At 39.1% G+C, this 288,009-nt stretch overlaps 6 protein-coding genes across 12 annotated transcripts; 3 read left to right on the top strand and 3 right to left on the bottom strand.

Moving 5' to 3' along the window:
- The first annotated feature begins 32,715 nt into the window (after positions 1-32,715).
- On the top strand, positions 32,716-44,681 carry LOC126640166 (uncharacterized). The gene is made up of 22 exons (XM_050315729.1): positions 32,716-32,738; positions 33,002-33,062; positions 33,414-33,417; positions 33,769-33,861; positions 35,225-35,352; positions 36,100-36,243; positions 36,826-36,909; positions 37,416-37,583; positions 37,652-37,748; positions 37,845-38,068; positions 38,838-38,991; positions 39,067-39,275; positions 39,365-39,482; positions 39,628-39,833; positions 40,286-40,403; positions 40,919-41,088; positions 41,862-41,935; positions 42,014-42,141; positions 42,947-43,136; positions 43,559-43,700; positions 44,277-44,373; positions 44,662-44,681. The coding sequence occupies exons 1-22, from the start codon at positions 32,716-32,718 to the stop codon at positions 44,679-44,681; spliced, it is 2,652 nt and encodes an 883-aa protein (XP_050171686.1).
- A 7,502-nt stretch (positions 44,682-52,183) lies between these two features.
- MSGN1 (mesogenin 1) lies at positions 52,184-52,699 on the bottom strand. The gene has a single exon (XM_050316619.1). The coding sequence runs from the start codon at positions 52,697-52,699 to the stop codon at positions 52,184-52,186; it is 516 nt and encodes a 171-aa protein (XP_050172576.1).
- A 13,787-nt stretch (positions 52,700-66,486) lies between these two features.
- GEN1 (GEN1 Holliday junction 5' flap endonuclease) lies at positions 66,487-89,075 on the bottom strand. Of its 3 annotated transcripts, none has more exons than XM_050316589.1 (15): positions 88,903-89,075; positions 87,762-87,870; positions 85,221-85,418; positions 83,571-83,757; positions 81,419-81,595; positions 78,756-78,866; positions 76,459-76,532; positions 75,872-75,963; positions 74,933-75,080; positions 74,779-74,815; positions 74,599-74,679; positions 74,016-74,146; positions 71,286-71,347; positions 70,598-70,741; positions 66,487-70,365 (listed from the first exon to the last, which is right to left on the bottom strand). In XM_050316589.1, exons 3-15 carry the CDS (start codon positions 85,379-85,381, stop codon positions 68,918-68,920), a joined length of 2,853 nt encoding a protein of 950 aa, XP_050172546.1. In that variant the 5' UTR covers positions 85,382-85,418; positions 87,762-87,870; positions 88,903-89,075; the 3' UTR covers positions 66,487-68,917. The 3 variants fall into 3 exon arrangements, with proteins under 3 accessions (XP_050172546.1, XP_050172548.1, XP_050172547.1); XM_050316591.1 differs by having other exon boundaries at positions 87,762-87,825; XM_050316590.1 differs by lacking the exon at positions 87,762-87,870.
- Positions 89,076-89,281: 206 nt separating this feature from the next.
- Positions 89,282-131,307, top strand: SMC6 (structural maintenance of chromosomes 6). Of its 4 annotated transcripts, none has more exons than XM_050316585.1 (28): positions 89,282-89,428; positions 92,082-92,225; positions 95,673-95,821; positions 98,067-98,184; positions 100,094-100,199; positions 101,929-102,065; positions 102,483-102,544; positions 103,428-103,508; positions 106,100-106,201; positions 106,388-106,507; positions 106,607-106,702; positions 107,709-107,855; positions 108,207-108,295; positions 108,802-108,966; positions 109,961-110,139; positions 111,196-111,397; positions 111,530-111,644; positions 112,663-112,823; positions 113,967-114,102; positions 115,216-115,296; positions 117,078-117,248; positions 119,969-120,106; positions 120,860-121,005; positions 121,665-121,790; positions 123,154-123,259; positions 124,522-124,674; positions 125,446-125,543; positions 126,864-131,307. In XM_050316585.1, exons 3-28 carry the CDS (start codon positions 95,678-95,680, stop codon positions 126,970-126,972), a joined length of 3,288 nt encoding a protein of 1,095 aa, XP_050172542.1. In that variant the 5' UTR covers positions 89,282-89,428; positions 92,082-92,225; positions 95,673-95,677; the 3' UTR covers positions 126,973-131,307. The 4 variants fall into 4 exon arrangements, with proteins under 4 accessions (XP_050172542.1, XP_050172544.1, XP_050172545.1 ...); XM_050316587.1 differs by lacking the exon at positions 89,282-89,428 and adding an exon at positions 89,717-89,861; XM_050316588.1 differs by lacking the exon at positions 89,282-89,428 and adding an exon at positions 89,957-89,975.
- A 1,901-nt stretch (positions 131,308-133,208) lies between these two features.
- VSNL1 (visinin like 1) lies at positions 133,209-224,663 on the bottom strand. Of its 2 annotated transcripts, none has more exons than XM_050316617.1 (4): positions 224,506-224,663; positions 185,114-185,280; positions 135,886-136,101; positions 133,209-134,982 (listed from the first exon to the last, which is right to left on the bottom strand). In XM_050316617.1, the coding sequence occupies exons 2-4, from the start codon at positions 185,273-185,275 to the stop codon at positions 134,785-134,787; spliced, it is 576 nt and encodes a 191-aa protein (XP_050172574.1). In that variant the 5' UTR covers positions 185,276-185,280; positions 224,506-224,663; the 3' UTR covers positions 133,209-134,784. The 2 variants fall into 2 exon arrangements, with proteins under 2 accessions (XP_050172574.1, XP_050172575.1); XM_050316618.1 differs by lacking the exon at positions 224,506-224,663 and adding an exon at positions 223,627-223,774.
- Positions 224,664-249,780: 25,117 nt separating this feature from the next.
- Positions 249,781-259,375, top strand: RAD51AP2 (RAD51 associated protein 2). The gene is given in 6 exon segments (XM_050316581.1): positions 249,781-249,982; positions 250,896-252,915; positions 252,917-254,654; positions 256,200-256,244; positions 256,247-256,291; positions 259,050-259,375. Coding segments are annotated over 5 exon segments (3,930 nt in total). The 5' UTR covers positions 249,781-249,982; positions 250,896-250,932; the 3' UTR covers positions 259,169-259,375.
- The last annotated feature ends 28,634 nt before the right edge of the window (positions 259,376-288,009 follow it).

The raw sequence follows: 288,009 nt of genomic DNA, 5'->3' as shown, positions 1-288,009 counted from the left end.
CTTGCTAACAGAAGGATTATAAGATGTAGTTTCTCCAGGCATTTCCCAAGGCTTCAGCTTTTAGGAATGATTAAGACATAACATAAAAGCACTGATCTCCACAGAAGGGCAGCAGGACTCATCTGATTACCACACTTAACTCATGATCTAGATCCAAGTTCTGTTTCGTAACACTATAAATAAAAAACCCATAAATATCATGGACAGGGGTCAAAGTATATTCAAACCCAAAAAGATTCTACTTATTAATTTCAGTCAATAAAATCTCCACTTTCAGCAATTCTTTAAGATGAGAACACTAGCAATGTAAGCCAGCATTATAAAAACCAGGCACAATCTCAGATCATAGAATCACAGAACTATAGAATGGTGAGGGTCAGAAGGAACCTTAAAGATCATCTTGTTCCAATGCTTCCTGCCATGACCACTGACACTTTCCACTACACTAGGCTGCTGAGCCCCATCCAACCTGGCCTCAAATGCTTGCAGGGATGGGACATCCACAGCTTCTCTGGGCAACCTCTGCCAATATCTCACTATCCTCCCAGTAAAGAATTTCTTCCTAATATCCAATCTAAATCTACAGCCCTTCAGCTTAGAGCCATTCCCTTTGTCCTGTCTGGGGGCATCTCTGACCGTGACAGCTACAAAGCAAGTTTGACTCAGAAATAACTAAAGCAAGAACTTAGTTGCTCAGCAAATCCTTAGCACAATAGACTGACTTACTGTTGAGACAGCAGTATAAAACCATATTGATTATGCAGATGATATTCATAATGGTGCCTCCATGAAATTGCTCTGTATAATAAATTCAGTGAGCAAGAATTTACTGCTTTATTTTGAGGGCACTGTAGTCATAATTTGTGCAAGATACAGAGAGAAAGTGGATCTTGCTTAGAAAGGCCATGATCCGGAACCTGCTGTATTACTACTATTAAGCTATTTTTTTAGGTTATGAAAAGAATGTACCGGAAAGATTCATGATAGCTTTGTCAAGAGGAGCTTCAGGATCTGAAGAATGTCTTGTTTGACTTGCAGGGACCTTGATTCCTGAGCCATGATTTGTTGTGCTAGGTACCATCAGAACAATTCGAGGCATTTAAACAGGTGATTCCAGCCACAGAGTAAAGACCAGAGATGACAACTTCTGCCTCAGCACAACATGGTCTCTACTCAAGGGAACCCTTTACCCACTCAAACAACTTTTTCTACTCAAGGGTAAAACTGTGCTCAGCTGGAAACGATTTTGCCTTGAGTGCCAAAGTCAGTGTCAGGAATATCCTAAGAACATAGAGCTACCGCAAACTTTGCAAGTCTCAACTTGAAGTGCAACATTAACCTCTTTGATCTTCTGTAAACAACAAGTATTCATATATAACATAATAAACTGCTAACCATTCCAAATCACACACTTCTTGCCCTGGTGAGAGTATAAGAGAGCAAGTAAACACAGACCAGATGTTAGTTACTTGTTCGCTTTAATTGCTCCAGTTGTTTCAATGAGCTACTGGATAAAGACTCATATAGAATAGAAAATGAAATGACACAGAAGAAAGATGCTTACTGGAATAATGGACATTATTTTCCAAGATAATGAAAAAAAAACCAGCAAATAGAAGTTCCAAATGTTAAGCTTGAGGGCTAAATAAAAGCCAGTCATAAGGAAAGCTGTGTGAAAAGGATACAAACATTAGAATAAAAAACAAAACAACAGGATCTAACTCTTTCTAGTCCAATTTGGAGATGGGCTCTAGCCAGCACTTCTGCAGTCATACACTGTTGGTGAGGCCACAGGCCCATTGTCTGCTTGGAAGGGGGATTGCAAATTTCTGGGCTTTTAGCACGCTGTTAAATCCCTAAAGCTCACAAAAAGAGAGTCACAGAGACAGAGTTTGCATATATGGTCCCTCTGAAACAGCTATGCCACAGATGTATAACATACCCCAAAGTGCTATGGTTTTCCAAACTCTTCTGGAACAAACCGCTTAAAGATTTTTAGTGGTAATGTGGATCCCATACTACACACTTATTTGTCAGCAAAATTTTGCTTTCTCACTTACTATGTGGAATATAACTGTACTATCTACACAATGTCCCTATTCTCTGTGAGGTTCTACATCACAAGCTTCAGAACATCTTTTCTTGACATGCCATGCATTTGAGTATGGTAGTACCTTGGCTTCTGGTAACTCCAAATTAGGGTAGTTTCAGCTTTTCTGTGATTACCCAGGCACAATAGAAAATTCAACTGGTTTGCAGTTGGATAGGCTTTGTTGTGCTCTGTTACTTAAAATACTCAAAGACAGCACATGCCTACAAATTTTCTACCAGTCTGCTCCATGGCTATGTTGTCTATAGCCTCACCTCCTGCTTCCTGAACAGCTGCACTTCATAAGCCTCTGAAGACTAAATTCACACTTCAGGGTGGTTTCCTCTAAGCTGAAGAAACATAAATAACAGGGCCTAGTCCTGCTCAGATTGAAGTTACTGTCGTCCACTTGAAAGGGCATACAAATCTCGGTAACTCTACAAAGTACTTCCAGAATTCAGGGAAATTTCTTCCCAAGGAATCTGATGATCTTGGTAGATTTCCATTTTAGGGTTCCCATTCAGAAAATTGAGTTCTGAGCAAATTCACTCTGAAGGGTCTTATTTTATCACCCAGCTGTGCCCAGTCACCAGATCATGCAAACACCTGGGCTCTAAATTCTCCTAATTTACTGACAGTTAACAGCTTCTCCAAATTGCCCTAGCTACACATGTGCAGCTTTAGATACCTACTTTTAAAAAGTTGCAGATATGACCCTAACAAACTTCAGCTCAAGATCAACATTTCACTGATTTTTTAAGTGTTTGAATTTCTCCACTCATCACAGGGCAAATACTTGTCTAATGCACTGCCTAGGAGTACTGTCCATGCTTTCTGAGTCACTGAGCAGAGAAAAACATCTAAATGCATATATAATTTACTTGATCAATCACAATTAGGGATTTGGACTGAAATCCAGTTAGTATGACTTAAGCTGTTCTCTGTCAGCAGAGCAGTAAAAACTGCTTTAGCACACATAATTAAGCCTGAAAAAGTGTAAGGTAATATTACTTGGTACAGCCTCTTTCATTGTGATATAAGATGTAACATTCAACTCTCTAATATTTGACACAGTTAACTATAAAGTCATTCACAGCCTGTGGAAGCAGAGGTTAACTTTAAAAAGTCATCTAGCACAAACAGCAAGCCTATCTCAAGAAACCACTATGTGGTTATGGACATTCTGTGAGGCAAAGAGGATAAATTCATCAGCTAAATTATTTGATCAGTTGTAATTTATTTTTTAAATTCCATTGGCAATAATATCCTTTACCCAGAATACTGCATTAAAAGGTCATGAAAATAATAGTTATGCAACTACATTTCTTTTAAAATGGATTCAGTAGAACCTCCCAGAAGACCTTAGGTAAATAAAGTTTGAATTGAAATACCCAGGACCAAATTTTCTTTTGATGTTACTTCCATAGAAGCCTACTTGGTTATGTTCACCCCTGTATAATTTGACTGATGTCACCAGGCTGTTTTAGAAACTGAACTTGTGCCAAATGTTTGTGCATCTTTGCAATAAAATGAAATCAGAAAGAAATTATAATCATTTGGAAACAACAGTAGCTGAATAAAATATTAAATTATTTAAATATCCATACCTGTGGAAAAATAGTCTTCAAATATAGTTTTGAGTTGGTTAAGGGTTTTTTTAAATCACTTCCTCCAAAAGACTAATAAGGAAAAAATGAAGCTATTCTAACTCAGAGTAAAAGAACACAAGCAAGAAGAGCAATAAGCATCTCTAGCCCATGGTTCATACCACTTAGCTTAGGTACAGGTTTTCAGGGGGGTGATTCACCCGAGGTGGGGTCCACCTCTGTACTGACTAGATAAGCTGCCTATATAACTAGTGCTGTAAGGTGTATAACTTCCATGTGATTAATAGGAGGTAAAATGGATCCTGCCAAAGTGAAATTCTGCTGATTTCCACTATGAGGATGCTGGTGAGGACAGAGTATATCCAAAAGGTTGGGTATGAAAAAGGGGCAAGGGAAAAACAGACCGGCTGTAGCATCACAACATGAGAGAAGCTTTTTTGGGAATGCATTCTGTGATCTGAATTGCTTTCTCATATACAAAAAGAACAAGGAGCAAGATCTAATATCATCAGAATGTCACCTTGTAAAATTATTAAAGTGGAAAAAAAAAAAAAAAAAGGAAAAGGTATTCTCTCCTTGACTTGAAAATCCCATGGAGATAACACACATTATGAGAGTTAACAAGGCTTGCACCATTCAATGTTCCCAAAGGCTCTGCAATTTATATTCTGTTCATATAAATTAAAATATCATTATCCACAACTAAGTGGAAATGACAGATTAAAATGTGTTTGCTTGAAAATATACTCATAAATTCCCACCAGTTAAGTGCAGCTGTAGTACTGCAGTTACCATATTTGTTCCACAAACACCTTCCACAAACAGCTGACCACATTAAGCATTTCCTTGAGCTCTACTGTCTCAATGGCTGAAGTTCACAGACATATTTGAGAAGAAGAGAAGATACCAAAGGCGTTATCACAGCCAGGTCAACATTGCTGTGATTTGACGGTAAAAGAAATTGTTTCTCTCCAGGTCAATTATTTTGGCAATAATCTTGTTTGACAGGTCATCTTAATGGCACCCATCAAGAGCACAGTTTCAAAACATGAAGTACTGTTTGAAGTGGAGACTGCAACTTGTATGTCAAGGGATTTCTGCAATGACAGCAATTTCTACAGATCCCTTCCTCAATTAATATTCTGTACTTCGTTTTCCACTGAGTTCTCAACTGTTGCTATTCAAGGACTTATCTAATGATTACAATGAAAATAAAAATCCTATACCTATTGCAGTAATTTGTAGTACCACTAGGGGTCAAAAACATCTGACACACGACCTCAGGATCAGATACTTTTCCACATAGGAAAAAATTATGTAGAATGGAAATATATCAACATACTTCTTGAAAATATATTCTGCATTCTCATTTATCATTGGAGAAATTATATTCTGCTTATAGAGGTAGTTTGGTTTTCAGAGGTTAACTACTTCAGCAAATAAACCAGTGTAGATACTGAGACACAGAAAGCAGTGTGCCTGAACACAGCAGATCAGCCATCAACAAACAAGCTCAGCCCACACCCTCTCACACCATTTACCCTCTTCCCAGTGTCCTCCATAGCTATCACACACTAGGTACTCATACACCAAGACACCTGGGCCCAGAGCCAGCAGTCACATGCATTCTGACAGACCAGCCTTATAGCAGGTAATGAAAAAAAAAAAAAAAAGCATATTTAACTAGAATAGAAAATCTAAATATCATTCCTGCATTTATAGTGCAGTTTCAAGAGGCAGTGTTTGTACCAAGAGGCTATGATGGCAGAGGGGAGAAACTGCCCATCTCTCCCATCACTACAACCCCTCCAGGCCTAACATAAAGAGATAAACAATTAGACATGATACATTTTCTCTAATACAGTGTTAATGGTGTTAATGGTTCACAAGCCTCTGCACAGAGGCAAATTATTCCCACAGTGAGCCACAACTCTTCCACGTTAAGGAAAGGAACACAGAGTTCAGTGCAATTCAGAATATTCCAATCTCTGGAGGCACAGAGTATTAAAATTAAGATTTAACTCACTGCCAAGAAGATTGACTTGATACTCAAAATTTTCCATTCATTAGTCCATCCTACATCTCCTGATTGCAAAGTAGAACTAGCTAATTCTTATTTCTCACTTTGTTGTCAGAGGAATTGTCCTCTAGGAATTCCTAGTACAGATGGCAGAAGTGTTGATCATTTCTGCTCCCAGATTATCTCATCCCCCTCCTAGTGGTTTTTTTTTTTTTTCTTATTTTTTCATTTTTGGAAGCAAGGTAATATTTCTAAAGGACACAAAGTCCAATCACAACAGTCAGTTTCACTGGGTGAAAAAGTTGTTCTGAAAAATGTAAACTCTGTGCATCCCATAAAGAAGGATTTTTCCACCTTAAACGGGGAAGACACATCTATGAACATACACACCAGGGTTACGTTGTAACACATCACACCAGATAAAACCTGTTAGGAGACATGAAATCAGTTCTGCCTGTACTACCAGTCACACCTTCGTTAGCAAGAGGACCAGAGGAGCTAAAAGGGCAATTCAGGTGCAGAGCACAGTGCTAAACCACTTACTTGGTTACCCATAGCTTTTGAAACCATCATAGTTTTATTCTGTAAAGTCCTGGCTTTGGAATAAGCAGCTTGAAAAAAATTCTCTGCCCACAATTTTGTTCTGGGTATATCTCAGTCACTTTGCTGTTTTTCTTTATTTATTTCTTTATAAATAAAATACATCAGAAATATGCTATTGAATAAAGAAAATAGGTTTGGCAAGGACCTTAAAGAGTAATATAATTCAATTCCTACCCCACCTCAAGGCAGTTACTTCTAGACAATTTTTGACAGATTTTTATTAAATCTCCCATGATAAAGCCTGTCCAGAGCAGTTGTGGAATCTGGCCTAGTGCTTGAATGCCTTTGTTCTCTCAAAATTATTTTCCTAATATCTACTTAAGCTTCTGTGCTGTGGTTCAGGCCCATGGCTGTATACACTTAGAATAGATTTGGAATAGGATGGAGTCACTGAAGATGGACAGCAGAAACAGGCTATCTACAAATTCTCCACAACAGTTCAGTTTCTTCTTTTACTTGGCAGTCTGAGTAAATAAATGGTATTTATTTTTTTATGTTTTTCAAAGAGTCTGTTAATTTCAGAGATAAAAAAGGTTTTCTTTACCACAGTGAAATTTTCCAAGATAATCACAGAGTCTCTTAGGCAACAAGAACACAAGCAATTGTTATTGTGAATATTTTGAGTGAAACCTTCAACTGAAAATCTGTAAAAACATTTGTGTTTGAAGCATGTTAATCTCACTAAAGGAGTCTGTGCTGTTCAAAATAAATTCTCTTGACCCAAGACAACCCTGAAACAGAGCTCCAAATCTCACTTAGATGCAAGTCCTGCAGTCTACTTCAATCCAACATTCACTTTCAAAGCACCCAAGTAACTTTTACAACATGTTAGAATGCATGACATGAGGCCACAAGCTAAGGAGGGTTATGTGGAGGCAGCTGGAGAGAATATCTGCAAAACACTTCCTTGAGAATGGAAACCTCTGGATGCAGAAAAAAAGTTGGACATAGCCAACACTGGGAGCAGCTGGCCAAGCCAGGTCAAGCCAGCCATGTGCATCAGGTGCCATCTCAGAGTGGGAGACAAGCAAGCACAGTGCTACAGAAATGCTGGATGCAGACCAAGCTCTGAGGATGTGGTTGGGGATGGTTCAGAGCCACTGTGTAAGCCTTGCTCATACTGAAGCCTCTGGAAGTCTCCATCTCCTGGGCACTCAGATTTTGGTACATGCTCACCGTTCCTACGCCAGATTTAGTTACACCACTCCTCTTGATTTTCCAGGTAGTATCACAAACTAATTTGTGGTGAAAAGGTCCTTTGGAGGATCGTTTTTCCACCCAGCATTCAAAGCTAGTCCAGTTAAAGCAGGCTGTTCAGGGCCAATTGTTTTTTTATTATCTCCAGAGCTTCCCAAATTCTCTAGACAACCTGGTCCAGTCAGACCCCTCTTATTTTTCCTGAAGTCACTCTTTTCTTCCAGTTTGGGTTCACTGACTTGCATCCTATTGTTCAGCATCTCTCAGAAAAGTTACCCATCAGGTAACTTCAGAGCACAGTAAGGTTTCCCCGGCACCTTGTCTTCTCCTAGGCTTAACAAACCCATCTTTGTCAGCCTCTTGTTGTACACTGTGTGCTCCAACCCCCAATCATACTGATGGCCTCACTCCAGAATGTGAATGTCTGTAGTGGAAAGCCCAAATCTGGACACAGTCCTTCAAGACACAGTCTCACAGTGCCAGGCAGGCAGGAACAACTGCTAGTTACAGCCTCACTAATAAAGCCCAGGAGGCAGTTGGCCTTCATTGCGAGGACACGCTGCTCATTCCTGCTCACTCCTGCTCACCATGTTGCCTACCAGGATGCCCATGCCCTTCTCTGCAGAGCTGCTTTCCATCCTGTCAGCCCCCCAAAACTTTGCATGGGGCTACTTCATCCTAGATGGAGTTTCTCCAGGATGATGACATCCCTTTCAGTAGCATCCTATCAGCATTAGTGTAAATTAGCCATCTCACTCCTCAAAAGCCAAAGGTATTTTCCCTGTTTATTTCAACTTGGCTGTCCCCACAAAGCATTCAGCAAGAAAGGACATTTTCCAGAAAATGTAGGAAGTGAGTACATGACAGGCTAAGATACAAAATTGCATCACTGCACCACTGTTCAATTGAATATTCATAGCAGAAGCTGAGGTATTGTCATTGCACACAAAAAGGAACAGCCAGCAAATAAGTTTTTCACAAAATAAGCATCAGTCCTAACCAGTTCAATTCACTTCAGTGTTATTACTACCCACCTTTTTTTCAGGAGTGATGAGTAGCTACTAATACCTGGATTTACATGTGCAAAGTAATATCACACATTAGCACAACTTGTAAGGTACTATAGGTGTTATGTGTGTGGGCTGGATTCTGACCAATACATAAATTTGCACAGCCCATAAAAACAGAATCATTTAATCAACGCAGTGTCAGACCATATAAAGTTACTTGGATGTAATTTTCACCATTGTCTTTCAATGGAAGAAAGTTTCGGGCAGATATAAAGCCCAAACAAACTGGAATTTCAGAATCCAGAATCCAACCCTTTCTCTCCTTCCTTTTGCCACCTTATTTCAAACATATTTTTCTAATGTCTCAGATGACCCATACAAATGTCCAGAGTAGAAAAATGAAGGTAGGTCGTTGGATAAATCCTAATCTCACAAAATTAGCAGAGGTTTTGTGGAAGACTTTAACAGGACAAGGGATTTTTTAAGTTTTTGCCTGGACTAAACTTCAACTAGACAGATTCATGAACTCCCACAACGATCCCCACAGATTTCCAAGGAACCACAATATGGAGGCAGCACATACCAAAAGGTCTAGAGGAAGATCTGAGATTCTGACTACATATCTTTAGAGAAAGAATTAGAGTTAATTAAGCATATGCAGTGCATTGGAAGAAACCCAGAGCAATACATATTAGGTTTTAGTTGGTAGTTTCCGTTTATAAGCTATTGCTTGAAGCAAAACACTGAACACCACTGTAAGCAAAAACCTATTTGGCCTTAAGGGCAGTGCTAATCCACAATTCTCTAGGAGGAAAAAGATACCTGAAATTATATTTCTTTCTTTCTGGCTACTTTTGAATTAAGTACTTAAATATGTCCTCAGTAAAACTTAGGAAAGAAAAATGACAACTTCTTGCCTCTCGCTTCATTTCTGTGGCAGTTTCCCACAAGCCCCAGATTTTCTATCTGAATACATAAACCCTTGATATCAGCTGAAATAAGTAGGATATATCACTAAGAGAAACATGTCTCATTGCCTAAGATCCAAGTCTCAGGACCAGGAGCTTTTAGAGGTGCCAGCTAAGACTAGGTCCAAAGTTTTCTGAGACTTGGTCCAAGGTTTTCAGATAAAGCTGGATATACAAAAGCAAAAACAGTCTCAAGTCACACTGGACTTCTTAAAAGCTGATGAATACACTTGTGCTTAAGTATCACCTTGAACCAGAGCTTTTGCCCAGCTCTGAGGATAAGTGACAGATCCCGAAGGCTCAAACACATCCCCTGTCTCCAGTAGTTCCAGAACACCTCAGAAAAGGTTGGCTTCATGACCAAGCCATGGATGGAGCATCCCAGAGACCCAGAAACAAGCACTTTTTCTTGCAACAAGTGCTTGAAGATTAACCTTTTCTCGTTTTCAAGATTCTCGGGTTTCAATGTGTCCCACAACTCTTACTTGAGCACGAAAAATACTATGAGTTAATCTGTCCTTTGTTTTGTTCTCTTCTCTCATCCTAATGAATTAATCAAAATAAGGGGGAAAAGCTGCTTTCTCCCTGGCCTAACACAGTGTAAAACAAAATCACAGCTCCCTGAAAAGAACAGCTTACAATGAGACCATAAACACCATTACTGTTTTTGGACTAATGGAAGGACTCATGCTGTCCCCCTTGTCCAATTCAAGCTTTTACCAATTTCACAGGTGAATTAAAAGAGCAGTATTGATCCATGCTGGCAGTCCTTTTCAGAGTAAACATTGCACTGGACAGGGAGACACAAAGATCTTCTTGGCTTAAGAAGAACATCCAGGGCAGAATCCTTTTCAGCAGCTTATTCAGGGGAAAAAGTGTCTGCCTCTAAAATGCCATGCTGAAACCATCATTCAGTGCTTGTCACTAGCTAGGGCTAAAGCATGGAGGTCTGATTTACATTTGTGCTGCAGTGATGACTTAGTCATTTTCAAAATGAAAACCTAACTAATGGCTCTTTTTGCTCTTCTCTCAACTGGCAATAAGTAGAGTTCATAAAATTACAAAGCAGCTTTGGAATCATACTCCAGTTAAATCAGCAGTAGCAATGATTGAGGTAACTGAAGAATTTGAAAAAAAAATTTTAAAGAAAGAGAAAGGAGAAAATAAAGTCTTCAATAAAGACAAGTCCTCTTTGGGACACATCCGATCCTCCACCACCCCTGTTTTAAATATACTGACTGACTGTGGTTGTACACAAAATGATATTGTAGATTTGTCATTGCATCTCACAAGCTATGAGCTTGTTTGTTCTCCCACTGAAATCAAGTAGGAGAATCCCCCTGCCCTCTGCAACACACTCTCCCTTTGGTACCATGGAGGTTTCAGAGCTAAAGCCTTCACAGCAGTTAATACTGCTGGAAGCAGCAACAGCTCTTGTCTGCTAAAGGAGAGGAGGTAGAAGAGAAGCAAGGACCAAAGAAGAGCTATCAGAAGTGTTTCCAATTTTTACTGCACTACCCAGGCTGTGTATTAACTCCTCCATGCAAATCAAATCTGTCATAGATTTTTCCTGAGTTGGTTATCTGCCTCCCACAGGTAACCTGCCTGTACTTACATGAACAGCACCAATCAATTTGTTAGGCTCAAAGAACAAAAAACAGAGAAATGTTAAATGCCTCCTATATGGGGTAGCAAATTGCCAATATTAAGCTTTACAAGATCATTACATCCAAGACAGTTTTTTGTCCAAACATCTCCTAGCACTTTATTAACTTATAAGTGCTGTGAGGCAGATACCTTGAGCTCCATGCTTTGGAAGCCAAACCTGAGACTTGAGATGTGATCTGCTCAATATTACATAGCAGGTCAACATGTTCTACTTCAACATTCCTAAATTCATAAAGCCTCTGTCTTTGCTTTACTTTTAGTGAGAACCAAAAGAAAACACAAGCAATGCTCTGCATAGGTTGAGCTCTGAGCCTGTCATTAGAGTAGCACTGGGCTAGAATGATTAAACACATGGAAGAATTAACCAGTTTTTAAGATCAGTTGGCATCCAAATTGCTTGTCCAAATTGATGAACAAAGGACAAAAATATACAGAAGAGGAAGAAAAAAGGAGAAGCAAAGTTCTGTCTCAAAACCAGTCACACTGTTTTGTCGATGAGGCCTTTGCTGGTTGTTACTGGCAGGCTGGTAAGACCAAAACATTTCCAAAAAAAGAAAAAAAAGAGAAAAGTTAATTTATTAGCCCTTACCCGTAGATAATCCTGTTCAGCATTTGCAGCTCCAGCAGTACAGGCACCTCCAGGGCATTCACACCTTGCCAGCACAACCCCTTGCAGGGCGAGAGGGGACAACTGCATCTCCTACTCTGCTGGTAGAGGTGAGGATGGTGCCACACTGCCTTTCTGCCACCACATGTGGATCAATTTGTCTGGATCACAATCCTGCAGCTCCCCCTGCCCAAGATCAACCTTTAAGACACAAACCTAAAAGCAAGCTGAAGTCAGGCTGATGTCTGCAGCCAAGGCACATGGCTGCTCTGAACAGAAGGGTGTCCAAAGGCTGAGATGTAGTGGTGTCCCCTTGCATCCCCTCCCAGAAATTCCTCAGCAGCCATGAGAGACACTAAACCGAGACCTCTCACCTCAGTCCCCACTCACCTGTCAGGGATGGGAAGGTAAAAGACATTTTAATGTGAAGGAAAGAAGATGAGCTGGAGAGTTTGTGGATAAAAGGATGGAGAACAGAAAATCATGCTAAGACCAAGGACACTGGGAGCACCCAGCAGACTGACAGCAGTGAGGGAAACAATTTAGAGAGGCAAAAATGAATGAAGCTTTCCAAGAACCTTTATATCAATGTTATCAACCAGAGAGACCATGTTCACCTCAGACTTAGCTTCCTGAAGAAGACAGCATGAAAATCAAGGTCTCGAGCTTTACCTGTAGTGCAGCAAAATGGCCCAACATCCAGAGCAAACTAAGCTCCAGAACAAAAACAGTGGCCACAATGGGACCTTCTAACATAAGTGATAAAGTTCATCTTTAAGATGAATAAGATAAGACAGATATCTCTAGAAAATGACTGTGGAATGAGTTCCCTCAGAAACACCACCTTCCTGTGCAAGCAAGACAAATATTCCAAAAGTCACCTTTTCTAGAAAAGAAAGAAAAACAAAACAAAAGAAAACCATTACAAGTAACTGCCACATAGAGAACTGCCTTTCAAGAAAATGAGCAAGTTATCCACAAATGGCAGATGACAGCAGTTTAACACAATGCTGTTAGGACTTCACATACATTATGACTGAGACAAGATAGAGCAGAACCTATTCAAATAAAATGGAAAATATAATATAAAGGAAAGAGGCACCAGTAAAATATAGGAAAATGAAAAGGGCCAGAAGGAAATGGGGAATAAAAAAGAATAAATGGTAAAGAATGGAGCAGCATACCAAGGTAAAACTTTGAAGCAGATGATTCCCTGGCATTAACTGGTGTAGAACCATTGAATGGAACAGGTCAAGGACAGTTTCTGTCAGCTGAGGAATTGGTCCTTCACACAGAATCAGACAATGGCAATGACAGCATCCTGCCTGGTTTTCTCAGGATGTTTTTCCCCTTAGAAAGAAAAGCGGTAACACAGGAAGAAAACAAGATGATCCCATAAATTAAAAGGAGAGGGAGGCTAAACAGGAAAAAAAATAGATGAGGAGCAAGAAATAAAAACAAAGAGATGGGGCAAAGGCAAGATAAAAAGAAAATATCCACAGATTAGTGGAATACATTTTATTTATTCATGAGTTCTGTTTTATTATGTGTCCTTGGCAGATATCCCTCAACAGAAAATTTGCAAGACATAGACTGATGCAAGTTTAGAGACTTGAGCCTTGTTTCTAGTCATTAGCCTTGGGCAGATCTTTTTAATATATATGCTCCAGTAGGAAGTAAACAAGTTCTTTAAATCAAGAGCCTTTGGACAGTAGACATGCTGCAAACAAATGGGTTTACATGGAGAGGGGTTCCAGGAGAAAAGACAGAAAGCATGCCCACAAGCTGTTTTCAAGCAACTGAGCTGAAGCTTTGGCTGCTAGTAAGGGTATTGCCAAACAGGATACTATCTGCTTCTCCCTCTGACCACAACTCAGACTCTGCAGAGCATCTGCCTTTCACATGCCCTCCTTGTTAACCAGCACTTATCTCACCTGAGAGTATGTGGGTGCAGCTTGCCCAGCTGGCAGGGAAAGGGATGCACACAGCAGGCAGTCACAGGAACAGTGGCAGTGGCCCCTGGCAGTGATCCCAGCACAGAGGCAGGCACTGTGTCCAGCACCAGCTTTGCTGGGGGCTCGGCCAGAGCAAAGAGTACACCGCTGGCAGATGCACCAATGCCAAGTGGGGAAAGCCCAGCTGTCTCCACTCTCCAAAAAGGTTTAAGGTGCCTCTGCAGCTCAGCTCAGTCACTGTTTAACCTTGTTTTCCACTGAAGCTGAATGGCCTTGGCACTGAGTGTTAATAGTTGATTGCACCCTGCCTACAGCTGTAGTTGCAAAACTAAGGTAATGCTGGTGGCTTAATACCGATTTGTCATCTTTTCAGGTTTAAGGTAGTTTATTCTTCTTGCTCTTGGAAATTTGCTAAGTCCTAGAGAGGGTGAGTAAAGATTTGCTTCTCCTAAAGGACCCCTCTGTTTCTACAAAGGACATCATAGTAAAACATTTGACCCCACCTGTCCCAGGAGTAATGCTCAGGGATCCTGCTGGAGTTTGCATCAGCTCAGCTGAAAGCCACTGTTCATTGATTTTCTTTTGCCCACACTCACAAATAGGAAGTTGAAGGGCTCCTATCACTTCTGTGGGTTGCCTTAGTGCTGAGACTGGTAACAAACCATAGACAGTTATAGAAAAGAAAGAAGGAAAGAGAAGGAAAAAGACCTTTAATGGCCTTTGCTATATATACATATAGTTGTTTTTTTAAATTTAAGATCCACTTAAACAAATCTGTCCAGACTGCATAAAGAAGATTTAACAGACAAGTTAAGAACTGTGACTTAAGAAATCTTGTATTATTTCTGAACCTTCCCCACTCTTCAGTTGCTGGAAAAAAAAAAAAAATATATATATATAATGATACTGCACCTGTTTAAAAAAAAACTGTTTTGAAACCGATACCTAAGAAGCACCCATATAAAAGCTATGTATAATTACTGTCAGTAAAAGCTCTTTTATCCCAGGTCAGACATGTAGAATCTAACTCACACATCCCCTTTGAAAATCCTAGCTCCCGCACAAAGTGTATTCTTGCTCCCCCTGTCCCCTTAGGAAGTTAGCCTGAGTGGCTTATGCCATCTATTGGCCTAGACCAGCGACAGATGCTCTGAGGAGAACTTTAATTCTGGGAAAGCAACTGTGTTAAAAGGAATCTGTTGGTAGATCTGTAAATTCTGCTAATGGAATCAATACACTGCCGCTGCTCAGATCTTGAGGTCTACCTTCCCCAGCAAACACTGAGTTCAGCTGCCAGAATAACCAGCAGTTGTGCTTTGCATTAGGTAAATGAAAAAAAAAAAAAAAAAAAAAAAAGTACTGACATAGGATTACCTCGCAGGCAAGAAAATCCAGAAAATGAGCAGTGAGGATTTTCACTGTCCTACAGATGAACATAAGAAAAACACAAGAAAATTCTTTTTATAAAAAGAGAAAGCTCCTTCAAAATCCACCTGGATCTAAAAATCAGGTTAACTATCCCCAACTTAGTAAGTCTACTTTAGATCGGACATGCAGAGAGAACAAACTTCTCCCGCATTTCCTTACTCAGGCTACTGTAGTCGTTCGCGGCTGCTTAACTCTAGTTTACTTTCTAATCTAAACGAGTTTCTGAAAGACAGGGCAGAGCTCTGCAATGCGAAAGGGCTCAGAGGCATTGCTATCGATCCACTCCCGCAGCGGCCACCACAAAGCACCCACGGAGAAGCCGGCAGGACGCGGTCCCTCCGGGGTCGGAGCGGTGCCCGTGCCCCCACCGCCGCTCTCGGGGAGCCGGAGAAGGGGCTGCACATCCCGACCCGGAGAGTTCAGGGCAAGACTTCGGCGGAGCAGCGAAGTCCCGCGCCAGGGCTCCCCCTGCACCAGGCGGCATCCTCTGCATCCCCCCTCCTTCTCCTCCCCCGACTGTTTTCCCCGCAAAACGCACGGAGAACACACCGGGCCAGGCTCTCCGAGCTCTCCCCGCCGAGCCGCGATGCCGCTACCCCGGGGCCGCCCCAGCGGGCGGGCAATGCCTACCTGGAGCCGCTCCGGCCGCGCTCCGCCCGGCTCCGCGGGCCGCCCGCGGTGGGAGGGGAACGCAGGCGGCGGCGGGCGGGCTCAGGCGAGTTCCCACCCCGTCCCCGGGCATCCCCATTCCTCGCGCCCCGCTCCCGTCCCGGCACGGTCCCGGAGGGTCCGCGCTGCCTCCGCCCCCGGGGGTCCCGCAGCGCCCTCGGGGAGACCCGCTCCGCACCCAGTGGTTCCCCCACCGTGTGGGAGAAGTGTCGCCTTGCCTCCGGCGAATCCCACACTGTGCCTGCCTGAGAGGTGTCACCTTTGCCTTCAGGGGCCTCGGCTGCGCCCCCGCGGGTCCCGTATTGCTCATGCCCGGACGGTCAGTGCTCCCCAGAAGTCCCGCTCCTCGCACGGGGGATCCTGCTCTGTGGCTGCAGGGAATCCTGCCCCCAAGGTTCCCTTCCTCTCTCCCGAAGAGTCCTCGCACTTTGCTTGGGGGTCCCGCACCGCATCCGCGGCGTCTCACACGGCGCCCAGAGGATCCTCTCCGAGCCCGGGGAGGTCCTGCTCAGTGTGTCCCTGCCTGGGGATTCCCGCACCCGCCCGCATCCCGTTCCCCGAGCTCTCGTGGGGACCTGGCTGCGTCGCTCTCTGCCGTAGACACCTACCAGGTACCCCCGGGCAGTTCTCTGCTCTACGAGGGTTCGAGGGAAAGCTCGGGAGAGGGGCAGCCCGTCCAGAGGGGCGATGCTGCCGGGGCGAACCGGGCTGGGGGCAGCCTCGCCCCTCCCGTGGCTGCGGCAGCGCCGCGGAGCAGCTCCTGCCGCCGCCACCGGTGCCCGCGCTCTGGGATGCGGGACTCCCACCTTCCCGCTTTTGTGCGGCGGCGGGGCCGGGACTGCGCGGGTAGTGACAGGGGATTGATCTGACATTGATTCCTGCCGCCCGTCTGCTGAAGTGGCACAGACGCGGCTTGATTTGCCGGCAGTGGAGCCTGTGATACGGAGTGTCCCCCGCACGCTGCAGAGGGAAGTAATCTGTTTTCAGCATTATGCCCGAAAGTAGTTGTCTGTGTCAGGGCTCAGTTCTGCCCAAGTTAAAGGCAGAGAGCAATGGGAAGCCAGGCCAGCTCCAAGACATAGCTGCATCAGCCTTCCAGGATTAAACATTTTGTCTGTTTCGCTGGTATCATTTTGAAAATTACCAAAGATGAGCTTGGCGGTTTATTCCTTTGTTACAAATTTCAATACAAAGAAGAGTATTTTCTGCACTATTGCCAAACTTTTCAAAACTTTTGACAAAAAAAAAAAAAAGTCCTCTAAACCATCAACGTCATCATAACCAACTGCAGGATTTGTTAAAAGAAATCTGTTATGTTATTATTTCAGGCATTTTTTCTTTCCTAATCAATATTACCTTGAAAAAAATCGTGCATGAATATTAAAGAAAATTTTCATCTCTGTTTGGGGGGAACTTTATTTGTGGTGATTTTTTTAGAATTTTTTTGCATGTTTTAAGGAAAATAATTTGGCAACCTCTTGTTCTGAAGTCAACATAAATCCTTACCATGCTGTTGTGTTCCTGGTAATTTTTTAGTCTTACAAGAGTCCTCAGTTGTGAAGACTAAGGAGAGTGGGAATCCTAAGAGAATACATTTCTCTCTGACTGTGTTTACTGGTATTCCCTTAAGATACTATTGCTGTGCAGAAAGGATTCTCTTTATTACAAGTTATGGTGTATAATTGCATTAATAAATTAAATTTTTATCACATTTCTCTCTCATTAATCACAGAAGTTTTAATCACTGCAGAATATGGCTTGTCCAGATATTACAACAAACCTTCAGTGTTATGCACAACAATCTCCATTTATGGTACACATCTTTTCTAAAAACATAATTAACCAGCAGTATATTAAGATCAAAAGTAATGACTTGCACAGAACAGCATTTAGTTACAGAAAGTTGTGAAAAAGTCATGCACTGAGTGGAAAGCGAGCTCCTCAGAGCTGTTCAAATACAAGAATGTAAACAGAATACTTCCTGAAGACAAGTGAGGTCATTTTAGTGGGTCATTTGGACATTTCAGCATAAAAATTGAAAGATCCTGTAGAAATATTATTACTGACTTCTTGAAATGATACTGCAGCACAGCAGCCCATCAGATGGTTACACAACCTGAGTCATCACAGGCAAGAATGCAAGATGCTGGAAATGGCCCAGGAAGGTGAGCAGCAGCTCCTTGGGTAGCAAGGACACATACCTTTCTATAATACACTGTGACATCTGTAGTGGCAGAGGGGGGAAGTGGTAGCCCCATTGCCTATGTCCACACATCTGGTGACACTGGTGACCCTGTTCTCAGTCACTGTTCTGGGGCTGGATGCGCCCCATGGTCCTGATCTGCCTGACAAGGAGGGCAAAAACATACTGTCTTGGCTTCTCATCAAGCCTGTCAAGCTCCAACCTGCATTATCATAGCTTAGAGCTCCTTACATCAGCATGATCTTGCATTGCTCTTTTCTAAACAACCGACCCAGTCCCTTGGGGGCAGCACATTTAGAAATGCTGGTTCTCTCCTCCCAGTGTTCTGCAGACTCAGGCGTCTTCTCTATTTTATCTGCATCAAGAAATACCACAAGACTTAGGAATTGCATTTATTTTTGTATTTGATGCATCATGGTTTCTTTTCACATAAGCAGTGTCTGAGCACTGTGTCTGAAGTAGCATCTTCCTTTACAAAGCAATTTTTCACATGCTTCCTCTAAAACATAGCAGCTCCCCTGAGCTGAGATCATTCTTTTACATGGAGGGCTGACTCGGTTTTTTTGGCAGGTTTTAGCAACTTCATTTTAAAACATGCCCTGACTCAATCATCTGGAAAAGGAGAGAAGTCACTTCTGTCTTCCTGATGCAGAAAAACTTATTGGCAGCTGTTTATGGTGGGCATGAGTTTAGGTCCTGGCAGTGAGGAAGAGTTGAAGGGAAATCTAGGCTATAACACCATCATCTTCATTGCACTGCAGTGGTTTATATGTTTATAATGGTAATGTTAACTGTTGCCCACCAGCTTAAAAGGATTGTGAGACAAAGACTATTAGGAAAAGTGGCATATATAAGGCTGGATCATGGTATCTTGTGCTCTAGCCCAAGGTCAACCAGAAATACTTGTATTCAGGAACAAATTATTACAAAGTGTCCAAACTAGATTTTACAAATATTAACTCCTTCAAAGCTGCTGGTAGCAAATTAACTTAAGACAAAACTGTTGTTTTAGATGCCTCTTAAGATAAGAAGATTTTCTCCAGTGGAGTGAATGGAGTGAGAAGTTAGAAGCAGTGAACATATGGCTACATCGGAAGGGATTGTGACCCCCCATAAAATGGCTTACATCCTTTTTATGGCTTTCTAAAGCATGCAGTGAACCTATCCAAAGTCAAGCTGCCACTGGCTAATCTAAACTGGAAACAACAATGCCCTGGGCACTGTTGTGCATGTGCTTGCTGTGTTTGTGTAATGCTGCCATCCCTACGGGTTGGCCATTTTGCCCCCTATTTGTTTTCTTCCCTGAATTGCCTTCATCCAACCAAATTCTGTCATCAGGGGGACCCTATTAAAGACAAATGGACTCTCTGTTCTTGCTCCACAAATGCTCATAACTTAAGCTGCACATCTGTGGGACAAAGTGGAAGTAACTCTGCCTAAGGTACTTTCTTGGAGAGAGAGGAAAGAAAAGGCAATTAGAATGGCAATTCTGTCAGCGAGAGCTGAATCTGATCTACTCTGCCTGCTGCAATCCCACCCACTCCAGCCCACAGGATGACACATGGGACAGGGACTGCAACACCACTTCCAGTCCCTGCAGTGTTTGCTGATGACCATCCACAGCCACAACACCAGTGAGCACAGGGGTTGCCACTTGCCACACAACCCATACAAATCACAGCTTTTCATTCTTCCACTGACTTATACATTCCTCAGTGCACGACTCTGGGTTTAATTTGCATCCTGGCTGGATGAAAACTGCCTCATTCAATTGAGTTTTACATGGGGTTTGTGTTACATCCAGAGGCTCAGTCCTGCCTCTCATACAAATCAGAGGAACTACTGTTGCAGTATTATGTTTTTGCAGATGAGAGGTAGGTTGGAAACTGAGCCCTCTTGTACTTGCTTTTGTATTCTAGACCTAGGAACTGTCTTATGCTCTTTTTATTTAAGAAAATTAGTGGGATTTACAACTTTTGTTACTTAGTTCAAGAAGATAAACTTTCTCTGTGAATGATAGTGCCCCTGCTTAATTAGCCTGAGAAAATAGCTTCATATAATGCAACATAATGCCTTCAATTCACTAAACAGCATATTTCTAATGATAAGGAAGTATTACTAATAGAAAATCAAAGAGTTTTAACAGGTTTATGAGGTAGCATGATCTGGTAATTTGAGGAAAGACTGCATTCCTGGAGAGACAGACAGAAACTGGAGATCTGGAGGATTTTTACTTTTTTTTAATGCTGAGTTTGTTAGTAAAGTATGAGTAGTCAGAGCAGAATACTGAATTTGAATTTAAAAGCATCAGCAAATGTTGCTAGTAATATGTGAACCATAACAGATCTTCAATCAAGCAGAAGGTAAGAAATTTATCCGTGTCAGCTACTCCCTGGTTACCAGGCTATTGAGACAGTTCTTAGTGAAGTCCAATGTACATGTGCATTAAGCATATTACATTTCTGAAAAGTATGTTTTCCATTAATTCTGAAAACCTATTAACACAGAACCTTGTTTAACAGAATATGATAGACAGTAAGTTACTGAATTACTACTTAGTGAGGTAGGTAGGAAATTCCTGGTACCTTTCCTAACTCAAACTAATCTGAAATTACAATATGATCTGTAGCAGAATGTAAGACCTAATGTAAGTCCTTGGAAGCATAATATATGCTTCAATAAATGACAGCTCCAGTGGAAATGCTGAATGCAGCAGGTATCATTACACAGCCTACCAATACAGTAATTACACTTTCGATATATAATCTGTCTTGCCTGTCACAGTTGAGTTCTTGTTTACTACAAATGCACTCGGTTTTACTGAGCTATGTCTCTTTAAAAAATTAATAGGAAAGCATAGTTACTGAGGTAAAAGAAGACAATGTCCTTCAGTGGGAAAAAGATGTCTGTAAAGAATGGTGAAAATGGCTTGAATGTAATCTTTTAATTTTTCCTACAAGTTTATGACAGGGGGAGGTGTGACCTTCTTTCTTTAACCTTCTTTTATTTTTTTATTTCTCCTTTTCTGTTTTTCTTCTCAGTTTTCAACTCTATTACTATTCAGTATTACTAAGGTAGTCCCTTAGGAAACTCAGTCCAGGCACGTAACTTCATTTGGATAGCTGTGATACCATCAAGTACAAAGGAAGAAATTCTGAAGATTGAATAAAACAGACAAGACTATAGAAGAAACTGAAAATCTGGGTTTGGAAGGCAAGGAAATACTAAAATGAATAGAGCAATATTACAGCTACAGCAGTGTTTCAATTTCCTTAATTTGTAAACCTTTTTTTCTTCTATTTCTCTTCAAATCTGTAATACTTTTTCTTCTAGTTCTAGTTTCCTTTCTTTCCTTTTGGGGATTTTTCATTATTTTACATTTCTGTTCAGCTCTGAAGTCCTTGACATGTCCATTTCTCCAACTTTCCATCACCAACTGTGTGGGTGAAAGATAGAATTGCAAAGATTTCCTTCAATACGTCAGAAAAAAATGGGCCAGGAATCAATATTGCTATACTGGCATAAAGCACTGATTATTGAGATGTACGGGTATTTACATCTGAAAGCATTCCACCTTGCTGTTCTCATGAATAATGAAAGAAGTTATGGCATTCTAGTGGGTCTAAGTTAGCCAAATAATAACTTTGGAGCATATGAAGGGAATACTACATTTTCATTTCCATCCCGTGTTTAATTATTGTGTTATGGAAAAAAAATAGAGCACTAGAAGGTAAGAATTTAGTCCACATTTTGAAAAGTTTCTATTCTGAAGAATCCATGGAGGCACACCACTGACATAACTGCTATATAAGTTCCAAAGAGATTCAATATAGAATCTTTCAGTTCTGGGGACACTGCATTTAGTAAAATGATATGAAGTTCTCCTATTTGCATCCCTTCAAATGTTGAGTCTTCAGTCTAAGATAAGCAGGACTTTCTTCTATTGGTCACAAGTGGTTTGATGTATTCTCTGTTTCTTAGACATGCACCTGATAAGAATAATTGCTTGTTTGAGGGTGCTCATCTTCTTGCGATTGAGTACAGGACAAGCTTAAGCGTAATGGCTTGGACTAAAAACCTAAAATCAAAGTAATGTACAGGAAATCATATTCTATGTGATTAAAGAACAGGGAAATCTCTTTCTGATTAAGACAAAGGATATTTACATGGCTATTTTCTTTGTGATTTAGCAGTTATGGAAGAAGCAGTCCCAAAAAAAGACAATACAACAAAATGACTGCATAGCTCATTGCAGATGAGACTAACGTGTTCTCAATGACAAAACCAAGAAGAAACACTTTTGGCATTTAAGAAGGAATTCTGTTTCTGCCCTCAAAAGAACTGATAACCATCCTCATCACTATATCTGCAAACTGGCTAAAAATGTAGATGTTGAGTGGGGAAAGTAGATGAAATTATGTTTCTTACCCTGCTTTCCTATCAGCTGTAAAACCCTGCCTTGCCAGTCTTCTTTGGCTGCTACCTAATTTTCCATCAAACAGCAATATATTCTGTTGCATTATGCTCTATAGTCTCCCCAAAAATCTCCCTGAACCCAGAACATTAACGTCTTTGAACCCTCAGTTCTAAACTCGTGTCAGGTCCAACTTCCAGCAAAGAATGATAAGGCAGGACACACTCTGTACTGGTGGCTGATAGTGCATATAGCCAGCTTACTTTTCACATGCCTCTTTTGCAGAGCCTTTCTGTCCTTTTTGGAAGCTTTTTGAAAGCTTTCTGAATGCAAGTAATCTACATTTCATATAGCTTTATTAGCAGAGCATATAACATGATAGTTTTGTGCTGCTTAAAGGTAGGAGCAATTTCACATCCAGCAGTTCAAATGCAGCAAGGAGAAAGGCCTTTTGGTCAATCCATCTGCTCAGAGTTTAGACTAGAAAGAATAGAGAAAGGTGTCATTAAGGTAACTGGTCAAAGCATGGTTATGAGCCATCAACAGAATGTGACCATAAAACCCCAGGATATCTCCCATAGAAATAGAGAATCTTTCATATCATTATATATAGTGCTGGTGAAACCTCATCTATGTTCTAATCACCTGTATTACAGAAAAATATGCTACTAGGATGTCCAGGGGAATGGAAAGTCAAGTGTAAAATAGGATGAGAAAGACTAGGATGCTTCAGTTCACAACATGAAGAGTAGCAATGAGAATGAGTTCTCCTTTTGAAAATGAAGCAAAAACCAGGAGCTGAATAACAGTAAATTGGGCTCAAGAGCTGTACTAGTACAAGAACAAATCAATATAAACTGCTCAGGAGCACAGTCTAGATAAAAATTAGAACATTTCCAAACATCAATGAAATAAAGGTCTGGAATGTTCTTTCCTTAGAGATTTTGGGGGAGCAAGAAATGTTAATGGTTTTGAGTGGGTTTTTTGGAGCTGATGAAAATGATTGTCTAGAGGATTGCCTACAATAGTGGGGTACTAAGTACATGGATTTATGACTCATAAACTTCTGAGATTTTTAAGGATACCATGCAAGTAAAAGTGGAAAACCTCCAGATTAAAGTAGCAGCACTTAACTTTTGCACAAAGGAAGCTGTAATCAAAAGTCCTTTTAATGCTATATCCATTTTTTTACAGTGATTAGATCAGGTACTTTAGAAACTGCTTCCTTCAGCAACAAACATCTGTTTATATGCCCAGTTTGAATGTGGAAGCACTAGATAAAAGTAGATGCATCTGATGAGACTGGGCTTACTAAAGTAAAAACAGGAGAGCCAACAATAAACCAGCTATGGAGCAACCTGATTCCTTAATGGAAAGAGAGATGAATCCCGCAGCGAACTTAGATTTAATGGCACTGTAGCACCCCCTTGTACAAATGAAATAAATAGTACAGAACTCAGTAAAATATTTATCTGGAAGAGATATGAGGGTTCTAACATGGTGTCAAAACATGAGATTCTTACCCTACAAGTGTATGAAAAATGTTTGGATGATCCCTACCTACAACAATTGCATTTTTCCAGGTATCTGAGTTAAAGTAGTTGCAGCAGAATCTACTATTTTATTAGTACTCTCTTGAACAGAAGCCACTCCTCATTGCCTTGTATGAGGTAAAAACAACATTCATCATCTTAAAGAGATTAAGATGTTCAAAGCACATTTTGCTTTCTCAAAGAAAATAAACATCAGTATTGCTTTCCAGTGCTGGGCTATAATGAGTGTGCAAAGGAGCGAGGAGCAAACTGCTTTGCAAACCTATAGGGTTAGGTTGCTACACACAGAAGCTCTAAAATCAGACCTGGGACATCTGCTGGATTAACGTACAACATTTTCAGGTTGACAAATAGTTTTAAAAGCTCCATCATTACTCCTATACTGATGTCAGAGTGCTGCTTTTTAATTTAATCATAACATTGAAAGAGGGTCCCTTTACCTTATGTAAAATTAAGTCATATCACTAAGTGTCACATAATTTTATTCTCAAGCAGCAGTAGTCTTGCCTCTAATATTTATAAAAATACAGAATATCATATTTGCATATTGTTTAAGGTATGGTAATGGTACCATAAAAAAGTTAAGCCACTTTTCCTAGCTCTTCTCCCTGATTCTCTGCTGGTTTTGGAGTCTGGAGACTCCTGATAGTCTTGTTCTTGCTGGGCAATATCACAAGCTCATCTTAAAAATGGACATGCAAGTTCAGCACAGGAATGTAGTAGTTTTATAAACAGACAAGGATATGAAGCATCCAAACCACAATTTTTAGGAGGCTTTTCTAATAGTTACATGCCACACTCAAATCACATCTTACAGATGCCTCAGATGTCCTGGTCAAGGCTACTGCAAAAAATTAACCCTGGCCTGGCCTGAACCAGGCCACTGCCAAACTATAAAGGGTCCATGCAATTCCAAAATTAGCTACCATGGTACCTCATGGCAGCTGTGGTTCAGTTGCTGAATATCTTCAGTTTTGCTCTACAGAGTCTCTTGCCTGGCAACATCTTCCAGGATGCTTGAAGACACCAAAACACATTTCAGATGGGGAAGTCTGGTAGGGGAATTTGGCCTACTGTGGAGAGAGGGGAGATCACAGAATCAGAGAATCATTTAGATTGGAAAAAACCTTTAAGCCCAGCGAGTCCAATCCTAAAGACATTTAGTCTATAATCTCCAAATGATATCACAGAACCTCTAGTGATTTCAATCCAACAACAAAGCAAGCTGAAGCAAAGCCCCTAGATTCTTCTAGATTTAATTTCTTCTAAATTCTTCTCTTGTCCAGACTGAACTTCAGTTCTTCTGAAATTTCTCTTCTGCTAAGTATTTCATTATTTCTGCTCTTTATCTCTATTTTGGAATAAAACAAATGTCAAACTTATTACCAGGAATAGTACCATTTTTTGACTGCAGTTGATGAATGTTCAATGACATTTATTGTGGAATCAATAGTAGTATATGAAACACAGAACAGATGTGAGCAGTAACTCCTTAGGCCTCAAACTTCTCTCTTTCCTGTAAAATACATAACCTAGGGCAAATTTTCTGTGTCTTCACCCAAAGGTAGTGTAAGTCTAGATTGATTAAATATAAAATAATGCTATTACTGTAAACCACAAATGATCTTCCATATTGGCCATACTGGCCTTTTTGGTATACATATTCTGTAGTGTATGAGCAGTCCACAAACTTTTTTTGTATCTTGCCTAACACTACAGTGAAACATTATTAACCCTGTTAGTAATCTACATCCTGGGAGATGTAGAGACTGATGTCTAATGAGACTTCCAAGATCATTTAGAAAATTTGAAACAGAATGCCCCAATCTCAGTATAATGTTCTGATTCAGTGCAATGATTCCTGGTTTGTGTCATTGCTCAAGATGAAGAGGCCTAAAAAATGGAAGAAGAGGTTGGAAGATCCAACATGGCCTTTCATTAGCACAGCCCTTCACACAGACTTCTTTGGAGTTCAGCTGAAGATTAAGACCATTTTGCCATTCTGGCCTTATTCATAAGGTAGTCTTCATATATGAGATTGGTTTGGGTTACACTATCCATTGGACAAGATAGGGATATTCCCAGACCTTATCCATCTGTTTCATGGTCCTGCATAAAAGTCATCCATTGTTAGGTTTTTTATGATTAGAATCTGTTTCCACAGAAAAATGAAATCTGGCAAAAAGCCAGAGTTGTTCTCTAACCTTTAAAAAAAAAAATGTTGTGAAACCTTTAACTTAATCCTGAATGGCTGCCAGTTCCAGGGACAGGAGATGCATCATCTGAATTTAAACTTATCTTCTTCCTCACAAGCAATATGGAGCTCTATCAGCACAGCAATATAGATAAACGCTGATAAACACTGAATACAGATCCAAATTTCAAAATAAATCAATCATTAAAAAAATGTTTTTCACCGATTACAGTGTGCTGGGAACACATTCACCAAGCTTTGAGAGCCTAATCAGAAGCTCACCAAAATCAAAGAAGATCAAATTATTGTTCATTCAAGACTGCAGTGTTAAAAATTATGACTTAATAAATAAGCATAAATGTGTATTTAAATAAATTACAATTAGACTTACAAGTTAAATTTTATAAAGATATTCTGGGAAAATTCTCTTCGTTTTGTATTGCTTCATTTTGACTGCTCAGAAGACATGGAATTATTTGAACAGATGGAATAAATCTGTTTATTTGTTGGAGATTATGGACTATTTTCACTTGCTTTCTCTGTTGCTACAAAGTCTAATTAGTACTGGTATGTTCGTGCACCAAAGAAAATTTCCTGACTTCTTACAACACCAAAGACTTACTAACCAGATGAGTAAATGATATTGCAGGATCTCCAAGACTCTACATAAATAAAGACAGAATTCCAAATCAGTGAAATAATGAGTATAAATCCAGAGAAGTATTGAAAGTGACCAAAGAAAAGAAATCTGTCTGAAGCAAAGCAAGATTGAGACTGAAAATGCTCTAAAAATACAAAAAGATTCTGTCTGTGTGACCCATCTGCATGGCAGGAGCTGCTATATGTGTCCATTACTTAGAGGAATATAGGTGTACAATAGCATCTTCAAATATAGACAAAGAGAGAATGAGAGAGAAAGTAAAATGTGTTTGTCTATATTTGAAATAGAACTAGATCGCAATTGTATTTTCAATTTCAGAACAAGTAATTCTTTCCTTTTTTACTGGCCATTATTATTATTACAGTCATCAAGTAACCATATATAACTACATATAGACAAAGAGAGGGTTGTATGGGGGCAGCAATTATTAATGGACATCACTGAATGATAAATAAAGAGCTAGCTCAGAACTGGTATTCATTGCACACAGATGTCTGGACCATGGGCAGATGTCTTAAATCGTCTACACAAAGCGCTTTTGTGCTATCACAGTAATCTAAATTGCTTTGCATTTGGTTCCAGACATTTCCACCCACTGCTCTGCACCACACATAAATTCCTATTCTCAAATCCTAACTGGGCTTCAAGGGCCAAATTACTTCCTGGTATAACTCTTTTGCTTAATTTAACTCAGTTTTATTGATGCAGACAAATTTTGAGTCTGGTATTCTCAATTACAGGAGATCTCATACACACCTCCATAGGTTATGATCCTTGTTCTGGTGAGGGTGTCCACTACTCATGAAGCTCCATGTTAAAGGAGATGAAAGGCTGAGCATGAAGAAGGTGGTGTGATGACATGGCTTCATGCATGCTCTGTGTACAAACACTCTTGGGGGGGAGACTTGTTTCAAACTTCCTGATGTACCCTATTCAGAAAAAAAAAGGACTGCCAAAGCCTGCCTTCCGAAGCTTTAGCTCAGGACCTCTTTCCCTTTAAATGTGCTGGTCCCTGGTTTAGTCTGTGAATTGTCAGCTGTCAATAATCATACTTTCTGCCCTTGACTACAGGGGAGCTCAATGAAAACCACCCATAACTCTGAGACAAGCAGTTTCCTGACTCTCTGGGGATCTTTAGACCTACTGCACTCCCACAGCAAGACTGTGCTTAACTGCAAATCAAGTCAGTGATGATTTAGGAAATCATTCACGTCCCCAGAGGAAGCATGTCTTGCAGCAGAGACAGCCAGCATAAGTTGCTCAGTTTTAGTTAATGGCCTCATTCTATCTAATGTGTCTGCTCTTGCAGATATCACTTACAGATGAACTGTGTGTTTTCTGTCTCCCCATATTTTTTACATGGAAAATGTTTGAAATAGGCTAGCACATAAACACACTGTCTAGGAACAGACTCATGGGAGGAGAAGGAAACAGAGAGACAGACGTAGTAGTAGTTTGAGTACCTTATTTTGCACTGCCACCCTGTGAAGAAAATCAGAGATACATTTTCTGGTGGACATTTTATGAGGGTCACTTTAAAAGGGTGAGATTGCAAAATCACTCTCAGTTTTACTATTCCTATTAGGATAGAATTATCTTTGATGTTAATTTAGCATGCATTTTTGCATGCAGTCAGTCAAAACAGCTTTCAAGGTGTACTTAACAGCCATATTAGATTGTATGGACCTCCTTTTTTTCTTCTTGCTCTCTGCTTGCCGTAGAAGAGTTACCAGCTAAAAGACTGGTATAACTAAGATATTCTGTTACCTGCACACAGCTGTTAGCACTGAAAGTGTGCACAGTACTACATCCTTTCTTCCTCTTCTTGATACTGATTGAAAGGCCAGAAGGATTTTTTTTTCTGTTACATTGGATATTTTGGCCATAGAGTCTGAATAAAGCCTTTTAGATTTCAGTAACCTTTAGAAAGTAGAACTGTGACAGGCAAGACTTCTTCTTGCTTTTTAGTTAAGTCAGCCGGTAATTTTGGTTTGGTTGGATATTAATCTCAGATTTATGTGTTATTGTATTGCCCAAAATCATAATTATGGTACAAGACATGTGCTACGTACTAAAAAAAGTTAAAACCCCCCACAACAACCCATAAAACCCCACAGAACAACCTAGAAACATAAAAGTGTTTAGGAATTGACTGACATTTGATTGGTTAAAAAAAAAAAAAAATAAGGAAACAAAGAGTGACTGTGTGGGTAAACTAGCTGGTAATGCTTTCAGTAAGGCTGTGATAAGGCTGTGTTCAATTCTTCTCCCATTCCAGTATACGGTTGCTAGTTATCATGATCCTGTTTAAATTGCATAGAGGGAATAAGACACCTCCAGGATTCCACTTGGCCCCGTAACCTCAGCCTGCATGAGAGTATTGGCAGGTTGAAGGATTAGTGGAAACATGGCTGGAATCTGTTTGGGTTGAAAAAACACAAGCAACCTTGACACTTACCATATGTCAAGGTTACCATTATTTGGGATGTACTTGTCAACAGTGAAGATCTGCTTCAAATGTTAAGAGTTGATGCAAATGAGAGGAAATCTCAGGCACTTTCTTGGTGGTACCTAAAATCAAGTTTTGGAAAAGTGGAATACCTTTTTGTAGTATTGTAAAAGCACACTGCACAGTAAGATAAAACCATAACTCAAATGATCTAAGCTCCAACAATAATAAACAGGCACATGCTATCCAATATTTAAGCCCCAACTGCCTGACCATGGGTGTGTTTACCATAATCCATTATTTATATAGTATCCTTGTTGGATAGTGCTTCTCAGGAAAACTCTCTGTAAAGTTAAAAATTTATCCTATAGGCAATTTCAGAAGGAAACAACTGCAACACAAACAGTAGGGTTTGGATAGCACTTGTTTATGGAGTAAAATCCAGCATTTTGGAGCACAGCAAACTTTGGGTTTCACATTCAATTAATTTTTTATATACTCTTGAAAATGTGAGACTGGTGCAGTGAGGTTATCTGTGACAGCAGCACAAATACATGTCTGTTTAAAAAGACCCTTTGCGATCTGTTAAAGAACGAATCCTGAACAGCAGCCGCTGCGCCGGCTGAGCTCCCGGGAAGGTGCCGGCAGCGCAGGGAGCAGCTGGAAGATCCTCCGGCTCCCTCTCCAGGACTTCGGGGTTAATTACAAATAAATCCTCCAGGTCTGCGGCTCCTGAAGCCTTCTCATGAGCAACGGAGTGAGCAAACCCCAAATGTCACAGGCATAAGCCTAGGACAGAAGAATCCCCAATATAAGGATAGTCTCGATAGGAAACGTAGTGAGAGAGGGATGTGGGCAATTCTGAGCACTCCTTAGAAACTCCTGCCCAGCTTCTCTTGGCAAAGGTGTTTCTAGAAAAGAACAGCATATGTTGACAGAAACACAGAATCATGGAATCATTTGGGTTGGAAAAAACCTCTCAGATCATCGAGTCCAACCGTTAACCCTACACAGACAAGTCCACCACTAAACCATGTCCCAAAGTGTCAAATCTACATCCTTTTTAAATACCTTCAGGGATGGTAACTCATCCACTTCTCTGGGCAGCCTGTTCCAATATTTATGAACCCCTTTGGTGGACAAATTTTTCCTAATATCCAATCTAAACCTCCCCTGAGGCAACTTGACATGTGAAAGATAAATATTCCTTAAATCTTGGTAAAGTTTCTACAAAATTAATATATATAGAAAAAAAAATTAAAAGGTTTGAGAAAATAACAGCTGAACTGAATTATGACCAAGATAAGAAATATTGAATCCTAGCACTGTTTATTACATAAACAACATTGCATCTATGCTGTTGATGGGGCTGTAATTACACACCAATAGTGCTCATCACCTACAGACGATATGAACGGAGACCACACTAAGCCCTGTGCTCCCTCTGTGACCTGGCCACCTTCTGATGAGCAGCAGCTCAGATTAGCAGCCCCAGGAACATCACAATCCCACACAGCACTCATGGTGACCCGAGTGCACTCATGCTGATGGTGGGACACTGATCTGGGCTCAGGGTCAAAGGCCTTCAGTATGTGGTAGAGAAGTTTTCTCAGATCTGCTTGTGGTCAGATTCACTTCTCTGCAGTTCTTGGGTTAATTTTCTCCAAATTTGAGGATGATTTCTGCTCTAGGTGTTATAAAGATCACCTAATAAGATAGTTCTCCATTTAGTTTGTGACACCCATCAATCTCCAAATATGTTGCCTTTTACTGTTAGTTTAGACGTCTTACATTAAAGGTTAACAGTTCCTTCCTTATTTTGTTAATTGAATTGCCTTAAAACTGCATTTTATACATTTGCCTCTGGCAGACTTCAGCTGTCCAGGGAAGGTTATGCAAAATCCTCCACAGAGAAGATAGGGTAGACTGGGTTTGAGTGGCAAGGTTTTCATAGCAGAGGAGCTACAGTGGAGACTTCTGAGAGAAGTTGCCAGAAGCTTTGCTTCCCCTATGTCCAGCAGAGCCAATGCCAGCCAGGATAGACCCACCGCTGGCCAAGGCCAAGCCCGTCAGTGATGGTGGTAAGTGCCTTTGGGATAAAAAAGTTGAGAAGGGGAAAAAAATTCTATGCAACTGCAGCCACAAGAGAGGACTGAGAATATGTGAGGGCAACAACCCTGCAGGCCCCAAGATCAGTGCAGAAGGAGGGGCAGGAGATGCTCCAGGCACCAGAACAGAGATTCCCCTGTAGCCCATGGTACAGACCTTGTTGAGGCAGCTGTGCCCCTGAAGCTCATGGAGGTCCAGGGGGTCACAGAAATCCACCTGCAGCCTGGAGCAGGTTCATGCCCAAAGCAGGCAGTGACCTCACAGGAAGCCCGCACTGGAGCAGGCTCCTGGCAGAAACTGTGGACCATGGAAAGAGGAGCCCACTCTGGAGAAGGGTTGCTGGCAGGATTTGTGACCCTGCAAGCATCCCATGCTGGAGCAGTCTGTGCCTGAGGGACTACATCCTGTGGAAAGAAACCCACGTTGGAGCTGTTTGTGAAGAATTGCAGCCCATGGGAAGGACTCATGTTGGAGGAGTTTGTGGAGGACTGTCTTCTATGGAAGGGACCCCACACTGGAGCAGGGGAAGAGTGTGAAATCCTTCCCTGAGGAAGAAGGACCAGAGACAACATCTGATGAATCAACCACAGCCCCCATTCCCTGTACCCCTGTGCTGCTGGTGGGGAGGAGAAAGAGAAACTGGGAGTGAAGATGAGTCCAGGAAGAAGGGAGGGGTGAGGGGAAGGTGATTTTAAGATCTAGTTTTTATTTTTCATTATCCTGCATTGATTTGATTGGCAATGAATTAGGCTACTTTCCCCAAGTCAAGTCTGTTTTGCCCCCAACAGTCACTAGTGAGTGATCTCTCCCTTTCCTTATCTCAATCCATGAGCCTTTCCTTGTATTTTCCCTCAACTGTCCAGCTGAGAAGGGCAGTGTCAGAGTGGCTTTGGTGAGCACCTGCAACCCAGCCAGGGTCACCTCACCACACAGGGAGTAGCACAGTAACTCTAAAGCAATTAACTCCAACCTCATGATTTACCACAACAGCTCCAGTTTTCCTTCTGTCCCCTGAAAATTTGATAGTTAGGTACTCACAATCATGAAAATAGGGAGATGTAGGTACCTAAATAGGAGCAGATTTAATCAGTAAAGCCAATAATCAGGTGATGTGAATTATAGGTTCATAATTAGGAGGGTAAACAGCTGAGAAGGAGTTTTGTCGGTATAAAGGTGGCAGCCTTTCAGTTTAAATCAAGGCTGAGAAGTCAGAAAGGTTTTGATTTTAATGTGAAGCTGATGAAGGTGATTTTTGTTTGTGTGGGACTATAAAGGAAAAAGAATCACAAGTAGATACTGAGCAAATGCACAATGAAGCTGAGGCTGGTGAAGAGGTGAGAGCTCTATATCTGCTAAACATAAATGGTCTTACCTGAGGCATTAAATGTAAGGTGAACCTTTCTGGTTTACCTTTCTTACTTTTGTAGTGGTGACTATTTAAATCCCTTTTTCTAATTTCTGAGCCTAAAACTGTTGCTCTAAACTTCATGCTAATTTAATATTCCAACTAGAATTTTCTAAACTTTCTAAACAAGAAATGTGTTAGTAAGCTGTTATCACAGCTGAAGCTGCTATTAATCCCTGTCTTCTTTCATAGATTGCTACTAATAGGTATATTCATCTCTGAAGTGTGGACCCAAGACAGACCAGGTAATGCTGCTATAAACTGATTTCACCTCACTTTCCAGGCCTTTGTATAGGTGATCTATATGTTTATGTGTGTGTTTCTGAAGAGTCTGAAGCTCTTGTGGCAGCCTTACTTGCACATTCTTCTGAGAAGTTCCAAACATACAGGGTAGGCTGATGGACAGCTGATATGGCTGCTTTCTACCTAGGCTGACTTGGGGCTCCTCTTGTGAATAGATGTGCAGAGGTGGAGGGGTTTACGGTTTTTTGTTGGGTTTTTTTGGTTGGTTGGTTGGGGTTTTTTTTGTTTTGTGATTTGGTTGTGGGGGGGTTTTTTTCCCTTTTTTTGCTAGGATTTTTTTGTTTAGGGCTTCTCTTTGCAGGAGAGTGCAGGACTTTGATATTCTGTTTTATTTCATCTAAGGTCTTCAGATTGGGGCAGCCAATCTAGTACCTTGTTGACTCTTTTCCAAAATCCTGTTTCCATGATTGACTGGCTGTTGCAGGTAGCACTGGCAGATGATCAGGCACAGTTACTGCTAGGATACTAATTCCGGAGCTAGCTCTTCTCCTGGAATTATTGCCAGTATAAACACAATCTCTAACACCTCCTGACCAGAGATGCTGGTGTATGACTGTCACAATGCTGACTTTATAGAGTAATCTGGGAAGCAGCAGATTTGTTTGTATCATATTTTCAATCCCCTACATACCATCTTTTCTATGCATTAAATGCAGGACCCATGAGTTTGGAGTGCTTGGGGAACCTTCTGCGGATAACCCTGAGTGCAGAATACTTTGAGGACAAATACTTATCTTTTGCTGTTGTTGGTAAGTTGATACAGAAGAACTTGGAGAGGGAATTACACAGGGTGAAATGTTTAAAGTTTCTGAGGTTCTTCTATACTAGAATTCCCTGGATTATTTTAATATCATAGAGCTTTGTAGGTTGGACCTTGTTGTAAGTAAAGCCAAATGACACCTTGATTTCTGTATGACCTATCCTGTAGACTTGTTGTGTAATAGCTTAACCATGAGTGGATTTGGTATTGCCATCTTTGGACTCAAATTAAAATGCACAAAGTAGTTTCTAGGCATATCAATGCCAGTGTATTTCCTTCCTAATAAAAATGTTCTCCAGTAACAGCATATTCTATTCTGAAAACTCCATATTTGAAGCTTGCACTACATTACCGTCTTTTGCATTAGTGACTTTTCACCTTCTTGGCTTACAGCTTGGTGGAGCCAAATAAATACTTAATAAAATTTAAGAAAAATTAGCTGGGCCCTCTAGCTATGGACTTAGTAATCAGTAAGTGATGCACTTGAGCGAAAATTGCCACAGAATGCCCTGGAAGGGCACAGTGAGATAACTTTTAGGCTATAAACACCTGCTCTAAGATATTACTTATATACAATATAAATTTAGCCTTGAACTAGTTCTCCATATTAATTATCTACTGAACTATGTATAATCCGTAACATCCAGTTTTCTAGAATGTTAAACTTTTTTCAAAAAAACACTTAAAATATTTTCTTTATTCAGGCATCTTCATTCATACACTAAGACACTGCAGCTGGGATTATATGCACCTTAAAAGCATAAAGCAATTATTTTTGGAAGAAAAAAATCCCAAGACAACTAAAACACAAAACAATAAAATGCTCAAAACCACAGACAGTTTTGTAGACCAAAAAAATCCAAGTTGATCTTTAGTGTGTTCATCATCCTGGTAGATTGTCTCCTGAAAACTCTACTGGCCAGGCAGGCATCAGAAAAACACAGGCCTGTGCTAGCCACAGGTAACCCTCCTGGTGTTGCTAGGTTGTCATCTGTCACTTCTGACAGCTTTGACACTGATGACCTAACTGACTGTTCTGAGGTTATTGTGGGTTTGCCCCTTTAGGATTTAATCTTTCCATGTTGATGGTTTTGGTTTGGGTTTTTTTCTATCTTCAGTCCTTGAGCTGCAAGTGTTCCCTGTCCCAGCATGTCTATAATTTTACCTTTCTTTCTTTCTTTCTTTCTATAGACTTTGTCACAGCTCTCTTTGCAGTTCTGTGAGCCCAGGGTATGCAGCTGGGCTGCATAAGAGCAGGTTCAGCTGAACACTGGGGCAAGGGCAGGTCACTCAAGGAGTTTGAAGAGCAGAAGTTATACATGTTAATACAGCTCTTCATTAATTGCCTATAGATCAGTCTGGCATAGCCTGGGAGCTGGATGAGGCCATGGCAGCAAGGTGTGGCTATGCAGTAACTTACAGCAACTGGAGTAGCATTGAGTTTCGTGCTTCTGCAGCAAGCTGCCATTCTCACTTACAGGTAAGCCTGTTATAAACACTTGGACCATAGTGCTGTTGTATATGACCTTTATGTGAAAGGTGACCAAATTATTGATAGGCATTAACTGAAGTGCCATAATGTCTTGAATGTCTATTAGCAGAAAATTAGTGAATTCTCTTCAAATGTATCCAGAGATCTGAGTGTATTCCATGGTACTGACTTATAGGTGGCCTACAGATGAAGTATATCATGTATGCCCTTGAAGGGTAACTGTTTTTCTCTTGGAATAGGGAGTTCTGTCTGGCAGCTGTGTTGCACTCTGCCCCAATACTATTAGTGTCTGAGACAGCTCAGGGTAAAAACTCAAGCTTAGGCTGCTTGTTTTGCTGGCTCATTGCTACTATGTCATAAAACACAAAATCAGCTATAGTTTAGGTTTGGTTGATTTTTGTTTTGTTTGGGGTTTGGTTTGGGTTTTGGTTGGGTTTTTTTTGTTGTTGTTGATGTTTGGTTTCTTGGGTTTTTTGTCCAATTCTGGGCCTTGATAAAGGACAAAGGTGCTGCCCGAAGTATTCATTTTGCTGTGTAGCTGTACAACTATACTCATATGTCTTAATGAGCTAATCAAGTTGAAGTGATAATGCTTCAGTATGGAGTTACCCTTTTCTACAGAGGCTGGTGGGTGAGTTTTGTAATTTACTTTTAGGTCATGAGAGTAGGTGGTGCCTAACTAGGAAAAAATGAGGGTAACGAGCAAATCTTCCCCTCCCCCCTTTGTCCATGCAGAAAAATGTATTCACAGTAACCATACAAATCAAAGCGTCTCATACTCCTGATATGAAAAATGCTACATCTCATCTGAAAAGTGCAAGTTGCCATTATGGTCCATGGAGTTCGAGAGAGTTAGTATGTGAAAGTAACTACATGGAGGTAAGTACTTATGAGAAAGTACTAAAAGTAAGGAGGTACGTACTGTAAGGTGCTCTCATAGATTCTCTTTCCAATACATATTCCTAGGATCTAATCAGCTCCAGGCTGCTCCACATGAACAGATCCCCAGTGAATGCATGGCATGCTACTTGAGTTTAGTGATGCATTTATATTATGCTTATATAGCCTAATTGTGAGCACCAATAACTAATAAAGTTGTGAAATGGTTAAGCTAATGGATTGAACTCACTGAATATTGCCTCAACACCTCCATGTATACTTTCTGAAGGAAAATTCCCTGCTGAATTTGCTGGGGAGGAATGCAGAGGTGGAAGTGAATTCCTCTTGGAAGAGGACATAGGAGTCAAGAACAAACTCCTGGTCTTAACTAATAGAAATTAGAATGCTGGCAGAAAATAAAAAGAAACTGAAATCAAGCAGACTGTAGGTAACACATCATGCATGATGTCATCTCCCTCTAGGAAGTGGTGGTTTATGTTGAAAAAAAGACTCTTAGGCTCTTAAAGACAAGGAAACCAATGCTATCAGCAAAACCCCTTACAGATGATTTTTTTCCTTCAGGTTTCTGTCAGGAAGGAGGTTCCACAGCCTATAAAAGACTTCATTCAAGATGCACCTGAGGACTGGACTGTTGTCTTTCCAGAAGTAAAACTACAGTTTTTCTCCCTAGTAAAAGCTAGTGCTACCTCTGGCACAACCATTCCTCTATTCTATAAATCACACAGTACAAAATGTCCTTTCAAGGAGTACTTAAGTAGGAAGAGGAAAACTTCTGTACCAAGCAGTTTTAGTATATTTGTATAGGTTAGAAATATAGACAGCTGTAGACCATGTCTCTAAGGAAGAAATCAAGTCTTCCCAGGTAAGAGACTCTGCAAAAAAACCCTGTCTTTAAGACTCCATGGCCCTCTCCATGTGGAGAGGCTTTTTACTTCTTGGATGCTGTATTTGTAATGCTGCAGTGCAATTAATCTGATGCTCTTCATATGGAAAGTCTTCAGTATGTGTGACGGGGAGTAAAGCTGGAGAGGTATCCCACTAGAAGTATTTAAAGGCAACAACATTGCTGGGCAGTTCAATACAATAAATCATTTGATATAGTAAATCTCTTTGAACATCATGTTTAAACTATTGATGAATTTCTCTGGTAGGCAAAAGCAGAAGAAGCCTCAATATGGCAAATAGTATTTCATCAACCAGAAGAAAAAAAGGCTCTACTTGTGAGCGATGCTTGGAGCGCAGGTTATGGACTCAACACCACAGACACCAGGGTTGTGCTGCGAATACCACACACTGCTGCACAAGCTCAGCTGGTTGAGGTTGGTATGCTCCTTCTGGCCCAGCAAGCTACCAGACTGTGCAGGTCCAACAAGATCTCTTCCTACAGGATCAGGGAATTACCTTTTCTATGGTGAGATCCAGTACATTTTATAAACATCGATGGATGATCCTGATGGTGGACACTACTGTGGCATGTCCTGTAGGTAAGAAATGTGGTACCCTTCTCCACTGCTGAAATGTGCAGGGAAAGGCTTAAAACTAGAGTAATGAGCTGACAGCTTTCATATCTTGTCCCTTAGATGGTGATGACTACATGAACAAAACAATCACCTGGACTGTTCCAAAGTATATTCCATCACTCTCTGCTGGAGCAACAAGCTTTAAGGATGTGCTTGTGGAAGCTGGTGTGGGTCTACACAAACTCTCTGCTAAAGAAATGGCTTCCAGGAAATATGTGTTATTGGATGACTTAAATGCAATTACGATGAAGATTCCAGTAGGTGCAGAAGGTGGCTATTATAAGGTTAGTGACTTACGTTAGGTACCAGGCAAGCAATATTCCAGGTTTGTTGTTTTGTTTGTTTGGTTTTTGGGGGTTGTTTGTTTGTTTTCTGAGAAGGAATAACTCTTCATCTCACTCCTTCCAAATGAAGGATGGGTATGAGGGAGAACAAAGGGTTTATTAAAAACTCCAGAAGTTCTGATCAAAGATAGCTTTTGTAAACAGCACCTTATGAAGAATTTCTTTTCTTGTAAACACAGATGGACACAATCCTACACAGAACTATTGATTTGTCTCTTTCCTCAGGTTAGCAGAGAGCTTTTAGTCCTGATGTACTCCTTGGAGACAGTCCTAACTGGACTGTAAAAGCATGAAATGGGTTCTGTTGTATTTTACACAGGCCACTTAAGAGAATGGGAACAACCCATTTGTCCAGCAGACTGTGTGAATATTGGGATGGGCTGAGACTATACATCTAAATCTAGTTTTTTGGAGTGAACTGTGTTCTGGGCAAATGTAACAACTGAAGTTCCAAGGAAGTTTTAGGAGAAACCCTTTCACTGTAAAATAGTCCCCTGCTGCTTTGAAACTTGGGAGTGGGAGATAATTTCCAAAAGAAATCTTCAGAGTATTCTGACATAATCCAAACTCACAGGGATACAAGAGTTCATGATTCCTAAGCAGAGAAGAAAAATTGCTTGGAGTTGTGGCTTTAGCTGACCTTGAGATGCTCTGATATAACTTTATGTGAAATCATGCTATACTAAAGGGTGTTGATTTGAAATTCTAGACTTCTGTGAGCAATGGACAGCTTGGGGCAAAATACACCATCAACCTGTTCTTGGAACACCAGTGGGAAGACAACAAATGGGGACTAACTAGACATACTATCATCAAGGAAATAGAAACACCATTTGAACAAATAGAACTTGCTATAACCAACAGTAAGTAGCTGACCATTGAATTTACTCAAGGCTTTGGTACTCTTAAGAGTTTAATGTTATTTTCTTCCTTTTCAGATTCAAATCTCAGTACAAGGTTAATGAATGTGACAGTGGGAACATTCCTTCCAGATGTGGAGCTTGTGAACTTAACCATTGAGGGGGTAACTGTTGCTGTACCAGAAGCTGTTCAGCATGGATATATAATACACAGGACCAGATATTCTAATGGAAGCAAAGCATACATAATACAAGTCCCACTTGATGCATCAAGCATTAAGAAAGAGGTGTGTACTGAGACACTATGCCATATCATGGTATAGAAATGATGACATCACTTGGTGATTTTTTTCATGTCTAAATATGATTTTCCTAGTACTTGAGAGATGACATGAGAGAATACACCCTGAATGTCACCCTTGCATTCATTACCCATCCATCAAGGGAGATCTTCACTGTCCCTGTCATAACAGTGTCAGCTGTGAGAGATGCAGGTAAACTTAGATGAACTTGAGCAAAACTGTACCAACCTGGCTATGAACTCTGGTGTCAACTGGGCTAATTTCAGCTGTCAGCCCCAAATAGCTGTGTTAAAGTGATGACAGCTAGCATGCTGGCTGACTCTTGGCTCTCTTACAGTACTGCCCAGTGTGAGAGGATTTTGTGATGGGAGGAACCTTCATCTCATTATCACTCATGGGAATGTGGACCAAAACTGGCTACCCTTTATCTCAGACTGGCACCTGACCCCAGAGGCAGCACAGAAGTACAACTATAGTCTGAGGGACAATGGCACTCACTTGGCAGTCTCCGTCCCTTTCCTTTCTCCCCATGTGAACTATGAGGTAAGGGTTCTAGCATGTAGTAATTAAAAGGCATGCTGTAGCTGTGAGATATCAACATGATACAGTATGTCCTTGAAGGTGAAATAAAACTTCCCTTTGAGATAGACTTCAAAGGAATAATGGAGGATTATTTTTTGCCCTTGGAAGAGCACTTTAATTTCTATTGGTTAACACTGGCAGAAATAGGCAAGGAAAAAAAACATGTTCTGCAAGTACTTTCAGGCTGAGCACGTTTAAAGACAACTGTACATGCAATAGAGCTTGTATTACTTTCTATTGCAAAGTAACTGTAAAATCTCACTGTGTGAGCTTCTGGATTAAAAAGCCTGAGGATCTGACTTTGCTCAACTACCATTACTTCTGGCTTGTGATAACCTTTCTCAGTTTTTGAATGCTTTAGTTGAACGGTGTGTCTTTTATTCTCTTGTTTAACCTGTGATTGTCATCTCTAGGTCTTTCATACTTCTGGAATAAAAGCTTCACTCTACTTAACCTTGAAGGATGGCATCACCCTGGCTAACAGGAAGGACTTCTCAGTTTCCTGCAGATTTTCACCTTCAGAGCTAATACGTAATAGCATGTTGGGGATTAGCTTTTAATGCTATTTGAGTTGCAAAACTAAGTCAAGTGGTCTGAAATGTTTCTAGGGCTTATACTTTCATAGCACTCATTTGGCTGTCAGATTTCCTACCAATTAATATGCCACAAGGAAAGTCAAATTACAGATTGTAGTGACTCTCCTGCCTAGTATGGCAGTGGGGAAGGAGGTGGGAAACTTTACTTTCCCTTACCTCCAACATCATAAAGCTTTCTCTATAGAGTTTTTGTGGCTCTTTTGAGAGTTGAATGAGATGGAGTTTCTGGTGGGATATGGGGAGAATCAGCATATAAATTAGTCATTCTAAAGCTACTTATCAGTATTAAATGTACTGAATATTGTCTAGAAAAACCCTTTTGAAAGAGGGTGAGAGTTCCTTGTGAGCTGTCAGTGAACTTGCTAGAAAAACTGTGGAAAACCTCTTTGTTGTAGAATACAAAAGGACTTTGGGTCCTGATTTGTGTGAAAATGTAGATTTCTCTTTCAGAGTGCCTGCCCAGTGGCACTGTGATTATTACTGCAATAAAAGTGGTAGGTGTTGCAGACTTGGACACCAGTCTTCTTGTCTTGAGGGACAGAGAGTGCAAACCCAGTCTAGTGACAGAGAAGACTGCAACCTTCAAGTTCAGTGTGAACACTTGCGGAACAATTAGAAAGGTAAGGGCTTAGTCGCATGAAGTTTACTCTGCATTGGAATGGGATTATTGCCAGAATAGGCAGGGGTTCAGAGTTGAGCAGAAGCTCTGACAAAGTCACAGATGACTTTTTGTTAAATAGTACATCTATGCTCTCTCTGAGGATACTAAATTCATTTGGACAGATGTTCTTATTTGGGGGGGAAAAAAAAAAGTTTTGCAAGGTCAGAGATGCTTTCTGAAAGTAGCTTACAGTTTGATGCCTCTGAGTTGTTTAGTAGGGCACTTGAATGCAAGTCTGTGCTGTTGGGATACACTTATGCCTTGCAGAAGCTCTTTAGGTGTTGCTAATGACTGTGTGAACAAAGAGTAGAGTGTGGGTACTGTTGCTACACTTCTGTACTGTATACATAGAAAACAGAAATAACAGTAGGATCAGAACACGCTCAGATTCAGGTCATCATAAATGCAGCTTGTTTCTGCAGTGTTGCATCTCGTTCTACACACTGATTCAGTGAACAGCAATAGCTGATCTTTTTCTCAGGCCTCATGCGCTCCCCTTCTGGGTTGTTATGTCATATTTAAGCTAATAATCTTTCTTCTTGATTATGGCATATCTGTCTGCTATGGTCAACTTTAGTTCAGTAGACATAAGGCTGTTAGCTGGTATGGGCATTTCTAAGTGTACTCTGCTCACTGCAATCTGCCAGTCAAGTGATGGGATGTAGATATTGTGTCAAATGCAAAGTAAACTCTAATGGGACTGTCCTGTTTTTAATGATGTATATCTTTCAGTTCAACAGCACAGCTCTGACATATGAAAATGAGGTACTCTATTTCAGACCTGGCAATGATACACCAGTATACCGGTAAGTGTCATGCCCTAGAAGAAGGTTGTGTGTGTCATTTTGGTTGTAAAAAATCTAATGTTGAACCTCTTCTCTCAGGCTGAAGTTTGTCTGCTCATATGCAGTCAATCAGGCTGTTAATGTCAGATACGAATCTAAGAAGAACCCACTGCCTCATGTTAAGCCAAGGTTTGGCTCTCTCGCTCTTTCACTGAAGCTCTTCAAAGGTAACATTTACAATCAGATTGTATAAAATTACTGAATGGCTGAAGTTGGAAGGGACTTGAAGGTGATCTTAACTATCCACTCTGCTCAAGCAGGGCCACCTAGAACAGGGTGCCTGGGACCATTTTGAATATCTTAAAGGATCAGGTGGAAACCTTTTAAGGCCCCCTTTTAAGGGCTTCCCATTCCAGAATGAAGACAAATGGCCAAATAACTGTAGTGGAACAGGCTTAGCATCCCTGATGCATGTATGGTTTTCCTGCTCGGTCTGGGCATGATATGAGTTCTGTGTAGAGGCCATGATGTCAGCTTCTCTCTCCTATCAGTTCCTGAAGGGTTGTGAAGGTGGCTTAGCACTGACCAAAATAGTTGCAACCTGTGCCAGAGAAAGAAGTTACATGAAATACTGCTGTAAAATAATACCTAAAATAGCAGAAAGGGCTGACTGGAGCCTTAACCCAATGTGCGCCTTAACCCAATGTGCACCTTAACTGGAGAGGCCTTGATGAATTTTTTTACTCTTTTTGCCTTCTCAGTACCTTTATTGAGATAGTTTTGAATGAGCATCTTAATCTAAAGGATTTTTGGAGCAGAAGTGTCTCAATTATGGATCCTCAGAGCCAAGGAAAATAGTTGAGATTTTTGTTTTCATTGCTGGTTTTTACTTTTCTGTCATTCTATCTACACTTGTTGTCCAAAATCTTTTGTATTACTGTACCAGAGACAATGGTGATGAAGAGTTAAGCAGAAAGTTTCTGAATAATTCCTCTGCAAAAAGGAAACTCTAACATCAATACTGTCTTTTAGAGAAATCCTATTCAGAGCCCTACCAGGAGTCAGAATATCCTGTGGTAAAATACCTGAGGGAGGCACTGTATTTTGAAGCTGAACTGCTCCAACCTAAAGATGCAAGACTGGACCTCAACCTGGATGACTGTTGGGCTACAAACTCCCAAAGCCAGGACAGCCTTCCACAGTGGCCTATCCTTATAAATGGGTAAGAAGGGCTTCCCTCCTCTGTTTGGTAACTGTTCAGTACAAAGGCCTATACTTTAGGCGGGAGGAATGGGGAAGAGGACAGAAGTCAGCTTGGATGCATTGTTCTGCCTGGATGGACAGTGGCTGCTAGGCCATGGAGCCTGTGTTGGTGTCAGCACAGTGGCTGTGCCTTCTGGTGGTAGCAGGTCATATGGGTGGCCAGAAGTGCTTCTAGCTAACAGCTTTCAGCTGAAAAGAAAGAACAAGAAGTACCCCTGACTGTGGCCAAAAACAGGAATCATGAGCTGGGGAGGCCCTATCCATTCCCCTATGGGTCAAGGAAAACAGAAGGCAGGTCCCCTATATTTCACCTCCTTGCTGTGTTTAAAGATCTAGTTGAAGGTTTAGATTAAGCACATTTTCTTTTACTTTCCCCAAAAGGTGTGAAATCAACAAGGGCTCCTACAGAACTGTCATCCATGAAGTTAATCATAGCCACAGAGTAGAATTTCCACAACATCTAAAGCGGTTTGAAGTGAGGCTGTTCACCTTTATGCAGGGCTCAACTCTGTTACAAGAGCAGGTGAGATGTCTGTGTTTTGTCACGAGCTGTTGGCAGTCACAGCAGGTGAACCTGGAGTGGTGCCTGCAGCCAATGCCATGTGAGCCCTTAGGTGGCCAGGTGCTACCTGGGACTATTGGTCACCTCTTGAAGGCATAACGCTCTAAGAGGAGTGAATAAAGACCAACCACTCAAGTGTTCAGTTCACAGAACAGAATTATAGAATCATTAAGGTTGGAAAAGACCTCTAAGCTCCTCAAGTCCAACCTCTGACTGAATACCATCATGCCCACTAAACCGTATTGTGGAGTGCCACATCTACTCATTTTTTTGAACTCTCCCAGGTACAGCAACTCCAACATTTTCCTGGGGAGCCTGTTCCAATGCTTAACCACTCTTTCAGTAAAAAAATTTTCTTAATTCCAACCTGAACCACTGCTGGCACAACTTGAGGCCATGTTCCTCTGTCTTACTGCTAGTCGCCTGGGAGAAGCAAATTCCCTAACTTCCCACAAACTTCATATCCTTTGGGGTCAGTACACGTGGAATGGCAAGTGAGACCTCCCTAAACATAATCTGAATATTCTTGTCTTGTAGCTGTATTTCCACTGCAGTGTGGTGATCTGCAACACTAAGCAACAGCCTTTAGACTTTCTTTGTATGAGGAGATGCAATCCTGGGAAACACAGACTTGGTAAGAAAGCAGGCACTTCTCAAGTCCCTTTGCTCAGCAGCATGGCATGTGCTCTCATGAGCTGTGTCAGATGACAGACTCCTAGTTTCTGTTGTACGGAGAATTAAAAGCTGAAATGTCTCACCAGCCCGCAGTACAGAACCACATCTGCATGGACAAGTGTCATCTGGAGCAGTGCTTTTTAGAAAGGAAAACAACTAGCATAGGTGGGCATCAATCTTAAATTATGCTACTGAAGCACCAGGTGTACTGCTGCTGTAATGTAAGAGTTCTGTATACTTCTTTCAGGTGACTGCACTGACTTCTGACAGAGATCGAAGAAGAACTTATTTTATGAAGTTGCAGTTAGGTGACCTAAACGAGCACAGCCTACTGCCCAGATTCACAAATCAAGTAATTTCAGCAGTATCTGATGGGAAAATACACTGGCAGTGTCAACTGAGAAAAGGGTCAGCTAACCAGTATTGGATGTAACTTTGTGTTTGTGTGTTGCTCTCCTCTGTTCCTTTACAGCATTAAACTTTTAGTCTTTTGTGTGATTTGCGTCTGACCTAGTCTGCTCAGCTAACTTGCATCACTTTGCAGTTGGAAGCATCTGTTTTGGGGTAGGGGGAGAAAGGTGGCAACAGGTATGAAGTCAATTGTAAATCACTTTGAGGTGGTTTTTTTTTTTTTTTTTTTTTTTTTTTTTTTTAGCTTCAGTATGAACAAAGAATTACAGAGAGCTTAACGTCAGTAAGTGAAAGTGGGGTTTTTTGAAGCAAGGTGGGGGATAAACATACTTGATTCTATGGTGGCTGTTGACAGAAAAGCTGTAAACCAAATCCTGCAGGAGTGTTGTGGCTCTGCAATGTCAAGTTGCTTTCCCTAGGTGGGGTGAAATTGCCCACAGGCAGCACCAGTGACTGCTTAGCTGAGTATGCTGTCAACTAACCTACACGAAAACAAGCTTTTAGTAAAGGCTTGTCATAGAACCTATGTACTAATGTACTATCATTACTACTATCTGCAAAGTGTTAAGGATTCTTCCTTACCTTGAGAATATGATAAGCTCCTGTCAGATTTTCCTATCACTTTTTTTTTTATTTTTATGGGAGAAAAATTTCTTGGTTCCTTCTTTGCATCTGAACAGTGGTATGAAAACAGTTCAGACACAATATTTTATTTTCCTGTTCTGAGGAAAGCTATTGCTTAGCATGAATCATTATCTTTTAGACAATAGTGGGTGTCTGCTTTTTAACCTTATATTAAAGAGAATTATACAACAGGGAATTTCTGTGAAGGCTAACTTGAGAAGGATACTACTTTGTGAATCTATTTGCACCTTGAGAAAGCATGAAGTTGAAAAGATTGTATCTCTGTTTCTACAATACCTTTATGGAGATCTCACTAAACAGTTTGTGCTATAATTACAGCTCATGTTTGTAAGTCTTCTTTGTCTTCCAGTTGCCTTCTAAGCATATCTGTAGTAGATATCTTACTGTCTCTTCTGGAGAAATCTGTGTGGACTTTCTGATGAGGCCATAGCTCTGCATCAAGACTGTAGAGGAGGCTGCACACAGTGTAGGCTGCCCCAGGTAGCCTGAGCCACCTTCTCCCCTCTTACAGCTTTGTGTGGGGAAAAATATATCAAGTAGAGACTGCTGTGAGAATCAAGTATGCAGCTGGGCAGCCTGTTTCAGTACTGTTAACTCTGTCTCAGTTGTGGCTTCCTGGGTTTGCAAGTCCTTTCTTCAAACCAAGACTAAAGGACAACATCACTCAGTAATAGAAATCTGGTATTTACCATCTCATCTAAGGCACTTTCATTTATTTTCATCCAAGGTGATGCCCAGGTACACTGTGGCCCTACTGTTCAACTCTTCTAAAACCTTTGTTTAGTACCCTTTTTAAGGCAAGATGTGTGAAGGATCATCTTATGTATTAAACTTTTTGATACATGGGAAAACTCAAGGACATTTCCCTCCATGGCTGGACTAGGATTTATACAAAGCTCCTTGTCAGGTTTTCCAATAGCATGTGAGAGACACAGAATCCATTTGAATGTCAGTAAAATCTTTTAAAGGCCTGATAATAATACTCTACCTCAGAGGTGTCTGTTTATACTAAAATTCAGAAACTGCCTTCCTGGTTATATATATATATATAAAAAATCTTCAAGTGTTTTATCAACACCTCTTTTCCTTTTAAGTGGATATTTTATGACCACATGCTTTTCCCCTGGTATCTGGGATGTTATTTTTATATCCCTGTTAACACAAGTTGAAAGCAGATCAATCTTCTTTGTTTATGCTTAATGTCTTCTTCAGTTTCAACAGGTGAATGATAAAAGTGTAAGGGAAAAGAGAAGTCTGGTGTGATTTGTTTTTATAGTTAAATAGGAACATTAATAGAAATGTACTGCAGATAGTTATTTCCATTTCAAATAAATTTTGATAAGTCACTGTTACAAGTAACCTTATTATATCTCATCACTGACAGAAAAGCAGAGATCTCATCTTTAGTATAGTCTATATTCAATGACATGGCTACTATTTTAGGACTCTGCTGGTTTGGTGATTTAAAGCAGCAACAACTTACTCTTAATACTGAAAAACTAAGAAAATTGACATTTACTTTTTCTGGCCCAATTAATTTTCTTCTTTTTTGCATATTCTTTTGGGTTGTTTTTTTTTTTTTTTTTGAAATCACCATGTCTTCAGTAAATGCTATGCACCTTTTTCCAGAGGAAAATATTTTCTGACAATGATGGAGTGATTTGGGAAGCTTATGTTCAAGTTTTGGCTTCTGCCACAAGTTTGAGTCTTCAGCTATCTTCCCCCATATAATTTCTGCTTTTATTTGTCCAGGTGAGTCCAGAAACACCTAAACAGTGTTAGTTAGAATGCCAGAAGGGCATGTGCTTTGAAAGAAATGCTCTAAAGCATGGAAGCTGAGTCTTTCTCCTTATCATGACACCAAGTACTGCAAGAGAGCAAGGCTGGGCTTAAGTTGGTGTATAAAGAAGCAAAAAGTCAGGGTCTTGATCAGGGAGGAGGTTCAGATGGACTCGACTTCTATAGGATATTGTAAACAGGCTGCTCTACTGGGATCTGTGATTTCTCATCACAATTGAGTTTCCTTTCTGTTAAATTCAATAATAGCATTTGTGTTTGCCTGACAGATAAGTTGGGGAGTAACAGTCAGATACTGGCTCCTTAGAAGCTGGGGTGTATGTATATTCCTGTGGGGTATTTTTTAGCTACTGCCCGGCAGAGCTGGAGGGCTCAAGTCAGAGGGAATGTGGAGCTGTGGTAGCTACCAGATAAGCAGCTCTCCCAAGGCACTGGATGAAACACAGTTGCAGGAGGTTTTCTTTGCCCCAAGCACACCTATGTGCAGCCCAAATGTGTCACCATAAAACCTCTTGGCACCTACATGGTGCTCCTCAGCATAGAATTTCAAAGCACTCTGTGTTCGGGCGGCCCCAGGCTCCCATCTGCTTTGGGGGCTGGGGAGTGAGTTCTGTGGCTCACAGAGCCAGGGCTTGCCCAGGGAGCTCCTTCCATGTGTGATCCTTTAACCAGGGAGAATATTCTCTCCAAGGTACTTAGTCTTCCCCCTCAGATGAAATCTGGCCTGCTTGCCAACTTCAGGGTCTATGTCTAGTTATTGGTGCTGCTGGCAGGCAACACACTGCTGCATCCTTTATACAGGGGGAGGACAGAGAAGTTGTCATGTCCCTGGATTCAGATGGAAAGTGTGCCCTGCAGTGTGAAACTGTACTAGTCTCCTGGATTTTGTGCTAATACCCTACCTGCTAGGCCTCCTCCTATCCTTTGCTGTGCCTCCTGCTAAAGAAAGCAGCAACGTGTTTCCAGCTGCACGAGAACAGCCTTTTTCTCTTCCCTGAGGTAGAAGAAGAAATCGAGAGTCTTTTCTTATATCACTGATAGCAGCAACTGCTTCCTCCAACACCACCCTCCGCCTGGCTCTTGGCACCAAAGGAGTTAACTGGCATAAATTCCATTATATGTAACTGTCTGCTCTGCCATGCCTTTTTCTTCCCTAATAAAATGGTCAGGGTGGCTATGGGGCTGAAATCCCTCTTTTTCCCTGTCTGCTGGAACTTTTAGCACTCTGTCTCTGCAGTTACACCTTGTCCACCCTCAGTAATTCACCTAGAGAGAAGGCAAGGGCATAGCTGTGAACATGAGGAACTGTTCAGAAATCAGCTAGTGGGATCCAGTCATCTCATCTATGATTTGGTGCCTCTTTCTCATGTCTCTTGCCCTCAGCCTGCTTCTGGACTGTTTCTCTCTGGCTCAGTGCAAAGTGTATGTTTTAAGATCTGGAAATGCCTGTTTTAAGGGCAAAAAAATTCTGCTTGTGTGCAGCAACTGGCTCTGGGAGCAACAGGATGGTAATAATCTCATCAGTAAACTGAGAGTGAAGTCTAATAGCTCAAACTGCCAGTTTTCTGTATCTTGAGGCTGTTCATGAGATTCTAAAATCCATTTCAATAATTAGTTTTTGTACAAGATCTTATAATGTACTCTACCCCTTTTCTCTTTTGCATTTCAGGACTGTCCTGCTACCCTTTCATCTTCGTGGCTAGTATCACTCCTGGGGTATGATTTCATGTACCAATTTCTTGTATGAAAAGACTGAATTTAGTAGAAAACTATGTTTCAGTGATGATGGTTTCTTTTTTAGTATCCCTATTTTGCTCTCCGAATTAGTAAGGAATTTCAATAACATCTTAACCTGCAAAAGGGAGAGCTCTTGGGGACAGAAGGGTTAATTTAATAGTGTAGGACTAAATCCAGTTGCCTCTCCTATGTCTTTTTAACATGGGGAACAAATCTATCCCTTAGACAGAGTGTAATTTAATTTCTCAGCCACGATCTTTCAGCTTAGTTTGCTTTATTTCCATGTACATTTTTAAAAATCATGTTGAGAGAAAATGCTTGTATATGAGAGATATCCTTTATTTCTGTGACTTGTGCAACTTTTTCAGACAGGGTTTCTACATTTTTTGCCGCACTTCTATAGATTATTGTGTTGTTGCTGTCGTAATTCAATGTAGCTTTATGAACCTTATAGTCCTGAAAGTTAGATGTCCTAACTGTAAGTGGGGAATTTAACTTGATCTCTTACATATCAATTAGATATCCTAAACTCCTGGGCCTGAAGTAAAAAAAAAAAAAAAAAAGAGGAACCTTAATTGTATTAAATTTTGTGGAAAAATAATAAAATAGAACATTTAATAGCAGCAGGATTTGTACAATCCTATACCATGAATACAGTAATTCAGGTTATTTCCTCTGGATCAATGAAATGTGCATGCCAAGGGGAAGAATTACAAAGGGGGAGCTTATAGAGATGCACTATCTCAGGTAGAGCAAAAATTTCCTTCGAGGAGGGAAGGAACAATGTGACAGATCCTAGGCAGGCACTAAACCTCCCTCTGCCTCCTACTCACACACTTAAGTGACTCCCACTCCTCCACACAGGTGGAAGGAGAGAACACCTGAAAGGGGATCTAACAAATTAAATGGTGCATGAGTACAACACAATCTAGTAAACTAACTCTCTCTAGGATGTGGGCTTTGGTCCTATTGCCACACAGGGTGTTGACTTCTTGCAGTTTATTCCCTAAGGTCAGTTTAGATGCAGCCCTGTCATACTGGAGTCTGGGATAGTAGCCCCTAGAATGCTTGAGCCAGGGAATAGACACAGGCAAAGTCTAGTTCAGTGGCACAGAGGCAGTACAGCCTTGCCTCTGGGGTTACCTGGAGCTATTACTCCACACTGGTTTTGCAAGGAGACAAAAGAACTCCCCAGGCACCCAACAAGTTACAGGAGCCCAGCAAGTTCAGGGCCTTCACTTGCCACTTTCTGTGGGGTGGTGGGAAATGCTGACTGAACCACTTGTCAAATTTGCAGGGTACCTTCTCCTGGGACACTCCTTTTCATACAGCATCACTTAGCTTTGGGAACAGCAGCTTTCTGAAGCCATTAGTTATCCGTCTTGGTTTGCGCATGGGTAAACTGAGGCAGCAGTGCTGGATGAACAGACAAGGTTATAAATAAAATAGCAAAGAAAGCAGATCCTTTGAACTTGTTGTTTCTCTGCTTTAACCCATGACCCTGAGATTTCTGTAGCTTAAGAGGTGGAGGGCATAGTCACTAGCAGTAGTTTCAGGTGTGGAATATCTAAGGAACAAGGTTAAAAGTCTCCCCAGGCATAGACAATATATCCAACCACTATACTTGTGAATGATGATAGTTTAATTAACAACACAGAATGACAGGACTATCTTCCTGGGCATCTGCTGGTGGTTTGCCAGCACAGGTGAGCAGGTACTGGTAACAATGAGAACATTTGAGAAAAGACTTGGGATCAGGCTCTCAGTTATGGTTCTGTGCAAGATTCCATAGACAACGTGGTGGTTTGATCCCCTGCAAAATAGATTCAGACTGAACTTGTCTATGTGACTCTTTATCTGCTCAAATCTGGACCAGCTCCACTGACATTAGGATTACCATCTCATATTTTCATCAGATTTTCTCTAACTTAACAATTTTATAGGGCTTTAAAAATTATTTTACTTACATTCTTGCTGAAACACTAAAGCTTGTAAGAAATCTAACATGAGTTAAATTAAAACAGAAGCATATGGGATATGTTTAAATGTAGTTCCATCCGAGTGACAGTGCTACCTGGATAGATTTCAGTGTAGCTGCTTTTTTGAGACAGTGTGAATTTCATGCTGATTGCCCCAATATACACATGCCACGTGAGAAGAGCACTGAATCAGTTTAATCTGATCCTTGGAGTTAAAAACAGACAAAGATGATTGTACTGATTTCCTTCCAAACAAACAGAAAGGGAGAAAGAAAAGAAGAGTCCTAGGTTTCAGTACATCTTGAGAATAAAACTTCTCCTCTTTGTAAAACCTGAATTAATTTATCGCAGCAAGTAGGATGATAACTCATCCTAATCTTATTTGTTCAATAAATTTGATGTAGACATGTCTTCCAGCACTTATCAGCATTGAAGAAGGGGTTTTTTACACATTAAATACGAAAATATTATATGTTTCTCTATATATTAATAAGGAAGAGAGGACTTAATAGCAATTAATCTACACAAAGTATCAGCTTGCTTATATTTAGTTTCCAATATTTAGCAGTCATCACTAGATTTTGCTTATCTATCAATCAGATATATAATACAGGATACAGACTATGACATATTTATTTATTGTTTACACACAAAGATATTCTCACTAATACTTAGTTTCTTGATTTTTAGGTACAGTGGAAACATGGATAAATAGACAATACTTGAACTAACTATACATGTTCTTCCTCATCCTAGAATTAAAGTGCCTACAAACCAATACACATAGTATTCTTAACGTTATTGTCAATTACTTTTTTAAAATTCAGTTTAACACCTATGGATTTACTATTGTCCTTACAAAACAAGATCAGAACAGTGATAAGTAAATCCTAGGAAGATCAGTTGGCTTTTTTTTTTCCACTTCTGTATAAGACTAGGTTTACTATTTTTGAAAAACTTTAAAAAAAAAAAAAAGACATGAAAAAAAGCAAACAGCAAGACTTCTGTCTCAGCAATCTGCAGCTCAGGTTTATAGGCAATCCTACATCACCTTCCAGCATCCCATGTACAATGGTGGCCCTTACTCTCCCTCCTTCATGCTGTCCTCCTCTCACAGCGTGCTCTGATGAGGAAGAAATGTTGATGGTTTTTAGTTTATAAAGACCCTGAGCGTGCCAGGGCAGGTGCTCCAGATGGGGTCTACACCCGCTTGACGCTGTTGAGGAGCTCCGTGAGTTCGCTGATGTACTTGATGGTGTACTTCAGGGTCTGTATTTTGGTGAGGGGCTGTCCCCTCTGGCTGTAGATGGGGGGCAGGTAGTTGCGCAGCGTGTGGAGCGCGTCGGCCAGGGTCCTCATGCGCAGCTTCTCCCGCTCACTGGCCTTCCTGCGGCGCTGGGCAGACATCCGCACCTTGGTGCCCTTGGGCAGCCGCGCCTGCCCGGGGCTGGGCAGGTAGGCAGGGGGGAAGTCCACCAGGCTGTATCCCACCAGGCTGCTGCCTCCACTGCCATAGGGGGTCTCCGCTGCTGCCGGGCAAGGCGATGAGGAGTAGGATTCGAAGGAGGGCGTCGGGGACAAGCTGTGTGGGGGCGAGATGGGGTGCAGCTCGAAAGAGCCGGTGGAGCTTTTCCAGTCCCAGGATGATAAGCAGACGGAGTGTTCCGAACCCAAAGCATCTTCCATGTTTATCAGAGTCTCATGCAATTTGTCCATGCTGGAGGAGCGCTCGGGAGAAGCAATGCCCTCAGCCCGCCAGCAAAGGCTGGAGCCGCCGGCCGCTGAGACCTTTTTATGATGGAGGGAGGAAAGTGACAGAGTGGGAACACGGGCTTGGCGCGAGGAGTTCAAAGGAGCGCCACAAGTGCTAAGATGGAAAATGAACTCCTGATGTGCTAGTTTCTTCTCAGTGATAATTATCAACCTTCAGCTAAAAAGCCTTTAAGCTAACAGGCAACAGCAAGAAAGGGGGGAAAAAGATTATCTTCTTGCAACTAAACCAATTAAGGCTGCGCATCTACACTGAGCATTGCGCTGGGGGGATAAGTGGTGAGAGAGGAAAAAGAAAATTAACAATTTTACAAAACAATTTACAGATGTAGAATTTATTGATCACAAACACAAACCTTAAATTTAAACCATTGAGCCCTGATTTCTGGGTAACTGAAAGTGATGGCATTACAGCAGTGAGTATGTGGTCCATGCTGACTGCTGCTGAAGTAGTCTTTCATTATCTGCATCTTCATCATGAAAAAGGTGGTTTGTTTGGTTTTGTGTGTGTTATGGCTCTGTGGATTTCTCTTCTCATGAGACTGCAACTTGATCACTTTGGTTTACAATAGGAGAAAGGAGGAAAGAACTGCAATGTATTCCCTTGCAGTTAGTAGATTTATTTGCTGTTTTAAAACATGCTTATGAAATCAAAAAGGAAATCTGTAATTGTAAACAAAGTCAAAATACCATTTAAAAAAAAATGGGAAAATGTAATCATAAAGAAGATCTAGGGAAAAAAACATACAGTGTATAAACTTTGGGCCCATACAAATGTTTTATATAGAAATGTAATTCACAGTAATATATAGGCTATACATGTGTTAGAGAAGACTAGAAGCTACCTCATTAAAATTTTCTACCTCTAGGAATCTGTTCTTCTGCCAAAAAAATGTTTTTCCAACCCTGACTAATCGCAACAGTGGTTATATGTTACACAGTTCAAGTGAAAATGTATAACCTATAAATTAATATAATTAATAATGAGCATTTTTCATCTCTAGGCTTCAGAACAGGTTACAGTGATGATTAATGTTCTCTATTACTGTGAGGAAATGCATAAGTGGAGGCAAGAAGGAACTTTTCCCAAATCATACAGCAAAGCATTAGAAGAGCCAGGAAAACCCTTCAAAACAACTGAGCACTGCATCTCTGCTGAGCAGCTCGGCTGCCAGCCATGACTTTGTGTTGGCACAGAGTGGAAGCAAAATATAATATATAAAGAAGAGGAGAAAGAGTGTCAACCTGGAGGAAAGTAAAAGTATGATTTATTTTAGAATTTCATTCTGTGTGACCATTTCTGCACCATAATCCACTCCAAGCAAATGCCTCTGAATTACACACAGCTGAAGCATGCTGAGGTTTTATGGAACATACCATTTCTTTCTGCGAAATTCTCACTGCAATCACCCAGGAAAAAAAAATCCAATACTCACCATAGTCACTAGAAAGACTTTTGTGAATTTTTATGAGTTGGGGATCAAAATGTTAGGAAGCAGCTTATGGGACACTTACTGATTTTATGCCAAGATGAATGAGAAAGAACCAAAAAATGAAGGATTTTTGCATTTCAACCTGGGCTGAGACAGTTTGGCTGTCATGATGTTTATTCCACACAGGGATTCAGGACACAGCTCTCCCAGACAGGATTGCTTTGTGTTTTATGGTTACCCCATCATATTCTGAGCCCTGCTTTGGTCCTTCTTTAAGAAAATGAGCTGAAACAGTCCTAAGCACAAATGTCTGCTAAAAATTAAAATTAACACAAGATGAAGGACAGGTATATTCTGTTACTTAGGTGAACTGAATGGGTTTCATTGAGCACCAAGGCAATTGTCACCAGGTCAAAAGTTAGACACAAGATCTAATTTTGCATAAATAGAGGACTTGGTTCAGTCCCAGTTAAAATCCCTCTCTCACTCTTTTTCCTTTTTTCTCCCTTTATTTGTGTCTATAATACCTTTTCCATTTGACAGATCCCCTGCTCTTATTTCATGTCTTTCTCTCTTTTTTTTTTTTTTTAAGTAAATACAATTAAAAGTCTACAAATAGAAAAAAAATTAGCATAGGGAGATGGAAAAAAAGGAATTTTTGTCAGGATGTGCCAATAAAAAGGAACTTCCAAATATATGTATGTGTATATGTATACACACGTCTTTACATGTGTATACACATGCATATACATATATACATATAGTGTACACGCTATATGTATATGTTATATATAATATATTAAAAATACACATATTGAGTGCATTTATAAAGTGTCCTGCTCAGCTTTGATTTTGCAAACAAATCAGTAATTTAATACATGCAAATTTAGGAGCAAAAATTTCAAGTCCCTTGTTTGCTGATTATAAATAATGTACGTCACCAGTTAACTTATGAGTAAATCATAGAAAGCCTTGCTCAGAGACCAAGGGAGTAAAACATTTTGTGCATGTACAAGATGCCATTGCTGTAAATGACAGGTGATCACAGTTTGATTTTATCTCTGTATTCTTATATAGAGGGACTTTAGGCGGGGAAGAGGAATGCAAATTATTGCAATAGCCATATCTTTTCTTATGTCTTATGGGTGTTCAGTGTGACCAAGGAGCATATGAGAGTATATAGACAACTGCTCTTGTTGAATGAAAAATCACTGGATCTTATAAGCTTATGCTCTTATAAACTGTTACACAGACAAGAATGCTCATATTGAAAACTACCTTGCAGTTTTGTATCCTGTTTTATGACCATCATGTTCCCTGGTACTCTTCTGGATTGGACCCACTTAGTTATGTCCCAAACACTGCCTGACTCGGGCCCAGGGGATGCCACCAAGGGCATAGGGGTGAGGAAAGGGTTTACCCATACTATGGCAAGCTTTGCCATGACACATCTTCAGAGCCAACGAAGGCGATGTGGCCCTGTTTGCTCTGCTGGCATAGATGCAGTCAGAGGTTCTGTTTGGAAAACTAGCCACTCTTTGTACCCATGGCTCCCAGGTTCCCTACACAAACCCCAGTGAAGTGTGCCTCAGTTTTGGCCAAACTTGAAGCCATGTAACATCTCTCCATGATCATGGTATGACCTACACTCCTGTGATAATTTGATACCCTCTCACTAAAGAGGTAACAAAGTCTAGTGTTTCATATGGCCCCTTCCTAGAAAGTAAACGGAAAAAAAAATTGTAATATTTATTTTATTCTGCCTCCTGAAAATTTTAGGAATTCCCTTTTTCTTCATCATATTTTGTAATATCAAAACATTGGATGGTAGTGAGATATAAGGCTAACAACAATGAAACAAGTACTGACAAAAAATGATAAGGCATTTTCTGCTTGAATGATAGTTTGGATTTTCATTTCAGTAATCTGTTCTGCAGTATGAAAGCTTCATCTCTTTTAAAATGAAAGGTTCCCTGCTCGTACTTTTGAATCTACCGCAGGAACATGGATGCACAGAAAGATCAAAAATTTTTCCATTTAAAAAAATCCAAACTACCCATGGCACAGAAAATTTTTAGAGGTATTCTAAATAATATGTCATGATAATGCATGGTATGCATTTTTGTGTACAGTAATTTACAACTGATCTACTTTTTTTTCAATATTAGAATGTATTTCCACCAAACTCTGAGTTTGGTAGGAGAAATAGACTTGTAACAATAAGTAAAAAATTATATCACCTGGGAAGAATGTGGTCTGAAACAGAGTAAACATGGATAAATGAGTTTAAATAACACTAATCCCATTACACAGTCTCATTTACAGCTAGGACAGAAGTCTAGTCTTGTTTTGCTTGCAAGAAACAAATCATACTAATATCCTTGTAGAGCACTTAGATGCTACATCTTGCAGTTTGTACCATGAAAAAAACCTGTATCTCCCAAAACCTTTTAAAGTCACTTCATCTCCTATTTAACAAGAGATTTCCCAAGGATTATCTACAATGCTGCCTGCTCACTGTGGAGCTGGCTGTGACCATCTTGCTTTGCAGAGGCAAGGACGAGGAGTCAGTCGCCTCATATAAAACACAGTCCAAGCAGCTGCAGGTCCCACCAACTTCAGCAGACACAGCAGGTGTTCGACACTTTGGAAAAATAGTGCTGAACACCTCTGTTTACACCCAAGCTGGCAATAAAGGAAGGAAAGGATCCACCACATTTGTTATCCAGAGTCACATTAGCCATCAGACCATGCTTTTCTCCTTTTTAAGGCTTTCTCTCAATTTGGATAGACACATTTTTTTTCTTTTAGAATTTTTAGACTTCACAGTTTTTTCCTGCTCGTAGAAGAAGGTTTAATCTGCATCCAACTGCAGCTGAAATAAATAAGACATCTAGAAAAGCAAGCTCATCAACAAATCCATACCTTCAGTGAGTTTTTCGAGGTCAGTATGCCAAAGAACACAGATGAATAGGCACTTACAATTCTCAGACAGAGAGAAGGTAATAAGAAAACACATACTGATTCTTAATCCAGCCCTATGAGAGGGAGCCCCAAACCCTTAACATAATCCATGAAAATACTGTGCAGATTGGATGTCTGTTACTACTGTCTTTGGTCTTACAAACCAGTGGCTAGCACAAGAGAAAATGTTGTTATTCATTTGTGGTAGGACCAGAAATAGTCTAGTTTTGGTGCTGTTAGAAAATCCTGCCATAAACATTTAAAACCTTTAATATTCTTAAGGGTACAACTCCAAAATGTCAAAACTAGAGCCTTGCTAATGAAGAAGAAACAGTCAAATGAGTATTACTGATTTTGCTGGGGCTTTGTGTAGTGAACAAGCAACTCTCTGGTGTTGGTCTGGCAGGACCAGGACTTATCTATTTGCTTTACATCCTCAAATGTAAGTATTTGATCCTCCAAATAGTGTCAATCTTCATCGACTGACAAGTGACATCAGCTCCGCAATTCATTTAAAACATCTGATCTCCAAGCAACTGGCTTCCAAGATGAAAAGCCCTACGTGTGGAATTTACACCTACCCACCTTTTAAGTACAGACTTTATTACCTAGTGGTTTTCAGCTGATATTTAGGAATGTCTTTTTAATACCTCTGTTAACAGAAGTTGAAAGGAGGTTCGACTATGTGGTTGGTCTTTAATGTCTGCTGGCTACTTCAGCCAGAAGGAAAGGGCAAAGCTGGGGGAGGAAGGGGATCATAATAAGGTTCATTTAGCTCAGAAAATGAGAAGTAACAGATATTATTAAAATAACAGAAGCTGTTTCAGTAGGAGAACTCTATTATCACTTATTTCAGCTTAATTGTATCAGCTTTCACATCTGGTCTTAAAAAATGTCTGCTGCAAAGTAATGGATGTTTTTTAGTTTTTCATGGGAGAGGTGGTGATGAGTAATGCCTCCTTTCCTACATGCATTCAAAGCATGCATTCAAATTAAAAAAAAGTACAATGTATTTTATCCTAAAGTGTTTTTTCTACTTTTCCATGAACAGTGGGATGATTGTCTTTTGCCACGTGCAACAGTGGCTTCACAGGGCTTTTTTAAAACTGGGATAGCACCTAAGGGTTTGTACTCTCACTTTCCTGCTATTACAGTGGGCTTTCATGCATTCATTTTGCAGCATGATGAATTTTCCAAAACTTGGTAAATCTTACAAGAAATTCCAGTAGCCAGAAAAACTGCATCAAAAGCTCAGTTGTGACTGTTTCTAGTGGAGCTGTGAGCTGCAGCTGGGTGTTTGTGAAGGGAGCTACTTTTCAATGGCTGTGATTACATTTCAGCTCAGACTGTTCCTTTTTATCCACTGAACCTCCTCATCAGTATCTACTTATTTCTTCCTCCCGCATTCCTAGCAATGATGTGTAGAATTACTGCATGCTGCTAATAGAAACCATGCTTCATCTCAGGGCTAAATGAAGTTGTGCTCAGGGCACAGCCAGCAGTTCAGTTTAGTAATTATAAAATGGATCAATAGCCCAGGCAAGAGACAACACACAAGTGTTAGATTACAAATTTTATTTAGCTCTTACATATTTCACGTTCTGACATAAAACACTGTGTGTCTGTTTGAGCACCTTTCAGAGCACGTGGTTAACCCTTGGGCAGGGACCATTGATTTTAAACTGCAATCATAAATTTCTTGGCAAGTTGCTAAATCTTAATTTTAATCACATTCAATCCCACAAAAAAAAAAAAAAAGTCAAATCTGTCCTTCAGGCTACTGATGAACATGAATAGTATATGAAGTGTTTTGGTTTTATTCATTTACTCAGAATTTTTCCATAAATTAACAAATTAAACTTAGTGTTATAACACTCCCATGAATATATTTGAGTAAAATTATTCATGTTTTTTATAGGTGATGTTGCACATATGGAAGTTTTTAGATGGTGTTGAAATGCGGGTAGTGGTTAATGTCTTTGAGAGCAGACCTGCCATCCAAAGGGACTTGGACTAGCAAAAATGAAAGCAAAGGAAAGCAAAAGCACCCCTGCACCAGCTGGGATAATCCCATGCAGCAGCACAGGCTCAGGGTGACAAGCCAGGAGGCAGCTTCTCAGAAGATCTGGGAAACCTGGTGGGTTGAAACACTGGAGCAAGTCCAGAGAAGGGTCACCAAGCTGGCCAGGGGACTGGGGAACGTGGTGTGGGGATGAAGGGCCAGAGAGCTGGGTCTGCCCAGCCTGGAGACAAGAGAGCTCAGGGTAGGCATTTTCACTGCCTGCCACTACCTGATGGGAGAGCAGAGCGAAGAGCAACCAAACTCTTTCCACAAGTTCACAGCGGAAGAGGCAACGGACACATCTTCTGAGTCTTAAAAGCTTTTGACCTTTCAGTGATGCATTATGGGTTTCCTGCTGGTGATAGAAGACACCGATATTTTTCCTGCCTGATTAGATTTTTGGACAATTGTGCTTGGGTTACAAGGGCATGGTGGAGGTCTGTATTCTCCACCACGGTAGACCCTGCTCCTTTTGTTTGCTTCGTGATCAGCTTTTATTTTCCACCTCTTCTCCATTTTTCTATCTCTAGATTGTCCATCTATCACTAGATATTAGTTTTTTTCCTCTTTATTTTTTCTCTTAGTGTCTCTCTCTCTCCTTCTCTTTTATTAAGGTTTCATCTACTCGATTTTCTGTCTCTCATTCTTTTTGGTGCTTCTTTATACTGACAGTAGAAAACATTCCCTGACCATATAAATCATATATCTCTCTTTATCTGCTCAGTTGCGTGGATAAAGTTAATGTTAGAAGCAGGAAACATTTAATTATCCACTTGAAACAGGCTTTTCAGGAAGTTCAAAGCACAGCTTATCAAATAATTGTAGTAGTTATAGTTACAATATATAGTTACAGATAGAGGCTCAGTTCATACTGTAAAGTTGTAAAAGTCATTTAGTTCAGGTCACTGTTATTTAGAATACTCTGATATGACTTTTATTTCTATTTTGAAACACAAGATAGAGTAAAAAACTTACACTCCTACCAGGAAAACCTATGTAGGAGCCAGTAAGTCAAATTTATAAATCTATTAGGTTAAACAAAGAGATGGTAAAATGTAGAACTAGTGGGGAAAAGGGACTACTAATAAAACCATTAGCTTGCCTTTATTCTGAGAGCCCATTAAACCGTGTGCTGCTGGCCACCCCATCACTCTGAAGAGATACAGACATCTGGTTTGCACCCTGCCTGAGTTCCTGCTTAGTTAATGGTAATTGGGATGTGTAAAAGCGGTGCATGCATGAATAAGCAGGTAGATCTTACAACAGCAGGTATGCAAATCTTGAAGGCAGCTGGTCCTGGCTACAATTCTGCTCTCTTAGGGTCCAGTTTGCTGCAAACCAGGGAAAACAGTAAAGCACTGTCCGTGGAAGCAGAGCAATCAGGTCACAATCAGGATGGATCCTGTTCTCAATCCTGCTACTGACCTGCATCATCACAGAGAGACCCTGTCTTCTGCTCTTGCTCTCCCAGATCTCTCCCTTCCTTACAGACTGTGTCAGGGGAGTGTTTATCTCTCTGCAGAGATACTCTCAGTGATGTCCACTGCAGTCAAATTTGTGACAGTGTCCTATTACAAAATTCTGTATAAAAAAGAGAGAAGCAACAGAAAACAATTAAATGTAAATTCTCCAGGTAATATTGCTTTAAGCAAGCTGAGCTTCCAGATGAGCAATTTTCTAAAATAAATATTGGAAATAGGTTGTAGTAAAAATAAAAAAACAAAATTAAAAAATAGAGAGGTGAAAAAAGGAAAATGTTGATTTCCCTGACATTGACCTGCCCTGTCAGGCTAGGATGCACATTAATCAGTGTCTTGCTCTTATCTGGTATCTGACATTCTGTGATGAGTTGAAAGCAAAGTAACACAGATGGATGGTTCTCTCCTTTGAAGAACAAAATGTACCAGGAACTGAATTTTCAAGTACGTTCAACGTGAAGTTAACTCTTAGATGATTGAAGGAGCATCTTTTAAAGGAAAGGGAGCGAGGGAGAAAAAAAGGACTCAAAAGGGCTGTTGGGATAAAGGGCAGTTGGGGTTTCCCTATTAATGTGCATCCAAAGTAAGCTAACATTTACCCAGTCCCTGCTACTTTCAATGTACTCCAGACAATGGCTAATCAATACTCATTACACAGCTTTAAAAAGGCTCACTATTCCAGGGTGCTGAGCAGCATCCTCCCAAATAGAACCTCAAGCCTGAAGCTATTTGGCCAGACACCTCCATCCTTGGTGTTTTCCTGATATCAGGCTGGCTATCCTCCTCCGAGGAACCTAGCAAGCTTTGTCTTCTTTCAGGAAAAGGTCAGTTTGGAGAAATATTATTTGCTTGTGGCACAGGAAGGAATTTCATGCAGGGAGTTTTTAATTAGTGAACCCAGCCTACCTTAGGAATCAAGTCTGAGATGACAATGAAAAGAGGCACTGGCTCGCAGACCTGGAATTTGTCATTGTGATCCAGCGAAGAAATCAGCTTATTAAATATTACAGAATCATGAGATATACATTGAGATATATTGTTTCAAATATTAAGCTATGTTCCTACTGAATCTTAAGACTCCTTACTTATTTTGGGGTCAAGTAGTAAACATTAAGAACATTTATATATCTTAGGGTTGTGTGTTTGATTTTGTTCCCACATGTTCATAGTGTGAGTAATGCTAGTTTTTTTTTCAAGGCCTCTGCTTCAGCCCAAAGAGAGCTCTCCTGCCCTGAGAGTTAATTTTTTGTTTTGTTTTCTAACAAAGCAAAAATTTAAATAATCTTTCATAAATGGTTCCAGAGCTGCCAGTCTTTTCCCAAGTTTACTTGGTGTCAAAATTCTTGAAGTGTCCAACAGCAAGTTCCTTTCTACAATAAATTTAAACCTACAGAAGAGCCAATCTTTACAGTTAGTGAGCTTTCTGTCAGACTTGTACTCTTTAAAATCTTCCATGAGGACTTTCTCTATTTTGATAGAAACTCTTAAAGACATTTCAACATCTTTTTTCCTAGTGTTATATAAAGGCCACTCAAATTCAGGAATAGAATATTTTCTGGACACAACAGTGTATAATTATTTTTTCTAGTGTACATCTTCAGAGTGACCCTCAGAGCTGGTTTTGCTCCTAAATTTTCCACCTGGTAAAACGTGTGTGTAGGTGTCTGGCCAGGGGCACAAGCGCTGGGGGGAAAAGATCAAAGGCCTATAAATGTGTCAAACTTTCAAATGCAAATCACCTGCCATAACGCTGCTGAGAACAAATCCTTCATTATCACCATTCTGTGAAAGACTTAAATTAGCCTGAATTGACTGAAAAGAACAAGAAAAAGAGAACCATTTATCTTCCTGTGGGTTTTATTACCTTTAGATTTATTTGGCTAATGGTTTGATAGCCCACTAATCCGAATATCTGCATAACAGACTCTTCAAATGATCCATAAATAAAATATGTGATCACATAATGTTGCTATTAAAAGTTAAAGCGAAATCTGTGACAATAGATTAATAAAAGAGCACTTACAATAAGCCAGTCTTTTTGATTGCCAAACTATGAATGACTGTGATTTATGTGATAATTATCAACTGGCTTCTTAGTTTGAATTACATTTAGGGGAATTTTTTGATGAGCACTTCCTAAACTGTGTGCTCTCCAGATAGATGCTATACCCATCTTTATTTTAGTTCTCATTCTGAAAACATAATTAATTTCTTAAAAGGTACTAAGTCTTGGAGGTTTGGTTTTTTTGTTTGGTTGTTTTGTTGTTTTGTGTTTTTTTTTTTTGTTTGGTTTTTCTTTTTTTTATAGATAGTTTCAGTGATGTAATAGAATATTTGATCAATCTAGTTGACTAGAAGAACAAGAATTATAAACCTCCACAATTCACTATACTTTATTTATAAGGGGAAATCCTATCACTCTGTTTCGTTAAATGAACAATTGCAGAGAGGTTTTGCAAAGTGAACTTTATTGGGAACTGGAAAGAGGACATGCTGCTGGCAGAAAGCTCTTGGTCAGGTTGGACAAGCTGATGTCTGAGGGGAGCTGGCTGGGGACCCTGAGTTCATCAAATATATTCATAAGGTGTCCTCCCAGCACAAAATATTTGGTCTTTTATTAAGAGAGAAAAATACCTCCCATGCTTCAGTTGCTGGTATCTTATAAGATAAATATGCTATCACAAAGAAGTCCTTGCAAGATACCATTATTATTGGAAGGAATATAATATTCTTGATGGATTTGTTCACTTCTGTGTAAAAATTCAAACATGTTCAATGCCAGAGCCACATGCCCATTTCACACAGTTATATCCTCCAGATTATCAGTGTGGGAAGAGGAATGTTCTCTCCCTAAGACCTCAGTGGTGGGCTATAGATAACAGAACAAGCAAAGGACTAGTAGCCTTAAAAAATTATTATCAAGTAAAACCAGTTGATTTCTTTAGAAATCACAAACAAAAATCATGAGGCTACCACTTTTCCGAAATACCTACCTTGCAAATTCTAAGCAATCTGTAAGATTAGGGATTTTCAGAAAGGTAAACAAAGAAAAGTCTGGGAAACAGTGACATCCCCTTGGATGTCTTCTGGCATTTCAGTAGAGACCAGAACAAAGGTGCTGGGAGATGCATGGATGCAAACTCATAACCTTCACTTGGACTTGATGGTAAGAACACCTACAAATCCCATATGTCTCATGATAAATAATAAACACATAGAGAACACAAACCACTACCTGAAACCATGCTGTAAAAGCCTGTATTTTCAGGTTAGAAAGGTAACAGAAAGGCAGGAGTAGATGTTGGGCAATACTTGCCTCACTAAAAATTATGGTAGGAGCCCCAGGGAGGCACAGGTTTGTACTAAGGCAGAGGTGCTGATCTGCATGCCCTGGGCTTTCCTGTCAGGTTGTACCAAAAATGGCAACATGAGTGCTTGGGAATTCAGGATTCATACATGCTCTATGCCATCTCCTGCTCTTCCACTGCACCTCCAAAACTTCTCTGTAGTATCAGCAGCACTTTTCTCGAGTTTTTGATAACCCCTCAAGGCAAAACCTTTACATCCTCTATACTTTTTGATCTGACTGACAGCCAAACACAGCCTGCATCTCAGCTTAGGGAAGCACAAGTGAGCGGGCTGTCAGCAGAGCCACTGCTGATTTCTTTCCATCAAGAAGGCATGATACTAAAAGGAATCAGATTATCTTCCACACATCTGACTGGTAGGTTTGATTTCATAAAGAGGCTTTTCAATAATTAGGGAAACTACAACGTTAGTCTGGATGAAAAGTCCTATAAAGCCCCTGTACAGTAGCTGCGCATGTGGCTGTCACTCCTGAAGCCCTTAGTTCCATCGAACTCCAGGATTTGGGGATTTTGAGTCTCAGCTTAGGGCTCTTTCCCACACAGCTGTAGAGCAAGCAGAGGATTTAGCTCTCCAGTGCAGAAGAGTCAAAGAAAATGTCTTCAACACATTGCAGTGGGCTGAGAGACAGAGAGGCTTAAAGGCTAAAGCTTCTCTGAGACCTGGCATTTATGTCAGACTGGAAGACAGCCTGAATTCAACCTGAAACAGGGCCAAATATTTCATGTTTTTGCAGCAGATAAAACTTGGACAGTTTCTAGGGTTGGGCCTATCTTGCCTGTCTGTTATATTTTATGTGATGTCACTGCCAGGGCAGTACTGGGATGTTGGGATGGAGGAAGAAGACAGCATCTAGGGGTTCATTTGCCCACAAGTTCATCCAAAGAGGATGATGCTCGCAGTTCCTCCCACCGTGTCCCAAAGAAAACCCATAGCTTGCCACAGACCCAACCTTGTCAAAAATATTTGGTAGGACAATTAAGTCGGATTCAACCTTGGCAGGGGAGGTTTATAGTAGAACAAATTGCATTTTAAAATTAGATATTAAAATAACAAATGCTAACGTACAGCTATTTCTACAGTGCTTGGCATTAAAAAATATCCCTGATTAACTTTTTTTCCTTAATTGATTTTTATTCAGGTATTTAAGTAAATTTAAATATTGATTAGGTGGAATTTTAGTACAGGTAGCCTGTTTTCAGAGAGCACATTTTTCAAAGGTATGTCCCTTTTCCCAGCTGTGCTCAGTCTCTGAAATGACAAAACCTCTAAAATTCAGTCAAGGGAAATTGGGGTGGGGAAAGGAAACAAGGCTGTGAATAAAGAACTTTTAAAGTTTGATGTGTGATTAATCTTAAGTTAAATTATGTTCAGTGCTGATAGTAGCTACAATGCAGGATACATGAACAAGAGAACAGTGCCGTGGTTCTGTCACCCATCGTAATTTTGTTTTCTTGAAGCAGTTAAAGTGTTTTGTTTCCTGGAGGAAAAAGCGCTAAATCTAGCGCCGAGTTTACTGTTTCGGCAGTAGCACTTGGGTTTATAACAGCTCTCAGTAATATTCTAACCACGGTTTCCTTTTATCTGCTGATATAATATGGCAGGGTCTGACACCTTTTTAGACATGAAAAGACTATCTTGTCTCAAGTAACAGCTGCCATTAGTCTCTTTCACCACCCCATTTCCAAGGATCTTTCTTGACATAGGAGCACAGAGCCAAGCCTGTGTAAATCCTCAGAGTCAAATAATCCTCTTCTCAAAGTACAAAATTTCTCTGTTAACTAGTAAAAGATTTACTGTGTTCATCAAATTTTTCCTTTTGTTAAGCAGTTTCACACGTACAGATAAGTATTCCAATAATCTCTGCCAATAAAAAAAATTACAGTGAGAGAGACACTCGAGGTGGTATTTTTTTTTTTACATTTTTTCTAGTTCTCTATGCATATACTCCATGTAAACAGCATTTATTTCCCTTTATTGTTGATTCCCCATGGGCCTGAAATAGTGAGTTACAATCCTAAGGAATGCCAAGTAAATTTTTCCTTTGTTAAACTATGCTAAAAGAATTTGCTGCCTTTAACTGAAGTTTAATACTGTTTATAAGTGGAAATAATGACATTTATACTGCTAAGACAGACCCTATGGCTCTGCTCTATGTCTCCACAGGAATCATTCAAGTCTGAGGGGTGCCAACATCAGGACTGATACACCAGGTAAAGTACTCTTTAGTAGAGTACTTTAGTAGTAAAGTTGAGTAACAGTATGCGTGCAGAAAACTTTTCAGAAAAGTACTTTAAGAACAGTGTGCCCTTTACCTACCCCACCCCCACAGCAGGTATATTTTTATTATTTTAGATGAAGCACCCTGATAGAACCTATTTGGGCTGCCCAGGGCAGGTGATAAATGAAAATCTATTCAGGTTCATCAGGCTGATGCATCACATTGATTTATTCTTACAGGCAGTTTAACATAATTTTGTAGGAATATTTCCTGCAGAAGAAAGTTATATTACACCCCCTCACTTTAAACATCATTCTCATGAGTGTGAGAGGTTGCAAAGCAGTCAGCACAGTAAAAAGCTCTAAAGAAAAATTATAGTAATCCTTAGATTGAGTAAATTACATAAAGATGAGAAACCAAAACACTTTAAAATCTGTAATTACCCTTCTGTAATGAATCACAGGTTTAATTTAAGCAACAGTCACCTCCACTGATAAATGCTTTTATTTGCTGCCAGGAGCAGCTACAGCCTAAATAGAGAGGGCATCCTCCACAGGTTTTTTTCACACCTATTGTTGCTTCTAAAGTAGTGGCAGAAAACAAAATCAGGATGCATTGCATATGAAAAAATTTGAACATTTTCTGCTTTTCATGCTTGAACTGTACTTGTGAAACCAGACTAATTAGTAGCAATAACATTTTTTTCCTCCGCAGTTCTTAATATCTTATGTGGATGATGAAAATCAGAAATGAGATATAATCATAATATGAACCTGTCATAATTCTGGTACAGTATTTTAGCAAATCATCCATTAAAGCAGTCATCCCAATCTGATTTGGAAAACACATAAAAATCCCTCCAAAAACCACTCTGGCCCCCCAATTCTAAAGAAAGCTCTAAACCACAGAAATTCACACAGCGTGGGTGAAATTGTATCATCTCCACAACAAGAGAGCACATTCCCATACCCTGGGAGAGAACAAAAGTCAGGTAATTCACATGATGTTGGCATTTTTATTAATGAAAATTCATACTCTTGATTCCAGTGCTCAGTATTCAAAATTATCAGCACGGAAAAAAATGATACATAACCAATAACAATGTTTTCCCCAAAAAACCCCTCTACTCAGATCTCTTAATTTCTGACCACTGCATAAGAAATGCTCATGGCAGGAAGGTTGGAACTAGATGATACTTAAGGTCCCTTGCAACCCAAACCCCTTGTGTGATGCTATGTATCTCTTCATTTACACTCCCCAGGTGATAATACTGCTACTGTTACTCTTCTTCACAATACTACTCTTCTAGCTACCTTCTCACATCAGCTGAGTGCTTAGGAGTCTCCAAAAGACACACACCATCTTTAAAACTGAAAATAAGTTTCCAATATTTTGGATTTTTTTGCTCATTTCCACAACACATCTCATTTGGAAAATCAACTATAAAGAAATTTTCTCCGTCTACCCATAGAGGAAACTAAGAAACTACTATTTTGGCTAATTGTATTATCCATAGACTCCTATGTCTTCCTTAAATACATCTGGAATTTAGCTTCTGAACTTTATGAAATAAAACCTGACATTTTCATTCAGGCATAAATATTCTAAATTTCTACTATTAACAATATATCTTGGCACATGTGTGCTCCCTTCTGACTGGTGCATAGAAAAAGTTACAAATGCTTAAATGTAGACAAGGAGGCATTTCCTAATAAGCTGTTGAAAACAATTTTTTTGGTGTACGAATAAAGATTACTTCTCTAATAAAGAGGTGGGAAGAGCACCTTCAAAACTGTAATTGCACTCAAGTTCCTAATTTAAAAAAATTACATTATATTGTTCAGAGAATCTGCAATGTCATAATTAGATTTTCTGCAACTTAACTCTCACTCTATTATCAATTGTGTTAGACAGGACTTCAATCTTTAAGAAAATGTGCCCTAAACTACAAATGCTTAATTAAACAGTCATCAAATTTCCTTAAATAGAGTATATATACATGACTGCTACAAAACCAGAATTATCCTTATGGCTTATTCCACTCTTTGGAAGATGCGCACTCTCAAAGAACAGCTTATTATAGGTCATGGCACATATAAACTTAGCTACCCTGCAAGGTATATCTGCTGTGTGTCTCTGTGTGGTCCTTCAGAGGCTGTCAACACAAGCAGAATGGCAGGATTTGAAAAGCCATTTTAAAACTTGCAAAATTAGGTTAGTGACACAAAATGGAGAATTCCATTTGATAAGAGCTGCATTACTTAGTCTTATTAAGAGTATTCAAAACACTGCAGGTGCTATTTTAATAAAACTGTTTATATAAGCAAGAGTAATACAAAAATCCTCACAATTGGCTGGGAAAAAAAAGGCTTATTTCATAAATAAATCTCCCTGCTTCTTTATATGCTGCACCTTAATTCTTATGTATCAAGTTCAGAAAGCAACAGTGTCCTGAATAACTGGAACTTGCTACAATCAGCTTTATGGTACTTTTGTTAACAGTTTCAAACTTCAGCTCGAGTAACAGCACTTCTTATTCATCACCATGTCCACATAAAATTGATAGAGCATATTGCAGAAACTTCAAGAAAGAACTCTAAGAGCTGATGGTTCATAGTTAATTGTAATTTTATGGAAAACCTAATTGATTTTGATTCTTCTTTTTAGTCTTTCAGACAGGGGAAGGGGACTGTCTGCCCAGCTGTAAGTCAGAACAGCACTTCTCTCTTGCTGTGTGGGATCAGAACCCAACCTTTTAATTGGTTGCTCTGGACTTGGGGAACAATTAACTTCCCCTACAGAGGATGGTTTTGGACATCCCTGCAATGAGAAAGTATCATCAGCTTTCTTTAAATTGATTGTTGTCTTCTTCCCTTTAGTTATAAGGGCTGAATCACTGTTTGTCCTTTGGCTACTAACAGCACTACTCTTTTTCTTTGTAAAACTTTTTTTAAACTGATCAGGGTTCAGTTGCTTTTTCTGCTGCCCATAAATCAGGATTTTATTCACGTGCCCATCATCACTGTCTTCACTAGAAGAATGTCTGTTCTGACACACACTCTTTTTAGAAGCAGCTTTGCAATTATTTTCAATACATGCTTTTTTAACATGACAGCCAATTGCATCTGCTGGCTTTTGAGACATTGGAAGCATTTCACACCCAGGATGCAGTGTTTCTGTTGTTTGCCCACTGAGGGCTAGAGATGCTGAACCACTTATATTATGGTCTTTTAGCATCATTTCAGCCAAGATATCAGCTTTTCTGTACTGATCTTGACAGATGTGTACGCTGGATTCACTTGCACAGTCTTCTGATAGCACATTTTTACTTTCCTGAACTAGTTTATTTAACTGATATGAAGAAGAGACATAATTTCTATCAAGATTCAACATTTCTTTTGTTTGTTTAAAACATTTCAAAGACTCCCGCTGCATTACATCTTCAGACAAAGGCGGTGATGGAATGGAAGTCTTCCGAAGTATTCTCTCTCTTAAAGACCACTCCTGAATTTGTCCTGTAGCATCATCTGAAAACAAATCATCTGCACTATCAGAATGTTGATCAGACTGCACAACACTTGAATATTCTGAGCTATTTCTTGCTGTTTCATGACCTAGTGGATGCAAATGTTTTATGCATATAGTTAAGTCAGCTGCTGGATTTTGGTCATCACCTCCCTGGGCTGGTGAAGTGCTGAAGAAGGTTCCTTTCCCATCAACACTACTCAGTTGTAGATCAGCTGTTACAGAGGAAGAGGATGATATCCCTGAATGTTTGGTACGTTGTGAGGGCAACACAACTGAGTCAGCCAAAGCACTCTGTAAGTAGGATGATGCAGGCAGAGGAGGAGTAGCTGCTGTTGCTGGCACCCAAACAGTTGTTCTGCAGGAAGCTGCAGTTAACGCTGCATCTTTTGATTCATTACTTCTCTGCTGTCTCTGATATTTGGGAGGAGGTTTTGTATCTGATGTGGAGGGTTGCACAGAAAGAATTCCACAGGTAGATTTTAAACTAACTTGGGACAGCAGATTGCTAACTTCATCATAAGCACTTGATAATTCCTTTTCTTCTGGTCTGTCTTTCCCTTCTGAAACAAAACAAAACAAAAAGGGCATTTCAAATAACATACAAACCACAGTTAGGATTTCCTAGTGCTAAAGCATAAAATAGTAAGATTAAAGCACAATTCCAGCAAAGTATCATGCCCTCATCTTGACAAAACATGATATTGATCAGCAGTGGGAGAAATGTTTTTTGCTTTTGCTTTTTGTATTCTGGCAAGACCTATAAGTTCATAAGAAACAAACTTTTGCACTTACTTTTCTTCTTCTTCTTCTGAACTTCTGACTTTTCCACTTGATAAAGGGCAACAACATCAGGATACGCAGCCTGAAACAAAGACTCCTCTTCTACTGTGACTACAAATGATTCCAAAGGCTCATCTTCTGGATCAACATAGTGCTCTGAAAAATTAATGAATGTACTTTTGACATGTGTATACACACAAGTCAAAGCAGGGAATGAAAAACCAAAGAACAAAAGATTCGAGTACAAAGGTACATAAAAACATCAATACTACAATATCTGAGATTTACCTACAAATGAAGTCTTTCTCTTTCTGTCAGTCTCCTGGCACAAATGGGCTCACTGCAGATAGGAGTCTGGCAGCATAGAAAATGTTCTGGCTAGTAAACAGTCACAGCTTCAGGTACACAGTGAAATAAGGAATGGGATACTCAGTTCAGGTCTCATTAACATGTACCAGAAAAAGTAGCTGAAGACCAAGTCCCTTGCTTTCTGGGTAGATTTCTTTTTCTCTTAAGCATTGCTTTACTTTCAGGGTGTGTGAAATTTGATGCATGTTTTCTACTGTTTCCATAGAACAGTTTCCAATCTCACCACCATTTCATTGCCTCAGAGTGTTGTCTAACTCTTCTCTCTTTAAAGCATGTTTTTATCTTTTTCTGTGAACTGTTTCGTTCCATAATGTATAGAAACCAGACCTACCTGGTTTTTGCCATTCAATTTCAAAACAAGGTATTCCATTTTTAACACGTGTCTTGACAATCCTGTAAGAAGAGAAAGCCCATTTAATGACCTTGAACAGGAAATGAAAAATATCTAACCTATCTAAAAGTATTTCAATATTCTAATTTGGAATGATTCAGAGCACAACATTTTCCTGTTACAGTAAAATTACTACACCTTTAAAAAAGTAAACTACTCTGTATAAGCTACACAGTAAAATCCAGGGTATAGATTTGAGTACTAAAAATTTTTGGAGTTTTTTAATGCTAAGAAGAGCATTTACACAAAATAAAAAAGCTATTCTGTAGCACATAAACATAATGCAGACTCCTACATCAGTTTCGTATCTTCAGCTGACCTGCCTCAAAGGCAGGTCCTGCTTGACCAACCTGATCTCCTTCTGCTACAGGAGGGGATGAGGGAAGGCTGTGGATGTTGTCTGCCTACACTTTAGTAAAACCTCTGATGCTGTTTCCCACATCTTTGTCTTGGGGAAGCTGGATGCTCATGGCTGGGATGGGTGCACTGGGTAAAAAACTGGATGGATGGATGAATGGGCCCAGAGTGGTGGTGAATGGAGTTACATCCAGTCGGTGGCTGGTCACTAGTGGGGCTCCCCAGGACACACTATTGGGGCCAGCTGTGTTTGATATCTTTGTATCAGTGATCTGAACAAGGGGATTGAGAGCACCCTCAGTGAGTTTAGAGATGACACCAAGCTGAGTGCGAGTGTTGATCTGCTGGAGGGCAGGAAGGCTCTGCAGAGGGATCTGGACAGGTTGGATCCATGGTCCAAGGCCAACTGTATGAGGTTCAACAAAACCAAGTCCTGGGTTCTGTACTTTGGTTGGTGGCATCCTGGCTTGGATCAGCAATAGTGTGGCCAGCAGGACCAGGGCAGTGGTTGTCCCTCTGTGACACTGGTGAGGCTGCACCTCAAGTCCCATGTTCACTTCTGGGCTCCTCAGTACAAGAAAGACATTGAGGTGCTGGAGTGTGTCCAGAGAAGGGCACATGAGCTGATGAAGGGTCTGGAGCACAAGTCCTTTGAGAAGCGGCTGAGGCAGCTGGGGGTGTTTAGCCTGGAGAAAAGAGGCTCAGTGGGGACCTTGTCACTCCCTACAATTCCCAGAAAGAAGGCTGTAGGAAGGTGGGGGTCAGTCTCTTCTCCCAAATAACCACTCACAAGACACGAGGAAACATCCTCAAGTTGTCCCAGGGGAGGTTTATACTGGATATTAGGAAAAATTTCTTCACAGAAGGGGTGGTCAAGCATTGGAACAGACTACCTAGGGAAGTGGTTGAGTCACTATCCCTTCAATTTAAAACATTTGTAGGTGTGGCACTGAGGGACACAATTTAGTGTTGGACTTCTCAGTGTCAGGTCAATGGTTAGACCTGATGATCTTAGAGGCCTTTTCCAACCTAAACAATTCTATGATTTTAAGATACTAATGCCAGAGAAGGCTGTTGCCATAGACAGTAACTTTCTGAATGACCAGACAGGGTCATTTATATCTTTCGCATGAGAGCATGAGGGAGAATAGAACGTGAGCTGAGCAGGGACAGTCAGTCACTGAGATTTTTCTAAAAACATTATCTACACCCAAATTTAGTAGGTTCCTACATGTCACGCTGATCCTTCTGAACCATTACTGCATTTTTAAATATTTTGTTAACAAAAGAAATCTAGAGCACACATTATCTGTCTTTTGAACTTTTGAAACACTAGAAAGTATTATAAGCAGAGAATGTCAGTGAATTCATTCATCAAGGTAAATGCTGGTAATTTATCTTGCCAATCTGTTCAAAAAGCATCCTCCAACCAGTCTCTCCAATCTTTTGAAAGATAACACTGAATAAAACAGCTTCTCTGAAAAGCTTCTGCTTTCGCGATAGCACATTTTTACTTTCCTGTACTAGTTTATTTAAGTAATATGAAAAAGGACATAATTTCTATCAGGATTCAACATTTCTTTTGTTTGTTTAAAACATTTCAAAGACTCCCATTGCATTACATCTTCAGATAAAGGCAGTAATTAGTAATTTAAGACTAACACATCAACACAGCAGAGACACTATCACACTGCTACTGACTGTCCTCCTGTCCCCCAAAATTAATGTCTAAAAACCTTGACCAGCATCAAGGAACATACAAAAACTACTAACCTTCTTGTAATACAAGAATTAGGGGGGTAGGGGGAATTTTAATTTCATTTGGGAAATGAAACCATCAGATAAAGTTAAAATAAGTAAAAATTCCCTACACACAGTGAAGTTCAAACCTGCCAACAGACACTTTAGATTCTAGAAGTTTACTTAAGTTTAAGAAAAGATTAGATTATTAAAAAAATAAATTACACTGAGGGCTGATAGAGTAAGAAGATACTAATTCTGATTCAGAAAATCCCTGACTAACAGAAGCCTGGATGGTGGGAAAATATTCTGTGGGAAAATAATTACATGCTTATCTTGCTTTTTTCCCCTGCATGTCCATTTTTAGTCACAGGATACTTGGCCATTTTTATATTCCTAAATGCAGTGGTCCTGAGTGAAAAGCAGTAGTATAACAATTGGTGCACCTATCTAAATTTTTAGCTCTATTCAAAATGAGCACAGAGCTTGAAACAAAGATGGAAGAAAACCATATTTCCTTTTATCCGGGAGCAGAAGTCAACATATTAACTTTAAGAAATCAAGCTACATTACCTTATTGCCTGCAGTTGTTTCGAGTCAGTGTATCCAGATTTTCTCTGGATCATATCATAACGTGTCAACAGTGCTAACAGTTTCTTACAAGCATAATGTTTGGCCCATTCCATCTTCTCTGAAGCAAATATCTGTCAGTATAAAAAAACCAAACCAAACAAACCTTGAAACTTTCTTTATTCTGTTAGATATCATGCTTAGCCAGTTATGTAGTGGGAACACAGGACTAAATACTTTAAATATCTAGAGAGCTTTTATACATTAGTGTAATTCCCAGTGATATCTCACTGACAACAGTCATCCCTAACAGTGGCAGATTCTTCAGCTGTCGATGGCATGCCAAGGGAACAGTTGTGTAGTGGCAGCAGCGGGAATGAGACAGCTGTTAAACACCTTGTCAGATTAAGATCAGCTTTACAATTTTAGGCTTCCAAAACAGTGATGTACATTAAGATATTGTAGCAAGATTCTTTAATTCTTATTTCCAGTAAAATTACCAACATAGATCACAATTATCACAAATGCCTTCCTTAGTAATAAACAAAAAACCACAAAGCTGAATATCCAGTATTTTACTATATACCTGAAAGGACAATAAATTTGGCCTCTGACATTCCTTTATGTTGATCAATTTATTCTTGTTTACAAGAAATTCTTGGATAACCTTGAGATAAAACAAAAAAGAGACAGTTTAAGAGAGGGTAGAATATTGAAATTCCAATTAATTGATTTAAAAAAAGAATATTTAAATTATGTTTGTTACCTCAGAGAATGGAAAGCCCTCACAACTCTTAGCTTTTCTGCAGGTAAAACAAATGTGTTAAGAACTGAAGAGAACTGTGAAAGATGCAGAATCTAAATGATCACCCTGCACATGAATACAGGGAAAAGCAGTTCAATTTTCAAGACATTCCTACTTTCTGATGCTGTCCTCCACGGTGCTTGCTTGTTTCACTTGCTCTAACCGATGCCATTCGCAAGGGCAGTGTTTGGAGTCACTGGGTTTGCAGTATTTTATGCTTTCACAGAACTGACATCCACTGTGCTCATGCTCCTTGTACGATCCTATAGCAGCAGATACACAAAGTGAGGAGAAAAAGGGTTTCCAAAATTTCCAAGTACATGAAGCCACTATTACAAATATAAAGCTGAGAACACATATGAATCTGATGTGAATAGCAGTTGTAAGCAGATTGAGTGCACCAGGTGCATTTCTGTATCTACAGCAAAAACTGACAAATACAGGCAAGATTCCATTTTTTGAAGACTTTTTCCCTCAACTGTTTCAGACCTTATGCTGAAAAATATTACCTAAGTAATAGTTTACCTTACCTAAAACTATTATAGTAGTGTGTGACAACCTGTCAAACATATATAAGTTATATATCTGAAGGAAGATTTTCCTTCACCAAATGCTAGTTTCACTGATCAAAAATGCTTCCAAAAGGAGGTTTCTTAGGAAACAGGATCAAGGTTCCCTTGATGCAGGACAAATTCAAGCAACTGAAGAAATAGCTGCTGGGCACTATAGCATACTTTCTTTAATGAAAATGTTAAAAAGACAAACATCTGGGATCACACAAAAGCATTGTGATAATATTCCATCTGCCATCAACTAGTTTCACATTTGAAGAACAGAGGTCCCAAGCCTTAAAAGTATTTATAAAAAGGTAAATATATACAATGTCGAAAATGTGAAGATGGTCCAGAAGCTGAAAAGCATTTTTTAATGCTAGTAATTAAAAAAACCTCAAACCCTAGCCCAATCAAACAAACGAAAAAAAAGTCACCCCAAACCCAGAAGAAAAAAATAAACAATTTGGCTAAAAATAAAATTCAGCCCTTTTCATACTGACCTGGATGATGGCACTCTGAACAGTGAATTACCCTTTTAACAACCAAAGGTGGATTATCATCATACTGGAATTGTTCTTTCCACTGATCAAATCTAAAAGGATCAAGAAATATTTTTAACTTCCACACTTAAAACTCTGAAAAATACTCTTTATTCTTCTCTGGCATCTATCTAAGAAACACAGTTTTCCAATCTACAGGGGTAGAACAGGCTACTTTTATAGTATGTCATATAATTGCTGGATTTCTAGTACTGACACACACATTATGATAACAAACATAGAAAGCACTTGGTATCTCAAATCCTTGAATCCATAACCCATTAAAAATCAGAAAAAGTCTCTCATCAGTCCCTATGACTTTATTTCCAATTTACCAACATACAACTGCTAACTCAAAATTATGAGCCAGCTTATGTTTATTAAGAAGCTTTCCTAGTACAACACTCAATTCCTTTCACAAACACAAGGTAAGGAATGTGGAAATACCCTTCCTAAATTAAAGTACTACAGATGTTGTCTTGAAGCTGAAATACATATTATTCAGTCTTTGAATAAAATCAAAGTACTTACGTAAATTTCCATTTTACCTTTGCAGTAAGTTTTGACCTCGCAGAGTCTCAATTAACTTTAAAGCTTGTTCCTTCCCAACTCCTGGAACTCCCTATAGAGAAATTTGAAACATTATTTAATTTTGAACAAAATATTTATATTTTCACCAAAAACACCTTCATATCATTATGTAGACAAATTACAAAAGTGATCCCAAACGTTGAGAATAAATTGAGAAAAATATTTTTGACCACGTTCTAATGGCAGAGAAGGTGAGAGATTACAGCTGTACTGCCACTGTAACACACAAGTTGCATAAAATGCTCTAATGCTCAATAGCACCTCAGGTGCTCTCAACACAGAGAAAGAAGGAGAAAGCAACAATAAACTAAAAGAAGTTAGATTCAGAATAGATAACTGTGGGGTCTGGTTACACCAGGTGCTGCAAAGCATCCTGGGAGTTGTAGTTCTAAGTACTCTGTCACACATGCTCTGTTGAATGCTTGTATGGGATTGGCTTAAGAAGTTACCTGTGTGACGTGGCAGCATTTGAAACTGCTATATAAGCTGGGACTCCTTGAATAAACTCTCTCTCTCTTGTTACACATCACGTTGGTGTCGCTATGGTCCCCATGGGACTTATTACTTATTATATTAATAACTGCTACAGATAACATGGAAGAAGTTACAATGACAGTGGTGAAATATGGGCACACATTGCCCAGAGGTGGTGGATGCCCCATTCTGGAAACATTCAAGGTCAGATTGGACTTGGTCTAGTTGAAGATGTCCTTCTCACTGCAGGGGGTTAGACTAAATGAACTTCAGAGGTCCCTTTCTACGTAAACTATTGTATCATTCCATGCTTTAAAACACACATATTGCTTTATGGTTTCTCTTTCCATCCTTCCCCTATTTTGCCAAGAATCAGTACAGCCGAATATAAAGATTGTATTGAGTGTGCTTTCTACAGCACCATTACAAATAAATCTATGCTTCTCTTTATTCAGCTGTAATGGCAGAACTGAATACACTCAACCATATAAGACAAAACTACATTCCAAACCAAGTTCTCATTGGACTACAGACAGATATTCGGATAAGAGTCAGATATTCAGCTTCTGCAAGGAAACCATTATCTTCATACATTTTTAACAAAGTAAGTGCAATTATAGAGTGGTATTCTCATTTACCTGTTCTGCCAATCCCCATTCCTAATGTACTACTGTAATTCAGCTTTCCTCACAAGTTTCTGTCTTCATCTACTTTGCTGGGCTGCAAAAACTCAAAGGACCTATCTGACACCACACAACTGTGACACTTTGGGACTATATAAGAACATGGCATTCCAGGAGCTGCTTCATTACAATAACCACTAATTATCCACTTTTTCTCTCTCTCTGTCTTTATACAGTAGTAACAACAACAAACTATTTAAAGATTGCTATAACAGAAGCAAGATTTAAAAAAAAAATCCAACACAGACAAAAGTAATGAGAGGTTTGTGTTCTTTGAGCAGTATCAGTTGTTTAAAAGAACAGCTTTATCAAATAGGAACACAATGATTTAAGAAAAAGTAGATATCCACTGAAAGCCTGAATGGGAGCAACCATTGCCTAAAGTCCCTAAATGACAAATTGTATGAAAATAAAGTTTCATCCCACTTCTTTTCCCTTTCAAATAGCCATTACAACAGCTTCTGCTCAAAGTCTCAAAAAATATTTCAAGAGTTTACAGGAGAAAAAAAGAGATTAAAAAAAAAACAAGTGAAGTAGTACTGAGTGAGATTCTTCTCAGTTAATTTGGTAAACTTTCAAATAGATCACTTCTTCATAACTTATATATTTACAAACAATGGAACAGGGATACATCTAAACTGCATCCAGAACTGCCTCTTCTAATAAATACAGCTTAAAGCTATCACTACTGAGTCTTTTAAACAGCACAGACAATGCTATTTTTCTCTTTTTGCACAGGCTACTCTGCCAGGGATGTACTTGTATGTAACGTGTTACAATGGATCCTCACAAACAATGGAGTTCTCACACCTTGGCTCAATGCAATCAACATCTAAAATTTTGCCTTCATCTTCACCATAGAAAAGGTTTGGAATAATACAAAACCGTTTCAGAAAGATTGGTGTTCAGGAACCATTTTGATTATCTTGAACATTTCAAAAATAAAATTTACAGTGACTTACTAAGCATCTTCTTCAACTCGATCTCACTAATCGCACGTTGCATAAAGTTTTGTCAGCATGCATGTCTCCCTTGATACAGTTTATTGTTTTTCAAGACAGTATAAGCACCTAATAAAAAATAATTATATTGCTTACTTTTGGAAGATAATCACAACCCAGCAGAACAGCTAGCCCAATCAAAGACTCTCTGTCACAACCAAGTTTCTCCTTAATAGAGGACATTGTGTAACAGTCAAGATGTGGATCCTGCAAGAGGAATTTATTGTGTATTATTTCTGGTATATAACAGAAGGAACTACCCTGAGTCACATTCAGTTGTGATTCCCACTCTTATTCACTCACATGTGCAGAGAGCAGGTCTATCCCATAAGAGAGGTCTAATAGAAAAAAAAAAAACTGCAATCAAAATTTATAATGTAATGCATGGACACCATACAAATTACAAATTCTGGAACTTTAAGTTCTAAGTATGGGCATCAACTGTTGAAAGACAGTAAAATAAGCCAAGAGGTCCAGCATACAGCTGAATAACCATGTTACACGATGGGTGAACAATTGGCTCACGGGTCAGGCACAAAGAGTTACATCAGACTGGTGACCTGTCACTAGTGGGGTTCCACAGGGCTCCATCCTTGGCCCAGTTCTCTTCAACTTCTTCATTAATCACTTGGACTCAGGACTTGAAGGAATGCTAAGTAAGTTTGCTGACGACACTAAACTGAGAGGAGTTGTTGACACCTTTACAGACACAGAGGCCCTACAGAGAGACCTCGACAAATTAGGGAGATGGGCAATCACCAACCACATGAAGTTCAACAAGGGGAAGTGCTGGATTCTGCACCTGGGACAGGGAAGCGCTGGTTGTGTGTATAGACTGGGCAACAAGAGGCTGGAGAGCAGCACAGCGGAAAGGGACCTGAGGGTCCTGGTCAATGGCAAGTTAAATAAGTCAGCAGTGCCCTGACAGCCAGAAGGGCCAATCAAGTCCTGGGGAACATCAGGCAAAGCATCGCCAGCCAGTCAAGGGAGGGGATTGTCCCACTCTGCTCTGCACTGGGGTAGCCTCACCTTGAATATTGTGGTAGTTTTGCACACCACAATGTAAGAAAGACATTAAGCTGCTAGAGAGTGTCCAAAGGAGGGCAACAAGGACAGTGAAGGCTCTGGAGGGGAAGCCATATGAGGAGCAGCTGAGGTCACTTGGTCTGTTCAGCCTGGAGAAGATGAGACTGAGGGGAGACTTCGTTGCAGTTACAACTTCCTCGTGAGGGGAAGCAAAGGGTTAAGTACTGATCTCTGTAGTGACCAGTGATAGGACCTCAGGGAACGGTCTGAAATTGTGTCAGGGGAGGTTTAGGCTAGAGATCAGGAAAAGTTTTTTTCCCCCAGAGCATGGTTGGTTGGAGCTTTGAACCAGGCTCCCCAGGGAAGTGGTCACAGCACCCTAAGTCTGTCTAAGTTCAGGAAGCGTTAGGACAATGCTCTCAGGCTCATGGTGTGACTCTTGTGGTGTCCTGCACAGGACCAGGAGTTGGACTTGATGATCCTGATGGGTCCCTTCCAACTCAGTATATTCCATGATTCTGATTCAAGGTGTTTTTTCTGTTTACTACCTGTAGAAAAAGTGTGGCAAAACTAACATTATCGAGTACCAGTGACTGTGCAAATCATCTCAGGAATGGCAGTTTTTAAAATACATGTAAAAATTTCAATCTACTACTTGATTAAAAAAAGGAAAAAGTAATAAAAATGTTACCTAGCATATTAGATATGAACTCAAGAAACACTTGAAACTCTGAATGGTAAAGGGACTCAAATACAACATGAAAGCAAGATTAACATGAATCAAAACATAGGACACACCTCTTCCTCAAAAAAGACCAAAAAAATTCCCACACAACCCAACAACTGAAAGTAATACATTTTTCTGGAACAGATGTCTCTGACAGACAAACACTCACATAAATTACTTTTTTATGCTGACATATATGTAAACAAAGTACACCTGAAAGACTGAGCTTCCTTTCATTGTTGATGATAAATAACAAGGAAGTTAAATGAAAGAAAAGAACCAGGTCAAGGAAGATACTAAAACATGGTATCATCAAAGCAAAAATCCTTCCATCAACTTTAATTATCTTTTAAAGACGTTAATTGTTTGAAGTGCATTTTTTCTGTTCTATTGATTTTCTCACATTACTAAAGTATTTTCTCAACAAGTCTTTCTGATGAACATTACAAATTACAGAAATTTAGGGTTTTGTTTCACCATTTCTGGGAAATTGTATTCTTAACAAATGAACACTTCAGTTCAAGGTCATAAGTTATTTGGGTTTTTGTCACAACAATTGATTATGATACAGATGTACAATCTCTACCCTACTCATGTTGAATTAGGACTAGCAGTATTAATTGCAAGACGGAAGTGTGTGAATACTCATTAGACCCAGGAAGCTGACCACTCCCACATGGCCTAAAGCTAAATTCATAGGAAGCAATTACTTCACTCAAAAACTTCGCTGTAGAGGGGGGGGAAAAAAAGTTTGCTACTTAGCTCATCACAGGGCACTACAAACATAGACAGTATTACCCTAAGTGTTTCAGTAGTTTTGCTCTCATATTCAATACACAAATTGTCAGTGAATCAAACAAAACGATCCTCTCTTAAATGTATTATTTTAAACAAACCCAACTACTCAAGAGCAAATGCAATAATATCTAAGTAATTTTTTCAAGTCCCTTCTCTATTTACATTTCTGTAGAGTCTAGAGAGGGTAGGAACAGGATGAGGTAATTACCTTGGCATTCATAGCAAAGTTCCTATAAACTGTTTGAGCTCCGTATAAGAAAGCGTCTCCGTCATTGGTAATGCAGCCATCGACGTGTCCTTTTGCATTTAGGTAGGCACACATTGCCTCTGCTTCCCCAGCTGCTTGAACCCAAGGGACACCTAAACACTCCAGAAGTTCAAGACACTAAAAGAAAAAACCCAAGAGGAAGGAGAGATTGAATGATGAGTTATTACATTCACTTATTAGCGTGCATTTTCTCATAAGTGCACATAAAAGCTGCTACTGTTGCACTGCCTACAGAACAGTATATCAATAAAAGCACTACTTTAGCAAAAAATAGTTTACTGTAATTAACAGTGAAAATAAACATCCAATACAGAGCTAAGTATTAATTCCAGGACTTAAACACAGCAGGATTAATGGTCACTACTTCACAAAAATCTTTACACTTTAAATAAATATTTAGGATGTTTTCAAAAGAAGAGTTAAGAAAGGAATATTTATCTTTGTGAAGCAATTGTTTACTCAAGCACTGAACTAGACCAGGCATCTTCCAACAGGTGCCAGACTTCCTGAGAATATTGAACATGAAAGTACAATGCTGTTAGCCTTGTAAGACTGGACCATGGTATAAGACACACTGATATATATATTTCTTACAAATTTCAGAGAAAATAATTTTTTTAGAATTTAAGAATAAAACATGAATTGATATGTGCAATCTACTGAAGCCATGAGTGTCTACAAATTCTAGTTCATAAAATTTTGAATAGATAAAAATTGTTAATGGGGGAGATAAAAGGAAGTATCAATATTAACACTATAAAAGAACAATAAAGACAAATTTCTGTAACAAACGTTCAATTATGGCTGTTGCTCACTACCAGCATAACATGCACATATCAAATGAGGAAATTTTTTCTGACACTGTCGCTCTTCTACAACAATGAACATTTGCTGTAGTGCTTGACTTCAAAGGTGCATGTCCCCTCAAATCTCAAAATACTGTTTAAATTTGTTGTGTATAAAGCTGTGAGAGACTGAAATGTTAAGGGTTAATGACTCAAACAATCTGCTGCAAAAGCAGCAGGTGCTTTGCTGAAGCCACATTACACAACCCAACCGAAGGGGAGGAGGAGAGTTTTTGGGTGTGTGGTGGCAGAAACCTCTGATCTGCATAAGACAGAGGGGGTGTGCACCCACCACCAGAGGATGACCATGACAAACCAACCTTTGTTTAGCAACAAGTTGGATTTTGAGCCAGATGAGGGAGAAGGCCAACAAGAAACAGATCCTGTGAGGTGGGATAATGCTTTTTATCATATCAATTTCCTGCCTTACACAACTGGCTCAGGCGTAAAACTCCCCATCCCAGGAAGGAATGGGGACATTCACATTCACAGGTCAGCCTGAAGATATTTATCCCTTCTGACAGGACATAACTGGATCAGCTACACTGATGTGAGAGGCAGCTGTCGTGTCTTAGAAGGTGTCATAAATCACCAAAGACCCCAGAGGGCCCCCAGACTCATTTCTGGGGCCTTCCACCTGAGGACTGTGCACAATCCACAGTGCTGCAACATACAGTGTAAAACTTCCACCCCCCAGGGAAGGTACCTGGGCGTTGCCACCTGAACCTGAATGCACATGAACCCATTGAAATTTTTGTTGTGTGGGCTTCTCTCATCCCCAGCAGATCAAGACTGTGACCATCACTTCAAACAACGTACGTCTAAATTGCAAAAGTCAAGTCTCATCTCTGGATCCACAGATGGTGATACCTTTCCTCTCCACTATCTACGCTCATCCCTCACTTCTCTTTCCTCTCCTTATATATTTTGTTATTTTTATACTTTTATATTGTTATATTTCTATAGATAATAACCAAAGCAGCTACACACCTCCTTTCCATTGCAACCAAACTGTTCTAAAATAAATCTGCCGTATATATACACACACACACACACATATGTACACATACATGCACACCCTGGTCATTCAGTGTCCTTTCTCTCTAATCTGCCCCAAAAAATCATTAACGAGAACCTCAGTTACCTCAGTTTCAGGGGTAGGTGATGCTATTAATTATTTCAAGTTCCTGTATTTAATTTGGTTCTATCATATTAAAAATACTGAAACACAGCACTCAGTCACTCACCTCTTTTAACATGGCTTTAAATAAAGATCTCCCTGTTCTGGCAGCTCCAACTTTCTTTGAAGGTCCATAGCGCATCTCATTCCTCTTACTCATGGTGTCTGCTTTTAACTTGGGGGCCTCTCCTTCCATGACAAACACTAGTTGAATTCCCATTGATGTGAAGAAAGAGAACCGAAAAAATAGATTTCTGCAATAAAGCAAAGCTGTATTATTAGTGAAGCCTGATTTCTTCAAACATTTTCCTTATATCCCTTAGCCTACCTCAGGAACAATCTTCCACCTCTTATGATTCTCTTGCCCCTAAGATTAACAAACCTTTTGTCAACATCCCCATCTTTGGTTGAAGTTGTTATACCATGAAACTGTAACAGCTTGATAAAATTCCCAAGAAAATACAATGTAAGGACAAGTAAGATCCTTCTTGGATGTAAAGATGTAAGGAAATTTAAAAGGTTTAATAAAAACCCACTCAATATCCAAAATCTGCTTCCAAACACATATCCACATGGACTGTTTTATATGAAATATTAATCCTAAACTTATCAGTACAAGTGCATCAGATTCTGAAGTGACTGAATGCTGTGGTATTAGACAGACTCACAGATAGCATTGCCATGCTAATTTATTTCATATGCAAACCAGCATCACTGAGGGATGGAATTTTGCAAGGCATTAATAATAAATATTTGGTCTACGACAGTAAAATTAAGAGCAATAATATCAAACAGCATATACTTTTTCCAGTATCTCCAGGACCAATCTTTCAAAAGGAGCAGTTCAAACATTTATGTCTCTTTGACTGACATGGAGAGACCACTACTCTGGATTTAATTTTGTACAGGTGCTACGTGCAAAGAGGGTAAGCTGATCTTTTGAGGTTAGTTCTCTTTTCATAAATGACATAAAAATCAATTCTTACAATAAGTTACTCTAAACTACAAATTCTCAAAAAGATTTAATTTCCAACGGTCTGAAAACGTTTCCTTTTTTTTTAGTAGAAATCTGTTCAACCCTTTGTCTTGCTTTGGAAAGAGATGCATAAGATCTCTTGCATAAGAGATCTGGACTGATGTTTCCACTCCACTGCAGACAGGACATCCTATCACAGGGAAGTAATGACTTCAGTCATGCTTCAAGCTTTATAGTTAATTATCCATTTGGAGTCATAAGCATGTAATATATAAAGAAATTATTCTCAGAAGATGCTGATATTTCATATCACACCCAATTCAACAGAAGTCACAGGAGCATGTGACACCATCCAGTCAGTCAGTATTCTTGAGATAATCAATGTCGCTGATCAAAAATTGTATATATTTTCATTTTTGTCAGCACTGTTTGCAGAAAACAGTGCTGTGTAGTTATAAATGCTTAGATATGCTCATTCCTTGGGTCAGTCTAAATTAAAAAATATATTTTTTTCATGGTTGCTCAAATACCTGAAGAATGATTTAAACATATTTAATTCAGCATGGGGTCTAACTAGAATTCACTTCAAAGTCTTTACATATGTAACATAAGCAATAACTGAATCAAAATACCCAATCATACAAATTTCATAGGTAATGTTAAAATCTTTTGAATAAGTAACATACCTAAATTATACAGCTCCAAGAATTTTGGCTGCAACAATTTATATGGATACCATACCTGAGATGTGGCTTGGTAACTACTCCAATCATCTTTTTAACTGTCTGTGCTTCACAAACCCACAAACTTAAATCAACAGCAAGTGTTTTTCCTTTGAGACTGCTCAGGTTGACAGGCTGTCTCACAGGCTCAAGGATTTGCCACAGATTAGTCACTCCCATTGTTCTAGCTTCTTTGTTGTCAGAAGGAAGGTTTTAGCTGTGAAGACCAAAAGAAATAAAATACTTTCAGAATATAACATGAAATGTGTGTAACATAATAGGAATGTGAGGTTCGAAAAATAAATTTGTCATAATCAATTCTACTTTTATGAGCTGAAAATACTTGCAATCAAGCTTTCTAAGTGTGTAGTGACTCCAGTTCACAGATGGTTTATAACTAAACACCTTCTTTGGACTGAACATCTGCATTACTAATAAGGCTGAATATAAATAAAAACAAACTCAGTTGAGAGAAAGATAAAAATAAACTATTAAAACTATTCACTTCCAAGTCTCATGTGTCCTTTACCTATAAGCACAATTCAAGCTTTATTTAAAAAAAAGAAAATACATAGGATTCCTGAGGGAGTTACTTCCTGATTTAAAGGAGGATTCATATTAAATTTTTTCCATTCAAACAGAGGTAGCTTAACGCTACTTGAAGAATATTTTCAATCACAACAGAACTGACACTTTTCTTAGCATTCCAAGATGATGTAAGAAGGGTCAACACTCACAGATTCTGGCTTGGGAAATTCAAGTTGGAATTCAGGAAAAAGTGACAGAGGGTATTGCAGCAGTGGTTGCTCAGAGTCTGCAGAATCTCCACTCTTGGAGATTCTTAACATCCAGCTGGCATGCTGTCCTACTGCTTTAAACCAATACTGGTGGAATCAGCAGTGATTGTCACCAAAATTCGGGAATAAAACTCCTTAATATCAATGCAGTATTAAGATGCAGGCATCACTCTTATGGTACCAGATGCACCGGGGATAATTGCACACCTGGCTCAAGATAGTACAGCTATTTATTAGCAAGGAATATATGTATTCATCAGAAAAACGTTACATGTTTCTGAACAATTTGCTACTTCAGGTGGCCACAGAATCCCTACAATGGATTGGGATGATCTGGTTTGTTATAAAGCTCTTGGGGTTCCACCAACCGCCACCTCTTCTCAATTTGCAGCCCGTTGAGCTCCTGAGGTCCTATCCAGCAAATGTTTTGACACTTTTAACACCCTGAGTGCAGAAACACACCAGTGTGTTTTTGTGTTAATTTTTGTAATAAATCAAGGTGGGAGATATAGTTTATCAAACAGGATGTATCTATTGCTAAAAATACTAAGCTAAAATGTACACTAAACCTCAAGAGACTATGCAATAGTCTGTGCAATAGAGACAAGATTGCCAAATGTTCTTAGAGTTACAAGGACGATCCATATAAGGAGGCAATTGCTATCAAGAACAAAAAGGGCAAACAAGGGACACACGAGGAAGACGTCTTACTTCAGCCTCGACGACCACCAGAAGGCAGAAAAGACCCCTTAGTAACAGCCCAAGCATACGCAAGAGTACTACCGCTACATCAAGAAAACGGAACTAAGAAACCATAAAAAGGGACTTTTTCAATGTTTTAGCACGGCAGTTGGTGGGGCGGAGACCCCCCCTGTTCGCCCAGCGCTGCATTTCCTCATATTCCGCTTGCTATCTCTAAGCAATAAATAAATTTTAATTGGTACTCTGATCATTTGTGGTCAAAATTTATAACATTTTGGTATTGTATGACTGGCACTACTTTATAATGCGTGCCAGTTGAAAACAAACGCACATTAGGTAGTATATTTCTTTGTCTCTTATTTGACTTATTAGCCCCTTAGAAAACTAGCCCCACTATTCTCCATGCTATCCCATTACTGGATTTTCTTTTTTCACTATTCTGGTTTTCACCCTTTGCCAGTTCTAACCAAGGCCCCAAACACATACTCTGCTCTCCCTCCCAGCAATGCCAATCTATTCCTTCACTGTCTTATTGTACAAGGTTTGTCTCATGCTTATTTCTTTTCTGTCTTCTCCCTCAATATTACAAGATAAAAATCAAATAAAATCTGAGATGTTTTGTATTTCTTTCTTTCTGATTTTGACATTACTATAGATGCAGAAAAATGAAAATGCTCTTTGAATAGATCACGACTAAATGACCTACCATTGCTCGGAGATCTGCTTAAGACACGTGAGGAGCTGAACCACGTTTAATTCAGCAGTCTCTCACCTTTAACACCATCACAGTCTGTCAGAGCAGCAAGCCTGTCTTTGGAGGGTATATTGTTATACTCTAAATCTGTTTTAAAGCAAGGTAGCTAATCAATTCCAGGTTGCTTTTAAATCAAGTTGTCAGGTAAAGATTTACTTTCAACAGAAATCACACCTTTAATTCATTTCTTTAACTACTACAATTATTCAAACTGATTTTAGTTGTATGCATACAGAACAGTATGCATTGCTTTTGTTGTTATATCTCAAGCACTTAAATTAAAAGCACAAATTAAGCATGCAAATACTTGGTATAATTTCTTGAAGTCCACGATGATCACTTTCCCTGATGCACAAGGCAGGTATCCAAACCTTTCCAAAAGACAAGCATGATATTCAGCTTCAGTGTGAGAACACCTAGCACAGAAGGGAGATACCTTTCTGATATTGTCATTTGGTTTCTGCCAGTCTGCATCAATACAATTTCTTAAAAAACAACTGTGTTAGTCAATTTCTAAATACTGTTGTGGAATATCACATGGTACTTAATTGATGGGAAAGATATGCACTGAAAACACTTTACACTCCATAAGATTACAAATAATAAAGAAAAAAAGTATAAAAAACTGAAAACAAACAAGCAAAACCCAAAGGGCCCATTTTTTCACTGCAATAAGTATATTTATTTGAGGACTAAAGTTTTCCATATCCACACTTATATATCTAAGGGTGAGTTATGAAAGCCTGCAAGACCTACCAGTCTTTGCTTTCTTTAGAGTGCATTTTATAAAATAATTAATCTGGATCCTTTATACAAATAGCTCAACTACTTCCAATACAAATGATCCATCTACTCAGATTTGATTTAAGAGCTTTACTCATCACAAGCCACCAACCTCCTCATAGAGATGGCAACTCCCAAAGAAGGGAGACAGAATTTGATTTATTTTCATATATTTAGAAATCACTGAAAATCATTAACAGTAAATATAAAAAAAAACAAACAAAAAAACCCCCCAAAAACCAACAAACAAACAAACAAACAAACAAAAAAACCACACAAAAACCCAAAACATAAAACCCAAAAATAAGTCTCAATTTCTCATTAGGTCAGAATTTATTAAAACTACACAGCTTTTATGTTTTATAAACAATGTTTTATGACTGTATTCTGCTCTCCAAAGTTTTTTACACAGCCAGAAAAGCCAACTACTTAAAACTAACTACAAAAAGCATTTAACGCTGAAATCTAATTCATGCAGAATACTTTCACACATTACCAAGGTTAGTCGAAAAGATAGACAAGCGTATGATTTATGACACAGGGGAGGAGGAAAAGAAAGGAAAAACACGACGGAGGAAACACAAAAGTCCACAACACGTTTTTAACAACTCTCATCCCCTCTCTCTGCGCCACCCCAGCACAGCTCTGCCAATAAACCAGCGCACCTGAAGCACAGAAGCATTTATAGAGTCCTCCTCAAACTCCTACGGATTTTTCTCCCCTGACGGAGACAGAACCCAGCACCGCCCGCGACGAAGGACACCGAGCCGGGAGGGCTCCCCGCCCGCCGAGTTTGAAACTCCCGCCTCGCTGCGCCAGCGACGCCCGCGCACCAGGCCCGCGGGAACAGGCGTGCCCGAGCACCGCGCGAGACGCGGGGCGGGGCTGGGCTGGGCTGGGCTGGGCTGGGCTGGGCTGGGCTCAGCCTCCGTGGGGACCAGCAGAGACTCCCCCTTCCAGGACAGCCCCGGCGGGCCCGGCTTTGTCCCGCTCGGGAGGTGCGAGCGGAGCCCCCGCGGCGGCCCCGCCCCCCCCTCCGAAAATGGCGGGCGGGCTCACGGAAACGGCCCCCGCCGCGCCCGCAGCGCGCACGCGCCCCTCCCGCGGCGGCCCTTCCGCCTGTCCCGGCCCGGGTCCGCTCGGTTTGGCTCGTCCGGTGCCGCCCCGCGAGAGGATCCCGAGCCGCCCCGGGTAACGGCCCCGCCCGCGCGGCGCCGAGCAGGCGAGGGGAGGGGAGGCGAAGGGAGGAGAGAGAGGAGGAGCGGAGCGGGCGACCCGTGCGGGGAGAGGGTCCTGGCGGGCGGTGGCCGGGCGCACTCCTGCCCTCTGGACCGGCCCCGAGGGAGGGAGGGAGGGCGGGCGGCCGGGCAGCCATAGCGTAGCGGTGACGGCTGCTCCCCGCTCGTCCGGGTGCCCTCGGCACGGCGCCGGGGCGAGTGTCGCAGGTGGCTCTGCGGGACCAGTTGGGAGTCGGAGCTGCTGTTTGTCACCTGCTGCCGAGCGCGGCCTCCCCGCCAGGCGTGAGGGATCCCCCCCGGGTGTGACGGCTCCCCCCAGGCCGTCGGGGCTCCCCCCGGGCCGTCAGGACTCTCCCCGGGTGCCCGCCCGTGCCGGCGGGAAGCGGGTGAGGAGCGGGAGCGGCGCCGCCTGGGTGTTCCCTCCGCCACGGGACCCGTGTCCCTTCTCTGCGGGTGGGGGGAAACCTGCCTTGGTCGAGCGGGGTTGGGAAAAGCAACAGGTAATCGTGGGCTTGCGGGATTTCTGCCCCCTCTTTTGGCTCCCTACAGAGGTGGCAGAGCTGCCCTCTGTGCCGCAGTGCTGTTCTTCGCTCGTCAGTGCAAGAGGGGCTTGGAGCTCCTGGAGGGGGTCCAGTGGAGGGCAGCGAGGGTGACTGGGGGACTGGAGCATCTCTTAGGAGGAAAGGCTGAGGGAGTTGGGCCTGTTGAGCCTCGAGAAGAGACGATTGAGAGGCGACCTCATCAATGTGTATAAATATCTGGGGACGCGGGGGCGGTGCCAAGAGCACGTAGCCAGCTCTGCTCGGTGGTGCCCAAGGATAGGACAAGTGGTAATAGGCAGAAACTGATGCACGGGAAGTTTCGCTTTCATTACTGTGGAAGTGACTGAGCTTTGGAACAGATTGCCCAGAGAGGTTGTGAAATCTCTCTCGTACAGTCCTGTGCAATTTCCTCTAGGATGACCCTGCTTAAGCAGGGAGGTTGGACCAGATGACCTGCTTGTGGTCCCTTCCATCTTACCCCTTCTGTGATTCTGTGGGTCAGGCAGTGCTTTTCCGGTGTCTAATGGGATGGTATAGGCTTCTTATGCACTGACTGCAAGTACATTAAGAGAGGAGTCGTGAATGTCAAAGATGTGTAGTCTAACACGGGACACCGGTGCTGTTCATTTTTGAACAGCACCCCACTGCTGTTCGTGTTTTGGGACTTCTGACTTCAGCCCTCTGAGACATCTGCCTTTAAGTTCAACAGATAGTGTTGTGCTTCCTTTGTAATTATTAACTGCTAGAGTTAATTTATAATCAATTTATTTTTGTGACTGTTAAACAAATGCATGGTGTTATACACATCAGCTAAAGACCACAGATATTTTCTTCCTCTTCTTCCACTCTTTGCTTCCTCCTGTATCTTGTGTTCATCCTGCAGTAGGTCTGCTCTGATGTCTTTGCTCTACCTCTGTTTTGCCAACTCTCATTATAAGCACAATTGCTTGTAATAATTTGTAGCAATCCTTTAATTGTTTTTATAATTGGATCTGTCTTGCCCTTATTTGTTACCAGTTATAGGTCCAGTTTTTATTCCTAACCGTATGCTCTTACATTCCATGATAGTTCATTTTTTCATTAAATCAGTACTTTTGATTTGTCTTTCTGAATAACTGTTGGATTCTTGTTTGAATTAATAACATTCATGACTATCATCACGTTTCCATTAACATATCTTACTTTATATTGCAATATGAATTTATATTTAAGTTCTTCAGTATGATGCCTGGTCCATTAGAAACACCTCCTGTTAACATTTATCAATAGAGTATATTGTTGGCTTCCCTTTATTGTATTACGTGTCTTAAAATGTACTGCTGTACATTTTTGCCAGTTCAATTGTTTCCAGTATAGTATTGCACACTTTATTACCTTCAGATAGGTTGGATCAGCTGCTTTTCCTTTGCCTTGGGTAGTTATTTCCAAACTGTTGTTAGAGTTATGGTAAGTGGTGCTGAGACTGAAGGCAACTATTTTTTCAATTAAAAACTTAATGAAGAAAATTAAGGGTGTCTTGTTGCAAGAGTTTCGGGAGTAGTTAATGTAAAAAACTGAACCTTTTCTGTCAAAAATATCAAGATGATGTGAAGATAAAATTCAAATATACGTGTCATTTTTTGTGGTTTTTTTTTTTTTTTAAAATGTTGATTATTTCTTCCTTTGCCTTTTAAGCTTTGTTTCTTGTAAAATCTTACTAGTGAATTCCTTGTTGCTGCAGTAAGTTTCCTCATTCCTTTTGTCTTTTTATACTCCCTGAAGGAGCTACCTTCACAGACATTTGTCATAATTTCTGAGGCTACTTTTTGCCTGCAGTTCCAGTTAAGTTTTGTTTGCAGTACTAACTCTTCCAAAATTTTGGGGTGCGGATTGTTCTATCTTTTGCCTTCCTCACAGTTAGACTACATGAGTGAGTTTTCTTGGTTATGTTGTTCTGTTTTCCACTCTCATACTCTCTTTTCCTTAGATGTTCAAATAGTATAGCAGTGAAACTCATAGCCCAGAGCTCTAGTTTGGATGTTATTAATTGCAACATCTAAAGCTTGTGTTTTCCCTTCTTTTTAGAGAAAGAGTTTGATGGAACAGCAGACTGACTGAATGTTTCTCTTCATATTTGGATAATGGGTGTACAAAGGACTGTTTCCTGGTCTGAATAATTTATTCTTGAAGGCATGTTTCTGTAGTAAACCGAAAGTAACATAGCAAAAGGTATGTAATCGTGAAGTGTGTTTTTTCCTTGATTTCTATGTGTGGTATTAATCTACGTAACATAAAATGGATATGACGATTTAGCTGTAAATACTTCATGAAATTATTATTATTAATAATAATCATAACAATAACACAATAGTGATTATTATTAGTAGCAAAATAATAGAGTAGCAAATTTTAATGTCTGTTGCAGTTCTTATATGCTCTAGTCTGTGATGTTTGGTAGTATGAGCTATCTGACCTCCCATCAGTTGAAATCAGGCAATAGTTTGACCAGAACATTAAGCTGACACAAGTGAACTGCTCAAAGAAGTATCTCTTTCATCACAATAACCCAAGCATATAGATCTGCATGAACCTGAAAAGGTTGGGGAACTTGCATAATGTAAAAAGTTTTTTCTTGCATTAATTTTCAGTAGAATCAGAGCCTTGAGATGATTTATTATTTTGTTGTGTAGAGAGCTGCTTGAACTACAGGGGATGAGACAGAATCAGTAGAGGGACAGGGAAGAAAGACTGCTCCTCTTATGAGACACTGGATAATTATATTTATTATGGCTTGGACAAACTGAAGTGTTTGTCTATGGGGAAAAGACAGGTCTAATTTCATGAAGGTGGAATAGTGCCCTGTTCCATACTCCAGCCCCTTGGAGCCTTCTTGGGCAGCCCCAGAGCAGCTGTCTGTTGCTGGACACCGGGAGCACTGCTGACACCCCACCAGTGGGCCAGAATTTCAGTCTGGAAGGGGTGGCCACAAGGGGCCAGAGCAGATAAAACCAACACCATGCGGCCCTCGTGTGGTCATAGCCCTGCCATCTCCTGGGCTCCTGGTAGCTGGATCTATGCTGGATCTGGGGTGGTAGCAATAATTTTCTCTTCTTCTCTATCTTTTTAGTTTTGTCTAATCTCCTTGTTTTTTGGTAACTTAAAACTGGATAGGTTGGATTTTGCTAAGTTGTGTGTGTTAGCATGTGCTAAGTCAATGCTTTGTGGTATGCTTTATTTTGGTTGAATGTTGCCCTTTAAACCTTTGCCAAGTTCCCTTATTTTCTAAAGTTTGCCAGTGGCAGTGTGTTATTTGACCTCCTGAAAAATGTGTGCAGTGTTCTTTTGTGTGCTCATTCTTGAGGTATTAAAAGAACTAAAGGCCCTTTTAATAAATCCAGCAAGTAGATTTTTTGAGCCTTGTATATTTTTAAAGTAAAACCCCTTTGAATAACTCATAGGGTGAGATTTGGGGTCTTACACCTCTCTGTTGCAGCACTAGTTCTTATGACAAAAGTTGTAATTCAACTGTCTTCATTTCACTAAGTTCTCTGTAGATTCTCCAAGTTACTAATCTTAAAACATTTAAAGAGAGAATGTAGAGCAAGACCCACTGAGAAGCTCTGGGAGGGCCTGACGGCTTTAACAAGGGCGCCTCATGGAGTCCTGAGGCTGTGCATGGCACACTGGACCCACTGTGCTGATCGGTCCTGCCTTCTCACAGACCATGTTGTTATAAGTTAGTATAAGAATTTAGACAACTCAATTCCAATTAAACATTGATAAATTTATTAAGCAAGCGATAATAAAGCAAAACAGCGCTGGGTGGCCTGGAGGGCAAGCGCCCTGCCGAGGCACACACCAAAATGTAGTAAATGTTCCTTTTTATACATTTCCAAGTCCCGGGTTTTGAGTGCGATTGCTTTGAGGCTTGAGTTTGTGGCTTGTTACTGAGTGGTCATCTGGGATTTGTCAGAGATGAAAGCTGCAGTTCTTATCAGCTGTAAATTTTACTAGTACTGATACTTGTTTGTTTAGCAAGATGTCTGCAGTTATTTTTACTGATTAGCAGGATGTCCATGAAACTTATCTTGTTGAATTATAACAAAAGTTCCTTATTCCCTCATACACATAAGATTTTACGAACAAAGTTAACCCTTCTATTGCAATGTCATCTCCCTACAGGAGGCAGGAGTTCATGTTAGGAACTGTTGTACCTGCATATCTTCTCTCCTGGATCACCCCATCTGTCCTGTGGGATAAGGAAGTGCTCACTTGTTATCATCACATGTATCCATGTTGAGGAGTGTTCTGGCCTCTAAGCCATCAGTGTGTTTAGTCTCCACACAGTCACTTTGGTCTCAAACCATAACATGTGGTACCAACTTCAGACATGCAATGTCTCTAACGCTAGTCATTCTTTCATGCACCCCACCCAATTTTTAAAAAAATTCTTTTTTTCAATTTTTATAAATAAGCAGCCTACTCTTAGGCCGCAGTGATCTTTCTGTAGTGGTGAATATTAATTACATTTAATACCTCTGAATTTTGCTCGAAATGGTGATGTACATTAAAGTTACTGTCTGTCTTAGAAGGGAGCTCTAGACAAAATTTTAGTACAGAGTTGAGTAGGAGAACATAACTCCATTTCAGAAAAGTTTTGATGTTGGAAAACTATGCAATTGATGTCAATTTTAACCTGTTTTGGACGATTAGCAGTAGCTGACAAAATTACTAACAAGTAAAAAGATTGTGCATTGCCTTTGTATAAACAGGACCTTACTTCTACTTTGGGCAAGTATGTCAAGTTTGATGTTTTGTGTAAACCTCTGGGACTCTAGGACTCTACATAAAAAATGTAATATGTACTTCTGGGGAAATAAAAACCATACTGTAAGCTTAAAGTTACAGAGAATGTGAGGTTTTGATTAATCCTCTTTCAGTTTTATATGACTTTAGTAAAGCTTGTAACTTTTGCAAGCTTCATTTCTGACCATTCCTACTGGTGCTGGAAGTCTGTGTGTTACTTACTGATTTATGCATATGTCCTCTATAGAGAGAGAATTGTTATCCTTCATTAAGAGAGTAACAGCATTCTGTTTACTGTGATCACATTACGCTGTCTTGCATGTAAGAAACAGCACAGGAACAATGCTATGAATCTAAATTTTCCTTTATTCTACTTCTGTGTGTTCTGCATATAAATTTTCTAGGCTTTTGTCAACCAAAAATAATTAACACATTTTCTTTTTAGCTGTGCAGCTTACTTTATTCATATCTACATTGATGCTGCTGATCCCACTATGTTAGTTATGTTGTTTTTACCAGCTGATCTTCAACTCCATTGCTAACCAAATGGAGTTGATTCTAGCAAATATTTCAAAGTCTAATCTACCAAGGAAAACAGAATTAAGGTTGATTTTACTGTTAATCAACAAATTCAGCTTGATTAGAATTATGAAGCTGTGTTTCTTTTGTTCTCATGCAACTCTTTCATAGTATGCTTAGGCTTAAATTACCAAGATTTCAGTTCTGAAAAAGTATTAATGTAATGTTTGCTATGATCTTAATATTTCTTTTATCAAATTTAATAATTTGGTATGTCTGTGCTATCACCTGTAGATATGTTTTCATCTAGAAGACGGAAACCTACAATATTTCATTACTTTCATTTTTCAGTACTCATGGGTAAGAGAAAGGAGGAAAGTATTTCAAAACCTGGATCCCAGAAAAGGCGGAGAAAAGAATGCACAGATGAACATAGTGATGAGTCTAATGAAGAAGAAAATTTAGAGTCATCAGCTGATGGTAATACCTCTTCACAGTTGGTAAGTTGTTTAAAAAGTCTTAGAGGTGAAGATGGAACAAAAAGTTGTCCTTGTTTAAATAAATGTAGGCTTCAGTAGAACAAATATAAAAGAAACTAGAGGTACTGTCTGTGATGTTCGTTCTTACCTTATTCTTTTAGGTCATCCAGTTATAACAGTTCGTCATAAAATAACAATATTCTGGTTTCACAGAATGAGTACTACTTAAGTTGCCAATTAATCAAATAAAGGAAATGGATTTTGGTAGAATCATGGTATATTTTGTTTATGTTTGTAGTAACAGCATAGAAAAGATTTAGAAAACTAATTATTTACTAAATGAAGAACCAAATACTTGTTTGTTTTGGATAACTGACACTTTCAAATGTCGAAAAAAAAATCTAGTGTTTGAAATGCAAATTTTGATGGAATGAAACTTGAGAACAGGAATATTATTTTTTCTGCTTTTCTGTTAGTGGGTGAATTCTAATTTGATGGAAGAATTTTAAAAAATAATTTCTGAGATTGAAAATACTGTTTTGTGCTTAGACTGGACATTAGGAAACGTTGCAGACACCAGACCAGGCTTCTGTGATGGGTTGACCCTGGTTAGACATCAAGTGTGCAGCAAAGCTGCTCTGTCACTGCCCTCCTCACCTGTGCAGGGGAGAGAAAATATAACAAAAGGCTCATGCTTGAGATAAGGGCAGGGAGAGATCACTCACCACTTACTGTCACAGGCAAAAGAGATTCCACTTGGGAAAAGTAACTGAATTTATCAACAATCAGGATTTGAGAGATAAAGAGAAATAAACTGAAAGCTTAAAACACCTTCCCTCCACCCCTCCCTTTTTCTGGACTCAGCTTCACTCCTGATTTTCTCTCCCTCCTCTCCCCCAGCAGCACAGGGGATGGGGGAGCGGGGCTGGGATCAGTTTGTCACACATGGTCTCAGATGCTTCTTCCTCCCCAGGCAAGGACTTCTCACACTTCCCCTGCTCGAGTGTAGATCCCTTCCATTGGGTGCAGTCTTTCAGGAACAGGCTGATCCGGTGTGGGTCCCCTGCTGGGTGACAAGTCCTGCAAGCAAACCTGCTCCAGCATGGGCTTCCCACAGAGTCATGGCCTTTTGTGAATCCACCTGCTCCAGCATGGGCTGCAGGTGGATCTCTGCTCCCCCATGGAGGGAAATCTCAGCTCTGATGCCTGGAGCACCTCCTGCCCCTCGTTCTGCACTGACCTTGGCATCTGCAGGGCTGTTTCTCTCACATATTCTTACTCCTCTCTTCTCTCACAGCAGTTGCTGCAATTGCAGTTTCCCCTTCTTAATTCTTACCCCAGAAGTGCTACCACCATTGCTGATGGGCTTGGCCTTGGCCAGCAACAGGTCTCTCTTAGAGCTGGCTGGCATTGGCTCTGTTGGACATAGAATCAGCTGGGTTGGAAAGGACCTCTGAGATCCAGCCCTTGATCCACTACAACCGTGGTTACTAGACCATGGCACTCAGTGCCACATCCAGTCTCATCTTAAAAACCTCCAGGGATGGAGAATCCACCACTTCCCTGGGCAGCCCATTCTAATGCCTGATTACCATCTCTGTAAAGAATTTCTTGCTAATACCTAGCCTAAACTTTCCCTGGCAGAGCTTAAGACCATGCCCTCTTGTCTTACTGATAGTTGCCTGGGAGAAGAGACCAACGCCCACGTGGCTACAACCTCCTTTCAGGTAGTTGTAGAGAGTGATGAGGTCTCCTCTGAGCCTCCTCTTTTCCAGGCTACATGGGGGATCTTGTGGCAGGTTCTCCCAGAAGCCACCCCTGTAGCCCCCACCCTGCCTCCTGCTACCAAAAATCTCACCACCCAAACCCAGTACAGATTCCTAGAGAGGTGGTCAGTGCCCCAAGCCTGCCAGGATTTAAGAGGTATTTGCCAATGCCCTTAATAACATGCGTTAACATGGTCAGCCAACTGTGTAGAATCTATTGTCTAAATATTTTATGTTGTATTAATTATAAGTTAGTAATGGGGAGAACTAAAAGTTACTGTGAGTGAGCAGTCAGCTTTGGTAACTCTTTCTATTTTATTATGTAACTGCTTTGTAGCAAGCAACTACATAGTATCATGAAACCCTTCTGTTTCCTTGTAGCTTGTAACCATTGATGTTTTATATTATACTGTCATTTAATACTCCTTATGATTAAAATATATAAACTATATCTCACTAAAATGCATACATAACTCTGGTTTTCACTATTCATTCTTTAGACTGCCGGTGAAGTTGGGATAATTGAAAGTATCCAGCTAAAGAACTTCATGTGCCATTCAAATCTGGGGCCTTTTCAGTTTGGATCAAATATCAATTTCGTTGTTGGAAGCAATGGAAGTAAGTATTAATTGCATAATTTCTTTGTCAAAAAACATTTTTGTTAATAATTTAGAAGATGTAATGTTTATTTGAAAAAGAATTCTTCGCCATGTTGTAGGCATGGGCAAGGATTCGCTTTTGAATTTGGGAGCCACACAGGTCTATCCCAACAAGGCAAGGCTGATGAAAGAGTTAGGTCTTAAATGTGGAGATTTCTGCAAAATATACTGTGAATATAGATATTTTCATAGCCAAATAAATTCATATATGAACTAAATGTACCTGCACGTTTATTATTAAGTACACAGTAATTGTCCAAGTGCCTGCAGTGCCCATTGCTGAGGTTGAAGGAGCCTCAGTAGTTATACTGGGGAGTTGGAGTAGGGGCTAATAGTTTTCTTAATGCTGAAGAAGACCTGAACCACATTCAGCAACATCCTACTTCCTGATGGTTTCAACTTCCCAAGGATACTCAAAATTTTCAGAATTCTCAAGTGGTGTTCCAATTCTCCTGGTGAAGAAGGGGACGATTCCGCCCGCAGGCTGGCTCTCGGGAGGGAAGGCAGGAGGTGTAGTGGTCAGTAGTTGCCGCTAGGTGGCCCCCGAGGCCCAGGCGTGAGGGAGATGCTGAGCGCACGAACCGGGCGAGACTCCCAACCAGCTCTGTCCCTTCATATGAGCCAGTATTACAAAGTACTGCAAAATCATAACCTTAGCCCAAGCACCAAAGGTGATGAGCGCCAAAATGGGGAGCACATCCTGCAAGCAAGGTGCTACATAATGCAACTCTGAGAACTAGCGCAATGACTCTGAGAGCAAACAAATCAACATTGTGACCAGCAGCTATTGAACTGAATGATAATGAAAGTTTACAACAAATTCATTTGAACACACTCTGGTCGGTTCTGTTGTTATGTCAACCCTTCGAGCCCTGTGATGGGCACCAAAAATGACTGTTGTTGTTTAATCCCTGCTGGGAACTAAGCACTGTGCAGCTGCTTGGTCACTCCCCTGCGTCCCCCAGTGGGATGGGGAGGAGAATCTGAAAAAGATAAAACCTGTAGTATGAGATCAGAACAGTTTAATGACTGAAATAAAATAAATTATAATAATAATTATAATAAAACCCAAGATAAACAAGTGATGCACAATACAGTTGCTCACAACCATCCCATCGTGAGCAGCAATCAGCAGCTCCTGGCCAACACTCCCCAGTTCATGCACTGGGCATGGCATTCTATTGTATGGAGTATCCCCTTGGCCAGTTTGAGTCAGCTTTCCTGGCCATTTTCCCTCCTGTCTTCTTGTGCTCCTCCTGGCAGACCATGAGACCTGAGACTTTTCAGGTTTGGGTAACAACTACCCAAACAGTAGTGTTTGAGTAAACACTACTAAGCAACAACCAAAGTGTTAGTGTGTTACCAGCACTGCTCTCATGCTGAACCCAAAACACAGCACTGTACCAGCTACTAGGAAGAAAAATCAGGACTGTAGGTCACGTAGAAACTATTATAGGAAAAGAAAGTAATATTTATACAACCTAACTTCTTGTGAAGAGAGAATTTACATTTTGAGAGCTTAAAACCTTTCAGATAGGTACTACGTATTTGATTTCTTTTGTTGTATACATGTTTTCAGTATGCTCTCAAGGAAGGGGACATTCCTTCCTCCTGACCTAGAACATGTTGAATGCAAATTGCTAGATAGAACTAACAGGTTTGGCTCAGCATGTTGGGTGTTTTTAGGGAGAACCATAGAAATGGCAGATACTTTCCTAGTGTTATTGTTATATGTTTGTTCAATAAGGACAGAATTTGGACTTCTAAGGCATGAATATATAATCAGTCAAACAAAAATCTATAATATGGGTGAACTGGAGAAGTTACAAGAACTTCCCTTTAACACAAGGTCAATGCTTCTATTACAGGTGGAAAAAGTTCTATTTTAACTGGTCTTATTGTTGGACTTGGTGGAAAAGCCACTGCAACTAATAGAGGTTCCTCATTAAAAATGTTTATTCGAGATGGAGAGACGTAAGTAAAACTTCTTTAAAGTAGCATATGCTGTTTAGTCATTCGGATTAGCTGGTGAGTTCACCGTCACTTTCTGCATCTTCTTATTGGATTCACCAGGCTTCAATAAAAAGCAAAACAATGAAGAGACCATATTTAACCCCCCCCCCCCCCCCCAAAAAATACAAACAAAAAAATTAGAAATTTTACCAGTAGTATACCATTATTTCTGAATGTTGTGGTTTTAAAACCAGCTGGAAATGACACTGCAAGCAACCGTTCCCCTTCACCTCCATCTACTATGGTGAGAGAGGGGGAAAAGCAGAGATTGTGAGTTGGGATAACAATTTACTGGAAAAAAACCAGCAATGAGATAAGGAAAACAAACAGTAACAGCAACAGTACTAACAACAACAGTGTATAAAATAGGGTGATTACATGCAGAAATGCTCAGTTAGTCCGACTCAACCTGACTGCACCACAGCCCAAGCTTCAGAGCTCCCCAGACAAAGAAGAAAATGGCGGGTGAAAGCGTCTGTGTCCGCTCCTGCCCCAGTGAAGAAAAAAAGCAATAGAGGACAAATTGTCCCCATCCTCTCTCGCCCCCCACGCCCGAGACAACAAAAAGTGGTGATGGACAAACCCCTAGGAGGACTGGAGGCACCCCACTCTCGCTGCCTGCTTTCCCTGGAGGAAAGGAACAAAATGGTAGCAGTTCTGTGTTGCGTTCCCCTCTTCTTCCACCTGCAGCAACGTCACCCAGTGATGACATGGGTGGCATAGAATAACAACCCTGCTGCCCTCAGAGCAACTGTGAGAAAATGAACTCTGACCTGGCTGAGACTAGGACACTGAACTAGCTAACGTGGGTGGTATGTCCTCTGTATTGCCCTGTTCTCGTGTGTTCCTTCCTATTCTTTTCTATGTAGTTCCTACCGAATAATTGAATTCATTACAAAAAAATCCTAGGGAACTAGTTACTGTTTTGCAAGCAGTGAGGTTAATTATTTTTCCGTCTTTCTGGTGATGTGAATGAATATACAATATAAAGGCCTTGACTTACAGGTGGGTATTTAAACATGCAGGAAGTAGTCTGCTGTCAGAGTAGGGATAACATATTCAGGGAAACCGATAGCAAAATAGATTTAGGAGTTTACATTTACATAAAGCTGTAACTCGGAGTCTCAGCCTTTTCCTTTCAAAGGTGCTTCAACTAAATTTTTGGCTGTACCTTCCTTATGTGTATCAACTTAAAGTTTCAACACTCACTCAAGAAACAGAAAATAGGAATTCGGAAGTGAAAGCATATCTCATCTTTTCTAGAAGAATGACTTAAGCATTCTGGTATAGATTACTTTGGTTAGGCTGTAGAAACTAAGCAACTGTTTTCTACAGAAGAGAACAGGAGAACAACAAAAAAGCAACTTGAATCTGCAAGCTAAAAATGGGGGCACTCATATGGGAAGGGAAGGTGGGGGAAATCTGCTCTCACAACTATTTACTTTTGGCTGTTAACGAGGAAGGTGCAAACAGATAGTGTATGGCAGCCTTTCTGGATGTGTATCTGATGCTGTTTTGGCTCAAACAACATAAATATGTATTGTTCTGATTGGAACTATGACTGACTTGCAGTTCTGACCCATAGTAGACATGAAAATTTGTATGTAAAATTAGAATGTTTTGATTTTTTTTGTTAGATTTGAAATGAATTTCAGTTGTCTTTTTTATTATTTTTGGTTTTTTCTTTTAGTTCTGCGGATATTTCCATAACTTTGCGAAACCAGGGCAGAGATGCATTTAAACCAGAATCGTATGGTAACTCTATTATTGTGAATCAGCACATTAATCAGGATGGAAGCAGAAGTTACAAACTGAAAAGCAAATCTGGTTGGTGGTAGTTTGCTTTGTTCTCAGTCTTAGAAGTTCTTTAAATGTTTTCATTGCTTTAAATGATGTTAGTAAAGGGAGATGTTATTTCACAGAATCATTTAAGGGTCATGACATTGTCCATTTTTTGTGTGTTTACCTCAGACTAAAAATATTTTAATATGTCAAAATATTAGTTATTTATTGATATATATTATTTATTATGTCAGGTTCTGCATTATGCTTTTTTTTTTTTACAAAAATCTGATTGTATGATGAGGGTGAACATAGTTCTTTTAGTCTTTTTGAGGTTCTGTTGAGTTTGCTGATTTACCTATATTCTGTCACAGTGGGTTTATGAGGCAACAAGGGACTGCGACATTATATGTCTTTTTACTTTAGACCCATTAGTATTTTCTCTCTGTTTTTTTCCATTAGGAAACCTAATTTCTTCAAAGAAAGAGGAACTAGTAAAAATACTGGATCATTTTAATATACAGGTAGTTGCTGTGTTTAAATTCTGTGCAATTTCAGACACCAGCATGAGATATTGTAATACTTTCATTAAAAAGCAATGTTTTCTCATTTCCTTAAATGGGAGGCGTTTATTCCTTCCATGTTTTTTCAGAATCAAATGCATCAGAAAAAGAAAAATTGAAATGTGTACCTCATCCAATGCAGAATAAGATTCTGTCCCAGGCAGCTAAGTAATTACTATCATCTGTGAGCCATGAGTCATGTATCCTGTTGATGGAAGTCCTAGCATAGGTTTCTTTTGTATTTGGAGGGAGTTTTTATGCTGATTATTTCAGTGTTTTCTGTGGAAGAAATTTGAGTGTGTTTTTGCTGTTAAAGTGATTAATAAAAGATCAGGTAATGCACATGAAATTTAAAGTATTCAACATACTTAGATTTTCAAGTAACATAAACTTCAGCTGGTATGTATTGATTTTTTTGTGTGGAAACTTCTGTAAGAATATATGGGTCAATTCATTGCAGTCAATGCAATACTTTAATCAATTAAATAATGAGAAATACAACATTGGACAAAATTTCTAATGTTCATCTTGTTAAATAAATGGAGCTTACAGGCACTGTCTTTATAGAAGTCATCCTCTTGGAAGCAGTTCCTTAGTTGTCCTTGCTGTGGTTTGATTTTGTACTTGATGGAGTTGGATTTCTAAAGTTTCTGTTTGTTATTGGTTTTGTTTGTTATGTTTTGTATTTTTTGAAGAGATTAGAGGTTTAGAAATCTTAATTTCTGAATCTTATTATTGAGTTGCAGTACATGGAACAGGGAAATGGTTTGCTCGCTTTCATGGATTTGCAGTTACATGATAACTGTTCTATTCAAAATAAAAAGAAAGCAATTATTTTTTGCAGGTAGATAATCCTGTGACTATTTTAACCCAAGAGATGAGTAAACAGTTTTTACAGACTAAAAGTGGAAGTGACAAGTATAAGGTAAGAAAAATAATAGAACATTTTGACTAAACATTAGAATACTGATTTCAAATTTTTAGAGGCAGCATTTGGAAGGGAAAAAACCCAACAGATTCCTTGATTTTAATAACCTGTTGTGGTTTAACTCAGGTAAGCTGCTCAATACCACACGACTACTCACTTCCCTTTGGTGCTTCCCTCCAGCTTGGGATGTGGTAAGAGGAACAGAAGGGTACAATAAAACAAATTAAAGGGATGAGATAAAAATTATTTTTAAAAGGTGCAGAGAAAGCTGGAAGGAGAGAGAAAGAAAGTGAAAGAAAACAAGAGATGCAAAAGTAATCACTCACCACCTCCAGTTGGTAGACCAGTGCCTAACCAGTTTCCAACCAAAAATGGCTAATCTCCCTAAACCCTCTCTTGTCCCTTTTTTTGCTGAGCATGGCTGGGCTGGTTTGGGCTGGGATAGAGTTAATTTTCTTCATGGCAGCTAATATAGGGCTACCTTGTGGATTGTGCTGAAAACAGTTTTGATAACATGGAGATGTTTTGTTATTGCCATTTTTGTAAATGCTGAGCAGTGCTTACTGAACACAGTCAAGGCCTTTTCTGCTTCTCACCACACCTCACTAGCAAGGAGGCTGGGAGTGCACAAGGAGTTGGGAGGGGATAAAGCTGGAACAGCTGATCGCAGCTGACCCAGGGGATATCCCAGACCATATGGCATTGTACTCAGCATGTACAGCTGGGGAAAGAAGAAGGAATTAGAAGACAGAGTGATGGATTTGTCTTCCTAAATCACATGATGGAGCCCTGCTTTCCTGGGGGTGCCTGAATGCCTCCCTGCCCATGGGAAGTGATGAATGAATTCCTTGTTTTGCTTTGCTTGAGTGTGTAGTTTTTCCTTTATTAAATAATTTATCTCAACCCATGAGTTTTCTTGCTTTTACTTTTCTATTCTTTCCCCCATCACACCAAGGGAAGTGAGTGAGCAGCTGTGGGGGTCTGAGTTGCTGGCAGGGGCTGAACCATGACAATGAAGTTTCATGGGGTGGCATATCTCTTTGGGATCAACTGCCTGATTGTATCCTTTCCCAACTTCTTGCACACCCTGCTAATGTTCTCACTGGGAGAGCAGAGTGAGAAACAGGAGGCCTTGATGCAACAGCTAAAATACTAGGGTCTTGTCAGTATTGTTTTGATCACACATCTAAAATACAGCACCGTAAAAGTTGCTATGAAGAAACTTAACTCCATCCTGGCCAGAGCCAGTACACTGTCTGATTGTAGCAGTCACTCACTTGCACAAACAATTTTTTTGAAGTTTATTCTCTCTAAAGACATTGATAAAATTAAATTTCAGGGCACTGCTGAGTTATTTCATTATTCAGAAATACCACTGTTGCAAATGAGTGTTTTAGGTTACTCAAAGAACCACTGGCACAAGTATCAGCAAAAGCAGGTTTAATATTAAAATGAAAGCACAACGAAGTTTGTCAACAAGGTTCACTCTTCCTACTTAACTGGATGGTTAAAGCACACAGAGGAAAATTGTACTAAAACCTGTAATCAATCAAGCTAAAACTAAAATCAACCTAAAATGATCGACATGGAGGCTGGTGATGGGAAAAGGGTAAAGATAAAAAGGAGTAAGGGAGACCTACCCGTTAAGTCACAAGGTTCAGGGTGCCTTGCGAAACGCAGCCTCAGACTTGACTAATATTTTAAGCTTAAAGATTTTGACAGCACTAATTGATAGCCTAATTTAAACAATTTAACAAAAGATTCTTATAGAATTTACTACAGCACAATGGTAACTCACTTATAGGCCTAATTTACTTAAGAGTCTAAGAGGGCGACATTCATAATACATTTGCTAGAGCATATTCACCTGCCCACAGACCTAAATAGTAGGTACAAGGTGTATCCCTGTGAAAAATTCCCATTGGATTCAGGGAAGTATTCACTTTGGATGCCTTTGTATCATCTCAACAGGTTGATTCTTGAGGAGTGGGGATATCAGCCCAGGCTCTGTTGTCAGCTTCCAAGTAAATCCGAGAGCTCGCTGGCTCACAGAGCTGTCCCACTCAGAGGGAGATGCTGGTCACAGCCCACTAAGGTCCAGGAGAGCTCAAAGGGTCTCACTTAGGACTGCTATTTATAGGGATGCAAGAGAGTGGACTTTAATCATAGTAATGTTCTATCCTGGCCACAATTTGGGTATGTAACTTACTTTGAAAGTTCAGTAACAAAAATGTTATTCCACATGGGTTGTTATTCAGGCAAGAAAAGTAAGGTTCCAAGGCAGTTTTGTTAAAAATAGGAGCTCATCAGTCAGCGTAAGTTCCTGGGAGCAGAGAGTGTTGCCAATAAGCTCCTGAGGAGCTGAGCCCAGGTGCTGTTCATCAAGGTCAAGGCCTAAGAAGCATTTCTGATATCACAGTGCAGCCTGAGAAGGGGATGGAAGCTGTACCACCAGAACCTCACCATTTACTTTACTTTGTGTGTCATTCAGCCTGCAGAGAGGTTGAGATGCATGGTCATTCGGTGGCAATTAAAGTTCTCTTAGATAAGAGGTTGAACCTGACATCTGCACATTTATTCCTTTTTAGTTTTTTATGAAGGCAACTCAGCTGGAACAAATGAAAGAAGACTATTCATGTGTTGAGAAAACTCAACAGAATACACGTATTCAGATAGAACAAGGAAGAGAGGTATGTAAAAGTTAAAGTAATTATTGGGACAGATCTGAGTACTGTAAGAACTATAGGACGTAAACTGCATAGTTTTGATTTGATTAGGTCTTAGTGACATTAAATTTAAAAAAGCCACAAATCTTTCCAAGATTTCATACTACATCACAACTTTTTGCACTCATGGTGAACCTCTTCTTTTTTCAGCGTCTTGAAGAACTGAAGCAAATTTATTTAGAAAAAAAGGAACGCTACAAAAGCATCGCATTTGTGAATGACATGCGAAGACATCTCGAAGATTTGAAACATAGTATAGCGTGGGCAGTGGTAAATGTCTTGCTGAAATATGTTTGTTCATATGAAATGTACTTCATTCTCAGTCTATTGCAGACATTGTGATAGATGCTAATATAGGCTTCTTTTTAGGTGAGTGAGATGGAAAAAGAAATAGAGCCAATCAAAGAAGGCATCAAGGCTGAAGAAGCAAATACAGAGTTTATTCAGAAGGTAGAAGAATGGCAGGTACATATATGGTTTAAACTACTCTAGTTTTTGTCACTCCCTGCCTCAGAGATCTGTCATGTAGGTTTTCTTGGGTATCATTGCCTACAGAAAAGATCAGTGATTTCAGGAGACCTCTGGAAGTCTTTGACTTCTTAAGACTTCTGTAAGTAGCAAGAAAGAATAATTTTGTCAGATACTCAGATTCACCTATAAAATACATATTTTTACAGAGAAATACTAGGCATCATTATTACAAATTCAGAATCATAGAATGGTTTGGGTTGGTTTGGATTGTATAATTCCAACCTTCCCACCACGGGCAGGGACACCTTCCCGCAGATTCCTCAATGCCCCATCCAACCTGGTGTTGAACGCTGCCAGGGATGGGGCAGCCTATGCCAGTGCCTCAGCACCCTCATGGGAAAGAATTCATTCCCTATACCTAAATTTCCCCTCTTTCAGTTTGAACCTATTACTCCCTGTCCTGTCACTACAGAGGATGAAGAGTCCCTCTCAGGCTTCCTTGTAAGTCCCCTTCAGATGCTGAAAGGCTGATATGAGGTCTCCACACAAACTTTTGTTCTGTTCTCTGGGATGAACAGCCCTAAAACTTTTCAATCTATTAAAACTCTGTCTCCAAATTTTCTTTATTAGGAATCATTTTCCTTTTTAAAAAAAAAAGAAAATGGGGGTTTGTTTGTTTGTTTTGGGTATTTTTTTAAGTGTTTGATTTACAATTGAGGCATTTTTGCATTGAGATGAACATGTCTGTGTAGTTCTGAAGGAACCAGACACTGGTTTAACTTCTTCTGATGTCATGTTACTTGGCCTTATTGTAACAAGAGTCCTGTGTTTGAGTAAACCATGAGATAGGAAAAAAAGTTGCTGTTTACTTCACAGATTTAGCAGTCTGTTGGTTTCCTTAGAATGTTCATTTATTAATTTTCATCTTTGTATGTCCATAGTGGCAATGAAAAATTTTGCTCCATTACTACTTGTATATCATTCTCTTTTTTCACCAAAGGTAAAAGTGAATGAAGCAGAAAAAAAGTACAAAGCAATACAAGACAGATTAGAAACAGTAAGTGAAGAAGCACAAGCCCTTCATCCTCAGTGTATTTCTTTGAAGGCTGAAGTGCAGGCAAAAAGAAAAGCAGTTAATGAAATTGAGGTAGGCAAAAAGTTCATACCAGTTTAAAGCTTTAATCTTGTCAATGCTCTACCGTCTTTACTTCTGCATCTTTGTCTTGGCCTCCTGAATCCATAGTGCAGTTCACAACAGGTGCAATTTCCTGCCTGACTGGCAAGTAGTTTCTGGTCAGGGGCCCTGGGGTTTATATCTTTACATAGGCTTTAATCAGTGTTAAACTTAGGTGAAAATAAATAAATAACTTTAATTCTTGAAAATCGAGTTATGTTTGTCTGGTTTGGTGCCGTTCAGTATTTACTCAAAACTTAGGATTTTTTTGAAATTATTTCTTTCTTCTATTTCTTAAATGACTGTATCCTATTTCCTTCATAGGTGGTTTATAATCGTTTCAAAACGGAGTTAAAACGTCTGGGAAAAGACGATGAACAGCTGCATAAACGAATTGAAGAACTGAAAAGCAGGTAAATACAGATACAGTGGTTATGATATATGTTTATTATATAGGTATGAAAGAAGTGAACTCTTCTGATTAATGAGAAAATCTGCAGTAATAGAAAATATTTATTTACATCTTACAGAGTCCAATTAAATATCTGAATGTTTCTGATCTTGTTATTTTGCATGCCAAGACTTTGACTAGAATGTGATGAGGTAACTGGGTAGCAAAAAAGGTGGTTTTGTTTTTTTTTTTTGGTGATGATAATAGACATTTTCTAGCTTCCGTGGTGTCGCAAAACAAATACACCTTAAACTAAATGCAGTAGGAATGTAACTGGGGAGAGTTACATGTGATTACAAATTTTAAAAAAATAAATAAAAATTGGAATTTATGCCATGTAGATTTTGTAAATGCACAGAATGTTAAACATAACTTTCTGATACATAAATCTTCTGTCTGCTGCAAGTAATAAAGTCACCTATAAATGATCAGTATGGTGTTAAAATATTGAAGTATATTCTTTTCTAGTGCTAATCAGGTTTCAGAGCCTGAAAAATTGGAAAGACAAAGGAAAATTACATACTTAAGGGAACAGTTAAAGGCATTCCGTGATGAAGAAATAATGATTGCTCAGCAGATGGATCAGTTTCAGCAGGCTATATATAGGTGTAGAGAAGAACATGCCAGGGTCAGGTAAGTCATGCTTTTTGAATGTAACTATTTACCTTTGGTTTAAGTTATAGAGAGATCCCTTGTTACGTACTTGTGTTCCCTGAGGTATTAGGCTCCAGTTTCTTTTGTGTTTTTATCCCCTTGTTTATCTTAGCACTTGCTAAACTTTTTCTTTGACACTTCTATGACTTAATTGAAAAACTTTTGGAACTTTGGAACTTTAAGAAAACTGTTTTTTTCATTAAAAGTGAAAGTTTTTAGTAATTTAAAACCTGATATAAATCCATGCTGTCAGTTTAATATCCTTCTTTCTTCTTTCCAATATCTGTATCTTACTCTCTTATCATCCTATGGGCAGATTACGATTGAAATGTTTTTTGTTAGTTTAATACACTGGTACATCCTGATACGATGGCACAAGATATGTAAAACATTATAAGAAAATAGATACACTTAGGGGTAATTATTGCATCTCTAGTTAAGGCACATTCATAGACGTTTTGAGGCAAGTGCTTCAAGTACCAATTTAGTCCATACCTAAACTGGAAAACCAAAGCACTCTGACTTTGATTTGGAAACCTGAACTTCAGCAGTATTACCAGAGAGGATTATGGCAATGTCATTTATTATCTTGAAGGATTTGAGAATTGTTGCTTATTGCTCTTGGTGTATTAGTTTAATCATCTTTTATCAATTACTATAACCAATGCTTACTTTATGTTCTGTTGAAAGTCTTTTAGAAGACAGTGAAATTGAAGCATATAATTAGAAATAAATTTATTATAATTAAAAAAAAAAAGTCTTGTAAAACTGTTGCAAAGTAGTAATTTTCTCTCTTGCTTTTTTGTCTCATATTTCTTGAAACTATAAAAATATTGTTCTATGTTCACCGTACCTAGACGTACATTGAACTACTGACATCTTGATACACTGTGCTATTAGGAATTGAAGGCTTTATAATTTTTTTAGTCCAATTAAGGCTCTGTAACTACTGAAAAAGATTCTGTTCTCTTAGGAGAGAAAACACTGATGCGCAACAAGCACTGGATGCCAAGCAGAAACAGCTGAGAGAGCTGAAAGATAGTAAAACAGATACTTTGAAAAGATTTGGACCACACATACCAGGATTTGTTGAAGCAGTTGAAACAGCTTATAGGCAAGGGCGCTTTAAAAATAAACCTCTTGGACCTATAGGTAAGAATAATTACTGAAACAGGCACATTTTTTCACAGGAGTTCTTGTGTGGCTGCTAATGTAAACAGTGGTCTTTTAGGAAAATTATTTGTTCTTTAAGGAACTTCACATATATCTTTTTCTTCTGTATTTCCTGAACTAAAAGTTTTATCCTGGTAGGTTATCTTTTACTTCTGTCATGAACTCGCTGACATCTTCTGGTTTTTCTCACTTTCCAGCTATTTGAGTTGAGGTATTTTATGTAACTAAAATAGTAAACTTCAAGTGCACCCTTCCAACTCCCCCACACCCTCAAAGCATCAGACTGCTGTGCTTTGGGTGCATGTTTCTCAGTGGGTAGCACTGTCCAGGTCTTAGACAGATTTTGTTTAAAGTGTCCAGTGGCTGACTTGTGGGCTTGTCAAACTCAAGATGTTTTGGGTGGATCAACTCAGACAGACCCAACTGAGATTTTCTTGGGAAGTTGGCCTTTATTTGTTTTCTGTCCAGCTGTGACAGTGGCTGCTGTTTTCAGTTTGTGAATGGGAGCAAAGACTTCAGCATATTCTGGATGTGAAGGCCAAGTACTAAAGTACTGCATTTACTGCAGAGTAAGAACATGTACTACTGAGGACAGATGATAGATATAATGGAAATCTTCATGTTTAAGTTGCAGCATAATTTTTCCACTGCCTTCATCCTTAAAGCATTAAATTGTTGATAAACCATCTTTACCTTTATACACTACTGCTGAGGTGCCATAAAATTGGTACCCTAAATTGAAGTTAGTATACTGAGACCTGTCAAAAATCTTGAAAGAAAATGTAGGCCTCCATCTATGTGTAGGTGTCTCTAGGAACAGAAATTATATATTTATGTTCTCAGGGTAGCTTGTCTGTTGTGGAGTTTTTTATCTTTTAGTCAGCTGCTTAATTTTTTTTCTACTTATAAGAAAGGTTTATTTTAAACTCTTAAAACCTGCAACACGAGACGACAAGAACCTTGAGTAGTAAGGCTCTAGTGAATGTTTTGTTGTGGAACACAACTCCTAAAACCTTTCCTTTTATGTTTACTTAGGTGCTTTCATTCATCCAAAAGATCCTGAACTGACCTTGGGTATCGAAGCCTGTTTAAAGGGCCTAGTTCATGCATTTTGCTGTGATAATCATAGCGACGAAAGAACTCTACAATTACTGATGACAAAACATTACCCACGTGGATTTAGACCTCAAATAATTGTAAATAAATTCCAGAATAAAATTTATGATGTTAGACAGAGGTAAGTTATGTTTTGAAATTTGTTGCTTAGCCTTGATGGTTCAAATTATTAGTTGAAAAGAACTATTTTTGATTTTTTTTTAAAGAATCTCTTGTGAGTTTTATAAATTGTTTTTTTTCTTCTTTTCTTCAGAGCTGTTTATCATCCAGAATTCCCATCTGTACTGACAGCATTGGAAATAGATCATGTAATGGTTGCCAATTGTTTGATCGATGTGAGGGGTATAGAAAAAGTCCTGCTAATTAAAGTAAGGCTTTAGGCTCCCTGTTGGTCTTTAAAGAAACTTGTTTTCTCTGTGTGGAGCATCTGGCACCTTCACTGGTAGTGTCTGTAATGGATAAAAGGGGTAGAGCAAGTTTTGTTTTCCTTCTTGCCACTGAGCAGAGGTGAGGACCCTGATGGAACTAATGACTTTTACTTTTTTTGGATTTTATTTTCCTCCAAAATCTCTTGTCCCAGTTTGTCCTCTGACATTCCTACTGGAAAACAGGCAGCTCATGCTCTGTCGAGTGCAGAGCTGAGTGTTTATCAAGCATGGCTGTAACTGAATGTATGTGCAGCTGAACTTTCTAGGCTTTTCTCATGGCAGGAATGTTGGATTTGTTCTTCCCCCTCTGCCTTACCTAATCACTGATTTTAATGTTACCATCTTTGAGCCTTACCTGAACTATTTCAACTGAATCTGAATCTGAAGTATTCTAATATGAAGAACTGATGCTTCAGATTCGAGAACACTATTGCCTTGGACAAAGGCACTTGTGACCGCTGAGTCTGGCACTGTCAATGTGGGTTTTTTTATCAACGTATTTGTTGGTAATGTTACTGACATTAAACTTTAATTGTATATTGTTTGATGTACTTCATATCTTGCTTTGGAAGGTGGTTTCCTGTACATTTATTCCACTTCTGACTGCTAAATACACCTGTGCATAGTAACCTTTTGGTTATTGGGGTTTTTTTCCCATGGCAAATTACAAGGGATTGATTAGACTATAGAATTTACAAGGTAGATAAATTCATAATAGAATAAAATAAATGAGTAGATAAACTTTGTGGGTTCTTGAGAACATAAATGTATTGTTCAACTAAGAAAAGTAGATTCTTGACATTATAGATTTTTTTCCACATTCTTTTATTACTGTATTTCTTATTTCATTAGGCATTGAAATTATTTCTGGATGAGAGCATCTTAGACAACTTTTAAATTGTTATTTTTAATTGTTGTTGCTTTTCTATTGGTATGATAAGACCATTGTGTTTTTCAGAGCAGCCGTAGAGCTCGTGAGGTAATGCAGTCCAGTCGTCCCCCAACAAACTGTAAAGAAGCTTTCACTGGTGAAGGTGATCACGTCTTTGAAAGACGGTATTACTCTTCCAATTACTCCAGACCCAAGTACCTCAGTCAAGATGTTGAAGCAGAAATAAGGTTAGCGTCTTGTGATGTTGTGTTGGTAAAAACTGTACTTGTTGACATGAGTAGTGGAATTGCTTATTTGTCTATTTGCATGGACATTACTCTCTAGTCTTTCCATTTTTTTCTGAGATTTACACTTCCCTCCTGAGAATTCTAGAAAATCTCTTTATTTCAGTGCCTTTCTGTGACAGGTGCAAACCTGCATTGTATCTAGTTATCTTTCAGCTTGTGGCAAGTAAGGGTTTGTTGAACTGGATACTCCAGGAAATCTAGCTACCTTCTCTTTTAGTTTACAATTGGAGAAAATGAGTATGGAGTCAAAGCTGTTTCTTTTAAAATCTAACACTTGAACAGTGGTGTCATAGTTTACTGTAAGGGAAGCCTGATTTTTCAAACCAAAGTTGTTAGCACATATACTACTACTGGTTTCAAACTACATCTGTGCTTTCTTAGGCTTTTGGCTTCATTTATGGTAGATATCTCTGAGAATTCCCTCACCATTTATGTTTTTAAGGGCTCTCTCTCTCATTGCTTTCAATACAGTAGTTAAAAAAGCAAAACGTACTTCAAAGATTGCAAACTTGAACTGTCAATAAACAAATTGACAATAGATTACTTTTATTTTAAGGCTCAGATTATATTAGAGACATATTACGTCAATAATTTTAGTATTAATAGCTGATAGTATAGACTGAATTGAATGTTAAAATTAATTTCTATAACTCAAAAGTTTTAAATATGTCTGTTAACTATACTTTGTTCATGTCAGTATATAATGAACTTCACTCAAAGATTATCTTAACTTTCTGTTGTGGTTAAAAAAAACCAACTGGGAATTAAACCCAAAATAAACCACTTCACTTCCCCTCACTCCCCTCCAGTAAGAGAGGGCAAAGGCAGAGACTATGAGTTAACAGTTTACTGAAGACAAACACAATGGAATAAGAAATGCACAGTAATAGCAACAACCAGGACACTTGCAAAGTGTGACAGGAATTCCATTGCTATGTTTGCCATGGAGGAATGATGTAGGCTTGTTGAAAAAGAGTGCATTTTTACCCTTTGTCTTGTCATTCGTGTATTTTTTTGTGTATTTCTGTGTGTGTCATAAATAATACCTGTGTAATATATCTCAATATCACTTTGTTTATAAAGTCACTTGGATAAAGAGATTGAAAGCAAAAGGGCACAGTTGGCAGCATCTCAGCAACATTTACATTCCATTGAAAATGAGATTAGGCAAAATGAAGATCATCTTTATGGTCATCGACGACACCAAAAAGAACTACAGGTAAAAATAAGAACAGTGTTAGTTTTTAGAAAGTCATCAGTCTTTCCCTATTTCATTTTGACTTTTGCAATCTATTTTGACTGAGTGATAGTTTTTAATGTTTATCCTTACTTTTGTTTTATCCTTACTTTGCTTTCCTATTTTTTACTTTCATAATATGCTCTCATAATTTAGGACAGAATGATAGGTCATCAGTCCTAACGTGCTGTTGTTCCTGTTTGATATCTTTCTTCCACTGTGTGCTAAATCTCACAAATTTCTATTGCTTGTTTTGACACTAATAGTGCACAGAAGAGACACTTATAATCCTTCTCTCTCCTTTATTTCTGTTGAGGCTTACCTTTTCATTCCCAGAATCTTTCTTATTGTCATGCTCTTCATATACTCTTATCCCATTTTGGTATGCTGGGACATGTCACATCTCTAAGTTTTCTTAATTTTAATTTCTTTAAAACCATTTTACAACTGTTAGCTTCCTTTTTGTGTTACTCCTAGGTAGAATATTCCTTTTTGTGGTACTCCTAGGTAGGTTATTGGGTTCTGGAACAGGCTCCCTAGGGAAGTGGTCACAGCACCAAGCGTGACAGTGTTCAAGAAGCATTTTGACAATACTCTCAGGCACATGGTGTGACTCTTGGGGATGGTCCTGTGCAGAGCTAAAGGTTGGACTCGATGATCCTTGTGGGTCCTTTCCACTCAGCATATTCTGTTATTCTGTGATATATATTTGTGGTGACCAGTGATACTCCAGGTAGGCAGTGTAAGCTAATACATGCTATATAAGGTTATATTCAGTAAATTACAAAAAAGAAGCAACAAAGAACCTGGCATGTGGACTGAAATGCTGAAGATAAATATTTGAAGAAAAAACAAAATGTATTTTATTCAATTGTCATGTTAAATACAAATAAAATAATGATTTAAAGTGCATATGACTTTCAGAACAAATTATATCTTATGAAAATGAATTCCATAGGTAGGCATGAAGAGTTCCTTTTGTTAGTCACTAATGAAAGTAAAAAATCAAATATTTTCTGTGATAACTTAAATGAACAAATATGAACTTTTCTCTTTAGTTAAGCTAAAGGATGTGTTTGTTTTTTTTCTTTTCAGATAAAAATAAGAACAGCAAATGCAGAAATAGTAGACCTTGAAAATATGGAAGAACACCAGTCAGTGGACATCTGTATCTTAGTAAGAATAGATTATCAAATTATGTCTAATCAGCATATGAAATTATGTCTTTTAATGTTGACAGTGTTTTGAAATAAGAAAAGTTGGATGAATAGTCAAGAATGTAACACTTGTCATAATTGTGAACATTTCTGTAAATGGAGTAATTTTTTTTTTTTTTGTGATTTTTAAAAATATTTTTTCCTTCTTTTTTTCTGTCTTTCTCTTTGATCTTGTACTTCCCTTTCTCTCTTCTTCTTCCCCTTCTTCCTTTTCTTCTTCTACTTCTGCCTTTTTTTTTCCTCATTCCAGACCTGCAGTGCTATAAGACTCTGGTTAGGGAGAAGTGACACTGTAGGTTTGAAGGTCAGAAGTGGCATCATCAAAACATAGGTAGAGGCTACCCTGGAGCATAATTAATGCCACAGCACAGCTGCTCTGCCCTGAACCCACAAGTTCTTCCTTTACTGTAGCTTCACCATGCACAAATTTCAAATTCATGTATTTCCCTAGAGAAGTACATGGTAGGATGATGGTTCCTTCAGAGTTCTTATTGTTATCAATGTGTTCTTAAAATGTGTGCGAAGTAGTTTAAGAACAGAGAAAAATGTTTGATGATCTGTTGTGATTTGTGTATTGGTGGCTGTGAATTTGAACTGTTGCTCTGTCATATGCTGACGTACAGATGGCCAAGTTTTAAATTCTGAGAATTATGCTGCTAATAGTGATCCTGACTGCAGTTGTTTCAGATAAATTCCATGGCGTTTTCCCCACTATTTTATCTGGGATCAACAAGAGTCCAAGATGACCAGATTTTTTCTTTAATCACATGTAGTGTTGGCACAAACTCACACTTTTTTTCAGTACTCTGTCTTTCAGTGTGAATGCACACATGTGCATGTAAGTGAACATTTCAAAATTTATTCAAAAAGGGATCAGTACAGATTCTGAAAGCTCTTACAGAGTTTCTCTTTTCCAGATAATCTAATTCTGTTTGTTTTTTTTTTAAAGTATATTATTTGATGAGATGGAGGATAGTTTTTTGTATTTTTGTAGGAGGATATCTTCCTGTTAAAAGATCATTGAACACTTCCTTGCTCAACATCAGTGTTTTTACAGTTGGTTTCTGTTAATAGTCCTATGCAGCTGTTAGATTTATGTATTTGCTTCTCTTCATTCCTTTCTTGGATTTTTGTTTTTGTGTTTTCTGTGCTTTCTGACCACTACTAAGGATTAATTACTCTTTTTTCACTTGGTATTGATTTTCATTGCTTCCTTGATTTCACAATTGTTTGATTGTGAAGGACTCTTAGCAATACAAGGTTTCATTTACGTATTTTTCCCAGGTTTTGCAATATTTGTCTTTGTGAATCAGAAAGTATGTATGATGATAATTCCTTAGGAATGGTCTGGTTTTCTAGGGAACAACAACAATCCACTTACTCTTCCTCTGTTCCTTTGTATACTGTGTGTTTGTATTCTGTCATGGATCCTGAAGGAAGTTTCCTTATTCTTTTAATTTTTTTCATCACAATTCCCAAATAAAGTCCTTTTTAATTTTCGATCAGATAATTATGAAATTCTGCTTTTATTTTACAGTTTGGTTTAGTGGTCTCCTACAAGATGTGTCAGTCTCTTCTTTTAGGCTGTCATGACAATTACACTGAGCTGCTCATGTTCATATTAGAATCTTAGAGTATTTCATGTAATATTCTACCCTGATAGTAAAATTAAAACCTGATACAGTAATTTACAAATGTATTTTTCCTTTTATCATTCCTCACTTTAATATATTTTGACAGCAAAATGAAGCTGAAGAAAATAAGGCTAAGATGGAATCTGTAAAGGAAGACATGCAACTACAAAGCAGAAAAATGGAAAAACAGAAAAATATTCTCCTGGAAGCTGAAAAAAGATTAAAAGAAGTGAAAGAAAAAATTCATGAAGTAGAAGAAGTTGCTGGCCCAATTAGGGTATTAATAACTTCATATTATATTTTTTAATTTGTTCCATTTGTGTGGCAAAGAGAATGAGGTTATAGAAGAGGTGAAGCAGAAGAAAAGATTGTGCTGCTTCCTGATACACTTAAGGTCTGCCTATAAAATGGAAATGCAGCATTGCATCTAAAGCATGTTGAGAAATAATCTTGGCAATAGTTTGAAGGTGGTGTTGGTTGTTAAGTGTAGTTGCTGTAGTGTTTTGTGTTCAAAGAGAGTTCATTTCCAGGTATCTTTAGTCATGGAGTGAAAAAAAGAAAAATAGTTTCCTTGACTTTCATTTTTTTTGTGCATCATATTTGTTGTTTTGGCTTGTTTCTTTCTAGGAAGCCTTGGCTAAGAATGTTCATAACTGTTTATTTCTCTGTGGTGGTTTTAATCTAGGCCTTCCTTGGTTACCAGTTTGTAACCAAGGAAGAGGCAGTGTTCCCAGTATTCCATACGATTTTTACGTAAATCGGGGTATAAATAAGAAGGGAAGAGAGGCCTTCACTCTCTTCTCTTCCAGCGGAGTACGGGAACAGTGGGTCCTTGCGTTGGTCTCGCTTATCTAAGGCTGAGGCCTGCAGCGACCGCTGGCCTGCCACGTGGAGGATAGCAGAGTGCTGGCCGTGTGTGCCAATCCTGCTTTTTTCTAAGGGACGTGGTGAGATTTGTTTTACTAGTTATTTTACTAATTCTCAGGTTTGATTGCGTATATCTGCTCGGTGTCCCTTTTTGTTCCCTTTTGTTCCCCTTTCCCTATCCCTTCGGGGGGTGTTTGGATTCCTTTTTGCTGTGTACATAGCATCTTAACTGTAATATACATCAAATATATATTTTTTTATATAACTAGCTGGATTTTCGGGTTCTTCAATTTACATAATTTTTTTCCTTTGCTCTGGGGGAAGAAGGAAGGGGGAAGGGGGGGAGGCTGCTACTGGGGTTTGGGCATTTGGCAGGGAGCCAAGTCCGAACCATCACATTTTCAAAATAGCATTTGAAGTTCTGTATGAACTGGATGTTATTTTATGAAGTTGCATAATACCAGAAGGTACCAGTACATAGTTTTAATTATTCAAGACCACAGAAGGCACATGTAAAAGGCGGAGAAATACCAAGACTTAAGATAAATAGCAGAGTGTTGGCATGCAAAATGTGATATTGGCAAGAAGTAATGGTTTGGAAATGAAAAACAGAAATAAGAGTCCATCACATTTACAGTATTGTAAATTTGTAGAAGGATGGAATAAGGAAAAACTTAGAAGGATCATTATCCTAATCTCTTAAATTTCTCACTTAAATATATTACTATGTAGTCGGCCCAAATTAAAAAAGCAAGGGCAAACAAAAAGAGGAAGGAAACAGGTCAGGAAAGCAATGAATAAATATGTTCTAATGTATCTAGTATGGAATTTCTGTAGATATGAACTATTTTAAAAGAACCACTGTGTAAGGAAAGAGAATAGATCTATTCAGAATATGAGAATATTATTATTGCTTGTTATTTAGGAAGACTGAACACAACAGAGGGCAGCTCTAAAATTCCTGAAAGGGAAAAGATGTGTTAAGTGTTCTGCAATTGTTTAATAACCTGTTGACATATAGCAAGTTGTGGCTTTAAGGTAGGATTTGAAAAAAGTAAGAGCATCTGTTATTGTTGTTGGTGTTTGGTTTTCTTGTTTGTTGTTTTGGGGTTTCTGGGGTGGTTTTTATTGGAGTTTTTCGTTTGGTTTGGGTTTTTTTTTTTTTTGATTGTTAAGCCATCTAGTGGACAGGGATGAGGAAGAAAATTATGTGTTAATTTTCATTCTTTGTACCTCTTTACTTCTCTGGAAAGATATATCACCTCAACAGTATCAACACTTATGTAGTATAGATGTTGCTGGTGAAGGGTCTGGAGCACAGTTCCTGTGAGGAGCAGCTGAGGGAACTGGGATTGTTTAACCTGGAGAAAATGAGGCTTGGGTGGACCTTACCACTCTACAGCTACCTAAAAGGAGGTTGTAGTGAGGTGGGGCTCGGTCCCTTCTCCCAGATAACAAGTGACAGGATGAGAGAAAATGGCCTCAAATTGCACGAGGGGAGGTTTAGATTAGATATTAGGAAAAAAATTTTCATGGAAGGGATGGTAAAACAGTGGAATGAAACACCCAGGCAGGTGGAGTCACCATCCCTGGAAGCATTCAAAAATGTATGGAAATTGCACTGGAGGACATGGTTTAGTGGTATTTATGCTGGTGGTGCTGAGTTGATGGTTTGACTTCATGATTTTAAAGGTCTTTTTCAAGCTTAACTATTCCATAATTCTATGTCTTTATGTTACAGGTATAGCAGGACTGAATTTTCACACAGAAATACAGTTGTGGCTGATGTCATTACACAGTCATCAGAAGTTCTGGGTAGAATGTAGTGTAAAAAATAAATCTATATTTTTGAGTTTTAGGAGAAAGGATGGCTTTTTTCAAAGAATAAAACATCACCTCCAGATATGATTCCTAAAATCATTGCATGTATTTATTATGTCCTTGTCAGAATTGAGTATAGACTCTCTGATTAGTTGCTGTTAAAGCTCCTGGACTCTAGAAGGAGTAGTCTTACTGAAAGCAAAATCAATTAGACCGTGGTAAAAACAACCTGTGATAAGTACATAAACATGTGGAGAGATTCTCAGGAATCTACCCCAAACAGCTCTCATCGTGATTTATTCCAAACAGGATGAATTAAACCAGGCTGAGTCAGAAATGGAAAGCAGTAAACGCCATTTGCAGCACTATGCAGACAAACAGAAAGAACATTTGGCCTGCATCAGAAAGCACAAAGAATTACTGGCTGCCAAAGAAAAGGAACTAGAGGTACATGTGTTTTTTTTTTTTCTTTATTAAAGTCAGATGGTCATGATCCTTCTAAAATTTAATAATAACTTATTCCACTTGTATGACATACAGACCATGTTAATACTCAGCTACACTGAGTATTCTCTCAGCTGTGTCCTAGCCTGACTGTCAAAATCAAGTAAAAGTAACTTTGTGTAAGTAAATTGAAGCCTCTTTCTTTCTGGCCAGACGGCATTTCTGTCTTTACAGATAGGCTAGTGGTTATCCATCTAGGACTATTTCTTGTCTTTTGCAATGAAAAGATAAAAACAACTTAACCTTAAAATTTGCATTTTAAGTTAAATTGAATAATGCTGTTCTGGCTTCTTGGATGCTCAATTTTTCATTGTACAGACCCCATATCTGATCTTTTGAAGGCTTAGTTAAGCTTTATTAACTAACTCTGAAATCATATCCACAAAGACTTTTGGAAGACTGTCCTATTTAATTATGGTGATTTTCATTCCTTATTTGTCTGTATTAGCTAAATAACTGTGATAATATTAAAAATCTCAGATGGATACAGTTCTTGGCACTGAAATAACTACCTACTTAAAAATATTGTTAGTAAAATTGTTAACTGGGTTTGCTGTGATGAATACCCAAGGAACAGCACAAAAACATTGTCTTACCTGGAGACCTTGTTTTTCCATAGCCTAAAATATTTGTTGTGAGAACTAAACAGATTTTTAAAAAATTTATTAATTAACTGAGCTTCAAACATTACTTTAGGAAAAAACAGCCCAAGCCAGGCAGATCTACTCGGAGCGCATCCATGTCAGCAGGACTGTTAAGAGTCTTGATGCAGAAATGAATCGCCTGAGAGAGAAGATAAAATCAGAAACTAGTCTCCATGGAAACAGAGAAGAAATAATACAGTAAGTCATCTTAACTGTGTAAAGTTGTTCAGGTAAGATTGCAAAGAGAGAGGAAGAAAGAGCTTTCTTAGTGACTCACTGTGCATTTATGTGTGTTTTTAGCACTTAAGCTGTGTATGAAGATACGGAAATGTGTTGTACTGATTCGCAGTCAACCAATACTGAACAAATTTAGGAGTCCTGAAAAACCCTCCAGTGATTTTAAGCAGCATCTGTACTAGATATATGACTATATCCCAGTTATGATTACACAAACATAACTCACCGTTGTTCTGTGATGCATTGAGTGTTAAGCATACTTATAATTTGAGTAACTAATGCACAAGTTAGAAAGTTACTTGAGGTTTTGAATACAGTGTCTTGCAAGGGAGCACTCCCCTCAGATATTCTTTAGCATGGGGAACCCAATCATTCATTCTCCTTGGTGCAAGACTTTATTGTCAAAAGAATTAAAAATAGAAGTAAGATTTAATTTTCGACCATTTTTGATTTGCTAAGTGTCTTATTTGACTCATCAAATGCTTTTAGATTTAACATAAATCCTCGCAAAAGAGTTTTCATTTGAATATTTTGATTATCAAAATGATTTTCTGCATTTACAACAATAGCTTACTTTTAATGTAATGCATGTTAACTAAACTTTCTTTTAATCAAAACAGGCAATTTCATGATGCAAAGGAAAGATATGAGGATGCAAGCAGTAAAGTAAAGAATTTAAAGAAATTTTTTAGGGTGCTGGAAAGAATCATGGCAGAGAGAGTCAAAGCTTATCAGCAATTCCTACGGTGAGTTAATTTTACTGTAATTTCAGGTTTCAGATAAACTGACATCTAAGGATGTGCCCATATTCCGGGGTGAAAATTAAAGAGCAGACCAGTGAGAACACACTGTCTTTAGGGCAGTGTTCACAAGAGGTCTTTTTAACCTAAGCTTGCTCCCTGTTTCAGTCCTGTCATTGCTGACAGTTTAGAGGAAGCCTGGACTGACAGCTGGAAAAGTAGTTTGTTAATGGAAGCTGTATTTTGCTTCCCACCAAAGACCTCAACTGCGCTGACTTCATCCATGGCAGTTCCGTCTGAGTGCTAGTTTTGGTCAATAGAATATCAACAACGTACAAGAATTGAAATAATCTGGACTATCACTCATTTTTATTGATCATAATTACTGGTGCTGAGCTCACATTATTTCATTGTGGGCCAAGCACTTTTCCTCTGCCATGTGCTGGAAAAATTTGAAGATATCTATTCAGGTTCTGTAATTTGACAGCTTCTTCTCCATACTGGGAGTGCACCCCTTCTTTCTTGCTTCAGTCCCTTAGTATCCTCTACATATCCATGAAGATTTTGTGGTGTCCTCCCTTTAAAAGGATTGATGGTCTGTTTTCCAATGCAGCACTTCATCATTTATCATTCCCTTCAGCAGAAATTGAGGGATACCTTTGTTGGCTCTGCTTTTTTGTACTTTTTGATCTGGATTTGGGGGAGGTGCCAGTATGATCCTGACAAATAGTGATGATGAGGAGAATCTCCCAACCTTTGCAGATAGAAGTACAGAGATAGTAGTGCGCAAGATTTACCTGCAGAATCTGATGCTTGCCTTATGGTGCCCACATATGTCAAATTGAATCTTGGTCCTAGTGCCCAAGTTTGAGTATGAAACACACCTTACAATGTGTTAAAGAACCATAGTTCTTTCTTGGAGGAACTCTCACGTGTTGTCTATTGGGCTAGAATGTGCTAGAATTGAGGGGGTGGGCAGAGAAATTAATACACAATGCTCTTTAATTCCCAGAATCTGCCAAAGGCCATGTAAATTTCTTACTGTGCAGTCGTAGTACTGGATAGGGAAGCAGTGGAATGTTGAAGTTCTGGAAAAATGTTGTAAAAAGCTTCTGGTCTGTTAAAACAAATTCTAGAAAATACAAAACTGTACATCTGGATTTCTTACCTCCTTACTTTGTGTCAGTGATTCTCTGCAGATGTTCAGAATTGAATGTCACCCGCTTGAGAGCATAACTGATTTGGGGAAAATGTTATTAATGGTGCAGGCCTTAAAATTTAACGATGTGGGATTGTTGATAAACATCTGTTGTTGCTTTTTCATGTATTTTAAAACTTGCTGACCTAATGTTTGTTTGCTTGATTTAAGTATCCTTTCTATACGATGCAAAAGCAGCTTTGAGGGATTATTGCATGTTCGAGCTTGCTCTGGAAAAATACTTTTTGATCACAAGAACGAGACACTTTCCATAACAGTAAGTTATTTTATATGGCTTCAATTATCATAATATGTAATTAATTATTAATTTTTTTAGTCTCAGATGCTAGGACATGTATTGCAAAGGATAGAATAAATTGTTCTTCCATATCCAAATTGTGATACACTAATCTGTAGGATGCTGTTGAAAACAAGCAAGAACAAAAAACATTGCCGTGTTAAATGGGCGGGTTGCTAGATTACAGGAAATAAATTTAGATTGCTGTCTTGTGCCAAGGAGAAGAATTCACTAGTGAGTCATTCTAGTCAGTCTTTCAAAATAGCTTATTCCTATTTCATTGATAGGGGTTCACCATTATTTATGTGATTGTGTAGTGGCTCTGGTTGTTATTTAAACAACTTTTACTGTCTTAAAGCTTCAATATTGTGGGGTTTCTTGTGTATTTTTAACATGACATCCCAAAAAGTTGTGGGTTTATATACTTTTGTTTCTGTGGGAGACTTAAGGTGAAAATTGTGCAGTGACAACATAAATACGTGTTGTTGCAGTCCTAATTAAACAAATGAAGCACATGTATCTGAAGAATCAAACTCAGTCCATAAAATATCAAGTCATTACCTGACTTTATCAGAATATGTATTTTTTAATAGCTAATGTCTCATGTTTCTCAGACAAGAGGTCTATATTTAGTCAAGGAAGGTAAATTGCAAAAGAAAACAATTCCCCCCCCCCCAAAAAAAAAGATTCCACTCCAAAATAATTCTATTTTTCCTGCTGAACTTGTTAAAGGTAATGCAGTTAACAGGACAAGAAAACGCCTACGTTTTATATTACAGGAGTGCCACAAGATGTCATCCTAATCAATGCAACCAAAGGGCTGTTCTCAATGTTCTATGCATTCCAGTAAAGAAACTCTTCTGCCTTTAAAATTCCACTGTAGATCAATTACCTGCTTTTCTGTTGTAGCTGGTAACTGGATTTTAGCTGTAATGTAACTACACTAGTTAACATTTATGAACCACTGTTTAACAGCTATCAGAAATAGAGAATTGAATAAGAAATCACTGGCAGAGTCATTCAGTCTGTATTTCACTGTGATAGAGGAAGTTGCAGTGATCCTAGAAATGTGTTATTAAATGGTTAGGAGCCATCCATTCCAGAATGGCAGTTGAGTGACTTGCAGAAAATTGTTCTCAGGTGATATGCTCATGTATAATGTGTTTGCTGTTAAAATTATGATTCCTGATAGTAAGTCTCTGTCTCATGTTTAAAAATCGCTGCAATATTTTTATTTCAAGGTTCAGTTTGGAGATGAAGAGAAAGCTTCCCTTACTGATTTGAAATCCTTATCAGGAGGTGAACGTACCTTCTCTACAGTTTGTTACATTCTCTCTCTGTGGAACATCACTGACTCTCCTTTCCGATGCTTGGATGAATTTGATGTCTACATGGTATACTTTAAACTTAAACTACATCTCCCACTCTCATTTATACAAATTAGTGAAATAGTTGTACTGTTACCACGAGACAGAGAGTTGACACGGCATTATTTAATTTTGCCTTCTGTGTCAATCACCTGTTTACTGGGAATTACAGAACTAGAGGAGAAAAAAGATAATATACTTCATATATAAAGAATTTTGGAGGGAGATTCCTAGTTTCATGTGGAATGGTTACAGCAGCAAAGCTTTCTTAGTCCCTGCTAAAAACAGCTTCCTATTGTGCATCTCTTTCAGTAAAGCCTGATGCATAAGGTTGTGTTCAAAACATGATAAAAACAGTAATAATCCTAATAGAAACAAGCTCCAGAATGGCTTGGGTTTCATGCAGCCCTTAAATCCTTTCAGGTATTTTTGAGGCAGAATTTTAGCGAAAACATTATTCTACTAAGATACATTTCATCTCAGCATAGCAATAAAGTAAGAAGTATTACATGTATATCAAAACTGATAGAAAAACAGTGAGTAGGAGTGTGTGATTATTCTGGTAGAAACTTTCCATTGTCCATGGATACTAAAAAGTACAGTTTAAGAATTTCCCAGACTATAATTTGTAGGTTTTAGAATTTAACCCTAATGTTTCTCCAGCTTAGATATTATCAGACTTTTCTTTAGCAAACCTTTACTGTATAGGAATTAATTCTGGTAGGTTTTCCTAGAATCATGTTTTCTAATGTATTTACTGTGGTCAGTATTACTACCTGATAAATCTTTTGTCTTTAGGACATGCTTAACAGAAGAATTGCCATCGATATGATTCTGGAGAGGGCTGATTTTCAGCAGTATCGACAGTTCATTTTGTTCACCCCCCAAAGCATAAGGTAATACTGTTGTGTTTTGTTTCATGGTACAAGAATTACAAGGAACTACTAAGTTGTCTTGCAAGAAGTGTAACTTGAAAAAATTAAATATGAAGAGAAATAAATTTTGCTGTTTGTAGCAATAGAACATCAACAATTAGGCAGTTCAGTGCTGATAGTTCTCAGAATTTAATAGGTTTTTTTACTCTTCCTTGCGTAATGTCTGTTAATATGATAATTCAGTGGGACTTGAATCAGTTTATCTGAAGTAAAACAACTATTTGAAATGTTTTATTTTGTCAAGCAGGCTCCTCCTCGTTTAGTGCCCTGTATGTCCCTCTCCCCTCCCGAAATTAACAGAAGACGTAGCATTTTTTCTGTTAATACTACAGCACTTTCAAGGTGTTTGTCACTTGAGTTTATTTCATTTTATGGGTTTTAATATTGCTGATCTAGAGACTCATAACTTACACCATGTTTTGAATTTTTGATCTAGTAGCTCAGAATTGTTCCAAAGCCTCCATATAAGTCCCTGGTAAAGCCATGCCCAGCTTAAGGGAACAGCCACTGTCTGACCCTGTGCAGCCAGCTCCTCTCTATTAACCCAATGTAACCAGTGAAGCCTGAAGAGGATAATTAATCAGGCTTCAAAATGAAGTTGATTTATTTTAATTGTCTTCCCTCACTAGAGTATATAAAAAGTAGGATAGTAGTATTCTGGTTTTATTTCAGTGGAAATGCTTTTGTGGAGGTTTTCTGAAATTAATAAACATACTGGAATTTTTTGTATGGTTACTTTTTAAAAGTAATAAATCAAGTGCAGTTTGCTTTTGTTACATTGTTACATGTTGCATCTTCAGCAAATATTAAATTTAACAGACGTCTGGAGGCACCTTCAAGAAAAAATAATTTAGGATGATCAGTGTAGAAGCCTATGTAAATGTATATTTAGTGACTTTGCTCATTCTTAGTATAATGCGAGTGATTGCACATGTATATAGTGCCTATAAGGATCTGTAAGGGAAATACAAACTGCATTTCATCACTGTTTCATTTGGAGGTTTTTTGTAAAAGTACCTTTTCTCTAATTAAGGTAGTCTGATTGTTAGAAATCACATGATGGAAATCAGTCCTTGTCTTTACCTCAAGCTTTTACTGAAGTCTGGGTCCAGTATCAGTTCAGTAAAACCTGAATTTCACCCCATGTTGCTGTTTTTTAAGACTGTCAAATTAAAAAGATGGAGTTATTTAAAGGAAAATATGTAATGGAAAGAATCAAATGGAAATACTAAAATTTGTGGAGAAGAAACACTGTTTAAATGATGCATACTTTATTTTTAGTTCTCTGCCTACGATTCCCCATATTCGAATCCTCTGCTTGCAAGACCCTGAAAGAGGCCAAAGACAATTGAATTTCCAAAATGAGACAGGCCGTGATGAAGATCAATAAGTATCTCTTTGTGAATATGGCATACTGTTGAGCACAAATGTGGAATAGTATTTGTAAAGTTATTGCTTCCTGATGCTGAAGAAGGGGATGTTTTGTTACATACTCTCAGGAAGATGTTTCTGTATTGTTATTATTATTTTTTAAAGAATTCACTTTGTGTGTTCACAGACCAAGAATAGAGAGAGTTTGTATAATGGGAAAATTTTGAATGTTCAGTTGATATTTTTAGCTACCAACTAATAGAATTTTTTTATCAGTTGTTCTGTTTTTTCTTCTGGAAAAGTTGAAATATATTTTGTATAACTATTGAGTAATATTTTAATAAACAGTTTGAACTGATACTTGTGGTAATGTTTTAATGTCTCTACACATTTAGAATTAGCATTAGGTTAAAAATACTGGTTTCTTCCTAGTTCTGCTTTATTTCTTAAACATGTGCTAATTAATACATGCAGTATAATGTGTTTCATTGATTTTCCATTGGAACCACAGCAGCTGAACATGAGAAACTATTAGTACTTATGGTTTCATAAGTAGAGAAGGGAAAAATTTATTTACAGTATATTCTCTGGGAGTGGAAACAAGTGCTTTTTTTTCTTTTCCTAAAGAGTTTGAGTTTTTTTGGACGTGAGCTTACAACACCTAGCAAGCTGTGGCTTTATAAACTTAGATTCTTAATTCCAGTAAACTGAGTTCTTGTACACTCAGAGTTTCCAGATGGAGAATAAGTCTCTAGATGTTCATTGTATTAGAACAAACTATAGAGACAAGTCCTTCCAATATAGAGGAATAGAGTAAGAATTCTGGGAAATAATACAGTAATTTTACTACAGCATTGTAGACCTGTATTTCCCATAGTCCCACACTTCCTGGGACTGTGCTAGAGCACTTAAAATAAACTTGATTTATTTAAATATTGCAAGCATTTATTGGGGATAAGAGAGAGAAAAAAGAACCAGATTTTTCAAATTCCCCCAAATTAACTTTTTTTCTCTCCTGTTCTTTTTTTGTCCAGGAACTTGAAATTATTGGCAGCTCTTCAAAAAAACCCACATTTTATAGAGTTCAGCTATTAGACATACTTTTTTCTTCTTCTTTTTTTTTTTTTTTTTTTATGTTATGGGGATACAAAAGCCATTAAGACTTCTCAGAGAACAATATTCTGCAGTTTTTGCAGTTTTTTACTGAATAGCAGTTCCTCAGTAAAACCTTATTGTAGTGTAAATTTTAACTCAACTTTGTAGCATAATTTGTTTTCAGTTGCTGCACAGTATTGTGTGTTTTTTAATATTGTTCAGTTTTTACACAAGCAGGTATTAAAACTTACAGGTTTCTTTAAAATATGGAAGCTAGGTAAGACTTGAAGGAAATACGCTTCATAGAATCATAAAATCATAAAATATGCTGAGTTGAACCCTCAGGATCATGGAATCCAACTCCTGGTCCTGCACAGGACAGCCCTGAGAATCACACCATGGGCCTGAGAGTGTTATCCAAATACTTCTTGAACTCAGACAGGCTTGGTGCTGTCACCACTTCCCTGGGGAGCCTGTTCCACTGCTCAACCACCCTCTGGGTGAAGACCCTCTTTCTAATATCCAACCTAAACCTCTCCTGGCTCAGCTTTGTGTTGTTTCCTTGAGTCCTGTTACTGGTCACAAGAGAGAAGAGATCAGTGCCTGCTCCTCCTCTTCCCCTCATGAGGAAGTTGTAACTGCAGTGAGGTCTGCCCTCCGTCTCCTCCAGGCTGAACAGAGCACGTGGCCTCAGCTGCTCCTCGTACAGCTTCCCTCCAGAGCCTTTGGATGCTCTCTAAGAGCTTAATGTCTTTTTTTTATGTTGTGGCACCCCAACTTGCACTTAATACTCAAGGTGAGGCTGCTGCAGAGCAGAGCGGGACAGTCCCCTCCCTTGACCAGCTGGGGATGCTTTGCCTGATGCCCCCCAGGATACGGTTGGCACTCCTGGCTGCCAGGGCACTGCTGACTCATATTCAGCTGGCCACTGACCAGGACCCCCAGGTCCCTTCCCATGGCACTGGTTTCCAGCATCTCATTCCCCAGTCCGTACACACAGCCAGGGTTGCACTGTTTCAGTGCAGGTTCTGGCGCTCACTATTTTTGAACTTCATATGGTTGGTGATTGCCCAGTCCTCTATAATTTTTCGAGGTCTCTCTTCAGGGCCTCTGTGTCTACAAGGGAGTCAACAACATCTCCCAATTTAGTGTCATCAGCAAACCTAATTAGTGTTCCTTTGAGTCCTGTGCCCAAGTCATTAATGAAGATGTTGAAGAGAACTGGGCTGAGGATGGAGGCCTGTGGAACCCCACTAGTGACAGGTCACCAGTTTGATGTCACCCCATTCACTGTAACTCTTTGTGCCCGACCCATGACCCAGTTGTTCACCTATTGGGTCACACGGTTATTCAGCTGTGTGCTGGACATTTTGTGAGAGATAGTATCAAAAGCTTTACTGAAATCCAAGAAGATGACATCAGCTGGCCTCCCTTGATCAGCTACGTGGGTTATGTTTTCATAAAGGGAAATCAGGTTTGACAAGCAGGACTTTCCTCTCGTTAAGCTGTGCTGGCTGTGACCCATGACTGCATTGTCTTTCAGGTGTTTCTCAATACCTCCCAGAATAATCTTTTCCATGATTTTACCAGGCACTGGAAGTGAGACTGACAGGCCTGTAGTTTCTGGGATCCTGCTTCTTGCCCTTCTTGAAAACTGGGACAACGTTTGCTCGCTTCCTGTCAGCTGGGACCTCCCCAGATTCCCAGGACCCCTCAAAAATAATTATCAAGAGAGGTTTTGTGATGACATCCTCTTTGCAGATTCTCAGATGAATCCCATCAGGCCCCATAGATTTGTAGGAATCCAGCTGGAGCAGCAGATCCTGGACAATTTCAGGATCAACTGGGAGCTGATCATTCTCACAGTCATTGTCCTCCAGCCCAGCCATTGAGACCCCCCTTGGTCCGTCATCCATGTTGAAGACAGAGGCAAAGAAAGCCTCAAACACCTCTGCCTTGTCTCTGTCTCTGTTTGAGTTGACCATCCTCATCCTGTAATGGACCAGTGCTATTTCTACACTGACTTTTGCCATTAATATCTTTTATTGTCCCCCACATTTCTGGCAGCTTCAACTCCAGTTCAGCTTTGGCTGCACAGATCTTCTCCCTACCGTGTCAAGCAGAATCTCTGCATTCTTTCTATGTCACTTGACCTTGCTTCCACTGGGTATATACCTTCCTACTTTGCCTTATTTCCAAGGGAAGATCCCTGCTCAGCCAAGCCAGCCTTCTGCCTCACCTGCTTGACTTCCAGCATTTGAGAATTGCCTCCTCACAGGGGACTTTACTTACTAATTCCTTGAGCAGCCTGAAGTCTGCTCTCATTGTGGCCAGACTTGAGGTTTTGCTGGCACTTTTCCTTCTGTTAACAGAGATTTTTAACTCGATCACTTCACGGTCAGTGTGGCCAAGAGGCCTCCAGTCTCCACTTTGCTCATGAGATCCGCTCTGTTGACAAGCAGCAGATCGAGGAGGGCCTTTTTCCAAGTTGGCTTCTTAGGACCTATTCCAAAAAGTTGTCATCCAGGTTTTTTAGGAATCTTTTGGCCCAGGCTGTACCAGCAGTGTGATGTTCCCAGTTGATTTCTGCCAAGTTGAAGAAGTCCATAAGGACAAGGGCAGTTGACTTGGAATTGTTCCTTAGTTCCTCAAAGAATAATTCATTGGCATCACTGTCCTGGCTGGGAGGTCTGTAGAAACTCCCACAATGAAACCTTTTTTGTTTCAAACATTATTTGTTTGCCCCTTGCTTCTTACCCAGAGACTCTCAGCTGTGCCATTGCCAACTGTGAGCTCCACACAGTCTAACCCTTCCATTACATACAGTGTAACTCTGCCTCCTCTGCCCTGCCTATCCCTCCAAAAGAGTCTGTAACCTTCCAACAGGGCACTCCAGTCACAGGTCTCATCCCATCAGGTTTCACTTACGCCAGTGATGTCAAATCTCTGGGACTGGGCCAAAGCTCTGAGATCATTTGTTTATTCCTCATGCTGTGTGCTTTGGTGTAGAAACATTTCAGGAGTGGTACATTGTAGCCAACACCTCTTGAGGCAGATTGAGGGATTCCATTAGTGCTCATTTCCTCAAATTTTGGCACTGGTTCATCACTGGCAAGCCTGGTATTTTCCCTTTCCTCCTTCCAAACTAATTTAAAGCCCTGTGAGCTCTTTTCCCCCTCTGAGACAGATGCATCCTGTCAGGTGTCAGTAGACCAGGTGGCTGAGTAAACCAGGAGAGATTGTTCATGATGAAGATAAAGAGGCATTTGAGCATGTTACCCTAACAGGATGTAAAATCTCCATCCTTGGAGGCTTTTGGAGTCTGAATAGACTCTTGTACCTGCTTCAGGCAGGGAGTTAGGCAAAAGATCTCTGAAGGTCCCTATCAAATTGAACAATTCCATAACTCCATAATTAAAGGTATTTGCACCTTTAGGATTATGTGAAAATACTGTGTGGGGCAAGGGGGAGTACCAGGAAAAGTGCATACTTGCCAAAACTTGTCTGGAACCAGCAAGTCAGCAGGTGAATCTAATCCTCTACTCTGCCTTTGTGATCCTGCCTGGAGTAGTGTGTCCAAGTCTGGGATTCCCAACACAGGAAAGACCAGGTGGAATTGACCAGTTGGAATGAGAGCTGGTGAAGAACCACTAAGTTGATCATAGTGCTGGAGCATTTCTCCTATGAAGACTGGCTGAGAGCTGGGGTTGTTCAGCCTGGAGAAGACTCCAGAGAGACCTTATAGCACCTTCCAGTACCTAAAGGGGCTACCAGAGAACTAGAGAGGGACTTTTTACAAGGGCATGTAGTGACTGGACAAGGGGGAGTGGCTTTAAGCTGAAATAAAGTAGATTTAGATTAGATATTAGGAAGAAAATCTTTACTGGGAGGGTGGTGAGGCACAGGAACAGGTTGCCCAGAGAAGTTGTGGATGCCCAATCCCTGGAAGTGTTCAAGACCAGACTGAAACTGAGCAGCTTGGTTTAGTGGAATGTGTCCCTGCCCATGGCAGAGGGTAGAACTGGATTATCTTTAAGGTCCCTTCAAACCCAAACCAGTCTATGAATCTATGGAACCAGAGTATGCTTCAGACCCTTTTACAGTATGAGGTGATAGAATGGCATAGCATTATTTCCTCCTGATTTTATTCAGCATCCCCTAAAAAAAAAAAAAAATGCAAGAGTGCAGAAGCAGGAAAGAGTAAAGCATTTATCTTGATTAGTACTTCCATAATGAGTTCTGTGGAAAAGAGAGCTTAAGGAAAGTTAGTGCATTCTCATTGAACTAACACTTCAGCTTTCTCCCAAGTTTTTTATAGACTTACTTGAAATGTTAGAGCAGTTGGCATCAATTCTGGTCTTTGGTTCATATCAGTATATTGTATTTATTCTAATCTGCCACTGTACTTGATGTACTTGATGTACCTGACTGTATAATTATTAAAGGCAATTGTTTTCATGGTAGAGGATTAGTTCTGAATAAAAAAATATTGAAGCACTGGCATGGATGCTCTTATTTTGGTAGCAATCCTACTAAGGTCTCAAAACTATCATATTCTTGGTACTTTAAATACAGAGTTTACTTGTTTGGCTACATAGAGAGATGTTACGTTGTTGAGTTTGACTACATTTTTGAGGTGTTGACCATTTTGGATGGCAATGCATTGCTTAATGCTGCACTAAAGTAAATGGATCCTGTCCAGCTACATAAATTCAAGATGCAGAGAAATGTAGAATGAGGTACTGCTCCTCTAATAAGTATATGTAAACCAGAGGCATAAATGCCGAGATGTATTTGGTGTGGGCACATCATTCTCAAAAGTATGTAATTTTCAGAATGTGTCTTTTATTTTTAAGTTATAGCCAAATACATAAAGTATACCATTCTCTAGTTAGCTAAGACTATTATCTGTGTAGTCTAAGTGAAATTCTGGTATTAGAAAATGTAGTTGAAACTTCTGCCATTTGCTGTTTGTTTGGAATATGAAGAAACTGAAAAGATGAAAGAATGGCTGTGGTTGTGGCAGCAATTGATTCTGTGCTCCCCCCAGCAATGTTTCTTAGAGAGCTGTGTAAAACCATTTTTTTTTTTTGCTTGCTTTCTTTTCCCTTTAGTTTTAAGATGAGCTTCACTTTTTACATTTGAAAATACAGAGAATGATTTGGTTTGTGTCATGTTTTATTTTTTGATTTTTATCTATTAAGAATAACTTCTCGTTTCTTCATAAGGTAAAGAAGAAATAGCAAACATGCAATTGTAAGATGTTCAGATTGTTGATTTTTTTTGTTTTAATCCAGCAAGCAACCAACTGTTTAGAGCACCAGGGAAATGGGGCATAGGAAAGTTTTTATTTGCAGTTGCTGCAGTCTGATAGTTCTCACTTCTTTCCCAGGGCTGTGCAGAACTTACACTTGTCACAGGATAGAGGGAAACTTGATTTGTGCACACAGAAGTGAGGAAGAAGATGGTTCTCCTCACTGTCCCTCCTTTATCATCATACTTTATGGTTCATTTGTCAGTAATGATTTTTAACATGTCTTTCTATATTAAACCCAAAGTAGTTTAGTATCATACAGTAAGAGGAAAGACTCTTACTTCAGGAAGGAAAAACATTTAAAAAACAGGTTTAGACCAAGCAATAAACTGTATTTAACTTGCAGCTAATTTAAAAAGCTACATCAGCACAAGTCTAGTAGGTGTGCTGTTAGATCTTAGCAGTAACATCTTAGAGCACCAACAGCTGCTCTGTTGGTAAATACAAGAACCTACAACGTTTGGTTTCATATAATACGAATCTTCTAGTGAGTGAGTGCAAAGTATCTTTCTTCATGCTTTCATAATGAAATATATATTTCCCAGTGTACACTGACAGATAATTAAAGAGATTGAACTTTTTTTTTTTTTATTACCATGCTGAAGACATGAAATAAGAATTAGGGGAAAAGATCAAATGTTATAAATTTATTTTGGGACATATATATTGCAACCTCTGTGGAAGCTTTTGAAAATTCTGGCAAAGATCAATACACTTCCAATAAAACCTTTAAACTTGCAATAAAACAATATTTTAAACATTATATATATATATTTTATATATTCTTAATTAAAGGGATAATTTTAGCAGGATTTTCTTTTTTTTTTTTTTTTTTTTTTTAAATATACTGCATTCCTCTGACATAGCTCTTTCCAGATTGAAGGGATGCAAATGAGGTAAGAATTAAGGCAAACCTAAAAGGCATGCAAATGAAGTACATTTATATCCACTGACAATACAAGCACGTGTGGATCAGACTCGGGAGCCGAAGAGCTCTCCCCTCTGTCTGTCCAGTACTACTTTACAGCAGAATGGTGACATGATTTATAATAAACAGTTAACATTGCCATGGGAATTCAGTGTCACTAACATTACTCAGTCTAGGAGACACAGAGCTAGCATCAGTAAAACATGAACAATAAATAATATAATTCACTGCAGCACAGGCCTGCTGCACAGGCTTCAGAGGAAGAGGGTTGTTATGAAATGACATTGCACACATCACGTTGTGGCAGTTTATTTTTATAATATATACTTTTAAAATTCTTTAGCAAATGACATTCTCATGCACACAAGTGTTTCAAACACAAGAAGCAAGTCCATTTATAGGTAGTCCAAGCAAATTTTTGTGTGTGTGGAAATAGCTGCAAACTGAATGGAACATTAAACTTCTGTGCAGTCTATGACGCGTTGTACACAAGCTCATTTTTGAATGTCACACTGCAGGAGTAATACAATGGACGGATCACTCTTTGCAGCTTCTTTGAATTCATCCAGTGTGATCTGATCGTCTTTGTTCTTATCCATCTTACTGAAGATCTTGTCTACCCGTTGCTCAGGCGTCAGACCATCCTCATTCATCTTCATCATTATCACAGTGCCCACCATTTTGTAGATGGCCTTTGGAAAGAAACCAAACGTAAAATTTAATATAAAATTCAATCTAATTTTTTGCTGTGATCAAATTCTGGAAATCTATTCTAACAATAAAATGATTGCCAGTTTCTCGAAATATTTTTTCCTTTTTTTCTTAGGATCCAATGTCCAGATACTTAAAACAAGACAGAATATATTTTACTTTCCTTAGATGTAGGTTTATTTTGGTAGTTACATTTTGCATCCTGGAATGAATTTCTGTCACTTACTGTTTCACAGTGCTTATTCTTGTAACTTATTCTCTGGGTCAAGTGCTTAGTTGAAGTATTTCACATAAATTTTGAATAATGAATTTTAGAAGTAATCACCTAATAGGTTTCTGTGTGTACATGTGGCCACAATCTGGTATTAACTACTGTGGCAAGTAGATGGCAGATGATGAAGGCGGTAAACTTTATCCTTCCTCTTACGTGTTGTGGTCATCTTAAAGCCCATCTGTGAGAGCTCACTTAAAATAGCGTGTTGTTATCCCTGTAAATTTCTGTAATCATCTGAAGTTAATCTCTGGTAGGGTTTCAGCTACTTGAGCTACAATTCAGTAATTTCATGGGTGTCAAGTGACTTTGAGATGGGCTTTCTAAATCCTGTGCTGGGCAGTTCTTGTGGTTAATCCATTCATTAGGAAAAAATCTCTTGATATTTAAAAGCTTATATGCACATATGTACTCTCTGCAATTCTCCAAGATTACATCTTTTAATATGTTAGTGCTTTTGCCACTTCGGCATGAGTTAGAGTAGGATGAATGTGTGCCATGTGTGCTTTTAATGACAACAGCCTCTGGTGTAACATCTGAAGTCTGTATGAACAAGGAATCAAATTTTATTGATGTTCTGACATGTTATTTTTGAGTGTCATATTGATCTCACCTCTATAATTTCCAGCATTTCCACTCTTGTAATTTTACCATCACCATCCAGGTCATACATGTTGAAGGCCCAGTTCAGCTTTTGCTCAAAACTGCCCCGAGAGGTGATGGACAGGGCACAAATGAACTCTCTGAAGTCGATGGTCCCATCTCCGTTTTTATCAAAGGTTCGGAAGGCGTGCTGGGCAAACTTTGAAGCATCTCCATATGGGAAGAACTGCAAAATAAAATAATTCAGAGAACTGTGGGTAATGCAGAGGAGTGAGCTGCATACCAACCTGCAAAATATCGCAGTGAGGCATTTATGAAGAGTGGCTGGTGAGCTGTGTGGAAAGCTGAGGATCTGCAATGGAGGGTTCCCTAACAGTTACACTGGAATGATTACTAAAAAATCTATTTCTACAAAAATCTCTCACTTTACCACAGACTATATAACAAATACATTTAATGTTAATTTAAAGCGAAATTAACTAGATGAACCTTAAAATGAAGTGTAAATGGATGTAAATGGGAGATTGTGTGTAATATTCTCTGACTATGAAATACAGCAACCAGGGTGCATTTCAACAATATTTTAACCAGGCTTTTACATGTTGCAACCAAGTGTATGTGTGGGATTGTTGTTATATAACTTCATTTATTAAAAAAAAAAAAATCCACACATATAAAAAACTCCATGAACATATGTTCTGTTCTGCCAGCCAACATTCAAGTACATAAGATGAGAACTGAGATTCAGTTAAACAATACTGTGCAATGCTTTTCGTGTTTAATATCCATTATCAGTGAACACGGCAACTGACTGTAAGTTAACAGAATATTTTAAGTAACTATAACATATAGGTTTTCAGCTGATGTATTTTCCCCTCAGGAAATGTATGGCTTAAGACATTTGAGCTGGTAGTTGTTCTTTATGTGGGCCAGACTCGAGAAAATGCACCCCTTAGGAAAGGCAATTTTAAATCAGTGCTGAGGTCCCATGACAGTGCAGGGACTATACACAAACAATGTTTGTTTCTATATTCCCAGCACAATTTCATGGAGCTTTTCATGCTGCTAATATATAAACATGCATTACTCCCCATTTGAGAGCCATCTTAGTTTGTGCTTTTATAAATTCCAGTTCTTAGTAAGTACTGCATTTAATAATGTCAGTTTGAACGAAAGTCTTCAGTGGCAGCCAGGAAAGTGCAACTGCATTTATTACTCTTTTACATTTCCCTGTCTGGAGCTTCCTCTGCAGGCTCATGGTTGCTGTGGTCACCTGTGAAATGCTCTTGAACAATACACTCAAATTTCATGGGGTATTTGGGGGATACTGGAGCATATACAGAAACCAGCACTGACAACTGCCTGACTAAATATGGCACATCTTTGCTGCTTTTCCTTTCAGGAAGCCAAATAGTCATTTGGATACTGTCTCACCCTAAAAATGCAAAACTTAGTGCACAGCCAGCTGCCTGCACTATGTGGCTGTGTGGGTCATGTCAGGAGCCCCTGCTGTGTTTCCAGGGGGGTCCTAACCTGAAAGGTTCCTTTTAACTTACTCTTTTCTCTGATACCAACTTTTCAGACATCATTCTAGAAGACCTTTGCGTTGCTGAACAATTGTTTCTCTGGCTCAGTGCATTATAGTCATTGTAAAATCTTCCCCTCAAAAGAGAGAGCAAGGTTGTTGTTAAATGTTGCCCAGCTCCATCCATTCAGAATATTGTCCTGTTGTGAATTACTCCAAAGGGGATGAAAAATTGCTGTATCAGCCCAGAAGTGGTATCAAATATGCCCATCTCCCTTCTCCAAGTATCAAACTTTTGTCAAAGCAAAGAGAGCTTCCTCTGTGGGAAGACTCCTTGAGCTCACAGTCCTACGTTCAGCTGGGTCAGAAGGAAGTTTTGTGACTGTGAATCCAAAACCTGAACGTTATTTGCAGGTTATTGAAAATCCTTCTCACTGCTTCCTCTTGTCCATGAGCTACCTCCCTCCTCCAACCCCTGTACCAACTGCAGATGTTAACATAGATGATATTTAATTTTACATGTGAGTGTAGATGAATGGGCAGACCACAGGTGAGAGTTTAAAAAATGGCTCTCATGCCTTGTACTCCACCATGAATTCCAAGACCTCCACTTCTATTCTTGAGAGGCTGTTCAAAGGAGGAAAGACATGTCTCTCGCTTTTTAAATCTGTACTGATGACTATCCTGTGGCATATGTGTTACAGAACAAAATACTTCAAAATTTTACAGTCTTCCAGGTATTTTTGTTCAGAGCTGACTATTGCTGAGTATGCTGATCGATCTGTACTCCTGTGACTGTCACTCTACAGTCCCTGTAAAAGAAAGGTAAATAGCTGGAGGGAACTGGGACCGTTCTTTTTAATGTCTAGAGAACCAAAATACAGAAATGGCAAAAATGTACTGGTGGGACCAAAGAACTAAATTCTTATGAAGAAGCACACCTACACAAAAGGCTAGCAAATGGCAGGCACCCAAAAACATGCAAGAGCCCAAGAACAAAGCAGGGAATTAGGAGGGTCAGTGGCTGGAGGTGCCAAAGATAATTTTTAAATTATTCTTGAACATTTTGTTCAGTCTTCCACTAGAGGAACATCAGCAACCTGTGACTACCTCTTTGCCAGTTACACCCTTAACCATGTAGTAGGGAGAAAAACATCCTTCTAATTGTTTTATCAGAGACAACATCATAAATTTTTCACTTCTGAGGTGAGGACAGTGGTGGCACTGCTCAGAGCTAAGCCCTGGCTTAGGTAAAAAAAATGGAACTGATGCTTCTTTTTTAATTTTTTTGTTTCTATTTGCATTCCTGTAGGGAGTAAATGCAATAAAAGGTCCATAAGGGCTGAAGACACTCTTCTCCAGTCTGTACCTGCTGATTTGTGTTATTTTAAGCTCAGAACAACTGAAAAACATTGTCAAAACTTGTTTAAAAACCTACTTGAAAAATTCCATTGGCCTGTTTTGAAACAATTCATAAATAAGACATAGAGTAAAAGAAAACTAAAACAATTACAGAGTAAAAAAAGCCAGCCCTGGTAAAACATTATTTGACTATTAAAACAGAGTGAGGCCTTAGCAAAGTATAAAGGCACAGGCTTCAGTTACTTTCAGCATAGTCTGAGCCAAGTGACAATGGGAGACAGGGATCTCTGGAAGAGAAACACCCATTTTTTTGTCGGGGAGAATATGAAGGGGATGGTTTAGTCTGCCTCTGGCATGAGCTCAGTGAATACCTCAGACACAAGTAAAGAAACACAGTGGATTTTCAGATGCTGGAGCCACTGGGAGGGTTGGTGCCTTCAGCCTTCTCTGCAAACCCTTGTCCAGGTGATCAGTCTACACATCAAAGTAACCAGTTCCCTTCTACTGCAGCCTACCACTGAAAAGTCCACTCTGCACACCAGCATGGCCTCCTGCTTTACCCGCTTCCTCCAGAAATCAAGACAACAAAAAAGCCCAGGCTTTTTCACAGCAGCCAGTGCCATGGGTTACCCAGCACTGTTCATTCCTTTGTTTCTGCTTCTCTAGTCTCATCTAGTGAAAGGTCTCCCTGGTTTAGTGAACAGTGTGCCTGCCCATGACAGGAGGCTGGAACTAGACGATCTTTAAGGTACCTTCCAACTCAAACCATTCTATGATTTATTTCTTGCTTGGTGTGTTTTCTAACCAGTTAGATCAACGTGCTGGGGTGTGAACAAAGTGTTATCTCTACAGTCAACTGCCAATTAGGAAAGGAAAAAGGAAAATTAAAATAAATTCCCTTATTCTGCTTTTAAGTGTTGGAGGAGAGGATTGTCTTGCAGATTCTTAGCTCCCACAGTGTTTCTGGACACCTTTCTGGTATATGGGGGGTATTCAAATGGTCTGGAATAAGAGTATCTAGCGAATATCATCTACAAATTGTATATAACTCTTGGGAAAACTGATCAAATACCTGGAAATATTTATCTGCTTGGCTGCTGCTGCTTTAGCCTCTTTGAAGTGATGCCGTTCACAGGCAACTCAGTGATGAACTCTATTCAGATCATCTTTGGGGGGAAATTATTGCAAAAGCATAAAGCATATGCTAAAGCATATGGCTAAAAATTTAGCATATGGCTAAAACATAAAGAAAAAAATCCCAAAGTCAACTTCCCTAAATTCCCCAGTGATGGAGAGGGTGGGAAACAGAAGGGTCTCTCCTTCCTTGGTAAGGTGAAGTGGAGTGAATCTATAGACTGGTCCGAGTGGTACTTTGTTTTCCATGTGATGTTTTATCATGGTTGAGATGCATTTCTGTTAAAAGGGAAATTCTGCTATGAAATAGAGAAAACCAGAATTACACTAGTGCAGAGAAAGCAGAACACGCTGCCTACATGGTGCCAGGTCACTGATGTGAGGTCACTGATGTGAGGTCACAGCTTCCAGAACCAAGGTGGGAGCTGGAGCGCAGAACAGCAGGCAGGGAAGCAGAAGGTGGTACAATGCTTCTGTATCCCAGGCTTGCAGAAGATGGAAAAAGCAGTTGCTGATTCCCTTGGCAAAGGAGATGCCCCATTTGGGGCTCAGCACTACCAGCTCTGTTGAGGGCTGGCACAGTGAAGAGGGATGAGGGGGCACAAGTATTGTTAGGGACCAGCATGTGAAAACATGCCTCACAAATGGCTGCCATCAAAAATCCTTACACAATTGATGTTGTTATGTTTTAGGAAGGAGTTACTTACCCTTCTTATCTACTTTATTAGGTTTTATTTCCCCCCTTTTGTAAGTTTGCTAGGCACTCAGCTCACCTTTGTTAGTGGAGAACATGAGCACTCTGAGAATCAGAGAGTTTGGCTGTTTTTGGAAGCTCATTCAGGTATTTTTTATAGCAAGCTCTTAAATTTGAACCCAGATGCTGACAGCTGCTGGTCAAGCCTGGTCTTACACCTCCTCGTTGCTGAGGTCACTGGGGAGAATGCCTATGATGATTGGGGAGCTGACTGCTGCTTGATAGTTTTGTAAGAGGATGGAGTTCTGGATTCCTGCCAGCAGTACAAACACAGGAGTTGAGGAAATAACAAAAAGGATTACTCATTAATTGTCCCCTTTATAAAAAAAAAAAAAAATAATTGTAACTTACTGCAATGTACTCGACTCTTGCACTTCAAGTTCTAAGGCAGTGAGAAGGGGAAGAGATGTCCAGGCTGTGATTGTCAGGACCTGTTGGGTACCAGGGTGACCCACAGGGCTGCAGCCTGTCCCTGCCAGCACCTCCTTGTAAAAAAATGAAAACTAATATAACAAGGGCACTACCAGACCACCACAAAAAGATCCAGCAGTACATCTGTCCTTCTCAAGAGATCTGACTGCACTGTGACTACACAGCTCAAGGGCAGGTCAGGACAAAAACACCTTTAAAATAGATAAAAGAAACATTTTCAAGACTTCCTGGGGATGTGCAGATTATGAAGTGGATAAGACACAATGTGCCCCTCTTATTCAGGTTATATTTCACCCTTATTTTCTGGAGTAAGTCAGTGAAATGAATGCGAGATGATGTGAGCTGCTCCATGCCCCACACTGGAGCAGAGAAGGCTGGCAGAGATCATCCCACCAAGGGTGATGGGGACTAACAGGGACCAGTGGGACAAGGCAAGGCTGAGCAGGTCAGGGCTGTGAGCAGGAGCCTGTGTGGGTGTGAGAGCCACAGCATCACCCTGGATCACTGATGTGCATTGGTCACTGGAGAGGTGACTCCAAAGAACCACCTGAAGCAGTCAAGTGTCAGAGACTTCTCCTTTGCCTGGCTATATGGCAAGCAGATCATTAAGGTTAAATTATGGGTTTAATTGCAAAGTAAGTTCTCCCAGTCCTAAGCAGGGAGATTTCTAGCCCTTGTAATTCTCTGATTAGGCCCAGCTATCTTCTGCATACTTTTGCCTGGAGTGTTTTCAGGGCTTGCCTACAAAACAGGCTTTTGTAGGCAAATCACAGCAGTGGGATGATGCAGCATCCTTTCCTTGCTCAGAGGTATCAGCTTGGATGTGGAAACCTCACACTTGCCTCCCTTCCCTATCTGAGACAAGATGAACAGGCAGCTCAGAGGAACGCACTGGCTACAGCACAATATGGATCAGGGAAATATGAGTTCCCAAACAAGATTTGGATTTGAGTATTTCCTTCATTAAATATATTTTAAAATCTACTTTAAGTCAGGTCATTTTCACAATTCTTTCACTTCATCTTCATCTTAATTACTACAATACCTAGAAGAACATATATTATCAGCAGTAGGAGCCAATTCAAATGATCCAATTACTGCAATGAGTTTTGAATTTGGCTTATGATCATGCTCAATCTGAAAGTATTTCCTTACCACTTTCTAGTTCTGTTAAAGGTTTCCCCTGAGTTACTATTCATTGGATGAGATCTTTAATGAACCGAAACAAATCCAAATGTTGTTTTTCAAGTCCAGACCCTCAAGGGCCTTTAGGCAACCAAGTCAAAATCCACAAAGGGACACAGGCAATGAAAGGCACTGAGCAATCTTCTCCATAGCCAGGTCTTCCATCTCTCTAAGTATCCAAATGTTTTGGCTGAGGATTTTCAAGGGCTTTTCTCACACAGCTCTTCTCTCTAGACCCTGGAGATCTAGTTCCCAGGGGCAATTAAACACACCTCATTGTATTGAAGCTCTTTTGTGGTTCCTATTCCCAACTGCCCTTTAAATGAAAACTATTTAGATACATTTAGAAAACCACTAAAGATTTCAGTCTCAGAGCTCTCCAAGGCAGAGGTTTGCTGCAGACATAACAAGCAGTGAATGAGCACCCAAGAATCTGGCTCCACAGATGCAGAAGTAACTTCAGCAGCTATTCATCCTTCCATTAACAATTTAATCAAATGTTAAAGGATCTGGATCCCAGAGATACAGGTTTCTTGTCCTTTTCCAAGCTCTTAGCCACAGAGCGACAGTACATCAGCACAGAAAGCCACATCACATGCCTTTGAAAGGTTTGGAGTTGTCTTGTATATACATCAAAAATGAAGTGAGGTTACAATTTAGTTTCATTACTGAAATTCCAGATGGAACAGGATAATGCTTCTGCACTGTGCTAGGAGTGGGATCCAGACATGATATTCAGAACTGTGGTAGAGATGGGTACCCTCTTCTCAGCCTTCTCCTTCTCCTCTGTTCCTCCTCACTCTTCACTGTTAGTCCCTTACACAGAGGAATCCTGGGAGAGGTCTGAAAGCAGCAGCTCAGCCCCAGCTACAGCACTGATGCCACTGATCTCCACACGAAGGGAGTACTCACGAATGGGGCTGAAGGGGATCCTGGTCTCTGCTCCACAGTCATAGGATGATGGGCAGGTTGGTTGGGTCTTGTGGGTTAATGGTGTATGTAAAACTGTCAGGAATAGCAGCAGGGTTTTGTGCTGCTATTTCAAAGCTGCCCAACCTTGCCCAACCACATCTTGTGCGTATTACCAGGCTATAAACTTAATAATTTCTTTTGTCAAGCTATTTTCATGTTGCAGATAAAGCTAGAAAGGGCCAGTATAGGCCTAACAAGGCTGTTCATGGTTTGTGAGTTGTATTTCATCTGCCCTCCAAAATACAAATAAATGTATAAAAATTGTACTAGTGTGTCAGAGTGTACCTTTTGAAATCCAAGCTCAGTGTATTACTCCAAGGCACTAATGTAACTCAAGAAACAGCAGGATCATCAAAGTAGATTATGATATTTAGTCTGTCCACGTGTAGGACTGCAGCTTCTGCTGGGGGAATATGCAAAGAAGCAACTGCATTGATGTATTTTTTTGCTTGCATGTTAAAAAATATACATTGCTTCAGAAATCAGATTCATTTTGTGTTCCTCCTACAGCTACCTCTACTGGGAGGAAAACATTATCATCATTTTCCTGTTTCTCCTTCTCCCATTCAACCTCTGAAAGGTTGTTATCTCCTTCCAGCCTGTCATACATGTACCAAGCCATTTCACACACAAAGCAGCTGGGTCCCTTTCTGGGAGAAAGGCCATTTTCTGGCTCAACTTGAGCCTTTATTTTGCTTTTCACAGACAAAAGGTCCACTAGGACGACCCACTGGAATATGCAGAATTGGAACATGCAGTGCCACAGCTCAGTACTGCAGGTCTGCATAGCTTTTACCAGCTGTATTCCTTCATAGGAATCAAGTTCTTCTCTCAAGTCGGCAAAAAAAAGGAGCCTGATTATGTTTTGCTGAGTATCAGGGAAGAGATTACCCCATAGGATTACAATGGATTTATACACACAAATCTGGGCTTCAGACTGACAGGATTCAGATCTGAACCTTTTAACAGTGGCAAAATTCATTGCTGCAAAGAAGAAACCAGAACAGTGCTTTCTGCAGCAAGGCAAATAAAACCAAGACATCAGGGATAAAGCAGTAGTTGCAGAGCAGGAACAAAACAGAAAAATGAAAAAAACCCACACCCTTGAGCACTGTAGCAGAGCTAATCTTGACAGTAAAAGCCCTCCAGCCTTTTGCCCCAAAGATGCTGAGTCTGGTACAACTGCACATCTGCAGTGTAAGATAGAAATATTCCACCTAGGACACCTGCCTCCAGCCACTTGGCTTCAGCTTGCCCCAGGGTTCCAAGGAGTGGGCACCATCCCCAGCTGTGGGTCTACCAGCAGCTAAGGTCTCACCAGCAGCTAAGCCACAGGGCTCAGCCTCTGGAAAGGATAATCTTGTGGACCACCAGAGTCTAAATGTCTGTTTAGATCTGGGACTCAGTTCTCTATGTGTACATTTGTGAGCTGTCCCCACCTCTGAGGTGTGCTGGGAGGATAAATACAAAAACGATTGTGATTATTTCAGATACTGCAGCCGTGGGAGTCATAGAACTGGCAAGAACTGGGGAGAGCTGCCAAACCTCATGGATGTTTACTGCTCATGTCTCTGCTCAGTAGCTTTAATGCTGTGAACACATATGCATGCACAGACACATGGGGAGGCTTATAAGCAGCTGTTAGTTCTTTACATAAAGATGAGCCAAGAAATGCAACTTCTTCCCTTCACAGGGGAAAATTCACAACTTACACAGGCTGAAGTGGGATCAGCGAAGAGTTTATGTCTCACCCAGACCTCCAAAAACTGTGACTAGCCCTTGCATTATTGTTAAGGACTAAGTCACTCTGTCTTGAAGGTATTTTTAGACACTACAGAAATGCTCATCTGAAGAATACAAAGAAGAAATATTTGAGAACTTAGGAGCTGACCATGAATTATCAATACCAGTTTTTTGCAGTCATGTGAGACATTGGTTAAGAGACCAGAGAACAAGCATAAGCCACAGGCTATGATAAAGCAAGACCCACTGTAAAGAGCAAGAATATGCCAAGCGTTGGGAGAAAGATGGATGGGAAAAGAGAAGACACGCTTCTTCTTTGCAAACATTCATCTGGGAGAGTCTACCTCTAAAAAAACATTCAACCTGAAAAGTTAATCTCTATATTCACATTTGTGGAGAATTAGTCATTAAGTGGCAGGAAATGAATCGATTTTCAGTCTCAGCTTTTCTCTGATTAGATTTGGACAATAAGAAACTTTATTGAGCTGTGGTAGTGCTAGAGGTCAATACAGCAGCAGATCAGCTTTTACTTCAGAGAAAATTCTCATCAAAACAATTAGTATTGTTAGTCCTTAACACCACAACTGCCACTGATTAACTGTTATTTCTCTTTGATCTTACTTAACTGAGCAGCAGCACTGGAACACTATTTATTTTATGTTTGGCACAGTCTTCCACCACCCCAAGGTCAGTGACAGCACAGGGCCATGACAATGCCAGGATTCTGCTGTACTGTAGCTATCCCCCAACCTCATTATAACATCCTTTTACTTGACACTATGTTATCTCTTTAGGAATCTGGGAACAGACCAGATGGAGAATACACTGATCTGGGACATTTCTTTCTCCCTCCACCCGCCTCCTTTTTTTTCTCTCCCCAGTAAAGATCATCTGACTTGTTTTCATTTCTGAAAGAGGCTTTATTTTCCCAGTGAGTTTTGGTTCCAAAGATTCAGAGTATTAACTGGAATGCTATGCCTGCTGTGTTGTGAAGACCTTAGTGTAAATTTCCCAAAAGAGCAGGACTATAGAAGCATCAGTAAGTGCCATTTCCAGCCAAAAAGGGATTTGAAACACGAGTTGCTAAAGTCTGAGACAACCATCTTATGAATATACAGATGGAACTGCAGAAAAAATACTCATGCCTGAAATATCTGCCTGTCTCATATACTTATGTAATATGTCCTCCTAAAATTCTTATACATATGGAGTTATTATAGCCCAGTACTGCAGAAAGGAAACTGCAGAAAGAGAAGGAAAATGGCTGTAGCTGGGCATAACAGAGAACTGATACTCCCCAAAGGGAGAAGAGGTAAGGGAATGAAATGGATCCCAAAGTCAGAGAGGAGAGGCAGGAAGGATGGTAGCAACAGCAGCAATAGTTGACATAATCAATAAGAGGCAGGTGGGCAACTTGGCATAATCCTTTTTTTCCCTGTTGTCCCTGGGCATATCCTATTGACTTTTATTTTCAGTACTGAGTTTGAAAACAATCCAACAACTTGCAGAGGAACTGTACTGAAATGAAGTTTTGAATCATTTGAAATCAGGCCCACATTTCTATCTGCTGCAAGGTCTGTCCCAGAGCTTTTCTTCTGCAATGAAGCTGAGAGCAGACAGGTTTTCAGGTACCCTTCTGAAAATTCTGTACAGCCTTACCTAGGAGACCCATCCCTCTGTAAGCCTTCCCATTCTGGAGACTAATAATAATAAAAAAAGATTCTTTTAACACAGTGCAGTTTTAAGAAGACAAGCTTTTCAAGATAATGTATTTTCTTCCACATCTATGCTTTCTCATATAACATAAATCCTTTCAAAGGTCAGTGCTAAGACTGACAAGTCCAACAGTATATAAAAACCTTGAAATACCAGCATTCTGATGCAAGGGATCATGCATCTATATCTATATATGCCTAGAGAATAGATCTGTATATAAGACATATATAAAGAGAGTGAACGAAATCAGTTCCTGTCTAGAAAGAGGGCAACATGTTGAAGTCATTGATGTTTACAAAGAACCAGTTTTATTTACACAAAGTGTTGTACACATTTGTAGTTCCACATGAATAACTATTATTATTGCTGTTATTGCTAGTCACAGTATCTGGGAATCTTGGTTGAGCAGCACTTGGATAACACCTACAGCTTAACATGTAAGGAAGAGGAAAAGACAGTGCAAGGAGCTTGGAAGACTTTTCTTTGTGACTTCAATCCAAAGGATTCTCCTGAGGGTGAAAAGAAGACGGAAATGGCACAACTCATTGTGTCACCTTCTGGGAATTAAGAAGATATGTGGGCAGGTCTAGAAAAAAACCACAGGTATTTAAACAATGGTAGTTCTCAGGTACACTGTCTCCTTGGCTATTAGCCTCACATATCAGCTCCCCTAAGCAAAAGGGATCTTAAACAAAGACTTTCAAAGGATGTTCGGAATCATGTAAAGGAGCATTACACTCTTGAGTTTCGTCTAAAATAGTGTAAGAAGGGAAAATCCTCATCATATACAATTTATTTTTTTCCATCAGTTATGTTCTTTATAATCTGTAGACAGAGATGTGGAAAATCTCCCCATGGGCCATATGGATAACTGTTTTCACACAAAGATTCCATCTCCCTGAATATGCTGCTGCTGTGCTGGTACCGACTGTGCTCAGCCAGTGGAGACAGAACGTGGATATTGATACCAGTGATACTCAGTACTACATGGTTCCCAAAGGTGTCTCCTTTTTAGGCAACTGATCAGCTAAAGAAGACAATATCATTCTAGAGAGTACAGCTTCTTCCTGATTTCATCCCAAACAACTCAAATCAGCTCTTGGATTTCTGTGAGATTACATGAGCCGAATCTTTGGAGAGGGAAAATTACCCACAGATTCCTTTTTCTCAGTAGTGTAACTTTGGACTATCACCTTCCAGTGGGTTTCTGTGGGTTTATCCACTCTTCTATCAGACACAATCACAAGGGCTCATTTTAGGGAAATCTGTAAACTTAATAGTATAAACTGGAACATGCTGCTTGTTCACTTAGAGCATTGCAAATGAGAGTCAAGGTTGCCTCCTCTCCTGCATTTGCCTGCTGAAGTAACTTTAAATCCTTCAGTACATAACTTTGAATTTCAGCACCTTTTTATCATGATTAAAGGTCTCCTGAAACAAAAAGATACAACATGTAGAGTAGCCTCTTCTGTTACAGAAAAGTCAGCAAGCTCTGAGCTTACCTTCCACTTGGTTCCTTTAAGACATTACAATTATTCACATACCTAATCTGCAAAAGACTTAAAACTAGAGTGCAGTGAGACCATACAAAGGGATAGCATATAAAAAAAAAACTGAAATCTGTAGAATGAGTTATCTTTAATTAAGAATTATCTTTATCTAAAAAGTAAAAAAAACTACACTCACAAAAAAATTCATCAATATGTATGCATAAAAGAAAGCTACCACCCATGCCCATTCTTCCAGCACCAGGATATCTTCACTGCATGCACTATTTGACATCATCACAGTAATTGAAGTTTCAATAACATAATTAGGAGTCAGCTGAAAGGAAGACACAATAAAAAGCACTTGAGCAATACACTTTGCTAATGTTGATTCTTTGTTGCTTTATTTATCACACAAGCTTAGTGTAGCTACATCTTCTTTGGATTAGGTTTCCCCTGTGCACCAAACCAGCTAAAGATACCAGCACCACTTAGTTGTGCATAAAATTCGAAGCCTGACAAATGTAAAACTGACATCTTCACTGCAGCGATGAATGCAATTTCATTTCAAAACCAGATCTGTTTGAATTTTTCCCCTCAGCTACAAAACAAATCTCTAAAACCTGAAAGTCTGACTAAATCCACATGCAAGCAGGAAAATACAAGGTCTATTTATAGACACAGTAAAGCATAACTAGAGGGATGTATCAAAATCAATCTTTCCCATTAATAAACATTACCTCAAAAACATGCTCAAAAATGTAGAGTGATGCAATTTGAACTGCCCAGCAGTATAATTATGGTAACTATCTCACACTGGGGAGCAACTCCTACTTTTCCACACTGAGTAATGAATATGAGTAATAGATTTGACTTTTCCCCCTAAGTATTCTGGTAAACATGTTAAATAAATCGGGTTGTAGGCTTTCATGAATACACAACAACAGCTACTCAGCTCTTAGCAAGCACACAAGAATACAATAACAATAATAGTGGGGAAAAAAAAAGAGTTCAGTACTGGGGTGAGAATTCAAAGAAGGACTGATTAGTCATATGTGCCTTTGGAGAAGTTCACTCTCTTATCTTATGAGAGCAGTACTTGCATCATCCTTAATACTCTTGTACCCCAGAGTCAATAAAGATGATTAAAAAGCCCTATACACATTAATGGCTGAACAATAAACCACGTAATCATGACCAAACTATTGCACTACCAACTGCTTTCCAAGAGGATGTTAGTTTATGCTTGCCAAGAGTGAGTCTCCAAGGAACACTGTTCTTGGTAATGCCAGTTCCCAAAGTGTCCTTTAAAAGTTTACAGTTGGAGGATACAGCCCAATTCCTGACATCCACAAGCTCTTTCATATCTCCTCCATGAGCTGACCACATATAATGCTCTCTAAAGTAAGTTATTTCTATAGGAACATATGTATAAATGATGTAATGACATATATTTCACACTTACTTGATGGACTCACATTTCATACTAGAATGTAATTAAGGTTAAAAAATAATGAGCTAATTCTAGTAAAATGTTAGATTCTCAATCAAACAAAAAAATATCAAAACCAAAATCACAAGAAGATGAGAATTAAACAAGAAAGCTTTCTCTCAGTTGTTTACTATTACCACATATGTAACAGGTAGACCTTTTCTTCAGCTTGGGGGCTTTTTGAATTTCCTCTCCTATTGCACTCCTTTCTCAACACACTCCTGGCTTAGTGTCTTTCTGATGGTCAAAGGATTTCAGAGGTTAAAGCCTCTAAACACTTAATAATCCATCTCAAGAGGCATTCAATGAACAAGCGCTCTCTTAAGGCAGCTGTCTCTAGAATACCACTAGTTTCACAGAGACGCCATGTGGCATCTTATTTAAAAATATATGAAAAAGTTGGTATTTACTCTGTTTTAGAGTTCACATTCTTATAAAAATAGGGCAACCTCTCCCTTCTCACAGCATGAGATCTTTATGGAGAAGTGGTAACACCTTCATAACTAAAGTTACAACCAGATTTTCAAAATTCTTTGCATCTTTCCTCAGTGACATCCAAATACCTAAGAGTGAAATATGGCCTAGGAAATGATCTTCAACAAACCAGCCAGGGAATTCAGCCTCTGAGGAAGTAACAAATACTTACTGAACAAGAAACACAGGAGAATTGTGTCTAGTCCCTGTTAAACAACAGGAGAGAAGAAACTTGAAACACGGACAGGACATACATGAAGAAAAACAATAGCCTATCAAGCTAATGGGTGCCAATGCTTTTTAGTGATGTCAAAATACATAGAAACTTATCTTCCAGGCTGGGGTCTAAGGTCCAACTAGAAAACACAACACTAGCATTTCTTAATGCACCTGGGATAGAGCCCAGAGGATACCTAGTCCAGCTGCCAGGGCAGATTTAGCAGCATCATCTGCTATGACCCTGGACAGAGCCAGCTCATGAGAAACAAAGCAAAATCCTAAACCACAGCTCCAGAGCTCTCACTAAGCACTCACCCAAGAAGACAACATTATCAGTAAGAAGAAGTATTTTGGGTTGCCCAAGTACATTGAAGAGAGAATTCTGACAGCACCGAAATCTATGAAGGTCAGAGACTGCCTTCTGAGGTTGCTTTGCTCTTCCTTTGTTATGCAAGTGTTGGCAAGAGCCTGTACCTTTGATAGCTCATTCTCTCCTGCTAGAGTGTGAGCAGACTGCCAACTCTTTGGAAGCTCCCAGAGCTGAACGATATTTTCATAGAAATCTGCCAGTTGAAGACTCCTCGTGTCAAGGTTTTGGCTCTCATAATTTGGAAAACAGCGAGAATATACTTGAAGCAAGCACAGAAAAAGGTAGATTTTTCACAGCTGTCCAGGTTATTCATGAAGAAAATTGTCTAAATTCAATCTAAATAAAGCCCTGCTGGCAGAGTGAGAAGGTCTTATATTTAATCATTTCTACCTGCTGTCAGCATCAATACTTCTTCCAGCTCTGCCCTCAAAAATGTTCATATCTGAGTTCCCTTATTCACTAGATTTCTGACACCCTCTCAGCTGTGGACGGCCCTGATATCCAGTCAGTGCCACAGGACCTACATCTGTCATCTGTGAATACATCATCTTTTTTCTGGTAGCACTGCCTGATGAAAAAATATTTTTGTGAGTTTATGTGTTTAAACAGTCTGTCATGTGCAGTTTAACAGTCAGCCTGACAAACACCAATTCAATGCTCATTACTCAATGAAGAGAGATGCTTGATGGGTGATAAATCCCAAGACAGGTCATATATCCCAACAGCAGGCACGACCTGAATCCCATTCCAGGTGAAAACTTCGTGATTTCTTGGGCTTATGAAGGATTGCATGACCACAGCCTGAATACATGAATATCTTAATGAAGAGTAAGATTTTAATTCTCAACTGAAATATAAAGTGTTATTTCCTCATTCTGTCTTAAACTGATGACATACCTACAACCCTTCCAGATTCAACAGTGAACAAGACAGTCCTGTTGCATTTCAAATAACATGCATAATTATGTGTAAACTACAAGTAACTATTCCAACTGCTGATCTGAAATGACAGGTAGAGAAGGGGATGGTGTGGTGCTGAAGCTTGAATGTGATGCAAATTTGAGGTCACAGTATCCTGTGTTTGAGACCTGTCATGAAGCTGAAATACAAGTGAAGCTGTCACAGCGATACAACGACAGCACAATTCAGCATGCTGATGAAGTGACTAAAATCCAGGATGACTGCAGAGCTGGGGGGGGGGAAAAAAAGCTGTTGCTTTTTTTTTTTCCTACCTTGTGTACATAAATAGGAAAGATCTGGTTGTATTGTCCTGTGAGCACACTGTCTGAGATGTCAGTCTAAAGCAACAACTGACCTGTGCTATAATTATAGAGTGGCAGAATATGTTGACTTTTCAGCTGAAATGTATCCTTGGCTGTTTTTATTGCTGCAGCAAAGCTGTGTTTTTGCAAGAGGGTAACGTACATTTTCTACTCACAGCAAACTAGTTTGTGCTTTTCCCCTGACAGATATCAATGCTCCCATTGTCTCAGGAGAGGTAGATGTCTGTAGATGTAGCCAGCTATACTAATTTTTAAGATGTGTGCTTAATAACAGGTTTTCAATTTAAAAAGAGCTGTTTGCATACCTACAAAACTCTGAGTGATCCCAAAGTGCTCTGCTAGCATCAGTCTAATCCCACAACCTACCCACAAGGGTGAACACCAGAGAACCAGCAAAGCCCAGGAAAAAAAAAAAAAAAGAACTTGCGAGATCATAGATAAATAAGCCATAAACCAGCTTTACAACTTTTATGCCTGACCTATCACCTTATTACTCTTTGGGTCCATCTGCTTGGGACTTTCAAGTGAAAAAAACCATGGAATTTGTCTTAGGTAGCCTTTAGGAAAACTCACATTCCCAGATAAAGGACCACCCTGCATTTGCAGTCTGAGTTGACAGTGAAGCACAGCATGTGTGCTTCATGTACCAGGAGCACGAGAGTCCAGCACATGCACAACATGCCCAGGGTTGAAGCCAGAAGGTGCAAAGCTCATTGTTTCAGTACAAATCAGTTATACAACATATAGGCATTAGTTACACAACACACAGACACTGGGAGGAGGTTATTCACGCTGCATGGCATGGAAGCATGTAACTCTCCCTAGGAAGACTACCAAGAAGTCCAGGCACAACTACAAGAAACAGCATTTTTTGAATTCTGGATACTCGAAAGAATTAGTACATCTGAATCATCTACAGCTCTTGAGCCATGAACGCAAACGGTGCACTACTGAGAGGGCAGGCAAATTTCTGGCTGCTTCAAAAAGCCCCGGAATTACAGTTTCCATGTAAAGCAGGTGAGATCTGGGTTTCTAAATACCTTGGATCGTGAATCTAAATTTTCTTCCAAATCCTCCATGGAAAGATTGGTTTTTGGTTTTAGGCACTAGAAACAAATGCCAAGGCCAGCTGATGAGCTAAGATGCGGCTTTTATGTCTGTGTTATGTTTCCGAGCAAGTCCCAACCACTTACTTAGTCATTTACATTTGAATACTGCATCATTCATTGCTTTCCACTGCACTGTTTAATGCCAGGTTTTCAGCTTTACTTAAAGATTGTCTGAAGCTGAGGGAGGGTATGAAGCCTGAAGGAGCTTCCACAGTGGGGGGCCTCAGTGTCTAATGCTGCTCAGCACTTCTGGGCTGCTAAAAGCTAGGCAGCATCCCAAGAAGCTTCAGGGAATTGGCAGAGTTCTGGGGCCCTGAAAATAGTGACCATTTTCACTGGAAACAGTTATGACACTGGAAGGAAGGTTATCCCATGTTCCTTAGCTTGCATCAAAATCCTGGAGGCAAGTGGATGCAAGGAGGCTACAGCACTGCTGTATCTCCATAATCCCATTCCACCATCATCTCTTTTCAGTGTAACTTGAAAAGATAAAAGCAATTTAAACTTTTCTGCCTTCAACTTGAAGGTTTTGTTCTAAATATATTTTGACAGCAGAAATAAAGCCGAAGTTTTAATAGAACTAACTGAACCACAAACTGAATTATGTATTTCCATTTCAGGATACAATCTCACTGCTAATAGCATTGTTCTCCTTCCAAAAGCATGTATGACAAAATTCAAAGCATTTCTGTGTTCCTTCATGGTACTGGGTGTCTGGTAGCAGCTATGCAGCACACAGCCTCTTAACACGTGTATGTGTCATGTGTCTCACTCACTTTGTCCAGGAGCTGGGGTGGGACCATCTGAATTGCTGAACCAGTTTGTCTGGAAAATTTGTATGCTAGTGGATTGAAATGCAGACTGAACTCTGGCAACATCCCTGGTTTGGATCTCTGCCTAGAACCTTTATTTCTTCATATTCAGTGTTCTCTGGAAACATGCAGCAGCTGCAGGCTTTCCTTAGAACCCCCACACCAGAAATCTTCTCCCACAACGGAACCACATGGCAAGGCAGGGTCTAAACTGTACTGACAGCCTGGTGTATCTTAATTTTCCAACACTCGATCCTTTATTTGGTTCCCATCTTAGAAAAACAATCTCAATCACCAAGCAGCTTACTAAACTGGGGTCAAATCCTGAATAGATGCCTTGCTCACAGATTTGTTCTTAATTAGCCAAACACCCTGTGAAGTCACCAGAAGTGCCAATCAAACAAGGGCACATTTTATTTTTGTGACCACAAGGAAGGGGATTGAAAGAATTTACATCGGCTGCTAAACATATGCTCTAATAACCACCACTGGATTATTAGTAGTGACCTAGATGTAAAAAGCTTTGATCTTCTTACTCCTGGGTTATTATCCAGTTTCTAGATCTCTTAAGATCAACCAGAGTGAACAAAAATTAGGATGGGTAAAAATTTTGTGTGATCCAAGAAAGAGGACCATGAAATATCGAACCCAGATATTTCACTGACTAAAGCAGGCAGACACCAGCAAACATGATTAATAAAAGCAAGCCAGAAAACAGCATTAAAGTTCAAAGAAATCTAGGGGTGAGTAGCTTGTAAAAAATGAGATACGAAGTCTTTCACATGTAGGTCACCAGTTTTAATCCAGCTCTGGTCATAGCAAACTCCAGTCATTAATATCTGACAGCTGTCTGGCAGCCATGTAGAATGAGATGGTGGTCTTTGTTTAATTGCTAGTAGTATCTGCAAAATATAACAAATCAACAGAACTGCAGTGCTGTTAAAAGTCTAAGCAGGAAGGTCAAGGACTGACTAGGCATTGACAGAGGCTCTCTACCTCCTTACCAAAAAGCTTCATTTTCTATTAGTGTCAACCTGATATATCTCAAGGGTAATAAATCTTTGTGAGGAAACAGAGGATAAGGAAAGTAAAAGGCAGTTCAAAGAGAGCTGTGGCAACTCTGCTGCCTTGAACTCAGACCAAAGGCAGCTCCCCAGCTGGTTCTTCCACTGAAGTGCCAGCACCACACCAGTCCACACTGGCCTGTGCTGCTTCCTGATCCTTCCAACAAGAGCAGCACAAAACCAGGAGCAGCAGATGCGAGGGCAGACACATGGAGACACGGAGCCAGGGAAGAGCAGACCACGGCCACAGAAAAGGAGACAGAAGGAAGAAGGTGCTGCAAACCAAGCTTAGAGGATGACAGCACAGAAGATGACCTTAGTATGGGTCTTTCCTCACGTGGAGCTGGTTTTCATATCTTGGCTCAGGAGGAGTTTATGATGAGCACTGCTGGTCCCACAGCCGCCTTTGAGGAGGGTCACAGGGGACACCAGGGACTGCAGAACAGCCCGCACAGCCACGTCTCACCAACCCTCTCCTCAGCCCAGGGTCCCTCTCAAGAGTCCCAGCAACATGCCAAGTGAGAGGTGCGGTGTGGGGAGAGGATGAAGCTGTACTTCACATAATGGGAGTAAAGGGTCCACCCAGAAATGATGAGTAAACAGAACTCCTTACTGCTGCCTTTTCTTTACAATAAGAGAAAGGCCTGAATTTCCAAAGACCATGTGAAATATATAGCATTCACCTCAGGAAATGAGAGTAGAGATAATTTTATAGCTTGCAAGACAGATCATCTGAATTGCACATCAGAACAGAAAACTCTGATTACTATGTTTAACTAAAAAATAATTTTTTTAAATTTTTTTTTAATAAAGGTAAAATTTAAAAATTCAACTTTGACTCATAAGACCAAATGGTGAATTTTTTTTTTTTTTCTCTATTAACTCTGCCTTTGGTTTTTTGGAAAAAAATTATCTCACTTTATCTGTCCCAAAACCAGGTATTCCATCTCAGCTTGTTATTAAGGTTCCCTCAACAGGGACATAAAGGAAACTAGTCACCTCCAACAGGAGACTGATCTTCTTAAATTAGGAGGATGCTTGGAATAAGTAGTATGAAATATCCTCTCGGGAGGTGGTTGCTGAAAGTGCCCAATGTATAACTCATTTAGATTCCAACATGGTAAAGTTAAGTGATTTGAACATAATCTTTTGTAACTTAGAGTGACTCTTCAAGCATTTTATGAACATTCCACATGGATACTTTGGGTTCTGTCTTGAACAATCTGCTCTTGATGCTATTATATAAAGTATTTTTACATGTAATGGTCCAATTGTCTGAAGATTGTTGGCAAAAATGACAAATCAAGTATGTGTCTAAAAAGAGTAGTATAGTGTTAAAAATTATGAATTGAAATACTTCTCTGCAACTCTAAGTGCTGTTTTAACTGCTTAGCATAAAAAAAACATGCCAAAATAGGCGTCATGCTTATCTTTTTTCACATTTTTACCTTATACAACTCCTCCACTTGCTTTTGGAAGTGTATGTGGCATGCCAGAGTCACATTTCCAAGAATATGATAAAAAACAGTGCTCTTTCGTATCGCATTTTAGATTCTATACTGATCATTCACATGGCCTCTCCAACTGTTACACGGGGACAGACTTACTCATAGAATTATTTTTTCTTTGAATGCTTTCACTAAATAAACAAATAAATGATACAGAAACGTACTGAGGCAGAACAGCCCCAGGTAAGAGTTTTCCCAATTTCCAGGATAATTCAGCGTAGCTCTTTCCTAACAGCTATCCATCAAGCTGGAAGGTAACCACCACTAGATGGTGGTGGTGGATGCCACACACGAGGCACCTGGCACTTCTTGCTTGGCTTTCTCACAAATCTCAAGGAGGGAGAAACACTTGGGCACACTGTACAGACCTCCACTGTGGTGCAAGTCAAACACTATCCTGGAATCTTCCCAAGCAAGAGCCAAGTGCTTTACCTTGCTACAGGTTGTTGCACCACTGTCAAAAGCTGCAGCAGGTAAGTCTTAAGACTTTGGAAAAATATCATAGCCAGTGTGACACAACTGAGCACTGCAGGACACTGACAAAAACAAAGATGAGAAGTTCTCTAGACTTCATTTAAAATAACTCTGCCCAATCAAGCTACAGATGCCTTCATTGAATTTAGTTCTATAATTAGCAGTGGAAATCTTTTGCTTTCTCTCTTATGGAATTTACATGTTCTGCTGCTCTTCCTTCAAGCAATGTAATTAAAAAAACTGCTTAGCATAATTAATTTGCAAACAGGTTGGATGAAATGGGATTGTATCCCAAAGGCTTTTTCAGCATTAAGTGAAACTACTTCTTCAAGTGAACTATAATCTAGTCTCCTGTATAGCAATTTTTTGCATTTTACATTTTAAAAGCTCTTCATTTTGAAAGGTGCTACAGTTGACAGCCCAGTTTTGACTTGTGCTGTTGATGTGGACCTAGATTATACAGCTCATTCTGCAAACCATGTCCCCAAAGGATGTCCCCTGAGCAGAGGGAGGCTGTGTAGTCAAGAGCTCTTCCATGTCGAAGAGTTTTTTGCTGAAACCAACTTGTCTTCCTCAAAAATTTTGATCTGAAACAACAAAATGGCATTTTAGATGACAAAGGGAATATTATAATCAGTCCTGCACAGCCAGTCAGAGGAATGCTGATGGAATGGGAAGGAAGGAACATCTTCCCACAGGGAGCAGCTGAGCCCTCTGCTCCTGTGCCCCAACTTGGATGAGCTGCGGTTGTTCCCCACTGAGAGCTTTTCTCCTGGCTTCACCAAGACCTGGCATTATTCCTGCCTCATGTGTAGGCTGTCTGAAAGGAAAAGGACATAGAGAGGGGCCCTTTAGTGCATCACCCTCAGTGACAGATGCTGCACCTGAGCAGCTGAGACATTGCCTGGTACAAAGCACACCCATGGGACCCTCCTGCACCCTCCCCTGACTGTGAGCAGGCTGCAAAGGCACCCACTGAGCCCTAGACCTTCTGAAGGCTCCATACAATTAGCAGCCTGTTAACTGTGGCATCCACACTTAGCTTCATTTTAGTTTTTTGTTATTGTTATTATTATTATTTATTTATTATTATTATTTTTCTTTTAAACTGGGAACCTGCCCCCTTTGGTCTGCAATCCAGAGATTTCAACTCCCTTCCATGACAAACTCATTTCCAAAGAGTGATAATAAATCAATCATTTATGGTATTAACAGCTTAGCTCTAGAGACTTTTCATTCAAATACAATCACCAGTAGCTGATAACAACAGGCAAATGGAAAGCCCTACCCCCCAAACCTCATTTAAAGCTGATAATCCTAGATTAGAAAGAAAGAAGATTATTTCAATGATCTAACCTGAGAAAAGATCATTTGGGTAGTTTTACGAAAAGGGAAGAACATTTATGACGTCCAGTCTCCTTCAGCAAAACGTTTTAACTACTTGAATTCACACAGGGACTAATAGAGTTGATGTCTGGCAGTGCAAGGGGTAAGGATTATTCTCTACTAGAAGACTGATTTGTTGTAGTGAAGCACCTCTTAAGCTCAGCTATCATGCAAACAAAAGCCATTTAGCAAACTCACGGTTTCTACTGAATACACGATACTGCCTGCTAACATTATTTCTATTTAAGCCCAAATTATACTGCTTTTATAAACAGTTATTTTCTAATACAAGCTATACAGTTCATCAAGTAGTGAACTGAGTGATGCTGCTTAAGATATCACCAATGAACAACGCTTGGCAGATAAGTCACCAGAGTTCATCTGTTGATTCATGACTAGAAGAAATGAACATACATGATGCTGTATGATGTATTGAACTGGTCATCCCCAAAAATCAGACATGAATCCCAAATAAACTTCAATCTAACAATGCTTTTAGAATGTGGGGGCATCTGAGCAAATTCAGTTATTAAAAAGAGATACTATCTTTATTAATGAAGGCCTCTTCCACACATTATCACTGTATCACATCACTGGACAGTTATGGCATATATCAACAAAAAGCCATGAAAATAGTCTGCAGTGCATACCTGAAGCCTTGATATACTCACTTCTAATAGACATGGAGGTTAATCAAAAGCTTTTTGTAAGGCTAGTAATTACAATCTACTATGGTTTAAGCAATAAATTTAAAATCATCATGATAACACAAAAATAATGTAATACATTTTATCTTATTTTAAATTATTAAGAGAATGGGAGAGAAACAAGAACTTGATTGCTTCCATAGGCTTCATAATCTTAATTGCTTAATATTAAATACTTTACTGAAATCATTAATAACTTAGTTTCATTATTAAGTACAATATTGAACAAGCTATTAAACATGCTAAACAGGGAACAGTTAAACTCTTGAGCATTAAACTCAGAGAAATTTGTCATTTTATCTCACAACTGAGTGCCCATGTGAATTACCTGATACATCAGAAGGTTTCAGTGCATGTTGGTGTCTTTCCTCTGTGAGAGCATTATGGCTTTATGGGTTTTTTTTAATATAAAACTTATGAAAGGAATATTATCTTTTTGTTTGTTTGTTTTGGGTAGGTTGGTTTTTGGCTTGTTTGGCTGGGTTTTTTTGTTGTGGTTTTTGTTTGTTTGTTTTTGTTTTTGTTTTTGTTTTTTGCATTGAGACTTTTATTCCTCTATTCAAATTATATGAATCAGGGATACCGATTCAAAACTCATTAGAGGAAGTCCGAAAGACATGCAAACATGCACACAGTTCAGTCACATCATCTTTTTTTCCTTAAGAAAGGAGATAACAAATATTGTCCAAACAGATATGACAGACTAACTCTAGGACCAACCAGTGACCTCAGCCAGCAGCTCTGATCTAGGACAGACCAGAACCAGTGCCTTTGTTCAACATCAGTGAGGGAGACTGACAAAGCCACATTAAAACCAAGTGACAAGGGGACCTTAAGAGGAGTTTAGAAAGCTAAGTTTAAATAATACCCTCAAGCAGGGATAAGAGTGCACCTCAACCCCCAGGATACTTTAAGGCACTACTTTGAGGAAAGGTTTGAATTTGCTTTGGTGCCCTGCTCCAAGGAGGGCTCTCAACTCTAGAAATCAGGAACTGAGGGATATAGCCATCTTCAGCCCAGATCTGGGATGTCATGTTTCTGGGAGCAGTATTTAAGCTAAATCCCCTTACTGGACATTTTGCATTGGAGAATCAGCTCTGTCTTGAAAATATTGTCTCAAGTGATTCAGCTCATCCTCCCACTGAAAAGGCACCTAGAAACATACCTTGTGTGAAGGAAAAAGGAAAAAAATATTTCCTGTTGAATTTGTCCAGTTAGCTTAATTGTCTATTTTTTGTTTCTTTAACATCTGTATTATGCTGGTACTCCCAGGATCTCTTGAGCATGTGCTGTTTGCACAAACTCTTTCCAACAGTGCTCTTAACCTATGCAGCCTGTTCACTTTCATCTTCCCAAATCAGACCACTAGACCAATTTGTAGCCCTTGCTTCGAAAGTGCTCCACTTCCTTGAGATAGACTTAACAAAGGGATGCTTAAGGCATAGCACTGAATCATCTATCCCATGTCCTTTCTTGGCAAAGGTAGGCAAAGAATGATCTTCTCTCATGCTGGCACAGTGAAAAAGAGATCAAAGCCTAAAAAACATGCTGTAATAAACTGGATCCTGACTTCTAAAAAACAAGGCTTGCTGTGCCGCTTGTGAGCCACTGCTCACACAGTTTATTGGTTACACACAGCACATGTCGAGCCCTCCACTAGCAATGGAAGGAAAAATAACAACTACATTTTCTTGGTTGCACAACATGGTGGAGGGACAGATCACTGACATCAGTATACTTTCTTGTCAGAAAAGTGCTATACAAAAGGAAGGTACCTTTTAAAGACTATGTGAATGAGAGGAAGGCATGTCCTTAGCGAGTTTAAAAGTTGCTTTATAAGAGCAGCCAATCATTTATTGCTTCTTAATTTAGTAATATGTGGTTCTCCAGAGGAATTAAAGACTGTTTCGACAGTCTTTCCTCCTCTCAGTCATTACCAGAACTGTCCATCTGACTCTGACTTGTCTCTCTATTAGTAGATAGTATTTTTTACTAGTGAACTCTTTTATTAGGAAATTTTCTGTAGGTGAAACAGCATTGCCAGCATCACAGAACTGTTCCTTACTCCTTCAACACAGATTAGCAATTTGCAAGGACATTTTGGGGTAACAATTTGAAGAGGACAGGAAAAAAGACTACCTGTTTTTTCTGGATCTCCCCTACAGTCCCAGGTTCAAAAACTGCTGGTTCAGGAGTGATAACATAATCCCTGTCCCTCAGGGAGTCCCAGCTGGGGTCATGGTGAGCACTGCTGCCAGCCCAACCACTGCCAAACACAACTTCCTGCTGTCAGAGTAGCTGCAATAGAAGCTCTGCTCTCATACCAATCCAGTGGCATTAATGGATTTATGGAGGGACACAGCTCCTCCATTCTCAACAGGGCTATCGGAAAGAATGATTATTTGTTGCCTTGACTGATGTCATCCAGATGTATTTTTTAGAGAATCATGGAATCGTTTAGGTTGGAAAAGACCCTTAAGATCATCAGGTAAAACCATGAACCTGACACTGCAAGTCCATGACTAAATCATATCCCTGAGCACCATGTCTCGTTTTTGGCTTGTTTGTGTTTGTTTTACTTAAGTCTTTTATTTGTAACCCATGATGCTATTTAGCCTTAGCCCCACCTTGTACTTCAATTTCTCTCTGGGTACATTAGCTCAGATTCCCTCAGTTAAGTTAAAACACATGAGTGCAGGAGAGAGCTTTAATTGGAAGTGCTAGCATGAGGAGTAATCAAATTATTTAGAGGTTTATTTTTCTTCCCATGGTTTTTCTCCACTGGTGCTGATGACACAATCTCTTTATTCCAAGCAGTTCAGGTTGGTGCCTTCAGGCACTGCCATTCAAGAAGTAATATGATCCTTCTTTATGAATCATAATACACATGAGAAAAGAAGAAGGTAGCCATGCTCTGTGAGATATCAATTACTGCTCTGAGAACAGCAGTAAGATTTTCAAATGAGATAACCATTGTTTCTCCTTACAGTTTTAAATATATGCCCAGAAGAAAAGATGGTTAAGGCTGAGAATACACTGCCCTTCAAAACACCATTAACATATTAAAGTCAACAAAAACAGTAAAGTATTGTGAGGCACAGGAATCCAGAAAATCCATTTAAAGACCCCCTATGGATATTAAAGTGAGCAGTTGACAGACTGGGGTTATCCGAGGTGTACCTGTTTCTCAAAGGTCCTCTGTACTCAATACAGAGCATCCTTGTTCTGAACGATTCTAGGGAGAATTTTTATCTCTTTTCTATAACTTTTCTAGGAGACACTCACTTCAGTCTGGTGAAGGGATTTCCTAAATTCTTTGCAAAGTCAAGTAAATGGAATCAAGCAGATTATCTTTACACACATGCCCACCCACCCCATCAGACACTTCGAAAAGCGAGGAAGGAATACATGGTGTTGACTCTTCCCCAGCAGACTGTAAATACATAAATAGCAATGGATAAATTTCAGAATTAATACTAGTGATGCTGATGGGGGAAGTATAGCTAAATTGGACATAGTTATCGAAGTGTTGAAAAAAAAATTGTGTTCAGTCAGACTAAACCATCTATTCAGTTTGATTTTTTGTATGTCACTTTTTAGAGTCACTTGCCTTTTTTTTTTCTAAAAATACAATGCAGTTCTATTACCAAAAGATAAACTAATCCTAATTTTTTTAAAAATTTTTTTACAAATCCAGTTGTTCTATTTTTATTGTGCAGAACCATAAATGTGTCAGTATAATTTTTTTCTGCATAGCATTTTATTTCATTTTTTTTCACAGTCTAAATATTTTGCCCCAAATGTCACAACAGTTTTGTTGCCTCATTTCAACAGTTTTGTTAGTAAAACAGTGTACACCAAAGTACAAGCAATACATATGAAAATACTTTGTCTCTTACAGCTGTATTGTTAAGGGATTGCATGTATACACATTGGTTCCAAGAGAACCAGGGGAACTAAAGAATTAGGAATTTATTGCATAAACTGTCTGGCTAAAATGACACTTTATGATCTTATATTCTCATCAGACTATGTCTTGAAGTGCAGGAAAGAGTAACCACTTGGTAGGAAACTTCTCTTAAATGCTTTAATATAGTTTAAATCTAGGGAAAAATATGAACAAACTTCAGAGGAGAATAAAGAACTTCCACTTCTGTTGTTCATGATGAAAACCTGGCATTTTCTAAGTCCGAACAGTTTGAACTTGTTTGTTGACAACTTTCTGTGTCCTGTAGCCCTCATGGTACCTCTTTCTTCGCTGTACCAAGGCACAAATGCAGGCTGAGTCTTCACTTCAAGCAGTGATGTCACCTGCAACTGTCTACAGTTTTATAGCAAGCAGCATTATATATTCTTCCCACTTATCCTGCCCACTGCAGGATATTTTCTCCTCTTTGAAGTGTCTTGAAATCTGTCTGTCGCTACCCAAGCCTTGGCAGTAGTCATCTGGCATTTGGATTGTGACTTCTGGGGCTCTTTGTATTGTTTCACTGTTGACTTTCATTCTCATGGTCTGTTTCCCCTCCATGTACCACCTTCTCCTTAAATGCAGACTATGAGGTCTGCAGGGTAAAACAGTCTTTACGCCTTGTGTCGGTACAACACTACTGCTCATGCACCCTTACACTTGAATGCTAATGCCATTAACTGCAACAGCATTTCTAACATCCAAACCATTTCTTAGAAACAGTCCCACCCCGTCAAGCCAAAGGCATGAGGCCAAAAACACCAACAGAAGACAAAACCAATCAAGATTTGGAAAAGCACTTGAGACCGACTCTTTTCTTATCCAAATATAACTACATTTTCTTCTTTTTAAAAAAGTAGTAAAATCACTATGAATCAATTAAAATACTATGAATCAAACTTTGCTGGAACTAGATGATCTTTAAGGTCCCTTCCAACTCAGGCCATTATATGACTCTATGATTTAGAAATACTACATGTATTCAGTTAAATTTTCTTCATGATATTCTCCCTATTCCTTACTTCCCATTGTCCAACCCTGCATGTATACCCATTCACTTCTTGGTAAGGTTTGGCAAAGCAGAAACAGTCTGACAACAGCCTGTTTTCACGAACAAATCACCAAAATATAACAAATTGATGGATTTTCTAATTTTTCTCTAACGCATTATATCACCCTTATTCACATGTTCCCAGAATGGAATTGTATTCCTCTCATACATCCGCATTTCTACATACTTCCAAAACCACATTCCTCACTTGTTATTTTAAGTACATTACACATCCATATTTCTACCCATCTTTTTTACAGACCTGGGATTTCAATCCAGGCTTTGGCAGGTAGCTCAGCCCTGTTGCTTAGGAACAGCTGAGGCACAAGTAAATGCAATAATGGAAATTCTCGCGGTTACAAAAGTGGAAAGCCCTCGCCTGCTGAAAGCGGATGCTTATAAATCGCTGGGAGCAGAATAAGTGGCACTAATAAATTAGAAAAATTCTTTCCAAACAAAATACAGTTTTGAATGCAAATCCAACCAGCCTGACACAAGTGCAGTAATAGAGACCGAGGTTAAAAATCAAGAGTCAATATTCAATTATGATTGCTTCTATGTATTGATTACTCCAGCCTGTTAACCATCATATGATTACCACCAGTAAAACAGGCCACTTTACATTTAATTTAAAGGGTGAAATGATGGATTCTTGAAAGTCAACTGTGAAACTTTCACCACCTTTATAAAACTGGGACCTCTTATAACCTAAATTTGTTTTCATCAAAACTTATTTTTAAAAGCACTGATCCAAGTGTCAGTGTGGATCTAAAGCCAACTGCTTAGCACTCCATCTCTGCTTAAAAGAAATACCTGCTTTAATCTGTATTTGACAGGTCCATATGCTCACAGAAACATGTGGATTACCACTGAAGCTTCTTAATTCCATGGCACCATCAGCAGTAAGGAATCTAAAATGGTCTCCAAACTGAAATAAATGAAATTGAGAATGACCCCAGTCAATGATGAGATGTGTCCCTTCTCACAGGTACTTCAATATCTTCTGCATTGCTGGCATGTAGCATGTTGAGGTGTGAGCCCACAGTCCTCATGAGATTTATCTTAGGCATCTAATTTGTCTAAAAGACAACTATGAAACTTGAGAATCCCTCTGTAGTGAAAGGAGAATGGTGTTTCCACAGCATCATTAATTTCTTTGAAAAATAAATGTTTACAGTCAGATTAATTCCTTTGAGAACTCTCCTTTAGTCCATCAGCTATTAATGAAACAAAGGTGGGTTTGGATGAGGCAAAAAAAATGAACAATCCTATGGAAACACCTCTTTCTTTCCATTGACTCTAGTGCATCCCAAACTACAAACTAGCCTTCAGATGGCAAAATTAATCCCAACCCTTGACTCTGTGCTGAAGCCCAATGTCTGAGATGAGGATGACTAAATAAGCAATGATCTAGTGGAGAACATCCTGGATTTTAACCAACAGAGTCTGAGTATCATCCACAAAGGTGTGAATAATCTCCTGAAAATTAACTTATGTCTATTGCCACCTCTAAGGCAGATGGATTCTTACAGACTGTAAAATAGTTATTTTGATACCCAGATCTTGTTTGGAACCTCTTCAACCTAAAGATAATTTAAAACCTCATTTTGGTCTACAGTGACACATTCCCTGAGTTTTAATTCCATTTATTGTTTATACATTGCATATTTACACATGGCACAATTTCTTCTCTGAACTCTGTACATCAGAAAGGAAGAATCATTCCTTCCTATTCTAAATATTTGACAAAAGGTTTTATTTATTCCAACTGAATACTATTTATTTGTGATTTTTTTCTCCCTTCTAAGTACGATGGTTTGTCAGCTTGTGACGTTCACTTTCTATTCATTTCTATCAACTATGTCACTGACTCCCATGAGAACACTTCAGTTTTGTTGCATGGCCCAGAAATATGATAATCAACAAATATTTCTAGGCCAAATCCATTGTCACAGTGTCAGTGTGCTCATGTGAAATACTGATGCAATTAAACAGTGATTTGCCACTCCATCTCCCAGCAAGACAGATATAAAATACATTTTAGTTATACAGATCTTTTTAAATTATCCCCTTTAAAAACCTTATGAAAGATAATTGGTTATACTAAAGAACTGAAACAGGAAAAATGCTTAATACTTTTATGGTGTTTTGCATTTTACTGCTGTACAAACATTAACTAATTAAGCCTCACAGTACCCAAGTGAGGAATGGAAGGAAGCATTATTATGGTTATATATTATAATTATACCATCTCATTTAGAATTTTCTGGTTTTGACTTTTGAAGTAATTATTATAATTATCACAAAACTAATAAAAAGTCAGAAACAATCTTTTTTTCCCACTATGAATATCCTCTAACCTAAGTAAATAAACAGTTTACAAATGCCCAAAAGGACACTTTGTTTCCAGGTACGTCAGCCTCTTTTTTCCCCTTGCTCATCTGAGTCCACAGGACTGGATCTTGTTTCCACCAAAGGGGAAGAAAATCTTGTCAAGGACCATAGTGGATCCTTCAGTTTAACAACAATAAAAAGAAAAAGAGGGTGTGAAGTGAGCTTACCTCCATGATTTTTACCATTTGCTAAGAAAACACTGTGACATCTTGATATAAAACATGCTTATATATTCCAAACAACATTATAAAGTCTATATAATATTTTGCAGTTGGGATTAATTTTTAAGTATTATAATACAAAATTCTTTCTTGTCTCAAATACCTCTCACCAAGGTCTGGATTACTCTTCCTAGTTCTAGCCATCTAACAGCTCACTGGCACCCTTTAGATAGACGTAGATAGGTTATTTCCAATGATTTCTGCCATGTCTCTCATACATTTATATTGTAATGAAATGTTTTCCCACTGAAAGTGCCTTTGCTCTCCATTAGTAAAAAAGTCCCATACATTTCTCCTATAATACTGGATTTTTTAAGGTCTATAGGGAAATAATCCATTTTATTAAATATACACAAGTGTCATACAACATTTGAATGGTCAACTGGCTCCATCATAATAGTCACTGCAAATTCTTAGGAGTTACCCACAGCATGATCGTCCTCTGGGAGAAGCTTGCTTATAAGACCATAATCAACCGAATGATAATCTGAAAGAGGATCTCAGGTAATTTCCTTTTAGCTGGAAGCACAGCAGCTGTGGTAACTTCCTTCTTCTTCTTTTTTATTTATGTAGTATAGACCTAATCATACTAATGTATGTACAGTGGATCCAGCAGAAGAGAGGAAAGAGAAATAGTCTGAAGAATCCAAAATACATGCAGTACTCTTTTGCCAGCAGGTGCTGGAAAAATAGACAAAGAAACCAAGATCTGATGATACATCAAGCAGGTCAGGCCAAGATTAACAGAAGACACAACAGAAGGACCAGAGGGACCTGGGCAAACTGAAGAAGTGGGTCCATAACAACATCAGGAAATTCAACAAGGCCAAGTGCAAGGTGCTGCACATGGGTTGGGGCAATCCTAGTGTAAGTACAGACTGGGAGAAGAGCTCACTGAGAGCAGCCCTGCAGAGAAGGACTTAGGGGTTCTCATGAATGAAAAGCTGGACATGAGCCAACAGTGTGTGCTCACAGCCCAGAATGCCACGTGTATTCTGGGCCGCATCCAAAGCAGTGTGGGCAGCAGGTTGAGGGAGGGGATTCTGCCCCTCTGCTCTGCCCTGGTGAGACCCACCTGGAATGTAACATCCAGCTCTGGGGTTCTCAAAACAAGAAGAACATGGACCTGTTACAGCAGGTCCAGAGGAGGCCACAAAGGTGATCAGAGGGCTGGAACACCTCTCCTATTGAGACAGGCTGAGATAGCTGACACTGTTCAGCCAGAAGAGAAGGCCCTGGGGAGACCTCATAGCAGCTTTTCAGTACCTTAAAGGAGGCTTACAAAAAAGAGGGAGAGGGATTTTTTGTATGTGTAGATAGTGAAGGACAAGGGGTAATGGTTTTAAACTGAAAAAGGACAGGTTTAGGTTAGATGTTAGAAAGAAATTCTTTACTGTGAGGGTGGTGAGGCACTGGAACAGGTTGCCCAGAGAAGTTGTGGATGCCCCATCCCTGGAAGTGTTTAAAGGCAGGCTGGATGGGGCTCTGAGTAACCTGATCTAGAAAATAGCATCCCTACCTGTGGCAGGGAGGTTGGAACTAGATGATCTTTAAGGTTCCTTCCAATCCAACCCATCCTATGCTTCTAACATTAAAAGATTAATGTTCCTAACTTGTATTCCAGAAACCAACCATAGCACTACTCAGTTTTACAGGCTGCCATCTACTCCGTGCATACCTGAACCATGGCTGGTGATGGTGCTCAGTCCATCTGCCTGTTAAAAAAAAATTTGCCATCAAATGCCATCAACAGGAATTTTAAGTAATTCCTTTTCTGCAGCAAGTTGCCAGTGCAATCCTTGTGCTAGTTGTAGATAGTATTTTGACTGCACTTGCCTCATGACACTCGAAAGACCATCTGGCTAAACAGATGTGGTAATCTGATTTGTTTGGCCAATGAACTGAAAAAAACCACAATGGCTTGAATGGGAGTTCCCAGGAGTGCCCAGTCCAGCATCTTCTCTGTGCTTCCAGATACTATGTTTGTCATTTCAGGAACAGCTTAGTAATGGATTATTTATTTGTGGAAGTTACCAAGAGAGAAACAATTTCCATACAAAAGATAAAAGTAGGTGAATGTATTTTCATCACCAAAAAAATTAGTTATAAGTTCATCTCTCCTTCTTTTGCAGAGTGTATCATATGTTATAAAACAAGAAACTGGTAAAATGCAAGCCAAGTCTTGGTCCCAGAGAAGGTGTGAAATCTCCCATGGATTTGAACAGGACTGCCGTGGTTTTGCTATTTTGGCTATTCAATCTGTTCATTTACAACCTTATTTAAAGGCTGCAGCACAGATCTTCTCAGAACCATGTGTTTTATTACAGATATATAACCTTAAATATGGAATGGATTGTCTAGATAATGTTCCCCTGCCAACATTCTCTTCATTATCTGTCTTTATTTTTTAAAATCCTTAGGTTTATAAAAATATATGTAATTTTAAATCTTCCAAGGTCTACAGCAAGTTGACACTTACCCAGCCTCAATTTCTTCTCTTACTTTACTTTCATTCCTCAAAAGTGTATTGTTGGACAACACAATGCATATAACTAGCATTACTGCCAAAAAATATTAAAAAATAAAAAAAATTAGAAAGCCTCCTTCCCCTTGCCTCTGGCACAGTAAATTAACAAGTTTCTCACAAGGTAGAGTTTGCAGAAACTCAAAGGCTGGAAAATAAAAGGACAAAGGTACACAGATATCACATCAAGCTTCACCACTTATCCAGCCAGTGTCCTAGCGAAGAAGGAGATGAGCTAGATGAGAAGCACATTATGGTTAAGAAAAAGATGGGGATGTAGCACAAGATTCCACATGCCTGACAACCAGGACTGTGCAGGAGTTTGGAGATGCCAAGGTTGCATCTTCTGGCACACTCCAGGATGAAGGAGGGCACTTTGATCTTTGGGGAAGAAAACTTATTTTTTCATTATATTGCATTCAGTGAATTTACTCAGTAATACCAAGAATTAAGGGCTTAGTAAAAAAATGAGTTTTAACATTTAAAAAAGTGCATTTTTAATGCATCATGGATTATATTAAAGAAATATTCTCACTTTGGTCAAATCTTACCCTCCACTGTAATGTTTCCACTTCACTGTACATGTGACATGCACTGTTACCACTCCTCTTTGTTACACAGTAAAAGATCTACACAGTAATTAGGGACTGCATTTCTTGTAAGGAGTTTCTTTTCCCTTTGTTTTTATTTGGTTCCAAGACATCCTGTTTGCATAGCAACACAACTTTAGCTGTCCCCTGACCCAGTTATTGCACCAATGTGCTGGCAATAAAACCTATGTGGGACTTCTTCATCCAGTGATCTATGTGAACTCACTCACATCATCCATATAAAGGACTTCCATGGAATATTTATATCCTGTCTACGTAAAAGGGGAGGAGAAAAAAATAAAAAGTATTCTTGCCCACGGTTGTACTTTGCAGTGACATGGGCCATATCCACAGAAATCAGTGGTCCTCCTAGGACTACATACTGGCTTTCATAGCATTATATGCAGAACAATATTTCTGTAAATCTGGAAATGTAAATGTAGCCCAAAGTACTCTGGCAACATGTAAAATGCACATGCACAAGCCCGGAATAGATGAGAGCAAAGAAAATGATTGAGATGAACAATCACGTGGAAATAAAAACCCTGGGTACATGTATAGAAAATGGAAACAAATAACTGAAAACTGCCTGAAGGCAAGTACTACTGGTGATAATCCAGGGATAATGTTTTCATAGGGATTAACTGTTCTGGAGCACTTTTCCCATGTGTAAAGCACAACATACTTTTTATTCAGATAGGTTGATTTGGCAGCTTCTTTATTTCTAGCAAAAACTATTTATTGTGCCTATGAAGGAAAAATTCCGTCCTTGGATAGCCAGAATACAAGTTTTTTTCTCTCTCACACTGACAATTGCCTGCTGGATACAGCTCAAGAGCCAATTTCCCACAGATAGTCCACTTCTATAGAATTATTAGAAGTTTGCATGCCAAATCAATAATTTTCAAAAATCCTTAACAAATTTGGCTACATGTTATTGTCATTTTTATACTGAATCTGTGTGAAATTTATCCTTTGGAAACAGATTTCATTTCTTTGGCAAAATGTTGTTATTTTTACAGAGAGGTAACAAAGAGGTACATCATTTTAAAAGAAACTGCTGGATACAAAGACCAGCATTTACCTTTTGTTAGTAGTATTTTTTTACTCAGTTTTATTGCTCTGGACCTGCTGGTGATTTTCTGTATAAACAACTAAATTTTCTGAGAATGAAAACAGTGTTTCTTTCCAGGTTGTTTCAGAGCATGTGCTCTTTTTCATGATTTTCCTGCTTCAAAGATACCCTGGGTTAGTAGTTACAAAAAGCAGATATATTATTATTCTCCCAGCTCTTGGCCATACACTAGAATAACCCCAGCATTTATGTGCTCTGTGAGAGTAACATCAGGTCCATTAAACACCATGTTCCTGTTATACAGAAAAACTCCAGGGGAAAAGAATCTTAAAAATAAATGAGTGCATAGACTAATACACCTTAAGGACTAATCTGCGACACTGAGTTAGCAATTCTAAGGCTTTCCTTGTCATATACTGTATTTAATTGTAGCAAGAACTAATTGATAGATACATGTTTGCTTCTTCAAGCCAAGACTAATATAGCACTCTTACAATTAAATATGACTATTACTAACTCACGTTTTCAGAATCCTGTTTAATACACCAGAATTTCTTTCAACTCAGGAAAAATAAAAAGACATCAGATATGCTTTAAAGAGCTGTTCCAGACTTTTACCACAATTTTCTTGCTGGGCTTTTAAGAACTACTGTATAGTGGAACTTAGAAGAAGTACCTTTCTCAGGTCAACTGTTATCTGAAGTATTACTTTAAAAAAAACCCAAAAAACTCAAACAGCAAATGTCATGTATAGAAATTATATTTAAAAATAGATAAATAAATGTCTGAAATATTTTTTAAATTAAATATTGGGAATTTTGACTTTCTGAAGTAATAAATGGAGTGTTAAGACATCCCTTGTTCCATACAAATGTGCAACAGGAGATGATAATGACACGTTCTATATCATTACACTAAAGGTGATGCTCAGCTGCACCTTTCTGTGGATTTACATATGAGATGGTATGACTGTATTCCTCCAAGAAAATTGTGGGATTTGGTCACAGCTAAGCAACTGTGAGCTCAGAAGGATGGATTTCCACCAAAATCACTTGTCCTAATTAAGAAGCTTAATGTGGGTATATAATGTTTGTACTGAGATTACCCACCCACAGGTAATATAAGACTCAATGTGCTGAAGATGCTTTGAATTGAAATGCAGAAATTGGACCCTGAGGAAAGGAGATGTGTTTTACTCCTGAATGAAGTTAAGAGTGTTAATAGAGTACAGGAATGGTACCTGCTCTGCCAAAGTGGAGGTGGGAGGGTAAGTGGGAAGCAGTGATTTCACCAAAGAAACACTCCATCCTTTCCCACTGGGGCTAAGGCCCAGTGTGTGTGGATAGGAAGACTCTGAAGGGAGCTAAGGACATCTGCATTTCACCAGGACCACACCCAAAGAGCATCACCTTCCAGAGACTGGTGTAGCTGCCTGAAAAGCAGTTGGCTGGAATTTATTCTGGTGAAAACAGATCCATGTCAGGAGGAAGTACATCTCCTAAAGTTATCTGCAAGGCTGTGGTATCCCATGAGGCTTTCACAACGTAATTTCTTGTTTTACTTGATCCATTCTTAGACAACTCCATCATTTCAGTTAAATGTTTTAAGTCATCATTATCTGCACTGACACATATTATAAAATTAGGCACTGTAATTGCTACATTAACAGTCACCAACACAATTAAGAGTTTTCCAGAACCAAAAAGGTATTTAGACACATATATAGTCACCACGGACACAAGTAGCAGCTGTAGCTGAAGCCTGTGAACACAAAAGTGAACTCAAGGACTGTTCTTTTTTGATCAGTTCCTGTGTATTTGGTATCAGCACCAGGTTCAGGAATCACATAGCCAAAACTCATGTATCTTGGAACAGGGCTTTAATCATCTCCTAGCCTGATTTGGTTGGACGGGGAGGAGAAAATTAGTGAGTATATGACAAAGAAAGCTGCGAAGAGCCATTAATATGCTTACAGGTTTGTATTTCCTAGTAAGGGATAACAGCAATCGTAAGGTATATACTTAAAAATGAAGAGGACCTCTAGAACTATCTGGAAATAAGTTGAGAATTGAATATACTTCTGCTGAAAGCTGCTGAAAAGGTCCAAATAAAATCTTATTTCAATTAATGACATAGGAATTTTTAATTCCTTTTTGCTTTAATAGCTTTGTTTACATGGAAATAATCTTCCACTCACTTTGATATTCACTCTGAAGTAACCTGCAATGTTGATTTACACTTCTGTATATACTGCTTTTTCTTTGGACTACAGTGCAATTTTACTCAGAGCTGCATGCTCAGTTCTGGGCTATCCATGCAACCACACAGCCAAACTTCACAACTTCAACTGGTGGATTTCACACCAACTCTTCTGAGAGTGTTTCATGTGTATTTCAGTAAAATGACAAAATCTTATCCTGTCTGATTTTCCTTGTGTTGATTACTTTATCTTCCAAACCATATGTTTCTCTCATTTTGATTTGTTTGTGATTAAAATTAAGATAGCTACCTAATTCTATGCAAGGTAGCGGTAAATCATTTCAATTCATCAATCATTAGGTTTGTCAGTGCAAATAGTCTATTCCTATGAGCCTTAATTAAACATGAAAAGATGGAAATTTGCTCTCATTGAAGAAAAAGAAAGCTGATATCCCAAGGTACTGGAAAAATTCAGACTATGATTAGTAGAAACCTGAGTGGAATGTCAACTAATGTCTACATGATAATAAAAACTGTGTATAACTTGGTAACCAAGCGAGCTCCCAAATGCCTCTCCATACCACAATACCCTGAAAAAGTAGCTGATGTTTCAATACCTGCATAGCTGTAGCTTCCCACAGCAGCACATTCATTGCACAGTAATGGTGATTTGCCATCTCAATGCACCAGGAGCAGACGGAGCAGGTTGAGATGCAGTGCCTCACTGCAAGCACCACGGTCCAGACTAATGCAGGCCCTTTAATTTTTGGGATATTCATACTCAGCTACAGTGACTCACAGCTGTCCATTTGGGAAGTTCTGGAAGTAATGTCAGTAAATTAATTTTCTGCAGGACCAGTGAGTTTCCTGGGAGGAGGAGGGAGGACAAGCTGAGGTGTGGAGTTAGAGAGGACACATCAGGGTGAAGGGACTCAGTTCAGAGCACCAAGTTCCTGTCCACACCTTAAGAAGCAAGAATGCTGTTTTCAGCCCCAGGCCTTGTGTACAAGTGAGATGTTGAAAACAGACTTTGGTACTAAAGGAAAATACTTCAATGTATTTAAAAAAAATACTTTAAATCATATTAATTCACTCCAGTGCTGAAATGAAGTACCCTGATTTAAAGGCTCCTTCACAAACCCTGTAATACAAAACAGGTTTTTTTGTGTTTTGTTTTTAATATTTTAAACAAACAGAAATGTTTATAGTTCAAGAAATGTAACAAGATGAAGTTCCTGAAAGACCTTAGTTCACTTTGTCTCAAGTAACAAAAACACATGCTTACTAGCCTTCAGAATAAGGCTAGTATCATCCTAAAAAGATGATCTGGTTTCCAAAATCTCAGTTACTTAGATTTTGAAACAAAGTTAAATATTGGTTTCCTGCAACAACATTATCATAGTTTAACTGTACACCACAGAAACCAGTGTAGATCTAGAGCAGACATTTCATTAACATCTGGCCAGAAGTGCCATACTATTGAGTGCATGTGGGACCCCAGGAAGTCATTCCCAAGCCTTTCTGTAGGAAAAAGAACAAGTCCTCACTCCTCAGAAATGAAGTAAGGGACATTTATGTTTTGAACCACAAAATAATTTCAGCCCTGACCTTGCCAAAGACATCACACAAATGGTTTAACCTTGTTGTATCTCAAATGTATGTTCGTACATAATGTAGAGACTTTATATACTCTATTCTTCTAAAAGAAGTACAGTCAGTATTACCCTCCTCTCTCCACTGCACATCCTCAAGGATTTTCACTGGTTTTGTGAACACCCTTCCTTATAATGAGAAGGAAAGCACTGAGGTGGTATGAAGAGAGCTAGGAAATAGAAGTTTCAGGATAAAAAAAAATCCAGTACACTTGACTTTTACAACAGATTGTGTAAAGGTTGTGAACCAGCCATCAGTTTTGTTGGCTGCTGTGAGGACCACTTAACAATGGTGCAAGCAATAAGCATGGTTACAGTAAACAGTAGATCTGAACACTGTAACAGCTATGGGACTTGGTGCTGATAGTTCACTGGGTCTTTCTCTTTGAGATCTTTCATACTTTGTGCCAGCAATGGCTTTCTCCATCCAAGCTGCAGCACTCCTTCTTTATTACCCTTCAGATAACCTTATTAATGAATTCACTGTTTTGCTACAGAAATAATCACAGTATCCCAAATTCATTGTTTTGATTTCTCAGAGGAATCCAACACAGATCAAAGGTGAGCTGTAAAGGCACAAGGTCTCTTATAAAAATGCACGACAGTTTTGGGAACTGGTGAGCTTCCTTCAAAATCAAAGATGAAGTGAAAGTAATTTGCATGTTTTTGTTGGCAAATGTACCCACCCTGCATTCTTTTATCAGACTACAGTGGAAACTAGGGCATGAATGTGAATGGTGATATTTTTAAGCATTCCAGGCTGGATCATCTTGTCCTGGTTGGACATGCTCTCTTCTATGCATTGGGCCTCAAGTTAGAGTGCCTCCAAGAACCACATATAACCACAGAATTACAGATCTATTCAATACCTAGTAATAATCAGAGGTTTGGACTAAACCTTTGCATTCCCACACATCTGCTGACTCTAAGCCCTGGAGATGCCTTTGGACAGTTGGACTGCTTTATGGATTCATGTGACCATGATTCCTGCCTCTCACAGACAGAGTGTCAGCATATGTTACTGATTTGTTTAAGCATTAGGGAGAGTCATTCCACTAGCCTGGATACTCCACAAGCTACTATTTGGAGCAAATAAAATTTAGCTGCTTAGATTTCATCTTTTAGAATTGTCTGACTTCCTTGTTTTCTAGATTTAAAGTCTCCAGAGGAGATTGTCTAGAGGATATGGGCCATTATATCCTCTGCAACAGAAGCAAAGAAAAAATGTATTTTAGCCTTTACAATTAACCCCTAGCCATAACACTGTAAATAGAAGAGTTGTCCTTTCCCTCTGAAATTCTTTCTCTACTAAGTTCAGAACACTTACTTTCACCCCTCACCCACACAGACTTTGATTTTAGACAACTGTACTAGCAATCTGTACATTCACACCTGATGAAGAGCTCTCCAGACTCTAGGCCCAGATTGTAGGACTGGATACTAATGGTTAATGGAGCTTGCACCAGACTTCACAGCACTCAGGTCTCAAAATGATAAACAATTTCAGGAACTCAGTACAGTCCTAAGCTCTTAAGTAAGGATCAGGAATGAAAACTCCCATTAGCTTCACTGAGATTAGGATTTCAATCTAAACTGACTCCATTCCACATTGTTAAAGGTTTTTAGCATCCAGTGTTGTAATTTACAGCTGTATTTTCAGAGCTGTTTGATACCCAGCCTGCTGGTCCTCTACTGGAAATTACTGTTTTCAATTTACCTTGCAGCTTAAATGGGAACCTGTGTTTATTTACTGTATTTTGCTTTTCAATATGGTTGCTGATCTTTAAAGTCTCTTAGAATGCTTCCGTCAGCCCAGCCTCCATACAATCCTAAACATCCACTGGACTGACTATGTGACCAACACGTCTGTCCTTGAACAGGCAGCAATCACGAGCATTGAGGCCATGCTGCTGAGAACACAGCTGCGCTGGGCAGGGCACGTCTCCAGGATGCAGGACTACCGCCTCCCTAAGATTGTGCTCTGTGGGGAACTTGCCACTGGGTGCTGCAAGAGAGGAGCCCTGAAGAGGAGATACAAGGACTGCCTGAAACAATCCCTCAGCCTTGGCCATATTGATCATCACCATTGGTCTACCCTGGCCTCCAATCGGGAGGCCTGGAGACACACCATCTATAACGCTGCTGCTGCTTTTGAGAACACACGCAGGATCACTCTTGAGGAGAAAAGACAACGCAGAAAGAATCGCGTCTTGTTGATATCACCTGGGGAGTCTTTCTGCTGTGCCTTCTGCAACCGGACTTGTCTATCTCACATTGGCCTTTTTAGCCATCAGCGCGCTTGTAGCAAGCGTGGGTAGAGCCCTCTCAAATCTTCGTTCGCAAAGCCTAGCCATGATGATGATGATGGTTGCTGATCCTTAAAGCTCTGTTTACTGAAGACAGATTTTAAAAGTTCTTCCACAGAATGAAATTAAGTCCAGACATTATTTTTCCTGGGATCAGCACAGAGACAGAAATGCCGCAGGAGGGCACGTTACCAGTATCCTCCCCTTTCCTGAATTGCACAAAGTCAGCCTCGAAGTTAACCCAGCCTCTGGGATTTCTTTGATTTTGGTTTTATATGTAAGAAGCATTCTGGCCCTTTGTTTTAAAATTCATACAGCACAAGCTCAGCTTCTGTTTGAAACATATAATTAAGTTTCTTATGTGGTTTTGTAGTAGACCTGCATTTTGGCACAGCACCTGCCTATTCATGTTTATAAGGAGAAGAAAACGAATAATGGTAAAAGCAGTTTTGCATGGAAAACATCCAGGCAACTAACCCATGGGTGGTTTTTTTTTGTTTGTTTGTTCGAGTTTTTTGGGGTTTGTTTGTTTGTTTGTTTGTTTGTTTTTTCCAAGTCCTGTATAAAAAGCAATTGCAATCTCTCTTTTTTTTTTTTTTACAAGTTATTAGAATCTTGTTTTAATTCAGCTTCAGAGCACCAAACACATTGCTCATCCTAAAAAGCACTTCCCCTGGACTGCAAGCACAGTGGCTTTTTAGCCTTTTGGATTCTGCTATATTACCTTTTCTTTCATAGGAGCTTCACTGTACTTCTAGTGAAAGGTTTTTTACTCTTTAGGAGTATTTTATTCCTAATGGTTTACTGTAATTGTCTCAAATGTGTAGATTTGTATTAAGTGCTTTAGGAATAAGTTAAGAATCTTTACCTCATCGACTATTTTACAACCCCCCACAAGTAAAACTTCCACTGATGCCAATAATGTTACTGTCATTCCTTTCTAACCTCTATTTGCTGATCTACATATGCACTGCTTCTTTATAGAGACAACTTGTAATGTCCCCAGATCAGAGCTATTCACTGCTTTATTTGTTTGCATCAAAAATTTCTAATGTAACAATGATAGCTTTATTATTCTGCATCACTTTGAAAAATTCAATAACACAGCAGTAATATTAACCAGTTTAAGGATTTCTTTAGAGTTATGTTTATAAATAAATACAACTGATGTTTTCTATGGTGTTGAAACAAACATCCTGTCATATTGTCCAGGAAGTCTGATAGTGTGCCAGACACGATCTTCTGGAAGGTAGCAACAGCATGGGCTAAAGTCATTGTGTGACAGGTCAGTATTTCTTATAATCTGCATTATTTCAAAACATGCTATAGTTCTTTATCAATACGAGACAGGTATAATATACTAAATATAATATTAGGCATAATATACCTAAAAAAATACTTCTATTATAGGGAGAACTTAAGTGGCCAAACCACACTCATAAAATCACCACCATCTACCAGTTAAAAGAGATGATCCCAGAAAAATCAGTTTCTGCCAGTACAACTGCATCTATGTTCAGGACATCTGTAAACACAGCTGTTCCATTCTGGAATCTTACTTTTTTGCAGCCACTGAAAGCCTGAAATGCAGCCCTAACCTAAAATTTTGAGTAGCTCTGTGCCATCTTTAGAAAGATGCTAGTCTGTCTTGCAAATCTGGATAGACAAAAAGAGGCTGCAAATATACCCACTTAAATTTCAATACATTTTTGAGATTCTTTTGTCCTACACATATTAAAATGAAGGACTATAAATCAATTCCCTTCAAGGCCAGAAATGTGAGATAGAAGCCAAAAATATGACAAACCATTTGATTGTAATTAATCAAATAGCATTACTTTTTCTTCATCTTTTTTATTTATTTAAATGTTATCTATAAAATTCTAGAGCATAGTTAAAAGTATAAGTGTCATAAATTCACAAAGTAAATTACTTCATTTAATGCTAGCATTATATTATGATCACTCCTAACCCTACCCTTCCAGTTATAGGACCATTGGTGCTTATTTCTGTTATTAATGCAGAGGATATGCTTTTCATGTTCAGTGACCCAGTTCCAAGAAGTATCACAATATAGAAGCCTATTTTCCACTTAATAAACATGCATAATTCCTGTGAACATTAGCAGTGATTATGCACACTTACACACTCTAGGGCATATTCATCTAAACCCAGTGAATTCAAAAGATCTGAAGAAAAATGTATTTGGCCCTCTAGACTGCAAAAAACCCTAAAGAATGATAGGAACACTCCAGAATTTTTTATTGGTATATTTTATTTTAATGACAGTTTTGTATATTAATTCCTTAGCTCTCTGCTCACAATGCTAATGAAGTTTTATGTAAGATAAAAGAATTAAGGACTTTCTAGAAGAGAAAAAAGGAAAATTAAGAAAGCCAGGAAGGATTAAGTTCAACAGTTAGGGTATTTTCTTTGAATAGGGAAATTCTAGGTTTCAGGTGTCTGATGCTATTTCATGCAGAAAAAGAGGTTAGTTGGGATATTGTCAGCATCACAAACAGTGATATCCCACAGGTAGATAAATGAGAGGGTGAGCAATGCAGATTCAAAAAGGAACAAGATAATTCACAAAATGGGTAAGGTTGGAAGGAACCACAGTGATTCAACCTCCCTGCTCTAGCAGAGTCATCCAAGAGTACATGGCACACGATTGCATCCAGACAGCTCCTGAACATCTCCAGCAAGGGAGACTGCACCACCTCTCTGGGTAATCTGTTCCAGTGCTCGGTCACCTGCACAGGAAAGAAGTTGTTCCACATATTCAGGTGGAACTTCCTGTGCATCAGTTTCTGCCCATTGTCTTTTGTCCTATTGCTGGGCACCATAGGGAAGAGCCTGGATCCATCCTCTTGACATCCTCTCTTCAGATACTTATAGACATTGATGAGGTCTCCTCTCAGTTGCCTTTTCTCAAGGCCGAACAGGTCCATATCCCTCAGCCTTTCCTCATAAGGGAGATGTTCCAGTCCCCTGATCATCTCTGTTGCCCTCCAATGGACTTGCTCCAGGAACTCCTTGTCTCTCCTCTACTGAGTTGCCCAGAAGCGGACACAACACTTCAGATGCAGCCTCACTAGGGCTGAGTAAATGGATAGGATCACCTCCCTCAACCTGCTGGCAGTGCTCTTCCTCTAGTAGATTCAAATTTTTCTACACCTTAAGGAGTACTTAAACCACTGTGATAAAGATAAGGCAATTACATTACCTTTGTCACTTAAGACAGAAAGCAAAAGGACTCCAGTCATTTGTTTTTGCTTTGACTTCTAATGTCCTAGATAGTTCTCTGCAGGAGAGGTTTGAAAGATGCAAGTCCCATATGAAAGTAGATACATATACCCTGGAGAAATGTAAAATTTAATACCAATTCCTGTCCTGAGCAATATGTAGTGGGTTTGCACATTTGTTTACAACATGCTGGCTTGACACAATGTTATCACAATGTTATCCATGGATTTCTCCCCCTCCCATGCTCTGTGCAAACCCTTGAGACAGTTAACTCAGTGTTTCAGCATTTAGGTCTCTTTGTGGCTCTGGTCTTGCAGTATTTAACCAGTTCTTCAATAAACTATTTCAAAAACTGCTGAAGCATTCATGTCATTCAGCATCATGCAGGGAAAGATGAGCCCTAACAGCTTGCCACAGATTTTGGATCCCAAGAAGAATCCTTCTACTCAAAAATGAACCAATATTTTTAATTAACCTGTTATATTGCAGAAGATGCTAAATATGCAACAGTATAAAGTATACTTCTGCCTATTAGCTGCTTATTTAAGAGGTGTTCTTGACTAAGTATTTTTATAGACACTTCCACTAAAAGTGCTGCAAATAATTTTCGTGTAGAGTCCATTTGTGTAACTGCTATTTATTTTAAGCACTGGATGATTGGTATTCATAATGGAAACTTCAATAGCAAATGTTTCCAAGCCAAACTAGAGTAATTCACCCTTTAGTCAATACAGTCTTCATCTACATCAGTAAACAGCACAGTACAATTGATGCAAATACATAGAGTTGGTGTGGGGGACCTGACATCCACATCACACATGTCCTGGATGTTCTGCTTAAGACCAAGTCAAGCCTATTAGTAGGCATTAGATACAGTAACATATTAGGTGAGATCCGAGGACACCTCCAGTTACATTTCATTTAAAAAAAAAAAAAAAAGCTCCTGGTCTCCAAGATTGCAAGATTGTACACCCCGACTCTGCAATTACAAAGGAAGAGAAGTGAAGACAACAAGGAAATTCACCTCAAAATATTGCTCCTCATATAATAAAAAATATTTGGGCTCATTAAGCTGAGGATATTTTCTACTGCATGTGAGTTAAAAAAAAAAAAGAAACATTTTTGCACCTTAATTATATGACCAACACCTTCTTATCAATACATGTGACAGTGCACCACACAACTCATGAACAAAGAAACAATATCATCTTAAGTAGATATAAATCTGAAATGAAGTCTTTTATTTCTTTTTAAAATATATTGATCTATGGAAACCTTCTTCAATAAAATACAGTTTAAACCAACAGATAAATGTCATCCCTCCCAACCACAAGCTTGTGCAGAAGAATTACAAATCAATACATGCTTCATGTATTTTCACCCTGAATATGCTTTAAGGGGACTGAAATGCTGTAAATGCAATCATAATGATTTGGGTCTCCTGCTGGTGGCTCCTCCTGGAAAGATCAAATTTCACATCTGGGGTTTTGCCTGCAGCCAGCAGCTGGAGCAGGCAGAATGTCCTACACAGAGAAGTCACCACCATGGCCAACACTCAGACTATTAGCTCCTCAGAGACATTATTTTACAAGTATTTATGCAACAGAAAGAGAGGTACAGCTCTGGATTTAGCACAGCTAATCGTATTTCTCCTCTGCAAAATCAGTATTTTGCCCTGTATAGACATTATATATAGGATGGCAATAAACTGGACTAAATATATGACAGTGCCATTACACAGTAAAATTCAAAACCCACAACTACCAAAGCAAGGGAGGCATTCGTATTTGATGTGCATATCTAAAGATATATGAGACCATAAAACTAAAAGCCAGATATTGCAGTTTAGTAAGATTAGAAAGCTGTCTTCAAATTTCAAGAGTGAAATACTGCTTATGTTCTTCATGTTATTTTTTGCACTTCCATTTATGTAAACATGATATTGAATTTAGTCTCTGGTATGTCTTCATGAGTAAAGCATCCTGTGAAATATCTATGAACACTTCAAATGCCCCTTTGAGGGGAGGTAGTCCTAACAGTTTTCAACTGCTTTCAGAAGACATTTTTTATCACAGCACACAAAAACTATTAAAAAAAAATAAATTAATCTGCTTACTGTGACTTGCCAAAAAGAAAGTAATGATTGCTAAAGAGTTGGCACACTTTATTAGAAATTTTGTAAAGACCGTTTGCTTTTCTCAGAAACATGCATTAGAAATGACAAGATGTCTGCTCTTGCTGAAAGTGCACTCAGTATTGTTTAAAATGTAAGTTATAAATTATCAGTCGATAACATGCATAATACCTGAGGCTGCAAAAATTCTTTAATCTGAAAATAACATTTATTACAAAGTCATTCATATCTTAAGAAAAGGATTGTGAGGTAACATCTTGAGCCATAAATATTAAAATATGAAGACAGAAGCTTATTTACATAAGCTGGACTTGGAAGTTTTTGCTAGATCGTTCATTAGAAAGAAAAAGGGACTAGGCATAATTTGCAGAGTGATTGGGTTCAAGGCTGAAGAAATTTAGGAAAGAACTGCAGCATGCATTGGAGAGAAAAGACACTACCACTTGTCTGAGGAAACTGTCAGTGTGTTCAATACTAACTACTTACATTTGAAAGGGTTTTTTATTTTTATTCAGCCTCACGTTGTATTTATGAGCTGTTCTGATCTTACTGTTCCTCACTGCCATCCAATATTTCTCCTAATTAACATTACTTTGAAGTCTCTGACCTTTAGGCAGACACTCAATTCTGAATTAAAATACAATTTTCTTTGTAACATGAATACACTTCTTATGCTACCCCCATACTCTTCTTGTTACAGAATAAATACATAATAAATGTAAGGAAAAGACTAAATTGAACTTGATAAAATAATGAAAAATAAGAAGAAAATAAACAAATCAGCCTGTTTTGCCTTTCCAATAAAATGAGGACAAAGTGACAGTAGGGGAAAAAAATAAAGGCAATACTTAAAATTTATAGAAAGAAATCCTTTGTGCACAGTGCATAATTTATCTGTGGATCATAATTGTCATGGTTTTGCCCAGCCAGCCCCTGGGGCTGAGGATGGTTTTGTCCAGGTGGATTTCCGGACAAAAAGGCCAATCAAAACTCTTAGTAACGCCTTTGCTAATTACATATTTAAGAAAACGGAAGAGAAGGCTGGTGGTGCAGTTGAAATTAGGAGCCGCAGCCATGTAGGAGAGGCGGCGGGCCCCGAGGTGGGTCAAGGCCCCCTCCTCCCCTGGTCCTGGGCTGGGGGCAGGCGTGGCACTGAATCCTCCCCTTCTCTCATGTAAGAGAGTAAAGAAAAAAAACTTTAAAGGACTGAGTGCTTGGACAGAAACCATTGCAGAAGAATTCAGGCAAAGAGATAACAAAATGTCCAAGGTCAAAGCTGGCAGCCGCAGGAGAGAGAAGGAAAGTTCGAAAGGGGGGCTGCTTCTTCCCCTTTCGCTCTCTCCCTTCAGCAGCGAAAAGGCTGAAAAATAATCCCAGCCACCTGTAGAAGTTTGTTGGGGTGAGGAGACCTCCATGAGGCTCACAGAGGAGCTTGTGGGTGTACAAGGAAGCCAAGACTTCATGAGAGGGACTGAAATGAGGCAGACTCCTGTTAAAGATTTATGACCCTAAGGCTTACGCCGGAGCGAAGACGGCTTGGGTAAGCTTGGGATCTCAGTGAGAGATCCATGCTGCTGGTGCTGGAGATTTGTGACCCTGAGAGAACCTACGCTGGAGCAGAAAACGGCTCGGGTAGGGATGTTGGGATCCATGTGTGGGATCCATGCTAGACCCATGTCGGAGAGGTCTATCAAGGACTGTTCTCCCGTGGGAAGGGACAGGGGAAAACAGGAAACAGGGGTGGACTCATAAGCCATGATCTCCTGCAATCCTGTGGTGAAGATCCATGATAAGTAAGTGTCCCCTTGCAAGCCCATGGAAGAGAAGACCTTCGGGGCCTGGGTAACCCCCAGCCTCCGGTCTTAGCCCAGGAGGGGGGTAAGCCCAGCCCTGGAGGCCAGCATAGAGCAAGAGAAAAAGAGAAAGAGTTCCAGTTGCAATGAGAGTGCTGCAGAGTTACTGAAGAGACCTGGAGCTCCAAGAATAGAGAAAAAGATTGCTTCTCCTCCTTGGACTGATATAAAGGGGGGAGAAGTATTTCTGTAAATACATAGTACTTTTACTTAAATAAAATTGTTATAGATATAGTTCTTTAGTAGTTTTTATTTTGCTAGTAATAAATGTTCATATTATTTTTCCCAAATCAGGCCTCTTTTGTCTGCATAAACCTTCTCTCGACTTAAAATAATTCTGTGGGGGTGTGAAAGCAAATTGACCCAGAGCAAAACCACAACATTTTTGTGGCGAAGAATGTGGGCAAGGACTGCCCAGAGAGGCAGTGGTTGGATCAAACCCCGACATACTGCCATGAAACTTCACCACTGTCATATAAGTATTTCTAGCAATCACATGGTTTATATTGAACAGGACCACGATCATCCTTTGAGGGTGAAAGAGGCCCATGAATTGCAGAGCATAGAGAATGTATTTCTTGTGAATAAATCACAGCTCTTATTCTAAACTTTTGATTCTGGTCACTACAGTTACATGAATCACTGGTGTGATGATGGTAGTACTTCCCATTCATCTCCTCACCATTTCTTCTCCCAGCAAAGTTATTCCTTAGTCTAAATGACCATCGAGTCTTGACCACATGTTTCCTTTACGTTACTGAATAACTTTTTTGCAGTCAAATAGTAGGAACTTAGTTAAAGTAAGTTAAATAACTTACTTTTACGTAGAGCTGCTGAAACTCTTCAAGGTTCAGTCTACCACTTGGACAGTCCTTTAGAAATCCTTTGTACCACTGTTTTAGCTCGTGTTCATTGAACTCCGTGCTCTTCACCAGATCCTCCATCACCTCAGGGGCCAGCTTGCTGTTTTGTTTCCCCATTTTGCCTTGAAAATAAATGAATACAATTAGCCAAATGTGGCCATTAAACTGGAATTAGCCATAAAGATTGAATTTCACACTCGTACTCACTGCTGCTTTCAAACACAACTTCCAAGATCTGTTAGTGAACATGAACCGTAGTTATACTTGAATATTGGAGACTGAAAATATTGGAAAAAAGGCAACATTCTTCTTTCATTTAGGAATCTTAAGGCCTGGAGACAGACTACTTATTTGCCTTAAAATTAGGCAACTTAAAGCTTTTCTTTACACTAAGATCAAAAAAGATTACTTAATTTTTTCTTTGAATTTACCAAAAAAAAAATTAGAAATTCAGGGATGTCCACAGAATTCCTCTTTGTCTTGAAAATCTCTTCTGATATGACACCCACATTAGCAGCTATTCCTCACAGGTCCAATGCTGTGGACAGAGAGGTTTGTAACGTACAGCAAGAGGTGTCCCACCAGGAGGAAGCAATGCAAGACTCCACACACTTGGTCTCAAAAAATGACAAAACCAAACTGGAAAAGTAAATTTAATTCCTATATCTTTGTACATATACATGTATAGATACACATATGTATGCATAGATGTATATTTATATATTTAATGCACAGTTGATACATTATAGATGGTTTGCATTTCATCACTGTTAACTCTGGAGATATTCAATGCATCAATTACATACATTTGGTGTACACATGTATAAAATATAAACCAGCCAGAAATATAAAATATGCACGTATGTATAGATAAACACAGTAATTTCAGTATTACTCATGTTGGCCTTTTGAGACACTTCCAGGTTCTTTGACATTTCACCAAAGATGTCCTTTGAGAAAACTTTACAAAAATCCTCTTCTTTAATTTTTCCCATTCTGCTACAGTTTGCTTCATGACAGATGTCTTTCAGTTATTTTTTAATCAGATGACAGACAACACTTAACTTGGCCTGTACAGAACTGCAAAGTGATGAATTTCTTTCCTGAGCCTAGCTTTGATTTCCATTTTTATCTCCAGTTTAGCATCTGTCTGTAATGACTGCACCACACTGAATGCCTTGATTTCTAGTCCATATGACCACCCATTCCTGATATTAATTGATTGCTTTTGGCATATTCCCCTGTTTCAAAGGGGAAATTTCTTTGTCCTCAGAAGGACATACTTTGTTCTATTCCAACAAATCAATATATTTATATAATTTCCTTTATGGGAACCTTCCTTGAGCATGTGCCAAGTCAATCACTCCTCCTTCATCTTTCTGAACTACAAGAACTTGCTGCAAGGGCTCACCCAGTTGTTAACTAAGGCCAACACACCCCTTGCTCCAAACTTAATCTGAAGCTGTGCTAATCTCCCATTCACATGTTTTGGTAAATGTAGAAAAATATGCAAGAGTTCAACCTTCCAGTTAATTGTCACAGGAATAACTGTACACTCAGATGTCCAGAAATCAGCAGTTTTGACTGAATGATTGGTTTGCAATTCATAGTATTTAGAACAACTGCCCCAGCCTTACCTCTGAAGTCCCCATCTTCTCATGTATGACACTGGCCTAATTTGGCAAAATCTGAATTTAAATCCCATGGAGACTATAGCATACTGATACAGTTATTTCTCTAGTTCTAACTCAGATAGATTTTACATGAAACAATGATTGGTTTATTTGTTTTAGTTTTTATGGAGCCTGTTTATTTCTCCTTTCCATTTTTTTTTATTTAAGCTCTGTTACCTTTTGCAGTCACAACATGCTTTGCCTAGGACCCTAATGATTCTCAGCAGCTACGGTAACTACCTTAGGTAGATTCATAAGACATCTTTTGGCTCTCTTAATTTAGCCAAGTGTTTTTTCGCTTGACTCTTCATGTGGACTCTTACCCCCATTAATACTTAACTCAATAACACCTATTAATGAAAAAAAGCATCTTCAATGAGCAAAAATCAGGTGGTTTTGACTGACAATTTTTCTGTAATAGCAACTTTTCAATCTTTGTTGTGTTAACTTTAAGGCCCTTGGAACTGGCACTATGCAGAAGTGGAAGCAGATAGAACTAACTGTGAATCTCAGCTCCATCCTCCAAAGTTACCTGTATTGTTTTCAATACTGTGAACATAAAACACTACAGAACATCTATAGAATATGGAGAGTAAGTACTTAAGAATACATTAATAAAGACACACCTATCCACATGTAACCTTTTATATCATCTGATTCAGAGGAACAAGACACCAGCTTTCTGCTTCTGTGATACAGGTCCCTAATTTTGGTCAGCTTCTTGCCTGCCACAGTTAGCCAGGTAAGTCCCAAACACCTTCCAGCCATCTCTGATGTCCTTCACCATAGAATATCCTCTAGTAAATGAAAACCACAGCTGACATTTTGATAAATACTCTCAGACATTATTTTTTCCACAGAACAAAACCATTATTTGAGAAAGGTATAATTTGGGACTGCTGGGTTCTGTACTTTTATTTGCTGCTCCAGGGTAGCATGGTGCATAATCTGTTGGACTCTGTTTGAGACATGCTGACCAAGCTGGTCACAATGCCTTCCTGGAATTAGAGGCATTCATTCTTTCTCCATGTTTTAAAGCTCTTTTCTTATGGAATTGAATTACAATCTGCAAGAAAGCTCAAGAGGCTTACATAATTATCAAATATAAACTCACACTTCTGGCTATGGGAGATCCACCTTGTTTGGGAATAAAAACTCAAATACATAGATTATCCAGTTAATCATATCCTAACATCTTCTAGAGCTTCATTGAATCTCTTATTACTGTGGGAAAAAGTACAGTCATCCATTAGCAATGAGTATGCTACCACAAACACATTCAGTTTTCTAAAACGAAAACTATTTTTAATTAACTTATAATCATGGTTTTGCAAACATGCATTTATTTTCCTGTGTGAAAATCTACGAATATGCATTAGGAAAAGACAGGAGGGAACAGCTGCACAACTACTAAGTTTTCAAGAAGAGGAAAGATCACTCTGCAAGCATTTCTTTAGTATATTTTACAATTTTAAACTATAAATTTGCTTCCAGTTTCCATACTCCCAATCATGCAATATTACAATTGAAACACAGCTATTTGTTTTCTGTTGTGTTTTCTGGCAAAGGGGAAAGAAAAAAAAATGCAACATACTTTGATATCAAACCATTGTGGGGGAGAGATTCACAATAAACAAGGAAGCAGGTATGTGGGTGCCACATGGCATCAATAAAGGTGTCAATACTGTTCCCAGTGAGGTTACTCTGGCAGGAGAATGCTTATTAATACTAACAAGGGCAACACAATCCAAAGTAGAGATCAAGAAAAACACTAAAACTCTACTGTTGTGTAACAAGTAGCAACAGCAATAAAGGTTGAGTTTAAAAACACATCCCTTTCCTGAAATGCTCAAAGAGGCCATCAGCTGCCCAGAGAACATGCCTTTTGAGAAATACTTAGTAGACTAGTACTCCAACACTTCACTAAGTAACACCTTAATTGCTGCTTTTACAGGTCCATAGGAAGGTCAGATTTAAAAGATGTAAATTTATTAAACAACCAATCCTCAACTTGAAGCAGTCCAGGCTGTGCCAGCACCAGGCAAGTGCAATATGAGGATGTGCCTGCCTGCTCTTTGCCCTGCTGGACCTCAAGAGGCCCATGCCAGCCAGCTTGGGAAGCAGGAAAGGGCTTCAGCAGCAGCAGGAACTTACCCTAAAATGGTTCAGCAGCATGGGTTTGCAAACATTTTATATGATTTACCAGGGCCTTTAGAGGCAATGGGCATTAAGTCACCATGTAGAAAGAAGAAAACAGTTCCTCCAGTTTTAAGATCTGGTATCATTTTCTGCAATGCTACCATGTGTCCCACACATGCTTGTCCTGTTTCAAACACTCTCCACTCTCCACTTGATCATCATCCAAACCTCCTGGCCAAGCACGGTTTTTTACCCCTGGAATATCTTACAGCAACTCCTGCACCAGGTTTATCAAGTCTGCAGCTCCCACTTGGCTTGCCTGTACTAAGCTGCCAGTGTGAGTACAGTTTTACAAAACAAAATATTACTAAAGACCTAAGGGAAAAAAAGCCTTAAGTTCAATAGCAAAGCGTGACTTACGGAACCTTGTTTGCTGTTTAACGATTTCAAAAAAACCTCCCAAACTGTTGCTAACACAGCTTCATTCCCACTGACTACTTCTTTCCCCTCCTCTCGTTACCCTCCAGTCTCCTCAGCAAATGCCCAGAGTTCAAAGCGACCAAGTGCAAACAAACAGAACTCTGGCTCTTCCTAAGGAAGAGTAAACTGAGTGCATCTGAAGATCTCACATTTCTGTTGAAAAAGGACCCAAATTCCACTGAGAAGGCAGCACCAACCATGTCCAGCCGCGTCCCTGAAAACCAGTTCTATGTTGTTTTGCTTACTTCCCTAAACACAGTTATATAAAACCATCTCCTTTTCAAGTTGCTTAGGAAAAGTGCTGCCAGTAGGTTGAGAGATGTGATCCTTCCCCTTTGCTCTGCACTGCTGAGGCATATCTAACCAGTTCACCAGGTCACTGGATCCAGTGCTGGGGTCCCCCTACCAGACAGACACGGACTTACTGGAGCGAGTCCAGCAAGCTACCACAAAGGTCATGAGCGCTGGTCATACCAAGGAAATCTGAGAGGGATAGGGCTGTTCAGTCTGGAGAAGGGAAGGCTCAGAGGGTCTTATCAAGGTGTGTCTAAATACCCAATGAGGGGAACAGAGATGGCACAGCCAGCCTCCTCTCAGGGGTGCCCAGAGAGACAAGAGGCAATGGGCACAAACTCGGGTTAAGGAAATTCTGTCTTAACGTAAGAAAATGTTTCTTTACTGTGCAGGTGATCAAGCACCAGAAGAGGTTACCCAGAAAATTGTGGACTCTCCATCCTTGAAGATACTCAAAACGCCACTGGACACAGTTCTGTGCAATCATCTCCAGTTGACCCTCTTAGAGCAGGGGCTTGGACTTGGGTATCTTTGGAGGCCTCTTCCAGTCTTGGTGATATTCTGTCATTCTGTGAAACAGTCAGGGGAAGTGGGGCAGTCATACCACCTGTATTTGTCATACACAGTAGCTGCCTAATTTCACTAAATTCCCTCATAGATAGCTGAGAGAAAAAGTGCTCATCCAAAGGATCATTTAGAGAAGAGGTGCTGGTGGCTGAAGTCACCTCCCTCCCCTCACTGATTCCAGGAGTGTCTTATATCCCTGGGCACAAGCACTCAACTGATTGGAGCTACCCCAACTAATCCCCGTGTACTTTGGCTGCTTTGATACCTGACCATGTTCACACTCTGGTTTTCCCAGTAATTCTGCATGAGCTGAAGTAGCTGGTAGTCAACCAACACCTCTGCAGCCTCGTGAGTTCTGTGCATTTGATGAATTCCCTTGTATGGTGCATGTTTTTCTTGCTTTTCCCTGGCTTTGGGAAATGGGAATGAGTCGTGTGGACTATGCCAGAAGCAAATGACAACATTCACTTTGCCAGCTCAGCTGTGCTGGCAGGCACTCATTAGGTTGGAAGGAAAACTGTGGTTCACCCCCACCCCTCTGCCCACTCCCAGCCTACAAGCTCCCACAGGAACGTGCTGACTCCTGGGGACTACATGTGAAATCCAGGCACTGAGCAAGCAAGCGTGGTGGGTGTCTTTGCAATCTTTGACACAATACAAATCTATAAATGGCACATCAAATACTGTATAGACTCCAACATACATACATATATACGTGTAACAAAACCCCAAACAATTAGTGCAGCAAAAGCATATAATTTACAATAACAGAATCATTTTCACAGGATTTTTAAGCAGGATGTTTATCAAATTTCCAGCTGTGTGCTGATAATAACTCTAACTCCTGACAATTTCCAGCATCATTCCTTTCTCTTCAGGATACTTCAGACACCGCCTTTTCTCTACTAACATCAGTAGGAAGGATAGATAGAAGCAGGCCATCAAGCCACAGAGATGCCTCATTTCTTCAAATATACTCATTGTTTCACAGAAAAAGATGAAATTTTGAGCTGTAGTGTGTCTTTCACACACAAACCAAACAATGACCTCATAGTCAAAGCCCCATGAAAGTAAGTACCCAAGGAAATTTATGTGTGGAAAAGAAGAGGAATTTTCCCATCCCCATGGAGAGAGACCCTTTACCAGGTGTTGTAGTGAAAGGACAAGGGATAACGGTAAAGAAGGTAGATATAAGGAAGAAATTTTTTTGCAATAAGGGTAGTGAGGCACTGGAACAGGTTGCTCAGAGTTGTTGATGCCCCATCATTGGAAGTATTCAAGGCCAGGTTGGATGGGGCCCTGGGATACCTGGTCTAGTGGAAGGTGTCCCTGCCCATGACAGGTAGCTGGAACTAGATGATCTTTAAGGTGCCTTCCAACCCAGACTATTTTATGATTCTATTCTCCCTAGGCAATTTGTGAAGCACCTCTTCACATCAGTTGTCAACACAATTCCTAAGTCAGCTCTCATGAAGCAAGGATGACGCTGGGTCCTACACCTTGCATAGTAGAACCATACTAGAAAGCCCTTTTCTCTCCCAAAACATTCAAAAGATTAAGATATTTTAGAGAAGGTTCTGGTACTGTTGCATGATATCAGCTCTTAAGATGCTGACACCTTGTAAGTACTACACTATGATTAAACCTTTTGAAAAAGGGGCCAGTCATGTCAGAAGGAACTAGTGGTGGTAGCAGTTGTTTTTTCCTTTCATTGTCTCTCCTGTAAGCCAGATATTCCTCCGTGATCAAGAGCCTTTACTTCATGATGCCGTGGCATCTGTGGCTCTCTCACAGATGGGTTTGACCCCCATGAGTCAAAAACTCCCTCACTTGGCTCAGTCCCATCTTCCTACTCCTTTCTCAGAACCCCTGGATCTAAACACACAGCAGCTCCATGTCTGCACTCTGCCTGCAAGAAAGAAGAGCTGCAACAACCTGGAGAAGTGGAAGATGAAAGCAATCCACTTCCAGGTGTTTGCTGTCAGGATAGAAAAACCAGGCAAAGAACACCATGCCAGACACTGGAAGAGGCACCAGGGGCAGAGTACCTGACGTGGTGACAGCCAAATGGGGCTGGGTAATGCCAGGCACTGAAGACCCATTCCAGCTGACCCTGCTGAGCAGGGCTGAGCAATGCACAGTCTACAGAAGTTCCTGCCAACTTCCATGGTTCTGTGACTCAAGAACTGAAGACATCCTTCCAGTAATAATTGTGGGAGAAATCGATTATCAGGTATAGGTAGAGCTAATAGACTTTTATGTTGCTGTGTTGCCCATCAGTGACCTCAGGACCATGTTGTTCCCCCCTGCTTAGAAGCAAAACCAAGCCTGAAGGAACAGCTTTCTCCTTCAGACAAAACTTGTAGCTCTACTTTGAGCTTCTAACCAACTATGACTGAAAAATAAGAATTTACATGTGTGTGTATGAGGAAGACCCTCTTTACTGTGTGGGAGACCAAGCACTGGAACAGATTGCCCAGAGAGGTTGTGGAGTCTCCCTCACTGGAGATATTCAAGAATAGTCTGGATGCAACACCATGCAATGAGCTCTAGGATGACTCCACTTGGGCAGGGAGGTTGGACCAGATGATCCACTGTGGTCCCTTTCAACCTTATCCATTCTCTGATTCTGTGTTTGTGTAACACCCTACTGAAATTAGAAGCAGACATGATTTATAGCTGATACCATAAACCTCAAACTATGGGTGAAACAAATAGGCTAGATTCTGATTTATATTACACCACAGCAAAAACTGGAATAAATCCAGTGATTTCAGATTACTTTACTGGCTTTACCAAATATCAAATTCAGGTCTGTAATCTCTTTGTGCAAAAGAAATGGGGAAAAATAGAGAGTAATTACATTAAGGAATGCAATTATCCAACCAAATTGAATAATAAATGGAGAAAAGAGGTTTAACCAAAAGAAGAGAGATATATTTTTAAATTTTATTTGAAATAAGATGGATATTCAATTAGATTCAAGCAATAAAAAAAACATTTGAAAGGGTAAAAGCTGTTCAAGAGGATGCTCTAACATAACAGTGACTGGTATGTAGGGTTTGTTTTTTTTTTTCTGGGTGACTAGAAAGTTAAAATTGGATTTATTACATTAAAGTGTATATTTGTTTTCTGTTGAGTATGGAATAAAGCAAAAAGGAGTTATCTATATTTTCAATAGAAAAATCAAGGGCAACACCAGACTCAACAGTAGTTCTACTGTTGATGCAATCCTGTGAGTCACAGAAGGGCTCTATTCAAAGTACAGTGCTGAAACTGGCAGCTCTGGTAACAAACTGACCTGGTCTGAAGAACATGGCAGGGTCTTATTTCTGCCTTCTTTTCTCATTTGGATTGGGAAATTGCTTACGAAAAGCTATAGCTGGCTTTTCTCCTTTGCAAATGGACATGGATGGCAGGACACAGAGTAAAGCTAAGAATTATTTGAGTTGTTCAACAAGACACAAATGCTCAGAAGATCTTCCAGGTTCTATGACTTAGCTTTGGACTTGGAAAGACAGGGACAAAACCACTCTTTTGTTTGTTCTTTCTCTCAGGCTCTTTCAGACCACACAGAGGAAAGTGTCCCCACTTCTACAGAAAGCTTAGGCTCTGAATGACCACTTGCCCTTAAGAAAATTTTTGCTTCCTCCCTGCCTTTTTTATTTGGCTTTGATGTCTACCATGACTCAAACTTGTTTGTTAGTGGGTTTATTTACATGTCAACCTATTTTCCAATATTGCAGTAGAATTTAATGATTTATATGTTCTACAGAATTCAGTGATTAATTTCTGAAAAGTACAATATGCTTGTTAATGCTGAGTGTCAGACAAATATGTTAAGTTCATCTGTTGCCATAGTTTCATTTTGCTATTGGCCCAGTGTCTATTGACGGTGGTGATCAGTGAGTAACAAAGAGGTGTGAATTGAGGAAGAAGACTCATTTTTCAGCAGCAGAATACATATTTTTTCCACAGGTCTGTTGTCTTCAATTTTGTCCTTGTAAATAATAATCTTAAAATGCCTGCAGTACCTTTACTGTACCTTTCTCTAATAATTCATATGCTGAATGCCATTGCAATCACCTAATTATCCAGAATGCTCCAACATCAGAGCCTTGATTGCTGTGACAAGTTTGTTTTGTACCTTTTATGAAATATAAGAGTTTTTGATTGCTTTCCCTGAGATTTTACTCTAGAATATGGTTTCCAATAGGCTTTCCCTCATGAGATTTGAAATCCGGAACATCCTGGACATCACTACTTCAGAGTGGTCACTGGAACAAGTTATATGTCAGAACTGATGGTCACTTTCTGAGCCTTGCATTTCAAAAGAGTGGTTTACAAAAATTTAGGTATTTCAGATATCTATCCACTATTCAGTACTCCACCTTTTTGGGGATAATTTCTGCAAACATCTCTTTTTTAGGAGAAGACTGACAAGGCATGCGTGAACATTATAATTTCTCTGAGTAGATTCCAGCTTTATTCTGGAACCATGAGACAACATTTATGTAGATTGTAAACATCCACCTAGTTTCGATATGTCAAACTGTATCAAAATTTCCTCTATCTGAGATACAGAATTTTTGTCAGTTTGTAGAGACTAGTGTCAATTAAAATTCTGCTTTTCTATCATGCTTGGGGATAAGGTTTTCTAGACTTTAGCCATTGTCTTGACCACATTAGATATATGCACATTTTTTTCCTTAGTTTTCATTTGTTTGTAAATAGATATTAATTTATTCTGTCATAATGTTATCAAAAAGTAATGTGCTTTCTCTCCACTTGTATTACATTCTGATTTGCTATCAGTTTGCCATATTGTTAGTTTGAAATGTCACTGTACTCTGGTTTGATATGTGCAAAGCTAAATTCCTTAAGTTGGTATGCTTACTAAGAAGTACTTTCACTGTTCACCTTCCAGGCTCATTTTAATTTGAGTTTGGATCCATCAGATGCCTTTACAGGACTGTATCTCTGACTCATAAGTCATTGGGCTTTGCTTAATGGTACAAGAGTCACTCTTCATTTATATCCATATTCCTCATTACAATTATTTATGCAAAGGTGCAATAATTGAATCAAATGTTTGATGCTTAAAAGTCAGTTGTCTTTGGTCCCTCTGCAGTCAATGAAGATGGCCAGAAATTTCAGAGTGATTCACCCCATGCAGAGAGAGATGTCTGAAAGAGGCAGGATGAATATATGCATGAGTATTTTAAGACAAAATGAATCACCAAGTGTCTCTTTCTTTCTGCTGCTTGCAGAGGCAGCCTTGTAAACTTACTCAGATCTGAAACTGGATTTCTAAATGCTTAAAGTGACGCAAGAAAAATCCTACCTTGCTCATCGACAGTGGATAACCTAATGCTGTTCCTGATCTCACTACAAAACACATACATTTGCCAAAGTCGACTGTTATTCTTATACATCTCAACACTTATTCAGATGTGATTACTGTCATGACAAGTGCAACATCCTGGTGTACTAAATGCAGGCAGTCCTTTCTAAAATGCTATTTACTTCCATCAAAGACGTGGAAAACTCTTTTCTGCCCTTTTCTGGGCCTCCTCAAATCAAAATAGTTTTAAGTAGCTGAACTGCAGAGATCAAGCTGTTCAGGATTGTTTCTTTATGTCCATGTCATTCCTTGCTTTTTCTTCACTATAGTTCTCAAGTCCTGGCCTCAAAGAGTAAGATAAATTATTCTTCTTATTATTAAATACAATATTCTACAGTAACAACTTTTACTCTGATCATCTAAATGCTAAATTACATTCTCCAACCCACATCTAACATCCAGCTCTCTCTTTACTCAACACAGTCCCTTTAGCAGACCCGTTCAGCAATATAAGACCCTGTCTCATTGCTCTGAATTCACAGGGAGAAGTAGGTATGGTGAGCACTGCATGGGCATCCTGCAGTCTCTGCTGGGATCAACAGCAGCCAAGATCAGTGCTTGGACTGTTTTCTCTCTGTTCCCAACTCACACAACAGTGACAGCGTCTTTTTTTCATTTTGTTCATGCTCCTGTTCCTGTAATGACAACTATATATCAGCATATGGCCTACAAATAGTGTTGTGATAACTGAAACAAATATAACCTAACACATAAAGATACACTTTAAATCTTTTGCTTCCATTCCATTTCTGCCTGAAAAGGAGCACCCTAGATTGGATTCAGCTCTCTTTTGCACACCCATCTATGACTGCTGGCATTGAGCTGATTTCAGTGGATCATTTTGACCTATAGGCTAAAAAACTACATTACTAAAACCCACATGGCTACGTGGTTGTATTATGGAAGATATTAACAGAAGCGGTTAGTAGAAAAGGAGATTACAGCTGTTTATTTGACTAGAAACCTTTCAAAATCAAAATAAAGTGTTTACATCATTGTGGCTAGTGATCCATTGGTGCAATGCTCACCCCAAATTCATTATAAACAAATCGTCAGAACTATCCCTTGTGACTACTTCAGATGGAGCATGATTAAATGCAGAGGAAACACATTACTGAGAAGATGAATCATAATTCTGCAGAATTAAATCAATGGCTTTACACTTTTCAGTTGGACATTGAGGGGTGATCAAAAATGTTACTCATACAAACAAGTGAGCAAATGAATCACATACACAGCTTGAACAGGAAAAATATACTTAAAATTCAACCAGCAGTAAGACCGACTATCAAGGAAACACAGAGGAAAACCTGAAAATGTTTTCCTGAGATAGAATTTTCAAACTTTGAAATGCAAAGTTTTTCCATCACTTTTGATATTATGGTTTGGAATAAATGTAATAATTTTAGAGTGGTTGGACAGCTCATTTGAAATAACATTTTAGTACCTTCAGTCTAGCTCTATGCAGACAGGATAGTAACCATCTCACAGCAACAAGGATGAGATGACCTAACTGGTATGACTTAAGCCACTCCAGTCACCTGAGGTGTGTGGACATGGTGCCCCATGTTGGTGTCTCAGACACCTTAGGCCCTTGTAGATGGCATTAGACACCTCTGCTTAAGCAGTTGAATCAGTTGAATGTGATTTTGCTCTCCTAATTTAGACAGCTAACTTAGAATCATAGAATCTCTTAGGTTAGAAAAGCCCTCTAAGATCATTAATTCCAACAGCTAACCCAGCACCGTTGTGTTCACCACTAAACCATATCCTCAAGTGCCACATCCATGTGCCTTTTGAACACTTCCAGGGATGGTGATAATGCCACTTCCATGGGCAGCCTCTTTCAATGCCTGATCACCCTTTGAGTGAAGAAATTTTTCCTAATATCTGATCTAAACCTCCCCTGATGCAATCTGAGGCCATTTTCTCTCAGCCTGTCACTGCTTCCTGGGAGAAGACCAACGCTCATCACCAACTTGAATTAACAAATCAGTTAAATACCACAGTGCCCTGTTTTGATAGCAGAGAAAAGCCATCACAAAGAAACCCTGCTCGCTGAAATTAATTCATCAGGCTTCCATCTATAGGCTCTCCTTCTGGAGTCCATGAAAAATGCTTTAATCCCCACTTATGCTATGTAAATGAAGGTTGGATGGGAAATAAGGTGTTTCTGATCTCACTTAACAGGCTGATGCTGTTGTGCTATGCTGTGTTAGACAACAAGCTGTCAGCCTTCCTGTCCACTCAAGCCAGCACACACGCAACCAGCAAGGAGTGCCCATGCAGCCAGGACATGTCAGCAGTGTCCAAGACAGAGCTGCCAGGCTCACCTGTTCTTTGTGCCTGTGCACAGATCCAATCACAGAATCAGAGAATTGTTCAGGTTGGCAAAGATCTTTAAGAACACAGAGTCCAACTGTTAACCCAGCACTGCCAAGTCCACCACTACACCATCCCGTTTGTTGTTTCATAATGCACCGGAGGTCCAAATCATAGTTGATCTCCAAGTCATTTTTCACCTTTGACTGGTATCCTTAAAGGATATTGGAGCAAAAAGGTCAAACCTGGGAATGTATGAAACTGAACTGGTCCTACCAGGGCTGAATTTAGAAGTATTCACTGTGCTTCCTCCTTTAGAAGATTCTCTTTCCAAAGCTGCCAATCCAATTCTGTCATAAAGCACAATTGATTGAAAATGTAAAAGTTACTTTAATGCAGATGGAGAATGTGAGTTCTTTAGTACAGAATATCTCTATTACACAGGCAAACCTAGCATCAAAAAGCATGTAGCCATTACCCAGTATTTCCTCATTAATTAGCATATTAACAACACTGCTCTTTGAAATCACTGATAGATAATATGGATAAGTCTCACAAACCTTTCTTCCTGAAAAAAAATGTAAGTATTTTTAGGGATGACAGAGCTGATAGCAAGGTTATATACTGAGGGAAAAAAAGAATGCACTCATTAATATTGATAGAAATTGCAAAATGAGTAAAAAGGACAAAGCAAAAGGAATGCTGGCTGTCTCAGAGGAGACTCTATGTCCCCAGTACAGGAACCTCATTATTATTTCATGATCTTAATGGCAAGACTCTGAGCTTTGTATATGTCCTTCATAACTAAAAATTAATTATAAACACAATCCAGTAAATCTTGGCAAGGCAGCAATTGAAAGTCATTAGCATTTTCTTCTAGTTTTGACTTCATTTATACATTATGATAGTTCTGCAACATAGCAAGGTAAAACATACAACTTTCCATGAGCCTCAAATATGAATCACAGCATATGGTCTTTCTGTTAAAAGGTAAGCCAGAGGGAGGCAGGAAGGGAGAGAGAGAAAGCCTCCCATGCTAAAGGACTGCACAATTTTATCATTTCATACATTAAAAATAATTGGAACAATTTTTTCAAACTGTTTTTCAATGAGGGTTCTACTGGAATAAATTTTTATAAAAACTGGCTGTTGCCATGCCATCATAAAACTGACAAATCACTCAGCTGAATCCATGTGTGCACACATGCTTTTTTGCTTTTTTTGTAAAATACTAAAAGGTATTAAAAAAAAAAAAAAAAGAGAGAGCAAGCGACATACAGTTGAAATTTCGGTAGTATTTACCATGACCAAGAATAATAAAATCTATACTGAAGAAAGGGGAGAAAACAAAATCTATGCAATTCACCACACATTTGTAGTACTACATCATCCATGAGAACTTCAGTGCCTCATCCTGCAAAGGACAACAGGCAAGGTACACAAGTCTATTGTGTATTGGGCATTTTTGATTTAAAGAGACGGCTGCTTTTCAGGTCACTTTCTCAGGAGTTACATTTTTGGTGATGACAAAGAAAAAGTAAGCAACATTTTTGGTTTGGATATCAGTACATGCAGAACTCCTTCGGCAAAGTACATGGAAAGCTGTTACAAAAGAACAGCTCTGGGACAGGCCACAGCAATACACTGGACAAAATCACTGGACAAAACATATGAAAGAAAACAAACAAAAGCTATATAAAGATTAAAATTATTACAAAATTCACAAAAAATACTGTCTTAATTCCTTCCGTTTACCAACTACCAGGAAAAAGCAATTGATAGAGGTTGCTAAGCCCAGACAAGCTGACTCAGAAATCTCTTAAAAGGTCTCAAAACTGCAAATCTAAAATATCAGCCCTGCAGTTCCATTACATTGTCTAGGAAAATAAAATTTTGTTCTGATTCACTCTCCACCTTTGTTAGATAAGGACCCCCTCAGGAAACTATTTTAGAACACCTAGCAAGAAAAAGACATTATTGTAGGCTATGTATGCTGGAAAGTATGAAATATAACTCTAATTCTCAAGGCGTAGGATGTTTTTCTCTAACTTAGGGCTGTCTGTCATTGAGTTGACCATAGGAATAGTTGAGGACTATGGAAGTAAACTACAAAGGTGTTGGATAAAAAACGAAAAGTAACCATGAAAAGATGTGTTCATTTTAAAGTAGAGTTGCACTTGCAGAGACAACCCTGAGGCTCTTCTCGGAGCTGATCAGGGAGGATGTCTTCAAAAGGAGGAGGGAACTGTTGGAGGTAACAGGCAAGGACAGAGAGCCTGGACAGCCTTCACACAGCTGTGCCTTTCACAGCAACTGCTACTCCCGGGTGACAAGATACAGCAGTGAGTGAAATATTTTTATTCCCAGCCACGATATTAAGCAGCTGCAACTGCACTGGCAGCTACCCTGGACTATTTAAGTCTGTAGAATCTGGAAAGCTAGAAATATAAAACACTGCCTTCCTTGGCATTACCTCATGATTACTTCACTCATCACTGGAGAATGTGGAGGCAAAAAGGTTTAAGGTAAAAATGGTTGTTGTTCTCTCTAAAGATTCCAGAGTCTGAGAGTGACTTTGGGGATGATATAATCTCTTTCATATTTCTTACACTTCTGCAATAAGGTGCACAAATTAAACTGCTGCTAACAAAGAACAAAAATATCCTAATGATAAATAGAAAAATATCCTTTCAAATACCCTCTTCACCACTGAATTGCACCCACAGCTTTTTTAACAGCAAAACAGACATCTCCAGATAGCGATTCAGCAAGTTTGATCTAAGACACTTCTCCTAGGATGGGATGAGTCATACTTTGGAGGTGCTGTTCTCTCTCCATTGACTCTCCAGACTATCATGTCTAATAATCACTGATTAAATTAGCTTTCCTGAATTTGTCTGATCCCTTTTTGGCCACATTTATATCTTGGTCTCCACAACATCCTGTGGAAATCAGTTTCATAATTTAATTAAATGTTATACAATAATTTCATTGGTGACCCGCTTTCTTGCACTGTGAGAAACAGTGACTATTTCTTATTCACCTGCTCCTCATCAGGTATGAAGCAGCCAGACCCTTTCTAGCCTATGGTCCACGTTCCTAACCAATTTTACTCTCTTTTTTAGGCTTTTTACAAATTTATCAATTCTTTATCATGCAAGTGACTATAATTACAGATAGGATGCTCCACATGCTTATATAATAGAATATGTTTCTATTGTCCTAGTATTTCCTAGTCATTTAAACTGCTATTTGACATGAATAGATAATTTCAGTGATCTCTCCTCATTAATGCTCAGTTCCTCTCCTGATTTCTACTAGTTAAAATATAGTCATCAACATACTTTGCCCCACAGACATTACCTTCCTCCTTTTGCCAACAAATTCACCTGAAATTTTATCTTCTCAATATTCAGTATTACATAATCATGCTGCAGCAATTTATAGTCTGATTTAAGTCCAAACATTACAGGTAACCTCAAATCATAAGCAAACCTTTTCACTTCACTAGTCAACTCCACAAGTTATTTATGAATTCATTTCATCTTTTCCTCCCCTATCCATAAATCATAAAAATGTGGGATAACTGTCTTTCAAATTAATTCAAAAGTTCAAAACTACACAGAAGATTGCTTAAATATGCTGTTATCATTAAAGGCTAAAAACTTGACTAAATATTTCAGAGTCTTGTATTTTAACAGCCTAGGAAGAAGTGTTGTGATCATTTAGGACAGAAATAGTACAATTTCACATACAAATTCCTAGTTCATCTCTAATCTTTGTTATTGAACAAGAGTACAGTTTTTGGATAAGGCACCTGGTCTTGAGTCAAAGCTTGAAAACAACAGACAATCTACCAGGTCTGTAGTTAGATCAGGCCCTACTTACGATAAATGCTGCATTGGTAGAGCTGTTAATTCTCTCTGGTGTGACAACACAGGAGAAAAGTTAAAGGAAATTAAGGCTGCACCTTAGGAATAAGCTAAACAGTGGAATAAAATATAATAACAAAAAATCCCCAAATCCCCTGAACCTGGCATCACAAAACAGAGTAACGTTAAAAACTATTGTGGCACTTGTCGGGAATTTGGAACATCCACTAAATCAAATCAGAGGACGTAATATAAGAACTGTTGCCTGCCAGAAGGCAAAGAACTGTTTGAGCTGGTTATACTTGTCACACTTCTTTTTTTTTTCCTTTCCTTTTTTTTTTTTTTTTCCCCTGAACTAGTCCCAAAAGACTCAGTATAAAAAGAACCTGTTACAGAATGCCCTCTGGAAGGGAACAAGACTCCAAATGATGGCCTTCTGGTAGCGATATTTTTCCATCTCCACGACAAAAGAGAATACAAAACACATGGTATTCAGATATCTGCTTTTTCATGGTGGAAAAATCCCTTTATCTTTCCTGATCAGAGCAGCATTGTTATTAAAGCCAAGCAAAAAGGGAGGGGAGTGACTGTGTGTCAAGAAACAGATTCAAGGAAAAGGATCAAAAATCTCTTTTGTTACTTATAAAATCTGTATTATTTTTTGCTTGGAAAATATGCATATCTCAGAATGGAAAAATGTAGATTTCAAGGCAAGTGGTATAGTGATCAAGTTTTACAAAGACATGTGAGTGCTTCTATGGGTCTGGACTACTGGCTAATGTAGATTTGTCTAATTGCCTTGTTTCATTTCTACTCAAGGAAGTCAAGGTGATGTTCAGTATAAATCAAGCATCTCTCCGGCAGCTTGAGTGCTCTTAAGAAATCTCACCAGGTACCTAAATAGCTATGCAAATCTCATCTCAAGTATTTAGTTGCTGCATTCCTTGCTCAAAATGCAACTTAAACTCTGTCATCTTTACTTTCTAAGGATATGACACCAGCATACAAAGCAGGCCAGACACTGAACTTCATAATGCTGGCCTGTGCATCCATGCCTTGTCTTATGTGGTACCACTTCTTAATATTTTGAAGGTCCCAATTTCTCACACACTGCCACTGTGAAACATTCAGGTTGGCATTTGATTCTTCATAAAAATAGTCAAGTCCATGAATAATCCCATGTCATAATAATGTTAGTCCTGGGGACCTGTGAGTGCCAAGCTGTGAGCACACGATAACAGAGTGGGAATGTGCCTGAACAGCCCAGTGAAATGACTGGCTACAGTGTTGCTGAGAAACAATGCCACGTATATGGATATACACACAGAATAAATATAGGCCAAGCTGGTTTTATTATGTAGACATGCATAGCATTAAGAATGCCTACACAGTATTATCGTGACTCTGCTGTCAGACAGACAAAGGTAACAGCAAATTGATTGTAAATCTCGGTCCCATCTTGTCACTGTTCTTCTTCCTTGTCCAATCTTTTCCCTGTACTTTTGACTCCCTGGCAGCACACTTGCCAAGCCAGTCCTATCACCTCTGTACCAGCCCATCCTGATTCTTTCTCCAACTTTCCTTCCCTCCTTCCTTCCTTCCTACATGGTCCTTATTCCCTACCCACTGCCAATTCTCATGACCCTAGTGTTTTATCTGTACTTTGAATTTTTGGTCTTTTCATCAGCAAAAGCAGTGAAAGCAGCGATGTTCATAGCCTGCAGGATGGATGCATAAAGGAAAAAAACAGAGGCAGGCTTGTTTAAGCTGCAGAGGAGTTCATCTGGGCAACATCTTATTGACATTTAAACAGTCTTGGCATCTTCAGGCCCAAAGATAACCACTCCCAAAGAGCGGACAGTGATAGAAGCCCAGGCTGCCAGCAGGGCTGTCAGCATCTCTCAGAGAGGCAGAGAATCAGTGGGAGGGACAGTGGCAGGACTCAGTATGTTTAAATAATGCTGCACACCATACAATATTGGAGAGCATTTTATATTAAAAAACAGGTTGTAAAGCCTAAGTGAATTATGTAGCTTATAATTATGTCCTGTAAAGCATAAACCACCGAAGGCAGCCATCAAAGAAACATCATGATTTACAGGTGGCAGGTGCAGATGCATGGGGGAAGGCCAGACTGATACAAATGTTTCCCTCACATGTGGGCAAACGTGGGGTTTGAAAGCATAAGTGTACTCCTCTGGCTACCCAAAATCACCACAGACTGGTCGGAGGAGAAAACACTCACAGGAAAAGCCTAAAGGCTTAAATTGGGTTTGTTTGTTTTTCCCAGAACAAATGCAGAACTGAGCCTGACTATTGCTGCCAGTCTGCCCCTGATAAAAGGATAAAATAAAAATGGAAAAGGCATCGGAGTCAGAGATGTCACTAGCATTTGTACTTTCTCTTTTAAAAACTAGCTATGCTTCCCAAGGAAACCTTCTCAGAACATCTAGGAAAAACCTTTTTTAAGGTTAAGGGGAGCATTCAATTTATTCCTCTGCTCTGCTTGCCATATAGATCTGTTTCCAAAAAAAGAAAACAAAAAAGAAAAAAAGAGGAAAAATAATGGAAAAATAATAATAATAAAAAATCTGACAGCCATGGGAAAGACATGAAGAGCTGCAAACTCCAAAACAACCAAACAATTACCATCTTGAAGTTCCCATTAAATTAGTCCTTGCCACCAAATAAAGCCATTTGACAGTGTGAATATTCTTCGCTGATGTCATACTTCCACCCTATTCCAGTATCGGTGCTGCAAACCTTCTTAGAAACAATTTTTCTTTAACTTGAAAGGAGTTACATTGATTTATGACTCCAAGCACATGGCCAGAATCCAGAAAACCATCCAATTGCCACTTTTTAACTTAGTCTGTTCCATCAAGAAACTGAATTAAAATGTTTTTATTATTATTAATGATTGCAGTAAATAACAAAAATGTCACCATTTTTAAAACTTTCATACAAACAGAAACAACAGAAAACTGAGCAATTGTATTATTAATGCCAAACCATTTGAAATTATTTCAAAGTAAAACCAATAGAAAACTCTTCTCTAACACGGCATCCACAAATCATGCACAGAACAGGGAAGTTATTATAGTCAGTGGCAGGAAACTTGATTAATCCAGGCTAATTCTACCTGGGTGGTAGCCATTAGCAATTGGATATCTAATCTAAACTAGTCATCAAGGCTCCAGTGCTCAACAGAGAGAAACAGGGACCCAATTCACTAAGAGGCAATTCACCCCATACTAAAAGTATATATACAAGGTAAGTGGGATTAATTGCTCTCTGGAAATATCTACTCTTGTCTGACTAACAAAAAAGCCTACATAATTAGACTAAACATTAAACTCCTAGACAGCTAGAATGGCATGAAAAAAAAAAATCTACCCCCGGAGCTCAGATGGAGCTGACTCTCCCAGTTCGGGGACAACTGCAGAGCCTACAGCCAAACTGTGCCTCGTGACCCAAACCTCAGCACTACCTGGGTGGTGAAGCCCAGTGAGGAGGCAGTGGACCTTTGCTGAACTTGTAGAACAAAATACCAGCTTGACGTTACAGCAGCCCCTGCGGAGACTCTTCCCAAGAAATTGTCTTTCTGCCAACAGAGCCAACTTGTTTCAAACAGCAGACTTACGAATGAAAATCGCACAGCTTTATGTTCTCTGACTTCTCTGAACATCTTCATATATTCATTCAGTTAACAAGCTTCTTTTGGATGAAAAATGAGGACTATGTTAACTTAATTATTTTTCAAGGTATTTTTGATAGCTTTGAGAGGTTAGTACCACTGCTGACACTTCCATGGGGAATGGTGTAGTATTAACTGGCTCCAGCCCTTGGTAATTAATATACAGGAAAGAACACAAACATTTCTACAGTATTGTATTTCTATAATTCTATAAACTAGTTTTGTATACGTGTATCAGTAAAAGTTAACTTTACAAAATAGCATCTATCTGGTGTTACACAATGAATTAGTTACAACATCTCTACTGCATCTACAGTGCTTAGTTTGAAGCACCCAGAGATAGGTAAGTATCCTGAAAGTCCTACTTCTCCAAACAGCACAGGTCATTTTGACATTTTTTAAGAGGACTAACTTACCAGGCATCTAAGCACAGTGTAAATTAATTAAATGGGTTGAAGCAAATCCAGTCACTGCCAAGGGTCCCACGTTACTCTCTTTACTTCAGGTCTCATTACATGTTTCTCTAGATTCTTGCTTCTCTTAAAGAATTGTCCTCTGAATATAGAACTGGCATGCAATCATCACTAACTTCAGCCTTACTTAAGCTTCTTTGATTTGCTTTCAACCATGACATATACTCACTTTGTCCTTGCTTTTGTTCTCTAAAGCAGTTTATAAAACTTGAAAAAAGGACTGCTTTGTATAATATGGAAAATAACTGTGCTGTAAGGAACAATACCAAGGCTGAAAAGCCTAAAATTAGACCTGTAAGCTTTGCTTTCATTGGCAGCGATGTGTGAACATTCATATTGTCCCAATCCCACATTCTACCTCTTCTGTTCTTGCTAAACACACTACTTTCTGAAAAACATTGAAGTTTAAAATTAGCAAACATGTATGATTCAAGGGTATACTGACCTTGGTGATGGGCTATTTGGATCACCTTTAGGCTTTAATAGTGAATTATAAGATCAGCTATTTTCAAAAGAGAAGAAAAAGCATTTGCAAAAGAAAAAGTTGAACATCTCTGAAATGGTGCCTGGAATAATCTTGTAATTTCTAGGTTGCTCTTTTTTTTTCCCTTCTGAGAAAATTGAAAGGCAAATCTAGCAGCTGTATTTTTCTACTCTGAAAGCAAACTGTTGAGGAGATATGCAGTGTATAAAGTCACTAGTGCTGGGCAACACAGGACTAGCAGGGATAATTTAGTCATAACAGGTTAGCATCTATGATATACCCATTCCCTTCTCAGCTATACTCATTCTGTTCCTACTGCGGTCAACAGGGGGAATAAATAACAGCAAAATGTATTCAAAAGGTCAAACCTCATGGATTTTCAACTGAAGAAAGCCACAGAGAGGCTAAAGTGAAACTGATGCTTGCTACTGCCTTAAAGATAATTCAAGCAGTTGCTAATGTAGTGTTTATTTTGAGTGTCTCCTCATGGAATTTCAGGATAAAATATGAGGTTGGCAGTGAGCCTGAAGGGGGTATAGTCAGAGCAGTCCAATTTCAACAGACTATCAAGATGAACTGTTGGGAGTTATTTTACAGGTTTATGGCTATAGCTCACTCTGAAGCACAGTGTTATTAATATTTGTAGAGCACTATGATATAAATAGCAACACTACATCCACCACCTAGATACCTGCGGTATGCTCTGACAGAGCACTTTTTAGATAACCAAATACCATTAAATGCACCACAAAGGCTATACTTGAGTTAGGATATTAGATACAGATGTAATGCAACAGTTATTTACCCACCAAAAATGCTGATGTGGATCTGTAATGCAGCACTAACATTAGCAGCCTTAGGCACTAAATTAGGGGTGATTTTCTGTCAGAAAACAGAACTAATTCTAGCACCGTTACAGCTAACAAGGAGCCAAACAGTTTCTTGGGAGTTAGGATCAGGGGAAGCCTAGATAAAACTGGTCCTATTCATTGTTTCCCACTGGAAAATCTGTGGCCATAAAAAGTAATGTTTTCAAAGTAAGACAAAGAGCAGCTGGAGAATACTATTTATTTCATCACACTGATCTTCTCAGTATTTCCTAATGTTTCCTACACCCTGGAAATAGCGTAGGCTGTCCTTCAAGCTTCACTTACCAAGCAGCAAGCTCCACGGGTTACACAGTGGCATTTCAGACAATGTTGAGTTTTTGGAAAAAGAACTGAGGCTGATTGCACCACCAAGACAAAATGGAGATGTGAACCATCAATTGGCTCATGAGAGGGCTGTCATGGCATGGAAACCCTGGGAAAGGTAAATACACCCTTCTCTGGATCAGTAAGTTTTGTCCTAATTCCAACCTCAGGATGAGGTAATTTCTTCCTGGGACAGCCCTTCTTTTGTGCCTAACAAAGCCAGGTAATTGCCTCCTGGATTTTGTGGGTAAGAACACGATGTGCAGTAAGACCATTTATGGAGCTGTGGTTTCAGTCTCAGTCTCAGCTTTCTATTCTACGTACAGGAATATAAACTGCTTTTACTGCCTTGGTAACTGGTATTTTTCAAGTTTCTGTAATTCTTTCAAACACTTGTAATGACTCAATCACTGTGAACATGTCTATACTTGAACAATAGTTCAAATTAAAATTGTCAGTGGATATAATTACAAAAGGTATTCCTGAGAATTTTAAGGTGATAACATTCTCATTCCTTTCTTACTCTTCAGGAAAGCATCTTATTCATACAGTTATGTTTCCAGTGAATTCCCTACACTTAGAATGTTTCTACACAGAACTGTTTTGGAAGAGCTTTTCCCAAAGAACATCAAGTAGTATTCCTCTTTGCTATTCAGTTTGTTACAAAAATGTGAGCTCTCATTTTACATAGAATCACAGAATTTGGGTTGGAAGGGACCTTACAGTTCATCCAGTTCCAATCCCCCTACCATGGACAGGGACACCTTCCACTAGACCAGCTTGCTCAAAGCCCCATCCAAACTTGAAACTTCCTGGGATGTGGCATCCACAACTTCTCTGGGCAACCCATTACAGTGTCTCACCATGTTCAGAGTGAAAAATTTCTTCCTAATATCTAATCTAAACCTGCCTTCTATCACTCCATGCCCTTCTAAAAACTCCCTCTTTGGTACTGGAAGGCTGCTATAAGATCTCTCCAGAGCCTTACACATTGAAGGTATAAGATCCATGGACCTATATATTAACAGAAGTACATTTCATATTCTTTATTAATTATGATAATGGATAGCCAATAGTAGAATTTTTTACTGTGAGAGTGGTGAGGCAGTGAAACAGGTTGCCCAGAGAAGCTGTGGATGCCCCACCCCTAGAGGAGTTCACCACCAGGCTGCACGGGGCTTCGAGTAACCTGATCCAGTGGAAAGGTCCATTCCAACCCAGATGATTCCATGATTTTATTGTAAGTGCACTGGAAGGAGATTTACCACATAAAAATAATCAAAACTGTTAAAGATTCTACAGTGAGCTGTAGAATCCTTTTTAAAATACTTAAATGAAATTAAATTAAATTTACTTCAAAAGAATTCCCACAGATCCCTAAATCCCCACACAGGTACACTTGTGCTGAATACTTTATAAAATTTATGTACTCCATACCATATGCAGGTTCTGCACAGAGGCAGGAGGTAGATTTGCAAATTCCTTCATGAATAATGCAGGTAAATGTCAGTTAGGCTCTCCTGGAGACAACTTACAGAGCAGAAGTAATGGCACAATATCCTGAGTCTGTGTGCAAACCAGACGAGTAGGAAACTTTTCCTCCAAGGTTCACTCAGACCTTGGGGAAATGCAAGGTTAAACCTGTGACCTGGGCACAACTGGTATGGGATGTTTGTTTCCTAGGAAAAAATGGGTTATCATTCAAGCTGTCTGTGCTGTCTTCAGGTTTCTATTCTCTTGGAGTATCTTCATGGTAGGTGCCAGTTGTCACTAAACTGTTGGTTGCAGAGCTGAGTTGTGCACTGGGCTCCCAAACTGCCCCAGCTCCTGGCTTGTCCCTGGGGTGGTTCTTCCCAAAGCCCGAGGCTATCTGGCTGTGCCCACACCAGATGCAGAAGCAGGACCTCAGCAGCACCCTCTGTGCTTCACTTCACACTACCCATTGCCCAGCCAAGGAAATATTTATTTCAGTTCAAAGCAGTCTAGACATAACAATGCAGAAGCACAGGAGATTATTACCTGACACAAAACCAGGAGAAATCATCTGATAAACTTCAGAGAAAAAATTGAGACAGATTGAGTAAGTTTCATGCTAGTGAATATATTCCTCTCATAATCTTCTTTTTGAACAGCTTCTTCATCTGCTCACCCACAAAGGGCTGCTTGCTGCTTCTCACCAACCATATTCTGCCTTTCCACTATTTGTGTCTTGTTTTCATTTTGGCTGAGATGAAGTTAGATATGGAGAAATCCTTGCAGGAATGGCAGAGTGCAGGGAGCTGCCCAGGAAGAGAGGCAGGATGATCGTGTCCTCCCTGCTTGTTCATCTGCTCCCCTGGGATCAAGTTATACTGCAGCAGTACATTAAGGCATGTGCTGATGGAAAAAATAAGTGAAGTGTCAAGTGACTGAGCCCTTTCAGCTAGCCATGAGATGAAGGGATGTTCCATCCAAAACAAAGTCCCACTACAGCTAATGTCTACCTTTAAATTTTTCATTTAGAATGATAAAAAGTCCCATTGAACAGTTTGAAACTACAGGAGCGGAATAAAATTGGCAAGTTCTTTTGTTTAAAAGCAACGAGACTCTGACATTTTACTTTTAGAATACACACCTAAGCCGGAAAGTTTGCTGTAAGACCTCCTGAGTCTTGATGTGCTGAAAAAAATTCTGCAACCAACTCTTATATATGGCAGATTTTCTTCTTTTGTCTTCCACAATGTGGACTTGGCAAACAGCACTTAATAACAACTTAATGGAGCCTGAATTGGCTTATAGCCAGAGTGATTTGTGCTCAACTGACTCCACTTTTGAATATTTTGCCATGATAATAAATGGGAAGCAATGATCAGCCACAGTTGTCCAAAGAAATAACAGATTTTTCAAAGGAAAAATAGGGAGCACACAACTTCTGGGCCATTCCACATAAAATACATACCTTTTGTTTTCTTCTGCTTTAGTACTTTTAAAAGTACTATTTTTACCAGGTCTTGGTCTTTATATTGTCACACTCATTCCCCTCTGAAACAAGCAAGAATACATAACAGCCACTCCAGCCAACTCTTACTGCAGTGACAAATCTCAGGCACAACCCATAGATTAGAAGAATGTAACTGGTTATGCCTGTTCACTGCATTGTACTGAGAAATCTTCACATTTCTGTTCATTCACAGTCAAAATGATTTCCAGGTAATGCTTCATATGTCCAAGGGGAAAAGCTACAAAGCCTTTCTGAAGTGGAATTTGGCTGTACGTCACAGGAGAGCTCTACCATTTAGCTGTACGTTATAAAGCACACAGGTCAGTTTCATGCTTCTTTTTAAAGGATAACTTCAAATCCAAATGAAAAACTGTCCAACCTTAATTTTTCAGAGTACTTTGATAACCCTGTGTGCATGGGCAATGAGCATGCTGACACCTGTATTTTATTATGCAAAAGCCTAAGAAGGAAAAATATGTCAAGGACTATGGCTAAACTAGTAATTAAAACTGATGTAAGAATTGTATGTAAATGCAAAATAATGATCCAATTAATCCAGTGTAATTAAAATCCAGAGATAACAGAGACATGCGCCTCCTCACTATCTACTTAAAGGGACAAATCCGTGCTCTGCAGCCCACTCCTCATCAGCTTTAGTCCAAGTGGATCATCATTATCACAGCACCACCTGACAGATCTCAGCAGTAAAACCTGAGAGACATGTAAATACCTGCTTATTTCCACTTTATAAATATACCAAAATTAGACTGGAGGTGATACTAATGACTTAAATTTAAGCTATACAGTAATTATTACTTTTAGTTCATTAATAATTTTGTTTAATTTTTAGCTCATCAACTACACACAAGCACTTCTGTAAGAATTTATAAGATTAGCCAATATTACTAAACTGCACTGTTTAGCTTCCTACCAAGTACCTCAAAGAGCCAAGAAGAAAGACAAGCCTAAGCAACAAGTCACAGTCAGACAATGATAACAACTCTGTACTGGTCCCATTGCATCATGGGAGGATGATTACACAGTGATTTTAATCTGACATAATCCAGTTCTGCTGCCAAAAAAGGTTATACTCTCCAAAGGACCACATTCCTTAAGAGAAATAACATCCTTGTTTAACGCCTTGTGCACATTCTAGGATTTGTATGGCCATGTGCAAGGTAGGATAAGAAAAAAATGGTCAAGCCACTCCACCTAGAAAAGAAACTAAGGGTCATTTAAATGAGCTAAACCACAAGAAAGAGGGGAGGGTAATAGGAAAGTGAGGCAACAGGGAAAGTTTGCCTTTCCAGCAGATACGACCACAGCGGCCTGCCAGGAAAGCCTGGGTTGGGCTGGATGGAGAGCTCAGATCAAGTTGGTGCCAACATTCATATTCCCGCTGTCAGGAATGTAGGTCAGCTGGTGCTGGGGTAATCAGACATCATGTTTCACTCAGGACAGACCAGTGTCATACCTAAAAGTCCAATGGGACTCTGCTTTCACACAAATTTCTAGGTCTGCATCTTCATTCTTTTAAAACCCCAGATTGGTCACTCCACCAGCAGTTCTGGTACTTATTTGTCTCATTGAGAGATGCAGAAGACAATCATCAACCAATGACACCCAAACTGCATGAGCAAATCTTCTGAGGAACAGATTGGTCTTAACTGATGTACAGGACCAAAATGCTTGTAGCTTATAGGTGAAAAATTTACACAATTCCAAATGTTTTTCTACCTTGACTTGTAACAACTAGAAAATTTTCAAAGTTTTGTCCAGCCTCTTTCAGTTTATGCAAACTGAGCTCCTCCCATTACAGGACTTTTATTACAGCACTGTGATCAAGCACATACGTAACACAGGGTCTACAATTCACTATGAGAATCAGGGTTTTGAATTCCATCCTCTGCTTTGTCATTAATTTTCTAAAAGCTCCTGGACAAGGTATGTCTCTGTCTTCTGCCTGATCATGTAATACAATGTGAATGTAATCATGTTAAATTCTATAAATTTTCCAATACTGTAATTGTTATATTCCATTCAAAACTGACATCATCAGTGAAAAAGTACATGGTACACTTGTATTTAATACAAATGCAAAACAACAAGCAACTTGTCACATAAATTCTTTAAAATTAGGGCTCCAAACAGGTTTTTACTTCAGAAAAGCAGGATTTTTAAAAGCAGCTGTTCAGTCATAAGATCAATGAATCATACGATGAGAGAACATATAAAGTCTTATGCAAATACTTCACATTTTATTTTTCAGTCCTTCTCCTCACTTAGTTTCATGTACCGCATGCCTCTAGATGAGCAAATTCCCCCGCACCCACACAGAGCTCAGTGCCAGAGAGAGTCTGCACTGGAGGTGTTTCTCTGGTCATTTTTAGGACTTACTTGTATGTGACTTAAAACCATCTCCATTCTCCTTCCTCTTCTCCAACAGCAACATCTATCACCCATCTGACACACAATATAAGAAAAGTTACCACAGTGATAATAGTTATTGGCATCTCAGTAATGCTTCCCCTGAGCACAAAACTCAAACGCTTCTGCCATAGCACAGTTCTGATACAGTTTGTATATCATTATATCCAAAGAGGCAGTTCAGAGAAAAGCAGTAACAATCCATTGGATTTATCACTAAATTCAATGTTTCCTGCAAATTCAAATTTTCCCTGCAAAATTTTCTCACAACAGAGAATAAGAAAATCATGAGAAGTGGTAAATCTGTTAGTAATTCTCACATTAATCACCCTTTTTGTGAGAGACTGTCCATTCCTCGGTCTTTCCAAGATGTTGACATCTTTGCCTTCTGCAAACTTCAAATGCTATCCTACTCTTTTTCCTCACTCCCCCTTCCTTGTTGATTTATTTAGAATGAATCTTCCTAGCACTGAAATCCTCACAGATCTGATCCTGCCTACATCTCTGACATGATTCATGATCACAACTTCTCCTTTTTCCCAAGTCTCCTCTCCCTAAGGCTATGAGCTTGCTGAACACTCACACCTACATTTCTAGTCAACTCGGTGTGTTCAAAGCAACAGATTTCCCCATATATTTAAATCTAATCACTCACAGAAGTGTTTTCGTGGTTCAGGATGTACTTTGTACTATTCAAATCCACTCCCTGATCCAATGTTTTTCCAGTAGGGATCAGATCAGCTCACAGAAAGAGTCCTTACACTTGTATGGCCTTGGACTTTGGCTCAGCTTCTTCAGGATAGGACTGATTCAGAAATCTCTACTTCACATTTAACTCTATGGGAATTTTTAATAATGAAGCACCATCAAGCCATCCTTACATGTGTTCCTAAAGATTTTCCGAGGTCAGTACTTGTAAATGGTGCTGTTGATGCTCACTGATGGCATACATTTCTTCTCACTGTACAACCACATCTAACTCACTTTTACTGTAATTTTAATTTCTGAAGCATGGCAAGTTATCATAGCATAGTTGAGATGGTGACTTTGTCCCTGTAACTTGTGTGAATTTGTTACCTTTATAGGGTTTTTTGTTTATTCTCACAGATTCTATAGAAGAATTTCATAGTTTATAGAAGTTGGGTTTCCTGGGCAATACTGAGAGTTACAATCTCCAGCTATCTCAGTAACATATAACACCAGAACAACCTTGAACGCTTCGTGAACTCTTTCTTTTATCTGGAGATGGGCTGACATTGATATATTGTTATTGGTCATCACTAATACACTCCTGTTAGCAACAGGGAGATGCAAGCAGCTGAAATGAGTCACATATTGCAAGACCTTCCAATTCATAGGGAAGAAAGTGCAATTTTAAAAATATCTCTGTCTCCTCCTCAGCCGACTGTGCAATGCAAGACACCCACTAAAACTCAAGTCAGTCAGACAGAGTTAATTTTCATATATTTGAAGAACATGAACTTGTAGCATTAACTTTTTTATTTTAAATTAACTTTCTGTATTTCACCAACATTAAATCAGCAATACAAAGTAATGATAGGATTCTTTGATGCTGAAATAAAAATCACTCTAATATTTGATATTTATTATGGATTTCTCATGCAACAATTCAGAACCTTGTTATACTGTTTTCATTTAGTTACAGCTGCACATTATAAAAAAATCTATATGCAATTACAAATGCTTGAGGGGGGTAATAATGTAAAATAATGTATCCCCACAAATAATAGCAACTAAGTAGCAAACAGTTCTCTAGCTCATTCTCCTGTAAAGAAAGTAAATTGCTTTATTTGCAGAACTCACATTAATAGGCTTTGTTAGGGTATTGGACAATGTAGATGGCATTAGGTGATAAGAACATACCAATAGAAGAACATTTATAACAGTGTGTAGACATAAAAAAACACAGAGTATATTATTCTAAATTGTTGTGACATTTTCATGTTGAATCTTCATACCCCAACATTCCACAACTCAGAAAGAAAAAAAAAAATATATATACATAGGCTGTGTTTCTATTATGCAGATTTACAAGAACATCTTGGGCCTTGCACTACAATACAGAATTAAGGCACTGAAGAGAGCGATTCCACAGACAAAGCAGACAGACACACAGAAAGAACACAGCTGTACTCAACATCTGTTCACATTGTACTGTGGCTGCCTACAGACCTCTCTTTGAAAATACCAGACACCTGGTATATATCTAGAGATATCTGGATACAAACCCAGCTGTTCAGGACATATTCTAGGGTGTATCTACAGTACAGCCCAACAGCTGGAGATGAGTGTGTCTCAGCCAGCTTCAAACTCACTGGCTTTGCCACTGCAAACAATCCCATCAGGGCCAAGCAGAACATGGTGTAACCTGCTCAAGGGCAGGATGAAGACCTGAGGATAGCCATGCTAAGCACTGCACTGCTATGTCTGGCTTGCTGCAGGTAAATCATATATTGGATTTAGAGCTAGTCTGATTATGTCAGCATACTTCTTTCACAACCCAGTGACTGCAGTATGAATGTATCCTAATTAGCTTTGCAGGAGACAAACTCAGTCGCAGCTATCAGGCATGGATTGGTTCAAAGTCACTCCATGAAATCCCTGAACATTCACCTTATCTTTCTGCACAGGTGTAGGTATAGTATATTTTACATGTTGTTAAAATTTTAATAAAATCATTTACCCTTATAGCATTGTACATACTACTGCACTTTCTAGAACATATACAAAGGCCAGATCCTTGTTTGATAAAGCTTACAATTTAAAAAGCAAACACAAAACCACAGTTAAAATGCAAGATGAAGGAGGCATCCACCATGGTGAAACAAGCACAGCCAGGTATTGTCAAGGAGAGGGAGACTCTTAGGCAACAGGAAACCTTTGGAGCATAATCAAAGAAGACAGGAAGCAGAGCCAGAGAGCGAGGAAAAAAAGGGATCAGTAAAAGCTAAGGATGAGATAAGACATGAGGCAGAGTTAGTACGTGCTGATACTTCAGGATTACATTCTCATATAACAGAGTGTGAATCCTGACTGAGTAATGTTCACCTCTTAAACCATGTAGAAACAAGTATTACTTACTGATCTGTGTTCCAGTAGTACCTCTTTGTGGTAGACACTTGAGAAAAATATAAAAGCATCATAACCCCTTCCGACCCTCCTATTTTCCCAAACAGGAACTAAAATAAATTAAATAGTTGAGCATTCAATCAGTATGGGGGGCAACTCTTGAAAACAAAACTTGTTAATGAAGAACAATAAAGGCTAGTTTGTGATCTTCTTACCATACCTGAGGAGGAAAATGGATTCTTAGAATCTTCTTCTCTTAAACACTTTGGCACTTCAGTAATACACCTGTACTATTAGAATTTCACTGACAGAAGGAGGCAAGCGTATTTTATATACTTTTATGTGAATGGGCCCTTACCACTAGACCACCAGGGGCTCCAAAAAATAATAATGGCCAGTCTTCGCGAGTGAAGATCCGGGAAGGTCTTTAAACCTTCCAGCCTGCGCATTGGAATTTTTTAGGTGAGACACAGTGTGCGCAGAACTGAGCCCACCCTTTAATCCTAAGGTTCATCTGCCGGGGCCAAGCGAGCTTGGACGGTGGCAGCGAGGTCCCCAGGACGTAGATGGGTTGCCTTTAAGGGCTAACGAGGCCCGGGTTCGATTCCCGGTCAGGGACACTCCCGGGCAGATGGAGCTCGTTAGCCCTTAAAAAGGCAACCCATCTACGTCCTGAGGACCTCGCTGCCACCGTCCAAGCTCGCTTGGCCCCGGCAGATGAACCTTAGGATTAAAGGGTGGGCTCAGTTCCGCGCACACTGTGTCTCACCTAAAAAATCCAATGCGCAGGCTGGAAGGTTTAAAGACCTTCCCCGGATCTTCACTCGCGAAGACTGGCCATTATTATGTGAATGGGAAAGATAGTTTGTGGTATTTGACTCTCTTCATGTAAGATTGCATGATATAAAAGTTTTAACAAGGTAAAACATTCTGACTCCAAGGCCAAAAAGCATACCAATCTTCTAGATTTTCCCATTCTACATGGATGCCAAGGACCAGATTTCAAGTCCACTGGAGCACATTGTAGAGCATTCTTCGATCTTACAATGTGGTTGGTGGGAGCTATCCACGTAAAATGCAAAAAACCCCAAAAACCTCAGGTGAGAAACACAGGTCAAACTTCGTTAGATATTTGAAGATATTTGCCAAAATTGCAAGTATAATCAGATGGATCAAACTAAAATTCCTTTTCAGGCTATCATACTTTCAAACTGAGTGCCTTCTATGCCATTCAAAAAAAGTATTTCAAGACCATTCCTTAATGTTGGTACTCCTTTGTATCATATGAAAAAAAATGTATATTTAAAAGGAAAAATGGCTGCTTAAAAAAATACAGTATATATTCTGTTGTAATGAAAGAACATCGGGTATAATGATATTGACTGGATATGTGCTATATATTAACAACACTTGCTCAAATAACTTTTTGCATCATTATTCATTATAGAAGTTGATTTTATTTTCAGTGCTAAGACCTTATAAAAATGTTCACCTCCACTAACTTGCAAATCAATTTTTTTCTCTACATACCAACTTCTACTAAAAAATAAAAGCATTTTAATTCTAACTACTAATATCTCAAATTTCATTCTCTGAGTCATCAGTTACTTTGTATTTCTAAATATAGTAGATAAGAGCACAAAGAAATATGCTGTGTTGTAAGAGCTTTTATAAACAAGATTTTCTAATTTTAGAAGACTCCATTCTGAATAAAGTCTAATTAAACCACATATTCTCTCCAGTGCAGTCCACAAACGGGATAATATTCAGCTCCACTCGCTGCTATTTGATTCCATCTTACAGTGAATGATTTAATATCTACTTCTGAGTAAAAATGTTTTCTATGAAGTGGAACACTAATCTTTCATTAAAAAAAAATAAATTCCAGTAACATACTGCCTTTGTGAAATTATTTTTATATATTTAAATCAAATCATAGGTACACACACTTGTCTCAACAACTGACCTACTTAAGATTAATATTCTTTCAACTACTTTGGGGATTGATTGGTTCAAGAACTCATAAAGAAGACCAGAACCAAGACATGAGGCATATGTTTTAACACTAAGGATAATTAATTACTAAAAAAGCTTAGAAAGAACCGAGATAAATTTTCCATTTCCTATAGTCTTTAAATCAAGACAGATTTAAAAAAAAAAAAAAAAGTGTTTCATGAACAGGAGTCTAGATAGTGGAGTCGCCAAGTCAAATGCTATGGACTCTGCTAGACATGATTAAAATGTTCATTATTCTCCCTTGTAGAGTTAAACATTTATGAATCTAAAAGCTTTCTTCTCTAGAATACAACTTCCTACTTAGCTACAAGTTAAAACTAATTAAAGTAATTTTCATCAAAAGGTTTAGAGCCTTATATTTATTAGTCTAAAAGCTCTGTAAATTAATGTCACATCTTGTTTTTTCCCTGAATATACTTTTCAACTTGTACAGTCAAAGGGTAAGCAACCAAGGTAATCCCATTGGTTGTTATTATACTGGTTGATTCAACTCACTGGGAGTTAAAATGTTACTATATTCTTATGCCTAACTATGGTATGAAAATACCATAAGGTATTTTCATATGATAGGACAAAAAAAAATTCAATGCCACTTATAAATCTTATAATTATGGATGTCAGTTTTTACATCTTTTCATAAATGAACTTTGAGAAAGTCTAAGTTAGTGAACAACAAATAGGTAAAATTATTCTTTCTGATATTTAGTAATGTTGAATAAAAACAATTATGTTTTTCTGAAATCATTGGTTATTTAAGATTAAATCTGCTTTAAGCTAAACATGATTAAAGGTTCATTTTAACTAAAAAGTTTAGTATCTCATATATATTTAATAGTGTAAAAGGTATAAAAATCACTACTACAGTTTGTTTTCTTCCTGCACATCAGTTCAGTCCCTTGTAATGCTGATTATGTAGATAATCTTCCTCAAATGGCTTTGTGATGATGATTCTAAAATTCTTTATCTTCCTAGTAGAAAATCATTTTATTATAATTATCTTAAAAGATACACTTGGTCACCTTATCACTTCTCATTACTTCAAAATTCATATGTTGTTGACAAACTCAAGAACGTAGCAATTTCTTGCTTTTTCAAAACAGCGAAACTGGGATACACTGTGTTAAATTCTTACAGTCTGGGATTGAAAATGTGACAATGGGGTTTACTTCAGGGAGAAAATCTTCAGTAACATCTGTAATGCTTATTCCTTTGTCTTTGATATCATAATTTCAGAATACATCATGCTTAGATCAACAAAAGATGCAGTTGTCCTTTCACTCCCAATGAGCACTGTTTATTTCAATTAGCTGTGGTTTTACAAGTTATTTTACAAAGCATATTCTGTTCCTTAACCTCCTCAGGGGAATAATCACAAAGAAAAACAGCTTGATATTTGTATAAACACATCAGTGAAATTGACTATCAAATGATTTTTATCTTTTCCTCTCCTTCAACTACCTCCTTGAAATTACTTACTTTACAACTTTAAGCTATGAGACCATCTCTAATAATCTGCCTTAATTTCCTACATCTGTATTACTGTCCTTTGAGTCACATTCACATCCAAATGTGGAAAAGCTCTTGAAAGCAGAGATCCTGTGGAAAACGTCCACATAGTTTAAAAAAAAATAAAATTGAAAAAAAAAGTGTATGTATTCTTATCAATTTATAACTTAGAAAGTAATATGGATCTGTATGGATCTGTATATGCTATCCTGAGATTTTGTATTCCATGAAAAAGTATCCTTTTTATCATCTGCTTCATTATCGTTGAAAAGGTTTATAGCTATTACTCTCAGAACAATAGTGTAAAATTCAAAAGATAAGATTCTCTCTTTCTATGAAAAAAGACAAGGGTTGGAGCTGAGGTAAGAAAGCGCCGCCCTGCGATGGGAGCCCATCTGGATCCTTACATGTCACAGCACTGCATATGCTCAGAGCCTCCCCTATTCGTGCTGAATTCCTGTATCACACAACACTTTCAGCGGTGTCATGTAGGGAAGCTGTGGAGTAACTCAGGGTCTTTCCCAACAAAGAAACAAACAGTGAAGAGGATAATTGATGAGGAGGAAAGTGATCTAAAGACGCAATGAAAGTACAGAGAAAAAAGAAACAAAATGACACACCGAAAGAAGAAAGAAAAAGGTCAAGGACTGTAGAGAATGGCAAAAGGTATGCAAATGCAGGTAAGGGGGACCTACAAGAAAATGGGGACAGATGAAATGGCCTAGGCTCATTAGGGTGAAGTCTGAGTCAAAATTAGGCATGAGAATAATGCAGGAAGATCACAAGGTTGCTTTTCTCTACTAAAGACAAAATTAAAACGAAGTGCAAAATCCATGGGCAATCAAAACCACTTGGAGACAAGCTTCTTTACAGACTACTTTAACGACAAAGGGTATTTATCCCCAATCCACACTGACAAAACAACATGTATTTAAACCAAAAGGATGACGATCAGTTTGGACAACATTTAACATCACAGACAAGAAGCACAGTTGCTCAGGCTAAGTGCTATGTGCTTCAATTTCAAGTACTTTAAGAACAAATTTGCCTACCATATTTTAATTTTCTATCTCTGACTTTAGTTAGTGTACATTGCTGTTTGATTCACAATTAGAGGATGAGCCAGCACTATTTGACCAATTGACATAAAATTCTGGAAATCCAAGGGAATCTGCAAAACTAACACGTAAAATAGGAGTGTGAGGCACAGATATAATACAAAAAAACCCCTTAGGAATGCATAATGAAGACATAACATTAGAATTCCAAAACTGAAAAATAGAACCAGAACAACAGCTTGAAATGTAAACAATTTTTGAATCATCTACAACAAAGCCCATTACACTCATGTTAAAAGGAATCTCTGTTCTTGGATTTAGATCCCTCCTACAGCTATATTGAGTGTATAGATGAAAAGAGAAGTCAAGAGGCCTCTACTACCCCAACACGCTGAAAAGAGCAGAAATGGAGATGTAGCAGCACGGTGTTGCAGCCCTCAAGCAGGACAGTGCTGCAGGCATGCTGGGACCCCCCATGTCCCAGACATGCTGCAGTCAGCAGGATGTCACACCCCAGGACACATGCAATGCCTTTTCCAAACAGCACCAATGCCAGATTCATTTCACTGCTTCCATCCTACACAGCCAGCCTGATTCCTTCTCTCTGCTCTGCCCTACCCTCACCCACCACATCCTGGTTGGACTTCACCTTATCATTCTGGGCAGAGAATAATTTTCCTTCTGGCTGGTGCTGTGGTGCGGGAGCCACAGCAGCAGAGACATCTCTGGCTTTGCTCTGTAGTTGTGAGTTACATAACACTGTGATACTCCCAACTAGATGTCGCTTGACAGAACAGTTGATGTGCTGGCAATAACTGGACGTTCCAGGACAAAAAACATGTTGAAAAATCAGTGGTGTCATTCTGTGTGCAGGTATACCTTTGTATGGTTCAAGAAGACTGGGCAACTGAGAAAACTGATTAAATATTGCAGCTCTCTGTCATAAAAGTTTGTGGATAAATGATAAGGATTCAGTCCTTAATGAAAAGGTAGAAATAATACACAACGAAGATGAAGAACATGTTTCCTTAGTTTTCCTTAACATCAACATTAGCCCAGACTACTTCTTGCTTTGTTAGAATGGAGCAAAACGTAATTAAAGTTTTAATTAGAATTGATCGCAGTCCACAAGCCTGAAATGGATTGTACTGTTTGAACACCGTAGTGGAAGATCTCTCAAGTAAACTAATGTTCTTAAATGAACTATGTTCTTTAAAAAAGAAAGGCATTCTGTCAAGCAATAGGGTAGTAGTGAAAACTAATGACTCTGCAAATCACAGAAACTAATACTAGTAAGCATGTATTCTGAAAGGGCCAGTGATTATGTATTTTACAAAGACTGAGCTTCCTCACACTTATTTTTCTCTGTGATTAATCTGTTCCATATCGTATTCCAGTTGTAAAATAGGTACATCTTTTTATTCTGCATAAAGAGATGGTGATACCTCTGAGATCTGAACTTTCCAATGTATGAAGGAAGAGAATGCCTATCCAGAAACACAACAGTAACAAAATATTGCTAAAAATATTTTGTCATCGGAATTGCTTGGAGAAGTACAGGTATCTTTTAAAGCCATCTGTTACATTAACATCTTCTGTACACGGAATTTATTCATATATTTGGTCATTTGGTAATTGGCCAAGCCTCTAATGTCCAAGTAATTACCCATCAATTTTAATGAAAAAGGCTGCTATTTTCATCACCCTGTTATCTGCACGTTTCCTTATCAGTCGAAAAGCCTGGCGGTGCAGGTAACCCCCGTCCTTTCCCCAGTCTTCTTGCACCGCTCTGGTCGGTGCGGGATTTTGGAACGCGGTGCCTCCGCAGAGCGGGAGCTCCGCACGGCCCGATTCGAGCTGCAACCACCCCCCCCCCCCCCCCTCCGGCTCGTAGAAGGCGGAGAACCCCGTCCCACCATCGAACAGCCCCTAACAGGCTCCTCCTGGGGCGGGAAAGTGGGGAGTCTGCAGTTGCGTAAGATCAGCCTCCCCCTCCCGCTCCCCTCCCAATCTCCGACGGTTTATCCGCACGCCGGAGGCCCGACCAGCCACCCCGGGCGGGGGGAAGTCAAGAAGGGGCCGGGACGGGGAAACAACCATCAGAGGAAAGGCTCATGGCATTGAGGACAGGATGGAGAGTTGGGGTCGAGGAAACCTTGTAGGTGGATTCATGCAGGGAAGGGACAAGGGTTGGGAGGACGGGGGTGTTCCCTGGTGGGGGCAGTGGGGATAGCGGGGGACTCGGAAGGTGGGGACACCCCCGGGCCGGCGGGGGAAACCCAGTACAGGGAGAGCGGCGGCACGGGCAGCCCTGCGGAGAGCAGCGAGCGGCGGGGCACGGCGGGACTCGCGGTGCGCGGGGACCGAGCTCTCGAGGAGGGCGGCAGTGCCGGGAGTCCTTTCCAGCAGCCCCCTCTGGAGCCGGCGGCGGGTGTCCCGGCGCGGCACCCCGGGCGCTAGGACAGCGCCCCTACCGCACTCCCCCCGTACCGCGCCATCGGGATCCGGCCCTTCCCGGCGGCGGCTGGAGGAGGAGGGAGTAGAAGCCCTCGAGGCACCGGGCAGGCGTTCCTCCCCTCGCCCCCTACACGTCTCGCTAGGAGCGAGCAGCCCATCTCCAAGCGATGCTAGCGCGCAAAGTTGCGCCGGCCGGGCAGCCCCCGCCCGAGTTCCCTCCCTCCGCGGCCGCGCACATCCCAGCCCCCGCAGTGCCCCCGCACTCTGCTCCGCTCCGGTCAGCGGTGAAAACGCCTCCCTCGCTTTCCGCCCCGGCTGCTCACGATCTGCCTCAACCTGCTCCTCCTTTTGTTTTGATCTTTGGAAATGAAATTCTCTCTCCTGCCGTCTCCTTTCCCTCCTTCTTCTCACGCCTTCGTGTCGGAGATGCCCGGGATCGCACACCAGCTTTTGTTATCTCCTCCCACCTCCATCTTCACTCCGACTGATGCCCTAGTAAATATCAGGAGCGCAGCACCTCCGCCCCGAACCTACCCAGCGCCCACCTGCAGACACCTCGCGTGTTAAATATATTAAACGACAAAATAAAAACACCCCTTACAGGCAGTAAGAAAAGCGACAGAGCGATCGCACGGATCGGGAGCACTTCTGCCTCCCCCGTGGTGTGATGACCTTGCGAGGGCTGCTCTGGCGCTTGGATTCGCACAATCTTTTTCTCCCCTTATTCTTTTTATTTCCCTACTGGGAAAAAAAAAAAAAATCACGCCCTTTTTTTGCTATCGCTTTTCAAACCAACACGAACGCCAAAGACTCCCACTTCCATCAAAGCGTTTCCAAGTGCAGACTGTTACGCGACAGCTCAGCTGTCTCTTTTGATGCTGTCGGTGTTTATATCCGGATCGCTGTGGGATTCGGTCCCTTCTCTCTCAACGTGTTCGCGGCGAAAATCACCGCGGGTGCGATTTCCCTCCATCTCGCTGGAACAACTCCCGCACACGGAGCACACGAGCACCGGACCAAGTTTCCCGGCGAGGATGATCCCCGAGCGCAGCTTGAGGAGCGCTGAGGCCGCGCGGTCTCCCCGGGAGGAGCAACCCCGCGCAGGGCACCCCGACCCGCCACCGGCACCCCGGCAGCGCGGCCCAGATTCCCCCACAACCACCACCACCCCTCGCAACCCTGCCGCCCCTCCCCGGCCGGTCTCCCCGCACTTACAGCGGGCGCGGGGTGTCGGGCGGTGCGGAGGGAGGGCGCTGCCCGCGGGGTCCCGCCGCGGTGCTGGGGCCGGAGGGACTCGCGGCGCCGCCTGTGGGTGCGCGCCCGCCGCCGCCGCTCGCGCCGCAGCTCCCGGTGCGCGCCCCGCCCCGCCCCGCGCGCCGCCCGCCGCCGCCCCGCACTGCAGGACCGCCGCCCCGCGCGCCGCCCCGCGCGCCCGAGCATGCGCGCGGGGGGAGCGGCGCTGAGGGAGCGCGGCGGGAGGGAGGGGGGGACGGACGGACGGGGGAAGCCCCCGGGGCGGGGGAGAACGGCGGCCCCCGGGAACCCGCGGACAGAGGGGGCTGGAGCCCCTGCGGGGGTCGGGGCTGCCCCCTGCGGCCACCCGGGCGCCGCTCGCAGCGAAGCTCCCGCTCCCCGTGCGGTGCCCGGCGGGCAGCGCTTCACCCGCGGCTCCTTCGCTCCGCATGTGCGGACTGCCCGGGCAGTGCGGGCGGCGCGGGGTGTTCACAGAATCACCGAATCAGTCAGGTTGGAAAAGACCTCTGGGATCATCGAATTCAACCTGTGACCCAACACCACCATGCCAGCTAGACTATGGCACCATGTGCCACGTCCAGTCTTTCCTAAAGCACCTCCAGGGGCGGTGACTCCACCTCCTCCCTGGGCAGCCCATTCCAGTGTCTAATCACCCTTTCTGTGAAGAATTTCTTCCTGATATCCAACCTAAACCTCCCCTGGCGCAGCTTAAGGCTGGATCCTCTTACCCTAGTTGCCTGAGAGAAGAGGCCGACCCCCATGTGGCTGCGACCTCCTTTTGGGTTTGAGGTGACAGCACTGGTGTTCCATGCGCGGAGCCGCCTGTGCCGTCACACCTATGTGTAGGCATCATCTTCCACACTTCCACTGTGGCTCCTGTCCACAAGCTTCTTATACTATCATGGAAGTTAATGTTAGAAAGTTTAGCTTTGTAACATTGTTCAACCCTTTAATGTAAAATTCCACTGATCTTGCCCTGCGGTATAAAACCCGACTGATGCTGCCCTGCCCTTTCTGTTCTCCCTGTCACTGTAGTAGCTGCTGTTGAGATAGGGATAAAATATCAGGGCTCCTTCACTAGACACTGCACAGCATACAAGTAATTGTAGGCCCCTTCTGAGGCAAAGACACACATCAATGTTTACTTTCATGCATGGCAAGTTCTGTCGCTTACTGTTTACATAAATTAAGCATATTTAGCATGTCCTAAACACAACACTAGAGAAAGCAGATGGATGCAGCAAGAAGGTGAAAGGAAGGCAAACAATGGCACATATAAAAAAAAGAGTAAATTTCACCATGCCCGTTTTTAACTGGCTACTCATTATTTCAGAAAGAAAAAAGTAAAAGCATGAAGATTGTGTAATATGTGATACATGGAAATAATTCTTGGCTTATTATTGAAATGCCTAAAGAATTCAATTATAACGCAATGTGATGTGTACAAATGTACAGGAATGGACAGTATTTTCAGTTTACTAATGTTGATAATTGAATTCATAAGTTATCTTTGTGTGATATAGGCACAAGTCACCAATCTTGCATCCAGAATTACTTTCTGTGTGTAAGACAATAATTTTATAGTTTTATGGTTTTGTTTTTTTTTTTATTTATTTTCCAGTGCACCTCTCTTCTGCAGTTCATATTTTGATTTTCTAGATGTGCAAAAACGCAGCCTGAAAATGCTAAAAATTTAGGTTTATTCCAGGGTTAGCAAAACCAGTTAGGAGGTGATACACTTCACTGGGCATCTCTGAGATTCATGTTTTCTTCATTCTGATTAATTTAAAATATTTTCTGTCATCTTCATATTTTGCTACCTCATTGCTTGCTTGGTCTGCCAGATCATTAATAATCATCTCTAGCATAATGAAAGCTAGAGTGCTGTAACATCTGCTTCTGAGTTTTAAGCACATTTTCCCCTCATATTTTCTGTCTCTTGTTCAGTTCTTTATAAGTTTGTCTTTTACCACCACAGTGCAACATTAATTCTGTGTGACCTATTTTGACTGTGTCCATATTGTAGTTACTGCATGACTTCATCTCATCTTCATAACTCTTCTAGTGGCAGCAGTGTAGCTAGCGGAGTGCAGAGCTCTGTTTTGACTCTAAACCCAGGTATTTGCTTGGTATCTTAGTTGGAGTTTGCTGCCATTTTTTTTCTTCCACAGCTACCAAGGTAGAAATATCTCCAGCAACTGGCTGAAAACTAGCTTAGGGTTAGTTCTTCTGGGTGACTGTCACTTAGACATGATGTAACTTTCTACATCATTGGTGGTCATTCTTTGCCAAAAGGTACTGAACATTTGCTTACTCTCAAAAAGCAAAAATTATGTATTGAATTTTAAAAAAATATGCACATTTAAATGGGACTTCTCATATATCATAATATTTTTTCACCTAATTCAGTGGCCAAATTCCCATCTGCTAGAGCAAAAGTGTACATTAAGCAGAAGATACTACGTGGAGTGTTTGCATGTAAGACCTTCCCTGTCTACATTTAGACAATTCTGTATAAAATCAGGTTACTTACTTACTGTGTTTTCAAATGCAGTTGAAAACATGATGTTCATTCAAAAAAAGGAGGTACTCTACAGTATTATTCTAGAAAACTGGCTTATTTTTTCATGTACTACCTCACAGAAACTACGCAATACAAAATCCCATTTAAAAAGTAAATACATGTACAAAACCTCTCCACTCGTATTATTACTGCTTAGTACAAAATGCCCATGAAGAAGCTTCCTTTTGCTGTAAATCAACAATTTAATAAGTTCTATGCATGGGGTTATCATTAGAAAGGCAATAATGGCATTATCAATGAGTGTGCAAGTCTTACACTGTCTGTTCTACACTGTATGCAGTTATTGAAGGCTTTTGTAAGTTGGGTGTAAAAGTTTGCCAATTCAGATCATTGGCATTTTCAGCCACTCTACATTCATTTGTAATCTATGCAAATGATATTGTATTTTAGACTGTGGAGAATTACATCCACTGCATTGGCTTCTCAAGACAGATAAAATAGTAGAATTTTTCATTTTCTTGCTACACAGTTCTTTGGATTTTGCAAATTGAATTCTTGCCATTTAGCAACTTCAGATGGCTTTTGAACCTAAATAACATGGTGTTCATAATGGAACTACAACAATTCAAAGAAAGTCACGATCAAAATGTTCTATGTAGAGTATTTTTTTTTATTTTAACATAGGAATGAACAGTGTAAATATAGGAATTCTTATCTTATGAATGAATAGCATAAAAATGTGGGTACCTGCTCCTTTTACAGTCTCCCATGGCTTACAGGGGTCTCTAGGCTTTGAATCTCCTAAATATTCTGCCTATGCCTTTGAAAGAAGCCAAGTGATGCCCTAAGCCTCTGATCTTGTCAAGGGAGATAGCTAGGCATCTCCAGAGGGAAATTTAAAATCTAATGAAATCGAGGATCCTCTTCTCCTTTTTTCTCTCCCTTCTTTGCTCCAGAATAGACAATTCAATATTAAAAGACACAGTGGTCTCTGAGAGAACTCACTATCTCAGCAGGTGGCTTACTGGTAATGAGATTTTTTTTTTAATTTAGCATGATCTCCTGTTTTGCAGGCATCAATTTAAATGCAGAACACCATTTCAGTGTTTGCATTTTCCCTCTCCCTTTTATACTTAATACTTGCTAAGAATATATTTGCGTATATACTTTATAAGGGTCAACATCAGAAAAAAATATGAGAAGGAATTTGAGCCTATATCTACATCTCTAGATGTATGCTTTTTGTTCTGCCAGACTCTTTAAAGGAACAATTTCCTTTCTCCCTTCTGTGTTCCCTTGATGCAGTTTCTGCACGCTGAGATGTACTTGTCTATTAGATGGGGAGCTGAAAGCAGCAATGCGGCTGCAAGGATTGGCAGAAAGGAGCTGCTTCAAGGCTCTGTGATTAAATGAAGCTGCTGCAACACACTGCAGTTGGAAAAGGGTGAGATTCTTGATACTCAACAGCAAACAATGAACGTGACCGAGATTATCAGTTTCAAAATGACTATAGATTGTCTTGCTTCTTTAATGTGCTATATATAATTATATGCAAATGACATTTTTATATATGTATTATCTTTCGCTTTCATCTCTCATTTGTTTTTTTAAATAATACCCCTAAGAATATAGATGAAACAAAATTTTATTTTCTAATAAATCAAATTTTTCTTCTATATGAAATATAATGATTTCATGTTTGCAGATCACCTTTGAATGTGTCAAACCAAATAACTTATAATTCAGTCTTTTTATTAATGACACCATTTATTAGTCTTCAATCTCTCAGGCTCATGGAATGAAATGCAAAGAAAATACCGTTTATGTAACATCATCTCCAGTGTTGTATAATACAGTCACAACTGGGGTGTGTGTGCAATGCTTAACTTTAGATCCCTACATTTGATAGCTAAATAATTACCTATTCACTGGCACTGCCTCTCGTGTCAATGCAAATACAAAGATGCTGTGATAGGGTGATTCAGGCTGGGAACTTGGCTAGCAGGAGTCATGAAAGGATATATTTAAGTTTAGGCACCTAAATGAAATGTCTAAAGCTAAATGGCATGAGCCCAGGTTTCACTCCAGCAGACTGCTTCCCACAGAAGCTGTTCCAGTTGTTCCTCTTAAGTGAGGCATTTGCTCAAGCGGAAATAAAATATGGTCATTCTGGACCTGAGAAATATAACTTCCAAGTAAATAATGGGTGTTTAGAAGGATAGGCATGACAAAACTTAAAAGCATTTCATTTTCTACAAATGTCCTAAACATAGCATCGTGCTTTCCTTTGCCATTTAGCTCGAGGCAGAATTCTTACATATACAAAATAATTCTTGTGAAGTCACGATGGTCATGTGCTCTTGAGATGTTCCAACAGGGCTTCTTTTGCTTATTTGATCTGCAAGTGATTGGTCTTTGCTAAAATATTATAAAGGTGACATGTAAAAATTGAAATGCAGCTGTAGAAATAATAGCAAGTAGTGAAATAAAAATAGAGGAAAAGGCCACATATTGCAGCTAGGTTAGCAGATTTATTAAATGCTTGGGTTTATCAACACGCATCAAAACAAACAAGATGTTACCCAACCTTTTTCTTTTTGACACCAGATTATCTTAGTTTGTATTTTTTTTCATTATTTTTATTATTAATGTTTGTCATACAGATCTCTATGATGACATGATCTGAGTGTACTTTCTATTAACAAATTATGGGAAAAGTAGGTGGAGAGTAAAGGTTGCAGCAGACTATTTACTTGCTTATGGACAAAATGTCCCCAAAAGTTGGTGGATACATAGGTAGTTATCTTTGTATAATTAAACTGCACTGTGAGACACAATGACTTCTTATAATAGTCTTTATTTCAGAGATAATACTTTTTAATACAATTTGGTTTGAAAAAACAGCAGTGAATCAGCACTCTTGGACCATAATCGCAAAAGCAGGATGTACTGCTAAGAGCAGAGATACATCTCAGAAAGTAGGCTACTGGACATAAAATCAGTTCAGAACCAACAGAAAACAACCATCAGTGAAAAGAAATGTTAAACAAATATAGTGGTTTGACCCTGGCTAGATGCCAGGTACTCACTAAAGCCACTCTCACTCCTCTCTGCAGCTGGACAGAGGAGAGAAAATACAACAAAGGATTCACAAGCTGAGGTAAGGAGCAGGAGAGATCACTTACTGATCACCATCACAGGCAAAACAGACTCAAAGTGGGGATATTAATTAAATTTATTACTAACAAAATCAGATCAGGAGAATGAGAAGTAAAATAAATCTTAAAAACTCCTTCCTCCATCCCTCCCTCCTTCCCAAGTTCTAACTCCTCCACCCCAGCAGTGAAGGGTCACAGGGAATGGGGATTACGGTCAGTTGTTGTTTCTGCCATTGCTCAGGGAGAGTAGTCCTTCCCCTTCTCCTGTGGGGTCCATCCCATGGACAGTCCTTCATGAACTTCTCTGACATGAATCTGTCCCACAGGCAAAAGTTCTTCACAAACTGCTGCAACATGAGCCTTTTTCCACACAGTGCAGTCCTTCAGGCACAGGCTGCTCCCACGTAGGTCCCCCACAGAGCCACAAGTCCTACCAGGAAAACCTGCTCCAGCATTGGTTCCTCTCCCCACACGTCAGCAGGTCCTGCTAGGACCCTGCTCCAACACAGGGGCCTCCCACAGGTCCACAGCCTCCTTCAGGCATCCACCCGCTCCTGCGTGGGCACCTCCACGGGCTTCAGGTGGGTTTCTACACCCCCATAGTCCCCCATAGACTGCAGGGCACAGTTCCTCCACCATGGTCAGCACCTTGGGCTGCAGAGGAATCTCTGCTTCAGCATCTGGAACACCTCCTCCCACTCATTCTGCACTGACCTTGGTGTCTGCATAGTAGTTCAGATGTTCTCACTCTGCTCTTCCTATTGCAGTGAGTTCTACAGTTAAAAAACTTTCAGGTATGTGAAAAAAATATTTACCCGTACCAATAATGTAGTACCCATTTTTCATATACAGTGGCAAAAAATGTAGTGCCACACTGAAAACCAGCTGTGCAATATCAGCATATTAATTTGATGTAACTTTGAAGAAACTAATTTATAAATATTTATTAAAATACATAATATAAAAAGATATTAATACTGAGCTAACTGTACTGATTTTTTCCACCTGATAAAAAAAGAAAAAAAATAAAAGCTTCTAAACTAGTATTCTGTAGCATATCCTGTCACCATGTATGCTTGTTGTAAAATTCATGGGCCTTTCCCCAAAGTCAGACCTCAGAGAGTGCCTGGGATTATTTTATTTGATATGTGAGGATGAAGAGGGTAAGATGAGGAAGGTAGGTGTTCTCAGAACCTACCTCCTAAAACACTATGAGCTTAGAAATCATTTACCTCTGAGAATCATGCTGGGTGGTTTAGCCTGACAGCAGACACTGTTTTGAAGTGTTTCTTCTTCCCTAAGCCTCCCTTAATAACTTCCACTCGCCTTTGAAGGCCTTGCTGTTAAATTTCCAACCATTTTGACTTATGTCTCAGGTCCCTGTCTGACCATCCTGCATCACTGTTCACTCCTTCTTCTCAAAAACATATCGTGCTCTCTGCTGCACTGAGCAGCCTGTTCCCAGGGGCACAAACCCTCTTCCAGAATGGCTGATTGCTCCCAGAGAAGGGTTCTACCAAAAGTTAAGAAAGGGTAGCTGAGTACATATTATATTTTAAATTTTAAATATGGTTTATTATCTTATGTAAGAGAAGGAGAATTTTAATGGTTTTGCTTGCTCTTGTGATTTGTTTAGCATTGATAGGAAAGTAAACAAAGCTAAAGGGAGAACAGTCTGGTGTGGCTGTCATAAATAAATGAATATATGTAGCAAGCCAGAACACTTTAAATAAATGCAGCAGATACTCTACAAAACTGTTGTCTCGAATAAGCATTCTAAACTTCTCTAGCTATATTTATTAGTCTGTGATTTTCTGAGATATCTATGTGTCTGGAAATTAATGAAAAATATTCATACACTTACTACTTTATCCAAATTAGATATAATATAGTGATAATAAATGTTTACTCTGTGCATCAAATTTTTTTTTATTTTTAGTATAGATTTTTATTTATTTTAACACATTGGTGGTTTATTTAATGTTTTGCATTAATTAAACTGTACAAATAATCTTCCATTTTCAGATTCTTTATGATCATGATTTTTGTACCCATAATTATTTTCTACATAATGTCTAACGTACTGGTCAGCATACTTCAAGTCATTACCGGGTGCTGTTTAGTTCAGTAGTGAGGCCATCAGTGTCTATAATTTGGGAGGTGAACCAAAAATCATGGACTTAGTTACATTATTTTAAAATCAACTCACTGTGAAAAAAAGATTGCCCCTAGCTCTTTATTATGTGAATGCAGGCTGCTGCTAACTGGGTAGTATATTCTAACACAATATCATACCACAGCATGAACAGCAAAGAATTGAAAGCAATAATGAGTTGGATTAATTTTAATAAATCCAGAAACTAATAAAGGCCTTAGACTAGATATTTTAATATACCAATGTTTATAGGATCTTTTAATCAGTTTTAATATGGTTTAAGGAAATGCTGAGTATGTTTTGCTTCAGGTAATCATGGAATCATAAAATGGTTTGGATATGAAGGGACCTTACAGATCATCCAGTTTTAACTCCCCTGTCATGGGCAAGGACACCTTCCACTCAAAGACCCATCCAACCTGGCCTTATACACTTCCAGGGATAGGAAGTCCACAGCCTCTCTGGGCAACCTGTTCCAGTGCCTCAACACCAGCAAAGTGAAGAATTTCTTGCTTGTAATGATAATAACGGCCCGTCTTCGTGAGCGAAGATCCGGGGAAGGTCTTTACACCTTCCAGCCTGCGCATTGGATTTTTTAGGTGAGACACAGTGTGCGTGGAACTGAGCCCACCCTTTAATCCTAAGGTTCATCTGCCGGGGCCAAGCAAGTTTGGACGGTGGCAGCGAGGTCCTTAGGATGTAGATGGGTTGCCTTTAAGGGCTAACGAGCTCCATCTGCCCGGGAGTGGCCCTGACCGGGAATCGAACTCGGGCCTCGGCGGTGACAGCGCCGCGCCCTTGTAACTAATTGAAATATGCCCTCTTTCAGTTCAAAGCCATTCCCCCTTGTCCTATCACTACATGCTCTTGTAAAAAGTCCCTCTTCAACTCCCTTGGAGGCCCCCCTTGGGTACTGGAAGGTGCTGTAAGGTCTCCCTGGAGCCTTCTCTTCTCCAACACAAGGGCTGTTCACAAGGGGTGCTCCAGCCCTCTGATGACCTTTGTGTCCTTCTCTGGACTCATTCCAACACGTCTATGTCCTTCTTATGATGGGCACCCCAGAACTGGACACAATACTCCAGGGGCACTCACCAGAGCAGAGTAGGTGGGTGGAATCATGTCCTCGACCTGATGGTTGGGCTGCTGTTGATGCACCCCAGGACATGGTCGGCTTTCTGGGGTGCAAGCTCACATTGCTGCATCATGTCAAACTTCTCATTCACCAACACACTCAAGTCCTTCTCCTCAGGGCTGTTTGCAAACCATTCTCCTCCCAGCCTGTATTTGTGCTTGGGATTGCCCTGACCCAGGTGCAGGATCTCGCACTTGGTCTGGTTGAACTTCATGCAGTTTGCACAGGCGCACCTTTTAGGCTTGTCAAGGTCTCTCAATGGCATCCCTTCCCTCCAGTGTGTCAACTGCACCACACAGCCTGGTGTAATTGTCAAACTGGCTGAGGGTGCACTCAATCTCACTGTCCATGTCGCTGACAGAGATGTTAAACAGTGCTGCTCCCAATACCCATCCCTGAGGAACATCACTTCTCACATACCTGGACATCAAGCCATTGACGACAACTCTTGTAGTGTGACCATTCAGTGAGTTCCTTATCCACCAAGTGGTCTATCCCTCAAATTCATGTCTGTCAAGTTTAGAGAAGATGTAATGCAGATCAGTGTCAAATTCCTTGATCTTGCCATGCACCAAGGTGAAGTTGTGGGATCCATAGTTGCTGGTGCCTTCCTTTTTCTTCCCCTTTTTAAAAATGGGTTTTATGATTCCCCTCTCTCAGTCACTGGAAACTTCACTGGACTGACACCACTTCTCAAATATGATGCTTAGCTACTTCAGCCACCAGTTGCCTCAGGATATGTGGATACATTTCGTCATGTTTCATAGACTTGTGCACCTTCACGTTCCTTAGACTTGACAGTCCTGAGTTTTTGTCTGTGCAAATCAGAAGTGTTGGATGAGTAGCTAAAAACTGTTTCTATAATATGCTTTTCATACATCTCCTTGGAAAATTTAAAAAATAATTTGAGAAAGAAAATGGTTTAATTGGAAGGCTGTTCTAAGTCAAAAGAGTTAGTATCTCCCCAGTTAATAACTTGATAGCACTAAATAATTTTCAAATAACTAGACAAGAACTGAGTAGATCTATGAACACATTAAAACAATTTAAATCTGTTCTCTTTATTTTACTGTACTTTAACATGAATCTAGGCTCATCATACCTTGTACACACATGCTAGGATGTGTATGTGCTTATGTGATACATATAGGTAAGACAGATTTTTTTTTCACATTTCTTCAGTATCTTATCCAAGAGCTTTCAAGAAGCTGATTACAACATAAAATTCCAGTTCTCTTAACTAGTCTTATGAAGGCACAAGACAGAGGAGGGATCCAGTTCCTTGTTCCTTTTGCTCTGAAGAGCTGTCTGCTAACAAATGCAGAGCATGTTCTATTCTCTCATTTCCAAGTAGAGCGACTCTGCAGGCATCTGGAAACCCAAGAGGAAACCTGGGTGGCTCAGCCTAAATGTCTGTTGCAAGTGTTTGTCTCAGTGAAGAGAATGCTTCCCATTGTGATCCCGTTGAGCTTGCCTAGTGGAAAAGTGACAGCTTTACTATTGGTTAGTAGTCAATAAAATAATATTGTTGGAGATAAAAGAAGGAAGAGGAAGAGGAAGAGGAAGAGGAAGAGGAAGAGGAAGAGGAAGAGGAAGAGGAAGAGGAAGAGGAAGAGGAAGAGGAAGAGGAAGAGGAAGAGGAAGAGGAAGAGGAAGAGGAAGAGGAAGAGGGGAAGAGAGGGAGGGGAGATTTGATATTAGGAAGAAATTCTTTACTGTGAGGGTGCTGAGGCACTGGCACAGATTGCTCAGAGAAACTGTGGCTGCCCCATCCCTGGAAGTGTTCAAGGCCAGGTTGGATGTTGCCCTAAGCAGCCTGGTCTAGTGAAAGGTGTCTCTGGCAGGGGGGTTGAAACTAGATGGTCTTTAAGGTTTCTTCCAACACAACCTATTCTATTGTTTTATGAAGATATGTCTGTGGCTCATAATGCTATTCCAGATAGAGATGTGTAATACTGAATGAGCTTATTTGGGTTTCAGCAAGAGGATAGTCATGCTAATGCATTCTTGAGTCTAGATTTATTTAATTCCTAGTCCAACAGCTTCCTAGATGCAAAATATTTAAAAGTTCATGACCTTGCATTCTGCAGTGCAGTTTGCTGCACAATCGTTTCTCATTATTTTCTGTCCAACCTTTTCTCAAGCAATACTTAACTAACTTCTCAAATGATTAGCATCTAATTGCAAATCCATTGGCTAATCATCTCTTAACTGAATTTAGACATTGGAGTAGTCCGCTACGTTTCAGGTAGCCACATGGTGTTGCCAGTATAGTCAGTTGAAACAAACAGGTATTTTTAAACTTTTATCTCAGCCTGAACATCTAAAACACTTGATATTTAATGTCAGCCCTGAAGGGCCTATTTTTTCCCACTGTCTATAAAGGGAACCTCGAGTGGTTAGCTCAGATGCAGATGTCCCAAATTAGGTTACATAAAAAGCACCCTGTAGTTTTCAGACTGACAAGAAAATACCTAATTGTAAAAATGGCAGTCCTAGTGCTCAAAACTGTGGGATCTACACCACTGACCCAGTTGCTTCACTGTTGAATTTGCATTAATTTAGATTATATTTCATCTTCAGCAGACATAACGTATTTTAGAACACATTGTGAGATCCAGTCCATGTGCCATCATTTGAGTCTAATAATCTCTTAATCAGTACCCTGGTTTTAGTCTTAACTTTTTGATAAATTCAGTAAGAAATGGATAATAGGCCAAAATGCAGATTTACCTCTTGGACCTACAGCATATTATTTCAGAAGTTTAGGTGGAAATAATTGTACTTAATTTAATCTTTGTTGTGAAGAAATTGCTATTACTGCAAATCGGTTTACACTCTCATTGTAACTGGGGAGACACCACCACATAGCAACATATCTTTTCTGCCTTAGAGTCTTAGAGGAATCACCACCTAGATGGGAATCTCTCACACTGGATATTTAGCTTTTAAATTACAGAAGTGAGGTGATAATCAGCTACACAGTAAAAGGGCACGGGGTTTAGAGCTCATTTGCTTATTACCAGGATGATCCCTTTCAGACACAATATCTTAAGAAAGCTGTAGGTTAGGTTTTAATGTCATACTGTATTCTAGATTCTTTGTCTTTGCAAAACAGATAGTAATTCCTGATCCTTAACTCTGATGCCATTTCAAACTAGTGATAGACTAATAAGTGTTTTATCCCCTTTAATTTAATATGAGCAGTAGCATAACTGAGATTCTGCTGTTTCTCTTGAGAAATTATCTTATGGCATACATGAATTGTTTATATGTGGGTTAATGTATATATATGTAATTTGTGTGTGTACGTGCAACTGCACACACACACAGACATAATGTTAAATCTACATTATTTACTGCCGAATTTCATGTGTTAAATTTGTTCTCTTCTTTACAATATTTGTTTATATTTTTTTATATGATTATTTATCTGCCTCTTAGTTATTCTTTAGGCAGCTGAGTAATTTGGGGATTTTTTAGCGTTGCTAGGGATTGGTCTCTTTTACCAATTTGTTGATGTTTAAGACATCTGAGCTATTTCATAGATGCTTATTGGGACATCGAACTCTTTTACAGATATTTAATCAGCTTTCTTGCCTCATGTTGAGTTTATTCTAAATTTTCTATCCATAGTTGAAATAGAGGTTGAATGTGGGAGTTTTGTAAAGACTTACTGAAGTGTAATTTTTAATGTCTACCTGTGTTTACAGATAAGAATGCCTCCTATATAAAATTGTATAAATGTTCATAACTATGATATACAATAACGCATACGATAATTTCATACAGGTATAAAACCAATATAATATGTAATTGGTCAATCTTTTATGTGAGAACAATGCTGACCAGTTTACAAGATACTTTAGAATAAATGCCTGCAGTCTTGATCATGTTAAAAGTTGACCATGTTTAAGACTGAGCCAAGCAGGAGCCAGAAGTTATCTCATTTTGGGATGGTTCAGCATGAACCTCAAGAAAAAGTTCAATGTTCTTAAAAAATGTTTCTCCCCATAAGGCTTTTATTGAACAGAAATTCCTGTTCATATTCTAAAAAAAAGAACATTAAATTCTTCCTCTATTTATGGACTCAATAGACCTTGTGTAATTTCTTTTTCCTCCACCCATATTTTTTTTCCCTAAGACTGGGAAAAACATACAAAAGGAAGATTCTGTTTAAAATAATTAATTGATCTCTATTCACACCATAAATATTGCCATAATATGAATTTCACACCATAAATATGAAATTCCGTATCTCTTTCAAACTAGCAACACCTGAATAGATTAAAATAGATTAGAAAGAATAATTGATGAATTTAAAAGCAAACTGCTTATTAAATCAACATAATGTAGCAGTTGTTTTAGCAGGCAGTCAGTGTGGAAACCATTTACCAGTTGCTAGGATGTCTCATTTATCGTGTTGACCTTCAGCTGTATCAAATCACTCCATGCTGGGAAATAGTGGAAAGGAATAGCCTACCTGCCTGTACTCTCTGCCTGGTTCCTGGGGCTTGCTGAAGGCAGACACAGAGCTCTTGCAATATACAGTAGTGCCAGGAAACCCCGGGATCACAGGAAAAGATACTCCCATTGGAAAATATCCCCCCTTCCAGCCCACTCAACAAGATAAGGAGAACTAGTGGCGATGAATGGACATTTCATCCCCTTGTTTGCCTACTTTACTATTTTTCCTTTCTTCCAGTGTTTTTTCTGTGTCTGTGGAGAAGATTTTTGTAAGTAAATAGATGTGTATAAATTAACAGTGTAGCTACACTGTGACTTCATGGTATCAGAAAGCATTTTCTACATGAAAATACATGAACAGAGGGCTGCTGTTTTTTCAAGATAATAAGAAAAAGACAGTGATTTTTTTTTTTTTAGTATAATACCCTGTTGTCTAGATGCTTTAAAGAAATAAAACCAAAGAATTATAGGCTATTTTTATGTTGTATAACCAGTGTTCTACACTGTTTCCTTCTTAAAAATGAAATATATTTAATTTATTTTTATTTATTTTGTATTTGATTTTAACAGGTAGAGGATTTCTCATATTAATGGTCATATAACAATTTTTATCATCATTTCCATTCCTTAAAGTATCCTGATATTAATTTTTCCTAGACTTTGGAGTCTTGCATGCTAAAAAAATTAAAATATGCATTTAGATCTACAGTAGTTTATATGTTATTATAATTAGAGAATCTCATTCATACTAAGATAAGTGGAAAAGATGCTAAAAGTGCCACCCACTATATTTAAAATTGATTTGGATAAGAAATTTTAGATTCATTTGATTTCACCTTGCAAATACTGTACAAGAGGTCAAAGTGTTATTATTGACAGACAATTACATATTATTTTGAATTGTGCTTTCACAGGTAAAAATATTTGAATACTGATTATCAGCCATTTAGAGTATTTCATTATTATAACCTACAGTTTCCTCAAATACCATCAACATTATTCCTGTTTTTGTGATTCTTTCTTAAGTGAGTTTCAGCTCTGTCACTCTTGTTTGCATCATTCATCTTTTAGTCATCATTTTTAATATAGAAGATAATTTATTCAGAATAAACCATAATCTACTCCTAATGGTTCCATATTAAATGCATCAAAAGATGTGCTTTACTGAACAAATGTGTTTTACACCCAGGTTTTACACCCACAACTAATACCCTTTATTGGATCAGGATAGTGAGGGAGAGTAAAAAAAGAAAAATAATGTATCAATTAATTAAAATGTGCCTAGTCCCTTACTGCATAAGCAATAAATTTGATTTCTTATTATTTAAGTCTTTCTTCATGGCTGACAAATGTGCTACAATCACACTAAATTAAAAAAATTCAGAAAATATTTATCATTGCTAATATATAGGAACAGAGGAACATATCTGGAGGAGAGCTTTAGTCATGGACTGTATATGTGAATAATTGGGAGTAGAAAATTTGATAAGAAATATTACTTCTTCAATTGTAATCCTATTACAGGAAACAGCTTCTGAAGTCCAAATAAGACATTTTAATTTTGAAGAATTTATGGGATGTTAATATGTACTGAAAGCTCCCTCTGAAGCATTTGCCATGGAGTAATGTGCTCTTCAAATTCCAGTCAATTGCTCTGAAAGTCAAAACTTTCTATCATTTGAACAAAATGTACCATTATGCTGTTCTGTCTGCTGAAAGATCAACATTTCTTTTTTTTTTGTCACCAGAAAGACACATTTTTGAAAACATTTCAAAGAGGAATAATCAAAAAAGCAAGGAAGAACTCATATAAAAATCTTTAACAGATTTGAAGAGGGATAGATATTCAGCCTGTATAATGGACATTAAGTTTGTAAGACCAGTGATTTATTATTTCATTAATATTTAGACTTGATTACCTTTTATTTCTACCACACTTCAGCATACAGTATCTTCTGAATATGTAAAAATACAGCACATTTTTTAAACATTAATGACAATCTGAAATATGTATCTAATTAAATAAAATATCAAAAGGGTAAAAATGGCCATACTGGATCAGTTGACATTTGCTCTGTATACAGATGGCACAGTACATTGTCTCCAACACTGACCAGTAGCTGATGTTTGGAGAAGGTGTAGAAGAAATTATGCAAATATAAAATAATTCACTTAGTACCTTCTAGCTTCTGAAAATCAATATTTGCAATTTTTTGAATCCCAGTTTGCAGTCAAGGCATTGTGCTTAATAACCCTGGAACAATAATTTTAGTGATATGTCCCAGTTCTTGTCCTGCAAAAAAATACCCTTTTTGACACATTTAAAAACTATCTGGAAAGGAGAATATATAGCAAGTTTGGTAACAGTATTGACTAACTTAGAGTAGTAAAAATGAGAACCACGTGTGAAGAATTGTAGAAAGACCTAGAGATGGTGCAATAAACTGGCACTTGAAATTTCATTTGGAGTAATGTAAACTGCTGCAGAGGAGAAAAGATAGTTCTCGCTTCACATTTAAAATGATGGGCTCTGAAGTGACCCTTACTGCAGAGGAGCCAAGCTCTTCAAGTTATGATAGATGGCTCAGCGAAAATGTCAATGGTCACCAGCAGTCAAGAAACCAAGAAAAAAGTTAAAAATTATTGAGAAATAAATAAACTCAAAATCCAATAATATTAATATGCTACTGTTTAAATATGTGAAGTACCTGCAGCTTGACCATTATATGCACTTCTGATCCCTCATTTTATAGAGGATATGGTAGAATTTAAAAAGGCTCAGAGAAGGGCACCAAGGATGACCAGAAGTGTAGAATTTCTTCTATTGTGGGATCGACCAGATTTGGCTCTTCTTCAATCTGTAAATAGATGCCTGATTAGGATATGATAGAGGGCTGAAAACATGAATAACATTTCAAGGGTGTGTAAGGATTGAGTGTTCACTGTGTATTTCAACACAAGACAGTGAAGCATTAAAGCAGAGCACTGGTTCCAAATAAATAAAAAGGGATTGTTCTTAAAATTATTGAGGTGAAACTATGCTATTCTTTGCTCCTACATTATGTGGGTGCTAAAAGTTTATATGGAATTAGAAGGAGACTGGAAGGAAATCATAAAATGATGGAATGGTTTGGTCTGGAAGGGACCAAAGACCATCTAGATCCACCCCACCTGCCATGGGTAGGGACACCTTCCACTAGACCAGGTTGCTTGAAGACACATCCAACCTGGCTGTTAAGATTTGTATGAGTAGGCATCCCAAACTTCTCCAGGCAACCTGTTCCAGTTCCTCACCCCATCAAAGTGAGGAATTTGAAAATGCATACATGCCCTCTTTCAGTTTAAAGCCATTCCCCTTGTCCTATCACTATTTGCCTTTGTGAAAAGTCCTTTTCCAGCTCTCTTGTAGACTTCCTTCAGGTACTGAAATGCCAGAACAAAGTCACCCTGGAGCCCTCTCTTCTCCAGGCTGAATAACCCCAACTCTGTATTTCTATCTCTACATCTCTATTGAGTATAGAAAATAAATCTGTGGAAATCCTGACTATTTAGTCACTATTAGACAGTGACCCAACTAGAAATGGTTGCAGACTGAGATTTCTTAGGACGTATACATGCTTTATGCCAATCTGACCCTCTCTATGTATGCCTAAGATTTTTGTTGCTGTCAGGATGCTGGGCTGGACTGACCTGGGTAAGATCCAACATGACCACCCTTCGGCTGCTATGAATATTCCTTTTCTTACTTCCAGTTTTATACTACCAAAGACTTTATAGACTCATTTCTTGTTCACTGTTAGTGATCTTTCTTCAGTTAAAGCCCCAGTACAATTTTTTTTTCATCTGAAAGTTCTTTTATATTGATCATCATTGTTGCTTTTTCTACATTTTCCAATTCTATTAATTTAGGGTTTTTTTCAGGTGAGATGATTGGTGCCACTCAGTGTTAAAGGTTTGGACATATTGTGGATTACAGAAATAAAATTTTATCAATAATTTATTACGTTTTCTCATTTTTTCCACTGCTTGTGGATGTCGAATTACTGTTTTCAGAGATTTTCTGTAGATTCCACCATATTTTTTTTACAGAGTAGTAGTAGCTAGTAAGGATATACTAAATGTACTAATGTAGGGTTATATTTTTTTACATATTAATTCTCATTTATCAATAATGAAACTGATCTATAGTAGTATTATACAGTTATTTCATCATGGCTAGGCTTCGCGAATGAAGATTTGAGAAGGGCTCTACCCACGCTTGCTACAAGCGCGCTGATGGCTAAAAAGGCCAATGTGAGATAGACAAGTCCGGTTGCAGAAGGCACAGCAGAAAGACTCCCCAGGTGATATCGACGAGACGCGATTCTTTCTGCGTTGTCTTTTCTCCTCGAGAGTGATCCTGCGTGTGTTCTCAAAAGCAGCAGCAGCGTTATAGATGGTGTGTCCCAGGCCTCCCGATTGGAGGCCAGGGTAGACCAATGGTGGTGATCAATATGGCCAAGGCTGAGGGGTTGTTTCAGGCAGTTCTTGTATCTCCTCTTCGGGGCTCCTCTCTTGCGGTAGCCAGTGGCAAGTTCCCCATAGAGCACGATCTTAGGGAGGCGGCAGTCCTGCATCTGGAGATGTGCCCTGCCCAGCGCAGCTGTGTTCTCAGCAGCATGGCCTCAATGCTCGTGACTGCTGCCTGTTCAAGGACAGACGTGTTGGTCACATAGTCAGTCCAGTGGATGTTTAGAATTGTACGGAGGCAGCGCTGATGGAAGCGTTCTAAGAGACGCAAGTGGTGCCGATAAATGACCCGTGATTCGGACCCATACAAAAGAGTAGACAGTACAACAGCTCTGTAAACACTGATCTTTGTACTTTTCTTCAGGTGTTTGTTTTGCCACACTCTTTTATGGAGTTTACCAGGAGCTCTGTATGCCTTTGCTAAACTATTGTCTATTTCTGCATCAATCTTACCGTCTGAGGAGATGATGCTACCCAGGTAATTAAACTGCTGAACTGATTTCAGTTCTGTTTCACCAATGGTGATATGGGGATGATGGGAGACTTCCTGAGGTGTAGGCTGATATAAAACTTCTGTCTTCTTCAAGCTGACTTCCAGTCCAAACAACTCAGCAGCCTCTACAAAGCAGGATGTTAGACGCTGCAGAGCTACTTCTGTGTGGGCAATGAGGGTGGCATCATCAGCGTAAAGCAGCTCATGGATAAGATAATTTAAGGTCTTAGTGTGGGCCTTCAGTCGCCTTAGGTTGAACAGGCTCCCATCGGTACGATATCGAATGTAGACACCGTTTTCATCATCAAGGTCTGCCGTGGCCCTTTGGAGCATCTTGCTGAAGAAGATTATGAATAAAGTTGGTGCAAGAACGCAACCTTGCTTCACACCATTGGCTATTGGAAACGGCTCAGGAAGTGCGTCACCATATCTCACTTGGCCGCGCTGGTCCTCATGAAGCGAGATGATAATTTTGAGGAACTTGGGAGGACATCCTAAACGTTCCAAACTCTGCCACAGACCTTTTCTGCTCACAGTGTCAAAAGCCTTGGTGAGATCAACAAAGGTAACATAGAGTCCTTTGTTCTGTTCCCTACACTTCTCTTGCAGTTGTCTGAGAACAAATACCATGTCTGTGGTACCTCTGTTGGCTCGGAAACCACACTGGCTTTCAGGTAGAAGATCTTCTGCTATGGCGGGTATTAATCTGTTCAACAGAATTCTTGCAAGGATTTTACCAGCAATGGAGAGCAGAGTAATACAGTCATTTAGTATTGCAGGATGATTCTGAGATTCTTTGCAACCAACTATCACTTTGAGTACTTCCAGTAACTGTGATCTTTCTTACATAGTAAGTAATTTATGAGTATGTCAAACAGCATCCTTCTCAGCATAGGTTTTTCAGAAATAGGAAGAGAACAAATAAAGGCTTTGTCAAGCTCATCCATTTGTTTTCATATGAAATTTGATGCTCAAAGGTAAACTAAATACACATTACTCAGAAGTGCATTTCAGTTTTTTATACTCTGCTTCAAAAACACACTTTCATCTTGCACACAATTTTTGTCTGCTCTTGCCAATGGAACAGGCATTATAATCTGGATAATTTTAAGAAGCTAGATGGGAAGTGGCTGAACAAGACTTCAGAACTCCCCTGATAAAAGAACTATAAGAGCGTACTATTTTCCTGCTTCTGATACATCCCCAAAGTATTATGAAATGGTGCATCATGTGCTTTTTTCAAATAGCTCTGTGTGAAAGTTCAGGGACCCAAATCATTAACCTGCACCCCTCTTATTGCTTCAAGACAGTAGAGTATCTGTGTTAGTTGTCCTTTTCTCACACAGGAACTGAGATGCAGTGGATATAGAGAAAAAATTACCTTGTGGAATTCCTCAGTTGTCCTACAGGTATTTTGCACTGTGCTTTGGAGGAATGTTCTGTGGGTGCAACTCACACTTAGCTTTTATACTGCAGACCTCCCAACATAAACTGTACTTCTGTGAGTTTCTGCAATACTTTATCACCTCTTAAATGCCTCCATTTGTCTGAGAAGCTGCTTGAGCAGGTAAGCCCTGCAACTTCCACAATACACCTTGTTAGCAACGGCAGAAGGGGTGCTATGTTTGTTGCTAACCAGCCTTATTTCCAAGGATATATAAAACTACTGATAGGTAGATATGGCTAATACTTTGCTTTACTATTTGGCTCTGAAACAACTTCTTAGCTGTAAACAGTACACAAGAGGAAAATAAGAAATGCAGATATTTTGTGTCTTTATGACGTGCTTAAAGAAGAAAAGCTGGTTTTTTGAACATAATCTATTATTCAAAAATAACTTTTAATCTGAAATTCATAATTCTATAAGACTAAGTGAAGCTCTATGTGTGTTACTGATTAATTACACACGGTTTAGTTAGTCCTTATGTGATCAGCATAGAGAGTAAAAGAAGACAGCAACAGTGTAAAAGTGAAGATGGATTGCTTAAAATTTAGTGTTATAACTAGCTTTTTGTAGCAAGCACTCCAGAGGCACTGGGGAATCTCTAACCTTAGAGATATTCAGAGCTTGACTAGAAAAGCCCCAAGCAGCCTGATCAAGGACTGAATTTAGATGTAACTTGAAAGCTGGCTCTGCTCTAAGCAGAGAGGTTCGGATAATCTCCAGAGGTCCCTTCCAAACTAAATCTTTTTTGAGTGACTTTATGAAGAAACCTGTATGTTCTATGCAGTATCTAGATTAAAAGTAAAACAGGATTAGGGATCATATGAACTGAGTTAATTGCCCTGCTAGAATGAAAAGAACACTGCATCTGAGTGCCTTTGGAAGTGTGTGACCTGAATTCAGCAGCACTGCAGATTTTCAACAAAGAGGTTTTGAACTGTCTGGCAGGCAGAACTATTTTCACTACCCTTTGTGAAGAAGATGGATAGTAACAGATAAAATTTGATGCAGATTCTTTGTATCTCTGTTTTAAGTGCTCTGTATACAAATGGCCTTTTTAGCCGCTTCTGTTTTGGAATTAAGCTGCAAACAAGGTATTTCAGCTGGAAAATGAGAACATCTTTGAGGTTGTACAGGGACATAATATGCAGAGAATGATATGGTGACAGCAATGGAGCAGTATGATCAAGCAGTGTATCAGGTGATAGGAAGAGAATGTGTCCAAAATATCAAGTCCAATAAACAGCAGTTTTTATTCAAAGTGACAGCTGTCAAGTGCGTAGGACGAGGCAGTCAAGCAGTGACTTCATTGCAGTGGACAAAATAAAGGGGTCATGGAGCAGCATGATTCACCCCAGAGTTAAAAAGGACTGTCTTAAGTTCTTAAATACCTCTTAAGCCTGTTCTTTTCATATCCGTCAAGATGTAGAAGAACCCCCTTTGAAAGCAACAGAAGAATCTATTACCCATGGAAATCAGAGCTGGTCATTGTGGTAGTCAGGCAGCAGCGATAGACCAGTGGAAGTAAAAGGTGGTGTGGGTCCCTTTCCCAAAAGGTAAGGCTTTGTCTTGTACTTCCCTGTTACTCTCAGCTTTAGACAGAATGCTTTCTGGATCTCTCGCAGTGAATATTCCCACACTTCGCATTATAAGTACTACATTTTGGTTGTATTAAGCTTTCTGGAGCAGTAATTTTAGTTATATTTCCCAGTTCTGGTCCTGAAAGGAATTTGACACATCCAAAAATGATCTGGAAAGGGGCATGTATAGCAAGGTGACCAAGTATGCTGGTGATATTGACTCATTTAGAGTAGTAAAAAGGAGAACCACATATGAAGAACTGTAGAAAGACCTTGTGAGATGTGGCAATAAATTGACAGTTGAAATTCAATTGGAATAATGTAAAATGCTGCAGAGGGGAAAATATAGTCCTAGCTTCACATTTAAAATCATGTTTTACATAATTTTAAAACCTTTTTTTCTTACAGCAGTATTTTTCTTTCAATTTAGTTCTGTAGGAGGCTACAAGAGAAGAAAATTATTTATAGAAAAGCTTCCTTCTTCTATGAGACCTACTTTGTGTTGGTCATAAAAGAGTTTATAAAGGCAGAAACAAAGAGAAAAATAGGAGGAAATATTAAAATAGTAGCATCTCAAGAAATGCTACTGAGCCACTAGTAAACTTGTACTAAATACCTTTTCAGAGAGTCTGTGATTTTCAGGACTCTTTTATTCCAGGCCCAGATTTGAAGGACTAACATATCACTGAATCACTCCAGGACTGTTTCTTGCACACACATGGAAGTTGATCATAACACAGAGTACATTCTGTATGATGTTTTTAATTTGTTAATCAGTATGAATACTCTGCTGGGAATATGGAATTAACACATGTAATGCATACAGAGAAACATTAGATTCCTTTTGATTTAAAATACATCAGGTAAAGTTGCAATTCTATTTTTGTTGTACCAAATAAAATGTTTATTACCAATAAAGAAGCTTATCAGTATTGGTTATTGGGGACAATGTGGAATACTCGGGAACAAAGGGAAGGATTGAAGTTTTTATTTAAGCTATTTCAAAATTACATGGTTACATAGGAACTATGTACATTAGGGCTGCAGATGAAGCAGTTGTGATAGGAAATATCGAATGTATTTTCACACACCAACTTTTTTTATGAATACTTTTAATGATGGTGGTTTTGTACCATGTGTCAGTAAGCTGACCAAAAAGGTAATTGGAAAAATACAGTTTCATAAGATTAATGACCAATATCCTGTTCATAAGACTAGTATCAAAATGAGCCTTTTCCTAGTAAAGCAGTAGATTCTCTTTGGAATATTAATTATGACCTTTGATGAATCAATGTTACAAGGTGAGCTACCTTCAGAGTGGAAATTTTAACATTACTGTGCATGATACAAACATGATGGATTACAACGTTCCTTCAGCCTTGAAATTTCACGTTTGGAAAAGGCAGTTTTCTTGCAATGAATCCTAAGGACAAGGCTACAGTTATTAGGCTGGCACAGCTAAATTGAGACAAAGGACCTGAGCCAAATAGCACCGTTTCACTTGACAAATCAAGATTGTCACATTTTAGTGTCTTACTGATCATATTGAGTAGCATAATTGGTTTTGGTGCTGTCTTTGCTGATATTTAACTTAATTTAACAAAATTTATTCCTGACCTTTCATTTTAAATATTTTGCAATGATTTCTTTCCAGTTTTCAACAAAAAGAAAAAAAGAATAAAAAGGAGAATGAGAATTCATAGCTGCATCAGTACCCAAAACTTCTCTGATGAATTTGTCAAGAAACTGCTCTACAACCCACTTCATCAACTTGAAAACATAGTTACATATCTGATAGCTGTGATGGAGATACAACCAATTCACAGAAAGTAACAATTTGAAATTAGCAAAATTCTACAATGAAAGCATGGGTTTTACATTCTATTAAAATATTGAACAGAAGAGTGGGGAAAGCATGTGGGTTTTCTACTCCATTAGCAAAAATATGCTATGTTCAATTTGTACTATCAGTAAACAAGTTGCATGAAAAAATATTTTTCATGAGTTGCAAATTGGAAAGTGCAGAGCATGCAGGATATGCTCCAGTGGAATTCTGTCAGTTTATGCTGGGTACCTAAGTTATATACAGCAAAGTATGCCATGGATGTGGAACAGCTGGATAGGGTTTAATAAACAATCTTCATTTATAGCTGTGTAGATGCAAGAAAAGACAGTTTTCTTTATTTTTCATGTAATTCTGCTTGGTTTAACTGGTCAAATACTTGAGCAATTTTAAACTGACTCCTATTTACTCGCAACCCACCAAGCACATTAAGGGACTGTGTGAGGGCAGGCGAGGAGGGGAATATTCTGTTCAGAATACTTTAGAAACAGTGATGAAGCCTACAGCATTTGTACTTCAAAAAACACAATACTTTGCTTCAGAGTTACTTCCTAGCTGCTATTCCAGCACAGAGGGGTAGCAAACATAAGTGTTGTGGTGAATCTCTCTTACAAGCCTTAAAATCCTATTTCTAGCTTATATGATGACCTTCATTCCATATGGTATTTTAAATATTTTAAGGGCTGGATGTAATTTCATTGATTTTACTTTTTATTGGTTGCATAAAAATATATAGTAACTGTATCTTGTTAACAAAATTTTGATTCAATTAATAGTATTTTTAAAATATTAGAAGCGGTTATTTAGCCAACTTTGCTTATAAAAGCAGAAATATTGAAGGGATAGCTATTTTAAGGCTCGGTTCTATATAATTCCTGTGTGCAGTGTTCACTAGTGGGAACAGTGAATCTGTTGGGCTTCAGTGGATTTGTTCATTGTAGTATGATGACAAACCTTAAAACAAACAAACAAACAAACAAAAACACCACAATAAAACCCCAAACCAAACAAACAAAAAAAAACACAAAACAAAACAAACCAACAACCACAACACAACCAACAAAAAAATATTTTCAACAACAGGCCCTCAGGATGTTTCTATTTTTATAGTCCATCCGTAACAGCATTACAACAACCTGCTGGTTTAGTGCAGACTTTGAAACCTTTTGGGTATTTCAGCGGTTGGAGAGGAAATGTCTGTTTCAAAGGCATGGAGCTATATGGATACCAGTTATTTTGGGAATAAAGTTCTTGGCTGGATCAGCGCTTGCTACTGTGAAAAGAAAGATGAGGGAAGCAATGTGTGTTAAAGCAGATTGTTAGAGCAGGGGGCATGCAAAAGCAACACAGACACAACCTTTTCTCATTCATGATCTCATACTTTTGGAATTAGGGAATTTGGAAAAAAAACCCCACAATCCTCTAGTGGAAATAATCGGCGACAGGATGCTTGGGCTCTACCCCGTGACAAGCTTTGCTTCGGAAACAAACAAAGGATTTTCCAACCAAACTGCAGCCTCTTGGCACCTAAATCCCGACTGGTCGCTGTCGCCCGGGGGATGAGGAGAAGCCATCGGAGTCTTTTTTTTTTTCGGGAGAAGGGACACGGGCACCGGCACAGTGCCAGACCTTCAGGGAGAGGTGCTGCGGCCGCGGCGGGCGGGGGGGGCTTTCCCGCCTCAGAGCCCGTTCCCGCCGGGAGCCCCTGAGGGCGGCGGGAGTGGCGGGAGCCCCGTGAGGGCGGCGGGAGGACCCGGCTCCGCTGTTCCCGCTTTCCGGCTTAAACAGCCCCGCGTCCGTGCTGAGGGGAAGGCTGGGGGACGCTGGGAAGCCCGGGCGCCTGGAGGAGACAACCTCTGGCAGGAGGAGGGGGGCGGGCGGGTTGTCTGCGGGGGATCCCCTCTGCCCTGAGGGGTGCTCCGCCGGGAAGAGCCACAGGACGGGATCGGGGCTCTCGGAGTGGCAGAGAGGAGATACAGTCGCTGGTGAAGACAGGTTACACACACTTAGAGGGGGCCAAGCGGGAAACCACCCCGGGGACAGGACAGAGGGGAACCCCCTCAGGGAGGGCAGCCCTGAGGGACGCGGAAAAGCCACGAGCGTGAGGATTCTTCCCCTCCCTGCATTTCACAGGTATATCCCGCAATCACAGGAGTGCTCCTTGACAAAATGAATTTTTTCTGCACCATTAAAGAAGTAAACCTCTCAAATTAGGAGTAGTACTTGATTGTTGAATCATGCAGTCCCGGTTAAGAAAATGAATTCTCTTAAGTGCATACTTCATGAATGGTTTTGAGCACGTTCCTGTTGGCTCTCAAGACGGTGACTGGGTTGTTCAGAGACACCGGGCTGTTTCAAGGATGATAAATTCTATCAGTATATGGAATTTAATTTTATTCAAATTGTGTTCTTCGCACCAGGCAGATCACTTCTTAAATGAAGCTGCCGAGTGCACTCAAACATCACCAGCACCAGTGCACTTAGTCTAGGTTTGTACTTCCAACACCACGGTCTCTTTGTATATGAAGATAAAACATGATACGGTGTTTTGGTGTAACTGAGGGCTTTCCTACAGCTCCACATTACAAATTAGCACACAGTAAGACAAGACTGGCAATTTCTTTTAACAATTAAAGTTTTAACAATTTTTAAAGGATCCACTCCCAGACTCAGAGGAGTTCATCAGTGGGCATTATTTTCTTGATATGTGTTCTTAGTATTCATTCCTTTTAGCAAAAATACTGTGTAACAAATGCATGAAAAATGCAATTAATCTCTTTAACTTGTTGACACATGAGAATTATCACCCATTCTATTTTTCAACACATCTGCAACTTTAGTGAACAACTTCTATCTTAAATCCTAGATCTTGGCTTTAAATGTTGTTCAGTGATCCTGCATTTATCTCAGGTCTGTAATGCATAAAAAACAAATATCCATGTGGTAATGTGTAGATGATAGAATTGATGATCTTGTTTTGTGTACAGTTTGGAGGTCATTAAGAAATCATTTACACCTAAAACTTTAATATTTCTTAAACTTTCAGGACTGTCTCAGCAAAATCAGAACTTATTTTTGTGAAAATGGAGAGTACATATTCCAAAAGATTTTTATCTGCATCATCAGATGAATCTGAGTGGTTCCCGTATGCAAAGCGAATTAAAATAGAAAGTGCTCAAAAAACCAGAGAGAAGGAGGAGCAGCAAAAGGTAGAACCAGAGCCGCTCAGTGTGTTGAGTGCTGCTGACACATGTCAAAATCTGCAGGTACTAAACCCACCTCAAATGTGGCAGAACAATACTACAGAAGGAAATAATGAAAGAAATGGGGATAATGGGCTCAAACAAAATTCTTCAGTTGCATCCTCAAACAGACACTCCTTTCAGATGGAATTGTTGAGGCGTAAGTTTGTCTCTGATAAAAAGTGGCAACAATACCAGCTTTTGCAAATTCCATTTGTGTGTGGTACCAGTTCTGTGTTTTCACACACAAGAAATAAGAATAATAATTTTCTGGAAAATGGATGTTCTGCAGAAGACAAAAATTATTCCAGTAGCAATAAAGAAAATACTACAGAAAGAGATAGTAAAGAAAATAATAGTTCGTTGTACATAATTCCAACATTGAAACCTTTTAAAAGTATACGACCACTGGAAATCCCTAAATTTCAATTTTCTAAGATTTCAAATAAAATTAATAGTAAAATGTCATCAACTAACTCCAGCGAGACAGACTGGAAGAATTTTGAAGGCCAACCATCTTTGGTGCAATCCAAACAGATACATGGTGTGCAAAAAATAACTGAGACAGGGAAACAACAATTGCAAAATGACAAAAGCAGTGCCAGAACTTCAACTGTTGGTTCTGACTTTAAAGAAAAGAATAACCCACTAACCAACAAACAGGAGCACAGTGCTTCAGCGGAAGAAGTAGTATCTGCAACATATTTCAGAGGTGACAGCACTGACATTGAAGGTAATAAAATGTTTGCTGAAAATGACTTCAAAGATGAAATGCTGGAGAATTCAGAAGGTGATGATGACCAGAAGTCAAAGATTCTCATTTACATTAGTGCTAAAAATGTTCAGAATGAGAAATGTGTCAGCTGTAATGATCTTTTGCAGAGAATGGGGAGGAAGAGCAGTAATGAGAATGCGGGAACATTTCATACACAGACGAGTATTCCGGTAATAACAGAAGCATTAGAGAAAAATAAGTTAGACCTGCCCTGTGTTGTGCATAATTCGAACACTGACATTAGTTTGTATGAAGCAGAATCAAAACTCTCCACAAAGGAAATACTTGATTGCCAAAGATATGTAACAAAAAGTATTATATTTGAAAGAAATTGTCCTCACATTATTGTGCAGAATTTTCCAGATAAGACAGTGAGTTGCAATATTTTTAGGGGGAAAGAAACGTTCAAAATAAAGTTTTTGTTTCAAAACATGTTGTTTGAATGGGTCAGGACATGGACTGAGTCTTCACATGAAGATATGCCCATGTGTTGGGATGACAGTGTTACACCTTGGCTTCACTGTCATGACACATTAAACAAGCAGTGTGATGGTCAAGAGTTAGTAAAGAGCACTATAAATCGGAACCAAAACGATAAAATATTAATTTGTTTGCTGGCTGTTATTTCAAAATATCTGAAGATGGAGCTACTAAAGACAATTCTTGCTTCCTTTTTCAGTAGCAGAAATACTTTACTGCCAGTTGAGGGAAAGCCTATGCAGGTGGAGAAACAGCCTTTGTGTGGCAGAAAACAAAATGAGTTAAACTCATGCACAGATGATACTTGGAGGCAAAACACAGAATTTGTTAAAGAAAATTGTACTTACCCAAGCTATGTAAGTTCTAAATTTGTGGAAAGCACTGATATTGAATCACATAATGAATGCCAGAGGAGATATTTTTCTAGATCTTTAGGTGAAGAAGAGTACACTTGCCTACAAAGAGGAGCCCTCTTTCATAACCAAAAAGGCAGATTATGTAAGAGAAGGCATGTCAGGAAGCACGACCTCTTATCCAGAGAGAATGAAGGGTTTAGCACCTATTTGAGAGTCAGTCAGTCACAAAAACAGTATGAAAAAGCAAAATTTAGTTGCTAAATGCCTAATCTTGCTGCAGGGCACTCCTGATTGTTCTTCACTAGTCAAGACATATTGCTGCAACATCACAAAAATGCAGCATCTGGTAGGAACCAATCTTAGATTTCAGAGTTACTTTCCTGCCCATTCACAACTGAAATTTGAAAAGGTAAAGAGTAAATGTACAAATCAGGAAATATTGGTAACTACTGTAAAGCAGGAGAGGAAGAAACCAAGCATAATGCTTAATAGTTCTTTTCATGTAGGAGGATTTAGAGCTTTCTCCTTTGTTTTATGTGAAAATAAGAAACACAAAACAACTGAATATAGAAATTTCATAACTTCTGCAAATGAAGTCACTAATGAAGTCACACATACCATGAAAAAGTATTTGGGCACTTTTAGTTGTATAAATGCTGATGGAGAAGAACAAGTTAATTCAAAAGAGTCAGAAATAAATTTTCATAATTTTTTTTCTAAAATATCTTCTTCTAACTTTGACACATATGAAAAAATTCCCCTTACTACTGATTTTGAAGACTTTGACCAAATCCCAGTTGTAAACCAAGACAGTTCTATTGAAAAAAAATTCTGTGAAGAAAGTGCAGTCAGTGGTCCAAAAGAGGTTCAGTGTTTGCCTGTTAAATCAAATGATGTGTTAATTCTACCTGAACAGTTAAAAGCAACTACAGAAAAATATAATTCTCTCCTGTCAGTAGACAGACAAACAAACAAACATCGATATTATGAAGAATTAGATACTTATAGCCCACATTTAATGAATAAAAAAGAAAAAGTGGAAGACCAAAATAGTTATTTAAATTCTGAAAATTTATTTTCTCGTTCCTCCCATGTTTGTCAGTCTGTCACTTTGCCATTGGATAGTAGCAATTTTGTCGATACAGGAGTAAGTGATGATGGACAGTACAGAAGTTCCTCAAGTGCAGACGAACTAAATGAAAGTGAAACAATTCATGCCATGGTACAGTATCCATCCAGGGGAAGTCCTGAGATAACAGATACAAACTTGCAATTACAGGCCAAAGAAACAGCACAGTTTTCTTTACAAGCGCATGAATGGACAAATGAGACAAGCAGTTTAGAGCCAGCAACTTTGAAACGGCATCCTGAATATGTAGAAGAACAGGAAGAAAGAAATGATAAACAAATGCATGTAACTAATGAAAGTCAATGTGAGACTGTAATGAATGACTTGATTATGTCACATTCAGAAGATGAATCTCAAACATTCACTGCTGCAGAAGAGGAATTAAAAATGCATTTATCCATAATGAACAATGGATGTCTTGAAGACGTAAACGATAAGCATTTACCTTTAGAAAATAAAATCACACATGAATTTGAACTGAAGACAAAATTTGATTTAGTGCTAGAAGAGCTACGTATGTTTCATGAAATTAGCAAAGGAAATGAAAACAATTTATCTAGTTTGGAAACAAATTCACATGAAAATTATTGGGAATTAAATAATTCTGAGGCAATAGATGGAAATGTGACAAGTGTTTCTCAAAAGAAAATAAGTATTTCTTCTCCAATCTGTGGTACTATAGAGAAGCAAAACATAACAGACAGTAAAAGAAGTTTGTTAAATGAAAAGACATTAAATGAAAATAAAGACCAAGAAGTACCTAAGGAATATTGTATTTCAAGACTGTCGAGCGAAGAATTGCTGGATTCACCCGTTGCAGAAGGTAAGCACATGGAATTATTGGCTATTTGTTAATAAGATAATTTAAATTTTAGGCAATATTTGACTTGTTTTAAAGTTATGTTCTCTACTCAGCTAATTTTGTAGCAACAACTGAGTTTTCATGGAACTGTCCAGGGTTGGTCAGACTTGCCTATGAGTAGCCAAATGCAAAAAACTCCACACTACTACTGCTACCTGCACACTGTGCTGGAGCAGATGTAGCTCAGAATTCACTCAGTTTCAGGCTTCCTCAAACCCGTGTTAATGTACATTCTGTTACAGATTGTTAGTTTTGTCTTTGATTTCACCATAATGAGACTTAAAAACCCTAAAAGATTTAAAAGCTCAATGAGATGCACATTCACAGAGACAAAAGTCTCAGTTAAAACATGATACAATGTTTACAAGGGAGACAGCTGTTTTCTTACAGCTGATGTCATGGAATCAAGAAAGAGTCATGGAATAGTTTGTGTTGGAAGGGATCTTTACAGGTCATCAAGCCCAACCCCTTGCAATGAGCAGGGGCATCTGCAACTAGATCAGGTTGCTCAGAACCCCATAAAACCTGACCTTGAACATAAGTATATAACTCTATAACTTGAATATGTAGTTACAGTTATGTTTGTTCAAAGTTCAGATGCTGCCATTTTAAATTTTTTTATTTTTCCTTAAAGAAGCACAATGCCCACTTCAAACAATGGGTCAGAAATCTGCTTTGTAAACTCTAAGACCCCTAACCCATTTGCTGCAGAATCAAGAGGTATTTAATGAGCGAAGGAAGAACAGCAAGAAGAAAACCAGTTGAATGCTGTACCTTCTCTTACAAATAGCTTCTATGTGATAAATAAATTATTCAGGCACTTTTCAAACAGCATATTTATCAGATTTTGTATCTGAAATTTGGTTTGCAGAAGTGACATGTTCTCATGGCTGCAAATAAACTCAGGAAAGGATATGCTTTGGTCACATTTGATAAATAATCTGATGAAAATGCAAACATCTCAAAATCTTCATCTGAAACCAGTTTCTCAGGGATTTAGCACTAAATTTATAAAGTGAAGATTGCAGGGTTTTTATGAAGGTAATTAGTGTTTGGGAAGCAACTGGAGAAGTGTCCCAGAAAAGCCCCAGAGGGAATTTTATTCAGTCGAGATTTAACAGTACAATGTACTACAAGTTACACCTGAGTGCTTTGCTCCAGAGGATGGAAACCTAACAGATAGTGGGTAAATGGCTCAGTAAGTGATCACTTTTCTGCCTAAATCTAGAATAAGAAGATCCAAGTGGAGCAAATGATATGTCACCACGGAATTAAAAACTGCATTATTGCATCTCTGCAAAGGAAAACTTCATGAGTTGTAGAATCAGCTTTTGTTAAACCTCTGAGAGTGAGATTTGTGCTTTGTTAATATTTCCTGTAGTATGTTTTCATCACATCAACAAGAATCACAAATTAATAACTAGATGAAACAATTTTTTTGTTGTTAACAGGAGTCAATTAAACTCTTACATGTTGTACTTATGTTTCTGTTTTAAGACTATTTAGGTGCAGCTTATAGAAATCCATACACGTGGGACCCTGCTTTTTACCCTGCACACTTTTTAGGGAACAAAGTTGTAATTTGCAGAAAGAAGGAGGTAAGAGTAATATTATTTTGTAATTTATACCACAAGTACCAGTACTAATAGTTTTATTTCTCAAACATTTGTATTTGTTTTCTTCCCTTTTTATTTTTTTCTCTATGGAAATCACATTTGGTTTAATTGTAGGTTACTAGAAAAGTGTCCTGTCTTTGGCTTGGTTCACAGAACAAGTCATGCTAACGAGAATTTTTGTCCTTTGGATAGAAGAAAAGAGCTGTAACAATGTGGGGTTTCCTTTGTTGCTTGTTTTGGAGCCATTTGGAATAAACATCTCTGGGCCTCCAATCATTGCAATATAGCAAGTATATACTACAAGGAGAACATGTTTTGATATACTTTTTTGGAAGATTTGCAGTTTTGTACACATTGTGGAAGGAAATGCAGAAGTATATCGTCAAGTGACCTATTAGGATTTCAAAAAGCATTCTTTTGGAGTTATTCCAACATATGGAAACATTGAGTAAAACAAGGCATTTGCTTTATTCTGGAATAAAATCCTAAAACCTTGTCAGGAAAAGGCTAAAGATAAACTTCTGTTTCACTTAGTGAAATAATTTACTGTTATATTCACTTTTATTCCTCGTTGCACCTCTTAAAACTGACTCACGCTTTGCTGTTTTCTGGATTCAGAAAGTTGTTTCCTTCATTCAGGCCATTTTGTGAATGAATGAGACTGAAAATCTCAGAGTTAGAGAGGACTTCTGGTGTACTTTTCACCTATATTTTATTGAAGTTACATCATCTTGTGGTATTATTTCATATACCAAATGCAAAATGTTGCAGCAAATTCTTTTCTACTTTTTTCCTCTTTGTCCCTCCTCTCTAAGACTTTTTTTTTTTTTATTTTGTGACAGATCAATTGCATTTTCTGACTTATGTGGTAAGTACTGTTATTGCTTAGGGAAAATTTGGATTGCAGAATGCTATACTGTGCATAACAGCACAAGGTGGTTGATATAAACATCTTCTTGGAAGTTTTGTTCAGATGGTGTCAAGGCTTTCGAGATGGAACATTGTTGCTCCTGCAACTAAACCTGGGTCATTTTCCCTTTCTTTTTTCCCTGTTGATTTGGGCTACAGGGCCATGGACAAAGGAAATTAAATGTTTTCTTCATTGCTGTAATGAATATTTCCTTTATATGACTTTCTAATGTTCTTGAAGTTCCCCTTGAGCTTCTCCAGAAACATTTGGGAAGAGGCCTTAGCAAGGAGTGACTTCTTTTACCCTCAAGATTGCAAAGAAATTGTGCAAGTTTTTAGGGCCATGGCATATTTCTAAGGCATTTTATACCTTATTTCAAGATTGTTGTCAGAATCAACAGAAACCTAATAAGCTTTCAGTAGAATAAGCTGAAAAAATGAATGTTCTCATCATCATCATTTTCAGTTGATAAAACAAGGAACTGTTAAGTGAAGTCTTTCCTTGAGGAGGTGCATTGGTAGAGACAGATCCATTTACCCTGAACATTGTCTCAGAGGTTATTCTGAAACAAGGACTGGGTCTGTTTTTGTCGGTGGTAATACGACATTTGCTGTACTGATAGGAATTAATGTCAGAGGTTCTGCTGATGGGTGACTGTCCCCCTCTGTTTTTCAGTAGGATTTCAGTAGGATTCTGAACCTTCACGTATTGTCACAGAAACTGGAAACTTTGGAAAAGAGATACCTAAGTAGGACAAGAAGCTTTATACTTCAGCAGGTTTACAATTTAGCAGGGCTAACAACCATGCTCTACTGGCTACATATAAAACCATAACACTTGACTGACTTAGTGTTCATGCTGTTCCTCTTCCAGCTGGCTCTTATGAGTCTTAGAAAAGACATGGCAGCACTGCTGTCTCATTATTGACTTAAGAATGGGGATTTGGTTTTGATTTTTTTTCTCATCCCATCATTTAAAATTCTTGTAAAGGCTTAGAGATTTTTTTTCTCTGCTTTTAGTAGGATACCAGCCAAATACCTAAGGCTCTGATGAGCTCACTATTTGATGTCCTAGCTAATTGCTCAGTGCTTCATCATTTTATAGAACAATGCAAAATAGAACTGGAACAGATCTTGAGAAATTTGACATCTTCTTCTCCCAGATGAGTCATTGTCCTAATCTCTAGTTAACAAGGCCATGGTCTTCTGCCCCAGTGAGTATATTATGTTATGCAAAAGAGAAGAGCTTCTAAAGGATGATTGAATTATGTTTCAAATTAGTAGATCTTTACTAGGTTACTAGATCCTATGTACAGACAACTAGGTACCTTACCTAACAGAACATGGAACAGAAAACAGATATTCTCCTATCTTGCTTTCTGTAAAATGAGTGGTGCAAGACAAGGCATTTATCATCACTGGTAGAATGGTGCCTGGCTCTGTAATTTTGATTTTTACATCTAAGCCCCTCAGACTAGTGGTGAGTATTCAAGCATATTCTCCTTAGCATGTCTCTCTGCCCTGGAATGTTGACTTGTATCAAATTATATGCCTTTGCCATTCTCTTAGGAGAGTTATGTAATGTTGGTTTGAGGATTCTCCTAATCAGAAGGAATCTGCACATCACCCAACTGTTAACATCTCATTTCCTTTCCAAAAGAATCTGTTAGATGCTCTAGAGCTGAACAGAATGAAGGTGGGATAGGATGTAATAAGGGACTGATTAATTAGCATTGGTCTAATTTAATTATCTTGTCAATATGTAATTCTTGTGTATATCATATGGATTTCTGGTGTTGCTTTCACTTTTTATTCTTTCCCTTAAATATAGGATGCTTTCTGTCTCGTGATGTTATAAGAGTACAGCCTCTTAAAACATGCAAGGGCCCCATCAGGATTGGGCTGTCAAGAAAAGCTCGGCCCAAGCAGCTTCATCCTTATCTGAAATGACTTATTGGATTCTTACCAGTCTTCACATCTGGGATCACTCTGCTTGAACACTGTTGAAATGTTTTAATGTTAAGTTTTTTTGTTGATACTTTGATCTTTGTGGTTTTAGGGGTTTTTAGATATTAATATTGCAGTATTTGCTAGTGATTTATTTAGGAATACTCCTGTGAATTCTTGATAGCAAAGGGATTTATAATGAATGTTTACTAGTAGAAGTTTTAATGGAAGGATGAAATCCTTTTAAAGTTTATGTAATATTAATAAAATCTTTAATGTATTTTTCATCTATTAAAACATACAGTTAAAATTTTCTGTCACACACACATTCTTTGAATCTTCTGTGTATTTATATAGTTTTAAAAACTTAATTAGTATTTTTAAAGAGATTTGTTACAAATATTTAAAGTGATGTAGAAGAGAATTTCGGGAAGCTAAATTTAGATTACTGAATGGAAGATTATGTTTTAGGCTTCAGAGGTTGTTTCCTCTGAGGTACTTTCAGTTCCATGTACTTGTCATGTTAGACAAAGAGTTGGAAAGGAAGAGAGGTTTAAATGCTACAGACAGATTGTGTCATTGTGAGGGCACTGATTTCATTGCATTCAGCATGGAGGTAAAAAATCAGGACACAAATCCTGGAGCTTATACATTGCGGAAAATGGGGATACTTGAGCTGCTTTGGACCATGAAGATCCTAGGGACATCTATTAATAATTATTAATTTACTAATATTTTTGTTGTAAAGAATAGGAACAGTTTCAACTGAATAAAAGCTCAAAGAAAAAATATGAGTGAAGTCTGAAAAAAAATCACTGAGGTGTCAGAACAAGAATAATCCAATAATCAACATTCAGAAGAAAGCTTTAAACCTCCTTTGACTGCAGTAAGTGTTTTAGAAAGAGTATATTTGACATTGCTGTCGATGAGAGAGAATTCCAGTATAAAAAGTGTTACAGAACAGCGATGGAATGATGATAAACCTTGGTAGAAATAGTAACACATGGTTGCAGCTGACAAGGAAACCGAGCAAGCCGAATTGATAGGGAAATGCATCTGTAGATAAGTTACGCTGTAGAATCTATAGCAGCAGTGCAAAATCACTACACAGTTTAATTGCTTTAGCACTGACCTTGGAATATGTCATATATAATAGTAAACATATCAGTATGCTTATTCTATAAGGATCTAAATAAGAATAGGAAATTCAGTCCACAATATTGAGATAAATCAATGAGACAATAAAATCTAAAAGAAAAAGGGTTATAATTTTGTTCATAATTCATGTTATATGAAATAGTAAAAATGTCAGAAGAACATTTGTTTCTAGGAAAAGCTGGTTTTAAAATAAGGGTGTCTAAACCAACCTATTTACCATGGGTTTTCCAAGAGGTGTAGTAAATGATATGCACCATTTAAACAATAAAACTTACTAACTTTCCCACTAAAACTTTGATGATGCAAGTATAAAACTGTCCATGCTAATGGAAAGCATGTTTCTAGAGGTCACAGGACAAGAAATTATCCTTCCTTTATCAATATGCTTAATTCATAGAAAAGTTTAAGAGGGCTAAGCAAATGGACATGTTCAGAAACAGCTCTTAGGAGGGTAGGACAATAAGTCAACTACCTTGGGAATAAGCAAATGAGACAGAGGTGTCCAGTCAGGCAGCTGAACAGGGATGGATGGACTAGACTTTGTTGCACCTTCACCATCAAGAGCAGACATCTCTCTCTCAGAGAGGGTAACTTGGCATTACAAGTCAGGTTATGTCATGGTGACAGAGTGGAGTAGCTTGAGGACCTGTGCTGGGTAGCAACCCTTGAATGTCAGCTGAGGGTCAGTAAAGGGATGCTGGTTTGTCAGTGCTCTGTAAGAAGTATCTGCTTAAATTTCCCCGGATTGCAGCAGGAAGCAACTGATCACTTTAACGAAGTGTGTTTTATAATGTACCAGCACAGAGCAAGGACAGTTGGTCTACAGTCATCTGAATGTCCTCCTGGAGTTTTGTCCTCACCAGGTGGGCACACAGGTTCTTGAAAGCTGCCTGACATGAACTGGCCATCAGGAATGACATCTACCCATAGCTTCTCTCGTACTTGTAAAGGTTGGTGTTTACAGTAGGAGGACTCCTTACAATATGGGAGTGATACATTCTCAACTATTTGGGAAGGCCTCTCTCTGTGTCATTCCCCATCCTGCACCTCTGGTGGAAAAAGATACCTTTACTCCACAGAGCCATTTTCCTGTATCCTCTTTCTCCATTGGCCTGTGATCATTAATGACCCAGGGAACACAACTAAAACATTGCATTTGTAATAATTGTGGGGCCCTTCTGATGGCCATGGCTTGGAAACAGGTGTATCATTTTGTCCTAGCACAGCTGGAAAATCCCACTGTTCAGAGCATGGTGATATCCAGTCTCAACCATCTTAAAAAGCCACTAACCACAGAACTTTACAGATCAGGGCAACGATGACAACTGGAGCATGTGTGTCTACCACCACTTTCCATTCCACAGACTGATATGAGTAATGCCCAGGGGTCAAGGCCTTCAATGTCCAATATGGAGGCTTCATAACTGATTCCTAGATATTAGTCTTCCACAGGAGCCATGGAAATGGCCTTTGTCATTCTGAAATCAGTTACATCAATAAAAGTCATGTATGGAGATGATATGACCACACCAAAGGGTATTTGTAATGAATGTTCACATAGATAATTCTGAAACAAAAGAATAAACTGTTCCTTGAAATACCTTGGCAATTTTGTTCTGCCTTATACTAAATTTTGGGATGCCTGGAAACTCAGAACAGTCTAAAATCTGCAAGATCTGCAAGAATGAGTCCCATGGAAAGATTCCATTAAATGACCTCAGCATTGTTTATACACTGAGTCATATTTCCAGTGAACAACTTTGCTGTCTAGTAAAAAGATAAGATACAAAAGTTCTGATATGTGATAGGAAATATGTTTAAAATACCCAAGAGGTAGGCAGGAACTACCTATGTTATATACAACTTTTAGGGTTTTAAAAAAATGCCTATTTTTAAATCAGTGAACTCACAAGTTTTTAAAATATGTTTCTTTATCTGATGTTATTATATGAAAATACTACAATGCTCTTGTGAGTAGAAGGCAAAGGTACACAGGCTACTTTTTCAGGACAAGAAATACAGTTTTAATTCACTGAATTTATACTCAGTGGCAAAATTCCTCGTGTTTAATTGTGCAAAGTCTGTGCAAGAATGTCCCCAAATATCCTGGAAAATACCCAAACACAAACACAAAAACCCCCAATCAGTACAATAAAAGAACAAGAATTGGAGACCGTGCAGACAAACAGAATAGTCCAGCTGAGGTATTATGTAAACTTTATGTCTGACTGCTCATTCAGCTGGAGAGAGCTGCTAACAACATGCCCTCATCTTAAATAACAGAGGGAGGGTTGACACTGGGAATGCTGACTGGCTTTCTGCCAAGTTCAGCTTCCACAGCCCCCTGTCAGCTGGAAAAGCTCAGGTACCTCCTTATGCCAGGGAGCAGCACAAGAGTACTCAGCTGTGTAAGGCAGTGATGCGAGCTGGCACCATTCCATGGACTTCGGGAGCTGTGCGGGAATGTGCCAAGCGAGGATCCCACCACATGTCCTTGAAGATCTGATCAAAACAATGTGTATAGATTTTGAATTTTTTCATTGCAGACATGGTATCTGGTGATGTTTTTTGAATTAGCTAAGCTTGCTAATGCTGACTGTAACAGAAATGCAGATGTTAAGCATCATTATACTTTAATAATTATGCAGAAAAGCTTAAATATAATTTCTGAATCATTTTTTATCAGCTGCTGGAACAATAGATATAGCTGGGGCTTGTTTAATACAAAAGGATTCAATTATAGCCTACTGAAAGCCTTGAATTCCATTTTATCTACCAATACATGTGATTTTTTAATAAATAGTAATTGAATGTATTTTTTTTTTGTCTGCCTTTCAAATGACTGGATGCAAAGCTAAAATTGCTCTTCTCACTGTGTTTTTCAGAACTGGGCGACTCATGAGTGAACAAATGCGAGATTGCTAAAATACAGTCTAAAACAGCACCTGTATATAGAAGTATAGCTATTGTCTCTTTCAAGGAATTGAATTGAAACAGATAATGAAGTTCTGTCACTCCTTCTACTGTTGGGAGACAGTTTCTAAACCAGAATAGATGGCCAACATTTAAGGGAAGGCTTTGGAGAAAGGGCTGGAATATCTGTATATAACAAAATGTTCTTTATCAAGGAAAATGGTGGCACAGAATTTTGTGAATATACGTTATCAAGAAGCTTCATGAGGTTAAGGATGAGCTCCACTTTTGCTCTTACAGTCCACAATCAGTTCTGATTTTAGTGCTTTAGTCCCAGCATGGACATTCCACCATGTTATTCCCTCACATCACTGGAGAACATACCTACTGTTGTCCCCTAACCAAGCCACTGACATCACTTTACCTGCTTGTGTTCCTGCTGAGCCAGTAGTAGAGCATTTCTAGACAGAGTGTCAGGAAATGTGACACTTGAAGTACATTTTGGAAGTATCCAGGAACATGAAAAGTTAATTTTGTTCACAATTATTTCTGTTAAGTATGATTCAGGTGAAAAAGTAAGTAACAGCACCAGTTTTGACATTTGTCCATTGATGGTCTGGGTGGTAGATACAAGACTGACAGCAGTCTCTATGAAACATAGCAATTTAACATTACCAAGTTATGGTTAATATAATGAAGAAAATTAGTTTGTCATTATGTGATAAGATAATAAAAGTAAAAAGTTGGTCACTTTATAGAATATATGCTACTATTTGACATTTGATCTGAGTCAATGCTGTGATAGAAATGTCGATAGATAAAATGAAGTGTGTCCTCCATTATATAAAATTTTCCCCCAGAAGGCCCCTTGAATTATCAAAATATTTTTAACCAGGAGTCAAAATGAAAATTCTATGTAAATTATGTTCTCTGGATCCACTAAGATAGATGCCTAGACTAATTCTCTGTTAAAGCACTTTCTGCCAAAGCTTAAATATGCAAAAATATGCAAAGCTTACCAAAGGAATGTGGAAAAGTTTCTGAAAGTGCATCAGTATGGAGATATATATATATATACATGTATAACGTACCATGTTTGAATTATAATCAGAATGTATTTATTCTCATTACCAATGACATTTTGGAGCCTGTAATGTAACATCCTGGCAATGATAGATTTCACTAAGTGTAACAGAGGCTATGGCTACGTGTGGGGAAATGGGAAACAGATTGAATTGACTTGGGAAATCCCAGTCAATCCAGTAAGAGAGGCCCTAAGGTGACCTGAATTGCCTTTGGAACAGAACTGTCTCTCTGCATTGATTAGTGAGGAGACTTAGGGAAACCTTGTGCCATACTCAGTTTTCTCAACAGACTGCAAGAGTTGAAAAGCTTTTTGTTATTTGTAGCTAAGGGTGAAATAGACCACTGTTTAAAGTGCTTTCCTGCATTGAAATGATGTTATTCTAAGGTTTGTATTCCAACAGCATCCAGGACCTCTGGTCAAAAACTCACTGTTTACGGCAAAATCTTCCAACAAAGATTTGGTTCCTCTCCCAGAGGTTTTTCAATTCATTTTTGTCAGTCTGTACCTTTAGTTATTGCTCATTATTTTGATGTTTAATGAAGGCAAAATGACAAAAAATGTTTTTAAGGAGAGCAATCTTTGATTTACTTCTACACTATAGATAAAGCGATCTTTTTTCAATTTCAAAATATTTCTGTTTATTTAGAAGAGTATGTTGATGGATCTTCAATTTTATTCTTCTCATCCATTCCAAACATTATTACTCTTTTTGAAGCAGACTTTTCCCTGAGAAAATGAATGTTTTACATGCAATTTGGTCCAGCTCTTTGTGTACCTTATCCTACATCTCAACTTGCTCTTCTTTCTGCCTCATTTTCTTCCCTCTCCATAACTTCTTTTGTGCAGGAATTTGCTGAGATTCTGCCAGCACAGTGGAAAGCAAATAGAGCTGGACTTTCCCAGGATCAGCCTAAGCTTCTGCAAAACTTACCTGCTTGTGCTTGCCAAAGTTCACCTCATGAACTTATCTTGCTTGCACCACAGACGTACATAACCGACCAGATGTGGTGAGCTACTGGTCCTGTCCAATATTTTCACTGTGAAAGGTTTTCCTTGGCCATGGGTGATGCTGAATTGTGTCAGTGCACCTCCCTCACCATGTTTCTGTAAGCCTGTATTAACACTGGCGATGCCAGTTGCTCAACTTTGAGACTTGTGAGCAGGAATGGTTCTAAAAAAAAAAATATTGTTAGAAATCTTCATTTCCCGGGGACCTATGGAGTGTGATGGCCAAGGAAACTTGAACATGGTATTGATTTTGGAGACCATGTCATAAGGGAAATGCTGTGAGAATTAAAATATACCTCTGCTTTTTCTCCCTATAAGTATTTGTGAATAGTCCTATGCTTATTTTTTCTGTGTGCATATTTCTATTTTACATGTATCTTTTGTTGTTGTTGTTTTGGTTTTTGTTTGTTTTTTTGTTGTTTGTTTGTTTGTTTTTTTAAGAAACCCTGTCATTATCAACATATCTCTAAAAAGTCCTTTTGGGATGGGGGAAAGATGTGGAAAATATGTTTTGACTTATCTTCAGAAGAGGACTTCTCTTGACATTTTTTCAGAAGAGAATCTTTTTTAAAAGATGATGAAGGCTTGAGTTATGCTTGTATGCCACACTACACTGCTCTTCTTTATCCCATGTATTTAGTATGTTATTACTTGAAAATGATTATAGGGTACAAAGATTGAAGCCATGAGAAATGAACATCTGAAAAAAAATTCAAGACTGTTCACCAAAATGAAGGCACAGAGTATGATGTGTTCATCCCTGTGAAAATTCCTCCTTTGTAAGTTCTGCCAGGGTCAATGTCAGCTTGAATCCTTTAATGCATACTGTAAGTGCAAGCCATGCAGATTAGATCTGCCCAGGGCTATTCTTATTTGTTCATCCAGCTTTTAAAAATACATGTTTGTGCTCTTCTATTAAAAAAATTTTCATTAAAAATATCAGCAGTCCAAGCTTGTATCAGGTCTTTCATTATATTCATTCTCCACCTACTTTTTATTTTGCCCCAGAAATATGTACAAACAAGTTTCCATCTGCACACTGCTGCATGTGTTTTCACATTCAATAACAACAGCATAATGTATTTCCTGCATTTTCCAGATAAGTTAATGAAATTAGATTATGCAAGGAATAAAAATAGTTCAATGTTAAGACTCATTATAGGAATCTTAATGTTTACTAAAATGCTGAACTAATAATATTGAACATGGAATTTTATTTGCAGTTGCTTTTATCTCTAGAATGAATCTTTACCTGCATGAGCTATACCATTAAAGGCACAAAGTAATCCGAAGTACAGCAATATTTCATGCAGTCCCACTTATTCTATTAAAGCTCCTATTTCTCTGTAGCTTCCAAGGAAAGAGAAGGAGGGAAAAAGTCCTTTTTTGATATCCTTTTTTAAATTGTAAAGTCAAATGTGAGGTTGCTTGTATATCAAGAGATCTTAGGGCCAAATATGGTAGTACATTTTTGCATCAAACTGTTTTTCTCTGGCAAAGAAAAAATTGGGAAAAAATTTAATTCAGCCTGATTCCTAGACATGATCCTCAATGATTCCTGGAGACACTTGTCTATATGACAGGGAGGTTTGTGATGCTTCCTGAGCAATCACAAGCAGGAGTAGTAGGAGTCAGTCTTTGCATCTAGAATCTACATATACAGGTTTTGCAGTTTTGCCCTTGGCAGTCTCTTCCAAAGAGCTCAGGAATATCCTTGTAACAGTGGATGGACACTTTGGGACAACACTGGTGTAGAAATCTGTCATGACTATTAGCAACTTGTTCAGGATAGGCCAAGATTGTGGTATCAGAGATTTTCTATCACCATCAATTATTCTGGACTACCAAAGGCATTCCCTGGGTTTCAAGGAGGTGATTTTTGGCTTCCCAGTTTGATAACAATTGATATTGTTTCACTGCCACTAAGACATCTCAAATTCAGGGTTTGATGACCTTACAAATATCCCTTTTGATTCCCGTGTTAGCAAGCAGCTCTCTATCTCCTGGCTTCACTCTGGAGAAAACTGTGGATTTTTAAAAGTTTAAACTACTATTTTCTTCTGTTTCTGGCTCACTCATCTATCCTTGCTGTGCCTCTTGCTGCTGCTGGGCTGCTGACAGCTTGTCAAGCTGGCCCACCATAGCCTGTTGATGTTTCCAGGCTGTTTATTGTGGTGCTGACTTTGGATCCATGGCAAGACACCAGATCTGTTGTTGGCACACTTGTCCCACTCTGTACTGCTGCAGTTCTTACTGTGCTCCTGTGAGTTCCTGACAATTTATGTCATGCTGGTTCCTTGTAAGAAAAATGATCTCTCTTAAGACTGTGCAATTGGCTATTTTTTTTTCAGTGGCTGAGCCAAACATGAAAAGTAGTGACTGAATTGGAGGGTTTGTGATTTTTTGTTTTGTGTTTGGTTTTTTGTTTGTTTGTTGGTTGGTTTTTGTGTGTTTGTTTTTGGTTTGGTTTTGGTTTGGTTTTGCTTGTTTTTTTAAAGTTTTTCTCATAGCAGTGAATGACAGAAAAATAGTAATTCTGGAACAAGGAAACATTTAGCTCAACATCAAGCATAAGATTTTGTTTCCAGTGTAGATTCTTCTAACAAAAGTAAACAAGTACAGCATTAATTTTAAACACCAGTTGCAGAACTGGCCAGGAACATTGCCCTCAGTGAGTAGTCAGGACATTTACACAATATGTGGGAGGCTTACATTCAAATCCTCCCTCAAGAAACATCACTTCTTCACCTTCTGCCTGCCTGATGCATGTTCTACATGTCGTACTGTGTGGGTGTATCTTTACTCAGTCAGACATTCTACTTTGTATAATTATTTTAATAGGAACTGACAGTTGCTTGTTCTACCTTCTCAATAAGACTGTGAGTGTGTAACCTGTTACATCATTCTCATTTCCTCCCTTATGAATACTTGCTCAAGATGGAAGAAGAAATTGGAATAAGTCATGCTAGAAAACATTACAGTCACTGCAGCAGTTACATACCCTGTTCTGAGATTCTGTTTCTGAGATCCCTATTCCTAAATGCACACTGTAAAACTGCTGTTGTTATCTCTGTGTGACCCTGGTGAACATAATTCCAAATGTTTTTGTTTGTAAATAAAGAGGTTTTTTAATTCCTCTATCACAGAGCTGTGAACCATGCAGAGAATACAGTGACTCCTGGAGCAGGAGCTATGCATGTACCAAGAGAATTTGTTCTCTATCTCGATCTCAGCTTAGTATTAGTTCCTGAAGGAGGATTAGTCTCTGCGATGATGACATCAGTAATGAGTTGTGACTCTTGAAGAACAAAATGACTCCTTACTGACAGTTTCATCACTTCAGTTCCTAGATGACTCTGAGTTGAAGTATGTGAAACTAAGCACTCAATCTTAGTTTCACTGAAATCCACTCAGCAGAGAAATCAAATCCAAGTATATCTACTTAGAAAAGTTATGATTTTGGTGTCATAATAGTACATAACTTTTTTAAAAGCTTGCAATAGATTCTTACCTAACAAGAATCTCGAAAACTTTCTCCTTGTTTCAATCTGATAACACAAAAATGAATAAAAGCTCTTAAGCTTAGCTATAGCTAAACTGAGGATGTTATTCTGAGCCATCCTATTTCTGCTTGCTCTCATGATGCTGCGGTATTTACTGAGGTCATTTGCCCAAACTGCTTCTCTTGTCAACCCAAGCCGTGGGATAAATCTGAGTCTGGCCCATTGTCATGGGCAACACTTGTTCACCGCTCAAACCACAGATCTTTCCCAGCACCATCTCAACCATCCAAATGGGTGAGTAAGGTGACTGAGGGTCAGCTGAACGAATCCCATTATGAAGTATTATTTTTCCTTTCAGTGACAGAAAAGATCTCAGAGTTGAAAGGTAGGTCCTCTAGTTATGAGGAAGCAGAAGTGCAACTCTCCTTTATGCTGCCCCTCTCATGAGCTGAGCAGTCTAGAGAAGTAAAGGTCCTCTTGAACATATTTAATCCAGCAATATCAGGTGATAAACCACAGCATTTGAGATTATGTCTCTATAAAATCATGCTGAGTCTCTTAGAAGCTTTCTCCCTTACACTCCCTTCATATTTAATTAATTTAAAAAATTAACTTCAGCTTTTCTTCCCCTTTCCTTGTATTTTCCACTCCACATTATCATTTTAACCACAAGGATGTTATTTTTTCATTTCACTTTTATTATAAGATTTTAAAACTTTTTTTTTTCCCTTTGTCTGTATCAAATGCTTTTGTATCCACAGCTGAATGTGTGTTGAAGTTGACCTGGTCTTGTGGAAACTGCAGAAACTATTATAGTTTGTTTATTATCAGATGGAACACCATGTCTCAGAAAATTCTTTTTATGAAGACTTGGATAAAATTGATTTGACTGTCAAGCTCCCTACTGTCAATCTTTTCAACCATTAGTAAATAACTAGTAGCTAGTCATTTTCTTATTTAGTAAATCACTTCTAGAAGATCTACCAGGTTATGATCCAGGTGAAAGGGGCAGCAAATGCAGTTCCTGCAGCATGTCCTAGCCACACTGACATGTTTTTATAAGCACTTTCAGAGTCTGGGTCCTTCCTTTGAAAGTGGGGGACATGGACCATTTTATTTCTTTTCTCATTTATTTGTCATATAGAGAATATATTTGCACTAATTGCCTGAATCTAATAATCTAAGACATTTCAGCAGAAAATGTACTCTTCTACAAAGACAAAGAATTCATGATGTCCATTTAAGGATCCCCAAATCATTGACAGGGGTTATCTGTACTGATGTCCTCAGTCTCTCATGAAAGCATGCTAAGACGGATAATTTTGGACTTTGTCCTGGCAGTATTGTGCACCTTCCAAGGCCCTGTTCTGAATGATGATCATCTTTCCTTGTGGAGAAACACAAGAAAAAATAATTTGAAACATTACTTTTTACTGATAACCTTTACATAACATTATCTCAGGAACCCACACCAAGGTGAACTTTCAGAAGATCCACTCTAAGTTGTATTTTTTCAGACTACTGAATTCCCAGTATTATTATCTTGTTCCTCATATCAGCTACAGGATTACTTCCATGAGTAATGATATTGTATGAAAATAAGGAGTAGGAAGATGATAAAGTTATACAATGTAGATCTGGAAATCGTAAAAACAATCTGAAAAATGAAGGAAGGCAAAATAGATATCAGGAAAATATGATTTCAAAATACTGGCACTTATTAATCTTTCCTGAAGAGTAAAACTCAACATATTTGCACAAACTTCTGGAAAATGTGTGCTTTCTGTGAGTGTACTATTTGGCTAAAGAGAGAGGTGTCTCTACCTGACCGTCAGGCTGTGTGTCCTGGCTGAGGGCAGACGTGAAGCTGCTTAAGCTGTTTGGAATATTTTTTGCATAACACTGAAACCCAACAAAAGAGGAATATTCTGCAATTATTCATCTCTTCACAGATCTGCAAACTGCAGAAGTCAGCCACATGAACATATTTGGATTAAGAAAATAACACTATTTAGCCGATGACTTTAACTAGTATCATCCAGTGGATTATTTTACCAAAACTTTCACCTGAGATGTCATAGAGTATTCTGGAATTTAAGATGAAAAACTGTGTTTTTTTCAATTTCATATAGGTTCATGAGTGGCTTATATGTTATTTTACAGTAGATTAAGAAGCCTGTTTTTGTTTTCATTTATAATACTCTAATGCAATCTATGTGATAAGAATAAATTTGGTTTTGATCCTGCAAAGTAATATGAAGGTTGAGAACCTGCAATTGTTCTGAGAGGATATGAGGATACACAAAAAAATGCCTTGAAAAAGGATCTTATCAGTAAAGTCAGTATATATCATTATTTTTTCTGCAATACTACCATTCTTCAACTACAATGTTTCTGCTGTTTTTAAACACACAGTGATTTCTTGCAAAACAGCTTTTAAATCCTACATTTTCTTTACGTACTGCAGGAATATTTATTCCAATGTTAAAGATTTATTTTCTAAATAAACAAAAGAAAATAGCCAGAAAGGTTTTGCTAGCACAGGGACACAGTTCATCAAAATGTTAATCTATAAAATTCCTTGACATTATTTGACTTTTCTGTAACCATCTAAACATGTTTTAAATGCTATTTCTTGATTCAGCAACTGATTTGGCTGTTCCTTCCCAATTGTGATTGATGCTATTGATTAGCTTCTCAAGGCCTCTTGAAGTCAGCAGGACACAATTAATTTAGTCTGTGTATTTTGGATCAGTCCTGAGGTGTAATCAAAATAACTGGTGTTTCCTTCACTGCCACTGATTTTGTAACAGAGCAAACCCAGCACTAGCTGTGATTAAACTGTAAATTCTTAGTTCTTTTTGTAATTAAAGCATAAAGAATATACAATGAAAACATGACAGAAATTATTAGTGATAATTCCTACTTAAACAATAGTAGCACAAAGTCATATAAGAATACCTTGAGGAGAAAATCATTTTGGGGGTACTATAATTTTGGTTTTATGTGTGAGAAAAGGAAACTAATATTAGAAAGTATGAAGACTGCAGGGTACAATATTTGTAAACCAAAGGAAAATCTCATTGGGGTTTGAATGAAATATTTTGAATATCTCTTAAAAGAAGTCTGTTTCAATTTAAAACTCCCAATTTAGCATGATCTGTAATAAAAATCCCACTATAATACGTTAACATTAAGTGTACATTTGTGGGTTTACTCTAAAATTTAGGAAATAAGTTTATTAGGTAACTGGAAATCAGCTTTCCAGTGGCCCAAATACTGTGTTAAGTAAGTTTTTCTCATTAAATTACTTTTATGCTGGAGATTCATTAATATTCATTCAGCAAAATCTAGCAAAGGTCAGCCAAAAGGTAATTGTGTGAGGACTGAATACTTTTCCTTGGAACTTTCTGTACATTTTAAAGCTATTTTTTTCCTTCTACTTCTATAAAACTAATTTGCAGTAGGATTTACTGGCTCTGTCAGGTCTCTCTTACTCCAAGGCAACCTTTTAGATGTTATATCTGCTGCAGACAGACAGACACACACACAGATTCTCACAAGTGTGTTGTAAATTTACACTGCTGTGGGCAATTACCAGCATCCCTGGAGAGCAGCTCACTGGGAACCTCAGTGGGAGAGCCCCGTGAGCAGTTGGAGACAGCAAGTAATCACTTTGTGTCACGAAGAAACTCCAGTTGAGTCAGGAAAAATTTTCCAAGCCCCAAATTGGTGCTTGTCCAGCAGACTGCAGCAAAGCCCTTACTTTTAAAGGAGTAGCACTTGAGCATTAAGGAATTAATGAATGAACTAAGGAACTGAACAGCATTAGGGAATGAAGGTGTGCTGACTTTGCATTTCAGCCAAAAAGTAAAACCTCTGCAAATAAAGGGCATGTCAACATTATATAATGAGGAACGGCCTCAACTCAAGCTCCAGATAATAGTAGTTGTTATTTGAAGTAAACAACTAGCTGCTTTTAAGATTGTCTTAAAAGTTCAAGTTTAACCCTAGGGGACAATTACAGACTGTTAAGCTGGTGTATCCTCAGTATTTCAACCCAAGAGCTGTGGATTGTACTTTACTTTTTGTGAGAGTTTTATCCTAGGCATACTTTATGATCTGCTTTGGCATCATGGCAGTGTCTGGGCAGCAGGGGAGAGCCCTGGTTCACCTTTGTGTGGCTCTCGACATCAGGAGGAGCTCCCTAGACAGGTGAAATTTCTTTTCCTGGGGAGATATTGAATGTTTGTGGAAGGGAGAAACTTCTGGAGCTGAGAGAGGAAGAGGCAGAAACCACAGTGGGAGTAATTCTGCCACAGCAGGAGAAGATGGCAGATTCCCTAGAGAAGCAGACACTAGATCATTCTTCAAGGTGCTGTCAAGGAGAATTTCTTAAAACTGCATGGGGCTTTCTCATGCCAAATACACTGAAAACAAGGATAAGAAAGACAAAAAGAACAGGAGAAAAACTTGCTTTTATTTTAATCAGTCTCACTGAGCAGAGCTGTGTCCTACACCTAGAAAGTGATTTGGATTAAACAGCATGTGAGACTCAGAGCTTCCTGATACCTTTGGTGACCTTCCCTAGGAAAACTTGAAGTGATTGTGTCTGTCAGTCTGGCTGACTCAAAGCTTATGAATCAGCTTTATTCAGACTTACCTTTTTTCTGTAAGTGCTGTGGAAATGCTAACCAAACTAATCAACTGCCAGGAGCTGCCCAACTAAACTGGCAATAATTCCTGCAGTCTCACTGTGCTGCAGGGACAATGGGTGCTGCTAAATCCATTCTCCCTCTGTTCATCATGATGGAAGAAATTTAACATGGATAGGTAAAAGTTTTTACAACTTAGCTGTTACAGAAAACTATCATATTCTTTCATCAAAACTGTTTTTTTGGACTTACAAAGACCCTGGTCAAATGTTAAAACTCCCTCCAAAATAAGAGTTTTAAAGTCTTTCAGAGACACTCCAATTTCCTGTCAAATGTTCCACCAGAGTACACCCAAAACAATTATGATGCTGAGCAAAATGACCTAGAGTTGGAGACAAAACGCTGACAACAAGAGCATTTATTAGGTTTTGGTCCCCTCTTTTTGGTCTCAGACATCTCCAAATGGATTTACACAGCACCTTTGTCCTTTTTGCTCCATGGCCTTGGAAGAGGTGTTCACGATTTCTTTCTGGAAGCAACTGTGAGGGAAATATTTTCTCTACACAAAGTAGTCAGCAGGGCTGAAGGAGGAAAGGTATAACTCGTGACTACTGAGGTGGTATATTGACAGGATCCCAGAAACCAACTCTTACCTTCCTCCCAACTGAATAAATGTACTCTAGAATGCAGTGCCACATACCTTTGCATATTTACACCTACATAAATAGACAACTAACATATTGAGAGCATTTCCATTTGTTGCTTTGCCTTAGATTTAAACTTTTCTTATCTCACTTGAAAATATAGTGAGAGTTTCCCAGCCTTGAGGAGCCCATTTTTATGTGTAGGAAGACAGGTCTCTCAGAGCTCACTGGGCCAGAAAGGAAGGTTTATAATGGTTATGTTTCCTTTTAAAATAATTTGACTAGTAGGCACTCAGCTGAAAGTGACCCACTGATGATTTTGGGTCTAGTTCCTATTCCTTGAATTGATTTATATTTAATTTAAAAAAACACAAATAGTTTTCTTGTAGTAAACCAGGACACAAGTCTCTGCTCTCAAGTGAATCCCCTAAACATAGTTTTACTTAATGTTTTTGACAGTGTGTTCTAGAGAAATTTGAGTGAGTTTCTCACAGTGAGACTGATTCAGTGGGGAAGAGTAGGATATCATCCTCCATCCTCATTCTACCTTCAGGAGTAGCTACCAGTTGTGGTTAGGAAATGGAGGTTTGACCTTGTGAATCTGAAAAGAGAATTTATCCCACTTCAAACAGAAATTGCAATGTAAAATGTAGATGGTACTGTCACAAATGTGTCCTGCAGGGTTTTTGCTTATGTCAGCATCTGATACAGTTTGAGGAACTTTGCAGATCAAATCCCAGAGACATCCCAGGGAGATGTTTATTGGTTCTGAGACCTTGGGCCAGAGCTGATATCCATTTACTCACAGTAGGGTTACTTGACATGGACAGAGATACTATATTTTAGCACTCCAAGGTAAACAAAAAAAAAATTAAAGAAAGCAAAGAAGAGAGATTAGGTTTAGCCAGCTGCTTAAAGTGGATTTTGAAATCTGTGTTCTTCCCCATATATCTGACATGAGTCAGGTGCTACTTACATTGCATGTGGAAAAGATTTTCGTGGTCACTTAAGAGGTTGATGTAACCAAAGAAAAATAATGAATTCTGCATGGTCTACTGGAAAAGAAAATTAAAATGTATGTGTCTGCTCTTATGGAAAGAATCAGGCTGATCAGTCTGATTCGGTCTCACATGCTGAGAGGCATCAGGCTTCCCACGTTGCTCATTTCTTCAAGGATAAACGACATCTAAAATGAAGCCTGTGAATAAATGAAATTGTTCTTTTAAGTTTAATTCAAGGTAAAGTAGGTGTCCAACACAGGTATATGTGGTGCATCTGCCTTACAAATTAATTTCACTGGGTTTTGAAAAGATACAGATATAGCTGTTACCAGTGGTTTTCCTAATAGAAGATATGAGCTGTTGCAGCAGACCCACAAGAGAATTACTAAAACTAGTCTGATCACCCCAAAAGGCTGAAAGTGTTAACATTTTAAACAGAAAACTAATTAAAATGCAGAATTCTTTGTCACTAGGCATGGCTTCATATTAAGAAACTGTTTCATGTGAAGCTGGATAAGAAAAATAACAAAAACGGAGGCAAAAAGCAGCAACAAAAATACAGTAAGAAGAATAGTGTGTTTTCTGATATTACTGCTGACATAAAAGTTGTTCTTCCTGTATTTTTGTATGTAGAGATGTTATGACAAATATTTTGCAGGGAAAGGACGACATTTCTTTAATTTATACTGGGAACTAAGGCAAACCAATCCACCAGCATCAGTTAAAATCAATATGATCTACAGTAATTTTCTGCAATGCAGAGGATACAGGGAGGGGCATTTAAAGACAGCCAGTGATGAAAAAAATTATACACTGATGTTTGAATACAGATTTAAAAAGAAAAAGCCCCAAAGAAGCACAAACCCCATGTGGACCAAAGCTGTCCTCAGAGAGCAGGCATTTATAGCAGATAGCAGTGACCAAGTGTCATTCCAGGAACAACAGTGACATAGCAATTAGAAGCTGTTAGACAAGCTTTGGACAGTAACAAGTACTTCTACATGAAGTCATCAAGTTATCTTGTTTCTCCTCCAGTTAATGTATTAAGGGGTAATTTAAAATGAAGAACCCACTCTACCAGTCATAATAGAGTTTTATTTTATCAGTTTCACATTCTTGCTAGGGAGAATTAAAAATGAAACACGTACTAAACTCCCATTTGTCTCAGGGCCCATCACTGCAGTGAGGAATACCTTCCTCTGTGAACTGAAATCCAAGGATTTAACATCATACATCATGCTGATATAAGGCAGACTCTTTTGCCTAGAGGACACTCTAATGATACACTCTCTGTAGTTAAAGTTGTAAATGATTTCTGTTTGAGCCTGGTTTTTAATCTTGCCATTTAAAATGGCCAAAATGAAATTAATGGTGCTGATATATTTGTTTGTTCTAGAAAATTAAAAGCTTGGTGAGAAGTTGATAAGCAAATTGCATTAGTAAGATATGGCAGCATTAATAAACTTCCTTCAGTAAACTTCTGAGTTTCTTTTTTAGTGACTCTTATGTCTCAAAAGCTTCTGGGCTATAGTGGCACCAAACATCGTTAATTTTTATTGATCTCAGAATTCAAAGTGAAACCTCTGCGTATTTTAAGATTGTAAAGTGGTTACTATTTAAATAATCCCAAACATATTTGGAGAACATAAATGAATTTTATGACTAATGGAAATTAACTTTTTTATGGAATCTGCAAATTTTTAGTTTTTTAAAATAACATTCCTGACATGAAAGAAGAGAGGCTGAACTAAGGTAATTCTCATATAGAACTTATTAGTGTTGTTGTTAAGTATCCACATCATGTCTAGGAACCCACAATATTAAATTCCCAGGAACTCTGTCACAGAGAGGAAGTCATGGTCCAAGGAAGGTTCCAGGTAACATCATAACAAGGAAATCAGAGGTAGGCTACACTGGGGGGGTAGCGTTGCCTGCAGGTGATAGAACTCAGATAAAATAATCTTATCATCATTCAGATGAATTCGCTACTGAAAAGTTTGAAAGGAAAGTAAATAAAAATCAGGCCAATACCTTGGACTAATTTATTTGCCAATACCACTGATGACTTTACTTAGAAGCTGTGAGTGACAGATCCCACTTCTTCTGAGCAAAGTTATTATATTCATATATTTGGGACTTCTGTTGAGTATTTATGGGCTTGAGAGCTCCAGATTAGGCTAGGAACAACTTAGATTCAGAACAATTCTTCGGATGTCTAACCTTATTTCTAGTATGATTAAGACTTATATCTTTTTTTTCATTTCCTCAAAATTATTCAGAAAGCTCACTCTTCAGGCCAGGCAAAAAACATTTTCATATCTGTAGAAACATCTAACCAACAGATTCCTTATTACTGTATGTTTTCACTGCACATTGCTGGAATCTCTCATACTTATGTAGATTATAAGGTCATACATGGATTAGTCTGACTTCTTTCTCTTAAACTGTTCTTACAGGTTGTGATCACTCTCAAAAATACTAAAATACTAATGTGCAGTAGCAAAACTGGTTAGTGAAGAATGTTTAACTGAATATTTCTAAGCTTAAGAGTTAAGATATTTAGGTGGAGCTTGATTCTGAATTCAAGTTCAACTCAAGAACAAATGCAAATGCCTTTTTGAAATATGGGGTAATTCAGACTTATCTATTTGATGAGCATCAACAAGTGTACAGAAATCCCTCTGCCCATATGTTAATTGAATATTGAAAGTCAAAAAGCAATCTATTTTCATTTTACAAAGTGGTGTTTCTGCAAATTCAGAGATTCAGTAAGTCTATCCTGAAAAACCTCAGATTGATTTTGCAAATAATATTCTGATTGAGCTGAGCGCTTTGGAGCCTTTGGAAGAAAGTGCTTCCCTGTATCAAAGCATTAGTAGTGTAGTAATGTGGCAATGCTTACGATCACAAATTATTTGGCATTCTGTATAAATTCAGTGACATATTTTAGGAACACATCATGCTATTTAACTCTTGAAACAGACTTGAAATGCCTGGCACTAGACTTCAAGACTGCTGCAAGTAATAGTACAGGCAGGCCTCTCCAATTTGGCTCTGCTTAATAAGTGATCCAGAAGGCCCTTTTAAAAGATATTTTAAGCCCATTTAAAATCAATAGACCAAATGGCTGCTAGGATCACTACTGACTTCACTGGGCTCAGCCTTTTTATCACTATTCTTCTGGTGCCAAAAAGATAAGCAGAATTACATTACTCCTTTTTTTACTGGTCTAGAAACTGAATCAGGGCAGGAATGCCTCACTTTCCTCAGCTGACTGCAGGAAAACTTTGTAATTTAGTTAATGAAACTGAAATACCTTTGTAAATGCAAAAAATTTTGTATATAAAATGACTGCTGCTCCTTGGAATATTTATTGTGGTAAATCTTAAAGAAGTGCTTTGAGGCAGATAGGTGCATCTCTTAGTGGCAGCTGCTGGGTCTGGCAGGGGGGTCATTACACCCCTATTTCCAGGCTGTACATACAGGATTTTTTATTCAGTTGTCCAGAGAGCTACACATTTCACTGCCTGGTTCAAAAACAAGTTGTTATCGCAGGTCAAACTTCAACCAGGTGTAAGTCATCAGAGAAAGTTCTGGACTGGTACAGATGGGAATTCATTAGAGACATAAATTGAAAGAAGAAGGAAGAAGCACTCAGCAAAAAAATCCCAAACCCACTATCACATTTGGCACATTACAGTGACTTTGTCCCTCTGCAAACATCATAAATATTTCAATAGATGCTGCTCATAGACTCTGAAGAAATATCTCTAGGATAGAGGTGAAGCACCAGGTCCTTGGATCTGCTGGAAGTGTTTGTTGCATTTCTTCAGTATCTTCACTATGCAGGGTGTGGTTTTAACATGAGGGGCGGAGAACAAACTCTATTCACTAAAGAAGTGTATCTTCTCCCTGTTAGCTGAGATGCCCCCCTACGGGGGGTACAGAGGACAGCGTGTGAGGGAGTGTAGCAAATCCCTGTCCCTGCAGGAGGGCAGTGGCAATTTTCCAGGTCATTATGCAGAGTGGACATATGGGCTTCACTCCAAGTGTACTGAAGCCAGAAGTATTGCTTGCATAAACATTGGTGATCTTTCACAGAATCACAGAATGGTCTGCTAAAAATGGTCTATTAAAAAGGACCTTTAAAGATCATCCAGTCCAATGCTCCTGCCATGGGACAAATTTCAGTAGATCAGGTTGCTCAGGGCCCCATCCAGCCCAGCCTTGAACACTTCCACGGATGGGGCATCCACAGCTTCTCTGGGCAACCTGTTCCATTGCTTCAACAACTTCATAATAATAAAAAAAAAAAAAGTCTTCCTGATGTCCAATCTAAATCTAACTTTCAGTTTAAAAATGCTACCACTTGTCCTGTCACTATAGGCACTGGTAAAAAGTCTCTCTCTGCCTTTTTTATAAGCCCCCTTTGCATATTGAAAGGATGCAATAAAGTCTCCCTAGAGCCATCTCTTCACACTGAACCACCCCAGCTCTCTCAGCCTGTTTTCCTAGGAGAGGTGTTCCAGCCTTCTGATCATCTTCATGGCCTTCTCTGGACCCACTCCAACAGGGATTATGTTTGAATTGAAGTTTTTCTGTGAGCTGCAGCATAGCACTTCATACACAGGAACATGGTACAGATAGTATTTTTCCATCACCAAAGGAATGTATCTTCCTTCTCAAACAGGAAGTTACAAATGAGGATTAATGAATTTGTGAGGAGAGAGAATGAGCTTCTGGTCGCTCTCTTCCTTTCTGTGCCAGCAAGGAAAAGCCCTGAATTCTTTTCTCTCCTCTACTTTATTATACATGGCTTATAAAGATACAAGGATAATTTTTTAAAATCTCATTGTCATATATTGCACATATACTAATTTTTTAACTGATCTGCTCAACTTCTTGAAAGCACTGAAAATTATTAAACTTCATTTTATAAGGCCAGGAAATTCTATCTCACCACTGGGGACCTGCTTAGGTGTTGTCATACTAAATACCAAGGCCCATGTTTATTCTGACATTAAATTAAAGCTTGTTCAGAAGAATTAATTGCTTTCAGGTGTGCTCAGCTCTTCCACATAAGTGAAGCTTTAGTTCCAAACCACAGCTTCATCCATTAAACTCTCTGGTCTGAATTCAATCATATCATCACCCTCACTGGATTTTATAAGTGCCTTTACAGTAGCCAGTGGTGTTTGGGATAGAACCAACACCGAGTTTTGTGGCCGCAGGACAATTTCTCTTTTTATTGATGAACGTATAAACTATATTTATATTTTCTGAGCACACAGCACAACCTTCTAGCTCTTAGCTATCAGCCAATAGTCCCCAGGGACATTTACACTGTGCATTTCCCTGGGTCCAGGCAGGATGATACAGCTTCTCATGCCCTTGCACAAACAGCATCCTAAGCTTGTAAAATGGTGTCCCTTTGCAGGCAGGGTGTTGAAACCACAACTGGATACAGCTGGAGCCAATATTGGACTTCTGGGTTATGTCATTATGGGTCAAATAGCTGGTTTATACTAATCTGTTTAACTTGAAGTAGAGCAGAGGAGGAAAAGTGCTCCTGCAGCCACACACCAGCAATAGCTTGGCAATAGCAGCAGAGATGAGTCCTCCTGACTCTCAGCAGAGACCTGATAGCTGGGTGTCTCCTTTTTCACTCTTCTGCAGCTGAAATCTATTTGATTTTCCACCACTGTAACAAATATGTTTGCAGAACAAACTCTGTTGGGAATGACAAGAATTGGTGCTGCTTCTCTGCTGAAACCACTGTGATTTTAAATTAAACTAATTGCAGTTTAACAGAGAAAAAACCCACAAACAATCGAAAAACTTGTCTCAGCTGGGAAATTAGGAACTCACTTGAGAAATGTATCCTAATTTGGGCTAAGAGCCAAATCACACTCTGTGTTGAGTGCTATGATATTGCTGCTTGCAAACACCTTTTTTGGTCCAGGCTCTTCTGCATAGTGTCACATTCTTGACTTCAGGAATGAGCAGAGCCTGAGCTGTGTGAGAGGGTCAGATTTCTAGGATGAGGTGGCAGCTGAACTTATCTTGCATGAGTTCTGCAAACACAATGAAGTTATTTTTAAAAGGGACAAACTTTAGCTTTTTCTTTGGATTTTGTTTGCTCAAGTAGCCATACATTCATTCTTGAGACCCTAAATTTTGTGCGTATGTGTTAAATATGCCCTAAGCAAGATATAATCATGTCTGCTGCACTACCACAGAGCAGAACATCCAATTCTGAATCAGCCCAGAGTAGGAAACAGGACTTGCTTAGAGTTCTGCGATTCTGTATATATGCAAAACTTTAAGTAGCTCTAACAAAAATGGGAGATGTCTGGTATGTTCTGTGTCTAGTTTGGGGTAGACTGCAGCTGAGAAAGTCTGGTGAAACATTTCAATTAAATACAATTTATTTTGGATGCAAAGTATGTTAGATATATTATCCTCTCGTTGAATTTTCTAGGCATAAAAACTATTTCTCTACCTGAAATCATCAGTCCAATAATGAAATCATGTAGTTCTATTTTTTATATAAATAGTTCAGTGGTTTTTAAGTCCTTGTAGGTTAGGTTATTTGTCACAAGAGTTAGTTGCTGGTTTCTTCCTAATCTTTTTTCCTTTTGTTAAATAGTATATCTTGCTTAGTTAGTCAGTAGGGTTTCCACTGAGTCCCAAAGACTGACTCAGAGGGTTTGCTCATCCCATTTGGAAAGAGTGGGATGATTCAAAAACTGAGATAGAGGGACTCTAGTCTATAATTTATTTATTTCCCTAATAACCTTGTCAATCAGGGCATCAAACAGTCTCACAAATACAGATGTAGCTTATTTAGACACCACCTTATTAGACATTGAATAAGGAATAAATCTCCAGAGGACAATACAAATTGTAGTTGAGTTGATTTGTTTCCAGTGATGTCCATCTTTCCCTGTTGACTTCAGGATATACATAAGGAATCTAAACTCCTAACTAAACCACTGGAAGTACCTGCAGCCAGCTGAGATGAATATAGTGTCTCACTCATACATGTTATCAATTGCTTGGATTTCTTAGGGAATTGGCAGTGAGCTGCACAACACGATAGGCACATGTATGGATTCATTGCCTACATCAAGGAGTAGACAACTTCTCAGAAAAGATTTATGGGGTCTAGTTGAAAACTTTGTAATTGATGAGGTGATATTTATATGAATTAGGGTTTGGCAGACAAAATTTTATTGCTAGGGTTTGAAGGAGAACCTGTCTAGTTACCATTGATCATTATTCCCAGGAACAGAGCACAACATGCAAGTAATGGGCAAGAGAGGTAACAAGAAAATAAAATCTACTGTTCTTATTTACTATTTATTTATTTACTACATTAGACAAAGAGAAAAATGGGTCAGAGAGAAAAGAGCCATAGAGGTTCTGTAGAGAAAGGCAGTGGATACAATGCTAAATGAATTTGAAATTGTTAGGGATGAAGTTTATAGCAAATAGGTCAACGGATTATTTTTAAGAATGGGAAATGTCTGAGATGAAAAGTGATTCACTCTCTAATCATGAAATTTCTGTCTTCACATTATGCACTTCCACTAAGTTGCAAAAATTAAGCCCTCTCATTTTGCATGATCCCCTTTTATCATGAATTTGGTACCAAACAATATGAGTATTAAATGAATATTAAAAGAATTACTTCAAAAACAGGTTCTTGACTAGATAATTTTCAAACACACAAACCTACTTTTATTTCTAAAATAATATTCTGGAGGGGTGATTTAAAATTGAGAAGGAAAAACATCCAAATGAATAACATTTGGACGAATAATAGAGAAATGGTAATGTAGCAACTCACTCTTCCTAGAAGAGCTCTGATGCATCAAATCCAAAAAAGAAGCAGAATGTCTAGGCAGTGAATGTACAGCACAGCAGTTGCTAACTGGGAAGGTTTAAAAATTAAATTTTCTGAAAAGTCACGAGAAATAGGTAGGAGTATCACTATAAACCTCTTTCTAAAGGCAGAAACCCTTACTTTTGTCCTTGGAAAAGACCTTGAAACAAAGTGTGAAGTCCATCATCTTGTATTTGTGGATAAATAAAGTTCAGATGCTTGAAAAATAAGGAAGATTCCTAAGCATGCACTGCTGTCTTTTTCAGATTACATTCACTGTGATTCATGCTGTTATTCTTCATTTTCTTGTCCTGTACTCTTGGGACTATTAGGAGATTGCAAAGGGATGAATGAACATTGCTTGGACAAAAAGTTGAAAGGCATATCTATCATAACCTGGTTTTTTTTAATCAGAAAATTTGTGGAGAGGGTGCAAAATAGTAGTAAATAGTAGATAGATTATAATTTTTTTTCATTTTGAAGCTAAGATCATATTTCTATGCAATTATGTGTAAATGGCAAAAATAGCAATTCATCTAAAAGAAAGGACACTTCATGCTAATGTGCTGTGTAATGTAATCAGGTGGTCATTGAGTGATGTCCTTAAGGGACAGACACATAAAAACAGCACTTCTGTCGAGCCTCTGTTTCCAAGAACTTCTCTGACACACACTTCTGTCTAAAAAGGAATCCTAGGATATAAGGTAAGAAGTGTCAATTATCTGTGAGTCAGGAGAAAGTTGTAACAACGTTAATGTGTGCGTAGGTGGCAGAAGTCTTTTGGCTGTTTCTTCTCCCAGTTTCTGCTCAAATTGTTTTCTCTTCTGTTTCTCTTCAGAGTTTTGGAGGAGAATCATTCTGAAGAAAAAGAGCACTGACTGTCAAAGGCTACCTGTTAAATGGGGTTTCATTTTCACCATCAACAGAGATCCTGAGAATGACACAAAAATTACACTGTGCAAACAAATCAAACAGTGCCCTGGGGCTGGACATTGGTATTGGGAATGTATTGTCTGTATGACCTAATAACCATGACATGGTAATTCTTCCCCAAGTTCAGTAAATAAAATGCACAGAAAAGATAAATACTGATGTTGTTATGATGAAAACTGAGCCCATATTTTCTCATTTGATTTAGATATACATTTAATTTGCAAAGTGAGGCAGAACAGGTGCACAAAAAGTTGGTCAAATAATCGTTCAGTTGTCTGTCTACTATAATCACTTGAATTTTGGAATACTAAAAATAGAAAATAAAAAATTTTGATTGAAGTTCTTCAAACATTACCATACATCATGGGTACTGAAATTCTGAGGCTGAGGCACATTCCTCGTGCAAGCAACTCCTTTGTCATACTGGTGGAAATCTTCTCTGATGCAAAGATATGGGAAAAAACCTGATCAGTATTTGTCTGACTCAAGCTAAGAGTATAAAATATTCTCCGTTTTACTGTGAAAAATGTAGACTCTCAAGTCTAGGACTTTTGTTCCCATTTTAAACTTTCACTACAAGAGAAAAATCTCTGGGGTCAGCAAGAGTGGTAAGTTCCCAATTACCTTTCTATACTCCATGGACAATAAACACACTACATGGGTGAAGGGAATAAGAAACTTATCCTGCCCTAATATACACGTTCCCCACACTGATACCTGTGTTTTCATAGTGCCATTAATTTCCTCTTAAAAACTTTCCATGTTGCTTATTTGCCTCAGTGGAAGATAGTCTGGTAAAATACTGGCATTTCAAAAAATAATCCTGTTCAGCACTGTGATTAAATCAAAATTATTTTCATTCTTTGGTATGGAGAAAAAAATCCTCTTTCATGTAGATATAACATCAGTTGACCTAAGGGAATCTGGGCAGATTTTCTAGCATTTCCAAAAAGTTTTCAAATAAATCAAAATGTAAGTGATGGATAGGTTTTTATATTGTGAACTGTGTAATTCAATTTTTTTAATTTTTTTTTTTCAAATTGTCCCAGGGAAAGGACTGAGAAAGACCACATACTGGTAGTAAAAATTTTCAGTTCTAACAAATCAGTATTTTCTGGAAAAAAGACCCCAGATTTTTAAAAACTGCTTTGTGATTCAAGGTATCTTAAAATGCAAGAATAAACAGATAATTTACTTACACAGGTTTGGTATATATTTTTTCAATGATGTGAGTCCATGTAAGCACACCAACCTCTTCCAGCATTTGAAGATCATAAGTAAATTAAACTTTGGTCAGCTTTTGGCAAATTATGTTAAATTAGAGCAGGTTATAAATTGACCCTGTATATCTGCTGAAATTTAATATTTCACACAAAAATAAAATGTTACATGAGACATTTAAAATGCATCTTACAACAATGCAAGGAACTGTCTTAGTGTATGACAAATGATTCACTCAAGCAGTTTATAGGAATTAATGATTCTGGCTTTTGTCTAACTCCAGTGCAAACCAAAACTCACTTTCGAAACTCCAGGGAACTAACACATGCTCAGCCAGTGCAAGTGGAAAGGAAAACCTTGGTGGTCCTCTGAAAAGGGAAATGGAAGGGTAATGTAGTGGAACTGTGTGTGTGTGAGAGCTATATTATTCAACGTTTTGCAGAAGTAAATGAGATGCTGGAACCACAGCCTCTGTCCTTAGGAATTTACAGTCTGATAAGAATGATTTGGAAAAAAAATGATTCAGATGAATAAATGATGTTGATACATTCTGGTTATCTACAGGCTGGGATTTAGTTTTACCAAGACTATGTAAATATTAACCACTTCTTAAATGTCATGCATGCCATTTGAAATGAGATAAAAGGGGAAGGGATATGAAACTTGAAAGAGTGTATTTTAATGATTGTAATTATTATTTTTCTTATTGAAAGATTGCTATCTTCAGCTCCCCTATTGCTTACAGTTTCTAAGTTTCCTTCTCCAAAATTAACATGAAAAGATGTGAAACACAGAAGATTTTATAAAGGTTATGTTTTACATCCATTCGTCACTAGAGTTAATCATCATTTGAAGCTTTCAGATTACCTCACGCCATCACTCCATTTTACTGTAAAGAGTAATTTCCTACTCTGGAACCTCAGTTCATGCTCATCATATATTTGCACTTGTATTAAACTAAAAATGATGTGTTGATCATTTTATGTTGAAAAGATAAGAACAAAGCCAGGTGTTTATTTCTCATCCACGGTGTAAACTCAAAAGACATGCTGGTCCTGCCTCATCAAATACAGCATTTGCAAGAACTCTTCCAGGTTAACGCCAGGAAAAGCACTAAAATTGTCGAAACTCTTCTTCATTTGCTCTTAAGATTTTGTTAATTAGTGCTTAGGAAGGCTGTAAAAGAGACACAACATTATTTATCTGCATCTGTATCTGTCTGAGATCCAGGTGCTCGGCATGTGCAGTCCTTTGCCTGATTTGTGCAAAGCTCCTTTCTATTCCCTCTCCTCACCACAGCCCTTCTCGGTGTCCTTTAGCACAGGGAAAAGGGTGAAGCAGGTTAACCTGTCATCTTCAGTTCTGATTATTTCTTAGAAATTGGTTTGCCCTCTCTATACTTGCTAGGATGCTCTCAGCTTTTCCTGATCATTTTTTTTTCTCCTCCTTGAAATTACAAAAAGAATACCAAGCAAAATTGGTACAGAAATGCAAGAGATACTACAGTATTCATTTTTTAGAACATATATATATATGTATAAAATGGTCATAATTTGTCCATAATTTTTTTGAAAACTTTTTATTACAGTAGATCATAGCAAGAAGTTCTTTAACCATATATTTTACAGATTTTCAAACTTTTAGAGAAAGAAATGAGAGAAAAATTGTGTCTGGACACCAACATTTCTGGATTTTTTTGTCTAGGATTTTCCATTTCAGAGATATAATCAAAAGCAATGCCCTAATTCTAGTCTTAGCATCCTAAAATTCAAATAGTTTTTATTTCTGGTAAAAGATGATGCAAAACCCCCAAGTTGACTGTAAGAATTTTTTAGCTTTGTGGTTTGTTTTCTGACATTACTAACAGAAGAGAATGCCTCAGAGATATCACTGCTGGGCTTGCAGTTGCTTATCAGCTCACCTGGAAAATCAGTAATTGCAGAACAAACTTCACAGAGAATTGATGGAGATGCTGGCGGAGATGGTGAGGCAGCTGCGAGTTATCCACTGTAAACATAATGTATTTAATTCAGACTATTATTGATAAGCAATTAATGTGCATGGCTGGCAGCAAGTTTATTACATTTAAATAGTTCAGTGTTTTTATCCTTAAAGGCAGTATCTGTGTTTGTGATTGGTTAACAGCCAGTAGAAACTGAAATCCTCTTTTTCTCCATTGAGTGCAGGGTGCATGATGGGGCCAGCTCTGACTCACCCCTGCAGTGGCTGTCAAGGCTCCTCTCTCCTTTCCTGGAAGACCCACTACACCAATAAAACACAAATCCTTTTGCATAGAGTTGCAGGTGAAAGTCCTGATGAGTAATTAGTGTCAAGTTCTTGCTGTGTGTCTGAGCCAAGCCCAAGCACGCTTTATTATTGTATTTATTATTATTTACTATTTCACATACTAGTCGGTGGTCTGGCTCAGACACCTTGATTAATGTGAAGGCAGTTGGGAGTTGATATTTCTGGATGCCATCACAGCACACTTTGGAGTATTAAACACTATGCTGCAGTTGGTTTGCTTCACTTGGAAAACACGATAACACAAAAGCTGCTTTGCTGCTTCTTTCCTTTGTGCAAGTGAAAACTCAAGGATGAGAAATCAGAAACACAAAGGACAGCTGAGTGGCTCACAACCACGTGGATGGCAGAGAGTGGTGTGCAGGTTATACTCCGCCTCTCAGTGAGGGAGGCTTATAAAACAGAGGGAGAGCAAATTTTAACATGGGTAGATAGTGCCAGGACAAGGGAGAGTGGCTTTAAACTAAAAGTGAGAAGATTTAGATTAAATATTAGGAGGAAATTCTTTACTCAGAGAGTGGTGGCATTG

Source organism: Myiozetetes cayanensis, unplaced genomic scaffold, assembly GCF_022539395.1.
Source record: "Myiozetetes cayanensis isolate MyiCay16 unplaced genomic scaffold, myiCay2020 scf2-11, whole genome shotgun sequence".
In the NCBI taxonomy this organism is placed as follows: domain Eukaryota; kingdom Metazoa; phylum Chordata; class Aves; order Passeriformes; family Tyrannidae; genus Myiozetetes; species Myiozetetes cayanensis.
The sequence above is the reverse complement of the archived record's forward strand: the minus strand, read 5'-3'. Positions and strand labels throughout refer to the sequence as shown.

Bases quoted from the DNA above. Each gene is read 5' to 3' on its own strand.
- LOC126640166 (XM_050315729.1), top strand. From the start codon at position 32,716: ATGAAGCTGAGGCTGGTGAAGAG. The intron at 35,353-36,099 runs GTAAGCCTGTTA...TTGTCCATGCAG, and splicing joins GCTGCCATTCTCACTTACAG to AAAAATGTATTCACAGTAAC. The intron at 38,992-39,066 runs GTAAGTAGCTGA...CTTCCTTTTCAG, and splicing joins AGAACTTGCTATAACCAACA to ATTCAAATCTCAGTACAAGG.
- MSGN1 (XM_050316619.1), bottom strand. From the start codon at position 52,699: ATGGACAAATTGCATGAGACTCTGATAAACATGGAAGATGCTTTGGGT.
- GEN1 (XM_050316589.1), bottom strand. From the start codon at position 85,381: ATGGGAGTGACTAATCTGTGGCAAATCCTTGAGCCTGTGAGACAGCCT. The intron at 75,964-76,458 runs GTAAAATGGAAA...TGATCCTTTTAG, and splicing joins GGTCAAAACTTACTGCAAAG to ATTTGATCAGTGGAAAGAAC. The intron at 70,366-70,597 runs GTAAGTGCAAAA...GTTTTGTTTCAG, and splicing joins TCAGAAGAAGAAGAAGAAAA to AAGGGAAAGACAGACCAGAA.
- SMC6 (XM_050316585.1), top strand. From the start codon at position 95,678: ATGGGTAAGAGAAAGGAGGAAAGTATTTCAAAACCTGGATCCCAGAAA. The intron at 95,822-98,066 runs GTAAGTTGTTTA...TTCATTCTTTAG, and splicing joins GTAATACCTCTTCACAGTTG to ACTGCCGGTGAAGTTGGGAT. The intron at 117,249-119,968 runs GTATTAATAACT...TATTCCAAACAG, and splicing joins AAGTTGCTGGCCCAATTAGG to GATGAATTAAACCAGGCTGA.
- VSNL1 (XM_050316617.1), bottom strand. From the start codon at position 185,275: ATGGGGAAACAAAACAGCAAGCTGGCCCCTGAGGTGATGGAGGATCTG. The intron at 136,102-185,113 runs GTAAGTTATTTA...TTTATTTTGCAG, and splicing joins TTCAGCAGCTCTACGTAAAA to TTCTTCCCATATGGAGATGC. The intron at 134,983-135,885 runs GTGAGATCAATA...TTCTTTCCAAAG, and splicing joins AAATGCTGGAAATTATAGAG to GCCATCTACAAAATGGTGGG.